Raw genomic sequence first — 254,601 nt, 5'->3', positions numbered from 1 at the left:
TTTCCAGTGGCACGGACTCTGCGATGTGTCCCCCCAACCTTCTCCCAGTAACATGATCCAGATGGGACGCTTGGAAGCCACCGGGATACAGAGCTATCGGGGGACACAAGCCACGCAGGCCGCTCCTCAGGGGCTGAGCAGGGTTGTTGAGAAATGAAGCAAGGAGAGAAGTGCTGTTACATCGCTGCTGCTCCCACGCGGTCTGTCTCAGCGCCTGGCTGCAGCTCGGCGGTGGTCGAAGTTGAAATGGAGGTGGGTACATTTCTCCCACCTCCACCTCAAGTTCGACCACCGCCGAGCTGCAGCAGGCAGCCCCCAGCAATCTCCAAAGGTCTCCGGGACCTTGCCCAGGGCTTTGCTCCGGAGCAATAATGGGCCACTGTAAAGCATCCTGCCTGCTGCGGAGCTGTCTCCAAAGAGCTGTTTCACACCTCCTCGGGCGTGAGGGTCACAGACCAGATGTTCCCCATCAGCAGTCAGATCCCAGTATATGTTACACCGGATTTAAGCCCTGCAGTCGAATTGCCTTCGTTTTCTCCAAGGGAAGTGATGCTCGTTCTTTGAGCAGTATTTGGCTGGGAAGTGAAGAGGATGAACGCAAGGAGCACGATCCTTGGTATACAGAGCAGAGCTTGCCTTCCCGAGGTCTCTTCCAAAATAACTGCTAGCAGCCAGAGATGCCTGGCTCTGGAAAAGCATGCTGTCATTTGGGACGCTGACCTGGCAGGACAGCACGCATCAGGGTACTGCAGGCAAACTCATTTCATCATCCCTCTCACCCCGGCAAAGCGGGGATGCTCAGAGGTTCAGCCACTGATGGGGAGCTGAGCTTTTACAATGCCACAAGAAATGGCCTCCTTGGTGGAGGACCCCCACCAGGAATAGTCCTTGTTCCACCACCGGCCAGCCTCAGCTGCAGGGACCCTAGCTGGTCTTCCAGCTTCATCCCTGGTGCTGGAGAATCACAGTGAACCGGAGGGAGAAAGGACAGGCCTGTGACCCACAGGCATGTCCAAGGGAGAGGAACAGCTTCAGATAATACCCCTTCAGACACCAGAAGCCTCTGCTTCCAACAGGACATCCCTTTGGGAGCTTTGGGCAGCCTCATAGACCCATTTGCAGCCACAGGGCTTGGGGGCTGCAGGCTGACCACCATGAACCAGAACTCAGTCTGCAACAGGATCAGTGCTGGTGGCACAGGGAGCAGCGTAAGGACGTTGTCCTGGCACTGCCCAGAGAAAGCAGAGGAGGGGCTGCTCTCGCAGGAGGATTTATCTAATGCCCTCAACGCTGTCGAACACAATAGCCTAATCTCCACGACACGTGCCCTCCCAGGAGGACTGCATTAGTATCGCTCTCACCAGTCCAACTGGAAATATCTCGAAGAGCAGCTCTGAGCCTCACCCACGGCAGCTGAACTGGCCCAGGAGGTGGGTTGGGTTCTGCTTCCTCCAGTCTGCACAGAAACAACCCCAGTCCTGATCAGACAGCCCGGTCACTGACTATGAGACTCTGGAGAGGCGGGATCTGTTACAGAAATTGCAAGGACCTGTTCCAGGATCCTAATCTCCTTGCAAAGAAATCTCATCCCAAAGCTGTTGCTTTCTGCTGCTTGTAAAGAAATCATGCCTTTGCTGAATGCCAAAGCAGGGAGCTGCTGCCAGCTCTTGATCGATCACTTAAATGTAGAGAGAGACAGCCAGGTTCTTTCAGGGAAAGTCACATTTTTTTGAGAATCAAAGATCGGGGAGAGGTCCCCTTCCCTTAGGACAGTGACCACGAGCCACGGTGCTGGAACGTGGCTGGTAGCAGAAGGGAGGGAGCTCCATCTGGAGCAGGCGCCATGCAGGGCTTTTTCACGCGTGTCAGGAAGGTCAGAGCATCACAGAAACATGCTCCAGCGTTTAGGCTCTTGCCATGGTGCAGACTCATGGTGCCTCCCTTCACCCAACGCCTCTGCTGCAGAATTGCTTTCGTCAAGTACCTGGGTAACATCACTCGTGCAGGCTGTCACCTCTGTACCATCCCTCACCCTGGCTTGGGCTTAGAGCAAAGTGACACAGTGAGTTTGGGGAGCTCAGTTCAGGAGCTGCAGGTCCACAGAGATTCACCATCCCTGTCCTTACTGCAGATCCTCATGGGGATCCTTGTGGCTCAGCCCTGGCAGGTCATCGGGCCACATTCACGCTCCAGCGCTAAGAGAGGGTGTTAGGGAATTTATTTAATTCCTCCTGGCAAAGCATGTGAAGGACTCACCTGCCCCTGGGTGCTGGTGGTGTGCCCAGGAGGGCTCGTCCCAGGACCACTGCTCACTCCTCCCTCTCCTTGACGTTCCAGCCAGGTATAATCCTTTAAAAGGCGCGTAGCTGGTCTCGGCGTGCTGCCATCCCGCATTATGGCCCTGCTGCACAACTCCAGCTCCAGCTGAGGGTTTGCAGCTGGAGCTGCCTGCACAGTCAGGCTTCCATTTCTGCCTCTGGTGCGGGGAGAGCTGCTGGGGCAGAGGGGGTTCACTTCAAAGCTGTTCTGCTTCTTATAAAATCCCCTGCCGCGGAAACAGGGTTGCCTGGAATTTACAGATGCCTGGCAGGTCTGCAAATAAAACACTCGGATCGGTTGGCTGGCTTGGGGCGAGTGTTTAAGTATTGATATTACGGTGACATATGGAAGCATCAGCTCAGAGCAGAGCCCTGCACTGCACGCATAAAGGCGGGATTCGCCCCAAAGGGATGCACAGCAGTCAGAGAGAAGGACCTGGTGCATCAGGACAGAGGAATAACCTGGCCTTTGAGCTGAACTGAACCACTTCTGGAGTAGCGGTGGGGGTCAGCCCTGAAACAAGGGCTGGAGGGGAGACACAGGCAGGGACTTGAGGCAGGTCTCTAGCAGCTGAGCTGCAGACATTTAAAAAAACCTCAAGCGTAAATGCAATGCCAGGAGATCCTGCCTCACAGGAGCAGGCTGCATGAGTGCTCCTAGTCAACAGCAATGCAAAATACAATGGATTTGCTTAAATCCCCACCCCCAGCACAGACCACAGCCAAAGCAACCTGCCCCCAGGACAAAGAGAGCAGGAGCCTGTCATCTCCCTTCCTGAATGTGCCTCTGTTCCCAGTAGAGTCTTTCCTCAGGGCCCATGAACCCCAACGCCTGGCCAGCCCTCCGCTTCCCGCTCCTGGCACAGGGGCAAGTCCACCCCGCTCTTGCTCCTCAGATTTTTAGCTATCCCTGCCCTTGCTAGGAGATGGTCAGCAGCTCACGGGGATTGCTGGTGCTGTAGGAGGGCCAAAAGCATCCCAAGGGTCACCTTTAGAGGTTAAATCTCCGCTGACTGCAGAAGGTCTCTGGACGTTATGTGTTTTAAAATACCACTAAAAAGGATGCACCCAGAAAGGCAACTAAACCAGCAGGGAAAGTGATTTGCTCCATATTTAAACTCTAAGAAATGAATTTCAGATCCAGACTTTCCTAGCCCTCTGGGCTGGCATCTACCTTGCTCTCTGCGGAGCACGCCGCTCCTGCCAGACAAGCCCTGCACACCAGCTCCACAGCCAATAAATCCTCCTCTGCATTAAATATTGCAGGTCTCAATTAATTAAATGAGCACAACAACCACGGTCCCTTCAGCAATTAGAGAAGTGGCTGAGTAATTAGATGGAATGTTAATTTAATTTCCAGGAGGTGGAAAGAAAAAGAAAGGAAAATAAGAAAGAGTAAATGGGATTACATTTGATGAGAGGGAAATTAAAAGTCACTTAATCATAAAGCAATTAAAGTTCCCCAAACTAAGTAGCTAGAAAAAACCCAAAAACCGAGAAGGACAGGACCACCAGCGTGTATTGTAAACGATGTTCACCCAGGTAGAACACTGGCTGAGGGCCCATGTGTACATGGATTTGTGTAACGTCCACCCTGGCTTAGCCTTGCCTTTCCCCTTCGTTAGGGAACAGGGAGAAGGCTATTGCCTTGCAAATAACTGCTTCATCCTGGCCGTACCTCCAGATAATGCTCTTATCAGCCTTCCTCAGCTAAGTAAGATCAGTTGTCCTCTGCCAGGAGAAACAGAAATGCAAGGCGAGCAACTCCCCACAGCCCAGAGGCCCTGCCGCAGGGAAACTGGGGCTGGTGGTCCAGGGGACAGGCAGGCAGGGTCACCCCCAGCACGTGCAGCTCCAGGGCTGGGGGGTCACTCCTCACCGGCACCAGGCTTCGAGCAGCTACACCCTGCATGGCACATGCCCTCCCTGTGAGTTGCCTTTTCTCTGCACATTTTTACATCTGTTTCAGATTTAAATATTGTTTTCCAGCTGTTTGGAGCATCAACAGGTACGAGGCTTCACCCAGAAGCCTTCCAACAGACCGTGAGGGGTCCTGCAACAAGGATGCCCAAAGCCCATCCAAGGGTTTGCTAGAAGAACTGGAGGCTGAAGCGGAAAATTCCCGTTTGGGCATAAGACACAGGGAAGACATTCAGCATTCAATTTGCCGGAGGGCTGACAGCCCCTGTGAGGTCCCGTGTCATCAGCTGGAACATCCCAGCCCACACCTTTCCCTTTCCTGACCTGCCTTTCAGGGTGGGAGAGCCAGCGTGCGATATACGTTTCCCAGCCCCTCCACGCCGAGCAAGAGGCAGGGGTGGGTGCCAGGCTCTTGGGCGCGATGAAGCTGCCTGAGTGCAGCTCCTGTTGGCCTCCTGCCTTATCCCAGCCTGCAGCAAGGTTTAGAGATAAAGGCAGGTTTTGTTCCGTTTAATTAGAGCTGGCATGGCAGAGCTTCTTGCTGCCAAAGGCTGACAGGCAGATTAATTAATCCGCTCACTGTTGTCACTCAGAGTTGGCTCCTCAGCAGCAAAGTGGCGGGGACCTGGAGAGGAGCAGAAAGCCTCAGCAGCGCAGAAAAGCCAGTGGGGAGAAGGGATGGAGGGAGAGGTTTTCTCCCTGTTGATTCTTTTCCCTTCAGAGGGCTCAAACCTCCTCCTGCCCAAGCATCTCCCTGAGGCTCTGGAGCTCCACTAACCTCCAGCAAAAGCCAGATCTTCTGAGCTGAAGGACTCAAACCCTCCAATGTGAAACCATCCGGGATGATGGCAGGGCTTTTGCAGAGAGTAAAACAGGGAGTTAATGCCCCTGCAGACCTTTGGGAAGCAGCAGATGGTTTGCTAGCATTAGAAGTCTGATTTTATTACAGAAAGCCATGTGAAACAAAGCAGAGCAGAAACCTCATGCGAGCACCGTGCCTCCAGCCGGCGAGCAGCCCATCAGGCTGCAAACACCCATGCTAATTCCAGTACCCACAACTCACTGCCTTTTAATTATGATGTGCTGCGTTCACAGCAATCCAAGAGGAAAACACTATTTTCCACCAAACAGCTGCATCTGAAATGTTATTCGAAGGCTGGAAGCAATCACAGCAGCAGTGTGTAGAGGTGTAACAGCAGCTCAGAGCACTGGACTCTCGCTCAGGGCCAAATTAGACATCCCCCGCTCTGCTGGCATGTCACGGGCAGGGTTTAGTGCTCACACCCTGCTCCTGTACAGCAACACAGGGCCGGCTGCCTCCCGTCTCCAGCCGCTGGCCTTGTGTGCCAGTGGAGGCAGGTGTGTAGGAAGGCATGCCGGGAGGATTGTAGGCTGCAGCAGGTACAGACTTGTTCGGGAAAAAAAGAGCAGTAGGAAGGGACTGAGTCCTTGGGAAGGCTCAGAGGGAACAGCTGTGGCCACTCGAGCTCAAGAACAACAAGGGAAAACTGGGAGGGATGAAGAGGAACTAGGAATCAAAAGAAATAGATCCACAGGAGTCGGCCTCTTCAGCCTGGGAAGCCAAGGAGTGAGGAGGCAGGATGGAGTGCTGTAGGCACCGTTGCAGGCACGGGAGACTGCAGAGCTAGAGAGGGACGATTTAGACTAAAGACGAACATTTGCTCTGGCGTAAACGGGCACTAGCTGGCTGCGTATAAACCTGGAGCATGGCTCTCAGTCATTAGGGAGACAGGAACAGCTTTGCCAGGCAAAAGCCCAGCTGCTTTAGCGTAAGGCCCTGTGATATATGAACTCCGTACGAGGGCCCTTTCCCCTCCATGGGTTCCTCTGCGTGTCCCCCAGTAGACAGCCTGGCCCCAACGTGTTTCCCTGCGGCAGTACCTGCACACGAGCTGTCCCACAGCACTCAGCATGCTTCAGCTTTGCTCCAACCTTTCTCTTGGCCTCTGGTGCAGCATCATCCCAGCCTGGCTGGAAAAAAAAACGCATTTAGGAAGGCAAAAGAGCGAAGTCCCGAGGCAAGCCCTGCTGTATTCCCCTCCTTGGGGTCACATTCCCCTCCGGTGGCTCAGGAGGCTCCATGCCCTCCCCAGCTCAGCCCCAAACCCCCTCCCCGTCCCCCATCATCAGCCAGCTTCCTTCGGCTCCCCAGATCTCTCCCTGCAGATCCCTTCCTCTCCTCAGCATCCTGGGGGCACAGCTAGAGCCAGACCTCTGCCCCTGCCCTTCCAGGTCTCCAGTCCCCTGTGGCCGGGTCCAAAAATCCCACCTGGCCTCAGTGTTAATCCCTGCCATGCCATGAAGATGTCAAAAAAGCTGCCAGAGGGCTGCCTTTAGAGAAGGGAATTGTTTTATGTGCACTGCAGTCGCTCTCAAAATGTGACTTTGCTGGGCGCTGCCCACATTTAAAGCACATGAATAAAGTCAGGGCTGAAGCACAAGCGCCAACATGGTGCCAGGCGTGAGACAGCCCTTACTTTTAACACAGTAAATGAGAGCATAAGCCTTGTCTTTCTCTGAGGTATGAAGGTCTGGCCTTTCTCGTCGGGGGCATGCTGCTGGAGGGGAGGCTTGGGTGGGCGCCAGCCTGGGCTGCTCCACCTCGCTACATGCAGGCTGCAGGCAAGAGGCCGGGTCCTGTCCCGCATCCCTCGGCCGTGCCCTGCCTTCCGAGAGCTGCCGTGGGCAGCGGTGCTGGACTATCCCTGGGAAACTTGCAGGGGAAGGGCAGAGGCGGCTCACTGCTTGGCTGGTGTCACTGCATGAGAACTCGCTGCCTGTTACACCAGCAAGCTCGGAGATCCTCCAGCAGATCTGCTTGGATCCAAACAGCCCGGAAAGGGAGCAAAGAGGACTTTTGCCTAGTGGGAGGGTGTCTTCATTGTACAAAATACACACAGAGATGCTTCAGTTTCCCAATTCCCTGTCTCCCTGGGCTGCTCCCATGGCACCTCTGCTCACCTGGAGCAGGACGCTGTAAAATTAAGCATCTGTTCCAAGTCTGTCCCCTGCTTCACGAGCCCTTGAGGGGAAATACACACGATCCGCTCCTGGGGTTTTGCAGAGGCTGCACAAGTCCTGCATGCCTCCAGGATGCTGCTGCCTTTTATTGTTTATTTGCTTAGCAGCAATTATAGCAGCGTAATTACAATCAGTGCTCGTTTACATAAAGAATCACTTTGCCTGGCTTCTGGGACCCCTGCTCTCCGAGCCACATGCCAAGACAAACCTCAGGAGCCTGACAGCACTGGTTCCCTGTTTGCGTCCATGCAAAAATTAACATGACACTAGGTCCAGGGAAATGGAAAACAGGAGAGAAGGAGGGAGAGGCCCCTGCCCCCAGCCAGCTTGGCCCACATTTGCCTCTGGATGGGGAAGCTGGGAGCACAGCGGTGTTTACACGCGCTGTCAAGGGGAATGGTACGGCTACGCTCACCCTTTAGCTGTGAATTAACAGCCAGCTCCATCCCAGCAATTAATGGGTTTGTACAGACCGGCGCGAGCATCGCTCCTGTGCTTGCTCCTTGCTACCTATAAAAGAGAAGCAAGTTTATGCAGAATCCAGTACTTGGGCAGGGTCAAAACTCACCTTTTTGTGTGCGTGCAGCATCTCGAGGCACCAGCTGAGAACAGGTTAAAAAAAAAAAAAGTCCAGGGACACAAGCTCATCCTGACTTTTCTTCCTTCCCTGCATCAAGCTGACTTGGCTTTACTCCTCAGAAATCAAAGAAAAGTCTGTAAGTATTAGGTTGATTTTCCAAAGAATTCTTTTTGAGCTTTTTAAATAAGACGCAGGTTTTCAAGTGAGCTCAGTACAGGGCCACCCCAGACAGTAGCAAGGGAAGAAAAACATTTTGTCCACAAAACTTGTGGACAAAGTCCACAATCCCATATCCAATCAATATAATTGATCGATCCCTAAAATCGATCAATTATATTCCAAAACTCGATAGGTGAAAATCAAGCTGATAGCTAAAGAAGTGGTTTTTGAGATCAGGTGCTTTGATAAGCATTTGGAAGCTCCTGTTGAAGAGCAGCTGCATTCGGAGGTTTTTATTGCACACTCTCGTCCTAGGCTCTTCTTGCCCTCACCTCTTCAGATAAAAAACTAACCTGAGGGTTTTGGCACATCTAGGAAAGTTAGGAGCATGTGGATACTGGGGATGGACAGTGTGACATCGAGACATCCGTACGCTGTCACATGCCAGGAGAGGAGCAGCAGCTCCCGCCGGGCTCTCCACCAGCCTTGGCCATGTCTCTCGGCTGTTTTTCTCAACAAGTCTGCAAGAGCCCAGAGGTGGCATGTGCTGGGGTTACATTGGTCAGGATCAAAAAAGGATTTATTCCCTTTGCCAGGCTGCAAGCGTAGTCCGAGCCTGCCTGTCCTGGAGAGCCTGCTGCCCTGTTCTGCCTGGAGATGGGCTGTTCCCAGAGTCTGGGTCTGCGCTTACTGTTATTGCTGCTGGGGACGGCTAAAGCCACCTTTTCAGTCCTCTCCTTCCCTGGGATTCCCAGAATCTGGGAATTGCTAATTGCAGACTACTTGTGCCCTTTAGAGGCCTCACCCCTTCCAGCATCACCCCCTTGTCCTGCAGCCCTGCTCTGGCTCAGAGGCTGGAAAAGGCCACTGGCAGCAGCTCTGCTCTCCATCCTGTCCTGCTAAGCTCTCCTTGCTTGCCCCTGCCATTTTGGAAGCCAGCTCACCCACCACCCCTCTCCAAGGCACAGAGCCAAAATGGTGAGGCAGGTCCTGCTGCCTTCACGCCCTTCCCCTGGATCTCAGAAGCTTTTTGGATTTCCTACTTCAGCAGCCAGTGACCGGGGGCATTATTTTTCCCAGGGCTTTTTTGGGGATTTAAACAGGATCAGCAAGGCAGGAAGAGCCCAGTCACAAGGGAGAGGATGCCTGTGAGTGCCTGTCTCAGGAGAGCACTTGTCTGGGCTTCCTGGCTGCTCAGCTCATGGTCTCTGGGATCTGTTCTCTGTCTGAAGCAGCGATGACAGGCTCTGCCTCCCTCCTTTGCACAGAGGGATCCCGGCAGCCACCTCGGTAAGGGGTATTTGCCCCAGGGCCGGTCACGGGAGATGGTTTGCCTAGAAGTTACATCATTTATGTTTTAAGGGAAGACATTCCCAAATCCTACTCTGCTCAAAGGCCTTCTCCTTCCTCTCTAGCATTTTTGCTTGGGGAGATGCCCTTCCTTGCCCAGAGCATTGCTGACGTGCTCATCACACCTCTGAAGACAGACCAGCACCCCATCAGAAGGCTTTGAGTCCAACAGGAGTTACCAAATAGCTGGCAGAGATCAGTCACGGAATAATACCTTTTTCATGAGCTATTTGCATTGTAAAGATGTTATACATCACCCAGAGACAGTCGGCGTGTGGGTGAGGCAGGCTCGGAGGGCTGATGTGGTGCCAACAGATGAGATGCAGAAAGCAACCACACATGATGAGCCACTCCAAGGTTTTAGTTTCATTGATTATAGGTGTCAGGCTCAAGGAAACAACATTCAGGAAACAAACCAGCAGAGCTCATCACTCCTGCAATTCCCAGCTACCAGAAAATCCATCTATAGGGCAGCAGCGGCAGCAACAGAGCTGGTTTGTAGAAGGGTTCAAGTAAGGCAAGGCTAGAAAGAGAAAACTCCTGCCACGAAAGTCCTGGACTGCCCAGACAACCTGGGGATTTTGGTATCACAAATGCCACCAGCAGCGGTAAAGCTGTGCGTAGGTTTTTTTTTTTTTCCTGTGAATTTTGTTCCCTCCTGCAGCACCTACTGACTCCCTGGGGCTATAAGCCAAAAATGTGCAGGGTTAATGAGTTCAAATGATTTCATCCCAATTCACAGGCAACAGACTCATCCCAAGGCATGGGGAGACCCGAGGTCTTTCTGTGCCCGCCCGGTCTGGGGTGTCCCAGCCAGGGGCACGCAGCAAGGACAGCTCCCCTCCGCTGTTCCTTCTTCGCTCTTCTGCTTTCATTAGCACTGCTCGTTCCTTTGGGCTTGGATCCAGAGCGAAATCTCATCTCCGGAGGATACATTTTTAGACAGTTTACAAAATCTGGCTTCCTGCTTTTAAATATCTTAGTTTCTTTTGTTTCCCATCACCTGGAAAGTAGGTGTGAGAAAAGTTATTGTCCCCAAGTGACTCTGTGGGTGATCTTGCCATGAGTGGGCAACCTCCATGGCTTTAGAAGGAGTCAGAAGCAAAGTACCCTCAAGGCATCTGGGCATGCTGACCGAACCTGCAACCATCCCAGGCACTGCTGTCACCTCCTTCTTCCTCATTTCTGTGATAGGGTACGACGTTCTCCCCTGCAGGAGAGGACCACCGTCAGAGTGGAGGTGCTGGGACACAAAGCTGGGATAAAACAAAACAGCAGAAGGACCGACCGGCATCAGTCCTGAGACTCCATCACAGCTCCTCCTCGAGTCCTGGGATGGGCACCGTTGGCCCAGAGTGTCAGACCCCAGCATATTTCTGCTGTGTTTCTTCTTGCCAGGCAAGCCTGGGCCAGGCGTGACACAAAGTGTGCTCTGTCTCACACATCCTCTTGGCACCGGGCGCACGCTGGCACAGCCACCCACCACGGGAAGCTGGTGGTGGGGGGAACTTGGCTACCTAGAGGCAGGAGTTAAGGGGGTTTCGCCATGTCTAGGCTTCTCTTCACGGCTGCTGGCTTAGCAAAGCTTTTGAGGTGACATCGTCCCTGGACCATCCCGTTCATTCCTTTCTTCAGAACTGCAGCAAGTGGTTTTCCTACTGGCAATTTTACATCAAATAGTGTTTGCTAGAGGAGAAAAAAAAAAACCAACCCTTTTTTTTAAACACAGAAAACCTGTCAAATGCTCTGGAAAATTGTGCGTATATCTTTTTGGTGGCACCTGTCTGATCTCCAACCCTGAGCTGAGAAACTCACTCCAGGCAGCAGCTCTGTGGGCGAGCACAGCCTCGCCAGGGCTGCTAACCTCCAGCTCTGCCCTGGGGAGCCGCAGGCCCCCTCCAGCCCCACGGGCAGGAAGGATGCCCCTCTCTGCAGTGAGGTGATGGGGTGTAATATGGTGGTATTCTAGGCGCTGCTTGAATAAGAGAAGCAAAGCGGGAAGGCAGCAGCAGCTGCCCTAGCTCAGCAACCACAGGAGATACTGCTTTGTTTCTAAGACATCTCTCTGCAACCACAAGCTCAGCAACAGCTCCCACCCGTGAAGGATTAAGCGAGGACTAAACCCAAGGACAGCACTCTCAAGATTTGGGAGCACAGGTACTCAGGAGCTCTGCTCCCAGGGACTTTGTGCGGAGGTGCCTGAGCATCTCTGCTTGCGGGTTGCCCTTGGCCCACCAGCACACAGCGCAAGGCGGTGGGTCCCCTTGCCAGGACCCCCTGCACAAGGCATGCGAGGGGCCAGAGCCACCCCTTGCCCAGGGCCACGGAGGCCACATCCTGGCCTTTTGTTCTTGAAAGAGAGCATGCAGGCGATTGGGTGCCAGCCACAAGAGCTTGTGCTGGTGCCTGCTTCCTCCCTTGGCACGCAGCAGTGCCCAGCGCCTCTGGCCAACTCTTGCTTGCGTAAACAGCCCAAGTAACGAAGATAAATGAGGCTGAGTGGCAGGGGAGGGCAGCACGTGGGCTGCCAGCCAGCCTTTCCCTGTAAATCAGGGCACACTGCAGGGCTCTGGGGCCATGCTTTTGGTTAGGGACTACAGAATCCCACAAGGTGCTTTATGAGATGCCTTAGACTGGCTCCCCCAAATCACCAACTGCTTGTTTTAAGAGTGTGAGCAGAGGGTTTAAGGTGTTTTTTCAGACTGGCAAAAAAATTCACTCAGAGAAACACATCTCCACATAAAATACTCCAACTCAGTAACAAAAAATGTTCCCTGAGTTGCAACCATTCCTCAGGCATTTCACAGACCCAGCCTCAGGCACGCATGCTCATAACCATGGCAAGATTTCCCATGGCTCTGATGCGAGGGGGTACAAAGCCTGTTTTCACCAGGCAGAAGGTGCCTCCTCTTCAGCGGGTCTCACCAGGTGCTCCTGGCACGAGGCTCAGCCCACAGGTGAGCATTGCCATTACCTCCGTGTTGCTCATCCAAGGAGGCTGACAGCTCATCGATTTGTGATGGCAGTCAGAGGCAACCAGCCCCTACGGTGATGCCGATGCTTCCCACCAACAAAGGCTAACCTTCCTGCCCCAGCCCTAGGGTCTATGTCTCAGCTGCATGTTCTAAGGGATACAAGAGGTTAATATTTAAAAAAAAACCTGTCTTGAGCCATTCTAATGCTGCCGCAGAACAGAGCACCCCTGCCAAGAAGCTTATCTGAGGCTCTTTGTGAACAAAGTGAACCCTGGAAGGTGGCGAGGCTCAGTGACAGGGAGCAGGGATGCAAGCCAAGATCGCTGCCTCTGGCCAGAGGAGAAATTTCCATCTTAGAAAGGAGCCACCCCGTTCCGATAACCCCGCTGTTCCCACCACGGCGAGGGGCCTCAAGGGGCCTGGGGACCCTGCTTCCTGGGAGCTGCCGGCACAGCCCAACTCTGTTGTGGTAGCATCTCATGGTTTCAACTGCGCGACGGACTCAACTAAAAAGCATCCATAAGGAATGCAGCAGAGCGCAAGCATCCCTCCACTGAGCTCGGCCTTTCTGCTGGCTCCTGCACCTCCTAAATTCGGACAGGAAAGAACCTCCTCGCCAGGCATTAACCACCGCAGTGACGCGGCACTTAGCGCCTGTCTGCTTTGCGCACCGTAAGTTTGAGCTCCCGCAGAAACCGAGTATCACACCACAGAGATACAATGAGCCTTTCAGCTCTTAAAACCTCTGGAAATAAACTTCAATGAGCTGTATGTCTAATGAATGTGTGGGAAAATCTCGGAGCAGCCAGAATTTCACAGAGGCCCCAACTCACTTTCTGCTTCCCAAATCCTCCCGAGGCAGCACGGATTGGGAATGGAAAGCGAGTGACTCCAAGCAAGTGCTCTTTCCATCCCAACACCCAGCCGGGGAACGATAAAAATCAGCTGTGACCCGGCACAGCCCATCTATAACTCTGTGTTTATTTTTAATTGGGGGAATTGGTGGCTCAAAACTGAGTCGGGCCCCAGCAGTTCCTGGAAATTTAATCCACAGATCACTCCTCTGGAGCTACCGTGTAGCAGCTAAGTGACCCCGGACTTCGAGCCCTCTCTGTGCAGCTGGGAGGAAGCCTCACTCGCCTGTGATTTACTGTGCTTTGCAGCTGGAAAACCTGCTACAGCCCCAGGCAAGCTCAGCAGGCAAAATATCAGGGAAACTCTCTGGCCCTGTGGCTAGGGAAAGGCAAAGAAAACCATGCAAGGTAGGAACACAGGGGAGGGACCACCGGGCTGGACTAGAGATGTAGGGGCAGCTGCATCCACTGCTTCAAGCGCAGACAACCAAGTCGAGCGGTGCCACAGCCCTTCTGTGAGCTCCAGGTGAGCACCAAGCTGCTCCCAACATCTCATCCTCTCCAGGGGACTGGAACTCATTGTCCCAGGTTTGCTTACTCTCCAAAATCAGTGTAGGAGACTCAATGAAATATTTCTTGCTCCCTGGGGCACCAGAGGAAGAACAGGTCTGTCCACTCCCAGAGAGATGCCAACAGATAGGAGCCGGTGTGGAAAGATCCCGATTAGACTTGGCAGGCAGCACGAGCAAAACTTCCTCTTATCCTCGCACGCCCTGCCGTTGGCATAGCTCTCCCACTGATCCTCTGGAGTGGCAGTGGGGTTTAATCTCCATGGAGATGGGTCTAATACAAATCCGTGATCCGCCGCAGGTGGTGGCTTGGCTACTTACAGCTCATGATGAGCCAGACCACTTTTTTACTTCTGTTCTCCATCCCTTTTGGCAGCCACCCTAGCAGTCTGGGTGCCAGGACAGGGCTAGGGGACTGCAAGGGCTCTCAGAACCTCCGTAGCCTGTACAGATGAGAAGGGCAGAAGCAAAGCCCCAGGTGCGGTTGGGGGAATCCCACAGCACAGGTAGGACCTGGCTGCTCGCACATCCACAGGGGTCAGGTTTTGGCCAGCTCAGAGACACTGTGTGCGGGCAGGATGTGGTAATGCTGGAGCTGAGGGTGCTCCTGAGCCTGCAGCTGGGACACACTCCCCAAATCTCACCGCAGCAGCTCCTGGAGCAGTGTTTGGCTTTCTCAAAGGATTCACCATTAGTGATGGATTTATCTTGGGTCTTACTTTCCTTCCTTTGCAAAAACCCTGTTTGGACAATGCAAAGCAACATCCTTGCTTAGCACAGACGGGGATTAAAGTGAGCAGATGCTCGTTCGTGTTCACTAGCCAGGGAACTGGACCTAAAAACATTCAACAGAGTGAGTTTGTCTTTTCCCAGCTGGAGACTTCCCTCTGCGTGTTTTGAAGCTGAACTCTGTGCTATCTGTAGCCCAGCAGGTCTCTGTCACACATAGACGAGCTCTCCAATGTGTGGTCCTCCGAGGGCCGGTAGCCTGCAAGGTTGGACCTACACATTGGACCTTATAGAAAGACTGAAAGAGGCTGCATCGCGTATGGCTGTAGCTGGCACATTGCTCTACAAGTAAAAGGCATCCTTTGGCATGCAATAAATCTTACATGAGGTAAAGACGCAGCACAGCATACAAAATTTTGAGTTGCTGATGGACAGAGATGACGGAATGCTGAGGGCCAGGAGGTTCAGAGCTGAACCACCCATATGCCTGCAGGATGAGCTGCTCTTCCCATTAGCTGCAGCTGTTTCATTGCCAAAGCTGTCTGGTTTTTACAGAATCAAAGGGGACAGGCCTGGCATCCTCAGAATCAGTTGCCATTGCAGAAGACTCCCAAGAACCCAATCTTACCACACTGGCTGCTGGCTGACACCCACCTGCTCTCGCTTCCTGAAGCCAGTGAAGCGGGAGCAAGGGAGCCAGCAGGCAGGAGGGTCTTTTGCCTGCAAGGTTTCCGTCCCTCTCTTGCTGTGGTGTCAACAGAACAGACTAGGATGGCTGAAGACACTTGCTAAGAGAAGAAAAAGCATAAGTCATGAAAAGGTGCTGTAATGGATGGACTCTAATTTAGACTCTCAGAGAAGCCTATTGTTTCTAGGATTATTCCCTCTCCTCTGCCAAAAGGAGACAATCAAAGGAGCTGAACACTTCAGCACTGCTCCTCAAGGTGATGGCAGATTATCCGGCTTTCTTGCTCATCACAAGCTCTCACTCCAAGGATTGACAGAGCTGTTCCTCTCTCAGAGCCACACTAAAACACACAGCTTTGCAGAATGTCTGGGCACAGGGACACAGAAACCAGCCTCTTTCCTGGGCCTTGCGCACAGAGTGGAGCACCACACCAGCAGACCTCCAGAACTGCCCCAGGGGCAGGGGCTATAAACACTCTTAGCTGTAGACTCTGCTCACACCCACTCTGGTACCTACATATATAGCTAAGGTGGTGTAAATACAACTTGGCACATCTGGGAATGAAGCAGGAGGGAGGAATATTAATGCTGTAACAGGAAAAACAACACCCATCACCAAGCAGAACGCAACAGAGGGTTTGAACGTCTGCAGAAGGCTGCAGGAGGGCTCGAGGGCTCGTCGCCTCTCCATCCCATCTCGCATACACCAAGGCACTGAATGAGCCTGATTCAGACCCCTTACAGCCACAGACAAATCACTGCAGGTGAAGGGGACTCAGATGCAGCCCTGACCAGGACAGGCCTCTCCCATCCCACTCACTGTTTCCAGTGGCTGAGGCTGCTCTCCTGCACAGGCAAGCGGGAAGCTGGGAAGAGGGACAGGCATAGCCTCTGTCCTCCACAATACGCCAGGCCACTGCAAATCACCTGTGTCCCTGGGAGCAGAGACAAGGCAGGGATTTTGCATCCCCACCACAGCTGGCTCCAGGACAGAGCACGGGGACATGGTGCCATCCCAGGTGCCAGGCCAGTCTTAGCCGTGCTGGTTGTGCCTATCCCGCTACAGTCCAGCTTTCTCCGGCTGAGCCTCCTCGCAGGAAGCACTGACGAGCTAATGGCTGTGTCTGAAGGCATTAACCAAATTACTCGCTGTGCTCTCTGTTTTCCTAGAGCCCCGGCCAGACCCCAAGACTATTTATCTTGGCTTTGAACCCTCTGCCCCTCACTGCGCAGCATGAGCACATGACCACAGAGATTTGTTAATAGAAACCAAAGCAGAAATCACCACTGAGGCTTGCAGGCAAGGGGCCTGTGCTATTACAACAGCTCAGAGCCTTGCTGATCAGTGTCATGAACAGCATCTGCCAGGGTTTCCAGACCTGCCACTGCCTGAGGCTGCCGCGCAGAGGGATCAGGCAGGGGCAGCAGGGTCTCAGTGCTCTGTCACCTCCAGCCCCATTCCTGCCTTGCAGCCCTGTGGCAATGTGACTGCAGCCAGCCTAGCACTCAGAGATCTCCTCACCTCTGGCCAGTCCTGCCCGGGGACTCTCCCATACTCTGCTTTCATTTCATGGCATGACAGTCCCAACTGAGCTCAAAGACACAGCGCGCAAGGTTTTGAACAGTCCCACCCCGGAGAAAGATGGGTCCACCTTCTCCTCTCATCAGAAAAGATAAGGATCAGGAGGGCAAAGACCTACTGTTGTGTTTGTTAAAGTCAAGAGCTCTCCTGGACCTTACGCTGGAGTGACTGCAGAGCAACTGGGGGAAGGTGTCCCCTCATTGCTGCCAAACAGCAAACCCCAGGGCCACGGTAGCAGAGTTTTGCTCCATGAATTCCCCAAAGGTTTGTCCACTCTGATTTTAAGCAGTTCAAGCACTGTGGTTCCCTTTCTCCCTTTAGGAGACTCCACAGCCGTGTCAACCTGATGGATTTTATACTGCTTTTCCTCATCCACTTGGACTTCAACCCAGCTGAGACTATCTGGTGTCAATGGCTGTGCAGAGGTTCCTGTTTCAGTCGAAACAAGATCTGAGGTTTGCTCAGCCTCTACCATACATCAAGGCTGCAGCAGTTTAAACAATAAACCAAGGTCAGGATTAGGTTGCACGGTGGGCCCTAAGCCCAAACACTTATCCACAAGAGCCTCATATTGGTCATGCAGACCCTGGGGACTGGGAGCAGACTTTGTGGTTGTTCCTTCTGTTGAGGGATGGACCCTCATCACCCTATCAAAATCAGAGGCTACCTGCACAAGGGACAAACCTCTCCTTAGCTTTGTGTCCCCTCATCAGTCTTCTGTCCTTCTCCCACCTCCAGAATGCAACATGTCAATATCTCAGCAGGTTTCTGGAGCATGTGGCCACCCAGCCAAGGGACAGAGCTGTTATCTGAGCAGTGCAAGAACAGCCAGGTGAGCTGGGGCCAGAGCCTCTGTGCAGATCTGTTCGGCCAGGCCTTGTTTCCTAGCAGGGAAGCAAGGATCTAGCATTCATTCCCCATGAGTGAATGAAATCTGCCTTGAATTTAAACTCAATAATCTGAGCCCAGCCCTACAAACCACAACTGAAACTCACAGTGCAAGCTAGTGTGTTTTGAATAACCCATCGCTAAAGGTTTCCCAGTTCATAACACACCCAAGCCAGTGCAAAATGCACAGAGATCTGTGAGAGAGAAACGCTGGGTAAGTGGAAGTGCTGCTGGGACTGTTTCTTACTGACAGCCAGGCTGCAATCCCTGCAGAGCAGGGCTGGAAGGGTCTGCATCATTTTTATCATCTCCCGGGAAAACTGGCAGAGATCCTCAGCAGGTGTAAGTTGCCAGAGCTTACTTCGGGGGGACATACTCTGACTTACCCCACACCGAGAGCTCAGTGTCATTGCTAGGACAGAAACATCTGCCTTAGACTATCTGTCCAGCTAGAACTGCCCATCCTTAACAGCAAACAGTGCAGTGATGGCCTGGGTGTTACTGGAGGACTAACATCATCTCCAGGGAGATCCTTCTTGGTTCCAGTCATTCTTATCTGTTCCAGACCAGGATCATGGGCCTGTCACCTGAGGTCAATGTTTTTCCCATTTATGCACAGCACAAGAGAATCTTCAGCAGCCTGGTGATGGTGATGTACCCCTCAGCCAGGCTCTGATGGCAGTGGGGAAATCTGGAACTAGAAAACTTTCTCCTACTTCCAACTAGCAGGAATAAATCTTTCCTCAAATCTTCTCACATTCTGAAACCTTGTGCCTGGACAGGAACAAATGAAGCGTGTTATGTTTTAGGCAATAGGCAATGAGAATGCATAAAGGGAAGCAGATAGATTGGGAAGCAGACAGATCTGCAAACAGGCAGAGGGTTGGCAAGCACAGCTCACGAGACTCTGCAACAGCCAAACCCAGCCCAGCATCCAGGCAAACGCCTCTGAGCTGGCTGAAAACACAGCTCTATTGGCTTTGTTATGGTTTGAATTGTATTAGCCATGCAAAAGGTCCTACTGCTACGCCGGGGCTGCGTATGAGATGTTTTTCTCCCATAAATTGAGCCACCAGCCTGAGGTCAAAGTCCCTCAGAGTGCTGGGGGTGTCTACAAAGCCCTGCACTGGTCGGTACCTGGTCCAGGGCATCCCTCTGATCCTCGCTGAAAAGTGTCATCCAGGAGCTTTGGAGCAACTTCTTCCTGGTTCAACCAGCTGAGCCTCCCTCTCCATCAGGAATGTTGCCGTCTTCCACATATTCCTCACTACCCGACAGGGATGGAAGCTGGTTTCCTTCACCCTGCAACTCTCACAGATGAGGTCATTTTATTTCCTGAGCAAGATAGTGGCCAACACCCCCCAGCAGCTCACAAACACCAATTTAATTAAAAATTTTATTCAAAATATAAGTCACAGCTAATATCTGACATGAAATACTCAAAAGAGAATGTGCAGATCCCAGCCCTGGGCAACAGAACAGGAGCCGATTTCCTTTTAGTCTATACACACACATGCACATATATATATAATATAAATATATATGAATATACATACACTCATATACACAGAGAGCAAGAGAGCTTTTACAAACCTGTTCAGACTCCCTAGATGTACAAAAGCCAAAAACCAGCAGGCACTCATTGTAAAATTTCACTTCAGTAATTTTCAGAACTGTGAAGTACTTCAGGAAGAAAAAAAAGGGAAGACCCTAGCATTTGCCGGCACCACCAGAGAGGGCAGCTGAAGACATCAATCTTCATTCTCATTAGCCGTGGAAAGAATGTCTAGCTGCATTTACGATGGAGAGTAGCATCTCACAAGTTACAGGTTGTTTCCTTGATAATAAATCTAACATCACGATCTAACCTGTCTTGGATGTTTTGCTTTGCTGAGCCATGCTTAACAGGTATTTTTGTAAGGCCAGACTTGCTTAATCCAAACAGAGGTGCCTCTATCAGTTCTCAAGTGCTGCGGACAGGGCTGAAAGCAGATTTCAACATCCTAAACCGGTGTAAGAAAGGAATAAATCAGTACAGGGTGGTAAACGGGGTGTAAAGGAGGGGAGGGCTAGCTCTGGAGATAGGGAGGGACACAGGCAGAGCAAGAGCAGTCACTAACAGGATGCCGAGTCTCTTTTATTTACTGAAATGACTTCTAATGGGCAACAGAGTGAGGGATGCCAGAGCCAGGTCCTGGCATGCGAGGATACGCCAGTGCCAATGCCACACTGCACTCCCAGGTCCTTGCTCCACAAATCCTCTCCCATGCCAGAACAGGGCTGTTTCACACACTGCAGTGAGCTGTGCTGGGGCAGCTTGGCTTCCAGCCCCGGGGATGGCTGCTAGCACGCTATGCCCCTCAGCTCATTAAGCATATGAAATTTCTGGCTGAAAAAAAATTAATAATAATAGTCAAGCCTGTTTCTAACCTTGGGTGGCTTTGCTTTCTGCTTTTGCCATTCTCCTCTTAATGACTCCCAGTGCTGAGATGCCAAGAGAAGGATTGATATTCAGACTTGCTCATTCAGGGATATTGGGCTGATTTTTTTTTATTGGAGCCAGGAGTAAAGATTTCTATTTTTCCAAGACTGGGGAAAGCATGTTCAGGCTGATAAATATCTGTCAGCAAAAGCCATTAGCTGATTGAGTGAACTACAGGGGGAAAATAAAAGACAAAAAAGCCGTATCATTCCCAGTCAAGCAGCTCAGCGGACTTTTCCTCCATGCAGGATTTCTAATATTTTTTTTTGTTTGTTTGGGGTTTTTTTTGGTTTTTTTTTTTTTGTTTTAGAGTGTTTTCTGCAGGTCTACACATGTGTTGGTGGTCTATTAGAGGGATGGATCATCAGAACTTGTCTAAAACGAACCTCATTCTCAGAAATCACAATTAGGCAGCTGCCCAGCATCAGCTTCTGCTTTTGGTTCTTCCTAGCACCAAGTATGGGCTCACCTTTGCTTCAAATCCATCATCTGCATCAGGAACCACCAGCATCCTCTCCAGCATAGGTACTGAGCAGGGTAGGACCTTACGGGCCAAACATCACTTGAAGTCCCAGAAATCCTCACTTCTAGCAGTAAGGAACATCACTCTTCTGTGCCTCAGTTTTCCCCTGCTGTAAAATAAAAATGATGGCCACTCTGTCCACAGTAATCACTCAAGCCCCGTGATGGAGGGTCCCCTTTAGCAGGTCCCCGCTGGCAATGGAAGCCCTTTACAAGCTGTAGGTCTTATGAGTTTTAGTGCCAATCTCAAAGCCTCAGCTCCTAGAGTGATCACACACCTCTAGGTGAAGTTTATACACTCTTGGGGTCACAGAGAAAAACCTCAAACACCACCCCAAAAGGCCTAGAACTAAAAAGCAATGAAAAAGGATGCTTGTTATTTCCTCTTTATCCTGCTTGGTTTTCAGTACAACGTAGTAGTTTATGATAGATCAGGGACAGGTGGTGGTTTATCACTTTGAAATAATTGGGGTCAGCAATACTGCCATGGGAAACACCAGTCTACACTGGCTCCCCTCTCTGCATAGTTGGCAGCAGTGAAAAACATGATTTACTGCAGCAGCAAAGGTTTATATCCAATCCTCTCTATAATCTCTTACTCTAGGAAACTTCAGGATACTGCGAGTGGGAAGCAGGCTCAGGCTTAATCTCAGGACTTGCACAAGAGCCATAGGTCATGGCAGGACTGATCCTCCATTATTGTTCGTGTGGGATTACACCTAGACCTGGGCCCTATACAGGCACACAAGGCACAGAGCAACACTGAGCACCAGGAAGGAGAAGGATGGGTGCAAAACCTAACTCAGCACCCCTTGCCTTCCCTCCCTTCATCCCAGAGCAACTGGAGAACCAGCACAGCCCCACCGTGCCACATTCAGTGAGAAAAGCCAGGCATGTCATAAAATAGCAAACTAATTGCCCCCAGATGTCTCATTAAGGCCACAAGAAAATCCTTACAGGGTCAGGAATGCACTTGTGGAAAGCACCAGGAGGTCACACTGCCAAACCTTCCCCAGGGCGACAAACAAGTCTACAGCTTGGTGACACCTGCACACAGACCATGAACCCATGGCTCAGGCAGGAGGAGCCTGGCCAGGAGGACCAACCTCCCATCAAGCAAAGAAGCAGCTCTGCCTGCTTCCTAGCAGGAGTATCCTTATTTTTACAGAAAAGGAGGATCACAGACCTTAGGGTGGCTTGGGCTGATGCTGCTGTCTTTTTCGTTGCTGAAAGCAGGGCAGATGTTACAGCAGGAGAGGCACAAGACCACCCTCCAACTGCTGGCATCTTAGCACCTTACCAAGCCTGTATGCCCAATCCCTACTGACGCTGCTCTCAAAGCCAGGCTTCTCTATATCCCCATCCCCATGACACTAGGCAGGTTTCACTGCCATCCCATCAGTCCTGCTAAACGAGAGGTCGCTGTGCACCCTGCAGCGGCCATTATCCCATGGGACAACGGCCTCACATCCTGCCCAGGCAACAGGAAGCCTTGGGGTGACCGAGGTAATGCTGCTCATGGAGGCTGCTCCATCTGCAACTTGTCTTGCGCCAGAACAGCAGCAGGGAGATAAGAAGTCTCAAAGGTCTCATGGAAAACTCTGACAAGCAGTCTATTTTGAGCTGGCCTGGCTCGCTCTTCCTGCTGGCCACTGTCCCTGCTCCTCATGCACAGGCATGGGACAAGCCAGACCTCGCATCTCTGGAGGACAGGACAGGGGAGCAAGCTGTCCCCTTCAACATGAGGTGAGCGAAGGCAGCAGCAGTGGGCTCAGACGTGTCTGAGAACACTTCCACCAAGGAAAAGCATCCAAAGCCAGCAAACAGCCGTGCACTGCTGGCTTTGTAGCCTCCACCCGCACTGCGGGCTGCTTTGAGTCTCAGGTTCCTACCTGAGTGACCCTGGCCTGATGGGAAGGACTTCCAGTGACAGTGTCCTGGTCTCCATCTGCAGAATTATTTTCAGTTCAGATGCTGTTGCCTGGGAAAGGGAAGGAGGACCTGAGTCTCAGGCAGAAAAAGCACGGCAGTCAGGAAATTTAAACTCTGGGTGTACCTCTCTGGAAAGGAGCAGATGGGCCTGAGCTCACTCTGCCCATACTCCACCTTGGTGGCAGAGATGCTCTTTCAACCAGAGGCCACTCAGAGCAAGAGCAGGGCTGTTGTCACCCACCTGGACCTGCTCAGGTCCCATTGCAGCACCCTGACCAAGGAAGGCTTTGCTGCAGCAAGCCACCCTCTCAGCTTCCCACCCCAGCCCCTGCCTCACCGTTTGCACACCCAACGCTCCCTGCCCTTTGGCTGGCCTCACTTCTGCTCCACAGCGTAGGCTCGGCACATCCTGCATCCCTGGCTCCTTGCGGCTCCAGCCCTGCTCTGGTACGGCTCCGCTGGGCTAACCACAGGACTCTCTTGCCCCTCCTCTCCGCGTGCCCTGACTCGAGGATGTGGGTCTGTCTCCCCTACACCAGCCTCTGCAATTTGCTGACTCAGTCTCAGACCAAAGCATCCCCCATCTTTGTCCCACTTGTCTTCTATTCCCTGTACACTTGCTCTCCAACTGCTTCAGTGCACGCTGGAACATGAACATCAGCCTCACTTTGCTTTTTGGACACAAAATGTAGCTTGAAGATTCAGTTCACCAAAAAAGAAAAAAAAAAAACAAAAAACAACCTGATCCAGGAGCTCTTTGAGGGGAACAGAGCTGGGATGTGGCCAGCACTTGTTCCTCACCACACCCTTGCAAAGATGGGAACCAGGGCATTTGTGCTTTAGAGCAGACCAGCCTATTTTGGGAAGAGACGAAGGAAACCATGACAAAACCTGATACGGAAAAGTGGATACAAAGCAAGCTGATGACATTTACTTGGTGCCAAGGAGATAAGGCCAGTGCCAGCACGTGCCAGCCAGCACCAACTCAGCAGCTTCCAAAGCAGGTGGAGATGCTCTGAGCACTGGTGGAGCAGGGGGATGCCCGCACCATTCATCCAGCCCATGCTGGGTATGTCCCGGACATCGCGCAGATGATAGAGATCTCGCTCAAGGCTGCTCCTCGCTTGGGAGGCTCGTGAGAGAGGCAAAGACATCTGCTGCTGACTCCAGAGAAAGCAATTTTTTTAAGGGATGAGAAAGAGGAGGACTTTGTGACTGAACTGCTGCAGTGTCTGGGAACCGGGTTCCTGAGATATGGGAACTATGCGGCAGACAGCCGGGGACAGGGACTGTGATTCATCCTGGATACTTCGGAAACGGAGAAAGGGCACAGGGAGCCAAGGCGGTTAAGTAGGGATATAAGAAGGAGAATAAGCAATGGGCCCAAGGCTTTACAAACTATAAACATTGTGATGGAGGAGCTTTGTATTCAAAATAAGCAAAGGCAAATTAAAGGAGGGAAACAGGGGAAGGCGAAGACAGCAGGGAGGGGGAAGAGACTGAGCAGAAATCTGCTATCAATGCCAGGTGAAGAGAAAGCTCTTCTCAGGTTCTTGCTGGAGATGCACAGGAAGCAGAAGCCTGAGAAAGTGTGTGAAGAAATGAGTGAGGGATGGCAGAGTTGGCATCAAAAAAAAAAGGGGGCCCCAGAAGAGTCCTGGGAAGTTTTTCAGAGCTTCCAAGCAGAGTGAAAGAAGTTGTTTAAAGGAAGATGGGGACAAGGGTTATGCCCCAGGAGCCAATCTGAGAAGCTGAGTGTCACCTCCTGGCTGGGCTTGTGTCAAAGCTCAGGTGGAACACAGCACTGTCACTTGAAATTACTCAGTGTCCACATCCACCACAAAGTCCTCACCACGCTGATCCCAGCAGGCATGGAGGAAAGACAGAACTCCCCCTTCCCCAGTTTCCTACATACTGGGAGCCTCAGCCTAGGCAAAGTAAGACAGAGAGCAGTCCTGCAGGGAAAGGACACTACAGCTCTCTTCTGCTCGTAGAGAACAAGCCAGTTTTTGTGTCAATGGCCATGCTAGAACCAGGCTGCTGAAGCAAAATTCTCAAAACCACAACATGTGCTGATGGGTGGCTCTGTGCTGAACAGGGAGACTTGCTCCTTGCCTCCATCTGAACAGGAAGACAACAAGGCTGCCTACAAACCCCACCACACACTCCCCTTCAGCCTCTGAGGATAAGAAAAAAAGAAAAATGCACGAGGAGGCACCAGCTCACCCAGCATTAAAGATAAAGGTCACTCTCACGGTATTGCTCCAGGTGCAGAGAAACCTGCTCCCACAAGACCTCTCTTCCACTCCCTTGGCAACCTGAGGTGTGTTAGATGGCTAGGAGAAGTCTCTGAACTCTGCATCTTTATCACCATACCAAACAGCAGTGGTCCATTTGCCTCTCCTTCCTCCAAATCCTGGCTCCATCCGGAGCCCTCTACAGACAGAGGCTGATATGTTCCACATATCCCAGTTCACCTCCGGGGGGAGAAGAGCACAAATAACATAAGTGGCTTCTTCAGATGGAGGAGGCACCAGCAACTCTTCGCACTGCTGAGAAGCCTGGGAAAGTTTCATCCAGCCAAGATGCTAATCAGCACTACAGCAGGCTGCTGAGTCGGGAGAACAGAAGCACAGGATTGATTTGCAGGAAGCCAAGTGCCAGATGCTTTCACATGTGCTCCACTTTCACCCAGCCCAACAGGTTTCATGACTGCTGTGACACATTCCTCTGGGGTCCCTGAGCTCCAGCACCATCCCACAGCAGCCTCGTTCCCCGGGGCTTGGGTCCATTCAATTAGTCAGCCGTGCAAGCTCTCTGCAAGCCTTCATGATAGAGCTGTATTGATCTGTCCCAGCTCTTAGGTTTCTATCTCCATTTATCAGGCCTTCACATTCTTTTAATCCCATCTCAGCCCTCCCCAAAGTAATGAGATAAGAGGCAGGCTGGAAAGGCTGATAAAATGAACTGAACAAATCCATTAATGCTGTTTCTTTGCCAGGAATTACAAACCCCAGCCCTTGTTAATTGTGCTTGCCAGCCAGAGTCCCAAGACAGCAAAGCCAAAGAAGAAAGTCAGGCTCACTCATAACTCATCCTTAGAAAAAAAGAAACACCTGGAGGAGCAGGACCAGGACCAGGACCACACACAATGCCATGTGTGGCATTGACTTGTTGGTTGGGCACAGAGGTAGGTCAAAGCGTGGTGCTCAAACCTGAGCAGCTACAGCATCGACTCCACAGAAGCCTAAACCAGTTGAACTGCTGGCTGCCCCAGCCCTGCCCTCTTGGCCGGACATCCACCCTGGCCCACACACTCATCACACCCTGTGCCAAACCATTTCAGCAAGCTAAACCAGCAAAAAACAATTCACTTCAGCTTCTGTGCAGTTCAGCAAAACCTTTACTCCAAAAAGTGTATATCTGGCAGAGCCTGTATGGACCTGCCCAGTGACGACACACTACGGGCACTGGGGTACGAGCCTCAGCCAGGAGGTGATGGTGATGAACGAGAGCCGAAAGACAGGATCTGAAGCACACGGAGAGAATGTGCAAGGACCCTAACAGTACTGAGCCACCACATGTCCAGTCATGAAGGGACACAATTGTCACCCTGCGAGTTGTTTCAAGATCTCTATTGAAAAAACCAAACTAATTCACCAAACCCCAAATCACAGGAAAAGTCAAATTCAGGACCTTTTTTTCAAGGTACTAAATCAGAGAGTGAAGAACAACTTACCAGGTCAACTGGAACATGTTTTAATTGAAACCTTTCAAAAAAAAAATTCCTTGTACAGATGGAGATTAATGGATAATTCAAAATACACAGTTGCTTTAGTCTAACTCCTCCCCTCCACATTTTCTTTGGTATGTGGCCTAATGAATGCATCAACAATGTAAAAACCAACAAAAACTAACAAAATAAATAAATCAAGACACTGATCCAATCAACACCCTCTCTGAAAAAGCTTCAGATTCTATTTCAATTGATATCTTCTAAAAAACAAATCCTTTCTCAGGAAAAATAAACGCTAGCCACTTTGGGAAAAACATTACAAGATTTGCCCAGGATTCTCCTGTTTGTGGGAGGCAGGAATCCAGGTCACTGGTCAGGACCACAACACTGAGCACACTGGTGCAGAAGAGCACAAAGTATCAGAGTACTGGATTTCATCCTGGTCCCCTAAGGTTTTCATCACCAGGGGCTTTTCTCCTTGTTGAACAGATATTTGGGCTCCTAACATTTGTTGGTCCAGCAACTGGGATTCTGCAGCCCACTCTGGAGCCAGCTCCAGCACCATGGAATAGGTTGTTGGTTCTTCTCCTTCCTGCAAGTGATGCCTGTCGACAAGGCGCTTTATCTTCCTCTCAACTCCCACTTGAGCAGTTTGAGGGCTAATTAGAAAATGGACCTAATGATGTTGGATGGATGGGGACTATTATTAATCTCTGTGCAGCACGCAGACCATGAAGGATACTTCACAGAAGAGTTCAACTGCAAATGCTGCAACTGCATAGCCTGTATCTGGCCTGACTCCAGAGATCCAGAACCTTCACCGTTGCCAAGGCTTCAAATACTGAGCAAAAGGCCATGGAGTGCAGAAGGCAAATATCAAATTAGTGTCCTGACATCCAAAATGGGACCAGGACCTTGCTGTGCCAAGACCTGCAGGGTCACAGAGTAGGACATTGGAGGTAACCTATGCTCTGGAGCGCGAGCAAATTAAATAAACACAGGAGCCAAAAAAAAAAAACCACAGAGGCTGCAGGACAGAGGAGGGAAACACAGATCTTTGAATAAAACAGAGGACACCCAATTCCTGTTCCACCATGAATACTTAAAAAGCCTCTACGCGCTCTTCACACCTGATGGAGCATCTCACGCCTGTGTCCCTGCTCGGTACAACTGCCCACGAGGCTGCCTGGTGACCAAGGCTGGGCACTGCTGGGGCTAATAATCCCTGTTTCTTTTTCTTCTGAACCAGTTCCAGTTCACCATGTAGCCTCCAAACACTCAACGCTGTATTGAGACCATTGGCAGTGGCCTTGAGGAAGAAACAGAAGGTTTAAATGGGAACTGTTGCAGAATGAGAAGTTCATGGGCTAGACAGGTTTTTTCTTATCCCATTGATAGTCCTGCCTGGCCTAGCCCTTGCTTTAAGGTGGTTTGTTGGTTCACAAAGGCACACAACAGGCATAGAACACAGGAAATCTCAAAATTGAGTGTAAAATTTTAAGTCTATTAATGTTATGTATTCACCCCCTCAAAGAAGGAAAGGGTTTCCTAATTAATGTCCTTTCCCGTGTTCTCCATCTCACCTTCTCTGATGGTGAGAGAGACTGTCCCACCCAGGAAGACAGTCAAACACCCAAGCCCTTGCTCAAGCATTTCAGTGTTTGCAAGCAGGCATGGAGGCTGAAAAGTAGTGGAAGGAAGCCACAGAGAAAGCCCAGAAAACAACATAATAAACCCCAGGCCTCCCAGTTCCCATTCAGTATTCAAGCTGAAACCAAACAGCTTCTCTAAGCTCTTTGTACATGTATCCACCTCAGCAACTTGGAGATCACCTAGCAGGAGAAATCAGGGCTTTTTATATTACAGCAGAGAAAGGTACAAGAGAATACGCTAGGATAATTTAGTTTCAGTTCTATTGGCTGCAGGTAGATTAGCTCAGACCACAGAACATAACATGCACAAGTAATACCCACGAAGGAAGTATTCCTGTCCTGGGAAAGGGGGGAAAAAAATAAATAGGATTGGCCAGATCAGTTCCTCAAACTGGTTTTCTGCAAGCACAGGAATAGTTGCATCAGTGCAAAGGAGAGAACGGTACAGGGCAGTAGAGGCAGCTCACGGGAAAATATGTTCAAGGAAAGTGATGCTTAAGTAGATTAGAGAGGAGGAAGGGTGTGCGAAGCACTCCTTACCCAGATTGCAGGCAGGAAAAATCACCCTTGGCTTTAGCTCTCCCACACTAGGTCATCTGGGAGCACGACCCTGCAGGCAAACAAGGACTGAGCTCCTCCCTGCCAAATGTGCTTCTGACTCGCTGTTTGCCTTGCAGCAGGTGCCACAACTCCTGCTAACACCATCCCACTTAACCACCCAATGCACTTATCGGACCTTATTGCATCTTAATCCGCCGTCAGCCCATCCTTCACCAAGAAAATGGGATGAAGCTGCAACAAAGCCTGTGGAGTGAGATAAAGGCGCCTTCTGCAACCCATCCCCACGGGGTGACTGCACACCGGGGTGACTGCACACCGGGGTGACTGCACACCGGGGTGACTGCACACCGGGGTGACTGCACACCACAAAGCTGCTCGGTGCAGCCGGAGGGTGATGCCCATTCCAACCAGGATCTGTCAGGGCATCCTGCCCTGAGCCACAGCACCCTCAGCACCCACTCCTCCTGGGCTTCCACAGGCTCATAACCCCCTCTCGTGGCAAACACACAGCCTGCTGCTCCCCGACGCCACACAGGAAAGATTTTTCCAGCACTGAATCCCATCCCGGATTTCCAGAGCCTTTAGAGGCTCTGCCGGTGAAGCACACTAATATTGATGATTTGCAGAGATGCAGCAGAAAGCAGCTGCAGGGAGACAGGCTCTCCAGAGCCAAGTTCAGCAAAGGCTGCCTGGTGCAGGATGCATCCTGGGGCTGGAGAAGGGAGGGGGACACACGGAGCTTTTGTGGGGAGAAATGGATTGAGCTTTTCAATAGCACTTAGAGGACCATGATTCTACCTTTAACTGGGAAAGGGTATCCCATTCCTTAAATTAAAGCTTTAAATCTTCACCTGTTCTTGAAAATCAATGACTCTGTGGAACAGCAGTTTTACAGTTGGACAGACTTGCGTTGCTTGGCGGCTTGTGTTAGCAATCCTGGCTTGCAGGTCAAAGCCAGCACAAACAGGCTCTGGCTACCTATCCCTGACTCACTTCAGGATGGCTTCTAGGGATTTATTCAAAGTAAGGTTATATTCTTAGTGTTCCATCAAGTTGTTTGCACATCTTAACATGGAACCTGTCCTCTGCTGCTTCGCTGTGCAGGGGCTGCACTGGGAGTGCGAGAAACCCTTATGGACTGCTGTCCTACAGCTCCTGCATCTCTCCTCACACATCAATAACCACAGCTCCTTCCCACACCCATTACAGCCCCTGCGCTGCAGTAATGCCAGATCTCACACACATACACCCTTCCAACATACCTGCTCCTCACAGGCATCCCCTGCTCTTCCCTGCAGTGCCGCCATCACCCTACACCTGCACGGTGAGATGGGGAGCAGAAACCGGAGCACGCTGTAGCTGCTTCGGAGCTGTATGTGCCAACTGGCCACTGAGCGCCCACTCTGTCAGCTGGCCACCCCCCCAAGACCTCCCTTAGAGGGGACACAAATTTGGGTACTAAACCAAACCACCCATCTGTATGAAACTCACAGGAATTCAGTGGTTTTGAGACATTTCCTTTCTGCCAAATGCTGCTGAAATTAGCAAAGGGATTTAACTGTCATTAGCGGAGGGGGACCACATATACTGCTACACACAGATGCAATCTCATGTCAGGATTAAGCCAGCCTAGGAAGCAAGTGTATTAGCGCCTGCTGAGATGGGACACGGGGGTAGAAGGGGAGAAACAAATGGGCAGGAAGTTTTCCAGTTCAGGAAGGGGAGCGTCAAAGCTCATTGCAAACATTACTGTCTCCTCACTTCCCCACCAGACCAGTACAGTGAGTTCTGGTAGTGCAGCTCACGTTCAGGCTCCAAGACCCCAGCCAAAGCCCATTTGCTTTCTTCTGGACTTTTCACGTCCCAGGCATTGCCAAGGTCTACTTGGAAAAAGCTAACAGCTGCTGTCCGTGCTGCTGTTCCTTCATCCCCCCAACAGCAGAGCTGCCAGCAGTTGTTTGAGTGCAGCAAAAAGCCAGAAGGGACGGTTTGTCCTGTATGAGCCCCCCAAAGCTCACATGTGATATTTATTAGGACTGCTAAACTAATGCTGGTTCACTCACTCTCCCCTGTGCTGTGGGAAGAAAGAGTGACATCTTTCCATCCCAAAAGCAATACAATTTTCTGGGGAAAATACTGCCTGTTCCCTTGCCTCTTTTGCCACTCAGTTGCATGGGATCATGCCCACAGTTCTGGGACAGCTGCCCCTTTTTCACAGAAGGGCTGAGCTAGCTTTTAAATTACACTGATCCTGACCAAGCGCATGCTCCGTGGCTGAGCTGAATGCAAGCAACCGGCACAGGAACGCTGCAGTCACTGTGCTAATGTGATCCCCTCGAGGGACCTCTGAGCAGCCTGGAGTGGCACAGCTACGCAGGGCACAGAAATTAAACTGTCTGGCTACAAATCCCTTAAGATAAAGGGGACCCCCCATCAGCTGGGCGAGCTCCTTGACACACTCACTCAAGGCAGGCAAGGGCAACTTCAATACTATATATATATTTTTTTTTTTTAAGGCATATTGTGAGTCTTCTAGAACAAAGACAGGATGAAAAGCTAGCACACCATTATACCAAGAGACAGAGGAAAACTGGGAATGGTTCTAATTTTGAAAAACCTCATCAGCTGCTGCAGCATAGGCTGCTCCAAGATGACATTGCATCAGTTCTCTCTACCTTCTAGTTAGGAGAAGGAAGGAAAAAAAAATACATCTATGCTAGCCTCAAAATATCAGACACTAGGAAGGGCTTTGGCTAAAACTAGCACTGAGACTTTATTTTTCCAGAACTAAATGAAATTCCAGGGTTTTTTCTTGTAAACCCATGTTTCCAGAAGGATGCTGAGGAGGACTGAGTGAGTGAAGGAAATGGCGTGACTGACCCACCCTACTTATCTTCAGCAGTATCTGCTGGTCCCAAAGTTACAGGCTCAGCAATCAACTCATACATAGAAGGGCTCAGGAGAGAGGCAATTCAAAGCAGCCCCTTCATTCAGGTGCCTCAGGAACAAAGGTGAACAATGGGGTACAAAAGGGTGCTAAGAAACAACTGACTCCAAAAATCCAACACCAAGGAGCTCTGAAGAGTGCTGTGCTTTTTGCTCCTGAGGCTGAGCACAAGTGCGAGGAGAGGGACGGGGCTCTACCATCTCTCCGCTAGCCCTGGAGCAACATCCATCCTTGAGCACAGCAGTTCCCTGGGCCACTGCATGGAGTGAACCACGGTGGACACAAGGTATGGTCCAAAACTGGCTAACAGAAGAATGTGCTTCAGCCTTCTAAGCCTCAGTACTGACAGCTGAAAGCAACCATGTGTCAGTCACAGCCCTTGCTATCACAATTAACAAGCTAAACAAAGCCATCTGTGACCCTAAAAATCAACAGATGCTGTTCCTCTGACTCATGCAGGCAGAAGGACAAACAGAGGCAACAGCGAAGATTCCAGCTTGTTCACCATTCCTTGGTTTGCAAGCTCCTCAGCTCATTTCCAGGACTGCTGCTGAGCTGCGGAGGCTACGTGCTCATCGCAGCCAGGTTTTGGGGAGAAAAACATTGCTCACCTGGAAACCAACAAACATGTTGTGCCAGCAACTGGGAGGAACTCGGTATGGAGGATCAGCCCAGGTACATCACGGGATGCAACTACTAGGACAGCATGGGATCGGCCTTTCAAAAAAGATCCTGCGCCATCACCGTGTGGCACTGAGGCTCCATCTCTGCACGTCAGAGACACACAGATGAGCAAGAGTCATATGGTGTGAGCACACAGCAACCCCCAACACGCACACATGTGCATTTCAACACATATCCAGTGTGCCAAAGCAGGTCTCAGCAGCAAACCCAAAAGGAAAGCGCCTAGGGGTGAATGGGAACACGCACCGCACTGGCGAGCAGAGCGGATATCAAACTATTATTCATCAATGACAGAAAAGCCACCAAAATAGAAGTTTTGGAAGATTCCAAAACTATTTGTGAAGTGGGGCCAAATTTGACTAATAGCTTCAGCCAAAGTGGAGAAAATAATTAGAAAAACATTGAAACATATCATTTTTAGTTCTTCTTTTCTTATTTTGTCTAAATGAAGCATTTCGCTTCGGAAATGATGAAACATTTTAGTCGCAGCAGGATCTTGGAGCCTTGTCCCAGTGAAACAGGAATGTTTATTCGGTTTGTCACTTACTGACTGAGTTAAATGTCAGGAGGAAATCTGTGTTGCTTTTCCATGTAAAAATAAAAATAAAAAGCATACAAAAGATTTTTATCCGGTGGTACAGTGCATTAGAAGAGGCCAGCTAAAGGGCTGAAGGCAAGTACCTTTCCTGTCCAGATCCTCAGCTCCTCTGAAGTCACAGCAGAGGACGGAGCCAGGGGGATTAGCCAACCTGCGCGGAGAAGTGACAGGGTGACCTCAGGTGACAGGGGAGGTCAGAAGAGAAGGGTTGCTCTCAGGAGCCTCTCCCCTACCAACCCAAGAAGCTGCCCCCAAACAGCCCTCGGAACAGTAGGGTCAAGGGCGATGCGGGCTGGGAGGGACGAAGGCTGGTGTGAAAAGCCCCCCAGAACTCCCAGAATGGGAGAACCAGGGCTCTCCCTGGCTCCCATGCTCAGGGGTGCTGGGGAAAGCACTTCCTGCCTCTTCCATCACACAGAGCAGCCTCTGCCAAGAAATCAGCCTCTCCTGTGACTGGTGCATTGGGTTTGTCTTATTTTAGGGTCTGATGAAAACACTTGGGGTCTTCTCCAAGCTTTACTAATACAGGGCTGAGTGCCACAGCCAAGAGACTTGGGATCCCACACTGCTCCCTCGCTCCCCCCACTCCCGCATCAGCACAGATGTCCTGCGTGTTTCCTTCCCTTGCTCCCTCCTCCGTTAGAAATCCCTGTCCGCACACCATGTAGATTTTGCAGATCCAAGGGCTCACCACTGTGGTTTATTATCGCAATTTCAGGAACATAGGTTCCTGACATAGGTGGTATGATACCCACAACAGACCCTGAACTCCAGTCCACTTCCAGTGCACCGACAGCTTGTCCCAAAACCACGCAGGGCTTGCCCAGATAATGACCTTTAACTACTCCACCCATGGGCCAAACGCTCAGTGAGTGCTCTGAGCAGCTCCTAAACTAGTCAAGAGGGAACTATGGCAAGAGATGTTCTTCTAAACATCGTAACACAATTGCCTGCCCAAGCCTGGCTCAGCCAATTACAAGCATTTAAGGAGCACACCCCATTTCCAGTGTCCCACCACGGATCTTCTTGGGGCAGACACAGCACCGTGGCTTTCAGGGTCTTGGTGTGGGGTTTGGAGACCCCAGCATGTGTCCACAGGAACCACCGGCTGCTGGGAAGAGACCGAGACCTGGTGATTACAGCAGGGAGGGAATTGGGAGCTGGGGCATGAAACTAGAGAGGGGAAATGTTTAAGCTTTAATCTTGGAAACAGCTTCCTGATAGTAGATTTACGAGCAATGGGAATAGTCTTTTTTGCAGCAGGCTGGAAGCACTGTTGCACAGGGCTTTAAAAACAAGACCGGATAAAAGAGCAGACAATAGACATGAGGAATGGATTTAGCTTTGACCAGAAGATGGATAGGACCCGATGGTTCACTTCCAGCTCTAGCTACCCTGCCCATACATCAGCAGCAAATCTCACCTCTGCCTTCTGTGGCATTTCCCCATTTACAGCAGCAAAGGTTGTCAGGACATTACTGCACCACTATGAAAGGCATCCAAACAAATGTGACCAGCCCAAATTTCTATCCCCCCCTCTCACCCCACTGCAGCTGTGGAGGTGACCTCGTGGGGCTGCTACAGAACCTCATTTTTCAGCTAACGCCCAGGTGTAGTAGCCAGAACCAGGGGCCTGACACACCCACCTTTTGTGCGGGAGCCTGTGGAAGGGGTAGCTTTGTTAATACATGTGTCTTGTTTAACTTGGACCTTGAAGTAGCTGAACTTTTTCTGACTTAGTTCTCCCTGTATATATATATATCACACTTTCCTGTAATCAACCTTTCCTTTTTTCCTGACTTGGCCTTTCCCAGCAAGTTCCTGGGTATTGGTTTTCTTCAAAGCTGCTTTAGTGCTGCTGAAGGATGTTGAGGTGACAGCTCTGGCGATCCAAGCACTATACTCGCCCATGAAAGCTGTCCAGCTCAGGCAGCTGCAACACGGGCTTCACAGCTACTCACCCCCATGGTCCTGCTTCCAACCCCAGTATGACCTGATTACAGCAAGGGGTGAAAAAGCTAAAGCAGCTAACAAGGGCAGCACCTCTCCATACCTAGCAGAGATTCCCCTGACTTCCTGCATGTATAGCAACCATGGGTGAACATCAAGCTGCTCAGCTGCATGCGGCCAAGCCCCCATCACTTCAGGCAGCAGCAGCTGTGTGGATGCACAACACACAGACTGCAGCTGGCTCCGATGTGGTGCCCAAGAGGCTGCAGCAGAGCTGGCAGTCCCAGGGGCTCATGCTCCACTCTCAGACCCTTCGACAGGGTCTGTTGGGAAGATTGCCTGAGGCTCAGCCTCATAAAACTGCTGAGCCAATGCCCTGATAAGGGATTAGATGCAAAAATCTGACCTCAGCTGAGTACAGTGAGTCAAAAGCACTCTGATTTCAGGCTTATTGCCCCACAAAAACACCGGTGAAATAATTTCATTAACCCTCAGCACCTCATTTCCTTCCTTCCTTCCTTCCCTCAGACAAGCTGAAGCCTAAAATAGTATTTTGCATTCCTCATATTTGACTCCAAAACTAATTAATACCCAATTAGCAAAACGCTCTTCTCACAGCAGCCTGGCTTCACCATGCAACCTGCCCACCCCTGGAAATAGCAGAAGCACCCTACAGGGCTCCTAGCTCCTCCCAAAAGGCTTTTCTGACAGAGCATCTGGAGAGAACTGCACTAAAGCAATAGAAAAGAGGAAAACAGTGAAATTAAAGCCCTGCATGCAAACTTACCTCTGCCCCATGTGCACACACAACTCTTACATGCCCACAAACTCACGCTGTGATAACTCCCCCGATGCTGCAAGCACGGCTGCTCTTCACCAGCTTCTAGCAGCCCCTAAAGGCAAAAACACAAGTTACTTTCTGCCTCCTCTTGTTGGTACCCGTACTACAATGCAGGGCTGAAAACACAGTCCAGCCTGCTTTCCTGAGCTCATGGAAACGAAGAGGCAATTTTTTATTGGGATAAAAGGGCCTGGCAAAGCCCTTGGATTCAATGCAGGGAAGGGGACAGGAAAGAAGATGGAGCACAGGTCTTCCTTCATTTGGACCTCACAGCTATTTCTCACCCTCTCAGCACCCAGGCCAAGCATGAGTCAAATGAGAAGGCTGTGCAGATGATGGAGAGTAACTGCAAAGAAAGGGACATGAGCCTAAGCTGGGAAGGAAACCTCACCCAGTAGAGCCCTGAACATCACGCCATGAGACATCAAGCCCCCTCACTACAAAGTCTTTCTTGCTCAAGGCCCACACACACCAGGTATGGGCTGAGAGCTTCACAGGCAGGGAACTGGCTGTTTCTGGCATGCAGGGACTATGGGCCAGGAGAGGCTGTAACAGGTATTCCAAATACATGCGGCAGATGCAGCAGCTACAGAGGGAGCAGAGGTCAGCGAGTGCAACCTCACACAGAGCATCCGACACTTGACGTGTCAGCCTGGGCTTCCACGCACAGACCAAACGCAAGGGCAGACTTTGTGTCCCAGCCAGTCTCAGAAGCCCCAGCCCTCGCTTACTGCGTTAGCAGGACAGCCTCATTAACGCAGCCATCAGGAACACGTGGCAGCACCTCAGTCCTGGAGTTAGTTTTGTGTTGGCTGCAGCCCACGTCAGAGGACAACCCCAGTCCCCAGAGACAAGGCGGCCTCGTCTCACGGCCCATCCATCCAACCTGCGGCCTGTCCACGGCAGGAGGAAGACACAGTGGCATGCAGCCCGCTGCAGGCCCAGACCAGTTCTTCCTGTGGGGGATGAGTGGTGGAAAGACAAAGCCCTCCTGCACCTCAGCTGGGCTGAGCTCAAAAACGTTTCCAAAGGGGAAAATGGAAAATCCCGTTGCCAGAGCAGCCACAACAAAGTTCTGCCTGTGGGACAGCTCCAACATAGATTTACAGCTCTGTGCCACGGGACATGGCTCATCTCTCAGCTTAGGCTGCACACCTAGCAACCAAGCCTTGCATTAAAAAAATTAAAAACCCAAACACACAAAACACCCACACCCAGTGCCCTGCATCTCTGCAGAGAGCTCCATCTTAGAATCATAGAATCACATGGTTGGATGGGACCTATAAGATCATCTAGTCCAACCGCCTTCCCACTACCATTGCTGCCACAGCTACTAAACCATATCCTGTAGCTTCTCATCAAGCCGCCTCTTGAACACTGCCAGGGACGGAGACTCCACCACCTCCCTGGGCAGGCCATTCCAGTGCCTGACCACTCTTTGGGAGAAGAAGCTTTTCCTCACGTCCAATCTAAACCTCCTCTGGTACAACTTGTGGCCATTTCCTCGGGTCCTGCTTGTTGCCTGGGAGAAGAGGCCAAACCCCTGTTCATCACAACCTGCCTTCAGGAAGCTATAGAGTGCAATGAGGTCTCCCCTGAGCCTCCTCTTCTCCAGACTAAACAATCCCAACTCTCTCAGCCGCTCCTTATAAGACTTGTGCTCCAGACCCCTCACCAGCTTTGTTGCCCTTCTCTGGACACGTTCCAGGGCTTCAATGTCTTTCTTGTAGTGAGGGGCCCAAAACTGAACACAAGTACTCAAGGTGCGGCCTCACCAGTGCCGAATACAGGGGGATGATTACCTCCCTGCTCCTGCTGGCCACACTATTTCTAATGCAGGCCAGGATGCCGTTGGCCCTCTTGGCCACCCGGGCACACTGTCGGCTCATGTTCAGCTGAGCATCAACCAACACCCCCAGGTCCCTTTCCTCTTCACAGTCCTCCAGCCACTCAGCTCCGAGCCTATAGCGCTGCATGGGGTTATTGTGGCCAAAGCGCAGGATCCGACACTTGGCCTTGTGGAACCTCATGCCATTCAGCTCAGCCCAGTGATCCAGCCTATCCAGATCCCTCTGAAGGGCCTCCCTACCCTCAGGCAGATCAACACCGCCACCCAACTTGGTGTCATCTGCAAACTTACTGAGGGTACACTCAATCCCCTCGTCTAGGTCATCAATAAAGATATTGAACAAGATGGGCCCAAGTACCGACCCCTGGGGGACACCACTTGTAACAGGCTGCCAGCTGGACTTGACTCCATTAACCACCACCCGCTGGGCATGGCTCCCTAGCCAGTTCTTTATCCAAAGAAGGGTATACCTACCCAGCCCACAGGCAGCCAGTTTCCCTAGGAGAATACTGTGAGAGACCGTGTCAAAGGCCTTGCTGAAGTCCAGGTAGACCACATCAACAGCCTTTCCCTCATCCACCAGGCTGGTCACCCAGTCGTAAAAGGAAATGAGGTTGGTCAAGCACAACTTGCCTTTCGTGAACCCGTGCTGGCTGGGCCTGATCCCCTGGATGCCACGCATATGCCGAGTGATCTCACCCAAGATGATTTGCTCCATAACTTTCCCGGGTACTGAGGTCAGGCTGACAGCTGACACCTATAAAGAGGTGAAAGAGCCAGATCCTCTCCCCAAAATCACTGAACCCCTCAGAAGCCATGAGACAAAAGCCCTCGGGTGTTGCTTTCCTGTCCCTCACGCCATGACTAGCCCTGCTCCCGCTCCAGAGGAAGGCCTGGGGCGGCAGCCGGTGTTAATCCCGGATCTCTCACAGGATGCCACCCAGGAGGTGTCCCAAAATAGAGAGGCCCTGAAGAGCCGAAAGAAGGAACGACATCTCTTCCACGGGCGAGGGCCACGCACCGGCCTCCTCTCGCCGCTGGCACAGCCCCGACGTGGGGGGGGCTGCAGGCAGACCCTCGACCGGGCCTGAACCGCCCCCCAGCAAATCCAGAGGGCTCAGGGCCGCCCGCAGCCGGACAGGCACAGCCCTCACCGGCGCCGCGACCCCTCACAAAGCCCAACCGCAGCAGCACCGACCCGCCCCTGGCCCCCCGCCCGCCGCTGTGGGGCGGCCGGGCCTCGGCCGGGCCTTTTGTACCCGCCCTCCCCCGCCTCGCGCCCCGTCACGCGGGCCCGCCCCGCCTCTCGCGTCATCGCCGCGTGCGGGAGCATGGCGGCTGTGGCGGCGGGGGTGGCGCCGGTTCGTGCCCGGTGAGTGCGGGCCCACGGGCTGCCCCGCCCCGCCCCTGCCCCTCCATAGTCCCCCCGGAACGTGCCTTGTCAGCCATAGCCCCCCCGGAACGTGCCCAGCCCCGCCATAGCCCCCCCGGAACGTGCCTCGTCAGCCATAACCCCCCCGGTACGTGCCCAGCCCCGCCATAGCCCCCCCGGAACGTGCCCAGCCCCGCCGTAGCCCCCCCGGAACGTGCCCTACCCCTCCATAACGCCCTCCGTACGTGCCCAGCCCCTCCATAGCCCCCCCGGTATGTGCCTTGTCCAGCGATAGCCCCCGGTGCGTGCCCAGCCCCCTCCCATAGCCCCCCCGGTACGTGCCCTGCCCTGCCATAGCCCCCCCGGTACCTGCCATGCCCCGCCATAGCCCCCCGGTAGGTGCCCTACCCCTCCATAGCCCCCCGGTAGGTGCCGTGCCCCTCCATAATGCCCTCAGTACCTGCCCTGCCCCACCATAGCCCACGGTACGTGCCCAGCCCCTCCATAACGTACCTGCACTGCCCCTCCATAGCCCCCCAGTACCTGCCCTGCCCCGCCATAGCTCCCCCAGTAGGTGCCCTGCCCCACCATAGCCTCCCAGTACCTGCCCAGCCTCCTCTCCCCCTGGCAGACCCTTCTCCCCCTTCTCCCCGGACACCTCGCTCCCCACCCTCACTGGGGTCCCACGGGTGCTCTGGCTCCGCAGGTTCCTCACCTCCAAGGAGCAGTTCCATGCCTACCTGCGGGCCAAGGGCGAGCCCGGCGGCCAGGCTGGCGGTGGAGGCGAGGAGGAGGAGGAGGTCGAGAAGAAGAAGGAGGAGGAAGAGGAGGTTGGCAACTGCCAGAGCGAGCCCCCCTCCAAACGGGTGAAGTCGGAGGATCTTGGTCAGGACGGGGAGAGCCAAGAGGATGCCGGAGCAGAGAAGGAGCCCGTGGAGCGGAAGCGGGCCCGGGGACAGAATAAGAGCAGGCCGTGCATGAAACCCAACCACTACGAGCAGAGCAGGCTGTGCCCGTCAGTAACGCAGGTAGGGGCCCTGCTCTGCGCTGCTCTGGGAAAGGGAATTTGGGACCCCGGTGGGCCCTTCCTGCTCAAGCGCTGCATTTGTTTTTAGGTCTAGGAAAGCACATTGGAGACAGAGCCGCACCAGGGCAAACTCCCAGCAGGGAGAGCGTAGCAGGGGGCTGTGCGGGCAAAACCGCCTGTATTGGCTGGCTGGGAGAGGGTGACGCAGGATGAGCTGAGTGGGACAAGTGAAGTTGCAGATTCCCTAAAATGTCCCCTCCAGTGGGTACATCAGTGTCCTTCTGTGGCATGTTCCAGCAGTCAGCTTCCTGGGAGCCTTTCATGGGGCACCTGACGTCACCTGGGGAGCTCAGAGCAGTTCTGGCCCCTCTCTGGGCTGGGGCAGGCCCAGGCTCACCTCGCTTGTGCTGGAAGGTACTGGCACGACTGGGTGGGCAAGCAGAGGGCAGAGGTTTTAACCTCCTCTTTGTTGTTTTCAGGGGTGTGCAGAGAAGTGCTACTTCGGTCCGCGGTGCCGCTTCCTTCACGACGTCGGCGAGTACATGGCTGCAAAGCCGGCTGACCTGGGGCATAGCTGCGTGCTCTTCGAAACCTTTGGCAAGTGCATTTACGGCGTCACCTGCCGCTTTGCCCAGGCTCACCTCGGGGACAGCTACCAGAACATCGTTAACACAGACCTGGCCAAGCAGTGGGAAGGGAAGTTGCTGGTGAGAAACAACCTCTCCAAGGACCTCCAGCAGCAGCTGCGCAAGAGGAAGTTTAGCTTCAAGAAGGCTGATGAGTACCTCCGTGATCTGGCCAAGCCCCACCGCGATGGTAGGAAGGGAGGCAAAGCCACAGGGTGCTCTGCAGAGGAGCAAGAGGTGTCCAACTGCACGACACCCCAGGAGGGCCTGAGAGACAGCCCCGAATGTCCTGTGCTACCGGAGCAGGGAGAAGATCCCAAACCGGATGCCTTGCAGAGTCCTGGCCCCACAGGTGGCGAGGAGGCTTCCTCCGTCAAAACAGTGGGCCCGGTGACAGATGAAGACATTATAAAGCTGCGGTCATGTGAGAAGAAGAAGGTGAGAGTTTGATCGAGGGCTGCCGTCTCTCATGTACCTGTCGAGTGGTTGACATTGTGCTTGGGAAGACAGAAGAGACCTCTTAGCTGGGTGAGAGGCAGGCAGAGGACAGAGCTGCCTGGGGACTGCGTTACTGTCATGAGGGGAAGGATGCAGGAAGGTGAGCTCGTGGGGCCATGGCGTTGTCCTTGGGAGGGGGTGAGAACCAAGAGAAGCTGCAGCCCCTTGCACGTGAAGGAGGGTAGGGGCTGAGCTGTCGGTGAGGGTGGAAACGATCTGCAAGGAGAGCCGAGGCTGAGGCTGGTTGGTTTGTCTGTGCTGCACGATGCTCTCCTGGGGTGAGAGCATTGCCTCCTTCCTCTCCTCACCACCTCCATCCTTGCATCCATTAGCCAGTCTTGCATCCCTCTATGTCTGTAACTGCTCTGAGTTTTCTGCAAGCTGAGCAGTGAAAACAAATTGAGCAGTCCAAGTTTCTGGTTCTTTTATCCAAACGATACATTCTCAGGGAATAGTTGAAGTTCTTGAACAAAACCAGTGATTTCCTGAGTTTCCCACTAAGTTTTGCCCAAGGCAAGTGATAAAATTGCTAACTGGAATATCTTCCTGTTTAACACTGCTGGTTCAGCTCTGCTGACATGCTCCTCCATCCTTGTTTTCCAGCTGGAAATCCAAGGCAAGCTTTACTTGGCACCATTGACCACGGTAGGTAGATAATTCTCTCCTTTTGTCAAAACTTGCTGTTGCCACACTTGGTTGAGAGCAAATCTCCTGACAAACCATCTGTCTTTCAGTGCGGTAACCTCCCCTTCCGAAGGATATGCAAGCGCTTCGGGGCAGATGTCACCTGTGGAGAGATGGCTGTCTGCACAAACCTGCTTCAGGGCCAGTCCTCTGAGTGGGCTCTCCTCAAACGGCATCATACTGAAGATATTTTTGGGGTGCAGGTGAGTGCTGTCCTCTTGATAACCAAACAAATGATAACTCCCTTCTGAGGAGAAAGGCTGTTTCTTGAACTCATGCAACCTGTCCCCCTTTGGTAGCTGGAGGGAGCATTTCCAGACACGATGACGAAATGTGCAGAGCTCCTGAACCAGACAATTGAAGTGGACTTTGTAGACATCAATGTTGGCTGTCCCATTGACCTGGTCTACAAGAAGGTAAGAGGACTTTCTGTAGCACCTTTTGCTTCCTTCAGCAGATGCTTGTCCTTTGCCTCATCTCCTGTTCTGATCTGCTCCTGCCGGTTGATCCAGAGCTCCCAGTTCATTTACGGACACTAGACTTCAGTGAGAAGGCAAATAAGCTGTTCAAAGAGCAGGGGATGGTTAGCTGTCTCTCCCTGGCAGGAGGCAGAAGTTGGGAGGGAAAAGGGCTGGGCGTTTTCTGTTGTTGAAAAGTCCCTTTTCTCCAAGTCTTGAGATGCTCCAAGTCTTGAGTCTCCAAGTTTTACCTTCATCCCCTGAGAAGAGGGCTGCTGTTGAGCAGCTCTGAGAAGGCTCTTCACTATGCAAGGAGGCAGAAATTAGAATCATAGAATCATAGAATGGTTAGGGTTGGAAGGGACCTTCAAAGCCCACCCAGTCCAACCCCCCTGCCAGGAGCAGGGAGATCTCCAACCAGATCAGGTTGCTCAGAGCCCCGGCCAACCTGGCCTTGAACGTTTCCAGGGATGGGACATCCACCGCCTCTCTGGGCAACCCGGGACAGTGTGCCACCACCCTCAGTGTAAAAAATTGCTTCCTAGTATCTAATCTGAATCTACCTCCCTCTATTTTAAAACCATCACCCCTCGTCTGTCCCAGCAGGCCCTGCTGAAGAGTCTCTCCCCACCTTTCCTGCAGCCCGCTTTGGGCACTGGGAGCCGCTCTCAGGTCTCCCCGGAGCCTCCTCTTCTCCAGGCTGAACAGCCCCAGCTCTCTCAGCCTGTCCTCATAGGAGAGGTGCTCCAGCCCTCAAATTCTTGACTGTGCCACTTTTTGTCCCCCAGGGAGGAGGCTGTGCTCTGATGACACGGTCCAACAAGTTTGAACAGATCGTCCGAGGGATGAATTCGGTGAGTTGGAGCACCTGCCAGCAGCGGGAGATGAGCTGATGGAGCTGGCTCCTGCCTCACCCTGGCCTCACTCTCTCATTTCTGCAGGTGCTGGACGTCCCACTGACTGTGAAGATACGGACAGGGGTGCAAGAAAAGATTAATGTGGCTCATAAAATAATCCCCAAGATCCGGGAGTGGGGAGCATCCATGGTCACGGTACAGGGATGCTTGCTGTGACATGAGATTGTTGGCTCGTGTCTCAGGAACTCTGCTTGCATGTCAGCCTAGAGCACAATGTGGGGGTGACCTTACCCTTCCCCACAGCTGAGCAGCTCTTTCAAACACCTTTGACCGGCTCCGAACTACCTTTTATTTTTTTCCTGCTAATAACCAAGAAAAATTCAGATGCAGAGAGCATTTTCCTAGGTGCTCCTGACCCTTGTATCCGTTACAGAAGGAGATGGTTTCTGCGGTGCTCTGGAACAGCGATTTCAGCCAAATAAGCCTCGTTATAGCAGGGGTGGGGAAGCAATGGGGTCGTCTCATTTGCATGGGGATGAGTAGTTCCTGCCCACAGTGAATATTCCCTTTCGATGTGAACAGTCACTTCCCACTCTGCCTTGCAAACAGCTGAAACATTACTCAGAAAGCATCCAGCCCTTTCTCAGCTCTGCTAATGACTTCCACAGCCCGGTCTGCTAGCAACGGCCTGGGCCATACATCCAGAGGGATTGTTTACCCCAGCCTGGTGTCATTGCCTTTCCTCCAGCAATGAAGCACTTTCCTCCAGCCTTCCCGTCCTGCCCTGCTTCCTCCAGGGCGTTTGCTGAAGTCTCACTGTGACTTTCTTCCCCAGCTCCACGGCCGATCCAGGGAACAACGCTACACGAGGGGTGCTGACTGGGACTACATAGCAGAGTGTGCTAAAATAGCAAGCCCCATGCCTCTTTTTGGTAGGTGTTTCTGTTGTTTTGTCACGTGGATTGAAAGTGCCGCATGCTTGATTTGAAATATCATTAAAAAAACAACATTCTCCCAAGGATGTTCAGCCTGGGGGAAGGGTTGGAGTATCCCTGCTGCTGCTGCTGACATGATGGAGTGAGTTACCAGCAGCGCTTGTGCAGCCTGGATCTGCCCGTGTGCTTGGGGCCAAGCGTGACAAGCACTGAGAGGAGTAGGAGGGGAAGGCACAGGCAGGACACAAACCACTTTGTTTTTAGCAGGTGCTTTCTCCCTTGGGGACCGTGACACAGACAGTCCCAGCTAAACCTTCAGGATAGGAGTTGGGAGTGGAGAAGAAGAGAGGGGAGGGCTCTCCTTCTCCTTGTAAGGGTAATATTAATCAGAAACATCCCTGGGAATCTCTAAACATGAGCCCCAGAGCCTCTTTGTACTATCTGGCTCTTGGACCCTGGGTCCATTTTGAATTTTATCCCATGCCTGGATTAACTCATTTTGACTTGCCCTCATGTATCACTTTGACCTCTGGCTTCTCCCTTCCTTCTGGACAGGAAACGGTGATATTTTGTCGTACGAAGATGCTAATCGAGCCATGCAGATGGGTGTTTCAGGAATTATGATTGCAAGGCAAGTGCCTGTGTTTCCCTGTTGCTTGAGCAGCAAGGTGCAATAGTAAAAAAAAAAAAGGAATTAAAAAAAATACCTAAACAAACCTGAAACATGAGAAGTTTCCTCTTGGTTAAACTACTGTTTGAAACTTGGTAAAAATCTTGGTAAATGCTGTGGGAACTTGCAGCAGCTTCCTGTAGAAATTGAAAAAAAAAATTAAGCCGCATTGGCTGGCAAATAAGTGCTGGAAAGTCTCTTAAATCAGTTGGCATATTCAGAAACATCAGTCTGGGAATAACAATGCACCTTTTTTTGGCTACAGAGGGGCACTTATCAAACCTTGGCTTTTCACTGAAATTAAGGAACAGAGACACTGGGATATCTCCTCCAGTGAGAGGTTTGATATCCTCAAAGACTTCACCAACTATGGCCTTGAGCACTGGGGGTCAGATACTCAGGGAGTGGAGAAGACCAGGAAGTTCCTGCTGGAATGGCTCTCATTTCTGTGCAGGTAATTCCCAGCTGAGAGGCTCGCGTACACAGTGAGCCTGTACCATTTGAGCAGTAGCAGCCCATTACGTTTCATTGCAGGTATATCCCAGTTGGCTTATTAGAATGTCTACCTCAGAAAATTAACGAGCGGCCGCCTTACTACATGGGGAGAGACTATCTGGAAACGCTGATGGCAAGCCAAAACGTGGACGATTGGATTAAAATAAGGTAATAAAGCATTGAACTTCATTTAAATTGCTAGGAAGGGACATTGCAGAGCCCCACAAAGTCACTCTGCCTGCGTGCATCCTCCAGAGAGGGGATAATGACTCTTTCCCATCCGTTTAAGAGGTTGTAAGAAAGCAGCAAGGGTTAACCAGCGCTTTACTTTGAGGTTTTAACTGAGCTTGAAGTTCCCTTAAAGATCTTTCAGTCCCTGTATCTGCTTCAGCAGGTCATCCAGTACCCGCTGCAAATCTAGAATAGTTGACCTCTCTCATGACACGCTGCTCATCCCAGCACAGTCGTAGGAACCAGCAGAGAAGAGCGGAATGATGGGACGTCTCAGGCTTTCAGCATCAGATTCTTCCGTGCTCTACTGGGACAGTCCCACCCTGCCAGGCCCGTACAGAGGCCAAGCTGGAAGGCAGTCCCCATCCCCACGTTAGGAGAGCTGAGCATTTTCCCCATTTTTCATTACCTGATTTCTGAGTTCATACCACAAAGTGTAGGAAACTGTTTTTCCCCACATCCGCAGGTCCTCAGGCACTGACTTGAAATGACTTTGTAAGCTGAAAGACAGATAAAATGAGAACTGGAGCAGCCAGCTGCTGTTTCCCATCTCATGGAAACAGAGATTAGCAAAAATAGAGCATGGCTGCAGCCTTTCTGGTTTTGCTAATCCTCATCCATGTTGTTAGTGCTGTGAACAGCTGCCTAAGGCCACATTACAAGTGTATCAAGATCAGAATTTTTTAAATGCCATTCTTCAAGGAGAACCTGCCTATGTTAGACTGCACAAAGCTCTGTGACCTGTGGTCTTCGCAGTGCCATGTAAGACATTTATAGCCATGAGAACTCAAAATTTGAAAGCAGTTTGGGTTTATTCATTAGAGCTCATTTTAAGGAGACACTGATCAGAAGCAGGGTTTTGTGAGCACACTCCATTTCTGCTTTTCTGCTGCAGATTCAGGCTCTTGCTTTGCAATTCTATGCCCTGCTGGGATACTCTTTCTGACATGTCTTAGGGAAAGTTTTAGTGATGCTGTGTTGAACCAGCATCCAGGAAATAAGTTAAGCCTCCTTGACTATAAAGAAAATTATTCTGCACTAAAGATGCAGTGTGTGTTCCAAAGCATGAAATAGTTGAAGTCTTAAGCTAGGATAAATCTAGTCGCAATAGAACTGGCTTACATCATTTTAGCATCCGACCTTCGCACTTTTTGCACTAACAGGGTTTTGGCTCTGCACGAGCACAGGGAGAGGTGCGGAAGGAGCTTTGCAGAGGCTCGTGTTGATTTTAGGCATGTCATTGCAAGCGGCAAGGCTGGTGTTCAGGTTACCAAACTTAGGAACCCATTTTGGTAACGACCCTTAGTGACTCCCCAGCAAAAAGGGCATTGCCCACATCTGGAGGCTGTGGTTCAGAGTTAAAGCATCTCCAGTGCTGTGGTTCAGAGTTAAAGCATGGGTTTTGTGCAGCAGCCCTAAGTTTTCAGGAGGGTAAAGGCTTGGTGTGACACACCTGACTGCCGTCACCATCACTGTAAAGCCACAGGGCCATACAGTGACTGGCTTCCAGGCTCTGTTGTACTGAACACAAACCTATCCTTGTTTTTTGTTTCTTTTTTGATCTTTTATTTCTTTCTTCCAGTGAGATGCTTCTGGGACCCGTACCTACCAGCTTCACCTTCCTGCCTAAACACAAGGCCAATTCCTACAGATAGGACTGATGAGGCCTTTCACCATGGCATCAAGTCAAGAGGAGGCTTTACGACGGTGTGTGTGTCAAGGAGCAGAGTTGCTCAGCTGTGCTCTGAAATGAAATAAAGTTTTACATTTTTAGAAGTGCTGTTGCTTTCACACTCCCAGCATCAGTCCCTGCCACGAGTTACACAGCAGATTGCCTTGCACAATCTTGCAGCCAGAGATGCCTCCCTAACACAGAATGATCTGTTTAATTAACAGGATCCAGGTCAGGAGAGATCTTTAGCCTCCAGTTCACAGCAGGAGTTGTCCCGACTCCCCCACACCACACACTGCTCACATAGCGGGAGCGAGGGGCCTCCGTTCCTACCAGGATGTCACTGGTGCTGTGAAACACTCTGAGTACGAGGAGGGGATGTTCTAACCCAGTCCCTGGGGTCCTGGAGAGCACACCCAGCCCCGGCATCTCATCATCAGCTGCTGTGCAGAATCTGCTCCTTTTCTGCGAGCATGCGGGGGCAGGAACCATCCCCTCCTGGGTGTCACGCACCCGGGGAAAGCGTGGCCCCCTCCGAGGGGGATCCAGAGCTGCTTGTTCCCTGATCGAGGGTGACAGCACCGCTTGAGCGAGGGCTGGGGAAAGCACGGCATCGCGTGACCCTGTGTGACCTTCCCTCACGCCCGCGAGGTCCCCTCTCCTGTCCCTGTGTCACTGCACCCAGCGCAGCGGCAGGAGCACAGGCCATGGTCACAAATGCATTTGCCAAGGGGCACAAGGCTGCGGATGCAGCTTGGTCCCCACACTGCTCACGTGAATCAACAACTTCATTTCGCACCCAAAAAATACCATTTACAGCAAAAAGCACTTGGCACCCACAGCCCGAGAGCCACATGTTGGGGTCGGGGACAACCCAGCCCCCTCACCCTTTCCCTCCCCAGGAGGAACTGGGGGCAGGACGGAACACGGAACCCCACCTTCCATCCTGGAGACCCCAGAGTCCTTAGCAGCCCGCAGTCAGAACCCACCATGGCGCTGCCACCACGCGGTCCCCGCGCCTCCTCGCCATCCCGGCCACATCGGGCTTTTCTGCTCCCGGAGAGCTTCTCCCCCCGAGGTAGGGACCGAGCCCGACCCCTGCAGCCCGGGGATGCTCTTGGGGACAAGAGCGGAGGTGACTGCCGGCCATGGCTCATGTCTCTCTTTCAGGCTCAGCCAACCTGTGCCAAGTGCCAGGGCTGGAGCAGCCCTTCCCCGCAGCCTGGGCGCCCATGGTGGGGGCGGCACCCGAGGCCCCCCAAGCAGGTATGGCACCCCTGTCTGCTCTGGCACCCTGCCACCTTGGGCACCTTCAGCATCCCCCAAGCCCTGGCACTGCCAGCATCCCCACCACTCCTGTCCCCCCGGCAGTTTTGGCACAGGCAAGACTACTCCCCAGTTTTCCACCCCATCCCACTGGCACAGCAGCTCACCCCTTGGGTAGTGCCCCGATCACACGCTGCCCACCTGCCTGGTGCAGAGCCGGGAGATGTCGGCTATGGGGGCTGGCTCGGCGGGTGCCCCGGGAGGGTCCCACGTCCCAGCATGGCCCCGTCTCCCCTACACAGGGCTGCAGAGGGCTCCGTGCGGCTGCCTCTATGACCCCCGCCTCTTCCACGTGCAGTGGACCAACATCATCCTGCCTCCACCGGCCACCTCCTCGCTTGGCCACAGCACCGCTGCTCTGCCAGGCGCTGCCCTGTGGGGCCCCGGGGGCTGCAGGACCCAAGTGGTCTGGGCAGCCCCAGGGACCCCCCAGGGCCAACAGTTGGCACCCCACAGCCATCAGGGGACAGCGGTGGCCCCAGCTCCTCCCGTGCTGCCAACGTCCATCCCTGGTAACCAGCACATCGAGGGACACGCTGTGCACATCAACATCCCCGGCACGGCCACCCTCGTGGAAGCACCCCCGGGCAGCGACGGCCCCCCCACCTCCCCTGCTGCCCCCCACAGCCCAGCCCCTGGGGACCTGGCAGACCACTTCACTGTGTCCAAGGAGGAGCTCCTCCACGAGGCCCTAAGCCTCTTTGATTGCTCCTTGGACACGGTGCAGCTCAGCCAGAATGGTCTCAGCAGCGTCCCCACGTCTGGGGACTCTGCTGGCACCAGCACAGCCATCCCCCAGCACGACTTCGCCTCCCTCTCGCTGCCCGAGGAGCTGCTCAGCCCTGACTACAGCATCCCGGGGATGGACGATGGCATCGTGGGCATCGATGAGTTAATCGCCGAGATGCAGCCCCGGGAACCATGGCAGGACATGGACCTGGATCTGCCCCCGGTCTGGCCTGCCATGGCAGAACAGAGGGCTTGGAGGAGCGTGGGGTAGCTCTGACTGGACCGTTTCTCTTGGTTTTGGTCATTAAAGTTGTTTGAGCAGAACTGCTGCGTGCCTGTGTCCGAGAGGGAGCGCAGGGGGCACCGGGAAACAGCACCCAAGAGATGCCAAAGTCCCGCTGGGCCAAAGGGCCCCGAGCCACCCCCAGGGCTGAGTCAGTGCCAGCGGGGCAGGCAGTGGCAGAAGGGGGACTCTCCTGTCCCCTTCCTTTGGCGAGGTCCCTGCAGGACTCACAGACACGGCCCCACGCAGCACAGAGCCCCAGGACAACGACAGATCTCGGCGCCAGCGTGGGGACAGACACACACCACAACAAGAGCCACAACACCTCTGACTTTAACACAGCTGGCATCCAGTCCAGCGGGGACGGGGCTCAGCGCAAAGCCCGTCAGAGCCTCAAGACAATTGCGCCCTTCTCGCGCGCTCAGCTGTGGAGCCTGGCTTTGCCTCAGTGCCGCAGCAAAATAACTCCAAATCAGCGCAGGAATGGCGAGGGACAGAGCTGCAGGCCAGGCTGGGACCCTCCTCCCCTTGTCTGCCTGCACCCTGGGCAGCTGCAAGACCATGAAGGGGGAACGAAAAATAATTAAAAAAAAAATCACTGCACTGACCAGCAAGTGCCTGGAAACTTCATTTCTCTTTATTGCTCACTTCCCACCTGAGCTCCACAGCCTGGGGCCAGTGCAGCCAACGGCTCCTTTGGGAAGCGGCATCGCCTTTCTGGGTCTGGCTTGCAGCGGGTGTGGGGTGAAGGCCCCGTCAGGGCCGTGCCCCAGCACTGGTGGTTGGGGGCTGAGCCCCCTCCTTATGGCAGTCCCAGTGACGCCGCTGGGGCGGCAGGCGCCGCTCTGGACCCCGGGCAGGTGCAATCCCGTTGGCATCAGCTCGGCACAGCGCAGCTCCGGGTCTTGCCTCGCCGCCGCGAGCATCGTCCTTGCCCCAGAACTCCTGTCCCCTGGAGCAGCTGCATCGCCACTGCCCGCGGCTCTTACAAGCCACAGGGAGTTCTGCTCAAGAGGAGGAGGAAAACAAGGAGGAACACAAAAGAAAAGAAAAATGCCCAAACCCAAACGTAAAGGAGCCTCAGGGCCGCAGGACGAGCTCTCCACGCCCAATGCGGCTGCAGAAGCCCTTGGTGCCATCGGGCCCGTGGGGCCGGCGAAGAGCCCCATCCCGCTGGCCGAGGGGCTCAGGCAGGCCCTTGGCTGCCGGGGGATTGCCGGGAATAGGTCTGGCAGTGGGAGAGGGGCTGCTGCCCCAGGGCTCCCAGGCCCCCTCCACGCTCCCCCAACTGCGGGGGCTCTCATTGCTGGAGCAGAGCCCGGAGCAGCTGCTGCTGCCCAAGCCCATCCCCAGTGGGGGGAAGACTTTGCTGGCCAGGAGCGATCCAGCGAAGGCGTCGCCAAAGTTGCCGAGCTTGAAGCCACTGCCTGGCCAGGCCGGTGCCGCGGGGTCCTCGTTCTGGAGGAGGGGAGGTGACGGTAGGGCACGGCGCGACCGCGGGGAACCACAGAGCGGGGAGTCCCCGATACCACAGGAGAAGGCGGCTGCCGCTGCTTGCGCCTTCCAACCCAGCTGGCCCACCAGCTCCTCCACCACCTCCCTCTCGGCCCCAACTTTCTTCTTGGAGCCCTTCCCGCAGAGCCGCACCACTCTGACGCTCTGGCCGCCTGGGCGGCTCTGGCGGCCCAGCTCCTCCAAGGCCCTGCGGGCGCTCTCCAGGCTCTCGTACTCCACCAGCGCGCAGCACTTGCTCAGCAGCTCGGGGAAGCGCGAGGCGTATCTCCGCACATCTGAGGGCAGCTTGCGGCCCGGCCGCAGGATGCGGATGGAGGCGATGGCACCAAAAGGGCTAAACATCCTCGCGATGGTCTCCAGGAAATTCTTCTGGAGTGGCGGCAGCGTGTCCCGCTCCTGGGGCAGCAGCTCCCAGGCCAGCAGCAGTTTGCTGGGGGGGACGCTCAGCAGGGACTCGGGGATGGGGACCCGCCGCCGCACTTTGGTGCCCTCCTCGTTCACCTCCAGCAGCTCCGAGAACCGCAGGGCATAAAGCGTGAGCCGCCAGTCACGCGTCAGGTACTTCACCTGCAAGAGAGAGGGGGCCACCGCGCCCCCATCAGTCTCCCCAGGCAGGGACCACCCTATGCCCATCACCCAGCCAGGCCGCAACCCATCAATCTGCAGCCGCAGACAGGCAATGTCCCCCTTTCATGTCAGCGGCTTCGGGTCTGCAGAAGTTCCCCAGCACCCCCGGGCTGTGACAACCAGCCACAGCTTCCCCGTACACTGGTGGGAACGCTGCTTCCCACCCTGGCTGGTGGGCACCACGGGCTGCCTACCTTCTTGAAAGACGTCAGCAGTTTGATGCTGACGAAGCCCATCCTGTTCTTCTGGACATGTTTCAGGAGGAAAGCGTCCTTGGCCAGATTCTCATCCGAGAGGTAGAACTCCACCTGGGACACGATCCTCCGGACCAGCTGCAGGTCGGGGATGGAGGAGCTGCAGTCCAGCAGGCTGGCCCCCAAAATGTCGCTCACATCACAGAAGCTCCTGGCAGGGCAGCAGGGACACAGGTGTGAGCCGGGGGCCTTTGGGACGCGCAGCACTGCCCGGTCCAGGCTGCAGTCACGCGGGCAGCAGAGACGCCGAGGAGACCCAGTGCCACCAGCTTTGCCTGGTTCCAGCCTGCACGCTGCCAGCACTACCCCATGAACCTCAACTCCTCCCAGAGGAGGGACACATTCCTTCAGGGGCAAACACGAGGCAAGAGCGGGGCTCAGCCCCCACGCGCATCCCAGCAGCCACCCACCCGTTGAAGCTCTCAAAGAGGTCTTCCCGGCCAAGCGAGCAGCTCTGCGGTGGAAGTGGAGGCAGCACCGGGAAGGAATTTCTTTGTGCCGGCAGAAGGCTGCTGCAGCTGGGCTGGGAACCGAGCCCTAAGGGCAGCCCGGAGCTCCGAGATGCCATCGTCCTTCATCTGGGACCTGACAGGGGAGAAGGAGAAGGGCTGAGACACTGCCCAACTGCGGCCAGCCCCAGGGCAGGGCCCTGCTTGGGGCTGCAGCCGCCAGCCCCGGGACAGGGCGGCAGAGGCTGCTCCTCGCCGTGCCCTGACCTGCTCGGCAGTGCTGGGAAGAGGAGGAAAATCCTGGCCCTACATCCCATAGACCCGCAGCCAGCAGCCCCCAGCCCTCCCTGCCTCCAAACCCAGGACCCTCAGAGGCTGAGGGGAAAGCAAGGAAGGAAAAGCCCTTAGACCCAGTAGGCTGCTGGTTTATATCAGCAGCCCCCAGAAGAGCCCCAGGGCGTGGTTACGGACCAGCCCCCAGACCCAGCAGGCTCCAGGTGAAACCAGTCTGCAGGGGAAACGGCCCCAGCTGAGCCCTGCCAGCACTCGGGCTCCTCCTGCCACCGCTGCTGGGCCAGGCCAGGCAGGGGAGGGGCACTGATACCAGTACCAGTGCCCGGTGGGGCAGGGAGCAGCTGCTGGGAGGCCGTGCCTCAGTTTCCCTGTCTTGTGCAGGGATGGGAACAGTCCCATGGAGGTGGATTCACTGCAGGGCACGGTTTGGGCTCCCTGTGCAGCCAGAGCGAGAGGCAAAGGCCCTTCCTCCTGCAGAAATCCCCCAGCCCAGGGAGAGGGAGCAGAAGAGCCCCAGGAACACGGTGAAAGCCAAGGAACGGCAGGGTGCCCCTAGCAGGGGGGGATTCTGCCCCTCTGCTCTGGTGAGACCCCCCTGCAGCGCTGCATCCAGCTCTGGAGCCCCCAACATCAGAAGGACATGGACCGGTTGGAGAGGGTCCAGAGGAGGCCACGCAGATGATGGGAGGGCTGGAGCAGCTCTGCTGTGAGGCCAGGCTGAGAGAGCTGGGGCTGTTCAGCCTGGAGAAGAGGAGGCTCCGGGGAGACCTGAGAGCGGCTCCCAGTGCCCAAAGGGGGCTGCAGGGAAGGTGGGGAGAGACTCTTCAGCAGGGCCTGCTGGGACAGGACGAGGGGTGATGGTTTCAAAATAGAGGGAGGCAGATTCAGATCAGATATTAGGAAAAAATTTTTTATGCTGCGGGTGGTGGAGCACAGTCCCAGTTTGCCCAGAGAGGCGGTGGATGCCCCATCCCTGGAAACGTTCAAGGCCAGGTTGGCCGGGGCTCTGAGCAACCTGATCTGGTTGGAGATGTCCCTGCTCCTGGCAGGGGGGTTGGGCTGGGTGGGCTTTGAAGGTTCTTTCCAACCCAAACCATCCTATGATTCTATGATTTTAGTGGAGGTTTGTTTAAAAAAACTACGTGCCTGAAACACCCTCAATGCTTCCCTGAATCCTTTGGGTGGGTTCCTGTTGGGATTGACACAAAGGTTTGTGCTGTGTCACATGGCTCTGGAGAACCAGAGGACAGACTCTTCAGCAGGGTCTGTACCAGTAGGACAAGAGGTGATGGTTTTAAACTGAAAGAGATTGACACTGAGGGTGGTGGAGCACTGGCCCAGGTTGCCCAGAGAGGTGGTGGATGCCCCATCTCTGGAAACGTTCCAGGCCAGGTTGGCCGGGGCTCTGAGCAACCTGATCTGGTTGGAGATGTCCCTGCTCCTGGCAGGGGGGTTGGACTGGATGACCTTTGAAGGTCCCTTCCCACCCAAACCATTCTGTGATGCTGTGATCCTAACCTGGCAGCGGGTGACAGAGCTGGTGTTCAGAAGAAGAGTTTCACAAGCTCAGAGCCCTGACCTGGTCTGAGTGCTAGACCTCAACAAAGTCTTGCTCGTTCTTGTTCCAGCTCTTCCCGCCCACTGCTGCCCAGAAAAATCTGACAAGGCCAAAGTTAAAATAAGTTTATTGGAGGAGGAGATAAATCAGGTAGGCTTTGATCCTCTCTTTTCTGCAAACTCTGCTGATGAGAGGCGTGCCCAGCATGGGGCGGCTGTTCAGGGACGGTCTGTGCAGCATCACCTCCTCCCTGCGCTGCTGTGCAGCCTGCACGCTGGGGAGGGCAGGGGGGAGACACCCTGTGAGTATCGGGGGCAGCAGGGCAGCGCAGGGCGGGCAGGAGGAGCCCACGCCGCGCTTGAAGCTCCGCTGTAATGGAGGCTGAGGGGTGGGTGGAGATTAACGGATCCGTTGATGGATTGATGGCATACCTGACCACGACCAAGGAGTTGGCCCCGCGCCGGTAGAGACTTGGGTGGGGCCAGATCCTCCCGGCGTGACAGGCCCCCTTCTTCAAGCACAGCCTGCATTCGGCGTTGGAGTGCCCGGCTAGGCCCGTCGGAGTTGGGTCGAGCTTGGCTAGACCCCCCGGAATTGGATCAACCTCCATGGCGTCCTCATCATCTTCCGGTGGCTCGACCTCCATGGGATCGGTGCTAGCCTCTCCGGTTTTGGATGGCCAGCCAAAAAGTTTCCACACATCCTCTTCGGCTGGGCAGCTCCTGCAGTTGCCCTGGCACTGCATTTGGTCGCTTCCTCGGGCGTCGCGACGCGGCACGCAGAATCTGGCAATGGCTGCCTGAGGTCCCTGCTCCGGTCCCGCTGCTGCAGGCGCCGGCGGCTCGGCGAGTGGTTGCCAGCAGCAGGGCTGCCTCGTTAGGGGGCAGGGGACAATGGGGGGTGAGGAGGTTTGTGACATCAGGACATTGTGATGGCACACGGCTGACCGTGGGTCTGTTCAGCTGCCAGGTGCCTGGCCTGGGCCAGGACCTGCCTGGGACAAGCTGAGGTGCTCTGTCCCTGCCCAGTCCCACCCTGGTGGGAACCGCTCTCCACATCTCCCACCGCCCCGGGTGGGCTTGGGGGAGGAACTGCTGCTCTGGTGAAGGTGAAGCAGCCACCGGCTCCCAGTGGCCCGTTTCCTTCTCCGGCCACGGCTGCTGTGATCAGAGCAACCCTTCGCAGCCCTGCTGCCTCTCAGCCTGATGGTGGCTGCCCCCAGCCTGGCGTTTGCACAATTTTCCAGACATTTATGTTCGGACCATGCTGGTTGGCAATATCCTCTCTCCTCCAGGCCTGGCCCTGGTGGGAGCTGAGTGCTCCAGCTTCTGCTCTGCAACACCAAGGCCGATGAATGGTTAAAATAAAAGAAGTGGTTGTGGGATCTCTGTGGGTAAAGCAGCCAAGTGCTGTCCCTGTGTAGCGTTAGACCTTTCCCTTCCCTGGAAACCGCCCCGCTTTCCACACGCTCGCTTACATCTTGAGCGTCAAACACCTCTGATACCCAAGAAGCAGGGGTGTCCTGCCGGGGCGATGGGGCCGGGCGGCTGCCCACCCTCTCGGTCGCCGGGCCCACGCCGACAGAGTCCTGGGCAGGGCCAGAACTGCTCAGCGCGATGGACTCTCTTCTTCAGGCGTGGCCTGGGAGCAGCGTTGCGGTGCCATCGCAGTGAGCCAGGGCTTGCACAGCAGTGTTTGCACCCAGGGCTGGTGCATGAAGATGGTTCCAGGTTCGCAGGAGCACCGAGTCTGCCGTCGTGGTGGGGACTAGGGGTAACGGTTTTAAAACCGAGGAAGGTAGATTCAGATCAGATATTAGGAAAAAATTTTTTACACTGAGGGTGCTGGCACATTGTCCCAGGTTGCCCAGAGAGGCGGTGGATGCCCCATCCCTGGAAACGTTCAAGGCCAGGTTGGCCGGGGCTCTGAGCAACCTGATCTGGTTGGAGATGTCCCTGCTCCTTGCAGAGTGGTTGGACTGTGTCCTGGTTTTATTTAGTGAGGTGGGGCTGTGGTGGCAGCTTCTGTAGGAAACTGCTGGGAGTTGTTTCCCCTTTGTCCAGTGGACTTGGCTGGGCCTAGGGGGGACCCACTGCTGGCCAAGGCCGAGCCAATTGGTAGCAGAATGTTCCCTGATAACGCCTCTGCGATAACGTATTTAAGAAGGGGAAAACAGAAAAAATAATGAAGAAGACGTGAAGAGCCTGAAGCGGGGGCAGAGAGGGGGAGGTGTGATCCTTGTGGGCCTTGCACCCCTCACCCTCTGGCCTCCCGCTGGGCGGCGACTGGGCCCGACTCAGCCCGGCTGAGAGAACTGGAGAGGAGATGAGATGTGAAGAGACCCTGAGAGGCGTCTGCCAGCCTGGTGTGAAGGATTTATTGTGAGAGGAACGGCTGCAGACGCCAAGGGCAGTGCAGAAGGAGGGGGAGCAGTAATGCAGCTCCTGGCTGAGGTTCCCCTGCAGCCCGTGGTGATGGCCATGGTGGAGCAGAGATCCCCCTGCAGCCCATCGAGGACCCCACGCCACAGCAGTTTCATGAAGGACTGTGGCCCGTGGGAGGGACCCCACGCTGGAGCAGGGGAGGAACGTGAAGAGTTCTTGCCCTGATGATGAAGCGGCAGTGGGAGCGAGGGGCTTCTGTTCCTACGAGGATGTCGCTGGTACTGCCAAATCCTCCAGGTACGAGGAGGGGATGGATTCACCCAATGCTGGGGTACTGGAGAGCACACACAGCCCGAGCATCTCATCATCAGCCTTCCCTCACGCCCGCGAGGTCCCCTCTCCTGTCCCTGTGTCACTGCAGCCAGCGCAGCGGCAGGAGCACAGGCCATGGTCACAAATGCATTTGCCAAGTGGCACAAGGCTGCGGATGCAGCTTGGTCCCCACACTGCTCACGTGAATCAACAACTTCATTTCGCACCCAAAAAATACCATTTACAGCAAAAAGCACTTGGCACCCACAGCCCGAGAGCCACATGTTGGGGTCGGGGACAACCCAGCCCCCTCACCCTTTCCCTCCCCAGGAGAAGCTGGGGGCAGGATGGAACACGGAACCCCACCTTCCATCCTGGAGACCCCAGAGTCCTTAGCAGCCCGCAGTCAGAACCCACCATGGCGCTGCCACCACGCGGTCCCCGCGCCTCCTCGCCATCCCGGCCGCATCGGGCTTTTCTGCTCCCGGGGAGCTTCTCCCCCCGAGGTAGGGACCGAGCCCGACCCCTGCAGCACCCTGTCCCCCAGGCACCTTCAGCATCCCCCAAAACTTGGAGCCGTGTCTCTCCTTTCACCTCCTAGAAGTGAGACTCCTCAGTGTGGGGAGTGCCCCGACCACACGCTGCCCACCTGCCTGGCGCAGAGCCGGGAGATGTCGGCGATGGGGGCTGGCTCGGCGGGTGCCCCGGGAGGGTCCCACGTCCCAGCATGGCCCCCTCTCCCCCACACAGGGCTGCAGAGGGCTCCGTGCGGCTGCCTCTATGACCCCCGCCTCTTCCACGTGCAGTGGACCAACATCATCCTGCCTCCACCGGCCACCTCCTCGCTCGGCCACAGCACCGCTGCTCTGCCAGGCGCTGCCCTGTGGGGCCCTGGGGGCTGCAGGACCCAAGTGGTCTGGGCAGCCCCAGGGACCCCCCAGGGCCAACAGTTGGCACCCCACAGCCATCAGGGGACAGCAGTGGCCCCAGCTCCTCCCGTGCTGCCAACGTCCATCCCTGGTAACCAGCACATCGAGGGACACGCTGTGCACATCAACATCCCCGGCACGGCCACCCTCGTGGAAGCACCCCCGGGCAGCGACGGCCCCCCCACCTCCCCTGCTGCCCCCCGCAGCCCAGCCCCTGGGGACCTGGCAGACCACTTCACTGTGTCCAGGGAGGAGCTCCTCCACGAGGCCCTAAGCCTCTTTGATTGCTCCTTGGACACGGTGCAGCTCAGCCAGAATGGTCTCAGCAGCGTCCCCACGTCTGGGGACTCTGCTGGCACCAGCACAGCCATCCCCCAGCGCGACTTCGCCTCCCTCTCGCTGCCCGAGGAGCTGCTCAGCCCCGACTACAGCATCCCGGGGATGGACAATGGCATCGTGGGCATCGATGAGTTAATCGCCGAGATGCAGCCCCGGGATCTGTGAAGGACATGGTCATGGAACTGCCCCTGACCCAGCCAGCCATGGCAGAGCAGCGGGGGCAGAAACGGCTAAGAGCCCCTTGCCAGAGCCACGCAGCAAACGGAGGGCTCTGGCAGGGAGCACAGGCGTGGGTGCGGGGGATTAGAGCCACCGCAGGGTGCGATGGAGATGGGGGGAGTGAGGCAGAGGGTTGGTGGGTTTGGGTGGTTGGGGAAGGTTAAGGTAGCATTGGTGGAACCAATTCTCTTCATTTTTGGTCATTAAAGTTGTTTGAGCAGAACTGCTGCGCGCCTGTGTCCGAGAGAGCGCAGGGGGCACCGGGAAACAGCACCCAAGAGATGCCAAAGTCCCGCTGGGCCAAAGGGCCCCGAGCCACCCCCAGGGCTGAGTCAGCGCCAGCGGGGCAGGCAGTGGTGGGGGGGGGCACTCCCCTGTCCCCTTCCCCAGGGGAAGCAGCCCTTTGGCGGGGTCCCTGCAGGACTCACGGACATGGCCCCACACAGCACGGAGCCCCGGGACAACGACAGAAAGATGGGGAGAAACTCTTCAGCAGGGCCTGGTGTGACAGGACGAGGGGTGATGGTTTTAAAATAGAGGGAGGGAGAATCAGATTTGAGAGAAGGAAAAAAATTTTTTTATCCTGAGGATGGTGGAGCACTGTCCCAGGTTGCCCAGAGAGGCGGTGGATGCCCCATCCCTGGAAACATTCCAGGCCAGGTTGGCCGGGGCTCTGAGCAACCTGATCTGGTTGGAGATGTCCCTGCTCCTGGCAGGGGGGTTGGGCTGGGTGGGCTTTACAGGTCCCTTCCAACCCAAACCATTTTATCATTCCATGACCCTGACGTGGCTGACCCTCCGGCTGCCTCTCAGCTTGCTGTCCCCCTGCAGCTGGGTGTGCTCGGGGTCAGGAGATGCTGCCAGCTCCCCAGGGAGCCAAGGGGAAGTAGCCCCCTTGTTTCAGCCGTGAGACTCGGTATGTAAAAGAAGAAGCTCGGGGTGGTCCAGACATCGCTGCAAGACCGGGCGTAATCCAGAGGGAGAGTGAGGCGAGCAAGAAGGATGCAGAGGGAAAAAGCTTGAGGCTAAACCTTCCCGTTCCCGAGGGGCCAGAGCAGGAATGATCTGTCACTCATCACATCCCTGTCAGCACATCCCATCCTCCACAATTAGCCTGAAAGCATAATTAGAAAATGCTTCTCGCAGCCCCGAGCTCAGCAGCAGCCTGGTCTGTCAGGGTCTTCTCCCCTCCCTGAACTCCGATGAAATGGGCACATTAACCCTCCCAACCGGCTGCTGTTTCGCTGAATCTGACTCCCTGCAGACACCAGATCTCTGGCCAAAATTGCTTTAATTAGGCTGCACTGGGCAGATCCTGCATCCCTCCTGACGCTGCAAGGCTGCAGCATCTGCCTGACATCTCCTTTCAGCGATTAAAGAAGAAATGGCACCACAACAATTATTGTACAGGCCTGAGCGTTTGATATATATTTATTGCTATTCAGGTTTAGCTGGGAATTTTGTGGATATCGGGTTTATCCAGACTCCTTGCACAGTGCTGCACAGCTCCAGAGCATCTTGTTTGCACGTCGTGGGAAGCAGAAGGTGGCTGGGTTGGGTCGGTAGTGGCTGCAAGGATGAGCCAACGCACCAGCTCAAGTGGGAGCAGGGGAGCTTAAGACTTCTCAGTTGGTTTTTTTTGGATCATTTTATCTCATCAGGAGGATCTGAAGTGCAGACTCTGACCCAGGGAGTATTCACTGTCGTTATTTACAGATAAATCCAGCTTTCTCACTTGTCTCCTTCTACTCTGATACGAGACATTTACAGACAAACATCACCCTGACACACACGGCACGGGACAGTAGGAGGGAAAGTTGTGCCACTACGCACACTTTCTTTTTCCTTTCCATTAGCAATATTCTTTAAGGTGTCACAGCTACGTTAGTACCATTCTGCATGAGTAAACCATGTATTTGGATAGAATATACTCTGATGCCAATGTACACGAGGCCTCTGGAAAAGCTCACATCAAATACTGTATCATCAGAAATCATAATAATCAAAGCTATTCAGGACACGGCCTTTATTCACAGACGGATTTGCCCCGGGGCTTTGTTTTGGCAGTTTGGCTCGATGACAGATTCCCCCCGCCCTGCCCTGTAGTCCACGGCAGCCCAGACCCCACAGGACATGGGAAGAGAGAAGAAAACCCCACGGGGGCAGAAGCTCCCCCAGCTCAGCCCCACGGGAGCCACCACCGCAACAACGCTGCAGGAGAAGGCGAAGCGGCACAGCAAGAGGGAACACCACCGTCGTGCTGAGCCTACTGCAAGAGCCCCTCGCTGCTCACGGGACAGGCTGTTGTATCAGAGTCTGAGCCACGTCGCGCACCCGGAGTGGGGGGAAGCGGGCACGCCGGCCCACCCTAAGGCACTGCAGTCACACACCCTCACCCATGCTCCGGACGCAGCACCGCAGGCAGCTGCACCCTACCTGCCACACTTTAGCAGGACATCAAGCGAGAATTTTACAAAACCCAGGACATGGGACCAATTCCCCTCTGCCTGGGTACCCTGGCGAGGATGAGGATTGCCCATGGGATTGCTGTGGGCATCGACGTCCACGGGGCAACAAACCCACTTTGCAACCAGCTGCAGCTTCCCCAGAGTCCTTTGGTATCTTGAGTTGTCCTGACAGTGTCCCAGGAGCATTCACGGATCAGCGATGAAACGCCAAGCTGGGGAGACACGGGAGCAGGTGGGAACACTTGTCCCGTAGTCCCGGAGCACGCACGTGTCAGTCCCAGAGCATGCACGCGCATCGCTCTGCCGGGACCAGGTGGATGTGCAGCCTGGAGCCCTCTCCCCAGGTGGGTATGAGAGAGACGTACTGTCCTGCGCTCTCCAGCACAAATGATTTGGCAAAGTCAGAGCCAGGACAGTTTATCTTGAAAGGCTGGAGAAGAAGGGTCAGGTATTTTCTCCTTCTTCTTGGGCACTGATTGGTTCAAGTTTGTATCACAGTGAAGTCTGAGAAGTGGGGAAGAAACCCAAACCACCTTTCCTGAAAGAGAAAGCCTTGTTTGCACGCCTTGCTCAGGCTGGAGAGGACAGCCTCTCCTAGCCACGCACATCCGATCCGCTGCTGGCCGTGGAGGCTTCCATCGCTTGGTAGTAGACTTTGGACCTTCGCCTACCAGCCAGCGGTCGTGCTGCTGGCAGCGGGCAGGAGTAACGCAGGCGGACAGACCAGCCCCATCCCGCCGCCCGCCCGGGCTCAGCCCTGGAGCCCATCCTCAAACACAAGTAAACATAAAGAGAAACTAAGAGGCACTAATAACGCAGGTACAGGGAGACTCAGGCTTGCAACCATCAAACCTGGCTCCGGAAGTCTTCGTCCAGCTGGAGAAAAGCCGAGTCCCCGTTTCAGATCTCCTGCAGTGAGTGGTCGCTGCGTTCCCGTTTCACTGGTGGCTCCCCCATGCTCCGGGAGTCCGTGTCCACCTCGCTGCCCAGGTCACTGGCATCTGCAAAGGACAGGTCTCAGCGTGAGAGAGCAGTGACCAGAGGGAAAGGGGTTCTTTTTCCCAACAGAGCCGGGTGGAAGAGCCAGCACGATGTTCCCCCTCCCACAGCAACTCAACCCTCACCCAGCGGGCCTTCCCTTGAGGGAGAGGAGGTACCTTTGTCCAGTAGAGTTGGGGACAGCGATGTGAGGTCACCAAACTGAAAGAAAAAGGAGTTACAAGGTAAGTGAGGCTTACCGGAGACCCAAGGCGCCAGACCTGCAAGCTGGTATCCATTTCCAAGCAATTCTAACAAGCAGCTTAAGAGCTCAGGAGAAACCACAAGGAGCAGCAGTGCTGGTAGTGAAGAGTAGAAAGCAAAGCCAACCATGTTTCGGGGAAAAGTCTGTTGCTGCCATCTAAACCTCTGGGCAAACACCACACACAACAGTCTAGGGCAGGACAAGACCTGGAAGGAAGGGAAAAAATTTTCCACCTCCCAAGTCACAACCAAGTGCTGCCACAGACCGAAGGATGGTACCTTTTCTCCAGCCCTCTGCATCTGCCGGGCAACTGCTCAGACGTGCCAGCTAGTCACCTCTCCTGGGCCTCTACCATCACTCCAGCACCCCTCTGCAACTCTCTGCAAAGCCTTCGCATTCACGTCAGGGGAGTGCTTTGGCTTGCAAGGCCACAGTGCCCAGCGTAACCAGAGAGCTGGGGACGTATTTGGTTCTGGAGATGTGTTGTCTCCCTCTGTGACAAGCTCTGAAACACTAAATTGCTATCACAATGATGCTGAGAAGTCATGCAAAGTCAGGCAGCAGAAGGAACTGAGGAGAGCAGGAGTTACAGAGTGATCAATGGAAATGGAAGGACGCGATTCATCCTCTTTTGCTGGGAAGAATCAGCCTCCTCGTGGAGAACAAGAATATTGCAAGAGTTTGATGAAGGAAAGGAAAAACCTGACCGATGAAAATCTCTCACAGGTAGGTTTTGCTGGAAGCCACTCTCTGCCTTCCATGTCACTTTCATGTGATCAAGACGGGGGCTTGGCAGGGAACGGGAGATCTCGCAGCGCTGCTGACTTGGTGCAACAGCGTGGGTCTAACGGGAGGGGAAGGGAAAGCAAAAGGGATGCAGTTGATGTGTTTGGCTTCCCTACGTGAGCTGCGTGGAGGTAAGGAAACAGCCTGGGCTTCAAGCAGCAAATGAAATCAGTTTTTCTCTAACAGTAGTTTCTGTATTGCTGTCACAGGTTGATTAGGGGCTTTTAAATCTCTGCATTTCAGAGTGAAAAACTGGATGTGGCTTCAGCTGGGCAGGACAGGACCTGCCTGCAAGCCAGGCACCCCATTTACTGTCTGATTTGTTAAAAAAAAACCAAAAACCCCCACAAAGAACAGAAACAACCCATCATTTCTCTTCTTCAAGTCAAAACCAGACAGAGTGTCTGACTGTGTGTGTAACTCTGAGCTTGCAAAGGCCTGAAGAATTCAGTGAGCAGTACCACTGAAAGTTGCAGGGAAAGTAACTTCTGGACCTTTTTTTGCTGGGTTTAGTTTTTGTGTCTGATGGGACTTTGCTCTGGCAGGAACCCCCAAGTCAGGGTTGGTACCACAGGTTATGGAGAGAAGTAGGGAAATCCTTCTCCTCCCTCCTCCAGGCCTCCAAAGCCCAGCTGATGCTCAGCTGCCCCAAAACCCACCAGCTCAGGTACCAGCCAGCCAGGAGGGAAGCTGCTCAAGGGGCTGGATCTTTGGGCCAAGCACTCCAAAAACTCAGTCAAACCTTTGGCAAAGATGGTTCTAAAAACATGTTCAGGATTTGTGAACCACTCGTGTCTCTTTAAGCACGGCACAGTTTGGGTTTGTTTCTAGGGAATAAACAATTCTCACCTCTCCCATTACAGCAATCGGTGTCTCCCCTGTTGCCTGGGCAACACGATGCTCCACCAGATAAAACATGTATTCATCGTAGAGCAGGCGAATCAGGTGGAAGGAACCAAAGCTGGCAGCACTGCGCAAGGTGAGGTCACGGATCACCATGGAGCTGGAAAATGGTCAGGACACAAAATATTTGGGATGTGTTTTACACTTGCATCACGGCTGTTGTGAATTCTTGCCCCTGAGGGTACTGTGGGATGCAGTGCTTTGTTTCCACCTCTAACCGAAGAGTACCAAAGCACTTTAAAGAATTAGTTGATGATTCTACCCCCATCCTGAAAGGATACAGGAGATGCAACGCTCCCTTCTGTGCCAGGGCAGAGCAAGAGTTAACCAGAGTTGTAAAGAATTTGGCCTTGGCTTTTCAAGGAGCTATTTACATGCTCTAAGCCCACTACAGAAATATCTCCAAAATGAGAAAGAAAATGTACCTATAGAAAGACCATTTCAACAGGAACTGCCTGGCTGCCTTGGGGAAGGTGGGACTGCCCTCGTGATGCTTCAGGACTTGAGTAACAACATTATCCAGCCAGCTAGCCCACTGGTCCAGAGAACTCTGTTGCTGCAGAGTGAGCTTGAAATCCTGCTCCAGCTTCTGCACCATGCCTTCTTCGCACTGGCACACCCACGAGGCTTGCTCCTGCTCGGGAAGAAGAGTTGATGGTTACTCATGCCAAGTCTGCATGGTTAGTGCATCCCAACCTAGGAATGCAACTTCATTTCTAGTAAACGAGGACTCCAAACCAGCTCTGAACCATGTCTCCTCCGATCTGTCCAGACCACAGTACAATATTATTATGAAAACTCTGTTATTATTAGTAGCACTACTTCTCACAGAGCTCCCTTGGTAGTTTCTCCACTATTTGCAGTGAGATGGCAGACTTACCTGGAAAAGTAACACCAAAACCATTAAATTGTTCATTTAATTGCTGTTTAGTATTGGAAATAAGATGCTAGTTACCAGCAGACCACCTCATTAGAGTCCCAATTCCAGACAACATGACCTAGGAAAAGATACCGTAAGTTACCTGCACATTGGCGAAGTCAACACGATTGAGATCGCTGAGCATCTGGTTGATCTGGGAGGTGTTCTGCAGCACGGCGCGGGCGGCCTGAGCCAGGTGGTTCAGGGACGTGTATCTCCGTAACGTCTGTGCAAAGGCACTCACTACCCCCACCTGCAAGACAGCACGCAGGGCGCCGCGAGCAGGAGGCCATGGCGCTGGAAAGCAACCTCTTCTCCTTCCTGAGCTCAAGCACACAGTGCGCATCAGCTGGGGTAACGCACACAGTCCCTGCTGCTGTCCAAAGCATACACGAGCGCTCCAGAGCAGCACTTTTGCAGCATCTGTTGCATCTTGCAAACCAGTCTCTGCATTTCTTTTCTTTAAACTAACAAGTTTTCACATTCTGCCTCCAGCAGAGACCAGCAAGGTGAGAACAGGCTGCAGGAATCCATGGCTTTAGGAGAGGGGGAGTAGGAGCCTTGGGTTCAGTCTCTGCAATTCCATTCAGTGCATGAGGTGTCCCTGCCCAGCAGGGCAGCCTCATTCCAGTGCAGAGATTTTCTTCCAGGAAGCTTTATCTGCAATTTCAGGACATGGGAATGGCTCAATGGACAGAGCATCATCAGCTTCTGGTACAAAGGAATTGCCCTACCTGTCCTCCCACGGCTTGCTGGTTCTGGTTCATAATTACTCGTTACACTATGCTAGTCTGGAGTACACGTGGGCAAACCCCAGTGATTTCCAGTCACCGTGGAAAAATGCAACATCCACACATGCACTTGGTTCACACTCCTGACGTGCAACGTGCTGCCTCTGCTTACCTTGGTCTGGACAATCTGGGGTGGAAATTCACTCATCGCATTCATCAGCCAGCCTTCCAAACTCTTGGCAAAATTACGAATCGCCTGTGTAAGCGTGCCTGCAAAGAAGTCTGCAGAGTTAGAAAGGCTGCTCCGTATCATCTCTGGACATCACTTTCTAGCTGAGGACTGCTGTGGGAAGCACAGCCTCTGATCTGGTGAGCTGTGATCTTGATTTAGTATCAAGGAAATCAGCTAGGTCCTGAGACACACTCAAACTTTTCTTAACTCTTATTCTGTAATTTTGTTACTCAAACTTATTCTTATTTTTATTCTTATCTTACTCACAGTCCTTCTGAGCATTTACCAAATGTTCAAACGTGCTCTTTAAAGATACACACGTGTCCCAGCATGTAGACAACAGCAGCTCAGGGGCACATGGCTTTCCAGTGCTGCAGCCCAGTCTATGGCTGAGTTGAGGGCTAGGGAGACTGACACATGCACCTCACTGAGGAGCCAACTCGCGGAGAAAACCCTCGATATTCCATCACTAATGTCCCAAAGGAAAGTTGACCCCAAATTTCCAGGAGGTACAGCAGGGGCCAGGACGGTCCTACGTAAACAAAGAGACAATCTCCACAGAAACACCTCACAAGGATCAGCCGTGCTTACTTGTGTATTAAGCTCATGCTTTTACCCTGACTGCTAGCCAAAGCCAGGAGATGTGATATGCAATAAATTTAAAAAGCAAGGGAATTTCCAGGGGCCACAAAGCACCGTTGACGCAGAGCAATGCAGCAGGAGGAATATTGCTGTTGCCATAATATTTTAGCTTGTATTCAAAACAAAAATCTCTAGCGCAACTTTTACAATGGAAATCTTTGTGGCAAGTGGTAGCCAGACCGAGTGAGTCATGGATTGCTGTTTGTCAGACACAACATCCCATGACTCAGCCCAGCGAGGAGCAGGAGTGGGGCAGGAGCTGGGACTACCCGTGCCCTCCTGGCCACGCGGCAGGATACTCACTGGGCACCGGTCTAAGCACGTCTGGGATGAGAATCTCCACCAGGGCCTGGTACAAGATGTGGTCACAGCTTCTCATCCACTTGAGGATCGCTTCGTATTTGCACAGAGTGATCAGCTTGTCTTTCGGGAGAGTCCCTTCGTGTTCTTCTTCGCTGTGGGGGGAGGAGGAGGGAGGCAGTGTTAGCAGCAGGTTTGCATTCAGTACGCTCACCCTCTTGATTTCCAAGCCCAGTTTTCAGCAGAAAAAAAGCCATTTATGTTTCTGTCAAAAGGAAATGTCTGATCGTTTGTACAAGTCTTCTCTGACTCTGCAAGTTCCTCTCGGTCCATGGGCCAAGCTCTGACCACAGTTTTCCCTCAAATCCGCATCTCCCTGTGCTTGGCCTTTGCTTTTTCCATCTTTAGCCTCCGTTGCCTTTCACACACTCCTGTCCATGTGTATGTGGGAATTATATTTCAGCACAGTCACTTCAGCAAGCCAAGGCTTAGCTGGTTCCTCCTCACAGACCCAGCTGTTTCCAAAGCCTTCCCACCTCCCCCCTGTGCTCTAAACCTCAGCTGCAACAGCGGGCACAGGTATTTGCAGCGAATGTTGTGTGAGTAGATCAGCCCATAACTGACAGATCCTACAAATGCTTTTGAGATGTTTAACACCTTCAAATGCTAAATGTTCTCATAAGGAAAAAAGATGTGGTGTTTTGATGAGGACAGAGCATATTGTCTCTAACGGAATGAGGTCACCAAGCTTGCGTTATTTTCACTTTTTAGATGTGTGGTGACTTTTTCTGTATGATTAAGGCATAAGCTATCTGGTTAAACAGCAAGCAGAGAAAACTGAAGCCATAATGCACAGCCAGAGGATTAAAGCAGAGCTGCTCAGACACTCTGCTGGGAATTGGGAATTTGGAAGGGACTTCCCCCATGCATTACATCAAAACCATTAAAGCCAAGCCATGGGGCCAAGCGTAACGAGACAGCTGGGGCCACATGTCATGGCATACTCCTGGAACACCCACACGGAGAAACTGGCTGTCAAGTACCTACACTTTCTGCTAGGTGGAACCATATTCTGCATTTTATCCTGCTTTCAAACAGTTTGATTCTTTGATACTATTTTTGTTTTATATCTGTGTACAAAGCAGGGGGAGGGAGGGATTTTTTCACCTATCTTGATTATTAGCAGCGGTATGGAGAGGTACTAGAGCACGCAGCCTTAACAAGATATGTTGGTTTACAGACCCCTGCAAAAATGCTGCCTCCAGTATCCAAGCGAGGCAATTTGTACCTAGCCCAGCTCTCTCTGTGGTTGCAGTGTGCCTTGGAGATACACCCTTAAGTAAAAGAGATTTTGAAACAACCAAACCCAGCTGTAGTGATTCTTTGTGGGAAGATATCTATTGGGTAACATCTGCTGAGGACAACAGGGCCATATTCTACAGATTTTTATGGGGTATTTGCTTATTACTCAAACATTTACCATTTTTCTCCTGAATATAAAATGTCCAGAAGTCCTTATATTTTCAGTAGAAGTAGACAGTACAGACTTCTAACACAAATTTTAAGAAGAAACCTTCACCTTTGCAATTGTCTGTATTTTCACTTATTTCCATTCCCCTGTCTCTTGGCTGCAGACGCCCAACGCACGAAGGATGGGCAGTAACCACGAGGCAGGCAGGAGTACAGAGGTCAGAGTACCTTCTTTTGCCATTATCTGCCTTCAAAACACGAGGCACTTAAAGATTTGGGTAGAGAGTCAGTCTAGATGTCACTAAAACCTCAGAGTCTGAGATGTTCCTCAAGACCAATCCCTAACGATGTGGAATTCCTCCTGTCTGCTCCTGCTGACTGTTTCCAAAAACATCATCCCGTTCTCATCCGCTCTCTGCATTTTGGATTAACCTCCACAGGAGGCCTAGAGCACACAGATGTACGTGATCGGAGCAGACACTCTCCTCAGAGGTCCAAACTTTGCGTGGTCATTACGATGTTGAACACTTCTGACACTCTCCGTAACGATTCCACGGGGAAGCAAATACTCTCAAGTCCCACAAAGCACTCAAGATGTCTCATGAAGCTGCAAACACTTTATGAATTTTTAAAAGATAAAATACCACAAAAATGGAGCATTTAGAAATAACCAAAACACAGCAGTGTACCTGGACGGCAGGGCAGTAGAGCCATCACTAGATGGTGTTTTAGGACTCCAGAAGGATTGCCACAGTTTCTCAATATAATGAAACTGAAGATTCATTACAACATCCAAAGTCGCCTAACAACAAAGAACACAACTCATGAGTGCCTCTGCTGGCATTTTGTCACACAGTGTAAGCATAAATCTCATCTGCTGCCATTTAGATTAAATAATTTACAAGAAAAATAACAGAAAGGGCATTGTTTTAATAATCAACATAACATAAACCAGGCCACACAACAAAAAAACCAACATAAAGTGCAGTATCTGAGTTGTCATACCTAGCAATTCAAGCATTTTGTTATATTCTAGCTTTTCCAAAAGCAGAATATGAGCTGAGCCCATGAATTATGTCCCACATCAATTAACAAATCAATTAAGAATATTCAAAATAATCACCTCGCAGTGTCGCCTGTAAAGAAGCTGCAGAGTTTTCACATCATTCATGGTGACTCCTTCTTGTAAAAGGACGTTGCCTAGATCAGGGGCTGGGAACTCAGGAAAGACATGGGTCACATCTAGGGAAAAAAAAGATGGGGAAAGTTGATCAGAGAGTCAGGAGCACTCATGTATGCAGGACTACAGACGAGCACAAGGTGCTGCTGTCCCTGGTGGCTACCTTTCATGTTTCAACTGGGGATGAAGCAGGAGAAATGAGATGGATAATCTAGAACTTTCCCTGATTCATGCTGCTACACTGGGCAAAAAGTGGGCAATCGCAGCCTGTTTATTCAGTGTGGAAAGGAAAATGTGGTTTTTTTTTCTCTTTGTAATACAAGAAATAAGAATATATTGTCCTCATCTCCTGTGCTTGCCATCAGATTTTCTCCAAAGCCTGAAAAATGTCTCTCTGGTATTTTGAGAGTACAATGGAAAATATATTGGGCGGCAGACATGTCAGGAGCAATTGTATTTCAGAGCTGGCTAGGATTTGGTCTCCACTGGAGATGACGGAGTCACGTAGATCCAGGACCAGCAAAGCCAGAGAGCTTTTCCAGCTCCCAAGGAGAAGGGCTGCAGGGATCATCTGCAGTAAGATACACATGGCAGCCTTCAGAATGAGGAGAATTGCTCTTCTCCCACCGACTGCCTGTCTTAGCAAGGCTCTCCAGGACCTCCACTCCTTCCACCCAACTTGGATAAAACGGAACGGATTAAAAACATACTTAGAGGAACTGACAGACCTGATGGCAGAAGGAAAAAGGCTTCCTGTGGGCATGGGAGTTAGCAAATAAACTCAGCCAGTGTGACACTGCAAGAACTTATTAGAATATATACTATATGCAATATAGATATTCTCTATATAAAATATAGAATAGTGTAGATTTATGAGAAAATCAAACAAATACAGAACAGCCAGGGCTTGCTGGACAAGACCTTCCTTCCTCTTAGAAGCTGTCAGCCTAGACGTGAGATATCTAACACATGAAAGCAGGCTCTCACCTATGAATTGCTGATGATGTTGACTTTGAGCAGCAACCGATTGCTCCGGAGTAGCGTGCACGTTACTGTTGGACCCACTCTCTGCCATGCCATCCATCTTCTGCGCTGGTCTGTACCTAAATTTAGAGGGTGGCTTGGGATTTACACAGGCACGAGCAAACATGTACACGTTATTTGCAACACAGCCATGCAGACTTCTGTGTTCATCACGTAACACATGGCCAGCATTTTGAGGGCTAACCTTTTCCATCACTTACTCCAGCAGAGGGGGGAAATGAGAACCTCCTTTTGAAAAGCACTCCCCAAGACAGAACTAAAGGGGTTAAGAAATTTGCCCAAGGTGACACCAAAAAAAAAAAAAAAAAAAGAAAACAAGAAGTAGAGCTGGAATTGGTGCCAGAGTGCAGACTCTGTCTTGGGAGTTGACTTTTGCATTTTCTTTCTGTTTGGGAACTGAATAAATTCTTCTGCACTTTCTTCACTCCGGCAAGAACCAGAAGCGTCCATGATTCCAGGAGACAATTCCAAATTCCTTTGCACATTGTGCTTTTTATTCAACATTACTCAGACACAAGACTAACCTAGGCTTGATTTAACTTGCTCTGTCACTCAAAAAAAAAAAAAAAAAACACCCACGAAGAAAAACAAAAATCCACCCAAGCACAACACAAGCCCCCAAGTTTTTTACACTGATTTGGCACAAGTAACTCCATGGCTGAGGTCCTACAACCAATTTGGTCACAGGGACGCCATGAAAAGCGGCAGAAGGGTGACTTTCTATGTAGCAGCGGGGTGAACCAAGCCACTGGCAAACAGAACAGGCACATAAATGCTGTTTCATAGAACCACAGAATGGTTTGGGTTGGAAGGGACTGTTAAAGCCCACCCAGTCCGAGCCCCCTGCCAGGAGCAGGGACATCTCCAACCAGATCAGGTTGCTCAGAGCCCCGGCCAACCTGGCCTGGAATGTTTCCAGGGATGGGGCATCTATCAGAAGTGGCTTGGGACCCTTCTGCTCCTCAGAGTGGCCAGTGACTTGCAGCCCCCTCTTCCACTGCTCAGCTCTGGCTCTGCAGCACCTCTTGGGTCTGAATGGTCCCAACACGTTCCCTTTGCTCCCAAGCCAAGTCCCAGGATGGGATGTGCTGTGTTCTTTGGGAAAGGACCCTTGCCCACAGCAGCGTTGAGGGCACCACTAGCGAGACCCAAGGCGCTGGGAGCACCTACCTTTGCTTCTGGTGGATGGGCTGCTGCCTCATGGCCATGTACTGGGTGTCCTCCTGCAAGCGGTTCAGCGGAGACTCTGGCTTTAGCCGGATCCCATAATAATGATATTTGGAGTTTCCCCTGGAAGTAGCAGCGTTGAAATTGCTCAGTGTAAGCTAGTCAATGGAAGGGACACGGAAGCCCTGCCATTTACTCTTAGACTTATTTTGACAATACACCCTACTTCTTACAGCGCACGTCAGTTTGCTGCCAAGCGCTGTTTGAACGGCTGAACTAATGAATGCCATCATCCCCTACAAAATTTAAAACCACACGTCGCAAAGTTCAGTGACATCCGCCTTTAAAACTCAGTGAGGTTTGTTCCAAGTAACCCATGGTAACTGGAGAAGAAGAGACAAGTGTTACAATACAGAGTGTTATTAAACAGAATGACAGAAAGACCTCAGGGGACACTTTGCTGTTTGATTAGCGTTTAAGGATTTGTTTTTTCCATAAAAACAAACTTCCATCTTTATCTAGACTTGGATAAAACAAACCTGACTGAATAGTCAACTACGATAAGAAAAATGTCTTTCTGCTGCCAGCACTTTCACAGTGACGGCAAATAGGCTTTGATGTGGCTTTGCTCTTGGAGCTGCTCACTTTCATAGTTTTTGTCAAAGCTGAAAGCTTTTTTCCAAGCAAGAGAGCCTGTAATTCTTTTTCCTTTGCTAGTCAGTAAAGCTGCTGTGATGCTCCTCAGGAGAATGTCTTTCCATCACACCAGATAGACGTGTCAGTTAAAGTTTTTCCACCGAACTGGAATTTTTCAGTGCCCAAGTATCTGCTTTTGGGAGCAAGGACAATTACGCAGCCATGGATACACGATGACGGTATGTCCAACTTGGCCTTGGCCAATTTGTTGCAAATGACGGTCGAGCGGAGCCAGGGGAGCTGCAGCAGGGGCTCCAGAGCCCTCTTACTGGGGTTGGGATTGCTTAAAATCCATGTGCTGTGTCAATATGACAATGTCTGAAGGCACTTTAAATCCAATGATGCTTCCCATTGGAAAATGACATCAGGAAATTTAAGAGAGGCATATCTGCCAAAGAATTAACCCTTCCTCCCTAGTTGGGGGAATTGTGTCTTTTCAAGGGGACGGGTGAATCCTTCAGCCCCTGTCACTGTACCACAGGACTTTACACCCTGAGCGCCCAGGTAGGAAGCACGCTTTGGCCATGTCTGAAATGATCTTAAGTGCCTGCAAATTAAATAACAGCTGCATTTATAATCTAAGTGAGTGAATAACAAAATAATAGTGGACAGGTACTTCATTTCATGAAGTTTACTGTATCCTTCCCAGACTGCACATTTGCAATTTGAAGTAGGGTTTTTCCTTGTTTGTTTTTTCTTTAATCCTTGATGGGATTAAAGAATTTCTCTCCTCTAAAGAAATTATTTCAGAGCTCTTGCACTTGACCCAATCTGCAGAAATCCAGATTCTCCCTTGCTCTTCCTACGACTGCTGCCTCCACATTCCAGCTGGGGAATGTCCCAGACACATCTGGTTTCGTTCTCGTTTAAAAGCCCAAATACTTAAGCTTGAATTTTATTATCGAATCTTACACAATCAGAGCAATCACTGCTTCTCTAGCGCATTAGCTACTTTTTTTTTAATTAGAAGCTGGGATAAAATGCAAACTCAGCGGTGCAAGCTGTGCAGATACTTTGGATGCTCCCTTGAAGGACTTGTGTAATTACAGCAAGTATACTTTTCTATGTTATGCTTTTGTTGTAACATCAGATGGATCTTTGATGTTTTAAAAGAAAAAATTCTATACAAGATTCAGCCTGCTGCATTGGGAATTGAAGAAATAAGCCATTTGTATCTGTACAGCTTGTCTGCATCAAAGATGTGGGCACGGGTTCTGTTCTCATCCATGACAGAGGAACTTTACTGGACCCAAAGGGCAAAACCGCTTCACTGCATCAGAATTTTGGGCTGTGCAGCTGACAGCAGCAATTGTGAAGATGAGTTTCTTTTTGAGACAGTAACGGAACAAGAAGAAGCCTAGGTTCAAATAAAATATTCCTAGAGTCCTTAGGAAATGGACTTAGACCAAATGCCACTGTGTGGCTGCACAAGGCACTGTCACCAGAAACCTGGAGCGTGTCTGAAATTAACTGCCTTGCCAAGCCTCTCACACCGCTGACTCACAGTGAGAAAGCAGCTTTGCCTCACAACACACAGAAATTACTTTTGTGCCGCAGAATAACATTTTTTTTTCCCCCAGGATGATGGCTGATTGTTTCTGTAGATCTCGGAAGAAAGATCTGCGCCTGTTAAATGATGCTCGGTTCTCAGCACATGTGAGAGAAGTTGTAGGAGCTTTTTTGTTTTTTAAATGTAGATTCATACCAACCTGGTTCCCAGGCGGCGAGTCCTCAGCCCCATGAACACCGAACGGATCAGTTTTCCGAAGGAAGCGGCATTCACCGGATCCAGTTTGTGCTCCTGGCAGTGCCGCAGGTAATGGTTGTAGAGAGAGCTCCTGGGAAGGCTGACGCCTTCTGCCGTCTCGTAGTTGTCCAACAACCACTGGAGCTTTATGTATGGGAAACATAAATAAATAAAGAACACATGAAAGTCTAAAGAGGGCTGGAATGGGCTGCGTCAAACCGTGTCAACGCTTCAACGTCAGGAGAGCCCATCTAACATGAAGAGCTCAAGAGAACTTAATGCTGGATAGTTAATTTATATAAGTTAATTTATATAACTTCAGCCAGTTACATTTTTATAAAAGGAAAAGAACCTCCAGCCCAAAGCTACCAACCCAAACAAAAATGCTGTCAGATTTTGCAAAAGCATTCACACACAGTCCGCCCGCCAGCTCAGTGTCCACCTTGGATTTGGGTGAATTCCTGCAGAGCCAAAACAAAGCTGTCAGAACTGGTGTTTTCCAAGAATAAAGATGTTAAGATACTGCCCAAGAGGAACAAATTTTAAGGGAATCAAATATGCTGCAAGGTGTTTACTGATTTGAAGACTGGGATATCTGCAACTGTTCCCTTAACAGTGAAATGAACGGTTACCAAAGCACCCGTAACAATCTGAGGGAGTCCATCTATTTTTCAAAATTTACTTTCTAAACTTCTTCTGACATTTCTGTTGATTAAAGTTTGTAATTAATATAAATTATTTATACCCAGCCGGTCTGAAATGGCAGGCCCAGCACACGATGTCAGCACAGGAATTAAAATGCAAAAAGACAAAAACTCCAATCTCCTTGCTAAATGACTTCAGTATCCATAAAATCAGTGTAATATTAAGTGAATTTTTGAAGGACCTAGATGTACAAATGGAATAAAATCAATAGCTTCGGTAAGCGCCCTTTTGTTGTTGTTAGGGACATTTGGGGTTAACATTTTCCAGACTTCCCCTCCATCCAGACCCCCAAAATGCCAAAATAGTGGCCATATCAACTCCTTACAGCAAATTGTTTGAGCACATATTGTAATTAAGCACGACCTCAGTCTATAAGTCAGCAGGATTTCACCGGGCACAGGGATGTACAAGCTGCTCTTACGTCCTGCCCACTCGTACTCCAGTATCCAGCTCTTTTCTACCATTATTTCTTGGTGAAACTTTGGGGTCCCAACTCACCACTATCCCGGAGTTTTACATCGATAACTCTGTGAAAATCCAGCCTGAAATGTGCAATGACACTCCTGACACCTCACCCCCTTGCGTTCTCCTCAGTTTGTGTCTTTCATAGCCACCTTTGCTCTCACACAAGGGCTTTCAGCTCCTATGAATGGATGTTCTGTGGTTATCACTCACACACCCACGTTTAAACTTCTGCTGCAGAAAATGCACTGAATCCAAAGCTGTACCATCAAAACGGCTTCATTCATTAGCTGGGCCTGATCCAAAGCAACCAGAAGTCCAAATGACTGGATCCATCCGTTCTGGTGGCCTTTAGAGCAGATCAGGGGCTGCCACACTGGAAGAGGAAAAACCTCTTGGCCATTTTCCCCTCTGTCCTGCTTTTCACAGAGCTGCTCGTCACCCTCCTGCCCTCCTCCACATCACCTAAGATGCTCTTTGATGGGTTCTTCCACAGACGAAGACCTTGCTGACCTCCAGACCCCACAGTCCTAAGAGCTGGTGTTTGTGAGCGATCCCCGTCCCCTCATGCTCTCATCTGCAGAAGAGACACCGCTGGGAAGCCCCCAAAAACCGTTCTGTACCCCTGAGCCTCCCCACCCATTAAGCAATCCCTAACAAAAGTGGGGCCCAGTGCTTTTGACATCAAGGACCTGCAGGAGCTCAGTTTTTAAGCGGTCCACATCTATGCTAATTTTGGCCCATCCTTGCATTTAAAAGATTAATGATTAAGAAGGCTATTTTTTTTTAACCATTTATTTTATTTATCCTATGGAAGATAGTGAATACGGATCAGCTATTTATTATCTAAACCTGTTCTAATTCCAAGCTTTAAAAAAAGTCACACATTACTATGGAAAATTCAGATATAGGTTAAACTTTCTCATTTAAATTTGATCCTGAATATTTTAGTCTAATCTCAGATATTTCTAGAATATTGCCTTCATCTTCCAGCTTTCTTTTTCTGCAAGTATCTTTTTATATTCCTTTAAATATTACAGAGTTTCACAATATGAACTCCCACTATTGAATTAGAAATCTATTATAAAACACACAAAAGAGTTTAAAAAAGAAATCTGTCAGAATATAAATAACTTTCAAAACATTATTTTTACTCTTCCTGCATTAGTAACAACAGATCGGGCACTTAAAATGAAAATAACAAAGATTCTTTCCATTTGTATGCCTTATTCTGTTTACTTTTAAAAATTTTGCTCAGCTGTGACAATGACAAGATATTCCAGTTTCATTTCTGTTTTTATTACGATCAGGTTCCCATAAAATCACTACGCAGTCCTACACTGCTTTGTTTGTTAGAGGCGCTACAGGGGAACATCGCAATTTCATTTCTACTTTACTGTTATTTCTATTGACTGTTTGTTTTGATTTTTAAAAAATAATCTTTAGCAAAAGTCTCATCCCTGTTCGGTTCAAGGATGGCTCTTTAAGGATGGAAAAAGAGATACACAGGGCTGTCTGAGAAAACAGAAACCTTTTTTTTCTGAAGGTCCAGGTTTGGAGAGGCTTTCTTATGGGCACTTCTACAAAAAAGAAACAGAAGGAAAGTCAGAAATTTGGGGTTCGTATTGAAGGTGGTTTTAGCTGAGACTCAGAGGAGCAGGTTCCTCCGTCCCCGCTCAGCGCAGCTCAGTTAGGACGGACCCTGGAGCATCCCAAGCTCAGCAACAGGGAGAAAAGCTTCCCTCGCACCACAAGTTCCTTGCTCAACTCCACCAATTTTTTGCAATTAAAGTTCCACGTAAATGAATATATCTTCTCAAAATGTCTTTTTTCTAAAACAAGTGCCTGTCAGCTCCGGTCCCTTGCGTAGTTAGGCCTCAAGCCATCCCCAGGGGAAAAACTCCACCAGCACCTACCTAAGAGCCACTCACCCACAGGGAAGAAGTCCAATGGTTTTTCAGGGGTTTATTTGGGATTTTTTTTGTTGATGGTTTTTTTTTTTTTCTTTTACAGGCAGTGAGGAAAAAATACATTTCTTCCCTACTCCTACAAGTGCTATGGATACCTAGGAGCCGTGGGGCCTAAGGCCAGTTACAGCATCCAACTGCTTCCTTCCGTGCCCAGCTTTAGGCACTCGTGTACAAAAACTGTAGTGATTCTTCTCAAATTTTTTTGCATGATCTGCAAGCTCATAATTGCCGAAGAAGTGATCCTCTGACCCAGCGACTCTGGAGCACGCTTGCGAACAGAGCTTTTTCAGTAACAGCAATAGATTGACAAGATTTCATGAGAAACATCACGTGTCATTAGGGTACTAGCCTTAGCTTGGGTCTCCAAATTTGGTATTTCAAGTGCACTTAAATAACCTCTCAGAGAGTTTTGGAAGCTAAATTAAGTTATCAATGGCTCCATTTCACATTGATTCTCTTTGAAAAGCATTATGAAAAAAATTCCCCCTTGACTGAGATACCTTTCGTTTTCCTTTATTTTAAGAAAAAAAAAAAAAACCACAAAGATTCCTGGCATGAAACATCTGCTGATGGCAACACAATAAACCATTATTCTAAGAATCTACAGATTTGCAAAATGTGAAATTTAAAATGAGGGACAGAGCACCTAATTAAAAACTCTGCGATCTGAAGACCACAAGCAATTAAGTCACAACTAACAGTGCAATTAGCATTATCTCACAACTTCCGTGGCTACTGGCTTTTGCCAAGCCTTCAGCCTTGACAAATCATGGTCACCTGCTGCTTCACTTTTTGGTTCTCATGTGCACGCCTGACAACATCGTGTGTCAGTCACAAAAGCATGTGGGATAGGTGAGCCTCTGGCTGGATTTTTGTTTTGTTTTGTTTTTTTTAACATGAGGAGGTGGGAAGTGAAACATCCCGGACAGCAGGAACCCTGCTAACACAGCACGTGGCAGAGAAGGTCCAGCGCTGCACGCTCCTCGGGCTGTCCCATACACTGCGGTTGGGAGCAATATCTGGCAGTCTTCAGGTGGTGGTTGTCCCATCCCTGGAAACATCCAAGGCCAGGCTGGACGGGGCTCTGAGCAACCTGATCTGGTTGGAGATGTCCCTGCTCCTGGCAGGGGGTTGGGCTGGATGGCCTTTACAGGCCCCTTCCCACCCAAACCATTTGATGATGACTCTGTGATTCCAATCCAGCCTCTTACACAAATCAGGGCTCAGTCCCAAGGGAGGTCAGGTCCTGAGAACCTCCCCAGGCAACGGCACTGACCTTCCTCCAGATCTGGAAAGAGACTGCCTGATCTGGTTCTGCAACGGGCTGTCTTTCCTACAGGCCTTGCTCATACCATGGCCGCCTCGTTATTCCCACATGTCCGTAGACATCACTTTGTGCTCTGTGAAGGCAGAGCAAGGACACTGGGGGTTCATGGGGCAGAAAGGGCCCAGCAAGTTTCCTTGGCTCAGGCTCTGTGCCCTGCCAGAGGGAATTACCCACGCCAGCCCTGGGAGCTGCCCTGGGCACGTTGCTGTGCCCAGACCAACATCTTCAGCAGGGACAAGCGGCGAGCTGATGTGTGCACACATGCTCAGGAAGTAGTTTATTTGCTTTAGAACCTGTAAAAGAACTTAAGCCTTACGTCAAACTATTAACCGCGACCTGAAAAGATTAAGTTAAGATTAAAAACATTAAGTTCTTTACTTCTATCCTGCAAGGTAAGGGTGGGGAAGGTCTGATCAGAGGCTGGATTGGGCCCCAACTCCATCCTGCACAGCCTGTGGTCAAATGAAATCTCTTTTCTATCTTTGCTTCCTTTCCTCTGCCCTTTTCCTGCTTTTTTTCAAACCTCCTTCAATAGCACACCACGACCCACCCCGTCCTGCTCTGCTCTGTCCCTTTCTGCACTGGGATGAACAAGAAAAACTCTGCAGAACAACATTAACCTTAGACAGACCTGCGCGGCACCTGAGGCAGAGCACGGGCACGTGAGCATGGCCACAGCCTGGGACAGGAACAAGGCACAGAGATGCTCAGAACAGGAACTACCAGCCTGAGTCTGCAGGTTTGTGTGTCCCCAGCTACGACAAGGATCCCTCAGTTTCTGGAAGCTGAACTAAGGACCGAGCTCATCCAGGAGCCCTGGCTTGGAGTTCAACATCAGCTTAAGAGAATCAGACCATCAGGTTTAATGTGCCTTTCATTTCCTCAGGCTACTTCTCTAGGGTGAAAAGGGCAAAGATTTTTTTGCAGGACCTAGGAATGACAATAGATCTGCCCCCAAATACAGGGCAAAAGGAAATCTTTTGGAATAAAGAAGTACCGCTTTGCGCGCTGTGATTTATCAGTGCAGAACATGCTTCAGCCTCACCCAAAACACAGGGAAGTCAAGGCAAGTCCAATGGCTTCAACAGGACTCGGATCAGACCCTTCAAATCTCACACAAGCATGTGCTCACCGTTAAGCATTACAGCATGGGAGGCATAAACCATGATGCAGAAGGCCCAGCAGAATGGAGGGAACGCCACACAAAGCAGGGAAATTGTTGGCATAGTGGGAAGAGAGAGGTCTAGCAAATGGATTTAGCATGGCAGTGTAACAGCAGTGGTCTTCCTGAGGCATGGAGAGAGGCAGTAAGTTATTTTTCAGCTATCTTTCAATTTCAGTCAAAGGAAAGAACTTCCTCAAATGTGTTTATCTAATTGCCAGCAATTTCCACTGCAAGGCAGACAAAAGAAATAAACACAGGGTAGAGGCAGTTAACAGAACCCAGAGCATCTCATAAACAAACACGAATATCATGGCACTTTTTTCAGATTCTTGTTTCTTGGGCATGGGCTGTTTTGGGCAGCACAGCTGACTCACAGGCTGCTTTGAGTGGCTCTGCTGTTGAATACACCGAAGGGCTACAAATAATGCGCCTACCAAAGCAGGAAAAAGGTTGTAAATTCCAATTGTAACTTACATGGCTGTTGAGCAAACTGCTTTTGTGTGATGTAATCCCTTCACTTTTTTGTAGGTTTTCAATCGCCATTTCAAGCTAAAGAAAATGTGCACAGGGAAAAAAAAAAGGAAAAAAAAAGAAAAAGAAAGGAAATCAGATAGTTAGCAACAGCCAGGATTATTATTTCTTTATTAATATTTGAATGATTAATGTTTTGTATCAACAGGCTTGTGAAAAAGAGGCAAACAGATGAGGCACAGCCCTTATGGGATGAAGCTTGAGAGACGTTATTGTGTGGCATGCAAATTAACAACACAGCAAGAATCCCCGTTAGGGTGAAAGAGCGAGACCAGGAGGCTTTTGCTCTTCCACCATACGCGTCGGCCATCACTAAAAGAGAAGCCGTTTTTCTTCTCCTTTCCCCTTCACGCCTAGACCAAACCACCCTCAGACTGATCCGCCGCAGCAGCCCAAAGGAGATCTGCCGCAGGGAAGGGGCATTTTACCCAGATCTTTCAAGGAAAACTGGAAGTAGTGACTTGGGTTATTATTACTTCTTAACATTTTGACAAAAAACCTAATGGCAGCTAAATAAAACAGCTGACACACCGAATGCGTGAGCTGGAAGGGTAAGGGCTCTTTGCTACTGAACAGAACTGCAAAGGGGCTCTGAGGTTTCAATTCAGCGAGCTTCTTCCTGCAAAGCAGGCCGCACATCTTGATGCCACTTGTGATCATTTCCATCGATCTCAGAGCTTCTGCAAGCGGGGTCATGGTGGGGCATTCTGGCCCCTGAGGACCCCCCTTGCTTCTGTTCTACACTCAGCCCAGCTACGGCTGCTGCCTTGTGCCCGGACCCTCTCCTGGACCCTCCTTGTCTTCTCCTTTCTGCTACCGGGGCTCCCTTGGCAATCTGGGCAAACTGATTTGCAGATGGCAGTTGGTCCCAGAGCTCTACTGCTCCTGAGCACAAGTTTTTTGCAAGAGAGGAAAAAAAAAAAAACCAACCCAAAACCAAAAAAAACCCCACCAATCCTGCATTAAGGGACTGGCAGGAGCTGTTTCTCTCCAGTAGATGTTCTCAAAACCCTGTTATCTGTGACCTGTTAGTGCAGGCAGGAGAAGGCAGCACACACCAGCCAGTAAAACTTGCAGTCAGCAGCTCTCTAGCATCTGTCCTCAATCTGACATGCACTCTGTCTGTGGGCACACGCACAAAGCATCTGCACAACGATCTGTCAATGGTCTCCTTCACTAGCCCTCTGTACTCCAGTTTGCACTGACTCACAGCATGGTGAAGGTAAAGGTCGAGATAAAACCAGCTCTGTGAGAACAGAACAAATCAGATCTAACTTCTGAAGTAACATTCAACAACCAAAGACACGGTCTGTGCCATATCCATGTCTAAATATGATGGTCTGTCCCAGCAACGCCACACGTTACCAGTGAATTTAAAAAAAGGGTCAGTCTAAGACTACGTGTCAGTGTTTTTTGAGAAAATGGTCTCGCACACCGTGATGTACCACGAGGAACCAAAGACTGATTGCTGATGCAGCCTTCAGGAAATGAGTCAGTGTTAGAGGGAGACACCATTTCCTTCCCCTGTTCGAGGAGCAGCGCAGGGCCAGTTGAGCAACACCAACATCTCTTATGCAAGCGCAGAAACACCGCCTGCCCTTTTGGCAGCTCGGTAAGTGTCCCATGCAAAAAGGACACCTTTGCATCTGCAGAAAAAAATATGACAGGGGAAAGACTAAAAGCTCTTTAACAGCCCCGCACGAAGGTGAGGAGCTCTGAGGACCCACTTATGGGAGGTCTCAAGGACTTCCTCTCTTGCTATAGCCTAATTTAAATGAAGATTAATGTGCTCTGTTGGCACAGTCATGGAATGGGACTGCTTCATGTTCTGTTTCAGCCCACGCTATGGGGCAGAACATCATTATTCCAGCAGATATGGAAGGCAGGCTTCTTTAAATATTTGAAGATTTTATTTACGTGTACATTTAGTCTTTAACAAACATCCCCCAACCTCCTGAGGCAGCTCTTACACCAGTGCTAATTCTGAAGCACCACCTTGTTCCCAGTCTCCTCTGAAGATGCTCTCCTTGCTTTCCAGGTCTCAGTGCCAGCTCTGCCTCAAGCACCCAACACTCTCCAAGCCCTCTCGCTTCCCCGTTCCTTGCAGCCGCCTTTCCCGTTGCCAAGCCCTCACATGCTGGCCGCTTTGACATCCACTGCCTTCGCACTACACCCCAAGGCCACACACAGACACACCATCTTCTTCGGCTACATCTGCACGAGCTGCACTGTTCTTTCCCTCCACAAAGCTCCTAATCCTGCCTCAAACACATTTTGCCAGGACTACAGCCTCTCCAGCCTTTCCTATTTTCTGTTGAAGCAAGACATTGCAATGAAAAATAACATTCCTGCCCATTGATCTGATTTAGTCATTGCTCTCCTTAAGCCCTCCACTCTCTGCTCACCCATTAGTGTGTGAAATTCAAAGCAGCTATCAGGGCTCTGCTCTGTCCCCCTCTGACTCTGGTCTGCGCTGAAAGAATTGGAATCCACACCCAGACACATCCCTATACAGCCTTCCAGGCACAACTTCACCCTCCTGAGCCCCTCCACAAGAGCCACAGACATTTTGTGTTGAAATACCTTTAGAAAGTTCATTCCTACATGCAACAGAGTGAATTTATTTCAGATGCACTTTCATAAAGGTAAATTCCTAAATTCTTTTTTTTTTTTTGCTGAACAGCTTTATCTCATGTGATAGCTACAAACTAAATCACGGGGCATTTCTATTGACACTTATTCTACTCAGGCTTTTTACATTGTGCCCATCACCACGGAAATTAAAAAAAAAAAAACAAACAAAACAAAGCCAAAACCAAGAGTAAAATGTTGAGCAGCTTTGCAAGATGCAGTCCCAGGCAGGTGACAAGATCAGCAGCTACTTCCTTCAAAATAACAAGCTTGGGCAAAAATCAGAAGATGGCACAGTGCTAGTTTTTAACTACGAACAGTTAAAATGAACACACACACAATTCTCACACAGGAAACGGACCCCAGCTAATCCAGATGGGTCTCATTTTCTCTTCCACCCAAAACTAAGGACTTTTCCCTTACTTCTACCTACAGCAGAGAATCCAGGACCAAAGGCAACCTTTCAAGGCACAAAGATTCAAAAAACATGGAGTCTATATTCTAAAACTCAGTGGGAAAAGAATGTACAACCTAACCGGCCAGGTTTTCAAGAGCACTCAGCAGCACACAGCTCTTGTTTTTCTCCCTGGGTGGTGCTGTTCACATTTTAAAATTTGGCCCCGTTCGCCGAGTTACACCTACATTTGTAATTCTGTTTACACACAAACGTATAAACACACAGAAGTCAGTCTGGAAAGGAAGGCGAGCAGTGTCGCAGAAAATAAGCTCCAGCCCACTCCTGGCAGCGGCTGCTCCGAAGGGCTAGCAGGTTCCCAGATAAAAGCCCTGGCAGCTTCTACCTGCAGAAAGCTCGTTTGGGTTAATAGCTGCATCCCCCCCGAGTCCCACACAACTGTGCTCCTAGCAACCTGGCACCTCCATCCACAGTGGGAGGGACATGATTGAAAAAATCAGAGCTTTAAAACATTTCTGTTTATCAGTATTATCCCTAAAATACATTTTCTGTAACATATGGCATGGGCAGAATACACAATGGTGTAGGAGACATAGACAAAAACTTTTTGATCACTGCATTTGGCATGATCAGCTTGACATACAGTGCTAATTATTCACTGTGTTAATAATGGATTTTTCAGGTGTCTTCATAATTAAAAATATCTTTTATTTATTTTGGGTAAGCCAAGCCCTATGTTCAGATGTTGCACTTACTAGAAAACGTAAATATAGACAGTTCTTTTGAATTGGAAAGCCAAAACATTTTGCTCAGGAAAAAAAAGAAATCAAGAATTTTTTCTTGTCTCCATGCCGCATAATTTCAGTGATCCATTCAGAAAGTTTGACAAGCCTCTGCCCACCAGCAAGAGAGACACCCCAAACTCCCATCAAAAAATATTCGTAGTACACCAGTGTCTATTCTCTCCCTCGCATTGGCATGGCAGGTTATACAGACATATACACAGTGACAATGCCAGGAAGTTTTATTTTCCGAAGGCTTTTCAGTTCCCTTGGAATAATTCCTGGCCCCCGAGCTGCAACATCTGCAGGGCTACATACCGTTGCTGGAGAGGAGCGTGAAGTATGTGACAGAGAATGTCTAGTGTTTTCCATCCCCCCATGAATGAGATAGGCTCCCGAGCCGGAGAGGATCGGACTTCCCCCAATGTCCATGGTGATGCCCACCATGTTGTGAGAGGGAATGGCTGTAGGAGAGGATGCCGCTGTAGTCACCTGAGCTCCACCTCCCTGCGCTTCAAAATAGGATGCTGTGCTGCTGGGAGTGTAAATCTGAGCTTCGGTGTTGTAGGAGTAGGCAGCTCGTCTGTCAAAGGAACAAGAGGGTCAGGAGATGGAGCACATCTTGGGTGGAGAGGGGCTTGCAGAGCTAATCTCATGGACAACAGTTTCCTCAACTTGGACCACTTTAAAAGAAAAAGCTTGCCTCCATTGTTGGTTCCTCCACTGAAATTGAATCCTGTGCTGTAGAAGTCACTCCTGACAATGTTAATCAGTCCTCAGGTGGCCCTGGAGCAAAGGCCCATGGCCACAGCGAGAGCAGAGCCCAGGAGTTGCTCTGCAGCCACTGTAGGCAACCTTGGTGCCAAAGGCTGAGAGCATCCCTGAGGGCAGAGGGGCATCAGGCCCAAAGCGGGGCCAGCAGCCCCGCTGCCAGGAGCCCAGCAGCCAGGAGGAAGAGGAAGCCTTACAGAGCTCCCTTCTTCCTCCAGCAGTTATGCTCTGCTTCCTAAAGGCGCCCCACCTCACCACACCATGGGCTGGACAGAGAAAATACTGGACCCTTTTACGTAGGGAAAAGCCAGATTCCCTGGACAACAGTCCCTCTGTGAGATCAATGCCTCCCCCAAGGCTGGAGTCTGGCTGAAACCACGCCCGCACACACAACACAGCGTGTTAAAGGGTTCCTCCTCTTCCTCCTTTTAACGGCGGCAGTGCCAGCAGCAGCGCCGGGGTGGAAGGAGCCTGGGAGGACCGAAGGCTCAGCCCAGCCAGGAGGGGAACGGGGCTCTGCTACAGCCAACAAGAGACTCTTACATGGTTCCGTTGGTATAAACAGCTTCTCCTCCTTCCACATACTGGACCTGGGATGGGTATACGTGCTGCACGGATTGCACCTGAAACAGGCATCACAAACTCCAGTTACGGATATGACATTGCCTAGTAACAGTGGGAGAAACTGCATATTGCAGCCTTAAAAAACTTCCAACCTTACCTTAATATTTAGGCTTTCTTTTTAAAAGAAAAAGAAAACCAAAACACACAAAAAAGCCACATGCTTAGGAATCCCAAAGGACTTATTTATTTTAAAAGGTCAAATTAAAATAAATAAATAAGTAGTTGCTCCATGAGCAGTGGAAACAATGGAGCTGGGTTTCCTCTGCACACACGTCTCAGGGCTGGTTCTCTGCTGACTAATAAGGGTGAGATCATGCTGCAGCCTTTCCTTCAGAGAGGAGGTTGGCAGTGTCCATCTGCACCCCAGCCCCTGTTTTCATTGGTCTGGGTGGGATGTAGTCGCTGTCTGTCAAGTTGGATTTTTTTCTGAGACTGAGCAACCAAATAAAAAATTGCTAGAGGAAAAAGTCAGGAGAGTCAGACTCACTGTCCAGATGAAGCAGCACCACCTATGCCTGGTTTCTTAGGAAACAAGGACTGCAAAAGGCAAAGTTCAGATAAACAAAAACACTTGCATGGCTCACTGTCACCGAACCTTCCTACGAAGCCACTCACAGTCAGTGCATTTATTTGTGCAACTAAAAAAATTCCCAAACACTTTGCCTCTAAAAAAACCTTTACGGAGGAGCACTGCTCTTAAATGGCAATTAAAAGCATCCACCACATCTTCAAATGTGTGAAAGACAACTGCTTCAGTAAAGGTTCTTTCTAAACTTTAAATATCTTGAGAGCTTCTTTTGCCATCAGTCTAAGAAAGAAAGAGAGAGATGGAGGAAGCTGCTCTCACAGTGATCTCCAGTTCTCTAATTGCCCACAATCCTTTAATTAAGAACACGGATTTTTCTATCTGGCACAGTTTCAGATGTTGTGTGGGACGTGAGGTCCTGCTGACGCGAGAGGTCCCTGCATGGTGTCTCACCCCGGAGGTATTACCTGTTGTGGAACCTGCTGAACTCTGGGAACAGAGATTTGCTGCATCTGCGCTCCTTTGGGAGCGGAGCCTGCTGCTTGGACCAAAACCCTCTGAAAGAAGAAGATACAATAACAGACACTTACTTTCCCTCTGTAACACAAGTGAATTATGCGTTCCCTTTCAAACTTTCACAGAAAGCTTGCCTCCTACTCCGGAGGCAGCCGTACCCCTTAATTAGAACCCCTGCAGTCCCCAGCCTTCCAAGGTAATCTGCACCGGACACCAGCCCGAACTCAGTACCCTGACCCTGGGGAAAACAGAGAGCTGGATCCACATTTTCTGACACAGATCATCTTTAAGTCTCCACGCAAGTAAATAACAGCAAACAGCTGACTGATGGGAAGAGCTCAACATGAGGTTCAGTCGCAGCACTCCTCACACATTCACATTTTCCTCCTATGGCTGCAAAGTTTCTTCTCTTACAGCTGCCGCACCAAACCACACTCTGCCTCCTGCAACATGAAATCGTACCCTCCAAGGCACCACAGCCCTTATGGTTTCTACCAGCACCAAAGCTCAGATGGTGCTGCACCTCCCTTCAGTGCCACCAAGGGAACAGAAATACTTGTGTTGCACTGTGGAGGTCACTCTGAACGCTGTCCTCTACCCCTCTGCTGCCATTTCCATCGTCCCCCTGCTCCTTGCATTCAGTTTGAGGTCGGACACGCATCTCGTGGAGTGCTCAGCACCTTGTAGATCCAGCAAAACGAGCGTGGGGACGTGGTGGATGGAAAGAAATGATTCAGTGAGGCCTCTGGGAACAGAGCCTGGGATACTGGCAGGAGAGTAAGAAAGGAAGCATTCAAGCTAAAGATCAATATTGCCTTTTAATCAATATTGTCCCAATGAGGACCTTCTCCAAGCAGACAGTCATCACCTGTGGCTTGAGGCTTTAAAAATACCCAGAGATTGGGCCAACCGACCAAAAAGCTGCAAAGCAATCCCGCATGAATCCTAGAAGAGACCTTGACAATTACTGGCAACCTCATACCTATATATTTATGATTTTTAGCCCTCTGGCACCCTCCCAATGTGCCCTTTGGAACCAGCCAGAAATTCTATTCTAGCAGAATTACAGGAATATGGTAATTGCCCAGATTTCTGGGCAGCCTCTCCATCACCAGTCCCCAGGCTGACCTTCGGGAAGTCTGGATACCTCAGAGATCCTGCAGCTGAGGCAGCGATAAGGACACGTACGCTTACGCCAGCCATCACTTAGTCCGTTTTCTCTCCAAAAGAGGCTGTAACCAGTGCACGGCAGGAATCTTAAAAGCCCTTTTTCAAGTCAGGCGTTGGCAATGCCACCCACATCAAAGGCTTAGAAAGATCCCTTCCTTTCTCCTGCTTTTTACCCATTCTCTGCCATTGCTTTTACCAAAGGACACATCTCCTTTGGCACAGCTGCCCACCTCAGTGCTTGTATAATTTGTCAGTGCCTGTCTGGGTGCTCCTACGACCTTCCAGCCAAAAAAATGAATCATCCCCAACCTGTAAGATGAGGCCATCCTGTTCATACAGCCTTCTCTCACACTGAAAGGTAGACCAGTGATCAGCCTCACACCAGTCATGCTGCCAGTAGTTCATTCCCAGTATTTTCTTTGTCCTGCTGGTGAGAAGGGAAGGCTCCGGATGCTCCTTCTGTTCAGCAATCCTCCACAATCCTCTGGGTCTTCCTTAATCCATGGAGTTCCACTCAATACCACGCGTCATGATGACAGCACCAGCAAAGGCTGGACGTGGAATTTCATAATCCAAAGCCGATGGTTTTTCTAAACTTCTTTAACATGTTGTCACAGTCAAATTCACACCAATGACTGACGATCCCTAAGATACCTGACACTACTGATCAGCGGTCTCCATATCATTACAACACGAACAGGAAACATCATCTGGAGAAATCAAAGACAGGAAGGCTAAAAGACGATGGAGAGCTGGCCAAACAAGCACCGAACCACACGATGTGAGTGTCCACGTCTCCTGGTGAATCGAACGCTCCTAGCACAACTTTTAATTGTTCCTTTTCATCAGCATCCAATGGCAGCTACTTCTGCTCACTTGGGAATCGGAGAGAAGGGTGTAGCTGAGTTACACCCACTCATCCTCTTATCCCTCCAGCTTCCTGTGACAGAAACTTCTGATAGTTCCCCAAAAGGCATAAAAAGGAACCAGTTTTACTTAACCCTTCCCGTTTTGCACTAGGTAATTTTCATTCATCAGCTGAAGCTATCATTTCTCTCCTATCAGGAGACCTCCCAACTGCATTGTATTCATGAATCCTCCCTCTCCAGTTTAAAATGTCAGGATCCACCTACCAAAGCAGGAGCCCAGCATGTGGCTCCTGCACCCTCTCCCTGCACTAGCACTACTCCTGTGTCTTCTCTGTTGAGCCCGGTACCTTTGCAGAGATGCCTTTAAGGACTGTTTCATTTTCTCCTGCTTTTATTGACACATCCAATAATGAGAACAGGATATTATACTGAAGCAAACACCAAACTGGCATGAAATGCTTGGGTAGCTAAGTTAAAATCTAAATCCCATGGTTTAAAGCTTGCGTATTTGTAGGGCTAACACATGAAATATCTACATCAATGCGAAGTCCAGCAACAGGTTCTCCCCACTGCCTCAACGGGCTGGTGACCAATCCTCTCCCTCCTATAAAAACCCTGGATTAAAATACATCTGCCAGTAAAACAGGTCTCTTCTCCATGGAAACGGCATTCCCAGTTGTGCATACGTTACCTGCTGAGATGCTGGCACTGGCTGCACTACCGGAGCCTGGGCTGATGCAGAAGTGTGAAGTGCCACAGAAGCTGCTGGGTCTGATCCACCCTCCGAACTCTGCATGCTCACTGCTGGGGAGAACAGAAGGGAGATCAGCCAGGGAAAGCACGGCTACACACCGCAGCAAACGCCCGAGGAACCCACCTCTAACAGGAACAAAATCCCAGTGGAAGATCCAGGGGAAATGCTAGGAAGGAAGGTAGCTACCTTCCTACAGAGGATTCTTTTTAGCCTTGGAGCTAATTTTAATACAGTATTATATTAAGAAAAAAGAAAGTTGCACAATTGTTCCACAGAAAGGAGAGGGAAGGAACAGAAAATGCATTTCTAAATATAACCGAAAAGTAGCGTTGGAAAATTATTGTGTCATAGTGAGGATAACTTCAGATCTGGAAGAGTAAGAGCATATTTTAAAAATCATTTCCCCCCCCGCCGCCTTATCATGTTTAACTACTGAATTAAAAAAAAATAAATTAATCAAATCTGAGTACATGCCTGGAGCTTAGCTAATTCTTTCATTTGGGAAGTAGGGTAGTCGATCTGGGTTTATAATCACAACCGATGATCAGCCACGAATAGCAGAAGAACAGCGACTGGCCATCATTTTAAAACCCACCAACCACCCCCACAAAGAACCACCTCCGCTCTCCCATCCACGTCCTCGCCCTAAAATCCCAGCGGCCTCCCCAAGGTCCCCAAACACGGACACGCTGTCGCCCTCTGGTCCTGCTTCCACGCCGCCACCCTACAGGGCTGGTGCCCTCAGAGCCTTCAAGTCACCCGGGTCCCCCTCTCCTGACACTCGCCCAGAATCGCTCAGCCGCTGAGGGAAGCATCCCAAGGGCCGTGCCGAAATGTCCTGGGGATGGAGAGGCCGCACAAGAGCAAAGCCGAGCACCGGTCCTGCAGCACCGGCTCTCCATCCCCCCGGGTCTCCTCGGTCCCTCACGGCGCCGTCCTGGCACCCAGCGTCTGTGTCCTGCGGGGCGTGGGGCATGTTAATGGCCTGAGGGACAGCGAGGGTTGCTGCGACGGTGCTTCCCGAGAGCAGACGATGTCATTTTGGGGTTTTTGATGTAATATGGGGGGGTGGGAGAGTCTTTTTTCACCAGTTTCTTGTGAAAATTCCTGTTTAAAAAACTATTTTAAGAGAGCTTCTGTTGTCACTTCAAAGCCAAAAGATTCAGAAACATCCAGATTTTGAACGGTGTCATTTCTCCTTTCTCACTGCCGAGTGTCATTTAGCCTCCACATAACGGTGTGAAATCTTTTCCATTTTATTTTTCTTCTCTGTCCAGTAATTAAGCTGTTTCATCAACCTTGTGCAAGTTAAGCCGCAAAAGGACAAAAGAGAAACCAATGGACACTGGACCCTGCTCCTTTGATAGCTCTTTGTGGTAAAAAGAAATGCAAGGGGGAAGTGAAGTTACAGAAGTTACCGGTTTATGCTCCTTCAGCTATTGAAAAAAACCACCAAAATATTTAGATCCTTCAGAAAACAGGTTTTTAAGATTTTTGCCTGCTCAGTGCTCACCCCGTATTCCACTGCTACCCAGTTGTAAATTACAAGCCCTCTCCCGACTTCCCCGAAACCCCACAGCTTGCAAGTAATTTTCTCTTTCACATCATCTTTCTTGCATCCAGAAGAAAGAGTAGATACAGAACCCATATAGCCACTGCTCCAAATACAACCACCAGATTAAGTTAACAAGCCCAAAACAAGGTAAGGAAATTTAGTCCCTGTTTATCACCGCTTGCGTCCCCTCGAAGCCCTCAGGTCTGCCCGCGGCAGACGTGCTCAGCTCCGTTCCCCGCAGCTCCGCTATATAAAGGCAGCACCTGCTTCTCCCCATCACTGCCCCTGCGTGGTTTTTAGCCAAAAGCTCTTTTGTCGGAAGATACCCATTGCAACAGTGCTGCAGGATCACGAAAATAATAATTCTCATAGTAAATTAATGAAATAGCCTCCCGCCTGTTTCAGCCCCAAATTATTTGCAGCTAAACATGTGGCCAGCGCTGCTGGCAGAGCAGGCAGGTTTATAAAGCTCACGTGACGATGCTCAAGCAGGAGAGAGGGGTGACTTTCAGCGTACACATTCTCCTAACTTTTGCAAGGGCGTTTTGTTGTCCATCTCTTGTGCCCAGGGCTCCAGCTAACAGCTTTCTAGGGCTTTGCGAGTAAAAAAATGTAGCATGGTGAACTTACAGGAGAAAGTTGGGTAAGTTGCCAAATGTATTTTAATGATCTCTTTGAAAATGGTTCTGGCAGGGTCGGATCTCAGCGTTTCAGGTCTACAGAAAGGTCTCTTTTCAAGTGCGGTTACAATCAGAAAAGGACACTCAGAAGAGATGCTATCGCAAAATTACCACCTCCTCACCTCTGCTGATAAATTTTGTCTTCTGGTTTCCCTCAGTGACCAAAAGAGACCAAAGAGAGGCAGGCAGGGTGGAAGATGAATTGTCTGCTGCCAAAATAAATCATCAACATTATCTTCAGATTTGTTCCAAAACGCAGGCTCTGTTAGTCAGACACAAAGACCCTGATGAAATCTGCAGCTGGTACTTCCAGACAAGGTAGACAGACACAGACGTACCGGGCCACTAAGGCACACATACAAAACTTATTATTTTGTTTATCAGTGAAACATCCCGGATAAAGAATAATTCATTTCCCATTAAAGCCATCCTGTGCTTCCTGAGATTTGGAGAGGCAGTTATACATGCCATCTGCTAACATTAATTTGCGCTGATGAAAAGCCGACAACGTAAACAGAATTCCTACGCTCTGAGAAACCACCGCACGGTGCCACAGAGCTTCGCCGACGTCCTGGGAGCACAGCTACCAAGTGAGCCGGCACCCGAGCCACGGCTCCAGAGGATGGGCAAAGCACCGGCTTTCAAGGAGGAGAGGAAACATGGCATCCAAGGTCTTGCTCTTCCCTCTTCTTGGGCGCTGTGCGGGCAAAGTAAGGAACACCTTGGTAGCTCCTTAATGAACATTGGCTGCCAGAGCTCAGCTGTCCGCTTGTGCAGCTCTTTGGCAGTTCTGCCACATCCCTAAAGCAAACGCCCATGAAAGGACTCACTGCTCTCCTCCGAGCTCATTCTTCACCTCCCACAGAGGAGGAACTTTCACAGTGTTCTTGATCATCCTCTCTCAGAGACTCGGTGGCTCAAAAGCAAGCCCTCCTGTTTCCCAGAGAGATAACATTTGCTGCCTTCCTCTTAGATCTGGTCTAACAAAGAGAGGTTCATCCCAGCCACACCTGCTTCCCACTTCTGACACCAGGAGAACGCTGCAGCCCTCTCCTAGCAGAAGTGACTGACAGAAGCTATTAAAAGGTTTCTCATGGCTTCTGACAGCCGGTCTTTCACCTGACAGTTTGGCAGCCTCCTCGGTACTGGGGAGTTCGCACAAACTGGGAACCTAAATAGTAGTCAGCAGAGCTGCTGGTGGGTCACAGAGAGGATCAGCATCCACAGCTGACTTTCATAGAATCATAGAATGGTTTGGTTGGAAGAGACCTTCACAGGTCACCCAGCCCAACCCCCCTGCCAGAAGCAGGGACATCTCCAACCAGATCAGGTTGCTCAGAGCCCTGTCCAACCTGGCCTTGAACATTTGCAGCGATGGGGCATCCACCACCTCTCTGGGCAACCTGGGACAGTGCTCCACCACCCGCAGCGTAAAAAAATTTTTCCTCATATCTGATCTGAATCTGCCTCCCTCTATTTTGAAACCATCACCCCTTGTCCTGTCACACCAGGCCCTGCTGAAGAGTCTCTCCCCACCTTTCCTGCAGCCCCCTTTGGGCACTGGGAGCCGCTCTCAGGTCTCCCCGGAGCCTCCTCTTCTCCAGGCTGAACAGCCCCAGCTCTCTCAGCCTGGCCTCACAGCAGAGCTGCTCCAGCCCTCTCAGCATCTGCGTGGCCTCCTCTGGACCCTCTCCAACTGGTCCACATCCTTCTTATGTTTCGTAGCTCCAAAGCACCTAATCAGGTTAAGAAGAGCAAAAAGAGAAGTCAGTTATTTTTGCCAGGGGGCAGAAGGGACCTGATCATGCGCAAGGACTGAAATCGCTGTGAGAAGGGCCTTACTCAGACGTTGGCGTTTCAGGTAGAGACAAGTTTAAAACTCTGGTTGCTCAACCCGGCGGGTGATGTCACGCACAGCATCACGACCCTGGAAGGCATTGCAGAAATCTGGATTCCAGGTTGCATCATCACTGAATGAATCAGGCAGACAACGAGGCTGCTGCGCTCTGGAAACCTTCTGTTTACACACAGCTATCTCGGTATCCAAGCAAACAGCAGGGACAGGAAAGGAAATACAGAAAAAACGAATAACTTCTGGGTGCTATTTCTGGTTCTGCCACCAGCTTGCTCTGTGACCTTGAACAGGATGCTTCCCCTTCCCTGCGTTTCAGTTTTCCCACTCCTAAAAAAGCCACAGTCCTCCCCTAGGTAAGGTATTTTTTAAGCACTGGTCTCAGAGGGCTGTCAAAGCCTGAATGCGTTTGAGAAAGACAAGTAGTAATGTTACAAGCCTCGAGGGTCGATAAAAACTCCAATTGTCACCTGTCCATTCGTAAGCCACGTTGCCTCAATGTAAAGAGCCTTGCCTTTGTTAATCTCTCCTGCCTAAGCCAGCTCCAAAATGCTGCGAAAACAGAGATAAGAGGAGCATTTCAAAATATTTTTCACATTCAAGTTTGCAGTGAGAGGGAGGGAGAAAAGGAGGGGGCACAGCTCTCTGCTGCGCCTTGCCTTCGAGCGCTGAGAAGGGAAAGCAGCAGCATCCTCTGCGCCGGTTCCCCAGCTCCCAAAAAGAGCTTGGGAAAGGAGCGGGGGATGGATGGGAGAGCCCCCCGGCAGTGGGAAGGGTGTCACTGGGCGCCCGGTCTGCGCCGCAGCCCACGAGCTCTGCCATCCCGGAGATGAGGAGGAACTGCAAGTATTTTTCCACAGAATGTTTTAATATAAACTATCAGCTCCTGAACACTCAAACAAAAACGTCTCGGAGTGAAACGCCGAGACCTCAAATGTTTAATAACTGCGGTTGATTAGAGCCAGAGCAGGGGATCTGCCCCAGGGAAGTATTTGGTTTATTTTTCTCCGCTGCTCTGGTCCTCGCTCCACGGGACACGCAAGCGCAGGGCTAGCCGAGCACCAGCAGCTGCCCCAGCTGGCTCCGAGACTTCAAATAAAAGAGGATTTACGTCCCTGCCTTCCTTAGGGCCAGGCTCACTTCTGCTGTAGTTGCGGGCCGACCTACCTGGTGTTTTGGTACCAGGAGAAAATGTCAGCAGTGGAAGTGACGAGAACTATCCCTCACCTTACGTTTATTTCTGAAGAGCAGCCTTACATAAATCAGGGGTGGGACTTGCACAGCCTTGGCTCTCCTGTGGCATTTAGGTCTTCTATTTACATATCCCGGATTTTTTAAGGTGAAAATGTAAAAAATATTAGCTGCTCACACCCGCAACCAGCGACTGCTTTTTTAAATCCAGAATAATCATACAACCATACCAGTGTTGCTTTCCAAATACTAAAACTGTTACTATTTCAGGGAATCACTTGCTCATTTGAAGACAAGTCATGAACTATTTTATTTAAATTGCTTTTCAAAGCTTACTTGGTCACCCTTTTTAAATTAACTTTTAAAATTATTTAATTACATCTTTTTTTTTTTCTGGCAGAACTTTTGAAATAGAATAGAATACTGGGACAGAAATGAGGGAAAGGAAAATGTCTTCAATGCAGTTGTTGTTGTTGTTAAGAACAGTGAATTATTACACGACAAAGTTTCTCACAGCTTACATATGTAAGCGTCCCAGTAAACTTTGGTGGGGGTTATTACCTCTACTGGGTGACTAATTCCCTCCATTTGCCACTTGTAAATGGGCTTAACGACTTCTTCTCCAAGGGGATTGAAACGTGGGGCATAAAAATCCACCAGGAAAATGACTGCCTTGAGTACAGGACTCGGTGGCAAACCAGATCTTTGATGACCGAAAAATGGACTTCATGTCTTTCATTTCAAATTAAAATATAAAGGTGGGAAAAGTTTATTCTTCCAGGTGAACTTGCTATAATTACGCTTGCCTTTTTACTAATGAGATTTAGCATCCCCAACAGCCAGGATGCTCAGCTGTGCACAGCTGGCGCTCCAAGTTTCCTTTCTGTTCGAGGATCTGGGGCTGACCAGGGGGTAAAACACCCAGGGAATCACACACGGTCGCATTTCCATATGCAAGTTCATGATCCAGCTAGGAATTTTTCTCCTGCTATCTGGTATCTTACGGAAAATAATGGGAAGGTTGTAGTTTAATTTAAAAAAATGAATTCTTTCTCATCCATAACATTGACCTGCTAGGATGCAAATTCAAAGCCAAGTTTTTGCCTTTTTTTTTGTTTGTTTGGTTTTGCGCATTTTTTGCATACTTTGAAAGGAAGGCTTACATATAAAAATAGTTATTTGGTTTCTGGAACTTTTATTCAGGTTTAGTTGGCATGGAACTTAGATAAATAGGAAAACCAGAACAGCAATAACTGAACTTAGAAGAAATAAAAAGGCTATTTAACCATCACACTCTATATGGGCTCTAAGTGGTATTTTCTCCCTGACTACAGAAAAAGGAACCATGGTTTTTACACTTAATGGATTCACTACTGAGAATCCTCAACGCTCTCAGAAGTGACTGAAAATAATCAAAGGCACGCAGGGAACAGCAGAGTTTTACTTTCTTTTCTAACAGATGCACACTGTCCATCAACTTTATCCACCACACTTTATGCCATATTTGTTTTACCAAAGAAAACCTTCTTAAATATTTTCCATTTCATTCAACATTTTTGGCTCAGTCTGTATTTAACAACTTGCCCTGAAAAGGCATTAGTTGTGTTATAACGAGGGCATAGAAAGGAAGTGTTTCATTCTTTGGAAGAAGAAACATTTTTATCTTATGTGAATGAAAATGCAATCGCGTGATTTATACCACTTAGAGCAGAACTAAACACTGGTATCAAACCCAGCTTGCCTCCTGCCTCCACGCGCATCCTTCATCCCTGCTGCGCATGTCTCCAAAGCATGGTATCTCTGAGAAATAAAAGGCGTTCCCCTGAAATTCCAATCAGGAGAACATTAATTTTTTTTTCCGTTGCTCACGAAACTCAGAAGCCGGAGGGGCGCACAAGCAGGCACTTGCAGATGGCTGGTACGCCCCCATCTTTGCCCCCTCTTTGGAAAAACATGATTCCAGCTCACCCACCTGTGAAACCAAAAGAAACTCTTCGCTTTGGGATGACTGAGACAAAGAGAAGCTGCTCCACCAGCATCCCCGTTTAGGAGTGATCTTTCCCTTCAGACCACGCAAGCAGTGCTTGGAGAACGAAGCTCCTGCTAGCAGCAGGCACGGCGCAAAGCCTTTGGAAGTCTGGCTGCTTAGCACCTGAACTTTATCCTCCCCCAAAATGTTGTGCAACTGGCACTTACGATACTAGCTTGACTTAGGAGAGCTGATTTTTTTAACTGCTCCAAAAGCTCTGGAAGAAGAGCCTGCTACCCCGGCTTTCAGAGGGAGCCAGGAAACACCAGAGCAGGCCAAGGCCGGACAAAATCTTGGCTCATCAAAACCTCGACCTCCACACCAAACCCCCTCACCCCACGCCGAGGACAGCCCGTGACGGCTGCAGCCAGCTCTTCCAGACTAACAGGAGCTGGCACTTGAGCCGGCTCAGCTAAAAAGTGTCCTGCACCACATGTCGTAACCTTCAGCCTTTTAACGAGCGGTGGTAAGTGGAGGGGATGGAAAGGGGAAGCAAACATGACAAGGAACTTGATAATAAGCTGAATCTGGAGAGGCTGCTTATTACATTGCTTCAAAATGTTATAAACAGAGAAGGCACCAGAGCCTTCCACTGATTAGGTTAAATTAATTTAAAACAGAAGCAAACGCTGCTTGTCTAAGTGCTCTAGTTACCTGGAAACACAGATAAACCCAAAACACACATTTCAAGGGCAGCAGGCAGCATAGCTGGTTTGGTTTTTGTTGGGGTTTTTTTTCAGAAGCCTGGTCCTCATGGAAAAATACAAATTTGGAAACGGCTTTTATTAGCAATAGTTAATAATACACTCTCAGTCTTTAATTAGATTTCAAGGAATCAAGTCAAGTAATAGATATATACACACAGACATAATTGTTGTGTAACAGCAGTTCACTGATCTTTGCTGTTTCTTTAACAGTAACTTTCAGAGAGGCAGAAGAGAGCGAGGAACGTATCTGTGCTGGCTGCACAATTTGGAGTTTCCTTAAGAGCCAGCTGAGACTGAAGAGCAGAAGCTGAGATGGTTTACGGTTGCTGGCAGCAGCCTGTGGGCAAACCCCATGTGCACGGATCTCAGACCTGAACATGGCAAAATAACGCCGTGAAGCTCCCTCCCGTACAAAAACCTGTCCCGTTTTCCTTCTGGATTCGTAATACGAAGGCTCTCCGAGTGCCAAAAGGCAGAACTGGATTCCCGCAGAGCTGAACGATCCCTTCTGGTGCTCAGATGTATTCCACACACAGCCTGTGCGCTGCCATGCTGCACCTCACCCTCAGTCCCCCCGACTCACCTGCGCGAGTCCCAGCTGTTTGCCCTTATAAAAAAAGTCCAACAGCTTCCAGATTTTTAGCCTTACACAACCCTGTCAGCAAGTGCTTGAAACTCCTTGTTCCTTTCCTATTTCCAAGCTAAATCTTGACTTCAGAAAAGTTTTGCTACTAGGATGGCAAATAATGCTACCCAAGAAAAAAAATCTTTTTATCTGCTGAGCGGTGAGGAAGCTTTCACGTCTGGACAGAGGAATTAAGTCACACAATGCACTGTACTCCATGTCCAGGCCCTTCAGGTACCGGCTGCAACATACGTATTGGTACTATCTGGTGAGAGCAAGGGCCAGTTCTGGGCTCACGTGAATCATTTTCCCATATTTTCAATGCGTGCACTGTAGGGGTTTCCTAGGGCTGCGATTTAATAGGGGAAGCACACCACGTCAGGCAAAAATCTGGCACAAAAGCATTTCAAAGGTGCCTTTCTAGGACAAATCGTAACGTTTCAATCACCAACCAAACCAGGACATCTGGTTACTTGACCCTTGCGCTCTGCAGCTGTGCTTCTGCGTGCTCCCAGGACGATCCCAGGTACCTGGGTACAGTGAATCCTCCCCCAGCTGAACCGGGCTCATTCTGGACCAAGGAACTGCAAAGCTCGGTACTCGGTTGTGCTTTTCCAAGACCTGCTTTTGTAGCTTGTCCTATGGCAGGAAACTATGGTTAATTCCAAGAGATCAGCTTAATTTAAACCTGCATGTTCATCAGCCATCACTTTTTACCCATTGAGACCAGACAGTCCTTTCCACGATCTTCAGGCTGGCCTTAAATTTGGCAATTTAAGTGTGAAGCAGGACATTTGCTGCATTTTTGCATTTAGATGTGGCACGGCAGCAGCAGTTGTTTCCATCATGCCTATCCGGCGAACGGCAAATGCAGAAGGAACTGCTGCCAGCACAGTTCAGTATATTGTTATTTATTTATACAGCACCATCCACAAGCCTTGTGGTCGTTAACAAAGTTAAGCAGAACAAGCCACAAACATCAACTGTGGCCGTTCAGAGAAAAGACAGCTTCATCTCAGATTTTACGGCAGCAGCTGAGTCAGCGCTCCGGAAGTCTCCGGGAGAGATGCCGCCACGGAGCGGACTGAAATACGGCACGAGGGGATAGAGAAGTGGTCACGAGCGTTGGCGGTGCTGTGGGTTTGCACTGGGTACTGTGAGAAGCCAGAAAGGAGTTGGAGCAAGGAGAGAAACAAGAAACGGTCACTTTTGCCGCTGAAAGGCAAGTAGTGCCTGGGCGGGCATGAGGAGGAAGAGGAGGAGGTGGAGGAGGGCTTGTTTGCTTTCTCCTGACACTCAGGGCAAGTTTCTTTGTCTCTCTCAAACATCTGCATGAGCTCTGACTCCACCGTCCTTCCGCCTGCACACGAGATGTTCTTCCAGGCTGTGCTACTCCTGGGGACTACTGCCCTGACGGTAACACCACTGGACTGGTGTTACTGGGGAGGAACCATCACGGAGATCTGGGCTCTGCTCCTCGCTGCACAGAAAACGGGGTCACGCCCTTTACGTGACGGTGCCGCACCAAAACATCCCCATGCGTGTGTGCAAACTGCTCTCACCAGAGTTTGGGATTTGCCTGCTGACGATTCCACTTCCACCCGTGCAGTAAGACTGCCCCAAGTCCAAAATCCCCACTGCCTAATGCATTTTTTGGGGGGTCCCAAAACTAAACTCCCAGCTGTTATTCATCTGTTCCATCGCAGCATTCAGCGCCAGTTTCAGCAAGTAACGGGACAGAAGTGACTGGTTCTCAGACCAGTGCACTGCTGCCAGCAAAGAAGGGGAACGAGCTGGGTTTTTTCCCTTGTGGAAATGTCAGGTTCATACAGCTCTGGGCGACCGGTACTGCAGACTCCAGCACTAAACAAGACCCCAGACAGAAGACACAAACTACCCAGAGACACACAGTTCTTCCTGGAGAGGCAAAGAAACGAGAAGGCTGCTTTAGGCACCCTAGAAATGCATTTGGGGAATACGTATTGAATATTCTGCACTTGGAGAAAGGCACTGCTGTATTTTTGGTGAGGACAGCATTAGGACAGACCGTATTTTAGACGACTGGGAGAAGATAAAGGCTTGCAACAAGTATACACTGCTCTAACAGTCTGCTTTCTCCCAAATAAAGAGAATTGACTGTTACCAAACTAGAATTACCCGAGTTATATCTTTTATCCAGGCAACAAATTCCTGTGGGCAGTATTTCTGGCCTGGAGACATGAGTGGGTGGCTTTCCGACAGAACATCTCAGCCCACTAAACTTTCTGTCTGCAGTCTGGCCAGAGAGGGGTTCAGTTAACACCCAGAAAACAGTTTCTTTCTTTTTTAATCCATTCAATAAGCGGGCAAGGCAAAGCTGCAGTGCGAAAAACTCGTCCCCCAGCGCTGTGTTGAGGGATCAGGATTGTGTGTCGAGTCTACCCAGCCGAGCGGGCAGACACAGTAACGGAGGGAGGGGGGCTTTAGCCCCAGTCCTGCGACTGCTTGGCGGGGTTACAGGGGCGGGGGGTCCCCCCCGCACCCCTCACGCTGCCCAAGCGCGGTGCAGACGGAGCAGGAGCCGGATGCTGCGGGGCGGGGGCGCGGAGGATGCGGGGCCCACGCTGTTTGGGGAGCAACAGCGGTTGCCATGGGCGACGCGGTCCCCTCCCGCGGCCCGGGCGCGTTGCCTGGCAACGCGGGGAGCGCGTCCCAACGCAAACATCCCCATCCCCGCCAGGCACACGGCAGCGGGTGTTCTCAGAAGCCCGGGAGGGCTAACAAATAATTTATTTGCTATAGTAACTGAAGGCGAGGCGGGGGGGGGGACGGGGACGGACTGCGGGGTTTGGTGCTTTTGTTTTGGTTTTGTTTTCTTTTATTTAATTGTTATTTCAGAATAAATGGATTAACAGGCTGGACACCCAGGGAAAGGAACCTGGTTGGTTGGTTGGGTTTAGATCCTTGTTTTTAAAAATATTATTGAGGAGTTAATCTCTTTTGGAGAGGGTAGTAACGAGTCATTGCACAAACCTCTGTGTCCCCAGCCGGGGAAGCACCGCACGGCCAGGGCTACCCCCAAACACACCAGGCCCTGAGCAAGTACTCTGTGAACTTCTTAAATTTTGGGTTTTTTCACCTATTTGTAGATTCCTAGAAGCTCCCCAGCAGAATCGTAGATCCCTTTAAAAAGATGTTTGCTTTTCTGGGTTGTATCTGTGAGTCTGGGGAAAGGCAGTCCGGCTGGGAAACAAGCTTTCGGGAGAGGGCGTGTGTGGTTTTCGAGCGTCCACTGATTTAGTGAAGAGGAGAGACGCACCAGAAAGATGTTTTCTTCAGTTCTCTGATCATAGAAAACTAATTTAAATTCTCTACTTTGCTTTTTTAACAATAAAATTTGAGGCAACTAATCACAAGCAAAAAATTATGAACATTCAGAGGATTTTACGGGAGAGCTTGCTCTCCATAGAAAAAATGAACAGAGACAGGCTTTTGTTGGGCTGGTGGAAACAGAGCATTGTCCTGGGCACAGCGCTACCACCTAAAACGTAAAAGTTCCGCTGTGCTCATTAATCATCATGAAGGGCACATGCTGCCGTCACAGACTCCCAAATTCAACAGAAGCAGAATTTGTACAGAATTTGTCTGTCCAGCTTTCACATCTAAGCTTAGGCATTGGCATCACATCAGTTCACCTTCGCAGTGATTAACGACAAAGCCTCTCACTGAAGGTGCTGATTTCCAAGTGTGGGGTGCTTTTAGTGCTTCCTTTGGCGTTTCTCTAATGGCACAGTCCTCAAGGGCACTGCAACAGAATTGCAGCAAGGCATTCACTTCTCTGAGGCAAAGAAGTAGAAAATCTACAAAAAGTAGAAATCACTCATCCACTGGATAAAAAAAAAATGAAGAGTGGCAGTACTGGGCACTTTTGAAATAAGGTCTTTCAAAAATTCTGTTCTTTATTTAAGGATTTATTTTTTTCAACCTATTGCTGACCTCAGCCGCTAGATTACTCCTTGGTCTTCTAGCATTTCATTGCATTTATCTCGTTCTTGGAGGGACTCACGTGCCTCTTGCATGAGAATGGCCCAGGAACATTTTGAAGGAGGCAGCTGATCTTTTCCTTGTGATGTTCAGAGCGGCATTCAGAGACACTCATGCAAGACAGCCAAGAGTTTGGCATGGCTTGGCAACTTAAAAATGACACCTGAAAATTAAGAAATGTCATAACTTGAAGAATCTGCCCAGCACAGGGATGAAATATGCACCATTTGCAGCTATGTGAGGTGATGTGGTAGCATTTGAACTCAGTACAGAAAAAAAGCAAACTCAAAATAAGCTCCTTTGCTTGAAGGCATCCCTGCATATCTTACCTTATGGTAGACTTCAGCATTGAAATCTCCAAGCTGTGTGAAATATGGGTAAAAGATGCTTTAACATTGCACATTGGGCCAAGTCAAAGATAATTCTGGCTCAGAGGAACATCTCTGCTGTGACAGCAGAAGGAGCGCAGGTAAACGCAACCAACCTCTTGATAACTGGGCTCTCACTCAAATGCCAGCCTGCAAAGCAAGCCAAAACTCACTGTCTTGCTCCTTGGTCTTCCACCACAATTACTCAAGTGATATCTTTGCTGGCCTTGACCCAAGACCTATCAACTCATTTCAGAGTGTAAAAGAGGGCAGCTGCCCTGAGAGAGCCACTATTCTTATGCCTTATTAAGATGGGCAAATTAAGTCCAAGATTCTTCTCATTCCATTTCTTTCTGCTAAGTGCCCTCATTCCTGCTTTAATATGCTAAAAAGTTACCGCTGGGATGAGGAAAACAAATTAAAATTGAGAGCTGACACCTCTCAAGTGAGGATGCTGGTAGGGGGTTTTAGGATTTCGGTCGCTGGAGTCCTGTTACTCCCACAGAGCTCTGCCTGACAGGAAAAAGGCTTTCCAGCTTTCCAACTTTTACTGAAGAAGTAAAAAGAACGACCCGATTTCAGAGAGTCACTTTAGACAATCAACCTTCTTTACTTTTATCTCCTAGTGGTTTATAATCCAACTTTGGGGAATTTCTGGCCTGATGGGGGAGGAAGCAGTTTATTTGCAACCATATAGCAGCTGAAGCCTCTCTTTTATTTCAAAGTATCTTTCTGCTTTTGCTTTCCAGAAAACGAAATGCACATCCACTTCTTGCAAGAATGAGAGCAACGTTCGAATGAGAGCAACGTTCGAGGCGTTCAGTGTGACTGCAGGAGCTATTTCCAGTCTATACAGCATTTTCTGCCTGCGCTGAGTACATTGAAGAGCCCATGAAATGCTAACGATCTCCAGACTGCTGGAGATACAGTCCTAAATAGAAGGGAAAAGTCTCTTTGAGAGATTTTTTTTTTCTCTTTTTGCCCATTCCATCTCCAGAAACCATGCAGAACTTTAACACCTCCCTTTGGCTAAAGCTTTCCAAGTTACACTTGAAAAACTGAAAAGGAAAACCAGATGGGGGTGGGGGAGTGAATAGAGATGATCCGACAGAGCTAAAATATCCATTAGTGGTAAATTCCACCATCTCCTCCCCCTCCCAAAAAAAAAAACAAAACCAAAAAAACCCAAAAAAAACCAAACGGACTGCATGGGTCAGATTCCACCCGCAAACCAAGAAGCCAGCTCCAACCACATTCACTCAGCCCTTTTTATTCTCTCGCTTGTCTAACTGGCTGCTAGGCAACCCGAGCAGCATTGCTGCTCATATGCATTAAGTATTAACTATTATTTCATTCCTTCCCCTCTTCCTACAGAAAGGCAGCAACCTCAATCCTTAGCAGATGGATCTTTTCCCAGAAGCGAACGCTGGCTAACTAAGCCGGAGACAAGAGTTAAAGCCACGTAAGGGATGAAGATACTTGGTTTACCTACAGGATGCTCTCGATGTGGGCGCGATGGGATGCACAGGATTTCCAGCCCCAGCATTAGCCACCTACCCCAAGCACGCTCATTGTGGGCTGACACACTCATTTTTGGTCTACAAGGAGGTGCAGCTACTCCCAGCCAACCTCTGGAAGCAGCTGCCTCTGCGCTGCCTACGCAGGGAATCTAAAAATCCTGATTTCAGTTTGGTGCCCAGAGTGAAGCCATCCGAACGTCCCCCTTGCTCCTGCCGCACCCAGCCCCTGGATGGCGAGAGGCGTCCCTACGGAGGGGGTCACTCTCCTGTGACAAAAAAGTCCCCGTTTTGACAGGATAGGTCACAAAGCCGTAAAGCAGGCGAGATGGACAGGAGAAAGGGCAAGCTGAGGTAGAATTTGAGTCTACACAGCGCGCAGGGCTTTCTGCTCCTCTCCCTCAGAGCGAACCGGTTCTGCTACCACTTGGCAAGTAGCATCCCCATCTTTGCCAAAGGCAACTCTTCCAGCAATTTCAGGAGACATTTTGCCTGAAGAAACAAAAAAAAATCGAAATGGGGCCAAGACAAAAGCAAGCAGCAGCTGCCAGTGTTTAGAAATGGCAGGGATACTGCAGGTCAGCAAAGAAATTCAGCAACATAGTCAGCTGCCCTTGACAGACTGGTCCCAAACTTTGGTGACACTCCTGTATCCAAAGTAATTACCAGAACAGCCCTTACAATAGAGGGGGAAGGTGCTGCTAAGGACAATAAAGCCTCAGGACAACAGCTTTTTCACCTGCAGGAAGGCAGGAGAAGGAAGCGGCTGCACGCTGCTGCCCTGGGAGGAAAGGCTGCTGACAGGCAGAGCCCAGCACTCTTCCAGCCCAGTGACATTTCTGAGTAATTACAAAACCTGAAGATCCATTATAATGTTAATTTGCTGGCTAGTTGTTGTGGAGAAGCGTAATGAGATGTTGTGTAGCTACGATGCAGACTGGAAGGAATGCTAAGAATGCCTCCACTTGCAAACGGAGCAGCAGCAGGAGGAGCAGGAGCTGGAGCAGAGGAGCATCCATCCACACACCTCTGGAGCCTGGGAGCACGGAGCAGGTCCTGGCATCAGCCCCTCTCTTCAGATGCAGAAGGCTCCACCGCAGCCAAAACTCAAGCTGCCGAGCAGTGGTGATGTTCAGCCAAGCCAGGGGCTAGCGAGTGAGGACAAGGTCAGGCACGCTTGGCTTTCCGCCGGTACACGGGTGCATCAGGTCAGGGCACCACTTGGTATCACACCTTACATTGCCACGCTCCAAACAAATTAGTATTTGCCTCAACTGAGAGCATCCTATTGATTTATTTCACCATCTTAATTCATGTTTTGAGGCTAAATGCTTTCTCCAATACAGGCCAGCCAGAAAAATGTTTGGTTTTCACATTATGAGACATTTCCTGGGTTGGAGCTGCACTTGTAAGCAACAATAGCGAGCTACAGCTGAGGATGACAAAATCTTTTGAAATTAAAACAAATCTCTCTCTACACAATGACTCTGCCCATTTCACAATTAAGAAAAGCAGTAATTTTGGTTTGGTTTTGGTTTTTTTGTTTGTTTGTTTTTTAAACACTACTGTCACAGACATTCGGCACCAGAATCAGACATCATTTCATTTCTGAAACACACCTATTAAAAGGACTGCCAGATTTGATATAGTTTTCCTCCACAAAATAAATTGATTAAATGAAAACTAAATTGGAGACCCTAAAGCTTTGTAACAGTAAACTTCATGTAGCAGTTTTGTAATTTGCAGGTGGGAATACAGAAGAGTACTCATTTGCAGTCTAATACAAGTACCTAGTTACTCTGCAAAACATTTTTAAGCTATCAATAGTATCTAAATTATTCAGGGATGGAAAAAACAAATTCATCTCCTCTAGAAAGAAAAGCCATCAGCCGCTGAGAACAAAGTAACTACCCTCCTAAGGCCACATAATCAGCAAAGCGAATACTAGGAGAAAAGTGAGAACCATCAGCAAAGGGAAAAGTTTCCTAGGAATACTCCTGCAGTCAACACGTGTTTTCTAACAGAGCGCATTTCACACGATACAGCATCTTCCAAAGCAGCAGGAAAGGCAGAGTGAGAAGCAATGTCCTAAGCACCACCGTCTTCTCCCGGTGATTGCGGGGTCGGTGAATTGACCTGCCGGTGAGTGACCGCAGGGCTCAGCGCTGGGGACACCTGCTCATTCCTTTTCCCCCCAGATATTTCAAGTGGCAACAGCCTGCCACACTTGTTCGCTCAGGCAGAGTTTAAATGGCAAGAGACCCCCCCAGACAGGGCAGAGGGTCTCTCCTGTGCCACTCCACCACCGAAACGGTGTGCACTGCGATCCTGTGTTTGGCTCAGTCCCCTGTCAGTCAGTTGCACAGCTTTTAATTCTTGAATCACACGAATGAGATGGCAGTGGTGGGGGAGGAATCGGGCCTCTTCTGCCAGGATCCTGGTGGAAGCTGGAACTCCCTCAGCCGCCCAGATGTTTGCAAAATCACACAAAGAGCCTAATTAACAGTGCAAGGATTAACAAAACTTGTTATTGTTATAAGCAAGGTCAGCCTCCCTCACAGTGCCACCACAGCTCACTTGAGACCTTCGTACCAAAGCTGCAAGAGCCAGGAACAGCTGTTTTCCTTCTGGAACAACCAAGGCGATGGAGGATGTTGTCTGAGCTGTAGCACCTGCACACCCATGCCTCCAGGAACATGAGCTGAATACTCCGGTTTCCAGCACCCTCCAGAATGGCCTGAAGCATCCACCCATTCTGTTTTGGTTTTTTTTTTTTGCAAAAAAAAAAAAAGCCAGTGCAAGAAACACTGAATTGCTCTGAAGCATCAGCAACACCCTTTTCCCTTGTTCTACTGCAAAGAACAATGCAGATCTGTCATTATATGAAGCAGAGGCAGATCAGTCTGAGACATTAAGAGCCAAGACCCTGCTCTTGTGTGGGCTGTGAAGCTTTCTCTGGGTTTTTTCCTGTAAGAGATTGCACGGGTGGCTTGATTAAATCACCTCAGACTGATTTCTCCTGTCTGAGCGGCACAGCTTCAAAAGCACCCAAGGAATCAGTCAGCATTCATACCTTCCAGTGGTATTGGGGATTCACTTCTTTTTTTTTTTCTTTTTAAATTATGAATTGTTTAGCTATCGACCCATTACTGCTCTCTATTAATTTTTCTTTCATTGACTGAATTGACTGAAACCCAGTCTTTACAAAGAAAGCCAGAAGAGACGTGCTAACACTAATCTCACCATTCCATACAGTAAATCCCCTATTTGCAGCTTTCTTCCCCAAAAAGACAAAGATGGAAAAAAAGACATTTATGAAGGGGAGAAAGGAGAGGCGGAGGAGCATTCACCATGGATGTGTTTCGGCACTGTGGGTTTATTCTGTCACTTGAAGCATTGGACTGGGGTTTCTACAACATCCACGCTCGACCCTTTCCTACTCGTGACTCTCAGGTCTCTCACGGGCTATGAACTGTAGGTATTTTGGTGGTGGGTGCCCCATCCCTGGAAACGTTCCAGGCCAGGTTGGATGAGGCTCTGAGCAACCTGATCTGGCTGGAGATGTCCCTGCTCCTGGCAGGGGGCTTGGACTGGATGGGCTTTGAAGGTCCCTTCCCACCCTAACCATTCTATGATTCTATTTACAAGCCAAATGTGCTTCAGACAACTCCAAGCATTTCAAAAAAGCTTCCAGTGCCTCCAGAGAGCCTCAGTTCAGCAGGCAGCCAGTAAAGGCCATTGCAGTGCCCATTTTAAAAGCAGAATTATTTGTTCTCTTAAAGAACAGTTAACCTTTTCAGTGGCTCCGTTACGTACGAGGAGAGATTCGGGTGGGGAGTAGCGGGAAGAGTTTCTTCAGCGCAGCCAGATGGAATTCCAAATCCAGACAGTGCAGTCGGGGAGCGAAGGGGAAGATGTCAAAACATGCTTTCCATTGGCTTAACAGCACAAAACACAACTGGTTTAAAATACTATATACAAACAATTACTGTCCTGCTAACAGAACCGTTGCCAATACAAGTGATTTTATAATCATTGTTGGCTTAAACCAACAGCAACAGAATTCTAAGTCAACAATATGGTATTTTATTCTGAAATAATTGCCTGGGATGCTACTTGACATCAGATTTCAGTCAAAACAAACTTTAGCAAATGATACGTGAAATGATCCCATCTGCCTGCTTCAAAGGCAAAAAAAAGGTAGATTTTTTTAATCCTGAATTTCCAGTTCAATCCTCCAAAACAGAAAGGTCGGTTTCTGCTCTTATTTAGCATGTTGTAAATCAGAAGAGAAAAGATGGAGTTTAGTGGTGTAGGTCAGAGGAGTACGTACAATCCAGACATTAACAGCAGTTTTTAAAAATCAAGTATGACATTAATGTTCTTAGTGGAGAAATTCTACTTTCTACAGATGGAGGAAAAAAAGAAAATACAATCATCTTCTCTGCGTTTGCACTTACATGGTTCAGGCAAGAGGCACTCCACTAGAAATAATGCACATTGTTCAGCTGAGCATTCACATCACATTATTTTTTTCTACCACAATCACTGTATGCCAAAAAAGTCAGCTAGCTCACCCTCCAGCACTGACACGGAGCTACAGAGGGATCTTTCACAGACACAATTCCAAAAAATGGGCTCAGAGTAGTACTGCACGCAGTTTATATTAAGTTCATAACAGACATTGCTGTCTCTAGGAAAAAAAACAGTTACAGCAGTCGTGCCAGAAGCAAAAAGGGGGAAAAAAAAAAATAAAAAATTTGTGTTTGTAGCCTCCACCCTCTCTTCTGCAAGTGTATGCACACGTGTGTCTAAGGGAGAACGCTGCTTGTGCTTCTGCCGTGGGAAACAGCCACTGTTGTTATAAACTCACCGAATGGCCTGTTCTGGTTTTGTTAGTGAGGGGGGCAGGACAGAGATGAGTTTACCCTCCAGACCAGGTTTTCACCACGCTGTTGTCTCAAGGGTACGACGCAGTCACCTGGCTGCGCCCCGCTGGGTCAGGTTGCTGGGGAGCGGAGAGGCGGGCAGGCTTTTATCGTCAAAATCCTCCGCTGGGACATTCCTGGGCTGCATTACTGCTACTTTAACAGTAGCTCAACCCTTATCTTAAATTTCTAATGCAAGAAAATCCGTAAAATTTTCAGAAACCCGATAGAGAAAAAGCTATAAAAACTATTGCATAGAGGCCACAGGCTATCAGTTCTCACCAGCTCTCAATTCACTACTAGCCTAGGATGGCTATAAGCCAGGAGTGTAAAGTAGAAATTAATCCATAGACAATTTACTTTTCTCCAGCAGAAACACTGCATAATGTTCTGGCTAATCACGTAATTCAACCCTCAGAGAGGAAGAAGGCAGTTAGAAATCAGGAGATGCATTCAAAGTGTTCGCTGTGGAATATTTTGTTGTCCAACATCAGAATATAAATTCAGCCACGTAGCTGCCAAAATAAAAGCTATCAAAAAAATTCCTTAATGATAGCCTAATAAGAGACTCCTCACCAAAGTATTAAGTAATTCTTCGGGGAACATGAATAAGAATTACAATGTATGATGTATTAATTTAGTTATTTGGTAGCATTTTTAAAAAAACCTTGAGTTTTAAGGACATGAGGTTAGAATACAGCTGGAAAAATTCAATCCACAACATAAATCGCCTCCTGAAATGTGCAGAGAGAGGGAGTGTCACTGAAACTATCTTGTGTTTCTCACTGGGTACTGCAAACAGAGCCACATGGACGAAGAGAGTTTTAGCTCATCTATGGTCCACGCTCCCAAATATTTTTGTTCCAAAATTCACTTTTTGAGAGCACTCTCCGTGTGTGTTCACTTGGACTGTAAAACAGCCTGAAGAATGATACAGGAGTCACTTCAGCAAGTAAGTCCTCCATCACTCTTTTCCCCCCAAATTCTAATTAAATCGGAATTAAATTTCTCTAATAAATAATTTCACCAGGGGTTGGTTGGGTGGTTTCCCTCACTCAATTTTTCCGAACCAAAACATGGCTCTGAGCCATGCTCCACATCTCCACCAGCTAGCACCCTGCACGACTGTCTGAAGGAGGGAGAGCAAATCTGGGGAGGAACATCCTCGGAGGAAGTGCTTCTCCTGGAGGACCATTCCCATCCACACCCCGTGGAGCAAAGGGAAGCCAGCAAAGGCATTGGGAGCTTCTCTTCCGAGGACACAGAGCAGCCACAGCCATGCATCCCGTTCTCAGTGTCTGGAGGGTAAAAGTCAAATGTCTCTGCACAAAGTATTCTGAGAGGGGACGAAGCAGAGCAATGATGACACCATCCCAAAAACTGCATATGTGATTTTGATCAGTGAGTAAAGCAGCAATCACTTGAGGATTTCAAAGCACTCCACAAATATTAATCCTTACCAGCCTACCCATCTCAGCTTTCTGCCTGCTGGAAAAAAGGCAGGTATTGAATTTTTCCCTAATGGAAAATGGAAATGAAAGCACAGAGCAAATAAAGCAGGTTTCCCAAACAGACTCAGAAGTATGTGGCATCTGGATCAGAAAAAGATGAGACTTGCTAGATCGGACTAATTTTTGCCTCAGAGCACGGTCCCGCAGGAGAGTCTGAGGTGGCACAGGAGCCCCAGCAAGGACGGGGTGTGGAGGCAAGGCGGCACAGCAAAAATGCGGAATAAACATCACTGCACTCTTTGGAACTACACCCCATGGTAGTGTAGGTATGTATGTACACATACAGGTACAGTTTTACATGTCTGTGTGTATATAAAAAAAAAAAAGATACATGCGTCTCCACATACACAGCTACAGACACAGCCCCAGGGCCTGCATAAACACACAGAGAGATTTTATTGTGACAGACACACCCTCTGATGTTTTGATATTAAAATGTCTCCTTTCAGTCCCTCATCAAGGAAGTGATGATTAGTGCTTTTTACAAATGAGATGAAGACAGAGCTTGCACGGTACCTGTGGAGCTCGAGAAAAAGCACATCTCCCTACAGGGCACCAGTAGGGGATGTAAAAAAAAATTCCTGAGCGTTACAAGAAGGCAGATCATGTATTTATCATGAAAAAGATGCAGAAGAGTACCCGCTCCACAGTTTGCAGTTAGGAAAGATTTACCCTGCAATCCACCACCCAGCGCAGCTGTAATCCACCATGACAACAGATACAGTGGAATGCGCAGAAAGGCACCGCCTGCCCCATCCTCGCGTGTGCCGTCCTCACGCCTCCGTTAGGAATCACAATGCTGACTCCCAAAGATCAACTCAAAAAACTAGGAGTTTGTAGTTCATTAAGCACCAACAAGATAGCCTGCACATCGTGCGTTGCCTCCGTGAAGGCGCGGAGGGTGTTTGCTCTCAGTGAGGCTGATCTCTGGAAGGGTTCGGTACCTTAAATAGCCTGAAGATCCTTCACTTGAAGGCGTTTTGGGCTCTGCCCTGGTAACGAAAGGCTGTGGCTACGGCCCTTCCCAACAGCAGGGAGATGACGCAGCAGCAGCTGATGAGGCACCGCACTGGAATGTCTTGGATGGGGACTGCAGAGGAGGTTTCTGTGACGGATAAGACACCCTGCCAGCAATAAATAATTAACCCCTATCGTTGTCGTAAGGCAGTCTGCTCTGCCTGTCCCATGAAAGCACGGCGAGCACTTGGGGGGAGAGACCGGCTCCCGCGGCGCCGCTGTACCGCACCCAGGATAACAGATCCTCGGGGTATGCCAGGGCTTCCTGCAGCAGCTCAAACATTCATGGTTTTTAATTGGTATTAGATAATAAGTCTAAAAGAAGCTATTTCTACTTAGTGCCTCCACCTCAAAAAAAGATTAAATAATGAACTGACTCAAAATTTCAGCAGCCAAGTAAACCTCCCAGAACACACAGTTTATTAAATGTTACAGAAATGCTGATTGCACTGTCTGTCTAAAAACAAGCTTGGTTGGTTGTTTGTTTTAGGTGTTGTTTTTAAAAAGATATTTAACTTCTGAGCAGCACCTAGATTGGAAAGAATGCAAATGTAGAAAACAGCAGTAGTGAGAGTCAAAAAGCACTTCTGCTGCTCCAGTTTGATTTTAAACACAAACTGTCTGGCTTACAACTCCTTACCTGACACAATCATCTCTAATGGCTGCAGCATACAAGATGACACTCTGAAATTTAAATAAGCACATTTATTAGCACAGCAAGCAGCAGTTCTAACCATCCGAGTGCCTCCTGCCTGCCAACGGCTCCTCTCTGGTCGTGGTGTTGGAAGCAATCTCATGGGAACCATCAGAGTAAATGGTGTTCCTAGAGGAAAACATGGACACCAACGGATCTCTGGCTAAGCCGTGAGGGGGAACAGCCTTTGCTTTTTTTGCAAAGCCCAGCTCAAGTCAGAGTGCTGCAGGTTGTCTGCCTCAGCAAGTGAATGTAACAGAGCCGCTGCCCAAAAGATGAAGGGTGAATGTTGTATTTATGGTTTGGGGGAAGGTGATTAATACTGAACTCAGAATGGAGATTTTTCTACCAGCTGTGGAGAACAGATAGCCTGCAGGCAAGCCCCGGTTTCTTCAAGGGTTTTAGGGCCTGGGTGAGGGATATTTCACTTTCAAGTCTTCTGAACAGTGGTGTGCCTCTGTCATATTAAGAAGAATAAATATTTGGTAGGGAAGAAGGAAGCTCTGAAGGTTAGCTTGGCGACCAGAAGCCATTGTTTCTCTTATTATCTGTACCTATTAAAGAAAAATTTCCTCCCATGATTGGTCATTTAAGGTCATGAATATTTGAAGATTTGCATTTCATCTTCTTTTGGGGGGAAGGGGTAGAGGTTCAAACAGCACATAAAATATTTTGTTTAAATGCAAGGATTGAAGATCAATTAGACAGAGCTAGTCCTTGTGCAGTTATTCACGTACCTCCACATCTCACAGCCCAGATGCCAAGTTGTTTTTTGACTGCACCATCCAAGACAGCTCAGGGCCAGTGGCGGAGGAGAAAGAAGAAAGATATCCTTGCACAGACCAACGAGGTGACGACACTGAGAGCAAACCTACAACACACTGAGAGGTTGCTCTTATCTCAGAACTTGTTTCCTCCCAGCTTTCTGCAAGCTTCATCTTATCAGAGGCTATGCACAAATTCCCTTTATGGTCCAAATAAGAACAGAGTTTGGGTAAGAAAAAATGAGACTGCTGCCTGCTCGCCAGAAAGGCCCCAGATCTGGCTGAACCAACTGGAATATCCAGCTCTGTGTGGAATCCGTCCGTCAGCCTCACTTCCCGTGAGCATCCCCAAGCTGCACGGAGAGGGGCCAGTTGTCCACCTCTCCAGATCCCTCCCGTCTCCAGCTGTAGCCTGGGTTGCAGCAGACTGGAAAGGTTGGGCTGAGCAGCAAAGGAGAGGCACGCTCGCTCACGGGCGGCAGCGATACACCGCTTGGTAAGGACAGGCTGCCTTCTCCACCCTCCTCAGAACCCTGCTTTGTCCAGGTGGAGACTCAGCTCTGTCCCCAGACACGGGTGAAACCCTCCGCCACCACGGCCTCTGTGCAAAGCTACCTGAGCATGTTGCATCTGAGGATCACCTGGACTGTTTCTGCCTTTTAACACTGTTTTCTAAAGGTGCCATTCTACAAGACATATCCGTAATAACCACTCTAAAGAACCTTTCCAAATCAAGTGAACAGAATAACTTCAACCAGTGCTGCATTCAGGCCATCACTGCATCGAAGTGTAGGGCTGCTGGGTGTCTATACGTGATAATAATAAAAATTAAATGCTCGGTGCCCTGGTTTCTCTAATCACTATAGCACTATTTTAGGGACAAAAAAGTCCTTGTGAAGTGTCCCACTGTCTACCTGCTCAGCTACACAAAGGCAGGCTAGTCTAACTCAAAGACACGTAAAACGCAGTGTATTTGACAGAGCAGTGAACAGGACCTTTACAGGCAGTTGCTCTGTGATTTCACGATGGTCACGCTGTGGTCAGATAGTTCCTCAGCCTGGTACCCCACCATTCACACACATGTACTCTGTACAAAGCATACGAAACAGATGACCCCCTCTGCCCAAACCCGGCTATCTGTGGACTAACATTCCACATCAGAATTCTCTTTATACTCCCAATTACGCTCATAAACACGGACATTTAAGTTCCTCCTAAGACGTTGCCTTATCTAGCACAGGTAGGGGTATACTACCTGTCAGCACCAGGTTCCTTTTTCTAAAGGCCGCGGAACTCCCAGCATCCCAGAGATCCTCCACCAGAGATGAGAAAAAACAGAATAACTACTATAATTCCCAAAAGAAGGTGAACGTTTGATCAGCTGTGCGTTAAGCCAGAAATTATCCAGTATAGTTCCAGGGTTGTCATGGTGGCAATGGGATCTTAAGCTGATACCAAAGAATAGTCTGGCAATGACTAACGAGGTGGCAGCTAAGGAAATGGCTTATTATGCTTAGGTTGTTTGCTTATTATCATTACACCCACGCCTCTTCCTTTTTCTCTCCTTTCCCTGATGTTTCTTGTCAGTCTTTAGCTAGAGACATCTCCAAAAGTAGGAGCATCCTTAATTACGGGCTTCATTCAGTGGGGCCCTCTGCCTTGCGTCAACCTTGAACCACCAACCACGCAATGCCAGACAAACTCCCGAGTAACTGGTGCATCACCGCAGAGATTCGGCATGGACTTCAACCCAGCGCTTCCAAATGAGTTGGACACTTACAGAACTCAGCTACGGAAGCAGAACCATCTTCACACCCAGATTCACTCATGCCACGTCCGTAACATGCCTGCCAAGGAGACACGCACGTGTTTGCGGCACACACCTGCTGGTGCGTTCGAGCACGGGTTCAGTTCCTGATGGGAAAAGCAAAGCGTGTACTCCAACGCTGTAGGATAAAAGTAAATCCAACCATCAAACTCTTCTCGAGAAGGGATAGGGAAAATATAATTTAACATGCAAACGGTACAACTTGGTGGCCAAGAGAGGAGGCAGCAGGCCGGGAGGCAGGTCTCCTGCCCTAAACCCTGGATTTGCTGCTGCTACCACAGTACAACCCAAGTCCTCTCCGATGGGAGCAGCCGAGCAGACAACGTTTTGGAAACCCCGAGCCAGACTGTGAATTTCTCACAGCAGAACAGCGTCAGCTGGCAAGGGCACAGAAAGGAAACACGCTCCTTCAGCACCACGTACGGCAGCAAAATCCACAGCATACACGCAGCAAGCAACAGAAAAGTGCTTTTGTCAGCTGCGTTTGGGCTGCCTCGAGGGGTGTGACAGGACAACTCCTGAAAAGCAGGTGCTGATCTCCACAGAGAGACGCTGCTACACACATCTTGGACACGGTGGCATCCACAAAAGCCTTCTCGCCTCTCACTTTCCCTTTGTTTCTGGTTGTGTTCTGCATTTTCTTTATGAGGACTAGAGACTTCACAAAAACTAGAGGTGCCCTGAAGAAGTCTGAGCACGAAGTCACTGTGCTGCAGAAGACAGTGACGTGTCTCAAACTGCTGGTCTTCATCATAGCCTACACACAGGGAGGCTGTCGTTTGTCCTCATACACATTCAGACATTCCCACACATAGAGCCAGAGAAGAACCACCTCAAATGGAAAAAATAATTCCTGGAGACTGGACAGTCATAGTATGCATCAATGAACTGAACGATGCAGCAGCGAGGAATATTGCTGCAGTCAAGGCAATTATTTCTTCTGTCAGCTTCTTGCTAGAGACAACGAGGATTTCCTTCAGCAGGGTATTGATTTGTGACAAGAAAAGAAAGAATCTGATTTTTTGGGGTTTTTTTTGCATTTGCTTTCTATAGAGTCATCACTGGCACAGCATTCCGTGACCCCTGTTTCTTTGAAAGCAACTGCAATGTTCAGTCATTGATCTCATCGCTACAACACATTTGTACCATGCTGAGACTGCTGCGGCATTTATTAAGCTCAGAAAAAGAAACCCTTAATTTCTTAATAGAAATCTAATTTATGCAAAAAAGCAAGCTTATCAGTTGCCTTTAAATTACTTTCCAAACGCCTTCGTTGGGCATTTCTACAGCTCTTAACTCCTGTGTAATACCAGAACAGCAAAGCAAAACAGTTTATTAAGTTCTGTTTGGGAAGACTCTTGCTACTGTTGTAACTCAAAATACTCCTTGTAAATTTAATGCTGGAGAGATGCTGCCTAACCCCGCAGTGTTGTAAGCAAGCAGGAATACCATTGGAAGAGGAAGATTTTCGCACTCATTGACACAAAATCACATGTCTGCACATCACTAAATATTGTTTTAACAAGTCAGATGAATTACACAAATTTAAACTTTTCCAGTCCTTCTGTTCTAGCCGGGTGAAATGAAAACATAGCCATTTTTCACAAAAACATGACGTGAACCTGAAGGTGGTTTGTTTTTTTTTTTTTTTTCCTCTTTCCCCCCTAACTGGAAACAGTTTGTGTCCTGATGGGCACTGCAATAATTGCCTCCACGCTTTCTGCATTAAGAAAAATTATTTTCTGTAGGTAGTGCCCCATACGAAAAGATTCCTCGTTGCTCAGTGTACTCATGGGTACATGGCTTGGCCTGAAGAAAAGTTTTGTTGTCTATTTATGGTGTATTTATGGTGTAATTAGTTCATACGCTACTTAGACGGAAACGGCCGAACGTGAAAAAGCCAGCACATTCTTAGACAATAAGGTGAATTTGTGAATGTTTGAACACAGGAATAAGGAACTGCCAGGCTAAATAAGACAAAATACCGAGTCGCCAAGCGCAGATTACCAAAAGAAACCTTGCATACGTTTCAAATATCAGAAACATAATCCCGGATCACCCAGCTGCATGTGCCGAGGTTTGCGCTCCTCTCCGCAGCACCCACGGCAAGCCCTGGCACGCGGGTCCGAGCGGCGCTTTCCTCCAGCTGGCCAGGCTCCAGCCGTTAACTGCACTGGCATTTGTTTCCAGGGAGGGGAAAGCAGGGAAAACTTGGTTTAAATATAACTCGGCAGCCTCCAGCAGAAACTTTGGCTGAGAAGCGGAGTGGCGAGATACGCCTGTTGAATCAGCACTGCCCTCCCCGCGCTGTGACTCCGCACGCCGCAGGACGCTTTTAGCTCTAGAGTACTAAAACTGAACAAGGAAAATATGCTAGAATCCGTTCAAACAGCTCTGTTTACAGGCCTGTATTAAAAGCGAAAACATGTTGTGATTAAACCTAACAGCTGTCAACGCTCCGAGGTGTTACAAGCATGAGACTATTTAAAGACAATGACTGGCGCCATCTATTTTACGGCGATCGAGCTAGGAAAAGCTACAGTTATTAACCACTGACTGAAGCTTTACATTTATGGCGGCTCTGAAGTTGTCACAGAGAGGGTAACAAGCACAGAGGTGACTTTTGGTGGCAATGAATACTCTCAGCTGGAAAATTGACCCCAACAGATAGCCAGGACACACGACACTGGTGGCACTCGCTGCTCCTATCTTCAATGATTACGGCCTTAAATTACTATTTCAGATTTACATGCGCAGAAATATACAGAAGATTTATTTCTAACGTACCTTCACAACGATTTAGCAGCAACTCTCTCTAGATCGCACTCAGCCTTAAGTCTTGTGATGGGCGACCCCTTCCATCCCTCCCACCCGTGCTACGGTGGACTCAACAGGACGCGATGAAGGTGGGCCTCCATTGACATGCCAAACCTACAAATTGATAAGCCAAACCTACAAAATGCTCTTGGAGAGGACAGATCTGATGCTGAAGGAGAATGTGCAGCATGGGGCCATGGCCACGGCACCCAGCGCATTGCCTGCGCATCTTACACCCTCTCAGTTGCTGTAGCACAACGCGGGGACCCTTCCACAGCAAACGGAGCTGGCGGGCAGGGCCCCAGGACAGGGACACGGTACTATGAGAGGAATTCATGAGATGCAAATGGCACAGCGGGGAAATGCAAAGCGGGGACTGTTTTGTGGAAGCCCCGTGTGAAGTCCGACCGACCTGGCTCTTGCACCGCTGTGGCAGCAGATGCTCTTACCACCATCCACGAACGCACGGGGACCATTCCCGTTTTGCAGAAGGTAAGCAGGGACAAAGAAATTCCAGCTGTCAACCCCTTGCTTTCTTTTGTGTGCGCTTTCACCCTTAAGGCCAAGATCCTGCAGTTACCTGAGAAGCCAGATTCCATTTGGAAGTGTGAGTTTTTCCTCACCTGACTTCAGCCATCCAGAAGTCAAACTTTGCTCATCCTGGATTCCGTCAACAGAGAAACAGACCTTCAGAGGCTGATTCAACCCATCCTAAAATAGGTAACCATGAGAGGGCCCTCCGAGATGCCTTCCCTTCCCTATTGCCTGCCTTCTGCTAGACGTGTGATTTTAAAATAAAACCTGAGATAAGACTGAATTTATCTTAAACTGACTGAAGTAAACACACAGAAAAGTCAAGCGGCAGAGGCACAGAATGAACCCTTGTCTTTGGGAGCTTACGGCACCCAATTTTGAGACTGATTTTTTTTTTTTTCCTTTTTTTTAAGCCAGCAATTACTCTCTGTTTTCAAACGATTTGTAACAGAGATGGAGAGCTGAAAAGTTTAGGCTGAAGCAGATGAAAAAAGCCTAATCTGAAGCTGAGCGTGGTCAGTTTAAGGATATTCCAAGCCTAAAAACATAAAGTAAATTTAAAATAAAATTATTACTTATTCCATTTCGCTCTTTAATTAGTTAAGATTTGCTTCTTTCAATAGCAAAACAAAAAAAAGACTCTGGAGTAGTATCTAAATAAAAAGAATGGAAAGATTTAATCAGGCTGCAGGAACTCACGCTTGAAATAGGCACACACACACCGAATCCTGCTTTACCAGGCGCTGAGTCTCGTTTCACAACGTACTTTATTCCAAACAAACAGGAGAAACCAAGTCAGGAATAGACGGTAGACGCTTAAAAATAGGTCTTAGTGCCATTTTCGCTCGTTTCTAAGACCCGCGAGCAAGCAAGCGCTGGGATTTCAGAGCTCTGGCAAACTACAGGGATGAGCTGGAGTTGAAATCAGACCCCCCCCCCCCCCCCCCCCCCAGTCAGACTGGGAGGAGCGCCCGGGGGGAAGAGGAGAGAACAGACGAGGTGCGCGAGGAGCGGGCCGAGGGGCCGGCCCCTGCCCCCTTCCCAGCGCTCGCCGGGCCACGGAGCGGGAAGAGGCGGGGGACGGAGCCCGCCGGGCTCTGACCGCTCGTTCCGCCCCAAACCTGATGCTCGCAGAGGAGAAAAAAAAAAAAAAAAAAAGAGCCGGGAAGAAGTTCTGTTACCGCGGGAGGGACTCGGTCCCCCCCGGGCGGAGCGGCGCGGCCACGCCGGTTTGGGTTCCCGAGCCCCGCGCAGGGCGCGGAGCGGGGCCGCGCTGCGAGGTGGGGGGGGGGTTCACCCCCCCCCGCGCCCCCCATTCCCAACTTTCGGAGGCGGCAGACCCCCGGGAAACGCTCTGAGGCGCGGAGCTTGCGGGTGGGACGGGGGTTGGGGGGGGGCAGGACCGCGCCCTCGCCTCACCGACCCCTGCGGAGCCCTCCAAGCGCCCCCCCCCGCTCGCCCCTCGCAGCGGGCGGGACCCCCCCTCCCCGTCCCGCTCACCTGCCCTCCCCGCCGGGCACCGCGGGCTGCGCTGGGCTCCGGCCGCCGGGGCCGCGCGTTGCTGCCGTTGGCAAGTAACAGTCTCCAGGGCTACGGTCACTATGGCGCCTGGCGCCGGGTCTCGAGGCAACTGTTGCTACCCTCTCCCCCTCACGTCACCGCCCGGCCCCGCCCACCGCGCCGCCGGCGATTGGCTCGGCGGTTGCCTGTCGTTGGAAGGGCGGGAGGCGGCGGGGATGAGCCAATGGCGGCGGGGAAGGGGGCGGGGCGGAGAGTTGGCGCGCGCTTTGGCGCGCTTCGGCAGGGCGGGAGGAGCGCGGAGGGGGAGTTGCGGGGGGGGGGGGGCGGGACACGGCGCGGGGGGGGGGGGGGGGGTGCTCGAAGCAGCGATCCTTTTGGCTCCGCGCTTTGCTAGCGACCAAAAAAGTTAATTTTCCCGCTATTAAGTATTTAATACTTAATATGAAATATGAAAAAGTTCCCGTTGGCTGCTGGGCAACGGCACAAATCCGGTCCGCGCACGGGCGGGCGCGGGGTTCCTCGGAGCTGCCGCTGGTTTCTCCCCACCCGAGCTCCCAGTTCCCCGTGACATCAAACCGCTTCTGTAGCGATCGGCTGTGACGTCACAACCAACCAAGGTGGGGAGGGAGGGATGGGAGCTGATGGAGAAACAGGGGTGAGGGGTCCTGGTTTAGTGCGAATTTTAGACATTTGGGTGAATTGCTGCGCAGCATCCTTAGGCTCCCGCTTCCCGCCCCAGTGCAGGCGGAACTGGGGATGCGGCAGGTGCGGGTAGACGCAGCATCACCATCCCATGACACAAAATTACCCATCTAACAGCCAACAGAGCGTCCGGCATAGGTGTTAAAGAACGGGCTAAGTCCACAAAACGCTGGGCTCCAGTCCCGAACGGCTGCAGCAGCGAGTGCGTCTTCTGCTGAGCTCCATCCGGAGCCCGAGCGAGTCCGGAGGAGACATCTGCCAGCTGCCAGCAACTTGGGAACGGCTCCCAGCGCCACGCTAAGATGGAACACGCGCAGAATCCCGCCACCTCGCAGACAGACGTGTATTTGTACACATGCGGCACGACAAGGCTTTGGGATACCACACCGGGAAAATCCTGGTCACGAGTGGGAAGATGTCACGCATCTTTTCATGTTGGTGGCGGAGAGAAAAACGAAGCCTCTGGATGCAGAGAAACGCCAAAGCAATAGCTCCCCCGGTGAGAATCGCTGATACCCAGCACGGATGTCCTGGTAGCGGCTCAGGCTGGAAACTCAGCAGATTTCAGATGGAGTTTCCTTGAAATCTCTTCCCTGAGTGACCAGGAGAGACTCCAAAGATTGTGCTGGGTGAAGAAAGGGATTTGTAGCCTTAGGCTTACATTTCCAGTAAGACAGCAAGGCAGCGGCAGGTGAACACATGCAGATTAAAATCCATCCATATTGAAGGCCTTTCTTCCTTCATTTGGGGGGGGAAAACAGGCTTTTTGTAGCGGGCATCACCAATTCTACCCCTGCAGGGCTGGGATGCTCCTCTGGACACAGATTCCTCCAAAAACAAATCAGCATGTACAAATCTTTCCTGGTAGTTAATGCAACTTCCCTGACAATTTATAGTAGTTGCAAGAACGCCAGCTCACGCTGAGCCGTCTTGTCCCAGTCTTTTTGCAAAGAACGGCCAAATTCTCTTGTTTTCTGGCATTTCATGCAGGCTGTTCCTAAGAAAGAGACGGTGAAGGGAGCCCTGACACTGCTATTAATGTGATTTTTCTCTTCACTTCGCATTTGTAATAGGTGACAAATTGAAACATATTTGAAAGTTTAGATTTTTTCAGTGTTCAAATTCTAAGAGGTTTCTCTTTGCAGCCAGAGGATCTTGATAGTATTACAATGCTGATGAGCCTTTGTGGTTAAGGTTAAGTACAATTTTGCTCCTAAAGAAGAAATTACGAACGGAGGGTTAGCTTTAAAAACAAGTGGGGATGTGTCCTTCCTCTTATTGCCGGGGAATTGCATCTCCCACCAACCCAACCTCAACCTCGCGGCTTCGACTTCTGGGTTAACCCACCCAGAGTTGACCCAGTCCTGTATCCTGGGCATTTCTCTTAAGTTTAAAATAAATGACAGATCTGAGGTGGCTAAGACACTTGTTTTAAACACAGGAGAGGGAGGTGCTCCGCTCCCCACGTCCTCCCCTGTTTATTTTAATTCTGGCAGTTAGGGCTGCATAATGAAAACCAAAACGTGCTCTAGGTCGGTTTCAGTTCTCTCTCTGGTTTTTGAAGGCAGGTGCTGCCAAGGAAAGCAGCATTTTTTAATAAAGCTTTACGGAATGCTTTTGTTTGTGGAGGTTTTCTTGCTTGGTTTTTTTTTCCCCAGTTAAACCAAGCAGAATCAGCACGTGCACTTTTCAATTGCTCAGAAAAGTCACCATCAGACATTTCAAAAGGAACGAGGACGATCACCTTCTTGACATGCAATAAAAAGTTTTTATGATGTATTTTTCTGTAACGTTTTCTGAAAAGTATGTCCCAGCCTAAGCCAAGGAAGTGTGTGGAATTTGTACCCATGGAGACTCCAATAACACAGCCAGCTCCAAACGCCGCAGGATTATTAGTTTTCTTACCTAACATATCAGGAAAGGAGCGAGTGGAAAAGAGAGAGATGGGGGGAGAGAGTGACTGAGTGAGGTAATATAAATTGGAGAGACTGGACCTGCTGGTTAGCATTTGGTCTGTCCGCAGATTTGGAGCTGGTATACCTGCTTGCGACAGGTTGCTATGAGAGTTATACTAGAAAAATTCAGAGTTGTGTGCCTGAGCACCAAGGACACGCCGGGTGAGATTTTGAGACGCTCCAAAGAAAAAGAAGTCGCTCTCTTAATGAGTTGTAGACCCTTAAGCCAAGGATATTTAAAAACCTCAACTTTTAGGTGAGGGTGTAATTCCTTAATAAACAGAAAAATAGAGACGGAATAGTTTTTGAGAAGTCATCTAATGCACATCCACCTTTACCATGGGAAATGGAGACCCGATTAATATATTTTTCTTAATAGCTCCTTCTGATGGGTTTGAAGATTGTTCTAATTTCTTCCCTCAGTCTCTCATTTTCTAAATGAAACAACCCTCTGGTTCTTCTGTAAGAAAAATCCAGGCCTTTCCTACAGAAACGCGACATAAATAGTTATTTTTCATCCAGCAATACCACGGTCACTTATTCCCGCTTAAGTGCTATACTTTGCATTTGGCCACGTTGCATTGCATCATGTTTATTTTGAGTCATCACTCCAATTCACTAAGAGCTAAACGGAACCCTTCAGAAGTGCCTGCAGCCCATCCCAGTTTATTCTCACCTGCAAGGTGTTACTGCACATCTGTTAGCATTTTAGCTTTTAGGGCACGATTCTCCATGGCACGGCACCTGTACCTCTGAAAAAGAAACGTAAACCACGTTCAGATGTGCTCCTCTTCTTTGCAAAATGTCAATTATTGCATGAAACCCAGAGCAGAGGTTCCCTGTCTTCTTGTACCCTGCCAGCAAGATCCTGAAATTCTCCATGTTCTCCATACAACCTTGGATAAAGTCCTACAAACCTTGGAAGTCAGCCGGTTCCCTCCCGGGAATGTAGGGAGTAATGACAGGGCTGTTATTTTTAATTAGGGACCGATGCGTCACCTCTTGTGTCAAGCTGATCACTGGAATGAATTTTTCCTGGTTTCTTGCAACCTGTTGCCAGATCCCACCCCTCTCAGCCCGTACAGTATCGGGGTGGGTCTGGGGGAAGGAGTCTTACTCAAGAAAGCTGCTGGTAAAGAAGGAGAAGAAACTAAGTCTGCTTGCGAAGGAGCACGTTTGCTGCAGCTGTAGCAGATACCCACAGGAGGGCACGGTCCTCAAAGCAAACCAGAATTCAGCGCAAATCCAATCCCGCTCAAAGGATCCGTTCGACTTGATTTCAATGAAGGGAGATTTTGGTATAAACGAGTCTTTTGATGGAAGCAAATGCCCTGAAAAAGTAGTAGGATCCTTTGAAATTTCATGTTGCTCTGTGAAAAATACTGTAGTTTTGGTGGCTGACAGAGGGAATTTAGATGAAGCTTTTCCCTTGAGTTGTTTTACTGAAATAATGAAAAATTTCGCAGAGGATTAAAACCGAAACCAAACAAAAAATTGCCTTTGGGTTTTTTTTGCTTAAAAAAAAAGTTTGGTTTTGTTCAGCCAGTTTTAATGTCTGAATTTCTCAATTTTTATACAGGTACCGACCCAATCAGCACTTTTCTACCTGAAAGCTCTGTGTCAGGCTCCCTCCCATCCGTGCTGTATTTCACTGCTGAGTGATCCGAGTGCATCTGGTGCAAAATACAAGGAGCCTGAACTGGTGGTGCTCTCTGTCCATTCTACCAAAGTATAACCAGCACCATCCCATGCAAGCTAAGAAGATTGTCTAAACTGTGATAATGGATTTTCTTTGAATATATCAGCAATATATTCACGGTGATTTTAAGTTGTGATGCTGATGGCATAGGTTCTGGTTTTGTAGGCAGGTAGTTGCTCAAGAGAAGCACTTGGGAACAAAGTAAATCTCCATCCCTGCTGCTTCTGAGGAAAATTCTTCAGAGCGACTGAAGCAAACTGAAGCGATGGCTTTTCCTGCGTGGAGCTGCTGCATCCCTTGAGCACTACAGCGTATTGGTAATGCTGGGTGAGAGCCTGCGCTTCTGCATCACACATTTCTGAATCTGCTGCTGGTCAGACAACATCTTCTTCAGTGCTTTTGGCTGGGCTTGACAGGATAAATCTGTTGAATGTGGTTGTGCCAAGGCCATGCTGGAATTTCCCAGTGGCGTCGTAGCACGTCCTCCTCTGCCCACATCTCTTCAGCAGGAAAATGAAATCCGGGCTGTCACTGCTCCAGATTTACAGGATGCTCTGTCCTGTCCTGACAGCCTACCAGAGCTCTGCTTTCCTTCCAGCCTTACCTAGCCTGAAAGCAAACAGGTGAGTGCTGAAGATAGGAGAAAGAAGAAGGGGCATTCAGCCCTTCCCTTGCCCTTTCTTCTGTCTCCCTTGGGTGGCAGCAAGTAACGCAACAGTCCCGGCAAAGGCTTCCTGGCTCGCCATTTTAAGAACATGGACTCTGAAGAGGTTACTCCTCTCAACCTCCTGTCTCCCCCCTAACAAGTTTTTAGCACAGCTAGAAACCCAAATGCTCTCTTCACCCTGGAAATTTCCTTTCAGCAGAATTAAAGGACTACGCATTTATCTGGAGTGTTATCTGTTTGGTTTGGCTGTAGCCATCTGAAAATTATGCAAAAAACACTGGGTATGGTCATGGAAAAAACAGTGTATGTGGGTTTATGTGTGCCACTCCCTGCAGGGAGCTGAAGCTTCTCGGCTCCCAGAAGCTAGAGGAGGATGTGTCCACAACCTGGACATAATCAAAGATAGTCATATTGATATCACTAAATCAATATAGCTTATGTCAACACAACTGCTGTATAGAGGCAACGTCTCTGTAATTAAACTCTCAATGCCTGAATAGCCCTGGCATAAGGTTTCAATGGAAATTCTGTACAATGCAGAACTTATTTTCTAGTGCAGTGAATTTAAATAAATCTCCCCCTGTTTCCCAGATAACCACAGGCACCAAGAACAATGGGGAGGGACAGTAACCAGCAGCCTGGGAGGGCGTGATGGACAGGGTCAACAAGCAAAGGCCCTGGGTGATGTGATGGGATTGCAAAACCAGCAAAACTGCTTAAGCGGTGTCACCTTCAGCACCTGCATTTGAGCAAAGAAGCGTTTATAAAGCACTGTCATGGAGAAATCCCCCAAACCACTTCCGGGGTGCCTCTCTGAAGTGCCTGTGCAGTCACGCCAGTAGCATGGGGAATAAACATGAGGAGCTGGAGACCTGTGTGCAGCTACAGGGCTACCATCTGGTTGGGATCATAGAGATGTGGTGGGATGGCTCCCATGACCAGAGTGCCGCAACGGGGGGATACAGGCTCTGTAGGAAGGAGCTCACCTGGGGATGGGTGAGGATTAACAAGGAGACAGGTAAGGGTGGCATTGTAGTAGGTGTTTGTTACAGGTTGCCTGACCAGGAGGAACAAGTGGCTGAGGACCTTTACAGACACGTATGAACAGCCTGGTGTTCGCAGGTCCTGGTCCTCATGGGGGACTTCAACTGTCCTGAGAGCTGCTGGAGGGACAGCACATCAGGGCACAAGCAATCCAGGAGGCTCCTCAAGATGATCATCAATGATACCTGCCAGGGGTGAGGCCAAGGAGGAGCTAGTTTACATTTCCACATTTAATCAGTGCAGTAATGTTCTCTGGAGAAACTCCAAACACAAACCCCTTACCTCCAAGCTGTTACTACCACTGCTTCCAAAAATGCACTGCATGAATGCAGCTATGCTGGCAAAAAAAAAAAAAATTTGGGATTCTTTTTTGTAGTTATTATTAGCAAGAGACAACTTCTGGTTGAAGATGTGTTTTCCCCACCTCTCCCCTGGCCAAGCAGTGTGTGTGACTACTGCCCAGCCTGCAGCCATGCAAAAATCAGTCACTAGCTCAAACCACCTCTGTCTGTGGTTTACACTTGTCTCCCAGATATAGATATGCTGGTGGAAAGATTACTGCCCTAAATTCACACCACCTTCTTGTGCATTTTGGAGGTGACTGTTACCAGCAGCGAAGTTGAGAAATTATCACTGAAATTGCTATCAGGCAAAATCAGCTACCCTAATTTCGACAAGTTATTTACATGATTTAGCCCGTATCAGTTGCTTTTGCCTGCAAGGATTTAGCAAATGTTTGTGTGTCAGCAAATCTACAGGGCTGATAATCAGCAGGTGTGGGTAGCAGCTGGCGATGAGAACTTCACTCCTCATCTGCTGGATCTGACAGGGATGTGATCTGCTGTTTAAGACACCTGAGTCTGCAGTGAGGTAGGAGGGAAGAGCTGTGGGGTTTCTGTACTAGTGGCCTGCTGGAAGAAGGATTGCAGAAAACAGCTTCTGCTGTACTTATGGGAGGCACTGTACTGCAGGAAGGACAAGAAAAGGGGCAAAGACCGTGTGACTGGATATAGTGTAACTCACATGCTGACGGGGTAAGCTGCGGTGGAATCCTTCTGAAGACCAGACTGTGGGAGGACAACCACTTTCTGTCTGTCTAGCTTGTGAATGTTTTCAATATTTCAGGTCACTTTTTCTATCCTGAACTGGGACAAAAAGTTGAAGTCTTACAGAAGTTTGGAACCTGAGTATTAAACAGAAAGGTTCAGTTTGTTCGTATGGGGAAGTTCAACGTGGTCACAATCGTAAGAATGTTAAAGTTCTGTAACTGTTTTACTACAATGAGCTTATGTTTAAAAACACTGAAAAACATGAAGTAGCCCTGTGGATTATTAACATTTAAGACTGAATTACAAGGGCATAGGTCCTACACCACACGCCTACGATAGTTAACCATCAGCAGCAGCTTCTCTGCCTGTATTGTCTCAAAGCACACCGAATGGGACCTGGAGTCTGTGTAATCAAGTGCTAGAGCATGTTTCCATGCTGCTGTCTCCTCCTCTGTTTACACATTCATCCCCTTTCCTGGTTACAACACAGTTTAAACGGGGAGGACAGACAGGGCACAGCGTTCTGCTTTGGGCGACCTGCCTGGTAAACACTGTGACACCACTGCAACAAAGCAACCAAGTCCCTTGGCTTGGGAACCGTGAAGCAAGCCTGCTGTCCTCGTCCCACAGCAGTAAGAGAAAAGATGTAGTTATTTTATTTACAGAAGTTCCAGAGACGCAGCTCTTTTTTTCTGAGCTGCTGGAAAAAACTTCCCTCTTCCATGTGTAATTTCTCTACGCATCTCATTTTGGAGCAAATGGCTTTCCATCAAATTCTTTTTCAAAAGTGGCATTACCTGTGGGCATAAATAGCATTGCAATTTGGTTTTAGCTTTAATGTTCAGAGGATATAGGCAGAACCTCTGAAAAGAGGTGATATCTAGCATCAAACTAAATTATTAAGTAGGCTAGAAATTCTAATTCTCCACTGCCTTTAACACTTTATAAACACATATGCCACATACTATATGTTGCATGTTGGGTAAAACAACAGCCAGCCTTTGCCTATACTGCATTGTTTCAAAATCCACTGCTGTGCAGGCTTTAATGAGTATTAAAAAAAAATGAAAAGGTGTTTGTGCCCACAACAGACAGGGGAAATACATTTTGCTCCAGTTCTATTTATGAGAACAAAACTGCAGAAGAGTCATGTTATTACAGACTGAGGCAGATAAAGGTCAGTTATCAGCTGGTGTGTTCTAGTGAAGGCTTCTTGGCTTTGCTGAAGCTTTGTTGATTTCTGAGAGTTGGATATGAACCTAAGAATGTAATTGGGTGTGGGATTTTAGTGTGTGGAGGGTTTTTTTAGGTTTTGGTTTGTTGTTTTGTTTTTTTTTTTTCCAGAGACCTACACCTGTTTGCCATACAGCCTTTCACCTGACCAGAAAGATGTTGCAAGTCCTTGGTGGGAAAGACGACATGACCTGTTCGAGCTTAGAAATTACTCTCCTATAAGCAGACTCTTCTGTCTCCCTTCCTTCCTTGAGACTGCGTGTTTACCAGCATATTTTCTGAGTGCATTCACTCTCCTCTTGTTGAGCTTCATGTGGAAATGGCTGAAACAGTGTACTGCCCCCCATACTCTGCTATCTTTCAAGTCAATGTCCTGAGGTGCAACAACATCTCGGGTTGAGTCCCTTGCTGCCAGTGTCTCTGGAGCTGGAAATTGCTGAGGGTTATCAGAGGAATGCTAGCCCAAAATAGCTTACAGATCCAATGCCAGGGGCTGGACGGGAAGGGTGATAAATGTGAAAAGTTGTGTAAACTGTCTTGGGTCATTTAGGTCGGCAGATATGACTTGTTCCAAACGGGGAATGATTCAGCCGAAGAACAAACTGATTTCCACTCTCTGTGTCCACAGCTGTATGAAGAGATGATTCTTTGCTTGAGGTCAGAGAGAACTTGCAAACGGAATTTCTTCTGTTTCACCAGAAAGCGGGGTGACGTTCTGTAGGTCACAGGAAACCTGTGGTCAAGATGAAGAAAAACGCAGCTCTCGGCAGCAGCCAGCCTGTGCCTCGCTGACAATCTAACCCCTATCAGGAAGAAGTGTGCTGTCTGTACACCAGTGTTTCGAACCACAGCTGGGTGATTTGACGTACACAAGCCTGAAGTACCACAGCCCCAATCTGCATTTATCCTGGTCCTTGTCAAGGCACTTACCCTACCTCTCTTGTCTGGTGAGGGACTCCTCCGTCCTCGATGGCATCTTCTTCCACCTTAGTCTTCTGCTGCAGCATGTTAAGTACCTGCAAATGTCAAGGCAGGACAGAAACATAAAGGGATCATAGAATCATTTTGGTTGGAAAAGACTCTTTAGATCATCGAGTCCAACAGTTAACCTAACACTGTCCTCACCATTAAATTTACCAACAGGAACAAAATGGATTCTACAGAGTTTTTGGTCCTCCCTTGGAGGTCAAGCCTGCATTATCAACAGAGGTGGAGGCTGCTTAACCTGCAGCCATCTCCCCCTCTCCCACAATCCTGCGTCACAACCACGACTTAAAGGTAATGTGAAACTTTGATTATTAAGAGTGCCTCTATAACTGAAAGGCATCTTCAAAGGGGAAGGTCTTTCAGCATTTCCTGAGTACTCCACATTTGCCCACTATCTTCTGGAAGCTTGGTCCACAGTCAGACTCTATAACCACAAACTCTTCCCCACTCCACCACCTCCAGCTCTCACACTTTGTGACCTGCCTTTTCTAAGGGCAGCCAACATGACTGTTCTTCAAACCCGTGTCAAACTAAAATTATAACTTTATACTAGTATTTGACAATTTATTTTATTTGGATAATCTATATTAACACTCTAGTGTGGGCTGACCGTTTAAGACAATGCATTCCAATTGTTAGGTCTGCTTTACAAACACCAGGACACTACGCTTGCTTATCTGCTCCTTTGCTGTAAAATACACAGCTTGCTTTGGCTCTTGATCTTGGCAGGAAACAAGCCACAGTGCATGGCTTCTTCTGCAGGGCTGTGTTAATTGGCATCAGATGAGAAACTGGCCTTTATTCCCTTTGAAGTCCCAAAGACTAAAAATGTCTATGCAGACAGTAGATACTATTATACTTTTCTTAGCTTGCTTCTCTCCTCCCTGTAGCCAACAATCACAGGACTAAGACATGTATTTGATGCTTTTTATTTTTTTTTCTCCCCCACCCATGCCAGTATACAAAACTCATGCTAGTTGCAATTTTCACGGCATGAAAATTCAGTCAGATCAGCCACGAGCCAGTGATTGGAACAACTGATACCTGAAAAGACTTTCCAGCCTTTCCTGGCCTAGCCAGCCACTCCTAAAATTCACCCCAGGCAACTGATTCTGTACTGTGTTAGTATTTTGTGGAACTGCTCGGGCAACGCTGGTCTTGGTGCCTTAGAAAACGAGAACCCTGAGACTCCACTTGAGTTAATTGCTAGTAAATATAGAGCCAGCGAAGATCCTTGACAAAGGGCACAGTCACTCCAGTGTATTTCCTAGTTCAAGCTTAACAACTCCGTGTTTGTTTATGAAGGGCTGGGCTGTGCCATCACCAATCAATAATACCAGCTCTTGTAGTTACACCGAGGTACAAGCAGATCCCCCGCAGGCAGTGAGAACAGTCCCTCTCCTCCCCATGGTAGAGTTGCCCGAGGACCTTCTGCACTTACCTTTGCTCTTATCTGGTCCTTCGCCAGTAAGTTGTCCCCTTTGGTCCCAGAACTGATGGGAGTTTTGCAAACACCATGGCATCTACCTTGGTAGTCATGCAATCCCAGTTTGATAGACAAGGACACCGGGAGAAAAAAAAAAAGGCAACTTGCCTAAGGTAATTTGTTGGCTCAGGGCATTGCCAAAAATAGAACTGGTCATTTCTCCCACTTCGGTTAACCTTTGGGCTGTGCAACTGAATCTTTTCTTGGTTCACTGAGAATTACATGCCCCGTGTCAGCACAGCAGGTACTGGCTAATGACCAAGGCATGACTGGAGTAAGAGGGTTAGTGGTCTGCTGAGTTTATCTCCCCAGCTTCCTGGATGCTGCTTGTATCCTTGCTTTTCAGAATAAATTTGCCATCTGAATTGAAACAGAGCCAAGCAAGGGATTTGGGCCGGCTGCAGGGAGGAGCAGATGAGACAGCTGGGACTGCAAGGGAAGGCTCACACTGCAAGAGATGGCAAACAGCCGACAAAGTGAGAACTTGTGGGTGCCTGGACCTGCAGACGGCAGGGCTCCTGGGGCTGACTTGGCAGTCACCACCTCTCTGTGCTGTTGCTGTTTTGCAGCTGCAGTATTCCCAGTGCTGTTCTGTCCTCTGGACCTGCTGCTGCTCCAGCTGTGGCCCTGATCTTCTGGCAGGAGCTTCTCTCATGACATATTCCTTGGGTTTGCTTACCAATTAAACGGTGTGAACCATCCCCTCCTCACCCTGTGTGAGTGGGGAATATCTCTGGGTGGTGAGGAGAGAACTTGCAGGAACAAACCTCAATATTTATGAATTCTTGGTTTGCACTAGCAAAATAGCAGCAACAATTCATCTGACGGATACAGCTGTTTTGCTAACAGGATAAACAAAATTTTGGCTTTTCCGGAACCGTATCAGCTAGAAACAACTGAGAACAGCAACACGATCTAATTGACCACAACCTTTGAAAAAAAAAAAGAAATTAAAAACGTGCCACTGGACTTGAGCTTGAATACGCAAGACCCAGGGAGGGCAGGCGGCGGTGAGCCGGCAGCAGCTGTGCCCCAGGTTCGGTAACGGCGTGCCTGCAGCCGCCACGGCCAGAACCGCCCGACGCCTGCGCCTGTAACGCCGTCCCGCGTGGAGCCAGCCTGTTTCCTTCGCTTGCGCTGACCGGAAAACAACAGCGTGGGGCTGATTTTTTCCGGCTTGGCCTCCTCCTCTGCTGGAACACCGCAGCTGTGAGCAGCCCTCACGCCGTTTCTCTTCCTCCCGCTTTTACTTCTCCTCGCCGGGCAGGGGAGGCCGCCCCGCAGCAACGCCTCGTGCTTGGGGCTGCTCATCGATTCCCGAAGCTCAGCCCCGGTCGGGGCGACTCTGGGGCGACCCGCGCCTCTCGCAGCGCCTCGCTGGCTGTGCCCGTCCCGCCTGCGGGGGCTGGGCTGGGCTGGGCTGGGCTCGGACGGGCCGCGGTGCTGGGCCCGGGGCCGGCGGTCGAGGCTCAGCAGCGGCCGAGGCCTCCAGAGCGCGGCCTGGCGGCGGGGCAATGACCGCGAGTAACCTCTGCCGGGGGGGGGGGGGGCGGGACCTCACCGCCTTCCGACGGCCGCCTCGCCCAATGGCGCGGCCGCGCGGGTCTTTCGAGGAGGGGGGGGGGGGGGGGGGCGGGAAAAAGGTGAGGCCCCGCCCCCTCGCGCTCGGCGCTCTAAAAGGCCCCGCGTGGCCGCGCGCGGGAGCTGGCCTGGCGCCGCGGGAAGGAGGGGGTCGCCGCGCGCTCCCGCCGGCTCCTGAGGTAACTGCGCGTGCGCGCGCGCGGTCCCGCCTTCCGCTGCGCGTGGCGGGGGCGGCGTGGGGCGGCGGGTCGCTCGCGGCGCGGGAAAGGCGCTGGTGCGCGCGCGCGCGAGCGAGCGAGCCGTGGCGGGGCTGCCCACGCGGCGCGGCCCGCGAGGAGGGGCCGGGGGTTTCGCGGGGGTCGCGATGTCCCTGCGACCCTCCGGGTGTCCCGAGTGGGAGGCTGCGCGGCCGTGGGGCTGCTGTGGGGTTGAACCCGGGCCCTGAGCCCGCCTGTCTCAGGGGGTCTGGCTTTTTGACTGCAAAATTCGTCCTTCTGGCAACCGCTGAGCCAGCTGCGCTTGGCGCCCCTCCCGCGAGTGGGGCGGCCAGGCCAGCAACCGAAATTCTCCGCGTTTTGGGGTTAAACACACCCCCGGCCCGTCTGAGGCTGACCCGTCCCGTCACGGGAGCGGTGCCGGGGGCCGAGGCCTGCGGGCCATCCCGTCCCTTCCCCGTGGGCCGCTGGCGTGGGGTGACCCGGAGCCTTCGTGGATGCTCTGGTACCGGTTCCGAGCCGGGCTGGGCTTCGAGCGGAGATAAAGTCTTGGGTGGGGTGGAAGCTGTCAGGAACACGGGAGATGCGTCTCCCAAAATAAGTCCCTGTGCTTTCTCGCTCTCTGCGTGAGGGGGTTTCCTGCCTGCGGCAGGCGAGCGCAGGTGGTGTGGCAAAGAGCGTGGCGGTTGAAAGGGGAACTTAGAACAACCTCCTGGTGAGTCACGCCGCTTCCCCAGGACACGGGGATGTTCTAGGTGAATTCCCCAGAAATCTGCGGAACTTTTAGAATAACGTGTTACGTGGTGGCCTGTGCGGTGCCCTTCTCGGGGTGGGCACGCCGTGGGTCTGGCTGACAGAGCCGCGGTCCGCGGGCAGCTTTCTTCACCCAAAGTTCGGCTCTGAAGGCGCTGGAACGGAGCCGAATGTCTGCCTGCGGTGTCATTCATTCGAGATCTTTGGCGTCGTATCATCCTGACGGGGGTTGGGGCTATTTTTCCTCGTGTTCTCTCTGCTCCTGCATCGGATAATTTCACAGCGCAGCCGTACGCCAACCCGTACATGGCAGCGGTGCTGTCCAGGAGAGAACCTTTAGTGCTTAGCAAGTCATCGTCACTGTTCTTTTAAAAAGGGAATTTATCTAAAAGAGGAAGAGAGGGTTGCTCAGCTTCTGTTTCCTCACTTAATAAATCTTTAAATAAAACAAAGGAACAAAAAGGCCAAGTTTCACTTTTGGAGGAAATGTGGAAAGGCGGGGAGATAACGTGGCAGCCTCCTGAAGCTGATTTGCACAGTGATGACCGTACTGGATCAGACGTAGTGTCTGTACCGGTAAAAAGAAATGAAATCAGCCACAGGAAGCAAAGCGGGCTGTGCTGGAAAATGTCGAGGTGGCTCATGAACATACCAGTAATTTGAATTTGGACAGGTGTTTTTGAAGCTCTACGTGTGTTTTAAGCAAAGGTGTGTTCAGAGCCTCTTGTAAATGAAACCTTCCCTCCTGTCGCGCAGACTGTCACGAGTCTGCGTGTAGTCAGACTTTAATTTTGTTTTGTAAGTCAAGCTCCACAGTGGTTTTGATGAAATCGTTCACCAACTTCCAACTCTTCCAGGGCACGGCGCTCCCTCAAAGCAGAAGGCGCTGTGTATTTAAGTGACTTAAGTTGCCACGCAGCTTAATTAAAAGGCAGGTTTCTTTCAGCAGGTTTTTGGTTTTGTGTGTGTCCTCCGTGTTCCTGAACATCTGCGGTGCATCGCAGTGTGTTAACTCCCCTGGAAGCAGCGTGTGGCAGGAGAGGATCGTCCGTGATCCCCTTCACTCCTGGGGAGCTACGGCGGGGGTTAAGCCTGGCTCTGGTGAGCTTGTGTGTTTTCCAGTGGCTTGTGTCGCACAGCTGTGTTGGTAACTGAGCGCTGGAGAAGGCAGGGCTAGCTGCAGGGCTTAGCAGAGCTAGTGAGAGTACACACCTCGTCAAATTTTTGTTTCCAGCCAAAATGTGTTATGTAAGAAGCCATGACTGACTTGGGATTCCAGCAGCCTGCGTTCACAAGGAAACTCGCGTGACCAGGCTGCACTTTGGCTTTCTGCTTGCACGCTGCTGTTTCGTGGGGCCAGTGTAGCTGGGCGCTCCAGAACTTCTGCTGCAGCTCTCCAGGAGTTGAGGGCCACGTGGCGTTAACGTCTAGATTCTCCCTGAAGAACCCCTCCCACTGGTTGCGGTGGTGACAGTGATGTCCTGCCGTGTCCCCCTGGGCTGTTAAGTCATGCAGCTTCGTGCCCTTGATCTTTGTGCCAGACCTGGTGCGCCCACGCCTGGGAACCAAGCGCCCCATCAGCAGCAGACCCTGCTCTCAGGGTTGCGCCCCGTACAGGGGGTCTCGGTGAAGAGCAGCGAGGGCAGCTCACACTTATGGTTTCCACTGTGAAATGCTTCTTTTTCTGGAGTGCCTGGGGGTGTGAGGCACAACCCCCCAGCCGAAACGCCTGTCTGGGAGCTGAGACTTTGCCCTTTCTTTGCCCAGCGTGTTTCCAGCCAACCTCTGCTGCCCCAGAGCTGGCCTGGCTGTGCCGCAAGAAAGCTGGCGTGAGGACACCTCCACCCTTTTGCCTCAAACTTTCTTGCTGCATTGAAGAGCAGATGGCAAGGGAAAGGCTGTAATTAGTGCGGAGAGAAAGGCTTCCTTCAGGGACAGGGGAGCCTTAAACTCCTTGTTGCGGGGCGCTGGGAAGGAACGTGGGTACAGTATTGCGAAAGGGGGTGGGGGCTGCTGGCAGCTTCTACCGTGCGTTCCTGCTCACCTCGTGCCTAGGTCTTCTCCTTGAGCAAGAGAGGCGGTGGTGACGCCTCCAGCAGGCACTGTGCAGTCTGGTGACCAGCTCTTCTCCGTGTGGGTTTGAGTTCCTCCAGGCTGGGGAGGGAACTAAAAGCAGGTTTCACATCTCTGGGTGGATCCTCCTAGCACTGGGCTGCTCTGTAGAGATAATGCCCTTTTTCTCACAGCTGTCTTAAAAATAATAATAAAAAAAAACCCCAACAGAATAAACCACTTTTTTTAGCCTAGAATGGGGCACTGGGCAACGTCTGCCAGTTACCTCGGAGTTTGAGAGAGGATTTTTGGAGACATCCCTTTCTCAGCTGCTGGTGAATTAAACGATGTTTTTGTGTGGTGAGTCGCAGCCCGGAGCAGAGCGTGGCGTGAGCAGCGACGTGTCCTTGCGCAGATGAGGAAGCGGAAGGCGGGGATGTGCTTTCCTGGGCTGGGGGCAGGTCTGCCCGTGGCGGCTGCCGCTCGGCTGGGTCGGATGCGTTAGATAGAAGGGCTGTTTCCTTTTACTCCTGTCTGTCGTCGTTCAGACAAACGTGCTCTTCACATTGCCTGCTTTAAATTTTGTCTGTCTAACGCATATAAAATAGCATGCTAGAACCTCTTTTTTTTAAAAAAGATCAAGGATAATGAGATTAATCTTCAACTACTTAGAAATCCCTTGAAACAAATGAAGCTCAGCCTGTCAAGTCATAAGCATCGAAGGCTTTTGAGAAATGTAAACCATAAATTAAATTAATATTTCTTTCAGCTTTAGAAAACGCTTCATTGAGGTGACGAAATCCCCTAACGACAAAGTACTGAAAGTGGCATAGGAGCTGCCGAAAACAATGGCTGGGAAAATGCTGATTTGTACCAGAACAGGATAAATCTCCTGGGTGTCCCGGGGCTGCGTCCCCCGAGGGAGACCCCAAAGCAGCTCCCCAGAGCTCCAGCGTACCGCAGGCTGGTGGGAAGGCGTGGGGCCGGAGCTTCCTTAAGAGGCGGCGGTGTGGGGTGACGAGCTGCTTCCAATTGCGAGGCAGGCAGCACATGACATAAGATGCTCCAGATCTGCCTCCTGGGCGCTAGTTTAAAAATAAAGGGTATTGCACATCGTCCTCGCGCCGGGCCGGAGCGGCTGCGGGAGGAGAGGCTGCACAAGGGCGGAGGCGATGCGTTGTAAGGCTGGACCCGGAGCCCTGCGCTGGCGGGGTTGGGAGGGGGTCTGAGGGCCGAGTGGGAACGTTTTGGGCAAAGGGAGTGTAAAACTTAAATTGTCGGGCTCACGGTGCTCTTTCAAAGCTGTAATTGTCGTGTTTGTTTTTGGATGTGGGAATGGATGTATCGTCTACTGCTGATCGGGTTTTTCAAATGAACCGAGCGCGATGTGGTGCGTGCTGCGTCTGCTGTGAGAATTTACTGTATTTCACCCAAATACGGCACTCTTGAGTCACGCCTGCTTTGGGATGCCTGGTCAGACGGCTGCATCGATGAAAGGTGATTTTGCTGTAGCCTTTGATTGTATTTTCATTTTTAAAACCTGTTTTTTACAGGGACAATGCTGTGTGAGTCAGATGCACGTATGGCACTTGCAGAACCAGTCCCCGTGGCTTATTTTAATTCAGATCCTCAAGAGAACTGTGAGGCGTTGCTGGATGATGTACTGCTCAACTCTTCAACGAGGTTTGTCTAATTTAAGATTTTACTTTCTCTGAGGTGACCTGTATACACAGGATATAATTTGCATCCTATCATATTTACTTAGATGAATTAAGATCTTTTTTTTTTTTTTTTTGAAGAAATTTTGAACATTTGTACAACTTCCAAAATCCAAAAGCTGAATCTGCAATCTCACCCTCTCAAAAGAAGAGGTGCAGAATTAAATTTGCTGTACATAGCTACCACACAGAATACAGAGCATTTGATAGAAGCTTAAAGCACAGGAACGGTGGAATATTCTGCATAGTCAGAAAGATCACCTCTAATAAAGGAACTTTGCGTAATTGTTAATTCCATGTAATTGGGAGGGCACTGATCGAGTACTTAGAATACCGAGCAAGTACTACGTTGTTTGGAAAGTGTTGCCATATTGTAAATAGAGGTGTGCCTCTGTAGGGGATCGTTTTTGTGCAGTACCCGTGCTGATTTTTATCAAACTCCTGTTAGTTGGTCTGTAAATTTAAGCAGCCCCTTACTAAAGGGCAGGTTAATAGTTAAGGGTCCGTATCTCGCCACAGGGCAATGGGATGTAGCTGACAGGCTTCTAAAAAACTCCTTACCTATTTTTTTTTTCCAGACTGCATTTAAATTACATGTAGTAAGGGGGAGAAAAAGATGGGAAATAGCTGGGGCGGTTTTTTTTTTCCTTATATTACTGAGTCATTTGCATGCTTTGATCATAAAAGCTGGTGGAGAAATGGTGCAGAACTATTGCAACTGAGGATTAATCTGTGTTGAGAAATGCTCTCAATAATGAGGAGGAAACTTCTCGTAATCCCTTTGGGGGAAATAAAGAAAAAAAATTGATTTACTCCCCTCTGGTTTCTGGCTTGCAGATCAGGTAGGAGAAGCAGTTCTGCTTTTGGACAGTACACTGGAGTAGCCATGTCAAATCCGCTCTATGCCTTAAACCTTCCCACATGCCCAAAGCAAGAATAGTTGTCTGTCCCCTAGAAATTCAGGGAAAACGTAGAACAGAAGGAAGTGATTTACCCCTTACACTGAAATTCACGCAGTGCCTTGTGCTGATTTGGCTTCTAGTAGAAAGGGAAGAAAAAGTGAGGCTCAGTGGCAACCCTGCCTGGATTAGGCTGAGGAGTTTGTGTGGGACCAGGGGAGTTCCTGCCTGCGTGCGGGTGTGGTCCGATTGTGACAGGCAGAGACATCTGGGCTTCTTTTAGCCTGGAAGCTGCCCCCGCAGAGTGTTGGGGCTGTTGTGATGTCAGGGGCATGCAGCCCTTCTAGAAGACCTGGGAGTGATGCTAGAGAGAAACCTCGTCCAGACATTGCCATGGGGAAGAGTAAACGCCTGGCACTGGCATGAGGAAGCAAAAACCTTTGTGATGGCCTGGAGTGAAGGAGGGCTGTTTGGCAAGGCAAGATGGGAATTTTGGTCCTCTAGAATATAATCTTGGGTGGACTAAAACTTGGATCTTTGTGCTATGCCGATGGTCCAAGCGGGGTGTTGCCTGGGGTGGGGGAGCAAGCATCATCTGCCTGTAGGTTGGAGGGTAGGACGTCCTTCTGGGGAACAGAGCACAGAATACCGAATCTCACAGGGTCTGGCTTCCAACCTGTGGTCTGAAGTGGGACATGCGACTTGGTTATTCCTTATGCTCATCACTAATGGCTGTGAGAAGGTCTCCCTTGAAAAGGGATGGAGGAAGAACGCTGCTCTGCAAACTTCGGCAGGGGCGTCTCAGCAGACCTTGCAAGGTTGAAAGTAAAAGGGGCAGCTTTCAGCTGGCACTGCAGGACAAGGTCCTGGTGAGGAGTGTGGCTGAAGTAGATGGGGGATGTGCCTGTTTCTGTTTCTTCACAAACATCTGGTGGGAGCCTGACTTTATTAGGAATACCTAAGAACAAGATTTCCTGTTAAATCAATTTCCTGCTCCTCAGCTGGCCTGGCCTTCTGCAGGAAATCTCTGTGGGTTTCCCCACAGGGTGAGTAGCCAGGGGGATTGCTGCCCTGCGTCGGAGAGGGGCCGCTGGGCCCCCCCTTCGATAGACTCTCATACCGCAGACAGGAGAACAGCACTAGATCCGTGTGCCCCTCCTGCCCCGCTCCTCCTCACTGCTGCAGAGTCTTTGTTTCAGGCACCTAGAGCAGATCTGTGGTATGAAATTATTGCTCTTTTCTGGATGATGTGTTTATGGATTCATCTGCAGCTGATCTGAAACGACAGTTATAATCAGGACAAGCATACGTGTGTTTAAAAGCAGCATGGGCAAAGCTTGCACGCTCTCTGGGGGACCTGTTTCTTTGCCATAACCATGCAGGCTAATAAAATTAATAAAGTCACCTGCAGAACATCAGGAACCCCTTTGACATTCAAGGAGGAGTGTAATAAGCGATGGAGCTAGCGTGCCTAAGACGTTCTTCAGCTGGTGTGCTAAACCCTGTCCAGGGCTAACTGCTTTTGCCTTGCAGAGCTGTTGAGGTCCACAACATGGAGAAAAGTGGAGATGCTAAGACAAATGCGCATGGTTTCAAAGGTAAGTGGAAAGAATTTTTAGTTACTGTGGTGTACATACAATTATTATTGAAATGAGAATTAGTACTGAAATGTATCAAACCGTAAAAATGGAAGAAGAAACTCAAATTGCAGGGTGCTCTGTCCAGAAGCCTCTTGAACTTAGACTTGAAAGCACTGATGTGCTTCAAGGAGTAAAATAGGTGGTGTCACTGCCTAATGCTTATCTACCTGGTAATAATGTTCTGCGTTCAGTCCTCCTTAAAAGAAAAAAAGAAAAAGGAAAAGCACAATGTATATGATTGTTGTGGGAAGCTGCCACTTAACCTGTATGAGAGCTTTAAGGCAGCAAAGCAGGTTAGAGTGGGGTGTAAATGGGAAACATGTAACATTTTGAAAGTGCTTTAGAGGCTTCATCTATTAGTCCTGGTCTAAAATATTAGGAGTTATTCTTGCCAAGAATAAAAGGTCAAAAAAAGAGGGGTGGGAGGGGGCATAATAGCGTTTGCTTTCACACGTTTGGTGCCTGTATTTATATTTCTGTTACGGCAGCAAGCAATTTCTAAATTTAAGATGCTGAACGCTTTTCTTTCAAACCAGCCTCTTCACCACCTGCCTCCAGTGTGTGGACATCACGACGGGATGGAGAAGTCAGACTGAGGATGGATGAGCAGGGTGTAGGCAGCGAGGCACCAAAGACCGTTCATGAGCTGTTCCAGGAAGCTGCTAATAAATACAGTGATTATTATGCCCTTGCATCCAAGAAGGGTGGCCAGTGGATAAAACTAACATATAAGATGTACTATGATGAGTGCTGGAAAGCAGCAAAAAGCTTTCTGAAGGTAAGCTGTTGTTGAATTCTGCTCCTCCAGTGCTGAAATGGCAGTGGTCAGCTGTATCTTAAACCTGCAAATTCTCTGAGTGTAGATGAGTCTTAAAGTGACAGGGAAACACCTGAACACGCCATGAGCAGCTTGGTAATTGCCACAGTGTTTTTGTCTGAATTTCTTGCAAGTTGCTTCCCCATTCAACTGAAAAATGAAACATTTAAAAAGAGGTGTTTGAGGTGTGTGGCAAACCTGGACAGTGCCCCTCACTGAGGCATGTAAATTTTAATCTTTCTAAGAAAAAACTTGGAGATGTTTATGAATCAGATTTAAATTGGCTGAGCCTTGTGCCTGTACTATTGGGAGTTAAGACACTCAGAGAGAGAAACCAACATTACATGTTGTTCCTGTTATAATTATAAAGTCCTATTTCTCAAAGTTAAGGCCACTCTGGTGTTACTCCTACACTGGGATCTCCCAGTGTGCATAATTCCACTCTCTGGGACAAAACCAGAGAGTGCCTGAAGGAAATTTAAAGACTGGGACTTCAACAGCTGGAATTCCATAGCAAAGCGCCTCTGACTGTCGCTGGAGCTTGTTGCTTTGGCATTATTGATACCTGACATATCCAACTTGTACTGAATTACTCAATGTCTCCGTAGGTGGTGTCTGACCTAACCTCGTACCTAGTCATACCCAGTGCAGACCTAAGCAAATCCTGATAAAATGAGACAGTGTCTGCTGTGACGCTTCCCTGGTTAGGTCTTGAGAAGTTTTTTGGTGTGAATTGCCATCTGTAATAGCATGAACTTTTCCCTTGACATTGTGCTCACAGCAGACATCTGTAAATTAACTCTAAGCATTCTTCAGAGGAAAAACAAGATTGCTGTAATCTCATCTCTTGTTTACAGCTGGGACTGAAGCGTTTCCATGGAGTGTGCATCTTGGGATTTAATTCTGCAGAGTGGTTTATTGCTGACATTGGAGCTATCCTTGCAGGGTAAGACTGAGGGTTGCCTCTTGACATGCGTTCTGCTTTAGCATTCAGATAGTAATTTCAATATTCATGTGAGAAGCAGTTTTTTAATTAAAAAAAACAATCAACAAAAAAAAACCCCAAAACAACAACAAAAAAAACCCCAACCAAAAATATCCCAAAACAAACAAACAAAACCTAAAAAAACCCAACAAACCAAACCACAAAAAACCAAACTAAACCCAACTGCTTATATTTGAATTCAATGAAGATAGCTAGAACCTAAACTCTCTCTTTACTTCATAATGAAGTAAAATTAGACAATTTTCTTTTTCTTTAGCCAAGTGTTTCTCTCAAAGTAACATGAGCAGTAGGTTAATCCAAAAGTGTGTTTCCTTACACTTTGATTGACAATATGATGGGGAATGCATCACAGCACCGGATTTTGGTAGCCTTCTTCACCTGGAACATTTGGCCCCCACACCGTTCTGACATTTCCCGTGCCCCAGAACAGAGGGATTCAAGCCCTTCACTTTTTGTTGTTGTTTTGTGGGATATTCTTCCTAAAGTTTTGGCTTTGTTAAAGTTCGAAATGGTCTGATTTTTGCCAGCAACCTGCTTATCCTCTAATTACGTGTTTTGCTCTTCTGTTTTGTTTTTCTTCCTTTTCTTTTGTAGTGGGCTTGCCGTTGGTATCTACACTACGAACTCTCCTGAGGCCTGTCACTATGTAGCAGACAACTGTAGTGCTAACATTCTGGTTGTGGAAAACCATAAACAGCTGCAGAAAATATTAGAAGTAAATATTTTTTTTTTAAATTGCTGGAGGCTACAGCATCCTATTGACAGATGTGGGAGGGTAACACCTGGGGGAAATGCTGAATCTGAAAGCAAAGGTGGACTGATTGACCCTGCTTGGTGTGCTCCCTGTCCCAGGCAGATGAGGAGTCACTAGTGCTAAAACTCGTGAGAGGTTAAGCGGAGGTTCCACAGCTTAGCAAAGCCTTGAGCTTAAAACATGAAAAGCCAAAACAGACAGTGAGCATCCCCTAAGTTGTCTGGCAACATCCCAGCCCAAATGATTGCTGTCTCTAGTGAGGCTTCCCCATCCTCTTTCAATAAGTGAGATTCTTTTAGCTTTACCTAACAGGGCAAGTCGCAGTAGCAGGTTAAGTGGTGGGTTAGGCGTAAAAGGGACGAGCAGGATTTGCTCCTTCTCACGAATCTCCCTTTTTAACACAGATTCAGCATAAGCTGCCTCATCTGAAAGCTATTATCCAGTATGGGGAAGAGCTAAAAGAGAAGAGACCAAATCTGTACTCTGTAAGTACCGGGCATCTTAATGGCTTGTAAATACTGGCGGGGTTTAACTGGTGGCTTGCAAGCAACCATCACCTTCCAGAGGACTTTGATCGTGTAAGCTTGTGTTGGTTTTAGCGAGGGATTGTTTGCCTCGCTGAAGCAGTGGGTGTTTGCTGTTGTTCAGACCTCCATAATCTGTGTTGTAAGGGAGAGTTAGCATGCAGACCTCTGCAAGGTCCCACAGTTACTCCAGCTCAGCACTCCCAGTGAATACTGGGGTTGCTACAGAGCCAGTAAGCTTCCCCAGGGTGCATCTGTCTCCTTTTCTGCTTCTCTTGTGGCAGTCAGAAAACATTGTGGGACTGACTGTGTATTTACAACCTCTCAGAGATTCTGCCAGAGGTCTGGACGTAGGAAACAGTTTCCTTCTCTTCATGTGTAGCAAAGGGTTTAATTTTGCATGTGAATAACAGCCTACAAAGTGACTGAGCTCTTCTCTTCTATGTACAGTGGAGTGAGTTCATGGACCTTGGCAAAGATGTTCCAGATACTCAGCTCCGTGAAATCATTAAGTCGCAGAAGCCTAACCAGTGCTGTACACTCATATACACCTCGGGGACAACTGGACAGCCAAAGGGAGTAATGCTCAGCCATGACAATGTAGGTATCTCTTTGGATAGCTGCTGAGCTGAAAAACATGCCTGCTGTTAAGATCACAGGACGTTGTTTTGTGAGCTGCACTTTCTGCGTTGTGCCTGCTCGGAAGAGCTGTCGGTTAATCCTGATGTGGGTTCTTGTTACAGCTGACGTGGACGGCATTGGCGGCAGGGCGTTTCATAATGCTGCAAGATGCTAAAGAGAAGCAGGAGCTGGTGGTCAGCTATCTGCCCCTCAGTCATATTGCTGCGCAGATGACAGATATTTGGTCGGCAATTACATTCGGTGTACAAGTCTTCTTTGCTCAACCAGATGCATTAAAGGTAAAAACATACGACGATAAAACACCGATACCCGTCCACCTGCTTGTAGCTGGGGTGGGTGCTTTAGAACAAACGTGGCTGACTTATCTCCTGGTTCTGAAAGCTGTCCTGACTCGGTTTATTTGCACAGTGACCAACTGCTCCTGTGTAAGGGTCAGTTGGTCTGATGAGTATAGTCACTCTGACCTTTGCCTTTTGACTCTCTTGCAAGCTAGGATGAGCTGACCAAGCGCTTCACAACTAGGAGCTTCTTGGTGTCTCACCTGACACCAGTTCCCTGCCCCAACAGCTTGGTTGAGCAACAGCTTTCTATTTGCTCTGTCCACATTGCAAAATGCCACCACCGTTAGACCTGTGTCCTGAGAAAAGAACAATTCTTCTCTCAGTGCTGTGTCAGCGTTGGCACTGAAGCCTTCTCAAAACCACTGTGGCATCTGAATGCTCCTGGGGCTCCTTTTTCTTGGTGGTACTGCAGTGGAAAATGAGCAATTCATCAAAACTGATGGCCAAGGCCTCAGCTAGCGACTAGTGCTGAAGCCTCTAGCGAAGCACTTTTGAAAGCTCTTTTACATTCTGCTTCTCTCAGGGCACCTTGGTAGACACCCTGCGGGAAGTGAGACCAACTGCTTTTTTGGGAGTTCCTCGTGTCTGGGAAAAAATAGAAGAAAAAATGAAATCCATAGGGGCAAAATCGTCAACGCTCAGAAGAAAAGTGGCATCATGGGCCAAGGGAGTCGGGTTGCAGACAAACCTGAAGAGGATGAATGGGTAATTGTGAACTACGCTTACGGGATGTTACGAGTCTTAGGAGAACTTTACAGTCAGACCAGGAATTGTATCCGTGTAACAAGCCGGATTTCCAGGCAGTAAAAGCCAAACGTGGTTCAACCAGAGGGTGAGCAGCAAGAGCTGGGGTGGGAAGTAATTTTTTTTTTTTTTTTTTAACTGAATAAACTAAAATAGGAGGAAGGTGAAAGGAGGAAGGGGTTGAAGTTCCACCGGGTGACTGAGATCTTGTAACCATTTTTCACCTGCAGGCATTCTGAAGTCCCAGTGAATTTCCGCGTAGCCAGGCACTTGGTGTACAAGAAAGTGCGAAAGGCCATTGGGCTGGACCGCTGCACAAAGTGCTACACAGGGGCTGCTCCCATTACCAGAGACACGCTGGAATTTTTTTTAAGTCTGAACATTCCTGTGCTTGAGCTGTACGGCATGAGCGAGAGCTCTGGGCCCCACACGATCTCTCTACCTCACGCATTCAGGCTTACCAGGTAAATATCTTCCTGTGAGGAGATGCTGCTGGCTGGGAGGGAGAGATGCTTTAAGGTTTCTCTTGCACCTGGCATGTCCATCTTGCCTCGTGCAGCTCATCCCAAGTCTTGCTGCCAGTAAAAAGTCGCTAGGGAGCCAGTTCCTTTGGTCACGTCTTGCAGATGAAGAGATCTGCCAAGAGCAACAGCCGTGTTACTTGGCCTGGATTCTTTAGGAACTGAGAAGGAAGCAAAGGATTTATGGGAAGGAGGAAGAATTAGGAACTCTAGCTTACAGTTCGCTTTAATGTCAAATTAATAAACGCAGTCAGACTCTGCTGTGGCTTTGAATGACTTGTTCAGTCCCCATGGGTTCAGTCTGCGGAGTAAAGGCCACCATCAGTAAAAACTTGCTGCCAAGGACATAAATCTTCTAATTCAACGCTCAGGTGTTTGGGAACAATGGGTGGAAAACACCAGGTGTGTGAGCACTGATCCCTCTGCAATAACAACTTTTTCTGTGGTTCCCCTTACATAAGCAGATGCCTTTTGAGTTTGTCAGTTCCTTGCTGAAGCAGCTGTGAGAAAAGGCTGCCCGGCTTTGTTCAAACACTTCAGCTTGAGAGGGTACTGCTATAATCTCTCTGCTGCTCAGCTGCTGAATTAAAATAAAACAAAAACCATGATGTGTTTGTGTTCTCTTTAAGCTGTGGAAAGGAAATCACAGGCTGCCGGACACTGATTCATAAGCCAGATGGGAACGGCAACGGGGAGATCTGCTTCTCGGGAAGGCACATCTTCATGGGCTATCTGAACATGGAAGAGAAAACCAAAGAGGCAATCGATGGAGATGGCTGGCTGCACTCGGGTGACCTGGGCAAGCACGATAAAGATGGGTTCCTCTACATCACTGGCAGAATTAAAGGTAATGCATCCGCTGACTCTGCTGTCCTGAGGTTGTGCAGTACTGTGATACGTTCAGTCGTGAGTCTGAGTATTTGAATACTTCTCCTTCTGAAGTCTTTGATGTGAACATGGCTGCAGCGTGTCCTGCCGCTGAGCACGTGACACTGTGAGTGATGGGAGCAGAGGGATGACCCCTGAAACCACTCTGTGTTTGCAGAGGAAGGAAGAAATCCTCTGATTTCAGAAGGAGCAGTTAATGCTTTGTTGGCTTGTTTTACAGTGGCCAGGTCCAGCTGTGTGCACTGCCAGCTCCCTCCAGCTTCAGCTGGCTGTGCGAGTTAACCTCTAGGAGAAAACAGCAGCTTAGCACTGTTGCAGCAGTGCAGCTCTTGGGACACTGCCTTGACCAACCCCAACCAAATCCCATTTCATACAAGGCTTCAGTCGGCAAAAAGAGATAAACGGGCATGCAAAGGAGCTGCTTAAAGAAAAAAGACAGCCAAGAAAGGCGGGTGCTCCTCTGCTCTGCATCACACCACGTAACATCAAAAACTCTGCTTTGTCTTAGAAAATTTTTTACTTCTCTTTCTGAACAATTTCAGTACCAACTCACAAGCCCTGGAGTCTCAGGTGACCGCAGCAGGCGGTCGTACACCACTCCCCGTGTTCTGAAAGTGCAGTCACCTCTGAAGCATTAAAGCAGCTTTTGCAGTGCTCTTTGCGTGCGCGCCTCAGTCTCCTCTCTCCTGGCCTGGCTGGAGCCCCTCTGGTGTGCGGCCTTCTCTGGATGTGGGGACGCAGACTTTACCCAAAGGAGCTATAAACTTATTTCAGATTGCGAGGGAAGAGAGAAAAGCGCTCACCGTTAATCAAGATTTGGTTGTTTTCCAGAGCTCATCATCACGGCAGGAGGTGAGAACATTCCTCCCGTTCCAATAGAGGATGCTGTGAAAGAAGCTGTTCCCATCATCAGCAACGCAATGCTGGTTGGAGACAAAGCAAAATTCCTTGCTATGCTTCTGACACTGAAGGTAATGGAAAAGAGGGCGGGAATCCGCCTGCGTTGCCGAACGCGTTTAATTCCAGTGAGGAAGGGAAGTGTTACACAGTTTTCCACTGTCTGCTGGAGACAGGAAGCGCGGAGTGTGACGTGGCTGCGCTGCGAACAGCAGTTGTAGCTGTACGGAACAACGAGCATCAGACAGGCGGGTTCTGCTGTTCAGGGCGACTGCTTCTCTCTGTACCGCACAGGGCAGAAAGAAACAGAAGTAAAAGACTGAAAAAAGAAACCCTTCTGCTTTTCATACCCATTTTTAGTATTTTCCAGAGCAGGTTGGACAGTAAAGAGCTGTCAGTGATTTCTTTTAAAGCCAGTGTCTTAAAACTGCGCAGTGATGTGTCTGTGGTGGCCTGGCTAGAGACCCTGCGGGCTGGTGGTTTTCCAGGACAGCGACAGCCGCTCATTAGCGAGACCGGCTGCCAACCTCCTCGCCCTTGTGCGAGAGAGGCCGAGCCCGGCCCTGGTGCTGCGCTTGTCTTGGTCGGGCGCCGCGTGCGTTGCCTTCCAACAGGGGATGGGGGGGAAGTAAAGCTGGGGTCCAGAAAAAAGGAGGTGGCAGGGTCGTCCTTAAGTGAGCAACTTGGGATAGCAGAGGAGTGTGGAAGATGAGCTCTGTGCCCAGCTTGCTCCTTAGTGCTTCCCTGCAGCCCCCTTTGGGCACTGGGAGCCGCTCTCGGGTCTCCCCGGAGCCTCCTCTTCTCCAGGCTGAGCAGCCCCAGCTCTCCCAGCCTGGCCTCACAGCAGAGCTGCTCCAGCCCCCCGACTGCGTTCTCTGGACCCTCTCCAACAGCTCCACGTCAATGCAACGTTACCTGTTCTGACTTGTCTTGCAGTGCAATGTAGATGTAGAAACTGGCGCGCCAGAAGATGATCTCACTCCAGAAGCTGTTGAATACTGCCAGAGACTGGGCAGCAAAGCTACAAAAATCTCCGAAATCATCAGCAGCAAAGACAAGGCTGTCTACGCGGCTATCCAGAAGGGAATTTCGGCGGTCAATGAGAGAGCTGTCTCCAATGCTCAGAAAGTCCAGAAGTGGGTCCTGCTGGAGAAGGACTTTTCGCTCGTTGGTGGCGAGCTTGGTGAGTGGTGGGTGGGGTATTTGGGGTGATCCCATCCCTGCTTCCTTGGCTGTTGAACAGACAACACAACCAGGACCCCCAGCGCACGGCTACCCGTGGCCCTTCCTTCCGTGGCTTTTCCGTGGCATCATTTTGAGAAGGGTGGGACAAATTCCCACTTCTGCCCAGCAGAGCTGAGCTGAGCAGCGCGGATCCTCGGTTCTGTTGTTTGTTGCAGAACAGTTGCTTCTGTTCACAGGGGAAGGCAGGGAGATTTTATTAATCACCAAGAGTAATTTAGAAGTCAACATCTGTTTGTGTGTTCTGAATCTTCACTCCAATATTGATTTGTGTCTCAGAATGGCGCTGTCACCATTAAAACCTCACACTGTTGTTTTTTTTTTTCTCCAGGCCCAACAATGAAGCTGAAGAGACCGGTGGTGGCACAGAAGTACAAAGACCAGATCGCTCAGTTTTACGCGGACGCGGATACGCCTACCACAGCAGAGAACCCTCTTCGGCAGTAGTGCGGGGGCTTTGTGCCACGGACTGAAGTCAGCCGGGGCTCCCTGGGTTCTGGTGAAATAAACGGCGCTGAGTCAGCACGGAGCCTTTCCGATTGCTTCACCGTACATTTTTTGGCCCTCGTACTGCAGTGTTGAGCGTGTTTGTGCCCAGTGTTTCCCTGTGTCTGTGTTCGGATGCCGAGGTATTCCTGAATATCTCTGCTTTGCATTTTTTTTTTGTCTTTCCATTTTTATAAGGGCAATGCAATGTTGACCTTAAATCCGTATGATACGTTATGTTTTAACCAAAGTTTTCTTTTCCTGAGCTGAATGTAAAACAATCAGGAACTGCAATTTTCCTGCTGAGGGAGAACGGCAGCTTTCTTTTTATAGCAGTGTACTTCGCTCCCCTGTGCACGTTTAACTGCATGCTGATGACATCTGAGTTATTTTAAATCTCTTTACCCACAAATTGTCTTCTGTCAAAGATGATGAGCGCTGTGTAACGACACGCTGACTCAGTGTGTGTCTATGTGGAACCTCATGTTTGCTGGGTTTGTCTGTGCAATATTTTGAGTCGTGTTTTATCTTTTTGAGTTCTGATGAAGCCATAAACTGTATTGTTGAAGTAGTATCCGTGACTTGTGTTCTGGAAGGGTTTTACACAAAGGCACTACGTGTAAGGCTGCGTACAAATGTGTGTGAATTCTGGCTGTAGTCTCACAAGCACAGAAGCTGGAGCTTCCTGAAAGGGGCGGGACTCGGAGCTGTGGGGTGGGCTGAGGCTTTGCACCCAACCCTGATCTTGGGAACCCAGCTGCTGAGGGGCTGGATGGGTTGAAGGGCTGTGACCGGCTTCTAGCAGCTGCCAAGCCCTTTACAGCAGCTGTAGGACACAGGACAGCCTTTGCCGAAGCTGGGGGAAAGCACCTGTGACCAGCAGCTCCTGAGGTCTCTTCTGAATGGTTCTGCAAGGCTTAGGTCTGCCCCCTGCCTGGAGGGACTGCTACTCCCAACAGTAAATGAAGGACTTTGCTTCTAAAATGGTTTATTTCAAACTAGAAATTGCTGCCTGAACCCCAGGGGAGCAGCTCTGCTCTGGTTCAGGGTGGTGTTTCCCAGGGCCAAAGGAGGAGCATGAGCACTTTGAGAGGAAGCAGCCACACTGTTAAACAGCTCCAGCAAGCTCCAAACTGCTTTGTACCAAAACCTGGCTGGGTGGGCATTAACAGGGCCTGGAACTGGGCACCTTAGGTGGGGTTTAAACCTCAAAACTTGTGTTTGAGATCTGGGCTCAGTGAAATTGCACATGTGCCTAGGAAGGGTGGGTAATGCACTACTGTAACTGCTGCTGCTCTCCTGCAAACAGTTGTGTTCTCAGCTGCCCGAGTCTGAAATGCCTCCAGCTTCCAGCAGAATGCCTGATAAATAAACTCTGCAGTCCGTGTCTCTCAGCGCTTTGATTTCTGCAAATTAACACTCAGCTCTGTGTTGAGGACAGGGCAAAGGTGACAGAGGGGAGCAGCAAAAAGGTTCACAGAACAGTTTGGGGTGGAAGGGACCTTAAAAATCATCTCATTCCAACCCCCCTGCCCTGTGCAGGGACACCTTCCCCTTTATTTGCCTTATCCCGGGGAGAGCTGCCGCCAGAGCCGACACCTTGATCACGGCTGAGGATGCTCCCAGCAGCAGCAGAGGAAGGAGAGCAAATGTGCAGTCCTTCAGAAGGGGAATTACTGAGCTCTCACCTTTAAGCTCTGCTCACAGCTGAGGAACGCCTGTGCCAGAGCTCTGCCTTGCTGTTCTCAGTTCACAAGTTCTGACACTTTGGGAGCAGTGGACAACCTTAAAATCCACAGCAGCCGGGAGCATCTGCACCCACGCTGGGCAAACCCCTGTGCTGGCCGGCGCACCCCCCCGGGCGCCTTCCTGCTGCCGGCAAATGGCAGGAAACCCCACCACAAAGCTGTGGTGGCAACAGGATTTAAGAAACCAATTTAAAACTCCGATATATTAACAGACCAACTGCTCTTAAGTTTCTTTTTCCTGCGCTTTTCATCTCCTGTGCCTCTGTGCTGCCTGACAAGGGGCTGGCAGAGCTGCCCAGCAGCCAACTGCGTTCCTGGCACCTGTGTTTCTAACAGAAACCATTTCCAGTAACAAGGAAAGCCTCGCTGCTGTCCATGGAGAAGCAACACAACAAACAAAAAACGCTTGAAGGTTTACTTTCCCATCTTACTTTATTTCACTTTTTCTAGAAAATTCCTCCATAGTTCCACAAATTTAACAAAAAGTTTAAAATTCAGGACAAACAATCCTGTAACATATTACAAACATGGTTTTGTTTTTTTGTGGTTTGGTTTTTTTTTTTTTTAATCTTGAAGTTAGTCTTGGGCCAGCTGAATTTCTTACAGCTGAGTGAAGAATTCATTTCCCAACACAACTTTTAAAATCCTCAAGTGACAAGGTATTTAATACCTCGGCTCTAGGCAGAAATACAATTTAAAATTAGCTAGAAGTTGAAGTACTTACATTTTTCTTTAGGAGTGCAAACTCATCTTGTCAGTTTTTGATGGCTATTTCACATCCCCAGAAAAGCAACACCGATCGATGTTCGTCTTTTTCAGAAGTAATACTCATACAAGGTGCGCAGTGGTTGTCCACAGCGTCGACGCGAGCACGCCAGCTAGCGAGCGGCAGGCTCCGGGGCTGGCAGAGACCCCTCCTCCGAGTACCCCGCCTGTGCTCCAGTGCATCCGTCACAGGGCAAGCTCCGTCAGGGAAGTTTAAACCTCTCTCACCATCAAATACGTTCAAGATCTGACAAAAACTGCTTCTGGATTGTGGCACCGATTGCTTTGCTCGTTCTGGTGCTACCACCGCACGCAGCAATAGAACTGGTGGCAAAGTCATTGCACTTCCATGTTCTCAGCCTGACAGCACAGCCAGTCTCCTGACCTACGTGTCCGATATTCCTCAGCCGGCACTTTGGGATCCAGCCAGCCTTTCTAGGTTTTTTTTTAAATTTTTTTTTTAACAGTAAGTGTCAGTAATCAAAGCCTCAAGGCTTAATACACACGCAGACCAAGACCACAGGAAAATGCTCCTGACCCCTCTTCTGCCCTTCAGTACAAAGGCCAAGGACAAAGGAAAAGCTGTGCCCTGATCTTCCAACAGGATTCCGTTCAAAGCCACTCTGAAAGCCTTCAGACCGATCAGCACTCATTCACGCCTTCAGTAACAAGGTGAAGGACACTGAAAAGTAACAGAGTTCTGTCCATTTTCCTTGGAAAAACCATTATGGCTAGACATCAATTTCTGATTTTTTTTCCTTTTTTTTTTTTTTTTAAACAATGCAAGCTACTACACATCCTCGAAGACCTGAGGCAATGCTGACGGCAGCACTGCCGCCTCCTTCCTATAGTACAACAATCCATCCATGCTCTCAAGAGTGACACAAGAACAAACACTTTATCCACAAATACCTGTACACGGCATGTCCAGAGCAGCGTCCAGCCAGCCTAGGGAGAACCTACACGGGAACTCGTCCGTACGGAACTAGAGGGGGACACAAGATGAGGCCCACACGTGACCATTCTTTGTTTGCAGAGTCATTCCTCCTGTGGTCCCCGACGCTACCACATACCCCAAAAAACAACAACTCTGTAGAACAACTAAGTACTTGCAAGAAACCTTTTAGGAACAAATCAGCATGTGCACACAATGGAAAAGAACTATTGCTAGGGGAACAATCCTATTTCAGGTTTTCAAGGAGATTATAAACAGTCTAAAAAAATCCATGTGTAAAATACTTCTTATAAAAACCAAACAAAATTCCTATCAATGCTCATCAGACTTCACAAATAAAGTCGGTTCCAGGCCAGGACGACGCCACCGCTGCGGGCGGGAGCCCCGGGCCCCTCCAGCCAGGTTCAGGAGCGCTCTCCGGCACGCGTTCTGGGACTGGAGGAGCGCAGCGTGACCATTCGGATCCTAACTTGAGAAGGGGGCAGAAGGGAGCAGCACCTCCAGTCCCTCGCGGGGTAACCCTGGAGGCTACTGACGGTCGCAGGAGAAACGCTGCCAGGATGGGTGACAGGGATGCAGTGGCTGTGGGAGGAAATTATCCGGCTGGAGAGAGAAGGCAAAGACCTTGGGAGATCTGAGGTTTGCAGCCACTGCCGCTCCTATTGCTTCGGGGACAGAACAGTGTCAGCAACCCCACCCGTCAGCGGGGGCAGCAGGCAGGAGGCACCGTGCACCAGGGGCCTCCCCGTGGGCCCAGGGAGCCGAGTCTGGGGCCGCAGCAGCCCCCCGAGGCTTGCCTCCTCCACGCCACCGATCCAGCAGAGACCAGGAGTAGTTCGCACGCACCCACCGTGCCCGACGCAGCGCACGGGCCAGTCTGCAACGCTTGTGGACTACGCCTGCCGTCCTCCACTGCGGTGCGTCCCGCTGCCAACCACAACAGAACTGCAGCTCCTCCTCTTCCTGCTGTCGTCCACCTTCTCAGCGTACGTTTGCGCACAGGGTTTCTATCCAGGCTTGGCATTGTCCATCACGAAAGAAAACAGCTGAGATCACTGTTGTGACAGGGTTTGCACCTGGCATGAGCTTGATTTTGTTTTTATATATATATATACACACACACACAAGACACATGAAAGATGGTACAAACACAAAATTAATGGGAATCGGGTCAACATGACCCAACTCAAACAAGCTTATCATCATATTGCCACTTCAGTTGATTAGTTGCAACATTTCCATGATAAAGAAAGGGGTAACCCAAAACAAGGGACTGCAATTTCATAATGGAGAAGGGACAGCAAACCCTGGAGTGGTGCAACCCCCCAGCTCCCACACGGGGCTTTCACAGATATGGGAGGTCCACGCACGAGCAGAGAGCTCCTCTGGACCGCTGCTCCCCTCCTCGCTGCCTGCAGCCCACTCAACATTTGGCAAAAGCTTACGCACTGATTGGAAAAACGGAGCAGTTCTTCAGAAAATACTGAATTTAGGGATCAGGAGTGTAACACAGGGTTGACGAAAGCGACGGGACTTTCCTCACACCCACCTAACAACACTTGAAGTCAATACTAGTTTAACTAGAAATACCTGGAGTAGTGTTTAGTGTTTCCTGGCCAGGCAGTGGGGCGGGAGAGGGAAGAGGAAACAAACCTGACCTCAGCAGGATTTCATGTGAGTGTTTTCCAGGTGTGTCCCAAGATAAAATTCTCCCTTGTTTTGGTTTTCCCAAAGTACAGCCACTACTATAGGGGCCACTGTAGGAGATTCCTCTTTGAGAACATAGAACAAAACCAATCGTGGATTTTGGCAAAGTTATTAAACACTGACAAATGAAAAGACGACAGGTGAGTCCCTTCCAGAGCACAAAACGCTTTGAAGATTGCTGTTCAGCTTTCAGACACTAAAAATTGTCCACAAGAGGCATTTTAACCAACAAGTCAAATCTTATTAAGCGCCCTTCCCCTGCCATAGCCGTTAAAAACCATAACAGAAACACACACCCTTAAGATCGCAAGACCCAACTAGGCCCTTCTTATACATACAGTACATACATATATATAATATATATATAAAATATACAGCTTACAGGTTTGTAGTCCTAGTACAGTTAAAGCAGACTGAAAGGAGTGAGACTTTGTTTAGGAGCTCGGATCAACAAAGAAGGCCTCTCCAAACCCCAGCGGGAGACAGCAGACTCTAGAGGCCTCTCCAAAGAGCGCGAACTGTCTCGGCAGGAAGCTGAAGGTCCCGCGTGCGGAACGACGCCCTGGAGGAATCGGGAGCCAAATTACAGCAGTGCTCTGTACCAAACCGTGGCAGGACTAACTCGTGAGTGATAAAACTGGAATCTGTCCGCTTTTCCTCCGCAGCAGACCAGCAGGACCCCCGGGAAGCCTCCTCTGTCACCAGGCTCTCGGCTAGCTTTGTAAAAGCCAATCTTGCTTACGCAGCGTGAATGCTTCTTCACAGAGCTGGAGGAAACGGGGCTGGCTAGAGCTCTCCGCAGGAAGGCTGGTCCCTAGAGTCGGTGAAGAAAATAGCGTCCAAGCTTCTTCAGATCTCAGACGCCTGAAAGTGTGCTCACAGTTTCTCGAAGTAAAACCAGAAAGGTCACACTGTGCAGCTAAGTGCAGCAGGTCGTTTGCTCTACTCAGGACCTGCGCCCACGCGTACTTAGGAAGCCAGGGAGGACAGACTCAGCAAGATGGGCGCTTGTTTGAAGCCTACAAGAAAGTGCAGCTGGCTGTGCATTCCTAGAGCATGGCTGTTCTCTAAGGCAGTGCTTCGGGTGAATCAAGAAAATAAGAAGGCCTAGTTCCATGGGTTCATTTCCTGGTACCAATAAACGGGATTTCTGGTTTCAAAAGCAGCCTGCTTCCAAGGCCAAGCGTCATGTCGCTACTGCTTCCAAGTAGCTCTGCAACTTACGGACGGTTGTCTCATCCAAGGAGAAGAGGTCAAAGTCAAAGGTTGTGTTGGTAACATTAAAATGCCCGGTTTCCTCAATGAGATTTACAATCTGCACAGAAAGCAGACAAGCAAGGATGTACACAGAGACCCCACAAAGATCACATACAGCAGAGAGGCCAGCAGATACAGAGCAACCCATCCAGTCCTTTCCTCACCCCTTCAGAATAGCACAGAGATTAGAATGTTTCACAACACAAAGGGAATCTTCTCCCAAAAAAAGCAAACCAGCTCCTTCTGCATGCCTGACTAGCTCAGTCTGGAAAGTGATGTGGGCACATTTCTTTCCTTTTAAATTAGACCGAGAGCACCCAGCTTAGGGACTGCCACCAGGGCGGCAGAGGAAAGATGCACAAACCAAATCTTTGTATCTTTGCCAACAAAAACATTGCATGCACATCTGATTTTTTTTTTTTTTTCCTACATATCCTTTCTTTCAAAGTGAAAGCTCTCATGAAGGAGAGGCAAGTGAAAGGTCAAGCATCACAGGGGTCTGGCTGAGACCCTTGGACACAAAGGTTACCAGAGTACAAGAGCTGGCCAGAAAGCTGACAAACGATCTCTACCTGCTGTAGCACATTGCGCTCTCGTAGTGCCATTAGTCGCCTGTGAAGCTCCACTAATTCATCAGTGTAGGCCTGTAAAGGAGGCATGAACAGAAACAGTGACATACGTGGCATGTTTGTACGACTGCCAAAGTGACTTTCCTAAGCGAGGATCCAAGGAACTCCAGGCCCTTTCAGACATGTTCCTATTCCCAATTTTCCCCTCAGTTTTTTACTGCCTCCTCCATCCTTCTCAAGTACTGGGAGATCGAAGCCTTCACAGAAATTCGCACAGTCTGAAGACCACCAGCAAGACCGTTTAATGACACCATTAAACAAATAACTAACCAGCTTAAGAAGTGGTCTTTGAGCTCAGAGGACCTCAACAAGGTGAAGTTCACCTTGGTGAACTTCAGAGAGTTCTTCATCGTGAGGTTGTACTGATAAACAACTCATTACCTGAGAATACCTGCACGAACGCTCAGGGACCATCCCCCCAGCAATCTGCTGAACAGTGATTTGTACTTAGGTAAGGAAAAATTCCACTGTTCCCAGTTAGTTTTATATACACAACAATGGGAAATGCAGGACTGTTTACAAGCCCAACATGTAAATTGTTCTTATAAAACAGTGGTTTCTTTTTTTCTTTTTTTTTTCTCCAAATTTAGACAGCCAACAAGGCAAGTTGCTATTGGCAGGGGAATAAATTATTAATCTGTAAAGCTGCCCCAGAGTTTTTCATGTCTGTATCAGCAAAACTGAACTCATTTAAGTAATGGTACCAAGGTAAAAAAACCCCACAAACTCCCCCCAAAAAGCAGTTGTGAAATATACCCCTCCCCAGCACATTCACGCAGAGAAAAGCATTTTTCCCAAAGCACCCAACCAGTACTGAATGCTATGCTTCTTGCTGGGAGAGCTGGTACCTTTTATAAAGCCTTTAAGAGTTAGAAACGCTGATGGTATTTCAGGCACTCTCTTCACTGGGTCTCAGGGGTGTCCCCTTTGACCTAAGTAGTCTAATAAAAGATACCGTTACCTGCAAGCCTCGCCCCAGACAAGCCACCTCAGCTATGGGTAACGGGAAGGTTTTGTAGCTAGGAGGAGACTCGGTGCAAGTAACTCCAAGACCACACTTACACCTAACACGAAGCGATTAACCTGTGCTGTATTCTCCTGTTGAAAAAGTTAACGCACGCAACTGACAGCTACAGAGTGATTCTCTGAATACTGTAAGGATCTCAATTATTAGACTAAAGAAAAATATTAAGCTCCCATTTGATGGATTTCTTTACAAAAAAAAAAAAAGAATCACAGTGGAAGAACTTTTCAGGACAATTTGGGGTTTGCCATGCTTTAGGAGCACGTACACTGCTCAACCTTCTTTGGAGGCAAGAAAAAAAGGGAACTTCATTGAAGAAACAGGCTAGGCTGATTCAAATTGTTTTCTACACAGAAATGTTAGTGAGCACCCAATAGTTCTCTGGTACGCAAATTGTCAAATGTACCTTGTCATATGTTCCCTTCTTCAGGATCTTCTCTGGCTTGTTACAAGACTCTGGGCTTTTTCTTCCAGATGCCTGAGGGTAAAGGAAATCAACATTAGGGACCAAAATTAGTTCAGGTAACATGGTGGTTTAACAGTTTGGACGCACAGCACTGAACAGAAGTTAGCTGTCTGATGAAAACAGTGAAACAGGGAGAATTTGGCGCGGGTCAGAACTAACACCACAGACTGAACACAATGTGGGAACGAAGAGTGGTGGAAAGTTGCAGTGTATGGGCATTTAGGATGCAATACCTTGTTATTCGCTGGCGGCAGCTTCTGACCAGGAGGTGGCTCTCGACTTGGCAGGCAGGAATCCGCACTGTTATCACTGTCGCTGTCACTAAGGCTCAGTCTGAAAAACAAGCAGCAGAGAATTAGCACCACCAGGTAACAGGAAACTCACTCAGCTGTCAACTGAGCCACACGGAGTTAAGTGAAATTCTCTTCTTTATTACAGACTACTAAATCGTCTAGGAGAACACGGTCAGTCTGTAGTTTCCAAGAATCTCTTTTTCCCCAGCTGACATTGCCTTTCCCATTTTCCGCTCCCTGGGGAGTGGGAGTAGGGAGTTTTAGTTCACACATTACAGCTGGCAGTTCATCTCTTTCATACACAAGTCCCCTTAGAACAACTGGGTGAGTACAACCTCATTTTCACCAGCAACAACTGTTCATTTTGGGGATTCATTCCAAGATGTATCTGCGTGAGAGGCTTACCAACACCTCCACTGAGAAGACAGCCAAAAAAAAAAAATGCATTTAGTGTTTCTGTTATGACCTTGGAGATTTCCTATTTATTCTCATTCTTCTTGTGGCCCTACACTATAGCAGGTATCTCACTTTTCATGAGCTTGAAAAACTGATTATTACCTATCCCCTAAAGGTCTTAAAAAAAAAAAAAACCAACCCTTCAGAGTCTCTCCATTCCTGTTTAGTTGATAACGATAGAGCGTAACAACAGACTTTCTTGTTGTTGCTGGTTTTGGTGAAGACAAGCACGATTTGAAATTTGCAGCCATTATCTCGGCCAAGCATTTGGTTTCAAATATTCAGCCTGAGACTCCAGGTTTCAGCTATGATGACGCTTCCCAAGGGTAGAAGGATGAAATTCAACTATTTCCATTAAGTAAAGTAGAAAACAGCCATTAACCAAGTCCCATAGGAGCCAAGTAACCACTGTCAGCACACACTATCAGCAAAGACTAAGGCTTCTCCGTTTTGGATCAGTCATACGCAGTAAGAGCAGCACCCATGCCGACAGCCTCCACAACGCTCCTCTAATCCCTGCAGATCAAAAGGTGTCACACACCATCCAGCTCTGCAGAGATCTGAGGGTGACAATTAGGTGACTATTTTAAGGGGTCAGTCACTAACACCTGCAAGCTCACCACATATGACTTCCCAGTGGCTTCCTCTCTTTGAGCTCAGTGATCTCTCCTCATCCAATTCTGTTCTCACCCTGCCGTTTTCATCGGCTCTGTGTTCCCATCCCATGCTGAGTACTCCGCACATCTGCCCTTTCTCTCCTTCTCTTACACTTTCCTCTCACACATAGCCCCATCACTTTGATTCCTCCCTCCAAATGGAGGGCACACAAAACACCAAACACGCAGGGCAAAAAGACAACAGACATCCTTCTTCCCGATTTGTTACCACCTGGAATCCCGGCTGACTGGGTTTGCTTTGACTGCTGCCTCTTCTCCAGAGGAGCTGTCATCATCATCTGACTCCTCCGACTGCAGATCTTCCACCATGGAGCGTAGCGGGCCTGGGATCAGAGGGGAAGACATGAATTCAACAGTAGGACACAGGCAGCAGAACTCCATGTGAGCTCTGATCTAACCTGAATTAGTTATTGTTAAGATACATCAAGATTTCTCAGTAAGACGTCGCTGGTATTTTCAGTTTGCACAGATATTGCTAAAAGACACTGTATTCCAGTCTCAAAACTAAAGCAGATTTGACAAACTTTACAACTGCTGTAAAGCCAGCCTAGCCTCCTCACAAATCCTCCCACTCTTCTGAAATTAAAACAAAAAGACACATTTCTCATGCGTTTAGGGACTACTTTAAGTGTCACTCAAGAGACAGTATTTGTAGCAACACAGCATTTGCTAAGGTTAGAACATTTACTATTGCCACAGTGTATATCTCTGGATTACAGAGGAGGAATCTGAAAAAGCAGCTGTTATGCACTGGCAAAATGATGAATGTCACATTTTTAATAAAATAAATATGAGATCGTAGGAGAGATATTCTGGTGAACAGATCAAGCAGCACCAAACACATTTATAAACCGAGGCAGAAGCCAAAGTCAACAGGGAAAGAACCATATCCAGAGAGATACCCTTCTCAAATTCACTGCCAAAAAAAGAAAAATACTTGGTCATGATTACACTATGACATTCTTGCCTTTTCTTGCTGAAGTGTCACAGCTTCAACACTATTTCATACAAAAAACCATATTAGCCTTATATATAGTGCTGGGAAAACAGATCTAATTCTCAGGAGCCTTTTGAAGTTACGCAAGGAAGATTTTAACAAATTTTATTTCTTGCAACACACCTTGACTGTGGTTCTGAGATGGCTCGAAATCAGAGTCAGAGCTGGAGTCGGAGCTGGAGCTGGAGTTGGAAGGGCTGGACTGGACAGACTTAACCCCCCATAAAATGGAAAAAAAAAAAAGAAAAAATCTTAACCTTTCTAATTCAGAAAACCAGCACAGAGCACAAAGCACACTGAGACAGAAGCATGTAAGCACTCTACAACATCATACATCACTGAATGCAGTTCTTGGAAGTGCAGAAAATATGCAAAGTGCAAGGTGAATAAAAACAACATTTATGAAAACTTTGATGTACTATAGCTCAGTGCTCCTGGGCAGTAGCATCAACAGCTCCCTTCACGCCACTAGTCTCAAATAGCCTCAAGAGATGAAAAACAGCATCTGAAAAATGTCAAAGTGAAAAAACCCTTACTTTGAAATGCGAAAGATGACTAGCACACAACCTAGCACAATTATCAAAGCGCTCTTGAAAAGGTGTATTTATTGTAAGCCACCAGCATCCCCCTCTGAACACCCCATACCAAACATGGGAAGGACCTTAACTACCTCACTTGACCACAAAATTGTTATAATTATTACTATACCCCCAAAACAGTTGTTTCTACACCAATTTGTGGGATCCACTGTACTGTTTCCAGTTTATTGTGAAAACATAACAGAAACCAGCTACACTCTTCTGAATCCAGCCCCGCTGCCAGCGTTCAGCAGAAATGCCGGGAGCATACTGTCTAATAAGAGTGAGGAAAAAAGATATCATGAACTGCTGATAATGACAGCATCCAGAAACAAAGCTTTAGTGCTGTGCATGTTTTTTAACTTAAAACCAGCTACTGGAGAGCAATCGCACGCTTTAGCTTAAAGGACCACGAGGTGGCAGCGAAGGCTAAATCAACTATTTCATCCCCAGTAGCAGCAGCGACTACTACAACAACCTTAACGGGTTTTTTGTTCCTCAGTAGGATCTAGCTTAAAGATTCTCAATGTACTGTAGCATTAGCTTGCCTTTTTAGAAGTAATTCCCTGGAAATTTAGCATTTCAAATTCGTTGCCCCATTCCTGGGAATCCACCTATTACTTCCACTACTAAATCCCGACGCTAGAAAAATGCCACATTCCCCCTGATCAATAAACTTTATTACAGCAAGTGTTAATACCAGAAAGACGTTGTACACAGGTAGGAAGAGGCACTTCAGCAGCTTTGGGCATTAATAAGCAAAAGTGGCAGCAGGACTTTCATCTCAATACCTCCCTCCCCTATAATTTATCACCCATGGATTGTTAAGAGTTTCATTTATTGAACTGTAAAAAGGCAGGGAAAAGTGTCAAAAAGGGGTATTACAACCCTTGTGACTGATTCCGTAGCAAACTTAACTTAATTCCAATGTCTGATCTACTGGCACACTGCAGCAGCCCTGTTTGTTTAGAAAAATTACAACGTAATTTTGTAATCACAACAATTACAAAGCAAAGAGCAGTATTTTAAAGACAAGGGAGCACAGCTCTTGTGTCCTACTGGCAGACTCAATCCTAACATCCTTCACCCCTGATAATCTATCAGGGGTTACCCTAAAACAACTTAAGAGGACTTAAGAAGCAGCTGGAAGTTGTACAGCCCCCCGCTCTCCTTTTGCTGTTAACCCTATAATCTATTTCAGCCGATTCGGAGGCGTCCAGCCGGACACGCTCTGCGTGCTCAGGCCGTGGTTCCTGTCACAGCGATATGACAAAAGCACACGCCGACAATGGAAACCAGCAATCCTGCCCTCACATCTCAGCCTCTCCCTTTTGTCAGCACTAGCACTTAGGCAGCCAAGCATGAGGCCAGTTCAGGGAACTGGACCTGATGGGGGAAGGAAGGAAGGAAAAAAAAGAAAAGAAAAGAAAAAAAAAAAAAGGACAACTAACTTTCAGTAGGAGCTGAAATGGAAGGAGAAACTCCTACAGCACAGTGCAGCCACACGAGCTCTCATGCCAGCAGCACAAATGAGAGCAAGATTGTTTCTTTCAACAGCAGCCTGCAAAGATGTCAACTCAAAGCAATGGTGGAGCTGCAGCCCCAGAGCGTGTTGCACAATATGTTGGCTGCAGCAGCAGAGCTGATTTAAGAGTTTCCGGGCCCCGGTCCACCTCCAGCTGCTCGTTCGCTTTAGTGATGTGGCTTACCACACAGATTCCCCGAACAGCTGTACAGTACAAACGATGGAGGAGCAAACTGCAGCGCTGGGAGCAAAAAGAACCCCCCAGGGTGGAAAAGCAACTCAGTCTCCTCTGCTGATGCCAACGCATTATGCAGTTATACCCTCAAGCTTCAAGTTCCACAGAAACCTAAGCTGATCTGACTGGCAGCTGCCACGGCTCCCTGTCCGTCACACAGAGTATTCCTGCCCTCCTTCTGGGCTAGCACTCAAATACCTCTGTCAAGCATCCAACAGACACGAGAGCTGGTGCAAGAGAGGACACAGAAGCATACAGAGCTTGTTGGGGGGCAGGACAGGACTGCAGCAGATGCTGAGGAACCACAACCACAGTCTGGTTTCATGGAACAGTCTAAACAGCACTATCAGCTTACAGCTGCATGGAGAGTCCCAGGGGCATGAACGATATGTAAGAAATAACGAAGTACGAGGCACTCAGGACTCAGAGATTAGCAGAGCACAGAAGCTCGCAGCGAGGGCTGTGTATCTGGTACAGAGATGAGGGGCTTGCTACACACTGATGCGCTTCAGGTACAGGGCTAGAAGTGGAGCTGCTTTTTAAGGCACAAGCTACACATTTAATCAATCTGGAATAAATCTTTGCCGAGTAACTTGAATTAACACTTCCCCAATAAACTCTTCTACTGGGAATCCTTTGGAAAAAAAAAAAATCCTTTCTGAAATAAACACATCAATACTTACTGTATCATGGTGCTGATTAAATCATAATACAAATTGTCCCTAGAAGATTTATTCTAGTAAAACAAACCTTGCTAAAAGTAGTCAGTAGGAAGCAGTTCAAAAATTCATGTGATATTATCCCGTCAATCCAATTAGAAGATACACGGCCTCTTTAGAGCAAATACAAAACATATAAGCAAAAAGTAGCAAGAATTAAGTTGTTTCCCCTCCTACTTTTTTTTTTTTTGCCTTCTTTTAGACAACAATTTTTAGAAAACAGAGGACAAGGAATGTTCTTAGTTGTAAGAAGGAAAAAATATTTAGACAGCTTTTTAAAATAGTAGTACAACTACAAGTACAACAACATAATCTGTTTTATGTTTTACAACACAATTTATTTAGGTTTAGTGGCATGTGGTTGCATTTTGAGCTTCAGCCAATAGCACATTTCTTACAGGCCGTGTCAGGAACAGGGTTTCTTATTTACATTTTAATACTGGTTTGGTTTTTTTTTTAAGAAACAAAACTGAAATTATTTCCTCCTTTTACTGAATTAAGATCATGTTAAAAAATATGTTATCATAAGCAGGTAGAAAGCATATCTACGCCAATCCTAGCTCTATAAATGTCACTGCAAGGGACAAATGACAGACCATAAGCTTAAACTGACTTTTAGGCAGCTCTGCCTGCAGATAAATCTAAAAAGAACTGCGTATCTGAAACAGGAGGTACACCAGGTAGCAGTAACAATTAATACTGAAAGGATTTTCAAAGTAGAATTTTATTTGGGATACAACCCAACCTAACCATTTGCCAATCCGGTTCTCTGTCTTGTCTGAGGGAATATTTTTGACCACCTTTTTCACGCAGGGATTTAAACAGCATATTTAAAAATTCTGGTAAAGGACAAATCCCTACTCACCTCTGACTTGAAAGAAGTTTCATCCTCTGAATTCGACTCTTCCATTTCCACAGGCTTTTTGATCTCCTTGGCTTCACTTTCAGATTTTACCTTTTCCACTTTGGCATTCATCTTCTCCTTGGTTTGTTTCTTCTCTGGGTATGAGGAAGACGAGGTTCTGGGAGATGTCCCTAGGATATTCTTTACCCCTTTGGAGCTACTCTTTTTTTGTTTTTTGGCACTAGGCTTTGGTGACTCCACATTGGACGGCCTCTTGCTGGAAGACTTTAACTCCGGCTGTGGCCCGCCCTTTGGAGAAGTGTTCTCCAGCTTGGTCTCCTTCACGGCCAGTTTTGGTTCCTTGAAAGCAGCTTTTGGAGGTGCCTTCTCCTCCTTAGGCAGTTTGTTCTCAGTGGGTTTTCTGGAGGAGTCCTTCAAAGGCTTGTTTTGTTCTCTTTCGAGGTCTTTGGAGGAGTTTTTGCTCTCAGAGTCTTTTCTTGGCCTCTCTCTGTGCTCCTTGGTTACTTTGTGTGGCTTGGATGCCTTGCTACTTTCCTTGTTCGCATCCTAAAATGCAAACAGCAACAGAAACATGCAAGCTAGGTATGAAACCGAAGTTCTGCACAGAATCATAAAACATATTCTCATAAGCATTTGCTCCACATAGACATCCACCCACAGACTACCTACCCCCGAGGTAGACATCTAGATTTCCCTAAAGCTGATGGACAGAAACTGACAGTGGGCATCTACGTCAGGACCAGAAGAAATATGCCTCACAAGTGCCTGTTTGTTTCTATGGTCTACAAAAGGAGGTCCATAAACATCTATAGATGTTTATTTCAGATTTAATCTGCAGGGCTAACATCTGAAGCCAGATAAGAGAAAACCCACTCAAGCTGTGTTACAAACTTATACTTCACACCACATTTTAGGGAAAAAAAACCCAGCAACTAAAGATATCTTTCAAGGTTAAATCACATCCATGGCAAACGTAAGTTATGTTCACAGCCTAGTCCCCAACTCGTCACATCAACCACACTGCAACTTAACAAAAATACTGACTGTCCCCACAACCATGAGAGCCAAAGTCTCTACAGCACCAGGCATTTGATTTCCTTTAACAAGAGCTTTAAACACCAATCATTAGAGCTCTGCCCAGCAGAACCTTCAGCTATGCACGAAGGCAAAGGAGTACTTCCCTTTGCGAATTACATGTGAACTCAGAACACTTACAGAAGTGGATCTTGTGGGGAGACACTGGAGAAAGAACTGGACACTCCGAGATGCAAACACATATGCACCTCTGAGGGCAACCTAGAAGCAGGAGACTACTGTCTCTTTAGCTACTGGCAATTTTCACCAGAGCTGATGTCAGTGCCCTTTATTTCTCTTCTCTCTACTCTGTTTTCTAACGCTTAATTCCTCAGCAAAATTAAATCAGCCACTAACAGATAAGTCATCTTTATTCTGTTTCATAACATCAACATCAGAAAGTACGACTGAAGGGCCAGAAGTGTTTAGAGCCCTGAAGAAAATGGATATCAGAACTGAATTACACTATAAAATGAATTGCTGTTAATATTGGTGACTGTTCAGGCTGATAAAGCATATGTAATCTCCCTCAAAACACACTGCTTGTGGACTGTTTCTCCCACGTAGAATTACACAAAAAAAATGCTTCACCGCATCAGTGAAGGGCGGGGGGGGGGGGAGAAGATTTAAGGTTCTTCAGAAGTCTCAAGAACTAGATATTGCTGGATGCAAACATCAGATTTTGAAATCACTAGTTTGAATGAGTGCAGCAGGTTTTAGGTTCTTTACACCACTACCCTCAGCAGTCCTAGTGACAGAGGAAGTCCTGATTCCACTCAGCCTTGCTGCTAAGAGACGCAAGGACTTATGAGTACAGCTCTACGTGACAGACAACGAAAGATCCACATAATTCTTCCTCAGCATCAAGGATAAAAGTCAAAACAATCAGAGAGGATTTAGTTCAACGTTATCTGCTACAGCAGATCAGGAGGAAGATATGGTTCACCAAAAATCCCCAGTCTTGGACATTTAATTTTTCTTTCAAAATTTCCCTGGAGAGAAGTCTAGCAAATCTTTAAAAGGCCTCCTAAATTATGGTAAGTTCCAGACCATTAGGTAGCGAACTACACAGAGTGCAAGGAAGAAAGTTTCACCATTAGAAGTAGCCAGAAACAGTTGCTGAACAAGCTCTTAGTAGCAAGTCCTGAAAGACTTCTTCACCCCAGGATGACACAAAAGCATGCTTCGCTGACCTTTGACCCGTGGGATGGCTTGGTTTTCTTGGGATCAGAGAAGGCAGAGAGCGGTATTGTGGGCAACATCGGATAATCTGGACTTGGCCTTGAAACAGTTTCTGCTCCTTCTGGCATTACCATTACCTAGTAATAAAGATGAGAAAAATTACGTATGAGTAAAGTCGCATGGACTATTAACACATGATTATGTTAAGTCACCTGCTCAATTAACACACTATTATTCATCTTTTGAATGTTTTTTTCCCCCTGCTTAAAGGCCATAAAAATATATTGTCTAGGTAATGCTCAGTTTCAAGCAACTCTTCAAACACAGAACATTAAAACCACAAAAAAAAAAAAAAGAAAGGCAACATGCAATATCAAGTATCTTTCCCAAAGGGAATGCCAATATTCTGAGCACAGGCAGGCAATAAAGCTCTGGACAAGAAATGTGTTCTGCTGCAAGTGCTCTTATCCTGCAAAAGGGCAGCAAGATAAATCTAGAAGTAGGTCTTGGGCCTCTCCCTTGACAAGATCTTAACACCAAGCACTGAAACACCTTCCTTCTTAGGTCCCCTATATTCCGTCAGAACAATCCGTTGAAAATCCCCACCAGATGAACAGCATCAGAAGTGATTCACAGATTAAACACCTCAATACATAAGGAATACAATAACGTACCATGAAAATCCTAGACAGCAAGTGACGTCCTAGCCATCCTACGGCTGACATAAGCACCTTCCTCATTATGCCCAATACAGAAAAGCACTGGCACACCAAGGAAGATCTGGACAGAACAGTCTGGAATACTTGCCACTCCTGAGATTTACTACCAACACACCTCCCCACAACTTTTTTACTTTTTCAGCCTAGAAATACATTTTTCCAGAAGAAAATTTTCCCAGCAGTTAAGACCATTTTGAATAAAGTCCTTGAACAGAATGTAATTTTACATTACTATACTTGGGGGTGTCAAAACACAATCATGACATCCTGTCTTACTAAAAACATCATGCACTTTGTGGCTTGTACTCATTTGCCTCGAACTTGTGGTTATTTGAGGATCATTTCTCTAGTCTATCACTGTATAACACTTTCCCAGAAGTAAGAGTTCGTACACTGTAGCAACTGGTATCTCATTGTGCCTTCAAGAGTATATCTATTTTTTTTGCACACATTTTCACTCTATATTCTAACACTTTTCCTTAATTGTTTTGTTACCTAAGCCACAAGCAGCCATCTTCAGGTTCAGAGGACATTTATTGACCAGGAACTGCTAAATATTCAGCCTTCCTGTGGCAAAAAAAATGAGTAAGGAATAGACTGAAAGTCTCTCCTTTTCTTGAGCTTTTCTATGCGGATACAGCTCATGACACTAGGAACGTCGCATATAACTAACTGTCTGACGGACAGCGTGCAAGATCCACAGAAGATCTCAATTTCCAGAGAGGTTATAGTGCTTTGATATTAATGGTCACATTTAAATTGAAAATTAAGTGCCACCAATTACAGCAGCAATGGTTTAGTTCTGCTTCAACTGCTGCAGTCATAACCAGGTGTAAAAATTGGCTGGGTCATCCTTTAGATGAACGTAGAAAACTGTACTCTGCTAGGCTGCAGCTAAAAAGAAATCCCAGAGCAAAATGAGATCACGACACATTTTAGCAGAACCTCCTCAGGTCTCCAGTCCCCTTGGCACTTACCCCTCCAGCCCTAATGAGTTTGCGTCTGAATTCCTTGGTGGGGTTGTTGAAAGTCAGTTTCTCACAACGCAGGTGGTTTACAGGTGGATTTCCCTCCAAATTTAAGAACAGGTCATACGTGAAACAAACCTTTTTCGGCTCCTCCTAAAAACAAGACAGACTTTGGGAAAACGGAAGAAGTTTGGCATGCACGCTAAGTCAGAGTATTCATACAGTCAGTCCTGAAAATCCCAAATAAACCACCAAGTGTTGCATCCATAGAGTTTTTCATCACGAGATCAGAGGGCTAGAAATTAAGCTATTTGTGCCTAAAGTTAACATATCAGAAACTTAGGCACGGCTTTTCACTGCAAAAGCAACGCACAGACAAGGATACTGACTGACAATTGTCTGCTTAAAGCTGTTCAAGTCTTCCTAGGGAAGCAGATTCACAAGCTTTATCCACTATTTTGTTTTCACAGAAATTCAGATCCTATCTCCTTTGGGAAGCAACTGAATTGTAAGTATCAATATTAAGAAAGGCATAATCCTTTATTTAGAGAAGGAACAACTTCTGAACCCACAGGATCTCTGCGGGTACTGAGAAAAGATTAAACCCAATGGTAAAAGGATGACTTGTTTTGTAAAATCCTTTTCAATATGCATATTGCAGGGGCTGAATGGGAAGATATCCTAGGCTTTTGAACTTTCCAAGGGCACTTTCACTGAAGAAATCTGGAGTTTGAATGCATATTGGGGATCATCTGCGCCTCACTGGTTTTGTTTCACCTGCTGCAGAAGCACAGCGAACACTCAGCATTTGCAGTAGAGAAGACTGTAGAAATCCTTCCCTTTCCCCTCCCCAAAATTGTAAATACTGCATACTACTTGTGCATTACAAATATTGCCATGATATTTCCCGGTGTTACTCTGTATTCTGCATTTCAAGACGAAAACTCAAAATGTGGGGAAAGAGACTCTCCTGCAAACCACACAGAGGCTTACAGTACACTGAGTATTTACATGAATGCATCCCACATGCCTCATTCAACGCGCAACATCAAGCAGCTGCACAGCAGTCTTTTCCACAATTCATATCCAGCAGCTTGATTTCCTGGTGTAGCTGCATTGTTGTATGGGAACAGACGCCGCAGGCTTCTAGCCCAAGCCATTAGATTTGCTGAAAATAGGTTGAAGCGTCAAACAGCTTCAGACCACGCTGATTCCTGCTGTTTGCTTGGTGGATACTAACATCACTAAAGCAGCCATTTCTTGTACAAACTATACCTCTAATAATAAAAATTGTGGTGGTCGCACCTGGTTTACATCAAAATCAGTCCCCTAAGCCCACCTGGAAGTCAAGGTCTTGGGTCCTAACTCCCCAGACAGGGGAAGGCTGACATATAAGCACACACGTACAAAAGAATCATCTCCCGTTAGCAAGCAAGAAGATGCTACCAACATGAGGGTCTTCAGATCAGCTTTTGGGAGAGTCCTGAAAGGACACATGAAAGTATTCAATATCTGCTAAAACAGATGAATGGGAAGAAAAAGAAAAATACTTCCAAAACATACTGCCTTGTCATTTTCCTCTTTTCTCCGACTGTTCTCATTAACTGAAGCATTAGTGAGCTCTGCATGCGCGTGCTTACACTGCAGTTAAAATAGCAGCCGTAGAGGGGGTCTCAAACTCTAATAAGCTTAAATGAAGGACGAATCAAAACTCAAATGTAGCCTAAGTGGTTTCTTAAATGCTTCTCCTAGTTTACAACATGGAATAAATTGATCTTTGATACCCTAGCAAAAGCAGGCTTTAGTCAAAAGCTGTTACGCCATCGCATTATCAGAGCTCTGCTTTGTCACTTGCCTGTCTGCTTTCAGAGCTGGAGAGGGGCAGCAGATTCATTTCCCTTTTATCTTAGGTAGCCCATTTTTAACATAGACTCAAAAGCAGCAGAGAACCTCCCAAATATTTATCGTACCTCTGTTGAAGAGCTTCCACTTTTGGTAAAATTAAGACAGTTTTTCAATGTGAGTTCTCGCCAACTCAGATCACGACCACCCTGGGAACCCAGGCCCGAGCCAAGTACCATGATCATTAAAATATCCTTTGTATCCTCTCGGCCATCAAAAGCCCCCCACCCAAGTGAATAGTTAAGATTACAGCACTCCTAAAAGAAGGGAGTACAAAAGTCTCAAAGCAAAAAGCTGCAAATAAACATTCTTTCCTTTACTGCCTTCACTCACAGCTAATGATTACAGCTCAAGACACTCCAAAGCTTAACCCATCTGGTCCTCCCTAAAAGTTTCTTCCTTCAAAATAACCATCAAGGGGGGGTGGGGGGGGGGGGAAGAGGAGGAAAAGAAAAAAAAGAAAGAAAAGAAAAAAAGAAAAGAAAAGAAAGGAAAACCTCTCTCAATTGACCTGGACCTACACATCCTCTGACTTTAAATGGAAAGCCACACCGACCCCACAGTGTCACACTTGAAAGCCTTTTAAATAACACGCTGGGATGTACACATCCTGCTGCTCGGAGTTGTAAGGGAGCATAGGTACTTTTCCACCCTACAAACTTAGGCCCAGGCAGTCTGTTTTCACACCGCAACAGCGCTTCACGTGCGCCTGCTTGAGTAGCAGCTATACGCTTAAGGGAAGCTTTAGTCTTAGATGACTCCAGCTTCTGATAGTCAACCCTTGATGTCAACAAGTAAAATTGAAGAGGGGAGAGACTTACTTTCTGTGGATATTTTGTGGCTCTCCAAGATCGTAAGCTTTTCAAAAGACCCTTACTTCCAATAAAGGCTTTAGAAAGGCTGGATCACATCCATTTCTAACTGGTGGATATGGTGGTTATGCAGATTAAAAGTCAATGGTCAATTTGGACATAAATGGTTAACCTGGTATGGGATCTTGGAGCAAGTCACCTTAGAACATCAGTGTTTATCTGCCCTTTAAATCTCAGATGCCAGAGAAGTAAACTAAAAATGTGTACCACAAAGCTAGGGCCAAGCTTTATTCGCAGTTGCTGTAAATTTCCCTCCATCCAGCAAATCCCCCTACTCCACCTCCAGTCTCCAAAGCTGAGTACTTGCACTTCATTTTTACTGTTTTCTAGCTTCCTGTCTGCGCTGACTGCCACTGCACTCTTATGAACACTAGAGTTGCTTCATTTTTCTTCTGAGTTCTGAAGTAATGGGTTAAAGTTCTTTTGGCACTTTTTGTAAGAGGAGGAATTTTTCAAAGTCTTTTGTTAAAATTTCCTTGTCCTGTTTTTAAGGCAGGGTGTGCCCTTTGCCACTTAAACACAAATCAAAAGAATTTCACTGGTAGCGTGCGCATAAAGCTCATAAATCACTTTTAGAAAGCCATAAAACAAAATTATCTACAAAAATCTGGCACACCAAGGAAGCAGACTCAGGGTTATTCAATAACTATAACATCTAACACTACTTCCCTTTTGCCACAGATCCCGCCTGACAGAGCCATTTATCCGTAACCGGTTCATAACGTCCGTATAAGTGAAACCTCCTTTCCAGGCTCGTACAACCCGTCCGACTAGTCTTCCACTCCGCTTCCAGACAGGACATTTAAAAGTGAATGGCCCAATATTCGTTTTTAAAAGCAAGTAGCCTTAAGTTACACACTGCTAACAAGTCCATGAAACACACTTCTCTTTTTTTGAGATTCTACGGGGTTAAGTAAAATAACAGAGAATGGTATTTTAGAACTTCTCTCCCCCACACCCCCCCCAAAGCCTATTACTTTGTTGGAAATTAGGAAAACATACTCTCTGCTCAAAAACAATAATCTACCGGCTCTTACAAATACCAGAAATGACGCTGGCATGGCTGGTAAAGCTGCTACGCTCAACAACGCTCCCTTGCCAGGCACTGCAATCTATTCAGCAGAGGGAGATGCCTAATTAAAGTGCCACACTGAGCGGCTACTGAAACACACACAGCCCAGGTGTTTTGGCCGGGAGAACAGTCTGCTCAGACGGAAGAATGGGTAAACTGATAATACATATTAATTTATGACAAAAAAGGGTAAAAAAGATTCACCATTCAGCAGCAGTACAAAAGAAAGTGCTGCCGGTTTGGTAAGACAATATAGAACAGACCTAAAAAAGTGAGCAGCGACACACGCTTCCACTTAAAGGCTAGGCAAAATGACGAGTTTTACAGCCCCTTCCACAACTTCCAGCAACACTGAATAAATACTAACAGGCTAAATCTACTCCTCCTTTCCTCAAGCCTGTGCAGACCCTGCCCCAATAACGCAGCAGTTTAAGTAAAAATCGACTGTCTCACACAAGCACAGGCTGTACAGCAGCCTGCCTGAGGAGCATTTCGCAAGCCGCTGCCGTCCTGCTGGCACGGTCCCGATACGCAGCTCTGATCTCCAGTGTCACCCACCCTGCCACACGTGCAGCCCACATACCATATCTCCACTGAGTTCCTACTTCGAAACACAAATAGTTTCTCCCTTCTCCAATATGTTTAAAATGCGTTTGATGTATCACCCCTATAAATATTGCAGGAGTAAAATATACATGTTTTTATTGTGAACCTAATCAGAAAAATCAAAGGGATTTCTCTGCTTTCTTTGCTTATCTTCCTCGTCACTTCAAAAAAAAAAAGCCCAAGTTACATGGTGGTGTTAGGTGATGGTTGGACTTGATGATCTTGGAGGTCTTTTCCAACCTTAAAAATTCTATGATTATGTAAATACTGGAAGCCTTTTAGCTCTACCACTGAAACGGGAAGGTAGTATCTTTAAAGATACTTTAATACAACATCTTATCCATGTTGCATTTATATAATCTGCGTTATATCGGAATAGCATGGAAGTACTCAAAACCTTCAGCTTTTCTCGGGGGCGGCGGGGTTGATCTAATTTGATTAGGATGCAAAAAAATGTAACAAGGGATGAATACCAAAGTCACCCCCGCGTTACAGCCTCCAGATTACAACATATACCACTAAGATGTATTTGGAGACAACAACGAGGCCACGAAAAAAGTCTCAAGACGGTTGAAATTGAGCAGGGGAGAGGGAAGGGGAAGAGCAGTAGAAAAACAGCAACGCATTTATTGTACCCAGTTTGTATTGATTTGAGCACCAGAAGCCACTAACAGCAGCCCTCATTACAGGAAGGAACACAAAGGATTTAAGAGCAGAAATAGCACACGAACATTTTCAGTTCAACCATTTCAAATGATCCACTAACTGTGTTTTCGAAAGCTCTATCATTCAACCTGCTGAGACCCTGGCATTTGTTTTTCAGGTTCGGTTACAGAGAAAAAGGCTCTAGCAGGCCATCAACACCAAGGGAGACTGCAAGTCCCGTGGCCTGCATAGACCGTGGCTCTGCAAAGCACAAAGCTACAAACTTTCCAGGTTCAGAGCAGTATTCAAAACATGCATTGTATAATTCCAACGACAAGACTGAGAAAGCACATATTTACTGAGGAACTGAATTACAGCAAAGGAAGGACAGACACGCCAACAAGGCATAACTATGTCTGTAGAGGGTAAAAAAAGGTGCAAGAGCCTGTTCTAATACCCTGCGGACACCTCCCTGTCTGACAGAAAGGCACCAAAAGGTTCAGCGGGGCTGAGAGCACCCACTCTGAACAGACAACAACAAGAGTACTCCAACACACAGAGTTAGCGGGCAGTTTTATGCAAAGTTGCCTAAAAAAATTCCCCGATTAAGTTCACTAAAAACACTCTTAAGCTGTTCTCAGTAAAATTGTTCCTTAGCAGTGAACAGGCCCGTGTTTCTTTAGCCAAAGCAAAGAGTACACTGGCTCTGACAACCGCTATTTATCATCCTAGTAACAAATTACAACAGGGAAGGGAAATGGCTAAGAAAGGAGGCTTAAACTGTGGAAAAAAAAATTCAGCCAACCATGGCAGAGATCAGCCTCCACAGATTAGTTCACTCCCTCTTTAAATCCTTTCTGCTCTCACCTTTACAAAGCTAAACATGCATCAATAAACAAATCCCAAAGCCTTTGCAACTCTTGTTTCAATTGAGAGCACACACATGGACAAAAACCTGCTAGAATGTAGGGAGCATATGGCCAGAAAGACCCACCTGACTCCTCCTGCCCAGCCACCTACGGAATAACATTTTCTGTCCAATCCCAGAACGAATCCGTAACATCTACTTGAAAGGAGTCACTCAAGGATGAGTCCCAAATGCTGGAATCGATTCAGGCAAATTCAGAACAATATATGCTCCACACACAACAGCTGATCCCCACCAGTGTCAACAGGTTTACAGAGATCAGAGTGAACATATGGTCTGGAAGTAGTAAAGACTTCTTCATTTGGTGCTTTAATGTCACATTCTTTAACGCAGGAGAAAACAGGCTGTATTCTAAGCCCTTGCCCTTCCTCCTCCTCTTTCCCCATCTTTTAAATTTCTACTATATCCCAGTCTCTGCTTGTCTATTCTCTTTACATTTCTATCTCTGCAGAAGTATTTACCACCTATATTTCCTTCAGCTCCACTTACTGAAAATAATCATAGCTCTTAATATTTCGAGATGGCGTTATTGCCAGGCAAGGTTGGTCAGAGGAGTCAAATTGTTCACATCGTCAGGCAGTTTCTAAGCTTCTAGCAATCCTAAGTACCGTGCTTGACTTTCAAATGTGCAGAGAATATAACATTTGCTGACATAAGGATGGAAAAATTACTTTTAAGCAGTAAAAGCAAATTTCAAGCAACTTCAGTACAGATCACATATTTCAAGGTCACAGCTGAACAAGTCTCTTTCCAAAGGATGTGTTGGTAAGACAAAAGCTATCACGTTTTCCCTCAACCACTGCTTCCCTTAATTTAATAATGGGAGGTGCTGTCTAAAATACTTTAATTAGTCAATTTGTCAATTAGCTTAGAAGTGAAAAAGAATTTCTTCATAATGCAAGCATCTGAAAAACAAGGCAAGGATAAGTATTTTGAAGATTTGTAGTTTTGAACACAAGTCTGCAAATAAATCTGTTTTCCTATTAATTTTCATGTTTCCGAAGACCAAAATGCCAAAATCAAACTGCCTTCTCCTAAATTAACTGCTACTTCCATTGCTTCCACTAAAAATAGAGACCATCTATTTCCCTTATTTATAAAAGCCATCCTATCCCTAATGCTAGAAAAAACAACTATGCAGTCACGCGTTTACAGAAACAATGAGAAGTGATGGCCCCAGTGGGTGTGAAGTTACATTCAGAAGAGTTGCCAGTTCCATATTCTGTGAGGAGCACAGGAATACAGGGGATGGAGAGAAAGAAAGTATATGAATGCAGACGACAGTCATTGCAAAGAAGCGCACCTACAAAAAAATACAAAATAAGGACAAATGAGAGAAAGATCTGAGGACATGTGAGAGACAAAGCCATTGGAGACCTGCAGGTAAAAGGCAAGCGTGACAAAAGAGTAGGTGAAGAAAGGAAGGAAAAATAAAGGTAAGAGTAGAAACAAAACATAGTTCATCCACCATGTCATTCGAGATTCCCCACACAAGAAATCAGTATGGTGAAGTTGACTTTTTTGGTCAGGAATGTAAAGGTAATCTGGAACCTGAATTAAGCCAACATACAGTGCAGATGAAGAGTTTCCCGACTGCCACCCAAAACCTCAGAAAAGCCACCAGAAGTCAACTTACTTTTAAGCTTTGAGTTTGGATTTTTTTTTTGCATTCACGTCATAATTTTCAGCGTTCGCCAAAAAAGCTGCTTCTATCACCAACTTTCACCCCCTACCCTCTAACTGCTGCTTCTCTTCACGTCCTTTTGGCTTACCCCATCCACCCAAAAAAAAGTTGTGGGCAAAATGTTCCCAGGTTTCAAAGACAAGTCTTCTTGTGGTTCAGTCGCATTATTTAGCTTATTACTTAGACTCAAAGTGGAGCAAGAGCAATTCGGTAGGCCAAAAAAACCAAACTAAAACATTAATAATTCACAAATGACACCACCAGGAGAGTATGCTGTGCTAGACCGGGGCGAGAAGGAAACGAGAGACAGATACACTTGCTGGAGGTACAATGGAAAGGACACTGGGAAGTGAAATAGAATTAGGCTGTTGTATGTCTGCTGTCAACAAAACCCGGGGTAATGGCTTGTGCTCGGAGGGTGGAGGGGGCTGGGGTGAAAGCACACATCACAGTGATGTGGTTTAATAGTCAAATTTTTAGGTTATTTAGGTTCCTTCTCAGGAATAATAAGCAGAACTTTTAAAAAAAAAAATTAAGTAGTAATCAAAACCAGAAAGATTCAGTACTCATGTTCAACAAAACAATTTAACTGAAACCGCGTTAATGCGAGCACAAGTGCCCAAATCCCTGTTTTCATAACCTTCCTCAAGTCATGTAGCGTGCAACCTCTGTGGTAAGACTTAAGCAAGCAATAAATCCCAAATTTTACCTTTCATATACTTTTTGGCAATACACCTTAAGATTTGAAAGATTAACTGTTTTCTTTTTGGAAGAATACTGAATCAGAACAATATTTTTAACATAGCTGTAAATACCTGTTCTTCTTTATATACAAATCTTTGTCTTGGATCTATACAAATTTTATACCTGTACAGTTAATTTAATAAGATTGCAAATAAAAATGGATTTTTTAATATACTGCCAGTCAACACAGTACTTACAAATGTTTATAAAATCTGTGGTTTATGACTATTTACTTCCCTCTTTGCATAAAATATTTTAAACTGCTTTAACGTTATCCGTGCTAGAGAAGCTGGTTACAAGTGGTACAATCTCTGTCCAGACTCTCTAGGACCATCACGCTGTCCTGATATCACCTTTCCATACAATTCCATTTCTGCCAAAGCTTTCTTTTGAAGTCTGGCAGGAGCTTCCAACTCCCAGTTAAATTCTATTTATTAGACTAATAAAAAACACACACATAAAACAGTCACATAATTTAGAGTCTTTCTGTCAGGCGGTTTCAGGCTCTGGCACAGCTCAAAACAATTAGAAGACCAGAAATCAGATTCTACCTTATTTTTGAAGTGCACTTCAATGGGCATAATGAAGCCTGCGTAGCCAGACTCCTCCACTTTGTAAGGGGGCTCCTTGCACACTGAAAAGAGAACAGAAAAATGTTAACTTAGAATATAATACAACTTAATCTGAGCCAAAAAGGGTTGCAAGATGAGAAATAGGCCTCTGACAACCCAGGACACATTTAAAACACTGACCTCTGTGAGGAAAAAAACAACCGAACGGCAAAATAAGATGGTGGTCATAGGCTTAGTTAAGAACATGAAAATCTGTTCTTAGCTCCTCCTATGGAAAGGAAACAAAACACTCCATGCCAGAGCCTCCGCAAGATTCTTGCCCTCCTTTTGCAGTGAGATACAATTACATTTCTGTGCTGTTCCACAACAATGCAAACTGCCAGTTAAAGCTGTCTTGCAAAAAAAAATGCCAAGACACAAAAGGTGGGAATTTGAACAGCGTGGAAAGGTAAAATTTACTTTGATGTCAAAATTTATTAATCAAAACACCATACCATGTGAGCGGATTATTTTTTTTTTTCCTTGAAACGCTCTCCTGCAATGCTCAATCTTCAGAACTACCCAACAGCCATACTACAAGCTACTTCATCCAAACGCCGTAACAAACCTGACAGGCAGGTAAGCCCTGCTATTTATTCCACATACACGGAAATGGAGAAAGGTTAAACGGTTTGCCGCTAAGCTCACAGTGCTGCTTACTGCAGAAACATCAATGACAGAAGTTAATCGCTTCCAAGGAACGTATCTGTGTGCTTCCTGCCTCAGTTCCCCCTGTCCCACTCCCTGTTGTATCTTCCTGTCATCTACCACTGCATTTCAGTACGGTGACAGCCAACGCGAAGAATTCTAGGATCACTTACTTGGCCATGACATAGCTATACATAACAGCTGCCAGAAGAAACGTGAAACCAGCACAGATATTCTCCCTCTCAGGAACCGGATGCACTTGCATAGAATTTATGCACAACAATATATGTAAATAAAGTCAACTAAGTAATTAGAGGAATTCAGTGCAAATGTTTTTACTTTCTCTAAAGAATTCCAAGTAACTAATATAATTAGGAAACAGTATCTCAAACCTAAGAGCAGACAAATTATTTTCCTTTAATGTAGATGTATCATCCCCAGCTCTAAGCACTTCCACCATCGTTAAGGTGCTAGAAAGCAGTACTCAAAATTCAACTGTGAAAAAAGAACATATCTAAAAATAATTAAAATCTCTAGACTTTCTTTAACTTGAATTTGATAAGAACCCTACCATTTAGGGGAAAAAGCCCAAAATCAAAGAGCGGTGCCAATATGGCAGCAGGAATCTTAAGACTATCGACTGAGCAGCCTTGGTTCCTTTGCTTGTGTAGTAATTTTAATTTGTTAGAATAGAGTGGCAAAGGGGTTCTCTGCTCACAGCACAAGTCTACCTTCACCAGTAGCTTTTGCTCCAAGTAAGAGCAAACCATTTAAAGAAACCCTTCAAACATATCCAGAAATAGCATGCATACGCCATGTAATTTCTGTACAACCCAGGCACACCTCGGTCAACAGCAAGCTGGCATTGTGAGCAAGGTTAAGAAAGCATGTAAAACCAAAAGATGGGGAAAACGGCCTCTTTAAAGGGAGATGATACGGCAACCAACTGAGCAAAGACCGTGTACTATCCCAAACAGTTATTTGTAATAAAGTAATTACACTAGACAACAAGAATTGTAACACAGCAGATTGTAACTTTTATCTAAAAATTAGCTTTCGGCTCAGTATTGCACTTCCTTATCATACATCGCTTTTACTCCACCAATTTGAAGGCGATACGATGAACACGCAGGGCAGATTCACATCCTTATGAGCTGAACACTTTCAAGATACTTTGCACTGTGGACTCTCACACATCACCAGTGTGGCAGGTGGTCCTAAGACATCCTAGGTGACCAGCAGTCTTCCAAAGAAATATTTCAAAAGAATGCACATGACAAAGTAATTTACGGCAATGCTCTTAAGCAGCCAGCGTAACACCACGTAACAATAACACTGCCGATGCAGTTACGCAATCTTAAGGAGATCTAAGTCTCCACTGCTGCTGAAAGGGCAATTCCTGCTCCTTCACCTCAGCTACGCATTCCTGCTGCCCCTGCCAAGAATAAGGTTCACGTTGCTGCACAGTCAGAAAGAGCAATGAACAGATCCAACAGAAAATAACACCACAGTCTGTATCCTCTCCCCAGCCTTGCTGACCGCACAGCACTTGCACGCATACAGGCAGCTGGAATGTGCCCGCCAGTGGCAAAGAGACCACAGCCCCTTTGGCATCGTTGATTTCTGCTGGCTTAAATACCACCTGAACTGGCCCCTGAGATCAGAAATTGCAAGAATCCTGATGGCTGCTTAATGACCAATGCAAAAAATCCACAGACTCCAGTGAGTATGCGAGCCCAGTATTTGAGCATCTCTGACGAATCACATGCTTCCAGCTTTTGTTGGTGAATATTAACAAATCAAATTTACTTTTCACATTCTGTAACATGAATTATCTTCTGCTGTCACTAAATGTCTTGAGAACCTGCACGTACTAATGCTTAAATAAGAGCAGAAAGCACCTCACCTCCAGCCCTTTCATCAGAAGAAAGGTCCCATTCTCCCTGACCTTCCTCAAACAAAGACAGTAAAGGTTAAAGCTGAAGTGCCTGCAATGTACATTTTGCTCCTCTTTAAGAAGATGTTTTAGAGAAAACTGACAGTCCAAGACAACCTTGACTTGCACGATGCTCTTTCATACAGAGAAGACCTAATAACGCATCTTCAAAAACACACTCACCTCGCTTGGGTTTCGGGAAGCTCTCGTGTAGCCGGAAGACCACCCTTTCCACAAAATGCTGGATGTCACACTGCTCCGGGCCACGGACAAACACCATCCAGTCATGAGTAAACCCTTCGGTGGTGGGCTTTTTCCGCAGTTGGGCTCGGTGCCCCAGCTCCAATTTCACTTGAACCGTGCACTGTTTTAGGACAGAGGTAAGGCCATAAGCAAAATGAAACGGCTTACATGTTATGCATAATGCTAAGCCCCGCAGACAGAAGACGCTAGATCACCGCAGGGGAGGAAATACAACAGCCTCCACCAAGAGATTAGTCTCATACTGAAAACTACAGTGTTGTCAACAGAAAAGGTATCATAAAAATAGCTCCTAGCACCGTTTCATACCTATTTTCTTCCTAATATTAGCATTGCAGAGAAAACAGCTTTAGAAGCAGGATAGGTTTATCGGCCTCACTTATCAACTAAATTGTCGGCAAAGCCCTAACTGCAGAATCTTTATTTCTAGAAATTGTCGGAGACAGAACTCAATGTTCACAGCTTACAGAACTCACAGCACTGACAAAAAACTAATCTAACCACAGGAAAAATTAGATCATTAGTTGGTGGTTTATGATATTCTCTAGAATATGTAATCCACTAGAATACAGCTATGATGCTGCCTGTATTATTTAAGAAAATATTTTATTAACACACTTTCAAAGACCAAGTCTAACATATAGCATGTCTGCACAATATCCAACACCAAAATGACCTAATTCTGATTTGCACTCCCAAATCCTACCCTAACCACAGGATAACAGAGAAGGTGTATTCAGCATCTCACTGAAAGCACAAAAGTCCTATTAAATGTCTTAAAACCCAGATGAAATTAATTGTGAAAATCCACATATTATTGCAGACTTCACAGTCAGAAGCAAGCAAATGAATTAAACAGATGTAACAGAGGAAAGGCAAATGGCATTCAGACACAAGTTAAAGCAAGTAAATCTTAGGGCAAGATTTGCAGAGATGGGGCATGACACCTAAGGAATCCAACTATTTACTAATTTTGTGCATAGACATTACACAAACTAGACCAGCAGCACAGTGATCTCAAACCAAACCCAGCAAAATCCAGCTTTGGCACCTGGAAGTTTATGACAAAAGGGGCCATTTTTAGTCCTTTCTTCACCTAAGATGTGAAAATAAGCGTCTTGTTCTTTCCAGCAGTTCTGAATTACCATTGGGAGAGGCAACGTTATTTGTCATTTACCTGTATTGCAGGTGGACACAGACCCAAACTGAAGGCATGATGTTAGACAATGAACACAGAAAGAGAAAGCTTCCTGAGCTCTAGACTAATGTTTAGGAAAAGTATTATCCTCATTTTTCTATTGAGGAATTGCAACAAGGACTACAACCACGATTAATGCTCCAAAAATATTTCGCATACCCAACCTGACACTTTATGGGAAGGTGATTTTCAGAGCACGGTTAATACCTTCTGGAAAAGCGCAAGTCGCTCAATCTCAGTATTCTTTTCTTTGCGAGAAGATCACACAGGAGGTCTACAGAGTAGCAGGTATCAAAGCTCAACCTCCCAAACTGCAGTCCAGTTCTAATTTCAACTATAAGCCTTAACACACTTTCAGGCAGTTATCTTTATAGCAAAATACCTTCAGCTGCCATCCAACACATCAATTCTAAGACTCAGGGAGAAACTCATCTAATTAATCGCTCCACCTGTTTTACTGCAACATTTCTTCAGGTTACCTTCCTCTGCAAGTTCTCTTGGCAGGCCATTTTTTCCCCATTCTGCGCTTTAGGGCTTATCTACATTGACTCCATCTCGCTCCTGCGCTAAAAATGAACGTACACGGCCGCCTGTTCTTTCACGTCGTATTAAGGAATAAGAAAAAAGCCAAGGTGCGTTTCACTCAAAGCACAGCAATCTCTCCCTACGGCAGAAGGGCATTATGTGGAGAGCGCCTGCCTTAATTTTAAGCTCGCAGAGGAGGGTGCTTGCAGGCCTGCTTTAGCTGGGATACTTCCCACAGTGTTCACGCAAGCGTTCACATCAACTGAGCCAGTCTGTTCTGCAGCTTCACGTTATCGATTCCATAATTACCCTTTAAATTGTGCTACCGTTGCCAGTTACTACCCCTCTCCAGAGAAGCGCAAATGACTGTCAGTCTACGGGATTTGCCTTTCTAGTTGAAACGGCTGAGAAATTTTAGCTGAGAAACAGATGGGACTGTGTGGAAGACAGCAAAATTAAACATAAAAGGGAACTGTTTAACTGAGAGTGAAAGTTGTACTTGCTATACTCCTCACATATCGCTCCCATTAGCAATCGCTATGAATTAAGCCAGAAGTTGAAACACATTTGAAAATAAGATCTCCTAAGATAACAAACATCCAAAGTTGCTCCACTGAAAATGGAGGGTTTTTTTTTCCAAGCGTGTCTCTCAACAAAGGGAAATCAGGATCCTATTCAAACAATTTGTAATAATAAAAGGAGTCTGCTTTTCAGCTTCTCAATAAACATTCTGAAGGCTGCTCTGGTTCTTCGTTTGATGTGCTAATTGCCTGAAAGCCATAACCAGTTGCCATTCGCTCTCCTCTGGATGATTATTCAGAGGATAGCGGGGCTCACCTCCCGAACCCCGGGCTCGGAGCTGACCTGGTACCAGCTCCCCCGCACACAAAAGGCCTGAGCCCGCCTGCTCTCCATCACCTCAGGTAAACTTCCAGCATCCACCCCCGCCTGCCGCAGCACCGCGGCGACCCGGCCGTTAACGGGCGGCTTCCCTCCGCCTCCCCGCGGCGGTAATAACTCTCCCGGTGGCATTAACCCTTCGCACGGCGGCTGGCGGGGTTAGGAACGCCGGCACCACCCCTCCCCGTAAATAAGCCCAGGCAGGAATTTGCGGGAAATGCTGCAGCCACCCCCCGCCGCGGGCGAGGCTGCAGCGCGGCCGCCCATGAAGGGGCGAGGGTTGAGCAAACCCCCCCCCCCCCCAAAAAAAAGGGGGTGTGGGGAGGAGGTGTGCCTCCCCAAAGCGGGGGGGGGGGCGCGGTGCCCCCCGCACCACCTGGGGGAATCAAACCCCCTCTCCCCCTCGGACGCGGGTGGGCTCCCCTCGGTGCAGGCCCCCTCCCCCCCACCGATGCAGGGGGGGCCCGGTCCCCTCCCCACGCGTGTCCCCCGCGCGGGGAGGGGCGGCGCCGAGGGGCCCCACCTCCCCGGCGGCGCGGCGAGGCGGGCACCGCCGCTCCCCTCACCTGATTGTCCATGGCTGGGCGCAGCGCCGCGGGCCCCGCTCGCTCGCTCGCTCCCGCCGCGGCGGTTTCGCTGGCCGGTCGGCGAGGGGGGGAGTCTCTTCCCCCGCTCTCTTCCCCCCCCTCTACGAGCGAAGCCGCTCTCCGTACCCCCCCACCCCCCTCCCCGCCGCCTCGGCCGCCGCCTCCTCGGTCGCGGCCCCTCACGGCCCCTCCGCCGCCGCTCGCCTCATTGTGTGTCACTCACAGGCAGCAGCCCCGCCACCCCCCCGGCGCCCGCCCCGCGGAACCGGAAACCGACGCCACCAGAGAGGCACCCGCCCGCCGCCAATAGCTGCGCCGCCTCACGCCTGGAGGCGGGGCTTCCGCCCGGGCGCCGCCGGCCTCCCCCGCCTCCGCCTGATGAGCAGCCGCTACAGCCAATCGGCGGCGGGCGGGCTACCGAGGGGGTGGGGGCAGGGGAGGGGCCCGCGCTGGGTCAAGCGGGGAGTGGGCAGGCGGGGCGGCTGGTGGGAGGGAGCGGGGCCTCGCCGCCTCCCCCGCCCCCTCCCTGCCGTTTCCCCCGCGGCGGGCGCGGCGCTGCGGCGTGGCCGGGCCCGCTCCCCGCTGCCGGGCCTGTTCCCGGCCCCACGGCCGCCAACCGGGCCGCAGCGCTTGGGCCTTGTCGTACGGCCCGGCCGCGCCAACCCGCCCCTTTTCCCTCCCTCCCTCCCTCCCTCCCTCGGCCCACGCTTCCCCGCCGCTGGCGGCAGCGAATCTCACCCGTTTATTAATTTCCTACACAAATGAGCTGAGAACAAGCGAAACCACAGCTCCCAGTACAGCGGACACGGCAGTCCAGAATGGCCGGGCAGGGCTGAGCTTGGCTGGGGAGGAAGCTGGCGGCACTGCTCGCCCTCCGTTCTCCTTGTTCTCCCTCAGCCTCTCTCCTTCCTTCTCATTTTCCCTCCATCTCTTCCCCCTCATTTGCCTTTGGTCTCATTTTTCCCTTCAATGTCCTTCATTTTCCCTCAATGTGCCCCTCTTTTCCCTCTTTATCCCTCATTTATCGTCAGTTTCCCTCATTTTCTCTTGTTCTCCCTTGTTTCCCATCACTCTCCTTCATTCTTGTTCTCCCTCAGCCTCCTTCATTTTCCCCCTTGCTCTCCCTCGTTTCCTCTCAACTGCCCCGTCTCCCTCATTTTCCCCTCAGTCTCCTTCATTTTCTTTCAGTTTCTCTTATTTCCCCCTTGGTTTCCCTCATTTTTTCCCTCTGTTTCTCTCATTTTTCTGTGTTTATCTCATTTTTCCCTTGCTCTCCCTCATTTTTCCCTCAGTCTCCCTCATCTTCCTCAGTTTCACATTTCCCTCCATCTTCCTAATTTCCCCTGTCTCCCTCTTTTTCTTTCAGTCTGTCTCATTTTTCCCTCATTTTCCCCCTCGGTCTCCCTCATTTCCCCCTCGGTCCTCCTCATTAACTCCATTATTCCCCCCCTCAGTCTCCCTCATTTCCCCTCCAGCTCCCTCATTCCCCCCTCGGTCTCATTTCCCCCCTTTCCCTCTTTTTTTTTTCAGTTTGTCTCATTTTTCCCTCAGTCCCTCGCATTTCTCTCCCATTTTCCTCCCAGACTCCTTCATTTTCCCTTGATCTCCCTCATTTTCCCCCCTCCATCTCCCTCATTATCTCCCTCATTTTCCCCCTCGCTTTCTCTAATTTCTCCCTCGGTCTCCCTCATTTTCCCCCTTGCTTTCTCTCATTCCCCTCTCCGTCTCCCCCATTTCCCCTCTCCGTCTCCCCCATTTCCTCTCGACCTCCCTCATTATCTCCATTATTTTCCCCCTCGATCTCCCTCATTTTCCCCGTCTCCCTCATTTCCCCTCGATCTCCCCCAGTTTCCTCCTCAGTCTCCCCCATTTTCCCGCTCACTTTCTCTAATTTCCCCTCAGTCTCCCCCATTTTCCCCCTCAGTCTCCCTCATTTTCCCCCTCAGTCTCCCTCATTTCCCCTCAGTCTCCCCCATTTTCCCCCTCAGTCTCCCCCATTTTCCCCCTCAGTCTCCCTCATTTTCCCCCTCAGTCTCCCCCATTTTCCCCTCAGTCTCCCTCATTTCCCCTCAGTCTCCCCCATTTTCCCCCTCAGTCTCCCTCATTTCCCCTCAGTCTCCCCCATTTTCCCCTCAGTCTCCCTCATTTCCCCTCAGTCCCCCCCATTTTCCCCCTCGATCTCCCCCATTTTCCCCCTCACTTTCTCCAATTCCCCCCTCAGTCTCCCTCATTTCCCCTCGATCTCCCCCATTTCCCCCTCACTTTCTCTCACTTCCCCCTCGCTCTCCCTCATTTCTCCTCTTTGTCCCTCTCCTTCCCCCGCAGTTCCTCTCACCTTCCCGCCTTTCCCCTCTTCCCGCCCCGCAGCCCCCGCCGCGCCGCGATGGAGGCGGCGGGGGCGCGGGGTGTTGGCGGCGGGGAACAACAACATCCCGTTTGCTGGTCCGTAGCGGAGGGGGGATTTGCAATGCAGATGGAGCCGGGGATTCCTTCGGAGCGGCGGTGGCTATCCGCCGCGGGCTCAGCTGGGTGACGGGCGCGGGGGTCACTGTCCCGGCTGGGAAAGGAGCCGCGGCCTGCGGCGGAGCCGTGGTTAAACGCCGCCCGCCCAGCCGACGCGGTGTTCCCGGCCCCGCCGCTGACTCCCAGCGTGGCATTTGCATCTGAAAAGTGGGTTTTGTTTACCTTTTCTTACGGCGCTAAATGACAAGTTGTTGCGCTCAGTTTTGTGAGAGCCTTAAATCAGCGCGGGACTGTCGTTACAAGTGCGATTTGTGACTGTTTCTGAGTGAATTTTCTTCTCGATGCGAGCGGAATCTTTCCGTCGTGCAACTTTCTTGTTTGAAATAGTTTGTTGATCTCTGTAAGGCAACAGAAAAATGCGTGTTAGCCAATAACGTTGTGTGTGTTGCTAACCGATAGCCACAGGCAAGGATTAATCGGTTCCCAAATCATTCTAAAGAGCCAGTTTACCTCATCAACCTGATAGACGGTATTAGTAAAGCAAAATGCTTAATCGCTTCAGTTAACAGCAACAACAACAACAAAGAGCCTGATTTGGATTCTTTTAAGTGCTCCAGTTTTAATTTTCCATGTTTCTGTCTAATGCAGTCCCAAGAGACATCTCCTGGGACAGTCCCTTTTCTTCTCCCTTGAGACAGGGCCTCTTTCTCCAGGAGTTCTCATTGAGATCTTTAATTGTGGACATTATTCCCATGCAGGTCTAAATCTTCTATTTTCTGACTCCCAATCCTGGCTATTCACTCCCAGCCTCATCACGGTCCTTGGTGGTTACGTGCTCCCAGGCCTGAATCTTTTCTGGAAATGTCCCCGTCTCTCCCAATTTGATTCCACTCCTGCTCTGTTGAATTCCCTCCTTGTGCAAGAGATGTTGCTCAGACACACAGGATGCTGAACTTTTGCCTTTCCTGAAAAATGTGTTACTTCCCCTGAAACATCATTAGAGTTTGCTTTTAATTTTGATTCTCATCAGTGACAATTTTTCTGTGCCTTTATTTTTGCCCGGACCAATGTTAACGGTTGTTTTCGTGCTCTCCTAGTGTGGGACCCAGGCCACCCTTCCACTTCAGCACACCTCTGTTTACTTCTGCTGGTTTGGACACGAGTCGCTCCTCCAGATTTCAGCTGCTCTGCGGTCTAAGGTGGGATCCAAACGTGAATTTAAGGCATTTCAAAGTCAGGGACGGGAAACCCCGAGTCAGGCACATCGGCTTCCACAGCACCTCAGGCTTGCAGTCCAATACGTGGCCGTTAACTGAAGAATTTGGGGTGCCCCATTCAGAGTAAGCAAATAATTATAGTGATGCCTGCTCAAAGCCAGCTCCCCAGGGCTCTGTGCTGGGACAAGTAGAATGACTGGGTTAATTTAAAATGTGCTGGGGTAACTCCTTGCATCAACTGCGAAAATACTCAAGTAGAGAAATTCCTATAACCAACATTTGCTCCACTAGCAGTTCCCAGTTCTGAACGGTTTCCAGCCCAAGGACTGATCAAGTTTACCCTCAGTTTTCTTTTCAAGCTCCAAAAAAACCCAACCCAAACCCAGTCGAGAGTGGAATATTCGCCAGGCTCTATGGGAGCGCGTTGGCAGTTTCAGGTGCCGAGTAGCGCTGGGGAAGGTGGAGCCAGCAGCCGTCCAGGCTCCTCCAAACTTTTAATTTTGCAGGGACATCTCAAGCTAACGAGCTGTCAGCTGAGCGCCTTCGCACCCAAGGCAGCCGTGGGCTGAGCTCCTGTTTCTTTATACCTATTCCAGCAACTTCTGGGTTTTGCAATAAGCGTCTGCAAATCCAATTAGCGTCTTTCTTTGTGGCACTGTATGCTGGCAGAGATCTGCTGTGTTGCTGCCATCTACAGTAGGGCCAGTGCCAATGGATAAGAAACAGATATTATTTGCATATTCAAATATGCAAATGAAACATGACAGCTCTCCCTAATTTCTGTTTAGGCTTTTTATTTTTCTTTCCAGAGCCTTGCTTCAAAGATCCTTGTCTTGGACTGCAAGGTGTGTGTTTAATCCGGTTTGGCCCACAGTAGGGGACTACGCCAATGACTAGTTCTGTCCCCCAAGAGTTGGGGATGGTGGAAAATAAAGTGGAAAAAAGACTTTACCTGCCTTGGCCAGGTAAACCCAGGGATGGGAAAGATTTCTGGGGCATTTCCACACACCATGGCTGCTGTACAGTCCAAACTTGGCTGGTCTTGGGGAGCATGAGTGAAGGAGGCGACAACTGGGGTGTTTGGGAAGAGATGAGTCCTAGTGCTTTGGTGGGGAAAGTCACATCTACTACAAGTTGGGGCAGCGCAGCCCGCGCTCAGACGTCCACAGTCACCTCCTGGGAGAGGACTGGCCGGCAGGCACTGAACTATGACAGAGCCCACCTCAGCTTTTCTGAGGCTCTGCGCAGCAGGCAACAGCTGTCAGGACTGCTCCTGGAGGCACCTCTCGTTCTTCCTCCTCGGCTCCCCCTCTCTGTGGGAACACAACATTGACCTCCCGGACAAACACACAGCACCCCGCACCCTGGCAGGTCCCTCAGACAATCCCAATTGCCATGCAACCAAGATGCCCAAATCGCTTACTTGCCAACCTCTAAGCAACATCTCTCATTTTGTAGCAGAAGTACTGTCCTGTAGGCTTAGCGTCTCTCAGTGTGACGGTTGGCTCGACATCCACTGTAAGGCCCCATCGTCAATCCATATCCGTGCATCTGTATGTTTGCGGCTTGCCCTTCCTAGACCTGGATCTGTTTGTTGTCATTCATTATTATTTTCTCATTACTAATTTAGTTGCATCTTCCCTTTTTCCACTCTGAACTGAAGACCACAAATTCTGCGGTCAGTCTGTTCTTTGAGGGGCTTGGACACCAGCCAGCCAACCAGCAAGGCTGTCTCTGGCACTCAGAGAGTCAAGCAGTTTAGAAAAATGATGATCTTTTAATTGTCCTATGGACTTAGAATCATGGAATGGTTAGGGTTGGAAGGAACCTTCAAAGCCCACCCAGTCCAACCCCCCTGCCAGGAGCAGGGACATCTCCAACCAGATCAGGTTGCTCAGAGCCCCGGCCAACCTGGCCTTGAATGTTTCCAGGGATGGGGCATCCACCACCTCTCTGGGAAACCTGGGACAGTATTCTACAACCCTCAGTGTAGAAATTTTTCCCTAATATCTGATCTAAATCTACCTCCCTCTATTTTGAAACCATCACCCCTCGTCCTGTCACACCAGGCCCTGCTGAAGAGTCTCTCCCCACCTTTCCTGCAGCCCCCTTTGGGCACTGGGAGCCGCTCTCAGCTCTCCCCGGAGCCTCCTCTTCTCCAGGCTGAACAGCCCCAGCTCTCTCAGCCTGGCCTCACAGCAGAGCTGCTCCAGCCCTCCCATCATCTTTGTGGCCTGACTTAAAAATTAAGATGCAAATCTTGCATTTGAGCAGGGTTTCTCTGAGAAAATATACGCCTCCTCTTTATGTCCATGTGCAACATGCTTGAGTGGAAAGACCCCTAAGTTCTCTCTTGGACATGCATGAGTCACTTCACCGCCTTCTCTTACCGGCTGCAAAGTGGTCATAGTGATCTTCGTCTACTTTCATGAAGCACATCCAATAAGAAAAATCCTCTGGCATTTCCAAGATGAACGTACCTGCAGTCGAAACAAAGAATTGGTGATATTTTAGGGAATAAGGGACAGGTGTCTTTCTCTTGGTACTTACCATGGCTTTGCCAAGAATGTTCCATCCTTACAGCCTCAGAAAACACCCTGAACCTGAAGTCAAGAGAGGATTCGGTCTCACAGGTGGCACTGAGGGGAGCTGGGTGTCGCTTTGGTTTGTGTATGGCTGTCTGTGGCCTTTGTTGCCTGTAGCTGATGGCACAGGCTCACGGCAGGGCTTGTTCGTGTTGGCTGCCGGGGGGAAAACAGAACAGATAGAGACAGAGAGAGAAGCTGTGCGCGAGAAGGGGTTAGTTAGTTCTGTAGAGATGCTTGTTCTGGTGTAACAGGGCTGCTGGTTTGCTAATCAGCATTGAGATTACTGCAGGGAAGCCTGTTTGTTCAAGTCAGCTGTTAATCCCAGCAATATTTATTCTTCTAAAAATGATTTTGCTTTGCCTGTTCTCTGCTTTCCCCTCCTTCTCCAATTCACACTCCACACTACAGTATTCACAGCACATATTTAACACCAGGGTACTACAGCAAAGGTCCAGATTGTTAATAGCCAAAAACTCTGATTGCCAAAAAGATACTCCTAGCAACTACTAGCTGCATCTGGGAAAAATTACAGACAGCTTGGAAATCCTTTAGTTCCCATATTAATGAAGGACTTAGCAGGGAAAAAAAAAACAAACTCAAACCCCAAAACCCACACTGTAATACAGTTTAGCTTAACTAAGTTCTTTTGTGCCTGAGGAAAATCTAAATTATAGCATACTATAGCTACTGAAAAATGCAAAAGGCTTTTAATGTACAATAACCCTCCAAACTAGAGGGAAGAGGGAAAATTTTCTTAGTAAGCAGGAACACAATGAGAATTTATTTTATTCTTTCTGTGTATTTAGTGCCGGTGAAAAGAGCCAGATGAATAGTCACAAATACGTCATGTCCCTTGCAGATGCAACATGGGCAGCGCAAGCGTCCTCAAACTGCCCCGCCAACGTGCTTCAATTCTGAATGAGAAGGACCAGCCTTCTGGGGGAGAAAGGAGTCTGTCTCTATTCAGTCTCTGACCCCTCTGCTCAAGGCTGTTAATGAGGGGGCCTCATTAACACCAAAGGTGAGGTTGGCATTATAATGTAGCTACTGGTCCAGTGCAGGCTGAATTGACACCTATCAATTCGCTTCGCCTGGCTATTGAGGAGCTGTCGGATGATGGTACCTTTCTCTTGTCCGTTACAGACAGAGGTCAGGTTTGGCCAAGTGATGTAACGGTCTGTGTCGTGCCAAACCCGCCGGCCGGCTGGACCTGCCACGAAGAGCATTTCACAGGCTGGATTTGTCCAACCCTGAATACGAGCTGCTGGCAGAAGTGCAGGCTGGAGAAGACGGGCCCAGGCACCTTATGTGCCCGTTGGAGCAAACACAGTCACTGTACAACAGGAGGAAATGAGATTCACTGCCGAAATTTGTTTGCTTTGCATGGGGCTTCTTCTGGTTGATGCCAAAGTCACTGAAAGGTGCTCGTCTGCGCGCTCAGAGAGCCTACCTTCTGACTGCTGGCTGGCACCCTGGACAGGATAACCTTTAGGCCACTGAAAAATACCAGATGGGGAAAAAAATAGCTTGAAAAACAGGACATGACAGGAGGAGATCAGTAGGGGAGTCTGACCAGCCCCAAAAAGCCTGTTCTGAATTGTTTTCTGAATTGGAAAGAGTCCAAAAAGGGAGTAGGAGTTACTATCCCAGACAAATACAGTCGTGGAGTTTCCTAGGGCTCTCATGCGGCAGTTCAGTGGCTGCACACTCATGCTTGCCATGTTTCTGAGCATGCTGAGCTCTGGTTCACCAATATTCTGTGGTGCCTTTTCCTCTTGGGACTGGTGTTTCTGCTGTTTCTAACCCCGGTAAGTCAACTTGGTGGTTTTCAGAGCAACTGGCTGTTTCCAACATCAGCAGCTGCCCAGCCAGGCAGTTTGATCCTCTCTATTCTCAAGAGCAGATTGTGAGACACCCAGAGCTGGCGGAGCAGCATTTCAGAGCCTGCAACATTCAAATTAGTATGAATTTCTAGTTTTTATGGATTCTGGGTCAGCTGCTCTCATGACAGAACCCAGCAAAACTGAGCTGTTTTGCTGGAATGGTGTGACATGGGCTTTCACCTGTCCACACAGCAACTGGAGGTGGGGTTGCCACATACAGGCAGTGTATGCAAACCACCTCTAATCTAGCTCGGGTACGATAAGAGCTCAGATAATCCCCCATGCTCCAGTATAGGCTATGCAAACTTGCCTGTGACTCAGGTAATTTGGCCGGCCCTACCGTGCTGAAATTTGTTCCACTGCAGCTTAATCCTTATTGCTGATATCGCTGCCTGTGAGACAACAGTGCACCTGACTGCAGCACAGTCACTTCTCAGCAGTGAGCACGTCTCAAATGCCTTGGAGCTTGATTTTGTTGCCCGGCCAGGGCGGTTTCAAGGGAGTCAGGTTGGAAAATAAAGCAACATACACGAGCAACAAATCCCATTTTGAGCAACACACGGAGAATTGAGAATTGTCTTGGTAGCTACAAGTGTGGAGGCAGAGCTGTTAACAAAATTCTTTCAGGCATCAAAATAAGGCATGTAATACATGCTCATGAGTTAATCCATTACAAATACATTTTATATGCCATCAATATTTTAGATAGATGAGGAATACAATCAATTTGGACACGTTTCATGCAATTTTTGGGATGCATTATGTAAACATTGCAGATGCAGGCCATTTCCCTCCATTGCCTGTGCATTTTTATATGCTATGAAATCTATTTTAAATATATGCGTGAAACGTGTCATGAAACATCTGACATGTGTGGAAAACATATTACTGTACCGTATGGGCAGTGTGTAAGGTCGTTCATGAACAGCTTGAAACCAGCAATCATTTGCATATGGATGTATAGCTGTTTGTGTGATGAGACAGTCGTAGGGAACAAGGGGTACGTCCCGGGTCCGCGGAGGTCGCTGGCAACGTCAGTGCTGTTGGACTGGTGGTTAGTAAAGTTATGAGAACAAATACAAATTGCTGGAGCATTTGATGCCTGGAAATTTGTGTCAGTTCCTCATAACAGGGCAAATCATGGAGTTTTGTGGAAGGTAAGGCACAGTAAGCAGGAGAGCAAAGTAATGTTTTTAGTGACCGTTTGCTCTATGATCATTAAAAATCATCCTTGTCCAAGGCACGTTTCTGCTGTTACGGAGCAGATCCTCTTCTCCCTTTTGAGCGTCCGCTTCGGACTGGGCTGGCTCTCTGGGCTGAGCAGAGTTAGGACACGTTGGAGATGGTACAAATGGGGTCAGACCCTGTCTTTAACTGCATGTATGTCTTTTTATAAGGATGGTAAGCGTTATTCAATGTACATGAGTAAATCTTTAAGTCTGATAGGATGATTCATGATGAATAACAATTTCAATTTGTTGCCGTTTTTCCTCCATTTCACAGATTTGGTTTTGATTTCACTTGGCAGTGCTCTGGTGGATGTTAATACTTGGCAATATCAGGATAGTAAACAGCAAAATCTCACATATATTAATTTTTACATTTTCACGTTACAGTTCATCATTGATTGTTTTTTTAATTGGTCCCGGAAAGCACATAGAGAAATATTGCAGTTTGCACTTTATTGGTATTACATGGCACTATTTCTGGCTGCAGCCCAGTGAAATATATTCTTAAGTGTAAGCAAGTGCCATTGATATAAATGGAATTATTCATATTCTTAAAATTAAACATATGCTTAAGCATTTTAGTGAACTGAGACAGCTGGTCTCTTATGGAAAGCCTATCTAAATCAGTGCAGCATCGATTGCAGATTGTGAATTTTATAACCCAGCCCACAACTGAATGTTGCTTTTGGTGAATACTTCGGCATTTGAGAGAAATCTTTGCCTTTCGTTAAATATTTGAGACACTGAAACTAAGTGCGCCATTTCAGGAGAACAACACGACTCAGTTTTACATTTCAACGCGTTTATAAAAAACCATGTGCTTGAGCGAGCTCGTGAATCGGGACCCAAGTGACTGAATGTGCATAGAAAGTGAATAAATAAAAAGTGGAGAACAGCTCTAATTGAAACCATGTTCCGAGCTGTAAGGGGAAGGCACAGAAAAATTGATCCTTCCATTTTAGGTATTTTGATAGCAGCCATTACTGAAGAATTGAAGTTATTTGAACCACTTTGCCAGACAAATGAGAATTGCTTGTTTTTCTTCTGAAAACAGCAATGAGAATGTCTTACTAAGTGGAACGAAATAATATGGTTTTATAGAAATGGCTGAAGAGATCATTCGATCTTTTGATTAAAATTCTTTTTTTTTTTTGTCGGTTGGTTTATTTGGCCATGTGATAGCTGTTCTTCTCCTTACTGAGAAGCAACTTTTACCTACATCTCCTCTAAGATCACTGGTCAAAACCGGCCCTGATTATGAGTGCAGCCACCATGTGAGCGAATACAGAAAAACGTAGGCAGGGAACCTCAAGACTCTGACTGCTGCGAACACGGTGACAGATTGCTCGCTAAAATATGAATTCCAGCTAGTCAGGACCTGATACCTTTCATCGGTCCAGAACACCATCAATATCTGGAAAATCCTGGCATTTGTTTATGTCTCTAAGCTAATTTTGTATTATGTGAAAAGTGGCTAGCAAGGATGGAGGTGAAAAAAGTGCAGTGAAAAAAACCCAGAATATTTTTCCTAGCTGTTGTGAGGTGGGTGTAAAAGAATTGCCAGCCCCTGAGTTGGAAATCCTGTGTCAAACCTCAAAAGTAGCACTTATTGTTGAAGGGACAAGACTTTTAGGGGCAATAATTCCTGGAGCTTATCTCTTTCCTTCCTGGGTTTCTTACCCCTTTGCATTCATGGTTTCAAACTTTTGACTGCAAACCTAGGAGATTAAAACTGAAAAAAAAAGCAAAGCTGGATCAATGTTGTTTTAACATGACTCCAGCAGAAGGTTCTTTAAATCAATTGTAAAGATTGCCAGGCTGGCAATAAAATCCTGGGACCTAGTGACACCCATTCCATGTTTCAAAACTATTATCTTCCTTTCTCTTTGAGACAGTTAACAAATAACAATCTTTTACATAATGCGTAAGAAATACTCCAGTGAAGCAATTTCTTCTCCTGGCGTTGTTAAGAGCAGGGACTGGGTTATTATTAATTACTTCTGCATTATTTATGCAGAACCATGAATGTGCAATGTCCTTTACAGATAAATCACTCTGCCTTGAAAAGTTTCCAGTCTGCGAGCCAAGTCAATGTAAATCTGTAACAGCAGGAGGCAATTTGGTGCAGCAGAACAGGTAAGTGTTAATCCTTGATGCTGCAGGACTGGTGCGTTATCAATGTTGTTATTTCATTTGTGTTGCAATTGCACTAAACAGACTCAACTGATGCCGTTGTTTCCCAACCTCTTTAGTCTGGCAGCAGTTTAAAGGAGCAAATCTATCCTCTTCCTCATTCCTGCTCCTCTTTGCCTCTTTTCTTGTGGTTTAGTCAGCCATATGGCGAACCGAATCAGGGAAATGATCCGGGTTAAGGCTCATCTGGCAAAAATAAGGAAGGTTTAATTTTGACCAGTCCTAACTCGGATCCCCGAGCGCGCGGGTCTGCAGCTCTTCCTGCCCTGCCCGTTTTCCTGAGTTGCTCTGCTGAGCGAGCTGGCTACAGCTCACACCCAGAAAGGCGCTCGCACGGGGAAGGGTCCCTGTGCAGGAGGCGCTGTCAGAGCTCCCCAAACCCTGGGGGTCTGTTGCCTTTTGCCCTCTGAGCGCTCCCAGTGCTGGTCGTCCCTGCAGGACCCCTTTCAGCTCATTGCAGAAATGCCCTGACTTTTCCCGTTGACAGCCCTGCGTGTTTTGGTGGGATGTCTGTCAGCTCTGCGCCGCGGGCTGCGCCCCCCAAGCTGGAGCTGCGGCTCCCTGGCAGGGAGGACAGAGCGTCCCCAGCAGCTCGGGGACCTTCTGGAGGTGTGACCCCAGCCTCAGATAACCCCGTGCAGCCCCGGAGACGCGCAGACCACAGTCACGCACTGGTGTCAGGGCTGCTCCGCGCTCTCAGGCTGCAGCCCTGCTTGGAGCAGGAGGCCCTGCCTCAGGCACTGCGATCCTTTTAAAGCTGCTTTGTGGGTTTCTTTTCTTTTCTCTCTTTCTTTTTTTTTCTTTTTTCCCCCCCTCAGGTTCCCAGGGCTGGGGATTCAGCTTCTGGCTTCATCCAGAAATCCCCGAGGGTTTCACATCCCCACGAGGCCTCTCAATGTCTTGATCTGCTTGAATAGGCATTTTTAACGCGGCCCCGGCTGTCATCGGGGCCTGTTACAGTCACTCAACTGCAGCAACATTGTTCTCGAGGCAGCGGCGCCCAGGACACCTCCCTTATTACCATACCGCACAGGGCATTCTGCTGCTGGATTTCTCTGCGGAGCATCACTCCAGCTCCGCAGCCGGAGGCGGTCAATTAGCCCTTCTCGCCCGCGCCCCAGCCTCCATGCCTTCGTGGCTCTCTCAGCATCTCCGGCCCATGGGGCTGCTGGCGCCTGTCCATCTCCGGTGGTCCTGTCGGAGGTGAAGGTGACCCCCTTTTCCTGTGCCAGGCTCCCTGGCAACGCGGCCTTTCTTTCCCAGTGGCCTCCTCCACCCCCTGACGGGGAGAGGGGCTGTGAAAGCCCCGCTGCACTTTTGAACTTGCTGCCGGCGCGCTCAGTGGCTGCGCGGGCCAGCGGCAGCGGAGGGGCCGAGCTCAGCGGGGACCCGGTGCAATTGCCCAGAAGTTATTAATAGGCTGGAGAAGAATGCGATGGGCTGGGGAAGGGGTGAGGCGGAGGGGAGGGCAAGAGGGAGCGAAATGGGGAGGGTCAGCGAAAGGGAGACGGGGTGATGGGGGAAGAGGCATGCAGGAGAGACAAAGAGGCAAACGGAGGGGGAGTTGGGCACCAGCGCGGGGAGGCTGCGGCTCCCCTGGTCCTGGCCCTTGTGCAGGTGTCTCGTCGGTGGCCGTGCTGGCGGAGAGGTGTCTGACCCTGGTGCCGGGGATGGAGAGGGCAGGGGAGCAGGCCTGGGGGTTCAGCCCTCGCGCACGGCATCCCTTTCCCAAGAAGAACCATTGCTCGGGGTTCGTGAGCCAAATTTGCCATCTAGTGGCTCTGGGGACCATTGCAGAGGGTCCCACGAAGCAGCAGCGTCCACGGGAGGGCCAGGGTACCTTCTGCCTCGGAGGCCAAGCCCGCGGTGCTCCTGCTTTTGCTTTACTCACAGGGGCACCACCAGCCCGTGGCTCCTGGAGGGACGTGACCTTGTTCTGGCTGCCTTGCAGGGAGCCAGCCTCGGCCGCCCTGCCCGCCCCTTGGTGCTCTCCAGAGACAGTCCTGCTGGTTGTGCGGGGACCCGGAGCCACCACGGGATTCAGCTCCCCGCTGAAACGCAGCAAGGCTGGCAGAGCAGGAGCGTGTCCCGTGGCTGTGAGAGCAACTTCTTCGATGCTACACTGTGGGGAGAACCTGGAAAGCATCTCTTTGTACCCATGGCACAGCAGCGGTCTTTCTCTGAGGCTTTACGTCTTCTCTTTGATCTTGCAAAGGTACCAACATGTTTATCTAGTGTATTGGCTCCTTACCTCGCTCGCTTTCCCCCAGCAGAGGAGTCTCCAAGTGACACATGGCCATTGGAGACTCTCAGAGCTGGGGAGGAACAAGGGCCACTTGGGGCTGAAGAAGGGATAGAGCCTGGGGTAGAGCACCCCAGGACCTGGGCCGGCAGAGCCTCTTTTGGGCTGTCACCCAGCATGATTTATCTTTATAAACAACTCTCCCAAGATCAGAGAGAGCTTTGGCCACCCTGGCTGAGGGAGTGACTGGCAGGGAACAGGGAATGTGGTGCACACAGGGGACGGAAAGGGCCTCAGTGCAAGTCAGTGTCCATAGCTTTAATGCACAGCTCTCCTGAGCAAGACTACATACATCAATAAATAAAATCAATAATAATAATTAGAGCAGCCCCAACAAACCAAACTGTCACCAGTTTGACTTCTGTGTTCTCCGCTGTGCCCTTGTCAGCAAGGGATGCTGCCGCTTGACTGATGCAGAAGACACAGAAGCAGCACCGTCTCCCTCCCCTTCTCAGTGGGAATCTGCTGGAGGACGAGATCTTCGGTTCCCTAGATGCCAGTTTGGGCAGAGTCTTCCAAGGCACCCGTGGGCTCCAACCCTGCTTCATGCCCAGCATCACGAGGCCTCAGCTGCTCCCTGCCCCATCTGCTAACCACATTGCCCTTGTCTGAGGAACAGGCGCACAGCCGAGGTGGTCCCCATGCAGATGCACACGTGTGTCACGCACCTCGTGCCCGAGCAATGCCTAAGGGCGACCAGCTCTAGCACTGCTTGTGGGGTTCCTCCAGGGCAACGTAAGGCACCACGACAGGCCAAGAGTCACTGGGCCAATATCCTAGCTTTGGCTTGAACGATGGCAACTCGTAGACGACGTCAAAATACATGACCAGTGGGCAGCAGTACAGGAGAGACATGGCTATCAGCACATGCCTGAGAAAGAAACAAAAAAGATATTTGTTGAACAGGGGTAACTCCATCTGCTCCTCCTGCACCTTGTAGCAGCTGGCATTGCCACCATGAAGTTAGAGCCAAGGGGCACGGCAACGGCAAAGGTCGCAGTCCCATGATGAGTGCTGCAGGGAGTGCGAGTCCTCCAGGGACTCTAGGATTCCTCCTTCCTCTGTGAGCGGGAACTGGGGCAATTCCTTGCACAGAGGGGATGGGGTGATATAGGGAACTTAAGCCCCAAACCAAACCGTCCACTCCACCTCACCAGGCCTAGCCCAGCAGCACTGAGTGCCTGTCTCAGTCATCCCAGTGATTTGTGAGGATGAATCTGAGAACGCGTGCTACGTGCAGCACTTACAGCCACATTTGGCCAGGCGATGAAATGCCTTGCCCAAGCAAATCACTGGCTCTCAATTTGGCTATTAAAATAACTCAAAGAACATTGCACTTCACGCAGCTTCCTGGGAGCAGATGCAGCCCTTTGAAAGCAAGCTGCTTACCTGGAGGGACTTTTAGAACAATTTCATTTGCAAAACACAATTTGGCTGGTGCAGAGGAAGTAAGGGATACTAAGCAGTGATTAGAACCAAATCCTTGGGCTGGGGCCAGGGTGAGGAGCAGCATCAATAGCAACAGAGGAAAGGGGTTGGGTAGAGATGTGCCAGCTCCCTGGTCGAGTATCACATCCCTGCTGCCATTTCTCCTCAGCTTCTTCAGCCCCCGAAATGTTTGGGCTGGGGTGCCTGCCTCTGCGCCAGAGCCCTTACCAGAAGCTGTGCAAGTAGGGGAAGCTGATCGCCTGCCAGAGCCCGCAGAACCACCTGTCGCTTATCCAGCTGCTGATGGCCAGGACCCACCACACCACCATGACTGCAGCCATCCGGTGAACCCTTTTGTCGTTGCACCTGGAAGACAGTGCGGGAGAGGGAGCAGAGTACCGTGTTGGAAGGAAAGTGAGTTTTAAAGAGGGCTAGGTCCTGTCTGCAAATGGTAAAGCAACAGGGCAAAACCCAGCGGGTTTCTTCTGGAGAGTATTCTTCAGACCACAAGGACTGGAGAAGTGTGGCTCTGTAGAAAGGGTTTCTGACTTTCTGTGGGTGAGGATGATGCTAAGAGATGCCAAGGCACTCTTATCTTTCTCCCCAGATCCTGGTGCATTCTTCTAACCCCACACTGGTTCCCAAATCCCCCACAAAGGGGAAAGAGCTGCAGAGATGGCAGATGGGGAGGAGGAGATACGCTTGTCCCATGGATTGTCCCCATTCTGCCTGGCACCTGGGCCAGATGGCCTTCTTGTATCACACTGCCCACAGTCCTGCCTGTGCCTCTTCCCAGTCCCTCCCAGGCTGCCCCAATTCTTTGCAGAGCTGATAGTCCAACACATGGCTGATGATTCACTGTTGTGCACAGAGTCACTGCCAGGTGTGATCCTACCAGGAGCATGCAATGGACCTGCAGATAAACCCTCTCAGCCCCCTCCTTACTTTTTCAGCTCACGCCATGTCAGGTACAGCAGGTGGAAGGCGATGCAGTTGAGCCCGTAGGCATTGAATGCTGGTTTGATGAAGGACATCAAGGTACTGATCACAGTGGTGACACCAGTCAACCAGAAGAAATGCTTCCTAAAGAGAGTTGGGAGTCAGTGTCAGTGCCCCCCAAGTTCACAGTATGGAAGGATAAAGATGGGAGAGGTCCTGCTCATTGCCTGAGAGAGGAAACCCATCTCCAGCATCTCCAATCTGTTTGCACATGGCTGACCTCAGCCTCTGCTGAAGTCCTGGCAGGAAGGCTGAGGTATCTGTTTATATCTGTGCTTTGCCCGAAGCCCCCCAGTTAGTCCATGACAGAGCGGGGAACACAGCCCAGAAGGTAGCTTGTGCATTTTTATGGTGATGCCAGAGATGAACTCCAAACGGGGAAGGGCTGCAAAGCAGGAGTTGCAGCAGTGGTGGGCAGGGACTTGAGCCTGTAAACATGCAGATTTGGGCTGACTGAACAACAATAGGGCTCAGAGCGGCCTTTCACATGCAAATCCCTTCTCAAGTCTCTTCCCCTCTCCCCCAGCCATGTCTCCACAGTGAACTCCTGGTGACCTCCTCTTTGGCATGGGAAGAACAGTCTTGGAGCAGACCCTTGCAGGGCTTCTAACTGGGCTGGCTCAGAGGGCTCCAGCAAGCCTGCCAGGATGGGACCATCCTTTGAGCAAAGCCCTGCAGGGTTCCTGTTTCTGCTGATCCATGCTCACCCAGTATCTTTTCTGCTGAGCTCCTCTAGCCCAGCTGGCCCTCCTGTAAACAACCTTGGAAATGTGGGGTGTTCACTTGGATCAGCTTGTCCTGTGGGAAACCCCATCAGCCTTCATCTCTGTGGATGGCAGGGGATGCCACAACAGTTTAACAGCATGGGTAATTGAATGGCAGTGCTCAGGAATGTTTCATTTCCTAATTAATTTTAAATTCTCCATGCAAAGTTTCCTCTGCAGTTTCATAAAGACAAGCAGCTCCAGTCGGCAGGAGCCCAGCATAGCCCTTCCCCATGGGAGGGTTTCTTACTCTTCCTCTGTCAGCACATCCACCACTGAGGGATGGAAGGTCTGGTCCCAAAGCAAACTGCAGTAACCTCAATGCTGACCCCTTACAGGAGAGCTGGCTGGGGGCTGGGGGAGGGTGTGTGGGTCCCAGATGTCGTTGTCGATGTCCCATCCCTCCCCTCAGAGCCTGCAGCCTCTGAGTCATACCTGCTCTTGATGCACCTGGGGAAGTAAATCTTCGGGTACCAAAAGGAATAAGCCACTGCCAGCGTCCAGAGGATGGAGAGTTCATCCAAGAGTTGTCCCACATAGCTCAAGGTCATGTGAAAGTACACGGAGAAGATACCTGCAAGGAGCAAGGACAACCTGTGTCAGCAAAGCTCCCCGCTCGCAGAAGCCTGTCTAGCCTGGGAAATTCTAGGGGCCTTTCCTAAAGTCACACCATTTCTGAAGGGCAGGGCATGGACCTTGCCGTCAATGGAGACTTGAGTGAGTCAGTCCACACAGCACCACGAGTCTCTCCTGGGCTGGAAGCCATGCATCCACAGCCAGCAGGAGCCATGAGCTGCAGGACTTCAAACAGATGCGGCTGCTCGGTTGCCCACCCCAGCTTGCCCCTGTGCTTCGGCCACTGAGAACCAGCCTCCAGAGGTATCATGAATGAGCAGTTGGGTTCTCTGGCAGCCTGCCTGGTCTTCTCACAACCTTGACACCCACCTACGCAGAGGAGCAGGGCAGAGATGAAATACAAGGGCAAGGCACGCTGCTGACAGTACTGCCGGTTCAGGTAGAGCAGGGCAGGAGAAAGGACAAAGAAGCTTACATTGCTGATCTGAAAAACAAGAGGCACATTCAGCTTATTGCATGATCTTGGGCGAGTCCCATCCCACCATGTGCCTCCGTATCTCCATGTGTGAAGAGGATACTGATCTCTAGTGGAAAGCATCGCGTGGAGGCAGGTATTACTCTTGGCACAGGGAGAGGGCGGAGGCGTTTCTCCAGAAGCGAGGGTGGAACTGGAAGGACAGCTCTTGCTGTGACAGCAATGGCTACAGACATCTTTGCTCTCCCTGCAGGGATCTGTGGGGCCAGCAAGCCCAGAGTAAGCTGGTGTGCCCCTTTGGAGTGATGGTTGAGCTTCAGCTGCCCAGTGTCTTCAAACTTCATTCCCCTGTAGCTGCCAAAGCTCTTCTGTTCGCAGTCGTCTCCCTCTCCTGTCAACTCAGACCTGCCCAAAATTCTCTGGATGTCTTTTGCCCCTTTCAGCCAGCAGCCAGCCCCCTGTGAGGGGCTGGGTGGGCGTGAGGAGCTAGGCCAGTCAGGAAAACCATCATTTACTGGGAGTGGTTGTGGCGGAGAGCAGCAGGACAAGCAGGACGTTGGTGGGTGGGAATGGGCAGGATTGGGATGACATCCTGTAGTGTCACGTGCACAGCCATCTGGCCTGGAGCGGGGAGGTAGTCTGGACACTGGTAATTACATGAAGTCATAAACCTCGGTCAAACGTACCTCGCGACTGCTGCGTTGGCAGGCTTTGGTTTGTCCGGCGAGGAGGGGATGGCGCTGGGGCTCAGCCTGGGCTGGTTGGAGGTGACAGTGCTGTGGGGCACGGCAGATGCTGATGGGCAAAGTGGGGGAGCTGGGGAGGAGCAGCAAATGCCCAAAGCCTGGACCTGTCTGCTGGATGAGGCCAGCTCCACGCTGCAGCTACAGGGGAATGAAGTTTGAAATAATCCCTATCCTCTCTGGGTTCTTACCCTGGTTTTTTCACTTGATTTTGCAAAATCCGTAAAGGGATATCGCGGGAAAAATCTCACGCATGAAACATTGGGACTGTGGTGCTACATTTTACCTGCCAGACGGCAATTTGGGGCTTTGGAAGAGCAGGACAGAGCCATCTGCTAAAATGCCATTTGGCAAGCCACTGAGGTGACTTTTATCTCACCCTGACAATCCTTTTCCTTTCATCTTCCAGCTAGACGCTGACCCAGGCCCCAGGCCTGGAATCTGACCTCCACAGCTGGAGTCTCACCCACCAGCAGCCCTTGCACGCACCAGGTAAATGCAGAATCGAGGCCCGGCTTGTGATGTCCCGAGGGATCTAAGTTTATGGTAACAGGGCTGCAAATCACAGGGATGTTGTCGTAGATGTGAAACACACCATTCCAGAGGGAAACACAATTCATGCTTCGTGTAAGGTCTCTATTCCCTTTAACACCTGGAGATTAATCTTGAATTTCACTAAGGCTTTCATGAAACAAGTTGATGCTCCCGTTAACAGCAATTCTCAGGCCAAGTGTATTGGTTTTCTGTAGGCGCTTAGAGCCAGATCCGGGCCTGTCCCCATCCCAGCTATGGAAAGAGAAGTGCTGGTCCCACTTGCACGCTTGAGGTCAAACTGTTCGGAAATGATCGAGAAACCAAACCGTGTGTTAAAGTGGCAACTGTGTGGCAAGCGTTTCTTTTCCTGTGAAATGGTTAAAGAGGCTTTTGGAGGACAAGGAGGGAGAGCAAGAAGAGAGAAAGTGCTTGCAGAAAAGGCAGCAGCATGCAAGTGCCAGCGTGCACATCACAGTGAGGAAACGCAGGAATCTGAGATTGCGTACAGAGAGGGCTGAATCCCTGCTGCAGCGGGCATTGCGACAGTGCCATTAATTACATGATAGCAACGTTACCACTTCATTAATTCAGTATGAGATGTGCAAGATCAGATATCAGAGGGGAGGGATAATCAGGGGAGCTGTGCCAATAGGGTCGAAAAGATAGAGTGATTCCTTTCAGAGCAGCTAATGGCCGAGCTCTGGGGAGAGCTGCTACAAACCCACATCTGTGTGTTTTCATCACTCGTCGAACCCAAGCCCTGATTTGTTAGTGCTGTCCTATGTCTTCCCTTTAGGATGTGGCAAGCTCCATCTCAAATGTGGTTAGGAGGGTTTTGCTCCCGGTACTCCCATTAGGAAGTTTTTCCAGAGTCTCTGCTCTTGCTGAGTTCCCCCAGCATGGCTTCTACTCATGCCTAGCTGGGTCATACTGGCCAGGAGGCAGCAGCTTCCTCTGCCCAGGATGCCAGGGAGATAAGAGAGTGGTGATGGGGCTGAGGTGTGATTTGACCTGTGAGAGTGACTCAGCCCTGTGGTTTTGCACTGTGTGAGCTCACAGTGATGTCCTACTTCCTAACAAGTGTGAGTTCTTGCTCCAGCTGCCTAAGCCAAGCCCGCCTATACTGGTGTTTGCTTCTTTCACTAAGAGAAAAGTGAAACTGGGATCAGTGACATGGTTCTAATCCTGCTGCATTAGCAGGATCATGAGAAAGGCCCCAGGGCTTGTGCAACTCCGCACTTTGCAATCTAAGGTGGAGAGAGAGACCTGCAGAGAACCCATTTGCGTCTCCATCCATGAGAGGGTAGAACAAGCCTCCAAAACGAGAGAGCGATGCGTCTGTGATGCTGTGGGGTTCCTGAGCTCATGCGGAGGGCTGGGGCGCACGCCACAGCTCTGACACTCTGAAAGTGAGGGCTTCTCTGGGCATAATTATGCAATTTGCACCTGCAGTTGAGCTTATCTCCACCGATGGATGAAGCATCCAGCAGCTCTGGATATACGGCAGTGCCAGAGCTCCTGCTGCTTTGCTGGAGAGGCTGCTGGGGATTTGGGTGTCATTACCAGCATCCTGGATTGGTCATTTCAGGAAAGAAATGAGGGTAGAAAGACAAGTCCCTGACTGATGACCCTCGTGTAGCACAATACTGTTCTCCTATAAACAGCCAGAAGACAGTAAATTTCTGGGTCACTGAGTCACTATAAATAGTTAGTGCTTTGTTGCTGAACTGCATCCAATCATGAGCCACCATGTATTATTAGGTACTTAAAGATACTGTTTACATTCTTTGCTCGTACCCTTGGTGTTTATTTCTCATAAAAAGCATCCAGCCCAAGCAGACCTGGGAGAGAGTGCGGCTGGCACAGAGCAATTGTCAGCACCACATTGCTGCTGCTGGCACCAAACTACCCTGCTTGAGCCCCAGGCAGTGTTGGGAAGAAGACATTGAAAAGGATGCTCCCTTAGGAAGCCCTGCTGATTTAGTGGTGCAGGAGTCTTGGGCAGGAGCCGGCTGGATTCCCAGTTAGCCTAAAACTCTGGCAAAGTAATGCTGAAGTCAATATTTATATAATTATCACAAGGCAGACCAGTGAGATAAGGCCCATAAAGCCTGCCACAGGGAGGAAGCAGTCTGAATATGGGAAATGAATGAATGGAGGAGAGAAAAGAAGAGAAGATCCAGGCTGTTGGGATCGCATCTGAGATAGTGCCCGGAGCCCCAGCTGGATCTGCGACCTGCTGCCAGCTAGCAGGGGTAGCTAGAGATCTCGATCTGGTCCAGCTCCTATAGTCCTTTCTTTAGGGGCCATCCCAAGAAGCCTGATCCTGCCAGGGGTAGCCCAGAGGGTGAAGAGGCTCCCTCAGTGCTGCTGGATGAGAACCAGGCAGTGCTGGCCAGCGTGCAGACTGATGAAGGGGTGATGCCCAGGTTAAGTGATGCTCCTGACCACTTTTGGTTGCCAGGTCTGGCCCTGAGCGTGGTGCAGCCTTTGGGGCTGTTGTCAGATGCTCAGACAGCAGCAGTTTTTAGGAGAGTTTGCTGTTTTCTCTCCCCTTGTTTGAACAGGAGATCGCATGCCAGCCCTGATGCAGGCAGCTGTCAAGGCAAGTTTAGATCTCTGCTGCTTTCTCTAAATGGGAATTGCATCTTCAGACCGAAACTGTGGAAGTGGTACCCTCTGCCTGCACAGGCACTCTGCTGAGCGTTGCGGACTGGTAAAAGCAAGCCTGGCAAGAAGGAGATCAGTACAGGAACCAAAAAAAAGCTTATTTTCTACTGGGAAAGAGGTGCCCTGTGTTCTCATATAAAAAAGAACAAGGGCTGGTTTAATCACTGGGAAAAATCCTGCAGGGTTTGCTCTGCCCACATCTCTCTGTGTTTGTCGGTATCACACTAGTTTGCATCTGTGTGGAAACATGCGTTGGAGAAGTTTTCCTCTCCTGGAGGAAAGCTTCTCGGTCCTACTGAGTGCAAATTCATCCTGACAAGCCCGGTGCCTTGAGGGTGGTGTAGTATGGAAACGTGGGAGATGGCTGTGGCTAGTAGGGACCTCAGTCCAGAACTGGGCACTGGGGTAAGACTTTCAGGAATAGCTGCATAATTTAGAAACCTGGGACACAAAGCAACCTAGGCAGCTGGGAGTTAATGTTTTATGGGAATTAGAGGGCTTTGAGTCCAAAGAAAGACAGTTATGCATCTGGCCACATCAAGTGGTATCTGGCAGTGTGCCGCGGAGAAGTTAGACATGTTTTTGGAGAGTTCCTGAGATACCTCTTGGTGTGTTAAGCATCCTGAGCCACTTTGACGGGCTGGGTGTAAATCAGGTTCCTTGTGAAAATGGGATCAGCTCCAAAGACGCATTTGAAAAATGCTGCCTATAGATTAAACTAGGAGATTGGGCAAATTTATCTCCCCCAATTAATTCCGATTAAAATCGGAACTTTCAGATTTCCTATTGTTTGTGGGAATCAGCCCCTTCCTAGTGTTGCCAGTGACACTCCAAAACGCAGAGGCATTTGGCATTTCCACCTACATTTGCCCTGTATATATAAATGTTTGAATATAAGTGATTTCTGTGCCTCCTTTCTGGTTACGCCTTGCTCTGCAGCTCCGAGCCCATCTAGCGGGGATGCAGTGCCAGTAAACAGGCAACTGCACAACGTACTCAGTTGGATCCCAGAGGGAAGCAGGATTTGGTCTGGACTGACAGATCTTTATTTGTTAACTGTCTCGAAGAGAAGTGGCTATACGCAGCCTGAGCATCCCTCCTCTGAGACCCTGGCTGCGCAATTAGAGCCAGGGAGCCGCGGGACTCGTGTGAGGGAATTATTGTTATTATAGGCAATTTATTAAAAGCAGGAAATGCTTTTAAAAAAGAGGAAGAGACATTTCCATGAGAACAAGAACTTCTAGTGTTAGACAGTAATTGCTAAAAGTTGTAAACAAGGGCTTTGGAAGGTTGTAAATCCACATGCCTCCCCTGGTAGCCTGTTATTGCACTGAGGTAGGACTTCCTTGGAGAGACTAGTTATCCTCCGAGTCCTCTGCAGACAGATTCGGGTGCTTCGAGCCGTGCTTAAGCCAGGAAGCTGCATTCAAGGGACTGGTGGCAGATGGAGCCTGAATTATACAGGATCATACGAGGTGAAACTGCCTCACGCGTCAGTTTTTCTCTGCCTTGAGTTGCGGCTTCCCAACCTGCCTGACACGGTTCATGCAAGTGCTGTCTCTCCTTTCGCCACTCCTGTACATTTAGCTGGAATATATCAGCCTTGTGTGGGACTTACCCCACTTGGCAGGAGAGCTGCAGGACTGGTATAACAGGATCTCACAAATCTGGGCTAAGGAGCACTGCCAGAGTTTTCTCACTGGGAACTTAGCCCCACGCGTGCCAGAAGGACCCCTGACCTCAGCTCATTTAGTGAGCAATTGGCTGTTGTAAGCAATAAAAGTCCCACAATTTATCTGAAGCTTAGAAAATGTTCCCCATACCAGCACCCTCCAACAGCAGGAAGTTCAAGGGAGCGAGCAGGAGAGAAAGCAAGGTTGTCCCATCTCATCTCCCAAAAGCAGCTCCTGGGTGCCTGGAGCCGGCCGCCTTCGCACCCCAGCCCACCCTTCGGATGTACCCGCACTCACAGTGTTGTAGTACTCCGCAATGACCTTCGAGCGCTCAAAGTTGCCTTCGCACCAGTCGACTTCGGCACTCTGGTAGGAAAATATGCTCGGCATTGTCGGGCCACCTTTGCAAAAGGGAGAGGAGCGGGTTAATTTTGCACGTGGGGAAGGAGTGTGCTGCACGCCCAAAGGGAAAGGGGAGAAGCGCGTGCTGCCTGCCTGCCCCTTGCACACACGCACGCTTGTGTGGCAGCAGCCTGCTCAAGTGCAGCATCCTTACCCTGCTATGAAAGCTTCATCCTCTTCCCAGCACGCATCGTGTTGTGGAATATTTCCTTCTCTCTCCCCACAACACGGGAGTGACGAGTTGCCCTTGTAATGTTCTTGAACTCTGAGCTTGGGAATGGTCGCCACAGCCCCATCCATGGCGTTAACATCTTTCATCAGGGGTCATCGCTGCCACGCAATGCTTCCCCATTTCAGCCCTGTCCTTGTCACCCTGTCTTCTCCCTTCTCTTAGCTTTCTTTATGACTCAGATCTTTCTGCCAAGAGGACTCCCCTGTACTCTATGGACTGTGAGCGACCTTCTGGGAGTGGACGACTCTCAGGGTTTATTGCTCATTGGCTCTGTTCTTGTTAGTTGTTTCTCAGCATCTTCCTGAGGGCTGGAGCTCACCTTTTATGAGCTTAGCCCTGGAGCACCGGCACAGAGCGTGGATATTACCGGAGTCCTTGGCAGGGCTGAGCAAAGGTCTTGGGAGGTGCCTCTTCGCTGGCAGCGATTTCACTTTGAATGCATTTCCATGCAGAGCCAGTCCTGGTATCCCAGCAAAAGGCATCAGAGCTTCACACCTCGAGTGGGCTTCCTGCTGCCACGTCCCCCAGCCTGGCCTCTGGCAGTGCCCAGAAGCTGCAGTTACAAGTGGGATTCTAAAAAAAAAATCTAACGTTTTGCCTATTTTTCTTCCTCATGCTAAAGACTTTCCTGTCCTCAGTGTAAGCATCATTTCTCAGCCCTCTTTTATTCATTTGAAAAAGTAAAAGTTCTGGTCAGGTTTCCTATTTGGCATGTTTTGTTTCAAATCCTTGAGACTTTGGAGCTACTTTAGAAGCTGATAGACAGTTAGGGATGGGTGCCAACTGTAGAGGTGTTTGGAAGCACCATCCAACCCCTCTTGGTACACAAGAGCCACAGAAATTCCCTGGAGCCAAGCAGTTAAGTCCCTGGATGCAGTGTTGCAGTAACCCATCCAGCTGCGCTTCTCCAGGTCTGCAGAATGCGCGGGCAGCGGGGTGACACCAAGCGCTTCAGCAGCATCTCTGAGCTCCGGAGGCGATGGTGGTAAGGGGTGGAAAACAGAACTTTCTTTTCTTTGAAAATCCTTTCAGCTTTGAGTCTAACGTGGGGAAGGGAAGTCTGTCTTAAAACCACTCATCAGTTGATCACATTTTTGCGGAGAAACAGTCACGTCCCTGTTTACACCGGTGTCAGCTGAGCAGCACCACTGAGTTCAGCAGTTATGGTAGGTGAGCAGTGGTGTGAAGCTACCACAGCTTCCTCTGCTTCTCTTCCCAAGAAGTTCAAAGGGAGAAAACACACGAGTGTGGCACTAACGCAAACAAGCTCTTCTGTAACCTCCTACTCCAACCAGATAAACTGACTTGTGGATAAACCTCCACTGTTCAATTACAACTGCCAGTTAACGATGCCCTCCCTTTAATCCAGGCTGGCTGGTTCCCCAGAGCAGGTGAGATCACAGCTACAGAAGAAAAATAAAATAGATGGCAAGCAGATTGGTTTGAGGTCTGACTCTGCACGATCCTGGATTTCCATGTGCTCGTTCACACCGCGGTGACTCTCTCCTGATCCCTGGTGCTCTGCATTATGCTCTTACAGCGATGCAAGTAGTTGCGTAGGGTGAAAAACCATCAGACCCAAGATGGTAAATCCCATCTCCTAGCTGACTAGACCTCAGTTGAGAGTTGGTGAAGGGATGGAGGAGACACAAGATGGAAGAAGAAAAACGGAATAGAAAAATTGAAGCAGCAACCAGAGTGCCCAGCGACTGCTGGCTTGCTGCTGGCTCATCCCAGCCTGGCTTACCTGTGTTCCCTTGAGACAGACCAGCACTGCTCCCATGCGATGAGGCGAAGCTTCGGGAGCTCCAAGGTTTCTAGCAAAGCTGGAGCAGTAACCTGTCCCACCGCTCTAGCTCTGAAGGAGTTCCCACAGAGTGAGCTCACCGGGAGCACCTGCCAGGAAATGCCCTCACTCCGTCTCTAGGAAAAGTGTTGGGATGAGACAGGAGCCATGTGCACCCTCCAGGTAAACCTTCCCCAAAGGAAACATATTGGCTGGAGGGTTTATATCTGCGCACCCAAATGGGCAGGGGCAGAGAGGGAGGGCAGAGAAGCATGAGCTGGAAAGGTTGGAAGAGCGGGTAGAAATGCAGTCTGAAATCATCAGCGTGCCCTTAGGCGGGTTACCTGCGCACGCGCACACACCCCAATCCTAACCCTGCTTTTCCCGGGGGAGGGACGGATCCATGCAGCCTCCCTTCCAGAGCTGGGTAAAAACTAATTGAGCATTTTGCACCAAAAAACACACAGCAAGCTGATACTGCCTTGGTTTTGAGCCACTTTCCGCCAACTACTTTTTTATTATTAAAAAAAAATATATATTATAAAAAATAAACTACACTTCTTCTAGCTAGTTTATTTTATTATTTAGTTGAAGAATTGGCTGAATAGGACAATTCTGGGTGACATTTTCCTCCTGAATCCTATTCAGGATGTCAAGAAAATTGGCAGCAATTAAACTTTTGCCAAAAATCAACATTTTTTCCTCCATGTAGAGTTGGGAAAAGAAAAAAATATGTTGCTTCCTTAGACATAAAAGCTTATTATTTCATCAGCACTTCCTGTTGTAGCAGAGGGGACACCACGTTCAGCATCACGGGGCAAGGTCAGAGCGAGGTCCAAGGTGTCCCTGTCCATGTGCTCCCTGAAGAGCAGCGATCAAACAGCAGCCTTTGCTGTGACCCTTCCTATTTGCTCTGGGGGCTGGTTCTTTGGGAAGCTTAGCCGTTTATTTTGATAATTCTAGAAAAAGAAGCGTACCTGGGAGACCTGAGCTGTGCAACACCACCTTCTAAAGATGTCAGGGCTTACAGAAGCCTCACAAATCCAGATGCATTTTGAAATGAGAGGGTAATTAATCACTGAAGCAGCTTGTGTTATGAGGTGGTGGAGCCTCCGTTACGTGCAACTAAGTCAAGGCTGGCTGTCTTTTGAGGACAGGTGATGCGGCTTGAAGCAGAAGATCAGAGGCTGCTCTCAGCCCCTGGATGGCTGCACTGCAGTGTCTGCGTTGGGGAAGTCTGGGGTGAATTTGCCTCTTACTCACTTACAACTCCTGAGTGGACCCTGTGAGTAGGAGGTTGAGTTCGCGTGCTGAAAGAAGGTGCCCAGTTCCCCGGGGGATCTCAGTGGGAAGCAAGTGGTGACTTGCCCATCCCACTGCAAAGGGAGGCAAGTGAGGTACAGTGTCAGCCAGGGAAGGTGGTGGAGGTGGATTTGAAAATAAGACAGATTGTTGCCCAGATATGTGATGCCTGACCTGTATGAATGACTTCTTGAAAAAAAAAAAAGAGTTTTCCCACCCCGAAAGCTCTGGCATCCTTGACATGAGCAAAGCACCCAAGCATCACTGATATATCCTGTGCCACATAGTGAATAAATAACTGGGGAGGATGTCACGAATCCACATCTTCCCTGATTCATCAATAAGTAGCATTCAGGACATAAAGAGAGGCTATTTTCCTGGTGAGTCCTCCTTCCCAGCTCCTCCTAATGGTTACATCCTCCTGCCTGTGGTCAGAAGGGCCTGGGATGCTGAGGGTGCTGACATGGGAGTGGGCTGGGGAGATGGAGGTGCCCAGAGAGCACAAGGGTGAAGCTTTCTGGGCTCATGTGAGAGTCAAGGAGAGAGACTCGTCTAATCCACTCTTTAATTGAGACTTCTTTCTCTCAAAGCTTCACCCAAAGTCTTCACCTCCTTGCTAAGACTTGCTGCCTTCCCTTTACCTTTCTTCTAATGTGAGACATCTCAGCTCGCTCAGACGTGTCACTTCTGTGCCAGGATCTGCAAGGAAACCTCATGGTCATGGTTTGTTCCTCATCTTGTCTCCCTAGCTGTTCCCTTCCCACTCCCTGGGACTGATGCCATCTTGCAAGACCCCACATCCCAGGCAACGTCCCAGGCTTTGTGATGTGGCACTTGCTTTAATCTGGAGAGCCTCATCCCGGCTCCTCTGCCCCTCTGTCATCCCTCAGGTGGGCAGCAGAATCTGACAGTGTTGCCCTGAGGCAGCTGAGAGCAGGTGGTGGAAGGGGCAGGGGTTTCCACAGGATGCGAGCCTGCAGCCTCAGGGCCCAACTGCAAGTGTTTTGTAATGCTGCGTACTCACACGCCGTGGTGAGGAGGCAGTTCTGCTGCTGAAGCCACCAAAACAGGGAAGTGGGGACTCTGGTGGGCAACTCTGGGAGAATCCAGTTGCTTAACTTGAAGCTGGTCTGACCTGCCTTGTCTTACAGCACCTCGGATGGAGGCTTGCACCCAAACTGCTGCTGAAGATGACAGTTTTTTTTTTTTAAGCCCATTTGGAGAAGCTGTGGCTCAGAGGCACATGTCTACTTATTGCCTTGGCTGTTGTGGGGCTGTGGCTGTCAGCAGAGGGGCAGTAACAAACAGCTGGGGCAGGGAGCGTGAGGTGGGAGTGCTGGCATCCAACATCCCTGCTGCTGTTTGCTCTGCAAGGGTGAGTCAGAGCCCTGGGGTGGAAGGAGATGAAGTGACTTCCCTCCATTCTCACGGCGAGGCAGTGGGTGAGTGGGGAAGGGAACCCAGGCATTTTGGCTCCCCCGTGCCCTGCTGCATCACTCCTCCTGTGTCCAGGAAGACCCTGAAGCAGCCTAGATAGGCTCCATCCCACTGCCAGCTCCTTTGCTTTTGGTGTGTGACTTAGCTCCAGGGCTGCGATTTCATGCTTCCAGGTATAAAAACACAGGCAGGTGACCTGGGAACCTTGCTAACGCTGAAGAGTTAGATAATCCCTGTCATTCGTGGCTCCACAGGACAGGAATCACATCCTCTGCTTGGCTTGGAAGCTGTTTCACAAATTGCGGTCTGGAAGAAATAATAACAGCAGCAGGAGACGTGCTAAAGCTGGATGTGCTTTACGCAGCCGAATGAAAGCGTTTGTCTCCATTGCCGCTGCTCTGGGAGCAATGTCCCTGTTCGTATGCACATCTGCAGAGCTGTCAGTATCTCTGCTGCTTCTCCAGGTAGAGCAGGGGCTCCAGGCCACCAAAAAGCATCAATAGCCACAGCAAAGACAGATTGCACCCTATGAGAGGTGTGGCTTTCAAATCTCAAACGTCTGAAACACCTGCTCTTTACAAAATCCCGGCCCTGGTACTTGTGCAAGTCGGCCTCCCAGGGAGCAAGACACAAGCCTTGTCAGGTCCCAGAGGGTTGCTGTCAGGGTCCAAGAGAAATTCCCCACCACTCCATCACCATTGAGCAATCGCCCAGGCACTCTGATGTCTTTACTCAGGGCAGGATGTCACACCAGTTAACCCCGCAGTCACTGCCAATCTGACTACCCCGTGCTTGTTTTGAAACACAGACAGGTTTGAGACAAATGCCTTGATTGCTAATAGTAATAGCAGTAACAGTGGTAATTAAAGGTTCTCCCCGTGCTGTCATCTGTCACATGCGCTTCACGGCGCAGTTGTGTGTACGCTGCAGACTTTGGCGTAGGTGACTCTGGAGGAGCTGCTGGATGTGCAGGGGCTGAGCAAAGACTTTTCTCATTCTCCCCTTCTTGTGGGTGAAAATATGAGCTACGTAAATGAGGAGAGAGAAAAATCACCTTATTCTTGGCCGTGCTGTAAGAGGGCTCTGCCACTTAGGTGCGGGCCGCACAGAGCGAGGGCTGCCTTGAGTCCCAGAAGGTTTTGAACTCAGCAGACGCAAAGCAGGAACACACCTCTTGCCAAACCGAACCCCTGCACCTAGCAACGTTTCACTCGTGCTTTCTTGCAGAAATCTTGACTCTGAAGAGATGTGAAAGCGGAAGGAGACGCCTGGGCTGAGCCTGCGGCTTTCCATCACAGCGGGCAGAAGCCTGGCAGAGCTTTGCACCCGGGTAGATGTGTTTACCTAACGTTGCAATCCTTTCTCAGAGTGGCGCAAAGCTTTGGCAGGAGACAGCGATGGTTTGTGCAAGTTCTGCGAGAGACTTAATAGCAGAGTCTGCAACCGGCCCTGGGAACCAGAGGCATTTTCATGCAGGGCTGCCTCAGTATTCCAGGGGCAGAGGGGAGATCCCCCGGCCCCTCTTTACTCTTTGCACCCCACCAGGCAGAAAGCAGGAGCTGCTGTCTCTGTTTCAGGAATCTTCATCTCGGATCGTGGTGAAGGACAGGGTAAAGCCTGGGGAATCAGTGCCTTCCTTAAAATTCCGTAAGCGCCTGAGAAGGCAGATCACAGGTTTTCCTCCGAGGCTGCCAGTGGTGGTACGGCTCCGTTGGAAGGAATACAAGACGGAAGGCAAGCAGGAAATAATCCTACCCCATGTTCTGGTGGTCAGTGACTTAATACTTCCTTAGCTGGAGGTCTTGGACCATCACGTTTAACCGGTCAGGACAGACCAGTCCCGCATACCTTTATCTCAAGCTTTTAAAGGTTATTTTTTGAGGTCATATCCTATGGCAACGAGGTTCAGTTTAATTAGGTGCTGGGTAAAAAGTGCCTCCTTTTGCCCATCTGCTGCCTGATGCCTGCACCGAGTGCCCTCCCGCCGGGTCACTGCTGGAGCGGGAAGTCGCCTGTGGTTGTTCTCTGCTCCCATCCTCCCGGCCCCATCGCTGCATCTCCCTGCCATCTCCCCATCCCATCCCGGTCATTCCCAGTCCACATCCCTGTGCCTTGTCTGGTTTCCTGCCTCTGTTCAAAGAAGCACATCCCACCCCAGATGCTTTGAAACCTCTATCTGCCTGCCAAATAAAGGGAGACTGATATTTAACACAGTCTCTCTTTGTGCACTATTTTGAAAACAGGAATTTGGTGTGAGAGCCTCATGGGCCGACAAGAGGGGTTGTTATAACGCGGAGATGGTGACACTTAGAAGCAGCACTAGAAAAACCTCTTCCTTCTTGGTTTGGTGCCTGGGCTCTGAGACCACGAGGAAAACCCTCTCCATCCTCCTGCAACCATCTCCTGGCACAAACCTCCCTCTTACTTCCAAAAGCAGAGGAGATCCCCTCATAGCAGCGAGCATCCCTTGCGACTCAAACTCAACCCCAGCTGTAACAAGCACTGCTTGTCTCCTCCTGTGAGCTGCTTACCAGCCTCTGTCTGCGTGCCCGTGCCCGGGCAGTGGCCTGAGCACAGCTGCCTGCACAACAAAACACGTTCACGCCAAGACCACGCCACTCTCCTGCAGATCCCGTAACGCAGAGCCAGACGCATCCCTGATGGCGGCTTCCCCTCTGTGCACACTCCGTTGGAAGCTCCTGATGCCGTTTGCCGGGTTGTGCCAGCGCTGATCCGTTGGCAAGCGTGTGCCCTTCTCCTAGCAGCTGCCCCAAGGACGCTGCTGGCAATCGCCAAACGTGGGCAACCGATGGGCCAGACTCTGGGGAGAAGCTGGTTGGGAAGGCACCTTCCATTGAACATCCATCCCTTCCCACGCCGGCCCTCGCCAGCGCAGACGTTTCTTTTATTCGTTTAATAACTCCCCATTTCTTGACTATGTAATTCACTTCTTTAATTTCCAGCTTTCCCTGGGAACACAGAGAGACTAAAAACCACCTCTAAATAATAAAACCAACTAGTCCTGAGAGTTTAAGAGTCTGCAGGCAATCAGATGCAGAGGTAAATCTGAAGGCCCCAAAATAACCCCAGGCTGGTGCAATTCACTTGGCTTCCTGCTTGCATCAGGGCTGAGTTTGGCTCTGAAATAGCTCTGAGGTGTAAAATCAGCCCTGCCTGCCTTCGGTCCGATCCGGCCGCCCCGTCCCGACTCCCAAGGCACATGGGGCGTGCAAGGGGCCAACACCGTGCCGTGGGGTGGCCGGGCTGTGTGAGGCTGGAGGGCGTGCTGCCCGGCGCGGCGTGAAGGAGGGAGCCCGCAGGGCTCTCCCGTGCTTCCGTGCCGGTGCGGAGCTGTTTCCCAAGCTCAGCTGCACCCCGAGCAGCACCCGCCTGCGAGGGTTTCTGCCTACATCCTTCGCAAGGAGGGTGAGAGGGTTGCACAACGGCCGGCGATAGAGGAGGCAGCTGATGGGAACCCAGCCTCCAGGCTAGGTCCTTGCCTGTTTCCCCAGCACAGCTCCGTTCTTGAGACTGGGAAACTGGGATGGGAACTGGGAGAGGGAGCCATCCCACCTGCAGCGTGCCTCTCCCCATGGCACCTGTGGGACTATTTCCCAAAGAGCGGAGTTTCCCAAATCCTATTTTCGTGTCCTGAAATCTCACTGCAAACGGTGAGCGGGGCACAGCAGCCCCCGCTCATGCTCTAGCGTCGCCGAGGTGATGAGGAGGAACTCCAGCTCGTCTGGGGATGCTCTTATTGCGATGTTACTCCTGCAAGTTACCAGAAAGTTGGCACAGACTTTGCAAATTAGGGGCAAGTGCAGCTCTGCCCGAGCAGCAGTGTGAGAACAACCGGAGAAATCCTGCTTTTCCCTGCCTGTTCACAAAAATTGTCCAGACAAGACGAATAGGGAGAGAGGCAGGATTTTTAAGCCTGGAAGCAGGAGATTTAGCAGCATTGGAGCTGGGGTGGTAGCGAGGTGTGTAAGCCTGCGCTGGAGAAGGGAAAGACCTCGGGGTTCACCCATCGATGCCCACGCTGCACGGCAGTGTCATGAGCTCATGGAGGTGGCAGGAAAGCGGTGCAGGGCCAAGACATGGTCTTGGTGATATTCCCAGGGAGGAGGTGGGTGTTGTTTCAACCATGTATTTTTGAGATATAAAACAAAAAGTGGTGGCGTTTGAGAATCCTACACGCGGACTTCACGCCTGTTTGCTTGCATGTGTCGTATGTCCTTCTGGACTGAAGTGTCCGCCACACCTCTTGGGGAGGATGAGATATGGTTCCTGGGGTTCCCTGGAGGTGTCCTTCCCAGAAGACACAGCATTACTGAACCCTAACATCAGGGGTGCATCCTGGGGCCTGAGGCACTTGAAGTCCATTTCCTGACCCTGTCGCATGCCTTTTTAACTCTTTGGGGCTCTTTTCTCTGTGGTCTCTCTGGGTGTTGGCTCCTTTACAGGGGATCCAAAATCCTGCGGTATCAGCCGTGCTGATAGCTCCTGGCGTTGTTACTGCTTAGTCCAGCTGAGCTGGGAGAAATTTCAGAGTTGGTAAAACCAGTAATTATCTGCCACACTCCTTCTTCTTCTTCTTTTTTTTTTTTTTTTTTTACCAAGTATTACAAAGAGCCTGGGAGGTGCTGAGGCAGCTTGGAGGTGACAACTCCTCATGCAGGGTGAGGTGGGGATGGCACCCGCCTGGCCGAAGGCAGCTCTGTCTCCCCAAATCCCACCCCAGGGATATCCCTGCTGCCTCTCTTGTCTCCCTGGGGCTGTAGCTGGACCCGTTCCCACCCTGTGTTTCCAAGGCACTGTTTGCGATGGAAATGATGCTGAGTGTGCTGGGAGAAGCTGGTCTGAAGCCTATCGACAGGGTGATGGTGGATAAACAACCTTCCCTGCTACACGGCTCAGCTTCCCCACTGGACAGTTGGAATAGCGGTCTGCACAGTGCCTCCAGATCTGCTTTGAGGTAGGAGCTGGGTGTTGTTATACAGTTACGCAGCGTAAAGATGCTGGTATCCACAGCTAATTACTGCAGGGCAAAGCTAATTACTGCAGAGCAGCGAGGACAAGCCATCCTGGGCTGAGGAGCCCCTGGCCTGGGATAATGAACCCCGTGTTCAGAGAGTCCGAAGGAACCTGGTGCTGCCTGGGTGTTTCAAACCAGGTGCAAATGTCCTGAGGGACAGCACACGGATGGGTATATTCTGCTGGATTTTCTTTTCCCATCACTGTCTGGCTGATAAAATATTAAGGCGCAAACTACACGGCTTGCAAGGCGCGTGCCGTGCAGAAATCTCAAAGGCCGTTATCTCCGCTGCACCGTTAAGAGAATCACCAATAAGGGAGGAACACTACAAATATGAGAGAATCGTGACTTCATGTTACGCTGGGGAAATGCTGTGTGTAAACTGGATTGCCAGCCCCACGCCTCTCTCTCTGCTTGGGTACTAACGCTGCGTGCTCGCAGAAAGACGGCGTTCAGGTCAGAGACAAACCCAGGCACGTCTCTTTCTGGAAGTGCCTCCTTCTCCCCGCTGCCTTTCGGGAGCCCCTGACAATTCCTGTTTCAGGCACTTCTGCCAAGGGAGGCTGGTGGCATCCAAACCCTTCGGACGCCTCCGTCTTGCCTAAAAATACAAAAAGCTGCCTGGCGGTCGCAGGTCCCATGGCCAAGGGTTGCAGAGCCCAGGTGGGAGACAGGCAGCACTGGTTTTACCCCGGATCGGGACCACTTTGCCTGGGGACTCCATCCACGCTCAGGCTTTCCTTTTGCAGAGGTGTTTGCTCCTGCTCTTGCTTTCCCCCCTCCCAGGATCCCCCCAGGACCATTCAGGGCTGGGCTCCAGCCTCCGAGGGGCCCTGGCCGGGCTGCTGGGACCCGGTCCCCGCATCACCGGGGGGATGCTTCCCTCTGCCGGCACCGGGGCTGCTCTGCACGGGGAGTGGGGGCAAGAGGGAGAGGGGTGCAGCGGGGGCCCACCACCACATCAGGCCCTGCAAGGTTTTGTAGAACCACAGAAGGGTTTGGGTGGGAAGGGACCTGTGAAGCCCACCCAGCCCAACCCCCCTGCCAGGAGCAGGGACATCTCCAACCAGATCAGGTTGCTCAGAGCCCCGGCCAACCTGGCCTGGAACGTTTCCAGGGATGGGGCATCCACCACCTCTCTGGGCAACCTGGGACAGTGCTCCACCACCCGCAGTGTAAAAATTTTTTTCCTAATATCTAATCTCTGTTTTGAAACCATCACCCCTCGTCCTGTCACACCAGGCCCTGCTGAAGAGTCTCTCCCCACCTTCCCTGCAGCCCCCTTTGGGCACTGGGAGCCGCTCTCAGGTCTCCCCGGAGCCTCCTCTTCTCCAGGCTGAACAGCCCCAGCTCTCTCAGCCTGATCCCCCATTTCCACCAGTGAAACAAACAAACAAACCATGGAAAATCGGGAATTTCTTCTAAAATCTAAGAGGACTGTGTTAACCTGCCTCCTCCTTGGGGGGTTGTCGGGGTGCACACGGGTGCTGGGTTTTTTTGGTCTCCCAGTAAATCTTCAGTGAAATTGCCTGGTCACATCCTCCAGCTACGAGACATCACTTCAATACCCCTAAACTGCCCCAAAAATCTCTCTGGAGGAAGTCACCTTGGTGGAACAGCTCAGCCATGCAGGAACCAGCTCTCGTTGGGGACTTGTGGGGGTCCTGGCTCCCACAGAAGCTGCTGCAGCTGATTTGGTTGCACCCATTGCTCTCCTGTGGCTGGATCCCAGTATGTCCCAGCAGGACCGGCTGCTGGGGATCTACAGCCGCCGGGAGATGCGGGGGAATCTTGTCCCTGTTTTGAGGATGGGAAAGTACGGCGTGGTGAGGTCCTCGCGGCGCAGACAGCGGATTCACTCTCAGGAGGCGCTGGGCTAGGGATGAAGCAGTTGAAGCAGCGCGAAACGCAAGCAGATGATATTGCGTTGTATAGTAAACAGATAACGCGTGGTTCCGAGCATCTGCGCTCCGGATCTGCATTTCAACCCGTGTCGGCGTTTACGATCCGGCCTTTCCAGTTGCTCTCACGCGCACAGTGAATTACCAGCTTCACCTTAATCTGCCCAAACATAGAAAATCCAGATCAGTTTAAATGCATCTACCAGACATCAAATACCAGACGCAGCTTTAAAATCGATTCGGTTAAATCAGAGCGGGGTTTTGTGTTTTCAGACAAACCTAAGGCTCTGCTCCCGAGGGAGCGCGGCCCAGGGAGGGGAGATAAAGCCGCCCTGGGATGGGCGGGGAAGAGGGGCGGGGGGGTGGGAGCATTGTTTTTTACAAAGAACAGGAAACGAGCCTCAAAGAGTACATGAAAGGGACCTTAAAACAAATGCAGATCAGCACGGGGGGACCTCCCGGCTCATCTCCCGGCTGCTCTGCCCAGGGGCAGCCTCCACAACCTGCTGCTGCCGGCGGGGGGCTCGGAGGGGGGAAACCCAGGGGTCCCCTGGGTGCTGGGACCGGCTCTTCCCTCCCGGGTAGGTCCCGGTGAAGGCAAAAAGGGCCTGGGTTCACCCTGCGAAGGAGGGACGCGCTTACGGTTGGACCCGATGATCTTAGGGTTGAACTCGGGCTTACCGTTGGACTCGGGCTTACCGTTGGACTCCATGATCTCATGGTTGGACTCGATCTTAAAGGTCTTTCCAACCTAAACGGTTCAATGATTCCATGACCCGCATGCCGTTTCACCCGCAGGGATGTGACGACACCGCGCAGGGCGGTAAGAGGATGCTCTGGGCCTCGCAGGCAGGCGTGTCGCAGCCACGGGCTGCTCTCCCCACTCCTTCGGCGTTCCCACCGCGTCACGTCCTCTGCAGCGCCTGCCCGCCGTCACGCAGCCTCGGTGCTGGGCGTTTTGTGGGGGGACACCGAGGAGAGGGGTAACTGGTCTGGTGCCCCATGGCACAGCACCCAGGAGCTGGGCTGGAGAAACTGAGTCACAGCGAGCGGGGCAGATCACAGAGATGGAAAAATGCAGTTTTTCTTCATGGAAATGTCCCTTAATGGCCCCGGGTTTGGCCCCTTTGGAGCTTAAACCCCTTTGCCGGACACGGCCGCTTCGTTTCGCTACTGCTAATAAAACGAGGTTCCTGTCAGAGCCAACGGCACAAACGGACTGCGCTGCGCCAGAAAGCCGTTTCCTCCGGCCTGCTGCCACGGGGACAACGAGGCACCCTGGCGCTGGCCCCGCCGGCCCGCGCGTTCCTGTTTACTGGGTTTTTTAAGATAATTGTTAAAGAAGTGACGAGCAGCAGGAATCCTCCTCTGGCGTGGGGACCCTGGGACGGGTGGCAGCGCGTGGGGACCTTCCCCAGCCCTGTGCGGCGGGTGCCACCGGGCCCCTCGCACCCTTTGAGCGCGGCTGGGCGCGACAGCGTCGCCTGCGCCGGGCGCTCCCCGCAGCCACGAACCTCCCGGGCCGCAGCCGCCGTGCCGACCCTTGCCTCTCCCATCTCACGACGGCGGAATTCCCAGCTCGCCGTGATCGCGCCCGGAGCACAGCCCTGGCCGGGGCGAGCTGCGGGCCGCTGCGGGCTGCGCGTTGGATGAGCGAAGGGAAAAACGTCGTCATGGCCCTCGTGGTGACGAGGGAGTTCCCACTGTTGTCTCCTCCTTCCTTCAGCGGGAAGCCCCACCAACACCCCGGCTTTATCAGCCGCCGCGGCTGCGGCGTTTTGTGGGGGGCGGCCGAAAGAGGAGGCTTGGCACAGGGATGGGAATGGGGTGCTGAGGGTGGGAATGGGATGATTTGGAATGGGAATATGGTGCTGAGGGTGGGAATGGGGTGATCTGAGATGGGAACGTGGTGATTTGGGATGGGAACGTGGTGCTGGGGGTGAGAATGGGGCGATTTGGGATGGGAATGTGGCATCCAAGGATGGGAATGAGGTGATTTGGGATGGGAACAAGGTGCTGAGGATGGGAATGGGGTGATGGGGGATGGGAATGGGGTTGAACGGGGGGATTTGGGATAGGAATGTGGCAGAACGGGGTGATTTGGGATAGGAATGTGGCATCCAAGGATGGGAATGAGGTGCTGCATTTGGGAACATAGTGCTGGGTTTGGGAACATGGGTCCTGGGAAGGAAACATGGTGTTGGGGATGGGAACATGATGCTGGGATAGGAATGGGGTGCTTGGAGGTGGGAATGTGGCAACTGGGGATGGGAATGTGGTTTCAGGGGATGGGAACATGGTGCCTAGGGATGGGAACGTGGTGCTGGAGAAGGGAAGGTGGTGATTGGGAGTGGGAATGGGGTGCTTATGCTTGGGAACATGGTGATTGGAGGTGGGAATGTGGCGCTGGAGACAGGAACGTGGTGCCTGGGAACGGGAAACTGGTGCGCGGGGATGGGAATGGGGTGCTCGGAGATGGGAATGGGGTAATTGGGGATGGGAAACATGGGGAACATGGTGCTTGCTGACGGGGACGTGGCCCAGGGATCGCTGGCTCCGCGCGCGGGACACCCCCGAGCGCAGCGTGGCGGGGCGGGGCCGCCAGGGGGCGCTGCCGGGGATGGGGAGGAGGCGGGAAGGGCCGGGGCGCGCGGCGCGGGGCGGCGCAGCGCGGGGCGGCGCAGCGCGCGGCCGGCAGGGGTCGCGGCGCGCGCCGCCTTTGTTGCCGTTGGCGCCTTCCTCTGCCGGGGCGGCGGCGGGCGCGGGGCGGGGCGGGGCGGCGGGAGCGGCGGCGGCGGCGGCGCGGGGAGCTCGGGGCGGCGCGGCGCGGCGGGCTCGGCTCGGGGCGGCGGGAGGATGGAGATGAAGAAGCGGTTGACGCTGGAGCTGCGCAACAAGAAGCCGGGGGAGGTACGGCGGCCGTGGAGCGCGGGGCGGAGGGAGCGGGCGGGCACGTGCTGCGGGGGCGGCGGGGGGGGAGGAGGGGGGGGGGGGGGCGGGTCGTGGGGGTCCCGCACGGCAGGGGAAGGCGGGGAGGGTTGAGGGAGGGTGGTGGTTTTGGGGGTGCCGAGCGCGGCGGCGGGGAGCTCCCCCCCTCCTTCCCCCCGCTCCCGGCATGGCGGCGCGCACGTGCGCGGCGAGGCCCGGCCCGGGGCGGCGGCGACCCCGTCCCGTCCCGTCCCGTCCCGTCTCGCAGCGGGGGGCGTTGGGCGGCAGGCGGGTGGCGGCCGAGCCGAGCCGGGTCACGCAGGCTCCCGCCGCCCCAGAGGCCGCCGAGCAAGGCCGGTGCGGCCCCGCGCAGCCATGGCGGCTCGGCCATGTTAGCGGCCGCCCGGGCCTGCCCCGGCCCGCCCCGCCGGGGCCTGGCTTCCTCACGGGGCGCGCTTGGGCCGGGGGTGACGGAACGGGCCCGCGGGTCCCCCCACTCCATCTCGGGGGTCTCCAGAACCGCCTGAGCACCGGGTGTCCCGGCGGTGCTAGGCCCGAGCGGGGCCTCCCTTCCCCGGAGGCCCGAGGTGTGGGGGGGTGGGGAGGGGAAGCTGGGTGCCGGAGCTTGGGCACGGAGAGCGGAGCTGCGGAACCCCCCTGGCCTGGGAAAGGGGCTGAGGTGGCAGCCGAGCCCCCGCTTCGCCGCCCCGGGCCCCGCCGCTGCCCGCCTGGCCTCCACTTGCCGCCTCCCGGCGAGGTCGTCCCGCCCGGCCCCTCAGCTGGCAGCCATGGGGCCAGGCCCGGGCCCTCGCACATTCTCGAAGGGTTTCGCTTCATCCTTCACTTCTGGGCTCCCCGGGCTTCAGGAAAGGCCATCGCCCCTTATCTGAGCCAGGCCGGCAGCCCCGCTCGCCGCCTTGTGCCGAGATAGCTGGTGGCTGTCACAGGGCCTGGGGACAGGTCGCTGTGTCGTGGCAGCGTGCGGCCCTGGGCGGCTTAAAATCAAGCATGAAAATGTGTTGTAAGTGGAGCTTTTGATGGAGATTAAAGACGCTTTGTGGATGGCAAAGGGATTTGCTGGGTGAGAACGATTTGAGGAGTAAAAGTGTCCCTCTGAGGCCGCAAAGCTGCGGGTCTCCTCTAGTTTGACACCAGGAATTTGAGCGACTGGCACGCTGCGGAGGCGAGCAGGGTCAGAGCGTGCGTGTCCTGGGACCAAAGCCGGTGTGAGCCAGCCTTGCTGCTGGAAGAAGCCGTCCTGGCTGCTTCGTCCTGCTCTGCAATCCAGGGCAGGGGTCCGGTCCAGGTTAAAGCTGGTCTCAGCCAGGTTAGCTCATAACCTGATGATGTTCCGTCTCGCTTCTGTGCCTGCACCAACTGAGCGACAGCGGTGGAGGGCTGGCTTTGGCTGCCTTTACACCCACCGTGGGGACAGTCTCAGCTCAGTTAGAGACTTTTTGAGAGTGCTGGGAGCAGAACGAGGTCAGCTACAAAACTCCTGGCTGAGTTGGTTTGCTGCTCAGCTCGGAGCCCTGACCTGCGATGCCGGTTTTAAGCGTTAATTCTTCAGGAGCTTGTGCTGCGAAGGTGGCATAGCAGCCCTGAGATTCTGCTGCCAGTAAGGCAAAGTGATTTTAAAATTACTCCCTAACAGTTGGCTGATCTGAGCAAGAGAGGTGAAATGGGAGTGCTGCGAAGGAGGAATTTGGAGAGCATCACCAGCCTGCTGGCCAAGGCTGATTTTTGCGTCTTGCTGTGAAGTATGCACAGGGTAAAAGCAAGTTTTGGAAGTGGCCTGTGAGAGCTGGGCCTTGAGCATTCACCTGTGCTTCGGAGGGAGGGTGGGATGCCAGGGACGTTTATGCTCCAGATGTTTTGAGGGGAGCAGTTCTGTGTGCTGGTGCTTCGTGGTCTTAATGGCCCAGAGGAGTTGATTTTTGTGCTGAAATACCAGGTAGCGATGGCGTCTGCGTGGGTAGTCTGTGCTGGCAAAACAGATGCCAGCAGTGGTCCTGCGCTATGAGCCCGAGGTTGAGCTCGTCTGCTTAGGGACCTGTCTAGGCAGATGTGTCACCTCTGCGTGGGACTGTCACAGGGAGACAAATCTTCTGGAGGCAGGTTTTCCAGCACCCCAGTGACAGAAGGGAGAAGGTTTAAGGGGACAAAACCAGGTGACCTTGTTTGGCCTCTTGTTAGTGAAGCCCAGCGCGTGACTCTGAAAGCTTTTTGATGCCTTGTGCGTGAACTGTTTTGATGCAACCTGATGGTTCAACCCCTTAATGCTTCTTGGTGGAGAAGATTATCCTTGGCTGGAGCAGTGGCGTGTGGGGCAGTGCAGTGGTTGCAGGTTGCACGGCCTGCCCTTGAAGGCTGAACCACCATGAGGGATTCTCACCTTGTGCCCTCGCAAAAGTGATTTGGCTTTAAGACCTTGCGTGTCCCTTGATGTGAGTAAGGAGGACCTTCAGGCACCCCTGCTGCTTTGAAGTGTCGGTCACTCCGCCTGATGCCGGCTTGACAGACTCGAGGTGAGACTTAGCCGGGTGTGGTGACAGCTGCTGGGTGTCTCTGTTGGCAGGTGAAGGAGCTGGTTCTTGATAACTGCCGTTCGGACGATGGGAAGATCGTTGGTCTCTCTTCAGATTTCGAGAACCTGGAGTTCCTCAGCATGATCAACATCAACTTGCTGTCTGTCTCCAATCTCCCCAAACTCAACAAACTCCGGAAGGTGAGTCAGGCCTGTGATCCCATCTCCAGCAGTCCTTGCTCTGAGGCTTCTGCCCTGTTCCTGGTGGCAATTGTTTTTCCTGCATTTGCCAGAAAAAGGCCCTTTGATTTTGCTTTTTCCTCTGCAGGCTACAACCTGAGCAAGGGAGAGAGGTGATTTTTTTAGTATGCAACTAAATTCTTTTGAGCTCATTATAGCGTCCTTTCTCTCTTGCTTTTGCTGTTGCGCTGCTGTGGGAAGCTTCAGCAACTTTGTAAATATTTTGGGTTTTAGAACATGCGCTTACAGCTAAGAGGCCGCGTAGCCCCGTGTCCTACAGTACAAAGGTGGCTGGGAGAAAGGGCTTTCAAGTGAAAACTTGAACTGCTGCTCTGTGGCGTGGTCTAACGAACAGGATCTGGGACTTCGGTGCACGCTGTGGTCCGGTTCTCAGGGCAATTTTATTCCCCATGTCACAAGCTGAGACTCTTTGTGACCATGTGATATTCCCTCCTGGCAGCTGGAGCTGAGTGATAACAGGATTTCTGGTGGCCTTGAAGTTCTAGCAGAGAGAACTCCTAACCTGACACACTTGAATCTAAGCGGCAACAAGATCAAAGACATCAATACCCTGGAGCCCTTGGTGAGTGGAAGGCTGTGCTGCAAGCTAAGGGATGACGTTGTTTCCTTTGGGGAGTCTGTCTGTGCAGCAGAAGTCCAACATCTTGGTAACTGTTCCAACAGCACTTCGTGTTTCTGATGGGAACAGATGAGTGGGTCCAATTTGAGGCTGGGCTAATAGTTAATGGCTCCTCTGTCTGGAAAACCAGCAGCCAGTTGCTAAAAGAAGCGTGAAATTGGGCTGGATGAGTAAAACTGTGGATGCAGTGCTCAGTGTCCATCTGAGAAAGGACCGTTAATGGGTCGGATGCAGTTTGAGGTAGGTGGCACCAGGGGTGTCATGGAGATGAGTTGCTTGGACACCGGTGAGGGTGTCCGTCGCATCAGTCCAAAGGCTGGGGCTGGGACTCTCTCGCCCTGGGTGCCGTCACAGCATCGCAGGGGTTCCTGTTGCATCTGAACTGGCCCAAAGGCGGCTCTTGCCTTGTGATCCTGACTCTGTAGCTGAAAGGTCTGATGTAGGGCGTTTGCCTCGTTAGCTGTTGCCTTTGATCCCTCCATCCTCTTCAGAAAGAGCTTGAGACTATTTTACTCCTCCTTCGCTTGACCTGGTGCGTGGTGCCGTGGCCTGAGCGGGAAGGAGGCTGTGGCTGTGCTGAAAGGCACAGAGGTGCAGTCTGCAGGTCTCCCTGCCTTGTGCTCTCGGGTGTTTTACCTCGTGTTTTGAGCAGGGCGAGTCCAGCTTGACGATTCCTCCTGCCGGGGGAGTTGGGCTTTTTGTTGACCACCCCATTCAGAAGGGAGTAAGATTTGCAAGTAGTTTCACAGGGAGCTGGCTCCAAGGAGGGGAAACTGGGACAGAGGAGCTGAAAAATCTTTGCTTACAGTTAGCGAGAGCAATAACTTCTCTCCATCTGAGGGGCACATAGTGCAAACAGTGCATGCAAAGATAGTTCTGTACTAGATCTGGATAACAAACCAGCCGTCCTCTGACGGCTACCTGGTCTTCAACAGCGTCAGCTTGTAAATAATCTAACGAATTGATCTTTGCAGAAAAAGTTGCCAAACCTGCATAGTCTGGACCTCTTCAACTGTGAGGTGACAATGCTCATCAACTACCGGGAGAGCGTGTTCACCCTTCTGCCCCAGCTCACCTACCTGGATGGATTTGATGCTGATGACCAGGAAGCCCCTGACTCAGACCCTGAAGCTGATGGGGATGGACTGGAAGATGAGTATGAAAACGGGGAAGGTGAGGATTTTCTCCTCTTGGTTTTCCTACTGGGGAACAACCTTTTTTCCCCTTCTGCACGGTCATGTTTCTGAGTAAGTGGTGCTTATAACTTGCCGCTACGGTAGGGGCTGTCTGGGTAGCATGGGCAGCGGGTGGGAGCATACTGCCTGGGAGTAGCGACCATTTGAGAACCGTAACATCTCCCTCTTCTTTTGTTAGAAGGTGAGGAGGAGGATGATGATGAGGAGGAAGATGATTTGGATGAAGAAGTCATTGATGATGAAGAAGATGAAGATGATGACCTGGAAGGTGAAGAGGAGGAGGACGGAGTAGATGATGAGGTGAGGCTTTCTGTCATCAGTCTAAATCCGCAGCACCACATTGCTGTGTTGGGGCTGTGCGGTTGTCCCTTAGCCTGGTGACCCCCCTGACCAGACGTCACAGATGTCTCGTTGTGGGCAGACCTGAGGAGTGCCGCTGTGCGCTCTGCCTTTTCCCCGTGCACCTTTTGACTCGTGGTCCACAGAGTTTGCCAGTCAAGACTTGTTTATTGCTCAGCCTGGTACTTCCTGTGGCTTCAAGCGATAAAGCTGTACAGCCCGCTTTGTTAGGGGTGCATGGAGCTCCTTAGGAACCGGCAGCTTCTCCCTGCTCGGCTTGTACCTGCCGCCCTGAGGCTAGAGCAGAGCGGGAGCAGCAGTGAAGGGAGGTGTTGCTGTTGAATGAGACCTTGCATCTTGTTTTGACTCCAGGAGGAAGATGAGGAGGAAGATGGTGAGGATGATGAAGAAGATGAAGCTGATGATGGTGAGTTGAATCGTAACAAAGTGCTTGCAAAGCTGCCTCAACGATCTTGCACATCTGCTGGTTTTGCAGAGCTTCCCAAGCTTGCCGTGCTGTTGTTGCCTGCAGCTTTTCCCTGATAGAAAGTGTGGTGTTTCTGCGTACGGGCACCGCTGGAGCTTATGCCCAAGCTGACTATTGAGCAGTGGTTATAATGAAGGGGTTGCACAGTGGTGATGGGGAAACAGCCTGCCGTGCCTGCTCGTACCCACCAAGCTGGGTACGTCTGCCAAATGTGAAAGAGGCAAATTGCCTAGAAAACCAGTTCTAAGCAGCTTGAGCTGTTAGTCCGAGCAGGAGCAGGGCTTCTGTCACAGAAGCTCACGTCAGCAGCGTGCGTGAGGAGATGCTCTGGGAGACACGTTCCTCTCTCCTGTGCTCTTAAGAGAGGAGAGGAGACCCGAGCTGCTTGGCTTGAGTCCAGACTTCTCTGGTTATAACAAACTGGAAACACCTGAATGGATGTTGGCAGAATATGGTGGCTGGTGTGACTTCGCATGAGCTTGTATGACCTTGGTCAGAAGTGACTGAATTCTGCAGATGCTATGTTTTTGGGGGTCCTCAACAACAAAAAAAAAAGCGAAATTTTCAAGCAGCTGTTGAAATGTGGGATATTTGGAGGGCATAGAAAATAGTTAATGTCTCCTGCTAGTCCAGGCTTTTCTGGGTGCCACAAGGAACTGGGCAGAGCGGATCTCTGCTCCGTAATGGTGCCAGTCTAGTCTGTGCTTGTTCACCAGCAAGCTGTGGCTGACGCGGCGTGAAGCCACGGTTCAAATGCTGTTCCGCAAGACTGAACAGAGCTTCACGCTTCGCCTCTTTTTGCAGACCTTCCGCGAGGGGAAAAGAGAAAACGAAATCTAGAGGATGAAGGAGAAGAAGATCCAGAAGAGGAAGAGGATGATGAGGATGACTGATCCGAGCAAGCCAATCAGTTTTACAGACTATGACTGTGCTTGTCTTAACCTCCCCGTTGTGTCTATGTGAGACTGTAAATCCCCGTCTCCCGTTCCTCCCCCCTTTGTATGGCTGCAGCATCCACAATATATTTTTTTAAGATGTAGAATACTGTAGGCATTCAGGGGAATCTTCCATACAAGGCTCACTTTCTCACAACTATCTCATGACCAAAGGCTTTCTCCGTTCTGTGGTTTGTGCAGCAGTTTGCAAAAAAAAAAAAAAAAAAAAAAAAAGAATGAAAAAAAAAAAAAAAAAGAAAAAAAAATGTCCTCCTCCTAGGGTATCTTTCGTGTCTGAAATCAGCCTTGCCACACTGGACCCAGAGCTCCAGCCCAGCTCGCCACCCTGCCTGACAGCGAAGAAGGCGTGGTTGCTGTCCACGTGCCCTCAGACCAGCTTTCTGAAGACGCTTGAGCAGTGGGTGCAAATCTGGTTCATCTAACTGGACTCGCAGCGAATGCTCCCTGAGCTCTCTGATCAGAAATAACGGTGATGTGATCTCTGGAGATGCTTGAAGATACTTTAGTGCTGGGGATGCGGGGTGCCTGGGGTCTGGGGAGGGGGTGGTTGGCTGCTTGCAAGACCTGGTACCTCTGACGATGCACCTTGCAGTAGCCCTGCACTTGCTTTCCTGTTTTTTTATAAACTGGAATATTTTTCCCGGTGGCCACCTAATGACTTTCACTTGGATGTCCAAGTAGGTCTCATTTTTGCGGCTGTGAGCGTCTTTGCTGTGACGAGGCTTCTCGTCACCCCGTGGCGGCCTCTGCCTTTGGGAAGAGATAGGAAAGAGCAGGTTAAGGGATACTGCGCTTCTGTCAAACTCCATTTCGCACTGTACAGAACCCGTTCAACCAGTATCACTGTGATGCACCTAACTCGGCGTTCCCCGGGAGACCGCGTTAGCCTCTATGTTCTCAGGGTCCTTCTGCTAGCCAGTACCAGCTGGACGGTTGCCTCAGCGCTAGCCTGGTGTACGCATCCTCCTCCTCCTCTTTCCTTTGCAGCCTGGAGAGAAGTGCATCGATCAGAAATCCAGCTCGCTCCCGCTCGTGTTTGAGCTCCGCCGGAGCGCGGACGGTGCCGCAGAGCACGCGTCCCCCCCCACCCTGCGGCGGCTGGAAGGGGAAAGGGGGGGCATTCAGCCAGGTCGGGGGTCAGCTCTCCACCAGAGGGTTGCTGACCCCTTACCCGCCCTTCCTCTGCCCGGAGCCTGCACATCCGTTACCTTCTGGGGGGAGCTGCCCCCGTGGCATCCGAGGGACGGTAACTGCTGGGTGCCGGAGAGCCGTGCTGGGGCGGGAGTAACCGCTCTCCTCCCGCTGTTGGGGCTCTCCACGGGTGCGGGCGCACTGGCACTTCATGGCGTTCGCCGCGGTTGCTCTGGGCAATCTGTCGGCACCCGGTGCTCGGAGGCGAGACTCGGCGGCAGTTCCGTCGGAGGAGCGGTGTGTGTTGCAGCACATCCGAGTTTCTGTTGCTTTGTTCTGTTCTTGCTGTTGTCTTTTGCTTTGTACAGTAGCTGTAACCATTCGGAGAAGAACTAGTCCTGTAAAATGCAAACTGAGTAACTTATAAATGTTAAAGGAATTTTTAAAAGAAATTTCAGAGCAGCAGTTACTTCTAATTTTTCCCTGCATTTTTAGCAGATTGTATGGATTTTATATTAGCCTAGTAACTGTCAGGTTTTGATTGGTCAGACTAGTCCCAGAAATAAGGATCTCCAGCCCTTTTGTATCTTTTGTTACAAAATTTGGATAAAACTTTTAATAAAGACTTCAGTTTTTAAAAATCTATTGCCATGAACGTTGTCTTTGCTGCCTCTGCTCAAGGAACAGGAGCAGGGAGCCGCAGCCAGCCTGCAGGAATAGTAGGTGGAGATTTGGGGACCTGCCCGCTGGCACGGGGAGGTTGAGGGAGTCCCCCTGCCGAGTTTTAGGGTGGGCATCTGCGTTCTGCCCCGCAGGAGGAAGCTGGGTGTTGGGGTACAAACACGAGGCAGGGAGCAGGCTGGGCAGGGGGCCTCAGGGCAGCTGCCTTCTACTGGGGCTGGAGGGGTCCAAGCTGTGCCCGACGCCGTGGTGCTCCCCCCTCTCTGGGGGCTGGAGGGGTCCCCTTGCCGTGCTGGGGTGCGTGCTCCTGCTCGGCCTCTGTAATGAGTTGCTGCTCCATCAGGTCTCAGCAGCTCGGAGCTTCAGCTCAAGCTTCTGGCTTCAGCGCATCTGCTTCCCTGCTCAGGGCCTGGGGCGAGCGGGGGGCCGTGCTGGATGGGGGGCAGCCCCAGCCCCTGCGTGGATCAGAGCAGCGCTGTGGCTGTTCCCAGCCCTGCTCCTCGCCGCTGCCTTGAGGGGCTGCTGTGCCCTGGTGCTGCCCGTGCAGCTCCCCCGCCTGCCCAGCCCTCGCCCCTTGCGTGAGGGGCCCCCTGCTTTCAAATACAGCCTTGTTGCCCCCTCCCCACCCAGAAGTGGGGGGGCGGGGGGAGCTGTGGGGCTGCCCCACTGCAGTGGGGAGCCCTCCTGCTCACTCTGACGCATGGAGGCAGCAGTGCTGGAGCTGCAGCTCCATCTGTCCGGCCTGGTCTGCCTGTTCGGCTGGCTCTCCGCTCCCCCAGTTTCTTGTCATCCTCGTCTGAGGCCGATGTTGTCCCTGGCCAGTGACTCCCCGGGCTGCAGTCCCCTCTGACACGCTGGGGAAGGTGTCGAGGCGAGGTCACCCAGCACAGGGGTGCACAGGAGTGAACCATGGCGGTCTGCGATGCTGCGCGCCTGGGTGCGGGTTTGCAGCGGGAGGAAGGCACCTCCGCCCCGGCCAGGCTGCCTTCGGCCCCTCCTGAGCCAGACACAGGGCAGAGCTGCGGACGCTGGGGCTCGGTTTGTGCCTGGGGTGAAAGGGGCTGGGACAGGGGTGAAAGCCAGGGCTGAGCTGGGGGAAAAATTCCCCGGGGTTTGTGTCCCCTCCTGGGGCTGCTGGCAGCGCTGACCCCGGGGTGCACAGCAGCGGGGTGCCAGCACTCCCGTCCCCTGCTCTGGCAGCCCGGGCACTGGCACGCGGCGGCACGCATTCGCTCAAACCAGTTTGGTGCAAACTTTTCACTTCGCTGGAGCCGGCACCTGCACGGGCTAAGGGAGACCTGGGGAGCCCTGGGGTGGGAATGCATGGCTCGCAGGGCTCCCATGGGGGGGTGTGCAGCCCCCCAGGACTGGGGACCAGGGCAGGGAGGAGCCGTTGGGGTGCAGTAGGGCCCTGTTCTGCACTCGCTGGCCAGTGCTGAGCCTCCTGGCACCCCTGCCTGTGGTGGGGACGGGCACGGAGCCTGGCGCGGCGCTGGAGAAAGGGTCTGCGCGCCTGCCCTGGTCTGGGGGCTGGGATGCCGCCGGCACAGACTCCAACGCCTCCACAGTTTGGGGTGTGTTAGAGGGGCTGCAGGGTGGGAGCACCCTTCCCCAAACCTTCCCCTTCCCCAAACCTGCCCCAGGAGGGCCACGCTGGGACCACACTGCTGGCACATCCCCCTGCACCCCACCCCACCTGCTCCCTCATTTGGGTGGGGGGGATCCTTAGGGGCAGCACCGCTCCCCCATCGCCTGCAGCCGCCGCGGGGATGGACAGAGGCTCTCCGGCTGCCGCTCCTGTACAATTCCCATTTATTATTCCAGACCTCATTCCAGAGAAGTCCACTAACTCCTGAGCAACCTCTTGGGCTCCCCCTGGCCCCAGAGCCCCCGGAGCTGAAGCAACAAAACCTTTAGGAGAGGGAGACATGGGGTTCCAGGGGGCTTAGAGTTTCCAAAAATAAAAGGGAGCGCAGAAATCCAAGAGAACAAAACATCCCCGGCTTTGCCACCCCGCGCTGGGGGCTGCTCCGAGTACCCTGGCACGGGTCCCTGTCCCAGCGCAGTGGCACGGGGCTGTGCGGTGCCCCCCTGCCCAGCTTGTAGGGAGGGATGGGGAGGTGCGGGAGCATCAGAGCTGGGAGTACAGGGAGTTCTCCATCTCTGGCGTCAGCTTGGTGTGGAAAGAGGCGAGGCCCACTCCGAAATCTGCGGGGAGAGGGAAGAGAGCTGTCAGCACTACGGCTGAGCCCCGCGCACCCCAGCTCCCGCGGGGGGCTGGCCCCCTGGTGGGGGGGGACAGGGGGAGAGCACACCGATACCCCCCACCCTGGGGCATCACTGTGGGCCCAGTGCCCACCCCAGCAGCCGGTCACCCACTTCCAGGGGAGGGGGAGTGGGGTGCATGTCGTCCATGCAGGGCTGTTCCCCATGAGCATCCCGGCGGGCGGGGGTCCCTCCCATACCCATCTCCGCGTCCAGGCGCCCGGGCGGCGGGGGGTTCTTGCGGTGGTCCTCGATGTGGAGGGTCATCTCCTCCCGCGAGGCGGTGGAGTAGGGGCACTGTGTGCAGGTGTAGCGGCCCCGCGTGTGCTCCCACACGATGCGGCTGTTGGAGGAGTGCCCTGCAACGACGGGCGAGGAGGGAAGCAGGGGGCTCGCCCGCCAGCCCCCCACCACGGGGCAGGCGGCCCTGGGTGCTGGTTGCATGGTGCCGAGTGCCGCGGGGCTCGGGCGGGTGGGTGCTACGGGGGCAGGAGCCTCCTCGCTCCGAGCCCCACATGCACGCAAGTCCCCTCCCCATGGAGGGGAACCCCAAATCTGGGAGCAAGGAGAGAGGCAGTGCCCCCCCAGCTCTGACCTCCCTCTGCTCGTCGCCTCTCTGCATCCCACGCGGCAAAGGGCAGTGGGTTCCAGCCCGGCCTCAGGGCTGGGGCAAACCGGGGGGGCTCGAGCCCAGGAAGCTGCTGCAGCCCCTTCTCCTGCTTCTGCCCGCGGGCACCGCAGGAGCCAGGCACAGCAGTTCCCGGGGGGGGCGCAGCTGGCAACCCCCCCAGTCTTCAAGCCTGCCTGGGCAGCATCCCCTCTCTGTGTGGCTCCCGAAAACAAGGGAGCCCGCCCTCCCCCTCTGCTCTCTGCAGAGCACGGTGGCACCCTGCGGGGCCTCTCCCAGCCCCTGCAGCCCCCCTCTGCCACCCACCACCCCCCCCAGTGACAAAGCAGCCCCCAACCAGTAGGTGCCAAACTAACCTGGAGTCACTCCTGAGCCAAAGCATGGGAGGAGTGGGCTGACACTCACACCTGCGGAGGGAATCGAGGGGCAAGACAAACATTAGGTCTTCCCCTCCCTGGGAAAGGGGGACGTCGGGGGGCAGGCATGGCCCGGCACCCCCAGCACACCGGGGAGCAGCAGGGCCGGGAAAATTTGGAGGCTCGTTTTTTTTTTTTTGTTTGTTTGTTTTTTCCGGTGGTTGCTGGTGCTTTCTCCAATTGAGCATCCTTGCGGGTGGGATGGAGGGGTGGGGTGGATGTGGGGTGGGGCTGAGGCGGGGGGCCGGGGCAGCCCCGCACGGGGCCGGGAGGAGGGGGATCCTCGGCTGGCGGACGGCGTGTCCTCCTCTGGGAGCTGCTGGTCAAGGCGGGAGCAGAAGAAGGTTTGCCCAAACGGCCTCGCGCGCTCACCTTGGCTTTTCTTCCAGACGGCGTTGGAGACGGGGGGGCCGTGGCCCGGCGTGTAGGGCCGGAGGCGATGCTGCGCCGAGGGCTGGGGCAAGTTGTAGGGCGAAGGGTGCACGTAGGACAGGAAGGGCCCCGCCACTGAGGACGGGGCTGGCCCCGAGAACCGAGTCAAAGACGATGGCCCAAAAAGGTTGGGCTCCAGCAGCGGGAAGGGGTGGGGGGCTGACGAGACCAGCGGCAGCGCCTCCAGCGAGCCGGGCAGCTCGGGGAGGCTGGTGGGGAGCGCGGCGGGGGCCGCCGGGGCAGTGTCCGCACCGGGGAGGATGGCTTCTTTCTCCGAGGGCTGGATAAAGCTCGGGAGTTTGGGCAGCCCCTCGGGTGGCTTGGCCGGGGGCTCCTTCTCCAGGGCAGAGGTAGCGGGCAGGACGGGCTTGTCCGTTTTGGGAGGCGGCGCGGGGCTGCTGGCGCTGTCGGAGCAGACGTGCAGGTGCTTGAAGAGGGAGCGGTGCGTCCGGAAGCGCAGCAGGCAATTCTCACACCTGTGGGGGCCGGGAAGGCGGCGTCAGCGGCCCTGCTCCCCTCTGCATCCCACCCCCTCTCCCCATCCCCGGGGTCTGCAAAGGTGGGACCCTGCGCGCTCCGGGCTGGTTGGGAGCTGCCAGGTGCCCCCAGATGGGAGGTATCCAGAGGCACGGGACGGGCACCAGCGGGACTCACTTGAAGTAGCGGTTTGGCTTGTAGTGCACCTTCATGTGGGCCATGAGGTCCTGCATGCTGGGGAAGGTCTCCGTGCAGCCCGGCGTGGGGCAACGGAAGGTTTTACCTGAGCAAAGACACGAGGCAGAGAATCAGCACCAGCCCGGCTCTGCCGCAACCCCTGGGGCCGGGGGCAGCCCCACTGGTGGATCTCCAGCACCTCCCACGCTCTCCCCGCTCCCAGCATCTCCCAGAGGCAGAGGCACCACCAGCCTCAGCTTCAAGCCCTGTTTTGTCACCTCCCAGCCGAAAAAGGGCACCCTAGAGCGGCGCAAGGTGTCCCAGCCTTACCCTCGAGGGACTGCGTGGGTCTGTAGTGGACCTTCAGGTGGTCCATCAGCTCCTGCATGCTGGGGAAGGCCAGTTTGCAGCCGTAGCTTGAGCACTGGTAGTGCTTCCCTGGAGGGAGACAGATCTGTCGGCCTCGGCCCTGCCCCAGCCGTCGCCGTCACCCCCCCGGGGCAGGGCCGGGGCTCGGCTCACCTGGGACAGGTCTACGCTTCAGCGGGCGCGGGTCCTGGGCTGGGGTCCCTCCGCTCCCCGCCACTGGCGTCGGGCCACCGGGCAGAGTCGCTTCGCTGCAACCTGCCAGGGAGAGGCCGTGAGGCAGCGGGCAGCGGCGGCCGCGGGCAGAGCCGGCAGTGCAGGCAGCGCCAGGCCCAGCGCCTGCCTAAGCTACGTCCCTCTTTGCCCTCCAACCTTGCTGGACATGGGGTCAAGCAATCGGGGGGGAACTGGTGGGGTTTGGCTTGGAAGAGGCTGGAGAGGCAGGAGCTCCCCAGGGTGGTTAGAGACGGGGAGGGGGTCTTTGCTGTAGAAAAAGCTGCTGGTATGAAGGCAAAGCCTGCTGGTGGCTCGACCACGCTGGGTGATGCCACGTGCGCACCCACGACCCCCTCGGGGTGCTCCCCGCCACCGATGGGGTGGGACTCGGCCAAAGGGACCTTGCAGCAACGGGAGCGCTGACTCGTCCTGCCCCGGCTCCTCTCGGCAGCCCCTCTGCGGCACAGGGGACTCACCTGCCCCCTCTCCGGTGTATTTACCCCCCGGGGAGAAGGTGGGCACAGCCTCGTCCTTCTCCGTCTTCATGGCCGGGCCGGTGGCGGGCACGAGGCGAGGCGCGCACGCTGCCAACGGTGGCTTCTCCTGGCGATGCTACAGCGAGCACAAGGGCGAGAGGTTAAATACCAGCAGGAGCTCCCAGCTTCACTGGGGCTTTGCAGCCCCTGTAGTCAAAAATTCCCCCCCCTACACCACCAAAACCACAGGGACCCCCCACCCCGCAGAGCGACGCAGCAGAGATTGCAGGAGCCGCCCCCGAGGGTCTCGCTGGACGCTCCCCCCATCCCCAGCTTTGAAAGGATTTCCAGCCAAGAGGAGCAGCAGGTCCTACTGCACGACCGGGGGCATCAGCGAGCGGGGCCTGCCGGGCTCGTTCCTTCACATGCGTGACATCAGCTGGTCCCCAAAATTAAATTGGCTCGGCCTCACGGGGCCTGGGTACGAGGCTTCGACACGCAAAAGCCAAACGCCAACCCCCAGCGCAAAGCACCCGAAAAGTCCCTCACTTTGGGAGCTTGCTCAATAGTGTCTTAATGTCAAAGTTAAAAAGAAAACAATAGTAGTAGTAGTAATAATAATAATTATTAATTATTATTATTATTATCTGGCACTGGGGCTGCGGAGTGGCTGCATCACGCACGTCCGCAGGCGGTTAGACGTTTCCCCACGAGCTCAATGACTCCCAACGCAAATCTCCCTGGGGATCGACCACATCCATCCTGCCTGCCCGTGCCGCGTCTGCTCCAGAGGCGTTTTCCCAGCTTTTTCCGCTCCAGCCCGGCTCCCAGCCGGTCGCACGCAGCGGGGCAGAGGCGGGCTCAGTGGCTGCCGGGATTGCAACCCAGCGGGTTGGGAAATCCGTGCGGGATTATTTCTCCAGCTGGCCCCAGGCTTACGGCTTTGTTTGGGGGTTGCATTGCTTTTTTGTTGTTGTTGTTTTTGTTTTCTCAGCTTGGTGGTTTCTGCCGGCGCTGCGGGACGCGACCTGCACCAAGGCCGGGACTGGAGATGGGATCGGCCATGGAGCGGGGGGGTTTGGGGCAACACCGGGGCTGATGGCGTCCCGGGAGGGGAAATTCATCCCGGGCTGGAGGGGCCGATCCGCTCGGTCTGCACGGAGCCGGGGCGGGGGGCAAACACCGCACAGAAAGCTGACGGCAGCTTTGATGGAGCTTTGTTTTATCGAGGGGAGGAAATGCAGCTTTGCTGGGAAAAAAAGGTCTCAGGAATCTTCTTTTGCAGGAGAAAGCATTCAGAAGGTCAAGGCAGGGCTCTGCCTTCCTGCGCAGCCCGTTGTGCAGCGTCCCTGCGGCACGGCCACATTTCGATGGCCGGCCCAGAAGCTCCGGTGCTGCCGGAGCATTTCCTGGCAGCGCGAGTCCTCGAGCGGGCAGCGAAACCTCCCCCAGATCCCCGCTTCCCCACCGGAGACACCGACTCCGGATCAATCCCCAATGCTACCGCCTGACCCCAGGGCCTGCTGACGGTCCCTGGCGCACCGATGGTCTCTGACGGCCTCTGGACGAGGCCGTGAGGGAGCAGGGCGCCCACATCCACTGCACCAAGAGCTCAGCTGGAGCACCGGCCATTTTTTTCAAGTCAGTTTTTCAAGAAACCGGGAAATCCTTCCTCGGCAGCGTCGCAGCAGAGCTGTTGGCTCCCGGGGTGGGGAGATGCTGGTGCTCCATGGTCAAGCCATCACCTTCAGATGCTCCAGCTCGTGCTGAAACCTCCCTCCTCTCCCTCTCGGATGCGCTGTCTCTGTTTCCCGGTTGAGGGTGGTACCCCACAGAGGCGTTTTCAGCTGATTTTTCTCTGGAAAAGCTGGGAAAACGCCTCCTGAGCGGATGCTAACGGGCAGGAACGGTAAGGGCAGGCGGGACAGACGCCGGCGCATCTTGTTGCAGTCAGCACACCTGCGCCCGGCTCACGGCCCCGCCAGCGTCCCGCCGGAGCAAAGCCGTTCACCGCGGGCGCGCTTTTGGCAGCAGACACGATGGCATCACCCAGGCCCTGGTTTTCGGGGAGTCGGTGGCACCTGTGTCATTTTGCTGTCATTTGTCACCTCCTGTGGAACGGCGTCCGTTCTCCAGGAATGTTCCGTTCTGCAGCCCCGAGCGCGGTGCTCTGACCCGGGTGCCACCGTCCCCAACCCCAGTGACCACACATGGCCACCTGAGATGGGACTCCCCCAGCGCCGGGGCAAACCCTGTCCTGGAAACCCAAATCCTGGAGACACCACAAATTCGCTGTCACCCTTCACAGAGTTTTCCTGCTGCAGGTTCAATCTCCCTGAAAACCTGCTGCCACCAAATTCTCTTGCTCCGGCCCCTGCAGTGAACGGGGACCCCAGAAAAATCCATTTTGGGGGGCTGATGGAGATGAGGGTGAGCAGGTCACCCTGAGCAGCCTCCAGTGCTGGTTCAGTTAATAATTAATAAAGCTCGTCTCCCTCAAATAAACCAGGGGTTTATACACAGGAGACAAATAAAAAAATGGGACAAATAATCCTATTTGAGCATCTCCGTGCCTTCTCCAGCCAGAGGTTGTGGAGGCTTCCCGAAATGCAGCTCCTCGGCGGCGGAGATGAGAGACAAAGGCTCCCAACAAGGGGCTCATGTGATCGCGCAGCCGGCGAGCTCCCGGCAGCGCGGAGGGAGGAAGCGCAGGCCGCGACAGCGGCACAGCGAGCCCCCCGCCCGCCCCGGCCGCCGGTCACGGGGTTAAAATGCATGTCGGAAATTAAAATGTGTGTCGTCAATTCTCCCGGTCCTTGCAGACGTCGCAAGAGCTGGGGAGCGGGGGAAGACGCGCCGGGCATCTCCGCCATCCAGCAGCCGCGGTCTTTGCTATGCCCACCGCAACTTGGGGGCTGGAGCAAAGCGGCTGCCTCGGCGTGTTACCCCTCCACCCCGCTCCCAGGGCAAGCTCCCCGCTTTCCGACTCAGAAAAATCTGCCCGGAGAGCCCCGCGGAGCCCACCCCGGACCTCGCCACAGCCGCTGGCAGCGTGGGCACCCACAGAGGCGAGCGGCGAGCCTCGCGCGCAGCCGCAGTGCCACGTTCCCACGGCGGACACGGGGGCAGCTGGGCCGAGGGTTTCACCGGTTCCTTGGGAAACATCTCTTCTTTCGCCCTTCCCCGCAGCGCCACGCTGGGGTCCCCGCCATCCCCCCGTCTCGCTCCAAGCCAATGGGTGACCCGGCCGACGTGTGAACGGGGCAGAGCCGTGCTGCCATTTCCTCGCGCCACCCCAGTGTCCACCTTCACCCGCCTGCCCACGGCCGGCCGATCCAGCGGGCTGCATCAGCTCTTCAGCTGGAAAAACAAAACCCCTCTTTCCTCTCGGAGCCACCTGGGGAGGACGGACCTTCCTCCGGGAGCCCGGACAGAGCTGTCACCGGCGCAGGCGGCCACGGCCTCCGTCGAGTTCACACCGCGGCCAAGGGCGCAGGAGCCCCCCAGCCCCTGACAACACCTCAGCGGCTCCCGCGTTGTGCGGGAAAACGCGGGGAGAGCCCGGCCGCCGCAGCCCCGGGATGCTCGGGGTGGCCTCCCACGGGCCACCCGCACCTGCAAAGGCTGGGGGCTAACGGCTCCCGTGGCTAGCTGTCCCTGCGCTACTAGCCCCACAGGTAGGAACTTCCGTGGCTAGAACCCCCGTGGCTAGCAGTTTCTGCGGCTAGTAGCCCCCCATGGGTACCACCCCCATGGCTAGCAGTTTCCGTGGCGAGTAGCCCCCCATGGCTAGTCGCCCCACTGCCAGTAGCCTCGGTAACCTGGGCTGGTGCCCCCCGCCACGCCTCAGGCAGGGGGACTTAGCCCGGAGCCCCCCCGGTACCACAGCCCCCGGTGCCGGTCCCAGCTCCACGGTCCCCCCCGCCGCGGTACCGCAGCCCCAGGTACCGATGCAGCCCCCGGTACCGGTCCATCCCCCGGTGCCGGTGCCCCCCCCCCGCCCCGCCCCGTCCCCGCACGTACCGGGGCTGTGGCGGGGCCGGCGCCGCCCGGAGCGCGCATCAGCGGCGGCGCGGCCGCGGGGCCATTTTCTGCGCGGAGCTGTCGCGAGAGCGGGGGAGGGCGAGGAGGAGGAGGAGGAGGGAGGGGGGAGGAGGAAGGAGTGGTGCGGAAGGGGGGGCGGGGGGGCCGGTGCCGGTGCCCCCCGGGTGTTTTTCACGAGTGTTTTCGCAGCCCCTCCCCCCTCACCGCTGCCGCCAGCGGGAGCGTCCCGGCCCTCGGAGCATCCCGGGGGTCTCGGAGCATCCCGGGGGTCTCGGAGCATCCCGGGGCCCCTTGGGAAGCCCTGGACCCCTTAGAGCATCCCAGGGCACCCCAAGACTTTTGGAGCTCCCCAAAGCCCTCAGAGCACCCTGGGACCCCTTAGAGCACCCCACAGCCCGCTGAGCACCCCCAGTTCCTTGAAGCACCCTGGACTCCCCCGGGAACGCCCTGAGCCCGTCAGATCACGCGTGGCCCCACGGATCAGCCCTAGGGTCCTTGGTGCTCCCCAGGGCCCTCAAAGCAACTGGAGCCCCTCAGAGACCCCCCCCCAGCCCCTCAGAGACCCCCCCTAAGCCCCTCGGAGCCCCTTGGAGCACCCCAGTGAGTGCCTGAACTGGCCCAGCTCCCTCCTGCCAGCAGGGCTGAGGGGGGGCACCCCACTTCCTCAGCACCTACTGCCGGGGTGCTGCCCCCCGCCCTGGGGAATGGCTGGAAGGTGCAGGAAGGAATTTCCCAGACCCTCAGAGTTTCCAAAGTTGTTTTTTTTCATTAAAATAAAATCAGAGGCTCTGCCTGCTCCCCCCTCCCTCCCCCCCCCCTCAAGCTCTGCAGTGCAAGGACTCCTAAAAACCTGTGATTTACAGGAAAAAATCACCCCAAGGCTCACAGGGGTTGTAAAAACCCGAAATGGGGCGGCCCAGCCACCGTTTGCAGCGTGGGACAGTGGAGAACTTCACATTCCAGCAGCCTCCTGCCCTGTGCCGTCCCCACCCTGGGTGGGGGGGTCCCTGAGCCCCTCTGTAGCCCCCCATCCATGGGGCAGGGGGGGTCTGTCTGCTGGGGCGGGGGGGGTAACCCCAGTGGGGGCTGTGAGAGGGAGGAAGAGGAGGGCTGGGGCAGGAGGCCGAGGCAAGGCCGCGCGAGAGCCGGCTGTCGTCACTTCCTCCGGCCGTGACGCAGGCCGTGGCGCAGGGGGAGCGGGGAACGGGGGCAGGCGGGGGCGAGGCCTGACATGGCGGCACCGTGCGTCCCGCTCCCTCCTGAACAACCCCGAGTGGGACTCAGCCCCCGCCCAAGCCCCGTCCCAGCCCCAGCTGCCCCCCCCCATCCTCGGGGCTCCGGGCAGAGAGGGTTCCCCGAAGCCGGTGTGGCCGAGGATGGTGGTTTCCACCCCAAATGTCAACCCCACAGACGAGATCCCCCCAACCTGCAAGCCAGGGGGGCCCTGGCAGCGCTCTGACCCCCGTCAGGAAAAGCTGCTGCCACTCGGGGGGCTTTGGCTAAGTGGTCCTCGCAGCTTTTCCTGCGGGAATTTGGGGAACAGCGACGGTGTCCCGGTCCCGCTGCACCCCGTGGCCCTGCTGTGCTTCACCGCTGCCGCTCCCGGCCGTGCCGAGTGGCCTGGGGTCGTGCCGGGCTGCGCAGACGCCTGCACCGGGTTCCTGGGGGGGCTGGTTTCCAGATTCAGTGCCTTCTGGAGGGTTCAAGGTGGAGGGAAAGGGGCTGCGTCCGACGCGTGTGTGCCCACGTTCCCAGGCGCAAGGCTCTTGTCACAGGGCCAGCGGGAGCCACGGGTCCGCATTGGGGTGAAATACAAACTCCAGGCTCAATTTTTGAGCCAGACTCAGATTTCCTGAGTCTGATTGTTTACCATAATTATTAACAATAATCCTATTTATACCCCAGAATCACCCGAGCAGTTCCACTCCCAGGGTACGAACAAGCGGCAGAGCCGCTTCTTGCCGCCGGATGGCCGCCATCGAAAGCAGCTGTGGGATTCGGTGGCTGGCACTGGCACAGCTGGCGCAGACCAGGGGGGCTGGCGAGGAAGCGCTCGCTCAATGCCGACGGAGAACCGCTGCGGAGCTGCACCGGCCGCTTCGGCGCAGCCTCGGTGGAGGTAGGGTGGGAGGATGGCCACCTCCTCCTCGCCTCTGGCCACTGCGCCCAGCTTAGATCTTCTGCACATAGTTCCCAGGGAAAAGCCCTTCCTTGCCGTGCAGCCGACCCTTCCACCAGCCGGAGATATCTGGGAAGCGGGGAAAATAAAGAGCCAGGTCAGGGGCGGTGAAGCGGGCACAGCGGGGAGAAGCTGGGCAGGCAGGAGCCCGGCGGTACCTTCCAGCAGGATGTCGATGATGTCCCCCACGTTGAAGCTGAGCTCGTCCACGTCCTGCCCGATGTACTGGTAGAGCGCCTGGCAGCGTGGCACGGCTGCCTTGGGCTGCGGCTTGGGGCGCCTGGCCGGGGGCGGCCGCTGGCTCAGGCTTCGCCGGCGCTGCATGCTGCGGGAGAAACGGCGTTCCCATCAGGGAGGGGGCACCCTCCTTCCCACCCTGCTCTCTCCCATCGACGTGATGCTCTGTGCCTGCAGCTCAAGGTGGGTCCTCCCAGACCAGCGACTGGGAGAACTGGGATGTGGAAGAGCCTGGGAGGTGCAATCCTGCCAGCAACACTGGATTGCCTGGACCTGGTCGGGCTGTCATTGCGTCGAGCGGCTCAGAGGGGAAAGAGCATCTCCTGGGACCGGCAGCAGTGGGAAGGGAGGATGGGATGTGGGGGTGGGAGGTGGGTGCCAGTACAGGACCTACCCAGCCACCCCCTGGTCGGGCACATTGAGGAAATCCATGTTCTGCGTTGACGGAGGCCGTGTCTTCGGCTGGTGGCTGGGGTTTCGGAGGCTAAGTGCCGCAGCCGGTGGCCCCCGCGTCTGCTTCTGGGGTGCCGAGTAGGTGTCCCGCTGGGCCTGGCCGTCGCTGGGTGGGAACTGGGGTGCCCCATTCCTGCAGGTGCCTGCAAGACCCCCTGGCCCGGGGATGGTGCGTGACAGGGGGCCCTCGCTCAGCCAGCACCCCCCCCGAGAGCACAGTGCTGGCTGGATCCACGCCGCGGTCCCCCTCCCTGGTGTCCCCCCTCGGCACCGCCCTCCTCACCTCTGGGTACCGACGGGGCGCTGCGGGAGGGCGCTGGGTACCTGCCGCCACCTCTGCTCTGCGTTGCCCCCTTCCTCGTGGGCTCTGGGGGGACATGAGCCCCCCGTTAGGTGACAGCCCTCAGAGCCAGCTGGAGGGGGGGGTGCTGCTCCCACAGTTTGTACCCAGCTGCACCCAAAATGGCCCGTGCTCCCCCCTGAGCAGAAGCGGGTCCCTCCTGGGTGAAACGCGAACCCCGCAAGGCTGGGGTCCATGCTGGCTCGCCCCGATGTCCCCAAGCCTCCAGTGCTGCTCTGCAGCCCCGGCGCTCCTGTCCCCCCCCCGCCCCCCGGGCGCCCTGGCACTCACTGGCGTTCCTGGGGAGCCCATCCCCGATGCTGACTGTAAGGGTTTTGCCGCCGGCTTTGAGGGTGGCCACGTCGCCCTGTCCTCTGACGAAGGTGACGTTGCGGGTGCCACCACCGCCCCAGCCCTCCTTCTTCACCCGAAACTGTAGTCTGGGGGGGATAGAGGCTGTGAGGCCACAGTGACAGGACCCTGTCCTGCTTCGTCACCTCTCCCAGCCTCCATCCTTACGTGTCCTTGAAGGAGAGGCGCAGCTTGGTGCGGGTGAGCTCCTCGTAGCGTTTGCACAGTAGAGTGATCAGCTCTGTCTTGAAGGTGGACTCCAAGAAATTGTCGGCATCTTTCTCGTGGAGGATGAAGAAATCATCCTGCCTGGTGCTGCGGGAGCAACCCCGGTGCGGGGGTGTCAGCGGGGGGCAAGGCTGGTGGGGAGCTGGGAGCCCCGTTGGGCCTGGGTCCACCCCAAGGAAATTTGGAGAGCGATTTAGCTGGAAAGCCCTGTCTGCAAAGCACTCTGCAAGGAGCCTCCTGCCTATGGCTCCATGCCCTGCATCCTCCACAGATGAGGGGGCCAGCGCCTGGCTGGGGGCACTGGGGCACGGAGAGGCTGGTGGAGCTGACGGGTGAAGTCTGACCTCTTGGACCCCCTCGTGCAGAGCTAAGGGACGCACCTCAGTGAGACTCCGCTCACCGCCTGCAGCTCCACCTTCTTCTTGAGCACCTCCTTGATCTGCCCCTTCTCAGGACCTTTCTTCACCTTCTCCCGCCCGATCAGGTAGAAGTATTTGGGGGTGAGGATGAAGTCCCTCTTGATGGGCTGGGAAAGGACAGGAGCAGGGGGTGAGAAGGTGTTTTGTGGGGGGGACACCAGCCCTGCACGCATCCCACCCAAGGGCAACCACCACAAGCCACAGCCTGGCCCGTCCCAAGCCTCGAGTGTCTCCGCATACCTTGAACCTCCGGTCGTACTTAGTGATGGAGTCGGCGAAGTCGATCCGCTCCCGCTTGGCCAGGAACTGGCGCAGCTCCGGCCGTTCCTCCATGCCCAGGTAATCGCCCACGAAATTCCTGTTAATGCTGTTCCTCCTCCGCTCTTTGAAGTTGTAGAGGATGTTGGAGGCTGCGTGGGACCCCGAAGCGATGCTGGTGGGACAGGGCTCTGCGCAGGGCTCAGCCCTTGGCCCCTGACCGCCTGCCCTCCCAAACCAGCTGCGATTGCTGTGAAAGCCATCGCGTGGACTGTGACAGTGAGACGTGGGTCTCATTTTAATGCCACAGGAGGAATCTGGCTTCGAAACCCATTAATTGCCCTCAAAAAGTCTTGTGCTGTGGGAGGGAGGAACCCAGCTGCTTGCTGTGTTTTCCTCCTTGATTTGTCACCACATGCTTGGGAAGACGCCTGCGATGGGGTTGGGGGGTGGTCACCTTTCCCATCCCTCTGCTAACGCTGGCTCCCAGCTACTCCTCTCCATCCCTTCGCAGGCAACGAAATTCAGCGTGAGACAGCGAGGGGCTTTGGTTTCTGTCCTACAGCCCCTCCCAGGGCTGGAAATAGGAGTGAGAAGTTCACACCCTCCTTTAAGATGTAGGAAAATACCCTGTTCTGGTCCCTCCTCACCCCTTTCCTCGTTAGCATCACAATTATGAGCCTCTCTGGCAGCTGAGCTGTCCCCAGCGAAGGGCACCCAAAAAGGGGTGCCAGTGTGCTGGCGTCCTCCTCCTTGCCCAGCCTTACCCTCCTCTCGCATCTTCTCGTACTTCCGGATGGCGATGTGCCGGCGCCAGGCCTTCTGGATCACTCGGGCAAAGCCGTCAAATTTCCGCTCCCGCATCTCTTCGAGGAGGAAGAGCTGTGGTGGGGGACACGCGGGGTGCTGAGCATGGCTGGTTAGGGACCCCCCGAGACCCCGTGCTGGGTCGCACATCAGCACCCCAAACCCTCCCCAGCGTCGCCTAAAGCGATGCTCGGCTGCGTGCGGCATCCCTTGGGGATGCTGGGGTGCGGGGCGAGGGGTCGAGCTGGGCCGCTTACCGATTCGGGGTTCTTGACAAACACCTTGCTCCGACCCATCTGGTACTGGTCCGGGTCCATGTTGACGGAGTGCAGCAGGTGCTGCACCCCTTGCCGCTCATCCCCGCGCCAGGACGGCCAAGTCTCGGGGGTGAGGATGGCGTAGCTGCAGGGAGAGGGGATGCGAGTCACGGCCGGGCGGCGGGGACCTGCCGTCCCCTGTTGCGGCGGTCGCTCACCGTTGTAGGAATTTGTGGAAGAGGCGGCGGTAGGCGAAACCTGCCCGGCGCACCCGGATGTTCTCCTTCAGCCCCAGATACTCCACTTGGTGCTTCACCCTGCGGAGCCGGGAGGGTCACACTCAGCTGGGAGAGCCACCCAGATCCCTCGGCCGGCGCTTTGCACGGGGATGCCCTCAGCCATGCACACGTGAGAGCTTCCTGGGGCTCAGGATGGAACCTCTGGGTGACACATGTAGAGACGCGCGTGTGTCCCCACATGCTCCTCAGCACCCACTTTGTGCTCCCCTGGGTCCCCTCGTGGTCCCCAGGGGAGGGGGAACCAGCCCAGGGGTGCGGAAGTTGGTCCTGGCCGCACTCCCACGGCTGGATCCCATTCCCCGGGCTCCGTGCGCTCCCTGATACATGGCAAGGGGCCTCTGTTACCTGCTCTCCTCCCAGTCCCGGGGTTTCTTGGTCTCGTTGGGCTTGATGCAGCGGATGTAGTGTGGCGTGCACTTCATTAGCGTGTTCACCAGGTCGTTGGCTTGTTTCTGTTGCAAGGAGCGACCTCTGTAGCATTAAAGGCGGTGGTGGGAGCCCATCACCCTGCTGCTTCCCCAGAGGCAGTTCCTGTCCTGCAGCCTCCGGGACGTACCTTGATTTTGGACCCTGCAGTGGTTGGTCGCCCCTTTTTGTCAGAATCAAGCTTTTCTGGGAAAAGCATCCGGATGAAACCGCTGAAAGGCAGGTGACAGTGCCTGGGTGAGAGCTGCCAGCCTCCCCAGGCTCAGCAGGGTCTCTGCTTCCTGCTGCTAGGAAATCCTGCACTGCGGCCAAGCCCGTCCCTCCCAACTGCCCCCAGGCCCAGCAGGATCGGTGCCGGTGGATGAGCACCCCTCCACCCGGCCCTGCAGCCCCCGGCTGCCGCTGTGCTCGGTGGGGAGATGCTGCTGGTGTGCACGGGGCGATGTGGGATTCTGAGCACCCTGAGTGCGGAGGCTGGACCGGCAAAGCGTTATGGCTGTTGATGATGCTGCCCTCTGCCCCAGCCCGGCCCCTGGGAGCCCACCAAGACTCACTGTTCGCTGCTCTGCATGAGCTCGATCAGGTCAGTGAAGAGCACATCTCGGTTGCGCTCGCAGAAGCCGTTCACGTCGTAGGAGACCTGGGGGCCGGAGGGGTGCTCAGCCCCGTGCCGCTGTGGCCAGGGCGGCGAGGCGCGGGGCGGGGTGCCGTACCTTGCCTGCGTAGTGGTGGATGACGAAGCCGGAGCTCCAGCTGTTGAAGTGCTCGTGGGTGCCCACGGCTGCCTGCAGCTTCTGCAGCAGGGTCTGGTCTGCGCCCTCACCGGTGGCGTGCATGGTGGCACAGACGTCATCCAGGACGCTCATGATCCCGGGGGGGTTCTGGGAGAGGGACAGCGAAGCCATGGGTGCCCAAAGGCCCGATTCCGTACCTGGCTGTGCTCAAGTGCCCTGCGCTGGTCAAAGCTGCTTCACGCTGAACCACAGCTTAGGTGAAGGACACAGAGCTGCTGCACTCCCAGGGATGCTCCCCAGCAGGACCAAACTTCTGCCACCCATCCCTGACAGCACCCAGCCCATCTGACACCCCCCCTCCCCAAGAGACCCTGCCCCAGAGGAGGGGACCCCGCTCACCAGCTTGTTCTCTATCAGGTCGCACACCACCTTGTTGTTGAAGTACTGGATCTGGGTCCACTTGATCCCCTCCTGCACGTATTCCTCCTGGGGACGTGCAGGGAGAGCCGAGTGGACCCCTGACCCTTGGGACGTGCCGCAGCCCCCACTGCTCTGGCTGTGGTGCCGTGACCAGTTGGCGACAAGGGTGCAGGGCGCAGGAATCGGGGTGCTGGTGCAGCCCCCCTACTTCCCCCATACCTGCTCTGCCTTCAGGGTCAGCTCTATGAAGATCTGCTGCAGCTTCTCGTTCACAAAGTTAATGCAGAACTGCTCAAAGCCATTTTTCTGCAAAAGGACAAAAGATTAAAGAGGAGGTGAGGGTTGAGGTGGCTTCTGCTCCTCCCACGGCATCAAGGGGGACCCCAAGCAGCAGAGCCTTTGGGTGCTGCTTCAGGGACCCTTCCTGGGGCCGTCAACTGCCAACAGCCCCCTGTGAGCAGGGAAGGACATTTCCCAGCTGGGTTCCTACAGCAGAGCAACACATACCACATACCTGGAATATTTCGAAGCCGTAGATGTCCAGCACCCCGATGCTGTACTCCTCATGCGGCTTCCGCATGGCCCGGTTGATAGACTGCCAGGAGAGATGGGACGGGTCACCGTCATTGGGGATGTACGGCAGGGAGTGGGTGGCGAGCATCCCCTCCGCACCACGGCCGTGTTCAGCCCAGCCTGTCGGGACCACACACCTCCACGAGGAAGTCAAAGACACGGGCGTAGAGCCCCTTGGCCAGGGCGTCCCGGGTGTAAGCCGCCTGCTCCACGTTGAGGGTGACGGTGATGGACTCGGAGCGGCCGCCCCACTTGCTGTCCATTTTCCTGCTGGTGACCTTCTCGTTGAGGCGGCCCTGGTCGATCCCCAGCAGGTAGGCAGGGAAGGCCAGGGCTGGGCAGAGGGAGGGGGTGGTCAGGGCTGCCTGCTCCCCGTACGCCCCCGGCACGCTGCCTGCAGCCGCCGCCAGATCCCCTGGCCCCGTCTGAGTGCAAAGGACAGCGATGCTGCAGTGAGCAGGGATGTGGGACACGGTCCTCCCTCTGCTCAATCACAGCAAGCGACTCCTGGGATCTGTCCCGTTGCTAATTTAGCTCTAGTCCTGCCATTTGTTCGCTGCCTCAGTTTCCGCACCTCTAAGGTGGGGAAGATGCTGACACTGCCTCTCTCCTCTGCCAGGGGATTTGTGCTATGGAGAGTTTGCAATTCATTGCCAAGGGTCTCTGCGAGCGTCCCCGCTTGTCCCCCCGGAACGGGGTGGGCCAGCTACTCACTGTCAGCATTCTCCACCCGAGCGTAGTTGCCTTCCTCCCGAAAGCTGATGTTTCCCAGGTGGAGGATCCCTGCTACGATCTGCAGCACCAGTTGCTGGTCCTCGCCCCGGATGCCGATGACCATCATGGCGTTCTGGGGGTGCAGGGACCCCGTCAGCCCCTGCCCGGCCGCAGCCAGCTTTGGGGATTCCTGTTCCCAGGAACTCACCATGGTCTCATGGAAGTCACTGCGGTCATCTGTGCCCTCCACCTGGTATGTGTCCGTCTGGTTCAGGTAGTAGTAATAATCCAGGCTCATGATCCCCAGGTTCTGCTGCTGCTCTTGGGACGCCCCTTCGATGAGCTGGGAGAGAAATGGGGGCTGTGGTGATCTGGCCCCCATTCCCTGCGGCAGCCCAGCCGGCCCCGCGCCCCCTGTACCTGGTAGAAGATGTGGAAATTCCTCTCGCACTCGTTCTGGCTGACCACCCGCGACTTCTCCAGCAGGAAGTTGGAGATCTTTCCCCCATCGGGTTCGCCTCCCCGGCTGAACTGGATCTCGAAGTACTTGCCCTGGTCCCGCACAGCTCCCGCTCAGAGCCGCGGCCGTCGGGACTCCTCACTCTCCCCAGCCCTGGCTTCTCTCCCCCTTCTCCCACTGCGCTGGGACCATCGCCGGGATGGATCCCGGCCGTGGCGCTGACCCTCCGCGCCTGCCCTGGTGACTTACAAAGCGACTGGAGTTGTTGTTCCGGACGGTTTTGGCATTCCCAAAGGCTTCCAGCAGCGGGTTGGACTGCAGGATGATGTCCTTCACGTGCTGGGGGCAAAGGAGGGGAGGAGGCTGAGCTGGGGGGCCAGACGTCTGCGCTCCACTGCAGCAGCCCTGCCTTGGGGCCGGGGACAGACCCGGGGCTTTGCGCGCCCCCCGCCCTGGAGCCAGCTCTGCTCTGTCTGCCACGGTCAGACGAGGGGAGCGGGGCTGCGGGGAGCAGCCGGGAGGTGAAGTGATGCACGGTGTTGCGGTGGGGGGCAGCCGTACCTGCACTTTCTCGCCTCCCCCGGACACTTTGGAGATGTAGCCCATGATGTATTTCGCCGCCACCGTTTTCCCAGCCCCGCTTTCTCCGCTGTACAAACGTCAAAGCAGAGGAGTTGTGAAATGGCCCCAGCCAGAGCCGCCCGTCCTGGGGTGCCTGGGGGTGGGATGCTGGAGCAGGGCAGGGGGCTAGGACAGGTTATGGAGGCTGTGGCCTCCCTCCTGCCGTGTGCTCTGAGTGTATAGGAGCGCTAACGCCGGGGACTGGGCTGCTCTGGGATGTAAGCGGGGCTGGAGCAAGGCTGGGCGAGGAGCTGCTCTGGGAGGAGATGTTGGATTTCTTGCTGCTCGATTTTGGAAGGGAGGAGGGAGACTTGGGAGCCTCGAGGGGAAGTCTCTGGCCTTGCCCCACATCCTGACCATTTCCCTTGCAACGCTCAGCCGGAAAGGCGCGTTGCACAAGGCTCGGTCCCTGCCTGGAACAACCCCGTCGCAGCTGATACTGGTGGTCGAGGACGCTGGAGTCCCTCCGGGCACCCCCACACGCTGGGTCAACCCGACCCACTACCAGTTTTCAGCTGTGTTTAGCTGGGATGCCCCCAGCGATGGGGACAGCCAGCCCCCGGCACGGGGTCCCCAGCTGCGTCCCACGTACCCCCTACCTGATGATGACGCACTGGTTCTCCCCGTCGATCAGCATGTTGCGGTACATGTTGTCGGTCAGGGCGTAGATGTGGGGGGGGTTTTCGTACTGAGCCTAAACCAGGGACAAGGACAGCAGCACTGACCACAGAGCAGTCACCGGCCCCCCCCCACCCTGAGCCCCCTCCCCAAACCCCCTTGATTCTGCCCGGGCATCGCGCAAGGCAGCGGCACGTGATGGGGATGAGGAATTAGCTCCTCGCCACGAATGTGAGCTGATCATCAGCTGACGATTGTCCCCATCCTTCCCCACCCCTTTGGAAGGATTGGGATGCCCCCCAGGTGGTTTTTTTGGTGCTGAATTAAACCCAGCGAAGCCCTGGCCGACCCCGCTGGCTGGCGCACAGCAGCCTCACCGCCCCCTGGTACAGCTCGATCTCCCGCTCCGTGAAGTACGGCATCTGCTTGAAGGGGTTGACAGAGATGAGCACCGGCCCGATGTAGGTCTGGGTGGCGGGTTAAGGTCAGTGTGTCCTTTCCCGTGTCCCCCCCTTCCCTCCCTGCAGGCAGCATCGGTGAGAGCTGTCGCCATGACTCGGTGCTTCTCCAGCCACGGGGCCCCAGTGTTTTGCTCCCTCGGCCCCGCAGGGTACAGCGTCCCCTCAGCTCCCTGGCTGAGAATTGGCTCCAAAAGCAGCATTTCCAGCATCCCGCAGCCTCCTGGAATTTTCCCTCTCCTCAGCTGCTCGTGGTCCACTTGCAGCTTTTCCAGCAGAGACAGTTTCTATTTTACAGCCAGGGAGACTGAGGCACGGCAGGGAGAGAAACCGCTGGCTCCTGCCTTTCCCTGGCCACCCAGCCGCTCCGCCGCCCTCGGCCCTTGCCTTGAGCCACCCAGGTGTGGGAAGCGGAGCAGGAAAGTGGGGAACTCTGCCTGGAATGACACAGCAGTAGGATGGAGATGAGCCCCCAGCGTCCCAGGGCAGCTGCTGGGGAGATCGAGGTTGAGGACGGAGCGGTGCCAGTGGGGTCAGCCCGAGCCCTTGATGCCTTGTTTCTATTTTTGGCCCACCTGACAGCGGCGCAGGGGGAAGAGCAGCTGAAGGGCAGGAAGAGAGAGGGGCTTTTCTGAGAAATGCAGAAGCGTGGGGTGTTGAGTCATGGCTAGATGAGTGCCCTGCGTGCGGCAGCGCAAAAAAAAAAAGGAAGAAAGAGGCTGCATAAAAGCAAACCCCAAACACATTTTAAACCCCAAGGCTGCCGAAAAAGAGGGGAGGATGGCTGCGTCACCGCCGGCCTGGGACAGAGCATCACCTTGTAAGGACAGAGCCGCATCTTCAGGAAAACCACAGCTGCTGGCGGCGGCGCGAGCAAGCGCTCAGCCCCGTGCTCAGCCCCTCTACCACCCGAGCCCCCGCCGTGCCCTGCTCTGCCGGGATTTTGTCCTCTTTCCCACCAGAGCCGGTCACACATCAGCAGTGGGGCGCAGGTGAGGAGTCTGTGATGGTGCTGGGGTGCTGAGGGGGCTGCACCCCAAGCAGGCATGGGGTGAGCCAGGCAAGGGCTCAGCGCCTCAAATCGTCGGCGCGCGGCCGCCTCCCCAAACGCACAAAGGGGCACCGTGCAGGGTGCTCAGCAGCGTCCCCTCTGTGATGGGTGCCAGCGACGACAAAAGCCTCTGGGCTGGGGGTTGGCGCAGTGGGGGGCAAGAATGGGCAGGGTGGGAGCTTTGCACCCCATGCTGGCTTCTTGGTGTCTTGCCGTGGTGGCCCGAGACCAGCGGAGAGTGAGGGCTGGCACCTCCTCCCCGTATCCGCAGGGATGCTCCCGCTCCGTCCAGGGTTTGCTGCAGGTGCAGAGCAGCCAGGGCACGCTGTGGGTGTCGGGGGGGCTGGGTGACAGCAACAGGGGACGAAGGCCACTATTGCCATGGGGTCCAGCCCCCTCGGCACCGGCGGGCAGATTTCCAGTGTGCAGGAACAGTGGGAGGCAGCACGTGAGAAGCAGCGCTCAGGGCTTTCTGGCCACAAAGAAAGGACCAAAGCGGGCCCCTGGGCATGGCAGGATGGGGGTCACGGTCGCAGGGTCTCTGCTGAGTGCGACGCAGCTTGGGAACAGTGGCATTCCCCCAGCCGATGCCAACCTTGTCCTGCCACGGCGTGGGGATGGGATGCAGCCCCAGTTTGGCCCACGCCCTGGCAAAGCCTTGGAGCACAGCCCTGCTCCTCCCTGGCCCTGTCCCGCCGCCCCAGGAAGGATACAAAGATGTAATCGTCCATAAAACGCTTCTTGAGGTTCTCCACGATGGCCTCCTCGGAGATCTTGGAGAGCAGGACCATGTCGTCCACGCCGCTCTGCTTGACGTTGTGGCTCTGCCAGTGGAAGCGTTCCTTGCTGCCCTGCGGGGACACGGCCACAGCCACTGCCTCGGGGCCACCACGCACCCGAGCGGGGCCATGGCCCGGGTCTGACGGCCTGGAGGGATGTTTGTACCATCACCCCTGCTCCGTATGGGGGTAACGAAGGACTAACGGAGCCATTACAGCACAGGTTTTGCTTATGAGTCAAACTGACAGTAAAAACAACCCTGGGGGAAGGGCAAAACTTGCAGCTGGTGGGGGAGTCCCCAGCATCGCTCATCTCTGCGCCCCCGCGTCCCCTTTGCAGCAGGGCAGAGGTGCAGCTGTGCCCCCATCGCCCCTTCCTCTCTGCCCAGGGAGACGCCAGCGCCCGCTTTCCAGCCACCCCCAGACTGACCCGTCTCTGTCCTCCGGGGCCAGGCGGCAGTGGGAAAACCGGGCTGTGATTAAAGCCCTTGCGGGGCTAAAGCCAGCCTCGGGCTGGGAGGGGAGGGCAAGATTTCACCGTGCAAAAAGAAAACAACCTAAAGGCCCCTGGTCCTCACTGCGGCAGGGGAAACCTGCTGAAGGCAGCGTGGTGCCTGTGCAGCCCCCGGCGCGGGGCGCGGGAGGGGACACCCCATCATCACCCCCACAGCTCCTCTGCGCCTGGCCCGTGGCCCCCATGGTTCCGCTTTCACCCCAGCGCTCCCAGCACCGATTTCACTTCTCTTCCCTCCGTCGCACCCCAGCCTCTTACTCTTTCCATTTCCCTTTTCTTCTCTTCCCCTTTTGCTTCATTTTCCGGCTGGCTTTCAAGATTTTAGGCCTTCACGCGCTCCCGTCTGCCCCTGATTTCCGCGCCACGGATGCTCGGCACAGCCCGACACCATCACCACAGGGGACAGAGGGACCGTCACGGGGTGCAGAGGGGTTCGGCAGCATTGTGCTGCTCCCCTCGGCCACCTCCCTTCCTGCTTGGCTGCTGGGCTTCACAACCCCAAATAAAATCCACAGCCACCTAAACTCCAAGCGCAACTCAAGCCCCCAAATCCAGTGGAGAAGCTTTTGGCTTTGCTGTCCTGCTGCCTTCCGTTGGGATGCACGGACTTGGGTCGGCTCAGGGGGCTCGGGAGGGGATGGGGGCTGCTCATGCAGCCTGAAACCACGCAGGGAATTTCTCCTCTTCCTCCTGTTTGTTGCTTCTAGGCTTTTTTCTCACCTCATTCTCTTCCTCCCCTCCATCCTGACAAGCCCCTAGAAAGGCCACCCAGAAGAATGCAGGTGGGCGCTCCAGGTCACCGTGCTGTCACCCAGGGAGCTCTTGGTGACCCCAGCTTCAACCCAACCTGACCAAAACCTCGTGTTTCACAGAGACAAACAGGTTGGGAGGAGCCTGCGCGGAGCCGCGGGCTCTGTTCCCTGTCCCCTGCCTCCATTGCCCCCAGTGCTTCGGCGCAGGCACCCCAGGCTCGCACGGCTGGTTACGGCATCAAATTAAGGCAAATATGAGCATATATTGTATTGCAAGTTCGGCGCTTTTGAGCTGACACCTGCAGTTTCTCCTTCGGTCAACCAACTGCTCAGCGCTGTCAGCGGCAAGCGCGTGCCTTCATGCCACCTCCTCTTCCTCCCAGCACAGGTTAGGTGCTTTCCTGGCTCAGCCAGGGCACCTGATGCAGCACAGCTGCAGGGAAAACACCGGCTGGCGGTGAAGGAAGGTTTTGTGGCCAGTATCTGCAGGGCTGGGGTTGTTTCCACCCTGTTTCTGGGAGTACAGAGTCTGCCCGGCTCTGAGAGTTGGCACGGGGGGTTGCGAGGAGAATGAAGGGGAATGACGCCTTCAAAACCGCAGCGTGGCTCGAGCTCAGCGCCCAGCAAACCCTTGCAGGACAAGGCCTGTGGGCAGCATCCCCGGAGGGAGCTGGGGCACCAAATGGATTTTCTAGCAGAGTTTTGGGGCAGCAGCTCCTCAGCTGTCTCCTCTGTCCCAGGCCAAAGTGAGGGGTGAGCCAGAGAGCAACGGCTCACAGCCACTGCCGCGGGGGTCTGCAGGAAAGGGGACTGACGAGTGGCCTGGACAAAATGTCTCCGTGAGGCCATTTCATCCTCAATGATGAGGGCTGCAGGATGGGGACCCTCACCCTCGCAGCCACCGCCTGGACCCAGGGCCGCGGAGGCACCCGCTGCTCAGGCGAGGACGGCTGAGGCAGGGAAGGGAGCGGCCCTGCAGATTGCAAAACATCATCTGTTTTTCTTCAAAGCTCAGGTCTGAGCCACGCAAAAACCCTGCAAGCCCCAAGTGAGGAGCAGACGCAACTCAGGTTGGCACCTTTTATCTCCAGATAGGGCAAGCCCAGATGCAGCCAACACCTTAAAACCACCGGAAGCCTTGAGCAGAGCAGCGCAGGGTGTTGCACAACTGTCACCATCAGCTCCCAGGCACAGGCAGGCTTTGGGGATGGAGTGTTTCTTCCCATGTTTTTTGGGATGGGCCCTGGCAGGGGTCGGGGTAGTGGCTGCACAGCCCCGTGGTCCTTCCTGAAGCCACGAAACACCTTCAAGGTCTTGGGTTGAGGTGGGGAGGAGGGACAGTGTTTGCATCTTGTGGGGTACAGCATCTGAGCAGCCTCTTAGAGGTGGCAACCGCGACCTTGGGTGGGAGAAGGCTCTGTTTCAGCCTGGCCACCCTGGGCGGAAACGTCTGGGGACAGCATCGCCCTGAGACACGGAGGGAGCAGAGCTGTGGGCTTCAAGACGTGGCTGCAGCTACACTGCAGAACCTTACTCCATGCTTGAGCACCTCCCTGATTTTAAGAGCTTTTATATTCCTCTTCTGCCTCCAGGTCAACTTCCATCTCTGGCCGTCGCCTTTTCGGCAGCCCCGTATCCTGCCCGCAGCCCCTGTTGCCTGCATGTGCCAGGGTGCAGGGTCCAACCCTGGGCCCCGACACCCAGCGGGTCCTTCCTGGCCCTGTCACTCCATCGCTCTCCGCCTGCACCCCGCTCTGCCAGCACTGTGAGCGCTGAAACCAGAAGCGCTGGTGGGAAGTTGGGCCAAGAGGAACACCAGGGTTCTCCTGTAGGCACCGCGCCGGCAACGGCAAAATCAAAACCGCTTTGTCCCAGCCCGGCCTCACCGCCCGGCTGCCTCCATCCTGCTGGGCTCAGCGCTCCCGGGGGCACCAACCCTGCACCCACCCCCCTCCCCAGCTGCTCCCCACCACTGTGCCCTGTGCTGGTGCCTCCCCCAGCCCCAGCTCCTCTCACTGTCCCCAAACCTGGGCAGCATCGTCCCATCCAGGGACACTGGGTGGGCTCCTAGCACCTCCCGGGGAGCAGCAAGGGACCACGACAGGGACAGGACAGGACAGGGCTGAGACAGCCCTGAGGTGGCTGGACGAGAGGGGGACATCCCTGGGGTGCTCGAGGGAGATGGGGGGGGACCTGAGCCAGGGCCCCGCTCGCACTCACCATGGTGTCCCTGCGTCTCGCCCCCGGGGATGGGGCGCGGGGGGCTCCTGTCACCGAGCGCCCGGGTCCATCCCAAAGCACTTTGCTTTTCTATTTCTGCTGCAACTACAAATTGCAACTAATTTTTTTTTTTTTCCTCCTCCCACTTCCTCATTTCATGCCAGGGGTGGGGAGGACGAGGGCGGCTCTCTGCTGCTGCGAGGACCTGGGGGTGGCCCTGCCTGGGCTGACCCCACCTCTGCTGCGCATGGTGCTCCTTGTGCCGGGGGTCACCAACCTGGGTAAGCGGGTGGATGCCGGGTGGGGTTTGGCCAGGGATGCTCAGAGCCTCTGCAAAACCTGTCCCCCCTCCTGAAGGTGACAGATGAGCCCCACTCCAGAGGTGGCCAGTCAGTGCTGGGGGATGCTCTGCTCTAAGGAGC

At 51.3% G+C, this 254,601-nt stretch overlaps 10 protein-coding genes and 1 long non-coding RNA gene across 22 annotated transcripts; 4 read left to right on the top strand and 7 right to left on the bottom strand.

Annotated features, from left to right (window-relative positions):
• The first annotated feature begins 38,723 nt into the window (after nt 1-38,723).
• Nucleotides 38,724-47,036, top strand: DUS3L (dihydrouridine synthase 3 like). Its single transcript, XM_086767266.1, has 13 exons — nt 38,724-38,779; nt 39,486-39,807; nt 40,286-40,870; nt 41,534-41,575; nt 41,665-41,817; nt 41,914-42,030; nt 42,861-42,926; nt 43,014-43,124; nt 43,765-43,861; nt 44,420-44,495; nt 44,800-44,988; nt 45,069-45,197; nt 46,843-47,036. Exons 1-13 carry the CDS (start codon nt 38,739-38,741, stop codon nt 46,913-46,915), a joined length of 2,001 nt encoding a protein of 666 aa, XP_086623392.1. The 5' UTR covers nt 38,724-38,738; the 3' UTR covers nt 46,916-47,036.
• A 1,385-nt stretch (nt 47,037-48,421) lies between these two features.
• On the top strand, nt 48,422-49,258 carry PRR22 (proline rich 22). Its single transcript, XM_086767678.1, has one exon. The coding sequence runs from the start codon at nt 48,422-48,424 to the stop codon at nt 49,256-49,258; it is 837 nt and encodes a 278-aa protein (XP_086623804.1).
• Nucleotides 49,259-50,350: 1,092 nt separating this feature from the next.
• LOC147597516 (uncharacterized) lies at nt 50,351-52,234 on the bottom strand. The gene is made up of 3 exons (XM_086767676.1): nt 52,077-52,234; nt 51,607-51,817; nt 50,351-51,352 (listed from the first exon to the last, which is right to left on the bottom strand). The coding sequence occupies exons 1-3, from the start codon at nt 52,232-52,234 to the stop codon at nt 50,351-50,353; spliced, it is 1,371 nt and encodes a 456-aa protein (XP_086623802.1).
• Nucleotides 52,235-59,565: 7,331 nt separating this feature from the next.
• RFX2 (regulatory factor X2) lies at nt 59,566-119,130 on the bottom strand. 5 transcript variants are annotated; one of them, XM_086767390.1, is made up of 19 exons: nt 119,037-119,130; nt 88,834-88,943; nt 86,055-86,144; nt 84,981-85,060; nt 83,985-84,249; nt 79,782-79,856; nt 73,641-73,822; nt 71,239-71,358; nt 70,012-70,127; nt 68,968-69,086; nt 68,534-68,646; nt 66,378-66,529; nt 65,373-65,470; nt 64,573-64,722; nt 63,976-64,184; nt 63,497-63,650; nt 61,776-61,818; nt 61,471-61,619; nt 59,566-61,156 (listed from the first exon to the last, which is right to left on the bottom strand). In XM_086767390.1, the coding sequence occupies exons 2-18, from the start codon at nt 88,936-88,938 to the stop codon at nt 61,519-61,521; spliced, it is 2,172 nt and encodes a 723-aa protein (XP_086623516.1). In that variant the 5' UTR covers nt 88,939-88,943; nt 119,037-119,130; the 3' UTR covers nt 59,566-61,156; nt 61,471-61,518. The 5 variants fall into 5 exon arrangements, with proteins under 5 accessions (XP_086623516.1, XP_086623514.1, XP_086623513.1 ...); XM_086767388.1 differs by having other exon boundaries at nt 59,566-61,619; nt 88,834-88,946; XM_086767387.1 differs by having other exon boundaries at nt 59,566-61,619.
• A 402-nt stretch (nt 119,131-119,532) lies between these two features.
• Nucleotides 119,533-128,424, bottom strand: LOC147597515 (uncharacterized). Its single transcript, XR_015261192.1, has 3 exons — nt 128,337-128,424; nt 122,391-122,466; nt 119,533-120,587 (listed from the first exon to the last, which is right to left on the bottom strand). It is a non-coding gene; the product is annotated as an uncharacterized LOC147597515 (long non-coding RNA).
• A 3,123-nt stretch (nt 128,425-131,547) lies between these two features.
• Nucleotides 131,548-148,173, top strand: ACSBG2 (acyl-CoA synthetase bubblegum family member 2). Of its 2 annotated transcripts, none has more exons than XM_086767484.1 (15): nt 131,548-131,639; nt 136,034-136,163; nt 138,631-138,695; nt 139,274-139,515; nt 140,412-140,500; nt 141,155-141,275; nt 141,719-141,799; nt 142,289-142,438; nt 142,582-142,758; nt 143,345-143,526; nt 143,796-144,029; nt 144,716-144,933; nt 145,806-145,945; nt 146,808-147,054; nt 147,445-148,173. In XM_086767484.1, exons 2-15 carry the CDS (start codon nt 136,039-136,041, stop codon nt 147,558-147,560), a joined length of 2,187 nt encoding a protein of 728 aa, XP_086623610.1. In that variant the 5' UTR covers nt 131,548-131,639; nt 136,034-136,038; the 3' UTR covers nt 147,561-148,173. The 2 variants fall into 2 exon arrangements, with proteins under 2 accessions (XP_086623610.1, XP_010126741.2); XM_010128439.2 differs by lacking the exon at nt 131,548-131,639 and adding an exon at nt 135,542-135,659.
• Nucleotides 148,174-149,760: 1,587 nt separating this feature from the next.
• MLLT1 (MLLT1 super elongation complex subunit) lies at nt 149,761-182,427 on the bottom strand. Of its 4 annotated transcripts, none has more exons than XM_086767329.1 (12): nt 182,296-182,427; nt 178,270-178,450; nt 175,443-175,525; nt 166,448-166,591; nt 164,763-164,888; nt 162,497-163,041; nt 158,697-158,794; nt 157,788-157,899; nt 156,384-156,483; nt 156,091-156,162; nt 154,604-154,675; nt 149,761-154,089 (listed from the first exon to the last, which is right to left on the bottom strand). In XM_086767329.1, exons 2-12 carry the CDS (start codon nt 178,364-178,366, stop codon nt 153,961-153,963), a joined length of 1,578 nt encoding a protein of 525 aa, XP_086623455.1. In that variant the 5' UTR covers nt 178,367-178,450; nt 182,296-182,427; the 3' UTR covers nt 149,761-153,960. The 4 variants fall into 4 exon arrangements, with proteins under 4 accessions (XP_086623455.1, XP_086623453.1, XP_086623452.1 ...); XM_086767327.1 differs by lacking the exon at nt 182,296-182,427 and adding an exon at nt 181,537-181,631 and having other exon boundaries at nt 158,697-158,784; nt 162,496-163,041; XM_086767326.1 differs by lacking the exon at nt 182,296-182,427 and adding an exon at nt 181,537-181,631.
• Nucleotides 182,428-196,134: 13,707 nt separating this feature from the next.
• On the bottom strand, nt 196,135-205,699 carry ACER1 (alkaline ceramidase 1). The gene is made up of 6 exons (XM_010123911.2): nt 205,592-205,699; nt 199,569-199,683; nt 199,059-199,197; nt 197,806-197,943; nt 197,089-197,226; nt 196,135-196,303 (listed from the first exon to the last, which is right to left on the bottom strand). The coding sequence occupies exons 1-6, from the start codon at nt 205,682-205,684 to the stop codon at nt 196,135-196,137; spliced, it is 792 nt and encodes a 263-aa protein (XP_010122213.1). The 5' UTR covers nt 205,685-205,699.
• Nucleotides 205,700-220,180: 14,481 nt separating this feature from the next.
• Nucleotides 220,181-228,476, top strand: LOC104474981 (acidic leucine-rich nuclear phosphoprotein 32 family member B). 2 transcript variants are annotated; one of them, XM_086767408.1, is made up of 7 exons: nt 220,181-220,299; nt 222,896-223,045; nt 223,545-223,667; nt 224,699-224,897; nt 225,102-225,220; nt 225,632-225,686; nt 226,551-228,476. In XM_086767408.1, exons 1-7 carry the CDS (start codon nt 220,246-220,248, stop codon nt 226,637-226,639), a joined length of 789 nt encoding a protein of 262 aa, XP_086623534.1. In that variant the 5' UTR covers nt 220,181-220,245; the 3' UTR covers nt 226,640-228,476. The 2 variants fall into 2 exon arrangements, with proteins under 2 accessions (XP_086623534.1, XP_086623533.1); XM_086767407.1 differs by having other exon boundaries at nt 225,099-225,220.
• A 1,833-nt stretch (nt 228,477-230,309) lies between these two features.
• Nucleotides 230,310-238,059, bottom strand: ZNF414 (zinc finger protein 414). Of its 3 annotated transcripts, none has more exons than XR_015261160.1 (9): nt 237,991-238,059; nt 233,968-234,103; nt 233,432-233,533; nt 233,240-233,347; nt 232,910-233,015; nt 232,196-232,731; nt 231,764-231,814; nt 230,980-231,122; nt 230,310-230,722 (listed from the first exon to the last, which is right to left on the bottom strand). XR_015261160.1 is itself a non-coding variant. In XM_086767352.1 (9 exons), exons 1-9 carry the CDS (start codon nt 238,027-238,029, stop codon nt 230,646-230,648), a joined length of 1,314 nt encoding a protein of 437 aa, XP_086623478.1. In that variant the 5' UTR covers nt 238,030-238,059; the 3' UTR covers nt 230,310-230,645. The 3 variants fall into 3 exon arrangements, 2 of the variants coding, with proteins under 2 accessions (XP_086623478.1, XP_086623479.1); XM_086767352.1 differs by having other exon boundaries at nt 230,980-231,138; XM_086767353.1 differs by lacking the exon at nt 231,764-231,814 and having other exon boundaries at nt 230,980-231,138.
• A 1,705-nt stretch (nt 238,060-239,764) lies between these two features.
• Nucleotides 239,765-254,259, bottom strand: MYO1F (myosin IF). The gene is made up of 28 exons (XM_086767469.1): nt 254,180-254,259; nt 250,628-250,765; nt 248,783-248,872; nt 248,387-248,481; nt 247,728-247,815; nt 247,416-247,505; nt 247,127-247,258; nt 246,915-247,049; nt 246,707-246,839; nt 246,130-246,326; nt 245,934-246,014; nt 245,639-245,725; nt 245,399-245,485; nt 244,979-245,146; nt 244,820-244,905; nt 244,396-244,477; nt 244,185-244,291; nt 243,759-243,857; nt 243,541-243,685; nt 243,244-243,358; nt 242,459-242,628; nt 242,180-242,325; nt 241,740-241,886; nt 241,512-241,660; nt 241,164-241,247; nt 240,822-241,023; nt 240,349-240,515; nt 239,765-240,259 (listed from the first exon to the last, which is right to left on the bottom strand). The coding sequence occupies exons 1-28, from the start codon at nt 254,180-254,182 to the stop codon at nt 240,183-240,185; spliced, it is 3,300 nt and encodes a 1,099-aa protein (XP_086623595.1). The 5' UTR covers nt 254,183-254,259; the 3' UTR covers nt 239,765-240,182.
• Nucleotides 254,260-254,601: the final 342 nt, after the last annotated feature.

This window comes from Chlamydotis macqueenii, chromosome 26 (assembly GCF_036417535.1).
Source record: "Chlamydotis macqueenii isolate bChlMac1 chromosome 26, bChlMac1.mat, whole genome shotgun sequence".
Lineage (NCBI taxonomy): Eukaryota > Metazoa > Chordata > Aves > Otidiformes > Otididae > Chlamydotis > Chlamydotis macqueenii.
This window is presented reverse-complemented; position numbering and strand designations above follow the sequence as displayed.

What these genes read in the sequence shown, in the direction of transcription:
- ACER1 (XM_010123911.2), bottom strand. Translation starts at nt 205,684, where the DNA reads ATGCCGAGCATATTTTCCTACCAGAGTGCCGAAGTCGACTGGTGCGAA. An exon ending in CCCAGGTGCATCAAGAGCAG is followed by an intron (nt 197,944 to 199,058) that starts GTATGACTCAGA and finishes AACTCTCTTTAG; the next exon opens with GAAGCATTTCTTCTGGTTGA. An exon ending in ACATGGCGTGAGCTGAAAAA is followed by an intron (nt 197,227 to 197,805) that starts GTAAGGAGGGGG and finishes ACTGTCTTCCAG; the next exon opens with GTGCAACGACAAAAGGGTTC.
- LOC147597516 (XM_086767676.1), bottom strand. Translation starts at nt 52,234, where the DNA reads ATGGCATCTCGGAGCTCCGGGCTGCCCTTAGGGCTCGGTTCCCAGCCC. An exon ending in CTCTTTGAGAGCTTCAACGG is followed by an intron (nt 51,818 to 52,076) that starts GTGGGTGGCTGC and finishes CTGCCCTGCCAG; the next exon opens with GAGCTTCTGTGATGTGAGCG. An exon ending in TGCTGACGTCTTTCAAGAAG is followed by an intron (nt 51,353 to 51,606) that starts GTAGGCAGCCCG and finishes TCTCTCTTGCAG; the next exon opens with GTGAAGTACCTGACGCGTGA.
- LOC104474981 (XM_086767407.1), top strand. Translation starts at nt 220,246, where the DNA reads ATGGAGATGAAGAAGCGGTTGACGCTGGAGCTGCGCAACAAGAAGCCG. An exon ending in TCAATACCCTGGAGCCCTTG is followed by an intron (nt 223,668 to 224,698) that starts GTGAGTGGAAGG and finishes TGATCTTTGCAG; the next exon opens with AAAAAGTTGCCAAACCTGCA. An exon ending in AGAAGATGAAGCTGATGATG is followed by an intron (nt 225,687 to 226,550) that starts GTGAGTTGAATC and finishes CTCTTTTTGCAG; the next exon opens with ACCTTCCGCGAGGGGAAAAG.
- RFX2 (XM_086767388.1), bottom strand. Translation starts at nt 88,938, where the DNA reads ATGCAGAGTTCGGAGGGTGGATCAGACCCAGCAGCTTCTGTGGCACTT. An exon ending in CGTGCTTAGACCGGTGCCCA is followed by an intron (nt 65,471 to 66,377) that starts GTGAGTATCCTG and finishes ACTTCTTTGCAG; the next exon opens with GCACGCTTACACAGGCGATT. An exon ending in CCCAGATTGTCCAGACCAAG is followed by an intron (nt 64,723 to 65,372) that starts GTAAGCAGAGGC and finishes GCTGTCTTGCAG; the next exon opens with GTGGGGGTAGTGAGTGCCTT.
- ZNF414 (XM_086767352.1), bottom strand. Translation starts at nt 238,029, where the DNA reads ATGCGCGCTCCGGGCGGCGCCGGCCCCGCCACAGCCCCG. An exon ending in ATACACCGGAGAGGGGGCAG is followed by an intron (nt 233,534 to 233,967) that starts GTGAGTCCCCTG and finishes TCTCCCTGGCAG; the next exon opens with GTTGCAGCGAAGCGACTCTG. An exon ending in CGTCTGGAAGAAAAGCCAAG is followed by an intron (nt 231,815 to 232,195) that starts GTGAGCGCGCGA and finishes TTCCCTCCGCAG; the next exon opens with GTGTGAGTGTCAGCCCACTC.
- PRR22 (XM_086767678.1), top strand. Translation starts at nt 48,422, where the DNA reads ATGTCGGCTATGGGGGCTGGCTCGGCGGGTGCCCCGGGAGGGTCCCAC.
- DUS3L (XM_086767266.1), top strand. Translation starts at nt 38,739, where the DNA reads ATGGCGGCTGTGGCGGCGGGGGTGGCGCCGGTTCGTGCCCG. An exon ending in TGTGCCCGTCAGTAACGCAG is followed by an intron (nt 39,808 to 40,285) that starts GTAGGGGCCCTG and finishes TGTTGTTTTCAG; the next exon opens with GGGTGTGCAGAGAAGTGCTA. An exon ending in TCAGGAATTATGATTGCAAG is followed by an intron (nt 44,496 to 44,799) that starts GCAAGTGCCTGT and finishes TTTTGGCTACAG; the next exon opens with AGGGGCACTTATCAAACCTT.
- MLLT1 (XM_086767326.1), bottom strand. An exon ending in ATCTCAGAACCACAGTCAAG is followed by an intron (nt 157,900 to 158,696) that starts GTGTGTTGCAAG and finishes CTCTGATCCCAG; the next exon opens with GCCCGCTACGCTCCATGGTG. An exon ending in CCAGTCAGCCGGGATTCCAG is followed by an intron (nt 156,484 to 157,787) that starts GTGGTAACAAAT and finishes CTTGTTTTTCAG; the next exon opens with ACTGAGCCTTAGTGACAGCG.
- ACSBG2 (XM_010128439.2), top strand. An exon ending in CAGCAAAAAGCTTTCTGAAG is followed by an intron (nt 139,516 to 140,411) that starts GTAAGCTGTTGT and finishes TCTTGTTTACAG; the next exon opens with CTGGGACTGAAGCGTTTCCA. An exon ending in AACCTGAAGAGGATGAATGG is followed by an intron (nt 143,527 to 143,795) that starts GTAATTGTGAAC and finishes TTTCACCTGCAG; the next exon opens with GCATTCTGAAGTCCCAGTGA.
- MYO1F (XM_086767469.1), bottom strand. An exon ending in TCGAGCTGTACCAGGGGGCG is followed by an intron (nt 248,482 to 248,782) that starts GTGAGGCTGCTG and finishes TCCCTGGTTTAG; the next exon opens with GCTCAGTACGAAAACCCCCC. An exon ending in ACGGCTTCGAAATATTCCAG is followed by an intron (nt 245,726 to 245,933) that starts GTATGTGGTATG and finishes GTCCTTTTGCAG; the next exon opens with AAAAATGGCTTTGAGCAGTT.